The sequence below is a fragment of the Asterias rubens genome, chromosome 16 (assembly GCF_902459465.1).
Source record: "Asterias rubens chromosome 16, eAstRub1.3, whole genome shotgun sequence".
NCBI classification, from domain to species: Eukaryota; Metazoa; Echinodermata; class Asteroidea; order Forcipulatida; family Asteriidae; genus Asterias; species Asterias rubens.
The window spans coordinates 3,732,647-3,990,601 of NC_047077.1; the positions used below are offsets into that span (position 1 = coordinate 3,732,647).

Below are 257,955 nucleotides of genomic sequence, written 5' to 3' on the forward strand. Positions count from 1 at the left end.
ACTGTTTTTATCTTCACGGATTCTGATTAGTGGACCCACAGCAACAAGAGTTGGGATATAACCTAGATTGCATGGCCCGTATGACCCTGAGTATTGCACTGTTCTAAGGTCCTTGTAATATGAGGCAACTCTTACTCGGAGCTACCAACTGCAGTGCATATGCTACAGGACCACTTTGGTGCATGTAGGTACTAGTCCTAACTTAGGACTAGTCCTAAGAGATATCAAAAACGTACAGCTAGGCCTAAGTTACTTGAGATAAGACTAGTCCTAACTTAGGACTAGTCCTAAGAGTAAGAGATATCAAAAACGTACAGCTAGGCCTAAGTTACTTGAGATAAGACTAGTCCTAACTTAGGACTAGTCCTAAGAGATATCAAAAACGTACAGCTAGGCCTAAGTTACTTGAGATAAGACTAGTCCTAACTTAGGACTAGTCCTAAGAGATATCAAAAACGTACAGCTAGGCCTAAGTTACTCGAGATAAGACTAGTCCTAACTCTTTGTGAAATCCACCCCAGGAGATATTTTTTTAAAATGTCTTGCAATCAACAAACAAAATATCAGAACATTGAAATGTGAATGCCTTTTCTTCTTGGAGATTGCCTGGAACTGGTTGCCTGTAAACTGTCTCATGTGACATGGCCCATACACTGTGTATTGCATTAAGTTTGCCGTCAGCCTGGTAGGATATAACTAATAATATGTGTTTACTGTGTAGATGCATTTATAACATGCCATGATATCACAATGCAGGCTTGCAACCACAATACAAGGTTTAGAAGTTATATCTGATAACTTTCTCTAAATGACTTACCGAAAACCTTTCCATATCGTATTTCCACCACACAAAGTTTCAAATTCTAGTTATAATTGAGTTGTTGATCATTCAAAGGGTTTCTGGCTAAGATAGTTGTAATAGTTCAAGGCACACAACTAAAGACTGAATGTCATTGTGTGTTCTCATCAATGTACCAAAACATCCCTTTACTCTGCAGTTCTTAAAGGAACAGGTTGCCGCGGATTGTTCCAGTTGGTCTTCGAAACGCGTTTGTTATGAAATGTATTATGGTTAGATAGATAATTTAAAAGTAGATAGATAATTTAAAAATTTTGACTCCATAAAATGGCCGACCGCATTAGTTCGCAACGAAAAAGGAAAACCGTGCAATTTCGAGTGATACTTATGTAGATCATTATATTCTACTTTTAAAATATCTTTCTAACCATTTGCATTTCATAACAAACGGTTTCAAACGCTTTTCAAAGACCAACTCGACCGATCCAAGGCAACGTGTTCCTTTAACTCTGCTTCCCTCTGCTTCTCTTCTTCACTCAAACAGATTTTCTTAAGATATATATATCAAAAATACTTCAATATAGCTTCAGTACTTAAAAATGTGAAATAATTTTGCTGATTACCAGAATATTAAAATGCCTGATTTTCCTTTCAACTTTTTTTTTGTAATCCCATTTTTATTTAATGCTTTGCAATCAAGAGAATATATGTAAAAAAATATATCAAATTGGTCATCCTTGAAAATGGGAAATGTTATGTAATAGAAATTTTTCACTGGTTAGTTTAATAAAATCTTGACAGTTTGAATAAATACATGCTCTTCCATTACTGCCGCCCCTTTGTTAGACAAATAATAAAGGTGATCAAAAACACCTTCTTTTTTGACAACAAGGGTTTGATTGGGTATGTTTTAGTAATGTCTGAATTCTTATCTCAAATTTTCATATATTATAGGACAAATGAAGGTAAAAAATTTAAATGTCAAAACAAGTTGTTTTTATTGCTTATAGTGTTACTGTTTCCATTGTACTATCATTCAGTAGTACCAAGATGTCCTCAGTTTGCTCGCTCTTTCTTTGGTGTTAAATTATGTTTGATTTATATGCCTGTACGAAATTAACTATGATACAACCTGTACAAAGTTTTATGTAAATAAGAAAATGTATATATCTTCTACCTGTCATACATAATGGTAGCACCCATTTTGTACTGCCATTGAAATTTTATGAAGGAGATTGGTAAACTGGTGCATTGCTTTATTTAGGGAGATGCGAGTATGATGCCATATTTTATATATTTTATATTATATTTCACACACACAGATTCTTGTTATTTTAATAATGGAACAGGCATCACATGTCATCCATTAAATTATCCTTGAATTTGACTGTTGCGATGCTCTAGTTTAGTATAGGAGTCCACTATGGAGAAGTATTTGATGTTTTGACGTCCTGTACCAAAACTAATGATTGCCTACCTGTAATATCCAAACATGGTTATGCCATGGTGGACAAAGCTGATTTCAACACAGGCCCTTTTTGAAACCACGGCCTTGGCTTTGGATTAATAACAATAATATACGGATTTATAATGCCCACTTTTCCCGAAAACCGATCAAGGCGCCTGATTCAGCTTCAGGCTCCGTCCTCTCGCCCTGAGCGCGTACGCAAAGCACGCTCAATATTGGTCAAAACAACTGGGGGGCCAAATCCAAAGTTGAAGCCGTGATTTCGAAAAGGAGTCGTCTACAATGAAAAGGCTTTCTAGAATCTTCATAGGGCGTGATTATTTTCAACGAATTCCAAATAACAAAGATCTATGTGAGAGTTATATAAAACAAATATTGGATGCATTTCCTTTGGAAATGTTACAGAATTGAATCACTTGGTGATATCAAGCTTTTCATTTCACTTGGCTTTGCCTCATGAAATAGGAGAGTGAAAATTCCACCTTGATGGCATTCTGCAACAATGATCTCATATGCATCCAGTATTAGTATATTATTTTGTGCCAATACGTACTTTTATGTTTGACAATAATTTGGTTTAAGGGAGTCTTAAAGTATATTTAATAAAACAATGTAGAAAAACAGCATTAGAAAAGCCTAATAGAAAACACATGAAATTACCATACAACATTAATAATAGGGTCGGAGCAGTACTTAAAAGCAGTACTTCAAAGTATTTGTTTTTTGTTTTACCCAAATTCAATCCTGCTGTCAAAGTTTGTGTGGAAAACACTGGCTATGGCTGTGTATTGAAACACTGGCTACAGCTGTGGATTTTGAAGCCACTACACCTGGATACTGAAGGAGTCTCCATTTGATTAAACCATTCAGTACAATCATTCAGAAATGGCCTTAATCAAGTTGTAGATATTTGTGCAATTCTAAAAGCAACAAAGTGAAATATCCAGGATTGGAGCCCTGTTTACATTCATCAATCCTCTTTTAACACCTTGCTCTCCATGTCACTCTCTTTGTCAGTACATCATATTTTATAGACACGGTGTTTTTGCTTTGGTTTAAAATTAACTTGTTAGTCCAATTAGGAATAATTCTTTAACTGGTATACCCTCGGTCTGTGTTGTTGAAAGGTGGGTCTCGGCAAATTGGCCTGAAATAGCTCAATCAAACTATCCCAATTTTAGCGCTGCTTAACGGTAAGCAAACTTTCATGCTTATTGTGCAGAAAAAAATTGCTAAAGTGCAAGCGTATTTCACAGGTTAGCAGCAAAATTTGGCTGCCATATTGCGCATTTACTATGGATTGCATTGTGACGTCATATATTTTTGTGCAGAAAGCACCTGAAGATTAGCATGCCTTTTCGTGTGCTTACGGTTAGCAGCGCTATGAAATGAAAATTGCACAGTAAGCACAAAAGCGGCCACTCAGCAGCGCTTTGAAATTGAGGCCAGGTCAGCCACGATAATTTTTGTTTAGCGAAATTCGTGGTGATTACTATTAATTTTGCAAAGATTGACTTAACAGCCAGTGTGGATGCTTTGATAGATTTACTGCCGAGTCATTTGGTTGAGGTCAGGATGTCAATGTATACCTGTTCAGCCCACACACACTGAGGAGCACAAAGAAGGAAAGGGTTAGGCCGAATTAAAGTCAGTCACGCAATGGTTGGGCGATCGATATCTTGATGTGCGATCATAAAAAGACACAGTTTTTAGGCATCAGCGATGACTATAAACCGTGTTTTTTAGGATCGCCCGTCAAGATTTCCATCGCTTGACCATCGGGCGACCGACTATAAACCGGCCTTTAGGAAATGAATATACAACAGATATTACTATTGGGCATGACAACAATGTACGACTCTTTCAGGTTCGTCAATCATTTTTATTGTATTACTCCAATCAAAATCCACAGTACTTTATTCGGTTTTAAAACAATAAATTTTAATCTTATCACTGAAATTGTTTTTACAAATTAATTATGAACGGTACTTTGTCTTGGATCTAGAAAATCATAATATTGAAATAAATGCTTATAAAAAGGTTTTATATGATGTCAATAAAGGTTTAATATTATTTATGTTATTATGTTCTTAATTAAGATTTCTGAAAATGGGTTCCAAAGTGTTCCCATAGTTACAGTAATTTGATTGATATCCCATAATTCCATTGGACAGAGATTATTATTATTATTTGTATTATTATTATTATTAGTTGGGCCAACAAAATGAAACAACCATACAGACTTACATAACATTAAGAGTGAACGAAATTCATTGTAGTGTCAATTTGATTGATGTTCCTGGTTTCTATAGGAGAGGGAATAGTTTCAGTATTAACTAACAATTAAGTGGATGTTGCAGAAACCTTGGAGATACTGGGTGGTAGCAGACTAGATTGGTCTCAGCATGTATATACTTCAAAGAATAAACCAAATTGACATCAAGTCTGCTGTCACCCATAGCTACAAGACTATATGCACATGATCTTTACTTTGCAAGGACTCAACAGCATTTTCCCCAAAGAACTGTTACTAAGCATTGTTTAAGTTGTTATGCTCTTCAGATGGATGTAAGTAACCCAACAGCATTGGTTAAATATATTAAACAATCATTTGTGGCATTGTTTAGCTGAGGGAGCAATAAAATTGGTTAGATTTCCTGTGTGGTAATTTCACTTCTGCAAGATAGTTTTGTAAGCACAGTTATTTTTATAAGAAAGGCAAAAATAGATCATTTAAAAATGAATGGCCTTTTTTTTTTAATTTGTTTTACCACTTGCAAGAAACTTGCTGTGAATGTTATGAAATGATCAGCTGCTGGTGTTGAGGTGTTGATGCCATTGATGGAAACAATAACTAGGCTCCTTTTGATCGGATAACATCATATATGTAAGGAGTGTTGTATTAATGTTTCATGTTGAATAAATACATGAACATTAACCCTTTGGTGCACAAGGCGCTTGCTAGCGACCACCAAAAAACACGCCAAATTGGACTTTTATAAATAGTAATAACTTTAAAAACCACAATCCCCATATAAACCACCTTCATTCGGTTGTTAAGAGCAATTGTTGAGCTTCGTTTGGTGTGATGTTCAACAGAGGATGCTATTGAAAAGAATTGAGAAAAACACAGTTGAACATGTTCTTTTTTAGCTTTTTACTTAAAATAATCTGTGCACCAAAGGGTTAATATTGCTTTATTTAAAATTATTTGCTAAGATTCGTGTCAAACATGTGGCCATCTTTGTCAGCATCCTATTCCTTTTTTGTACACAAATTGGGGAATGTTTTTTCTTGTTTAGAGCCAGACCATTATTTTTTGCTTCCACAATCAATGTTGAGTTAATTTCCTCTGAAGACAACTTGACAAAAAAGGTTTTGACAAAAACTAAAAAAAAAATCCCTTAACTTTCATTGTAATTTCCAATCTTCAACTGCATTTGTGACAGATTACAAAGTTAACAACAAATGACAGCGAGAATCGACAAGAAAATAAAATCTAAGCACAATCTAAGCACATTCTCTTACTAGCAAATTCATATTGTCACTATTGTTAAAGGAACAAAACAGTTGCTGGCAGTGTAAGCACTTTATGTTATCCACTGACAAGCCTGTATATGTTCGAGTTAATCGGCCATCTGGGTCACAAGAAAACAGTGAAAAACCAATTCCACATTTTGCATGACATCGATTAAAAAAAATTTAAAAAAATAGTATGTGATAAACTCAAAACAGGAAATTGGTTTTATTTATTTCTCATCAAATATATGACAAATCAGATAGAAATATTTCAAGGGATGTTTTCTACCATCGTCATTTTTATACCATGAAAGTTTACTGAAAATCTGAGATCTTAGACTAGTTTGTTTTCTTCCCAATTCTGTAATGTTCCTTTAAACAATGTTGCAAAAAACATTGTGTAGATCTTTGTTTTTTTAATATATCAGAGTTACCGATTCCTTCATTGGACAAAATAAAGATTAAAACCTGAATCAAGTCTCTGCATATTGTGGTCAATACAATCACAATACTAGAATAGATCACATACAAATTCAAACAGCTTTTTTAACCTGTTTTGGTTCCCCATTGCTTATTGCAAGAATCAAATTTTTGTACTTTTCAACGAGTCCCAAAGTTCAAATAAATGAGTGACTTGCGCAGGTTGTGTACACCTTGCTGACAATCTTGTAGATAGAAACAAAAATTGTTTTAAAGTTTAGAAGTTGGTTGGGTTTTAAAATGTTTAGAGGGTTTAGTGCAGTGCTGCTTTTGATTTTGCCCTGTTAATCTGCTGGGATATAAATTTTAGATGATTGTATAACATTCACAAGATATTTATTAAAAAAACAAATGTTTTAAGTCATTATTTGTGTGAAAGTGTCACCTTTTTCTGTTATTTGAGTTGCAGTTAAAAGTAGGATATTATTTAGGGGAAACCTAAAAGAAATTAATTCCCAAGTAGTGACGTGAAGGGTTTAGATCTGTAGCCATTTTGAAAACAGTGAATACAATTCACAGTCATAAATACCTGGGACAGTTTATCCATTCTGATTGGTCGACAGGGCGTCGCGTGCAGGTGTTTGAACGGATGATATAACACAGTAAAAAGTGTTTAAACATAGGCGTGACGTGGGAGCTTATCGCGTGGCGTCAATTTATGCGTAATGCAATCAATATGCCATTACTCAATGTAAATCTACCGGAAAGTCCAATATCCAATATAAAAAAGCAACATTTGACATTTGCTGTACAGATCTATGTGATATCCAATATTTAGTATCAAACTAACTTGACCACTGATTGTTTTTATGAGGGTGTAAAATGCTGGATCCTGAAACCTTGGTTTCCAATCTTAAATCCAGCCACTTTGCAACCATGTGTGATAGCTTCTAGTAAACTCCTATCCTGAGAAAGGTAATGAATGACTCCAGCGTTGAATGTGTCTCCTGCACCAAGTGTATCTTTAATTATAGATGGAGGGTAGGCAGTTGAGTGAAGAACTTTACCATTTGCTTCATCAATAGCCCAAGCTCCCAACTCGCCCCAAGCGCAGACAACCTGACCTCTGTGTAATAAAGAACCAATACATGCATTAAACACATTAGTTTGCTACTCCTCTACTCCTTCAATAAGGGCACAACATAGAAATATATCTCGGAGAACGCTGAGCTCTGCCGCCCTCTGTGTTGTCTGGGAATGCCACATATTGATACCACGCGATACGGGTGTATGGCAAAATGATCATCGCGTGACATACGTGTATGGCAAAGTGGCAAAATGGCATCGCACACGGACCGTTTTTATTTTCATTGGTCATTGTTCATGACGTCAACTGTATGGCCTCACAACGAAATCACAGCACAATGACGCACTCAGCGGTCTCCGGGTTGTGTTTCTATGGGGCACTTACAGTTGGCATCAATAGTGGTTCAACTAAAACATTGTTATTCAATTAGCAGTGTATACTCGGTATTTACCCGAGCTGTGTGAAAAAATCGCAGGCATATTACTCTGGTGGGATTCGGACCCACGACCTTTGCAGCAGTGTCATACCAACTAGACCAGCGAGATTGCCTGGTGGCTAGAGGCAGTTTGAATACTATGTTTTAGCAGCGGGTACTGCAAATGAGTTATTACATGTTAAATTTGCATCGAGTTAAAGAATATTAATTTTGGTTTTTACCCATATACACTGATGTGTGTTAGCACTGTATACTCGGTACTTACCCGCGCTCAGTGAAACAAATCACAGAACATTGTTCCAATCCAACATTCCACACTGCTCACTGTGATTATTTTATTACAAGAAAGGTTTCCAAAGTCAACTTGACTAACTTGACCCTAACTTGGTGGTCTTTTGTTCTAGCAAATGCTGTGCTCCTTAAAACATTACAACAACTGAACATGATTGTTTATTTTAAGAAATACTACGTACCCTTGTTTTATTTTCTTAGAAAACATCTGAACACAGTCTTCTCCATTTTTGCAGCCGTGGCTCAGTGCAAAATCTTTACTAACAAATACCTGACCAGAAAACACACGTACATTAAAATTAAATCAAGTATTTTTTTGCTATTTTTGTTTGTTATGCAAGTCGCCCCTACCAAGGCTTAAAGCCACTCTTGGTATGGGGTACAAGAAGAACAACTATTTAAAGCCATTGGACACTTTCTGAACAGAACAAACATTAAAAGTTCACAGATTTACAAATAACTTACAGGGTAATGGTGAAAGACTTCTCTTGAAATATTATTCCATGAAATGCTTTACTTTTTGAGAAAACATTAAAACAATTATCATTTCTCGATATCGAGAATAACAGATTTATTTTAAACACATGTCATGACACGGCGAAACGTGCGGAAACAAGGGTGGGTTTTCCCATTATTTTCTCCCGACTCTGATGACCGATTGAGCCTAAATTTTCACACGTTTGTTATTTTTTATACAAGTTGTGATACACGAAGTGTGGGCCTTTGGACAATAATCTATACTGAAAGTGTCCAATGGCTTTAAAGTCAGTCTAGATTGTGGGATGGAGGGAAACATCCACCAGGCAAGGAGTTCTACAGAGATGCAGTAAGCGGAATAAAGCTGTTGGAATGTTTCTTTGTTCTACATCTCAACAGATCAAGAGTGTTTTGGATTAGAAGAAGCAGAAAGTCTGGTTTCACGCTTAAAAACTCTTTTTAGAGCCAACACTCCCTCAAAAGAGGTTTTACGCATGGTTGTACCCGCGAGTTTACTATGTATATTTATAGTTATTCTTATTCCTCACACCATGCAAAGCTTCAAACATCATTCACACTAAATGAATATGAACAACTCACCACATCAATCCTTGCAAGAACTTCTTCAAGACAGATCTCAAGTTTTGGCTTCTCAAGTTCAAGGGAAATCTTAATTCTTTGACTTTCCGACAGTTCCTTGTTGTACATATCCACTCTGTTGATCATTTGAATCACTTCTGTGATGTTTCGACCCTATGAAATCGATAACATAACTTGAGCTTCAGGCAATTTATAAACAAATAAATTGACCAACCTAGCCTTTCAGCAACACTATGTACAGGAGACATTTAAAAGTATTATTCATGCATACAGACTATCCATATTAATAGGACCTTTAATTAGCCATATAAAACTTTAATCCCCTGCGGGTAATGGGAAAAGGACTTATAATCCTGAAGTAAACTGGTTAAAATAATCCCTTATTTACAGAGTTACTTATTCTTGCTATGTGTATGAACACGATTCACTTCAAGTGAGCCCATCATTACATATTGACAAATTTTCAAATACCAATTATGTTTAAATTTTAGTTTAAAGTAACACAACATTAAAAATGCCCAAGAACCTACCTCCAAATGGATCCATGTGTATTTTTTCAGGTCAAGTAATAAGAAGTCTTTATACATTACTTCAGGAAGAGATCTGTTATGAAGACAAAGGTTATATATATTCAAGATTCAAATTTCAAGAACCACCTGCTGCTAATAGCCCATGTTAAGCACGTATCCAAGCTTAGGCTTAGCACGTATCCAAACTTAGACTTAGCACGTATCCAAACTTAGGCTTCATTATGTAACAAACAATAGACCATGCTTAGCACGTATCCAAACTTAGGCTTCATTATGTAACAAACAATAGACCATGCTTAGCACGTATCCAAACTTAGGCTTCATTATGTAATAAGTAATAGACCATGCTTAGCATGTATCCAAACTTAAGCTTCAGAATGTTACAAGTAATAGACCATGCTTAGCACGTAACATTCTTAAAACTGGACGGCCTGTGGACACAGAATTACCCAAAACGCTTTCTGCACTGCATTGGGTTGAAGGAAAGTGAAAGAAATAAAATTGAAATAAATAAAACAAAGTTGTTGTATAAAAACCTGTTGCCGTGTAGTATTGTTCTTGTTCCGGTAGAAGAGTTGTTAATGACGCAGGAAACAGGAGCATCACAGTCGTCATGGTACAAACAGTTGTCCATATTCACTCCATACTTGGTAAGGTCATCAACCATTAACCTGTAAAAAAAACATTCATAAATACCTCAGACAGTTTCGCTATTCCTATTGGTGGAGAGCGCGTCACGTGGGTGTGTTTAAACGGTTGTTAATGACCAGCTGGAGGTGTTTATAACCGATTGTTTTCGGATACGTTTAGATGCATACTTCTACGTGCTTGAATTCGGATTCGAAAAACTGTCTCAGTCATAAAAATGCAACACACGTACAGAGCTCAAGGACGTCGGAAAACAGATAAGTTTTACAGCGTTTCATACTTTATTACGCTGTTATAACCAAAAAGGAATTTATGAATGGGAATAAAAGGGTAGCGACCAGTTCTTAAACTTCGGTTTAAAATCGGCAGGGTCATGGCCTTTATCGAACGGCCACGACCCTGCTGGTTTTAAACCGCAGTATAAGAACTCGTCGCTACCCTTTTATTCCCTTAATTTATATTTAATTGCACCAAGCCAGTTAACAACTATTTGCAATGCCATATCTCATGCATCTCTGCACCATTTAAGTTTGTTTGCCTGATACAGCAGAAGCTTGAATTAATGTACTTGAGTAGTGTTCAACTTAACGTTTTGTCGAACATAAGATGCTACATATGTGGGTCGGAGGTCAAAAAATAAAACTGTGTTGAAATATTCACTTCACAATCCTTCATTTTCCAAAAATTTAGAAAGTTTCAAAGACATACATGTAACATTAGTTCTAGAATTTATTTTAAACACCTAACCCCAGTTACAGTACGATTTCTCTACAATGCCAGCAAAGTACAAAAGTTAAGTCCCATAATTGGGTGTTTGTGCTTTATTCTTTATAATGCTCCTTCTTCTGCAACTATTATTGCTTCTTACTTTGTCAATACACTCTTTGCTAAGGTGCCCATATATTCTGTACATACTCCAAGCTGGGATAACACTACAGATGTATTAGCTGCATTACCTCCACGATTCCATAGCTGATCTTTGACCCTGAAGTAAAAACATAATGAATCAAATCCATAGTCAATACAGTATAGGGTTGATTTAAAGACACTGGACACTATTGGTAATTGTCAAAGACTAGTATAGGGTTGATTTAAAGACACTGGACACTATTGGTAATTGTCAAAGACTAGTATAGGGTTGATTTAAAGACACTGGACTCTATTGGTAATTGTCAAAGACTAGTATAGGGTTGATTTAAAGACACTAGACACTATTGGTAATTGTCAAAGACTAGTATAGGGTTGATTTAAAGACACTGGACTCTATTGGTAATTGTCAAAGACTAGTATAGGGTTGATTTAAAGACACTGGACACTATTGGTAATTGTCAAAGACTAGTATAGGGTTGATTTAAAGACACTAGACACTATTGGTAATTGTCAAAGACTAGTATAGGGTTGATTTAAAGACACTAGACACTATTGGTAATTGTCAAAGACTAGTATAGGGTAGATTTAAAGACACTGGACACTATTGGTAATTGTCAAAGACTAGTATAGGGTTGATTTAAAGACACTGGACACTATTGGTAATTGTCAAAGACTAGTATAGGGTTGATTTAAAGACACTGGACACTATTGGTAATTGTCAAAGACTAGTATAGGGTTGATTTAAAGACACTGGACACTATTGGTAATTGTCAAAGACTAGTATAGGGTTGATTTAAAGACACTGGACACTATTGGTAATTGTCAAAGACTAGTATAGGGTTGATTTAAAGACACTGGACACTATTGGTAATTGTCAAAGACTAGTATAGGGTTGATTTAAAGACACTGGACACTATTGGTAATTGTCAAAGACTAGTATAGGGTTGATTTAAAGACACTGGACACTATTGGTAATTGTCAAAGACTAGTATAGGGTTGATTTAAAGACACTGGACACTATTGGTAATTGTCAAAGACTAGTATAGGGTTGATTTAAAGACACTGGACACTATTGGTAATTGTCAAAGACTAGTATAGGGTTGATTTAAAGACACTGGACACTATTGGTAATTGTCAAAGACTAGTATAGGGTTGATTTAAAGACACTGGACACTATTGGTAATTGTCAAAGACTAGTATAGGGTTGATTTAAAGACACTGGACACTATTGGTAATTGTCAAAGACTAGTATAGGGTTGATTTAAAGACACTGGACACTATTGGTAATTGTCAAAGACTAGTATAGGGTTGATTTAAAGACACTGGACACTATTGGTAATTGTCAAAGACTAGTATAGGGTTGATTTAAAGACACTGGACACTATTGGTAATTGTCAAAGACTAGTATAGGGTTGATTTAAAGACACTGGACACTATTGGTAATTGTCAAAGACTAGTATAGGGTTGATTTAAAGACACTGGACACTATTGGTAATTGTCAAAGACTAGTATAGGGTTGATTTAAAGACACTGGACACTATTGGTAATTGTCAAAGACTAGTATAGGGTTGATTTAAAGACACTGGACACTATTGGTAATTGTCAAAGACTAGTATAGGGTTGATTTAAAGACACTGGACACTATTGGTAATTGTCAAAGACTAGTATAGGGTTGATTTAAAGACACTGGACACTATTGGTAATTGTCAAAGACTAGTATAGGGTTGATTTAAAGACACTGGACACTATTGGTAATTGTCAAAGACTAGTATAGGGTTGATTTAAAGACACTGGACACTATTGGTAATTGTCAAAGACTAGTATAGGGTTGATTTAAAGACACTGGACACTATTGGTAATTGTCAAAGACTAGTATAGGGTTGATTTAAAGACACTGGACACTATTGGTAATTGTCAAAGACTAGTATAGGGTTGATTTAAAGACACTGGACACTATTGGTAATTGTCAAAGACTAGTATAGGGTTGATTTAAAGACACTGGACACTATTGGTAATTGTCAAAGACTAGTATAGGGTTGATTTAAAGACACTGGACACTATTGGTAATTGTCAAAGACTAGTATAGGGTTGATTTAAAGACACTGGACACTATTGGTAATTGTCAAAGACTAGTATAGGGTTGATTTAAAGACACTGGACACTATTGGTAATTGTCAAAGACTAGTATAGGGTTGATTTAAAGACACTGGACACTATTGGTAATTGTCAAAGACTAGTATAGGGTTGATTTAAAGACACTGGACACTATTGGTAATTGTCAAAGACTAGTATAGGGTTGATTTAAAGACACTGGACACTATTGGTAATTGTCAAAGACTAGTATAGGGTTGATTTAAAGACACTGGACACTATTGGTAATTGTCAAAGACTAGTATAGGGTTGATTTAAAGACACTGGACACTATTGGTAATTGTCAAAGACTAGTATAGGGTTGATTTAAAGACACTGGACACTATTGGTAATTGTCAAAGACTAGTATAGGGTTGATTTAAAGACACTGGACACTATTGGTAATTGTCAAAGACTAGTATAGGGTTGATTTAAAGACACTAGGACACTATTGGTAATTGTCAAAGACTAGTATAGGGTTGATTTAAAGACACTAGACACTATTGGTAATTGTCAAAGACTAGTATAGGGTTGATTTAAAGACACTGGACACTATTGGTAATTGTCAAAGACTAGTATAGGGTTGATTTAAAGACACTAGGACACTATTGGTAATTGTCAAAGACTAGTATAGGGTTGATTTAAAGACACTGGACACTATTGGTAATTGTCAAAGACTAGTATAGGGTTGATTTAAAGACACTGGACACTATTGGTAATTGTCAAAGACTAGTATAGGGTTGATTTAAAGACACTGGACACTATTGGTAATTGTCAAAGACTAGTATAGGGTTGATTTAAAGACACTGGACACTATTGGTAATTGTCAAAGACTAGTATAGGGTTGATTTAAAGACACTGGACACTATTGGTAATTGTCAAAGACTAGTATAGGGTTGATTTAAAGACACTGGACACTATTGGTAATTGTCAAAGACTAGTATAGGGTTGATTTAAAGACACTGGACACTATTGGTAATTGTCAAAGACTAGTATAGGGTTGATTTAAAGACACTAGACACTATTGGTAATTGTCAAAGACTAGTATAGGGTTGATTTAAAGACACTGGACACTATTGGTAATTGTCAAAGACTAGTATAGGGTTGATTTAAAGACACTGGACACTATTGGTAATTGTCAAAGACTAGTATAGGGTTGATTTAAAGACACTGGACACTATTGGTAATTGTCAAAGACTAGTATAGGGTTGATTTAAAGACACTAGGACACTATTGGTAATTGTCAAAGACTAGTATAGGGTTGATTTAAAGACACTAGACACTATTGGTAATTGTCAAAGACTAGTATAGGGTTGATTTAAAGACACTGGACACTATTGGTAATTGTCAAAGACTAGTATAGGGTTGATTTAAAGACACTGGACACTATTGGTAATTGTCAAAGACTAGTATAGGGTTGATTTAAAGACACTAGGACACTATTGGTAATTGTCAAAGACTAGTATAGGGTTGATTTAAAGACACTAGACACTATTGGTAATTGTCAAAGACTAGTATAGGGTTGATTTAAAGACACTGGACACTATTGGTAATTGTCAAAGACTAGTATAGGGTTGATTTAAAGACACTGGACACTATTGGTAATTGTCAAAGACTAGTATAGGGTTGATTTAAAGACACTGGACACTATTGGTAATTGTCAAAGACTAGTATAGGGTTGATTTAAAGACACTGGACACTATTGGTAATTGTCAAAGACTAGTATAGGGTTGATTTAAAGACACTAGACACTATTGGTAATTGTCAAAGACTAGTATAGGGTTGATTTAAAGACACTGGACACTATTGGTAATTGTCAAAGACTAGTATAGGGTTGATTTAAAGACACTAGACACTATTGGTAATTGTCAAAGACTAGTATAGGGTTGATTTAAAGACACTAGACACTATTGGTAATTGTCAAAGACTAGTATAGGGTTGATTTAAAGACACTGGACACTATTGGTAATTGTCAAAGACTAGTATAGGGTTGATTTAAAGACACTGGACACTATTGGTAATTGTCAAAGACTAGTATAGGGTTGATTTAAAGACACTGGACACTATTGGTAATTGTCAAAGACTAGTATAGGGTTGATTTAAAGACACTGGACACTATTGGTAATTGTCAAAGACTAGTATAGGGTTGATTTAAAGACACTGGACACTATTGGTAATTGTCAAAGACTAGTATAGGGTGATTTAAAGACACTGGACACTATTGGTAATTGTCAAAGACTAGTATAGGGTTGATTTAAAGACACTGGACACTATTGGTAATTGTCAAAGACTAGTATAGGGTTGATTTAAAGACACTGGACACTATTGGTAATTGTCAAAGACTAGTATAGGGTTGATTTAAAGACACTGGACACTATTGGTAATTGTCAAAGACTAGTATAGGGTTGATTTAAAGACACTGGACACTATTGGTAATTGTCAAAGACTAGTATAGGGTTGATTTAAAGACACTAGACACTATTGGTAATTGTCAAAGACTAGTATAGGGTTGATTTAAAGACACTGGACACTATTGGTAATTGTCAAAGACTAGTATAGGGTTGATTTAAAGACACTGGACACTATTGGTAATTGTCAAAGACTAGTATAGGGTTGATTTAAAGACACTGGACACTATTGGTAATTGTCAAAGACTAGTATAGGGTTGATTTAAAGACACTGGACACTATTGGTAATTGTCAAAGACTAGTATAGGGTAGATTTAAAGACACTGGACACTATTGGTAATTGTCAAAGACTAGTATAGGGTTGATTTAAAGACACTGGACACTATTGGTAATTATCAAAGACTAGTATAGGGTTGATTTAAAGACACTAGACACTATTGGTAATTGTCAAAGACTAGTATAGGGTTGATTTAAAGACACTGGACACTATTGGTAATTGTCAAAGACTAGTATAGGGTAGATTTAAAGACACTGGACACTATTGGTAATTGTCAAAGACTAGTATAGGGTTGATTTAAAGACACTGGACACTATTGGTAATTGTCAAAGACTAGTATAGGGTTGATTTAAAGACACTAGACACTATTGGTAATTGTCAAAGACTAGTATAGGGTTGATTTAAAGACACTGGACACTATTGGTAATTGTCAAAGACTAGTATAGGGTTGATTTAAAGACACTGGACACTATTGGTAATTGTCAAAGACTAGTATAGGGTTGATTTAAAGACACTGGACACTTTTGGTAATTGTTAAAGACTAGTATAGGGTTGATTTAAAGACACTAGACACTATTGGTAATTGTCAAAGACTAGTATAGGGTTGATTTTAAAGACACTGGACACTATTGGTAATTGTCAAAGACTAGTATAGGGTTGATTTAAAAACACTGGACACTATTGGTAATTGTCAAAGACTAGTATAGGGTAGATTTAAAGACACTGGACACTATTGGTAATTGTCAAAGACTAGTCTTCTCACTTGGTTTAGCTCAACATATGCATAAAATAGCAAACCTGTGAAAATCTGAGCTCAATTGGTCGTCGAAGTTGCGAGAAAATAATGAAGAAGAAAAAAACACCCTTGTCGCACAAGTTGTGTACTTTCAAATGCTTGATTTCGAGACTTCAGCGGAGGTCTCGAATTCAATTCAAATAGCTTCTTTCTCAAAATAACTTCTTTCTCAAAAACTATGTTACTTCAGAGGGAGCCGTTTCTCACAATGTTTCATACTATAAACAGCTCTCCATTGCTCGTTACCAAGTAAGGTTTTATGCTAACAATTATTTTGAGTAATTACCAACAGTGTCCAGTGCCTTTAAGATATTAGCCAAGTGTTGTAAAAGGTAAGAAGTGATTACCTTTAATTCACCACACATTGTGGTTCAAACATTGAGGTAACAAAGCAAAGTCCTCAGTTCACCTTTGCAACAAATGTTTGCAGGCCAGCTAGCAACACACCCAACAAACTGCATGCCTAAGGTTGTTTATTTGTGTTGGCTTACTATAGGGTGCACAATGCTAAATATTAAAAAATACAAGAAAAATACTTAGAAGTCTCACATCTTTTTACAGTTGAGGGATCTTGAACTTTAGTCTTCTGCCCAATTTAATATGGGGAGTCCCTGGGCAGTACTGTCCCTGGGCTCGTAGAGTTATTTCCCCTCCAACATGGCCAAGCCAAAACACCCCTACACCTGTGTAATTTTACAAACGTCCGACCATCAATCTTGGAAAAATGTCCCTAGATACAACCCTCAGCAAACAGGACCGTTAATTTTTAGGGTCGAATGTCATCCAAAATACCTCAAGTTGGAAGTCAACAACCCCCAGGTCACAATAGGGCAACATTTTTACACTGTATTCCTTTTTTGGGGTCTCTCAAAACTGTCTATATAGAATATTTTGAGGGCAAATTAAGTAATAATAATATAAAATAGTAAAATCTTGACGGAAATAATAAAGGTTCCAACTACTAGGCTGAAAAGCTAACATTTTCAAAACAGTTTTACTTTGAGGCTAGAACTGCATAATACATGTTTTTGCTTTTTAATCCTATATGACCATACGCCTGTAATCTTTTTGCCAATTGGAATTGAACAAATGAATCAAATACATTTCCAGCACATATTTATTTCAACTACACACTTCAGACAAATTAAACCTACCTGGTGTCCGTGTCTTCTATTGGAAAGTGATCTAAGACACTGACTATATCTAGACATACAAGTCCAATAGCCAAGACTCTCTTCTTAGCTCCATCATCAACCAGCTCCAAGGATCCCTCATTATCCTTGTCTGCCATTTTATCTTCTCCTGTTTCAGGTGAGCCCTTCATTAAGGAGAAAGAATAATATCAATCGAATGTCTGTAAAAATAAGAAAGACCAACTCTGTCAAGGTCACTCAGATCCTCTTCACAGCTTCTCCTTCAAGTTCCCCCATACAGAACAAAAACGTACGGTAAAGAGCCTTTGCTTTCAGCCCACCCACCCTTTGGAACTCTCTTCCTGCTACCTTCCGTTCTCAGATAAACCCGGCATGACTCAGAGCTCTGGCGTACTCAGACCTCCAGATTACCAAATACGATAGTATTACGTCATGCCATGCCTGCGCACACCAAGCAAAAGTAGTGGATTTTAGTGCCGTTCCGAGTCGACCGCGACTGTTTCGCTATCGTACTATAGTACTCATAGCTAGCTGTCATGGCGGCGTTCACAAGTAAATCATGTGGTGAACAAGTGGCGCGTCTACGACAATATTGCGAAAAAAGTAATCACATATAAAAGTATTTGAGGAGTGGGATAACAAAACAGGTCTCAAGATTTATTTGATGTGGTAGGGGAGGTTTTGTGTAGCAGAGCACCGGAGACTCACGCCCCCAACAACAGCATGCTACGTCATCCCGGAGATCTGAGGCCGTGATTTCTGCGTGCCGAAATGCCCGGTGACGTCACCCAGAGCTCTGAGTACGCCAAACGGCTGAGGCCACGACAACGGCCCTCTTCAAATTACATCTCAAGTCCCACCTGTTCACTCAATCTTTTTTGTAATCTTTTATTGTGTAGTTTATTTGTTGCTTTCTCTTGTATAAATTTGTTTATTTGTTTTATAAAGTGCATTGAGAGTACTTCCAGTACTGAATTGCGCTATATAAGTATTTATCATTATTATTATAACTATTATTATTATTATTTTGGGTGTGATCCCTGGCTACACAGAAGTTAACAGTTGTATGGCTTCTGACTGGCACCCCCGAACAAAGATATTGACAAAATAGGGGCTAGATAGCTCAGTTAGTAGAGCGCCGGCACGTTAATACAAAGGTCGTTGGTTCAAATCCCGCTCTAGTCAATGCTTTGTTCAACCCCTCAAAATCATATTATTAATTTGAACGCTAAAAAAAATACCATTAATCAACTTAAAAACTGCAAACAGGCAGATAGGCCTTAAAGTTCACAAGCGTTGCATTGACAAGTTTTATTGTCAATCCTGATCACTTCTGAAACAATTCACCGCTGGGTTTCATTTCATATTGATTATATTATTCTGAATAGTTACAATATGTTACCTTGTCCGAGTACAAGTCTAAAGTACCGTGAACAGACTGTTCAACCTTTATTTCCTCTGGAATTTGCGTGTTACCTAATGAAAAAAAAGTAAAGGTACAACTAAATCCGTTAATTTATACTGCTGAATAAATCATGCAATTTATAAGAACTTTCTCATAAGCTGTTCATCTTTATAGAATTTTACAAGGAATGTCAGACAACTCGTCTGTTCGGACAACTCAACAGTTCAGACAACTCAACGGTTCGGACAAATCAATGGTTCAGACAACTTGACTTTGAGACAACTCGACGGATGGCCAAGACAAGTCGACAGTTGAGCAGCCGACTTCCGTTATTGTCATGTTTACACTAACTGTCCTGTATAATTCCTGCGATTCTATAATTAATCATTATTATTTACCAATTAGTCTTTATCACAAGAAGTGTGGTGTCCCAGTGAAGCCATATGTAACAGGTTTGAGTGCGGCTAGCGCACTCTGTGCTGAAACATACTAAATTTTACAAGGGACACGCTGTTTAAGTGGTGTTGTAAAATACGAAGAAAGTTTTATTCAAATCCCGACTACTATAAAGGGAGAGGCGAATTTAAAACGCTGTATTTATACAGTGCAAATGAGATAATAATAAAATCTCACATACAAAAGAGGAGAAAAGCAAACCCAGCGGGTCTCGACAATTAAAATGCAACGAAAATAACAATGAAACTTTATACAATGGAAATATAAAACAATGATAAACTTTATCACACACCACCAGGCAACCACCCACCCCTAGACTCGCCCTAGTCCGAGCAGGACATAGGTAAACTAGGGGTAACAAAAAAAAGGGGGGCTGCAATTTCATCCCATTACACATACTTGCAGAAAAATCCGTTAGTGACTATCTCAAGACTTTGGGTAAAAAACAGACTATGACTCTAGGTGTAGCCAGCTAGCACCGTAGCAGTTGTTTTTCAATTTATTCAAAATAACAGGTTTAAAAAAACAATTAAAACATTAAATAATTAAAAAATTATACAGCTCTATTATTAGAAGATTTTCTTTTATTTACTTTATTACCAACAAACAACTTGACTTGATACATGATCGAGTTGTATGGTACACAAATGAAAGTGCCAAAAAAACTAAAAAAACATATCAATTATCCGTTTGCCCGGATATTAAACCCACCCCCTATAACATACCCCCACCCTCGGGGAATGCCTATGCATCATTGCAAAGTCACTAGTCACTACATCCCCCCCACCCAAGGCCGCTATTTACCCCTCCCGCCCTGCGCTGAGCCCCCCCCCCCACGGCCATCCGACTTTACTTGACCCCAAGTCAAGTTGTCTGATGGTTGAATAAATCATCCCTCGAGTTGTCCGAACCGTCGAGTTTTCCGAACCGTTGAGTTGTTTGAACCGTCGAGTTGTCTGAACCGTCGAGTTGTCCGAACAGACGAGTTGTCTAGTCTCCTTTACAAGATATTTAAATGTATACTCGTAAAGTGTACTTTGGTACCTGATATATCTGGGGGAACAGCCTCGAGGGAAGGACTAGGGGATGTTGTTGATGATTCTACTTCTGTTGTCGTTTGCACTTCTGGAACTAAACACAAAATATTGTTCAATAATATTAATGTTATTGGGTAGATATATCCAATGTTTTTAAAGGGAAAGTACACGTTTGGTAATTACTCAAAACAAAAATTAACTTAAAACTGACTTGGTAAATAGCATTGGAGAGCTTTTGATAGTATAAAACATTGTGGAAAACGACTCTCTCTGAAGTAACGTAGTTTTTGAAAAAGAGGTAGCTTTCACTAAAATATTAAATGACTTCTAGCTAGAAGTCTTCTATCCCAATCTGAAAGCACACAAATTCGTCCAACAAGGGTTTTTTTTCTTTCACATCCTTTTTTCCCAACTCTGATGACCAATTGAGCTCAAATTTCACAGGTTTGTTATTTTAAATTCATATGTTGAGATACACCAAGCAAGACATTGGTCTTTAACAATTACCAACAGTGTACCTTTCCTTTAAGTCAATTAAACAGAATTAATTTATTACTACTCACCAGCTGGATTATTTTCTTCATCTTCATTCTTTCCTTGCCCCTTCTTGTTCCGACGCTTTGCTGTAAAGTTCCCACCAGTGTAACATGAACTTTGGCACATTGGCTTGTTGACAATCAGGCATGTCATGCACGAAGAACAAAATCCCGACAGTGTTTGCGTGTTTGACAGTGTTTGCGTGTTTGGTTTTAGAATGCGTTTAATCTTGTCTCTGGCTCGTTTGTTTCGTTTTCGTTGTCTGTCTTCTTCTCTTATGCGTCTTAATTTCTCTGGTTGGCTTTGCACTAGTCTTAGTCTTTCAGCTTGTTTCCTCTCGCGCCAATATGCACGCCTGGTTTCCGTGTTTGTTGATGTGGATGTGGCTTTTCTAGAGCATGGCACCTGTAGCCTTTTTTTCCGTTCCATATATGCTTTTTGTCGTAGTCTCCCTTGCTCCCTTTGTTTTTCTTGTTGGGCTGGGCTTTTCTTGACAGGTTTGGTCTTTTGTCTTAGTTTTTGAGCTTGTTTCCTCTCGCGCCAATATGCACGCCTGGTTTCCGGGTTTGTTGATGTGGATGCGCCTTTTCTAGAGCGTGGCGGCTGTGGCAATTCAAACTCTAGCTTAACTTCGGCACAAGGTTGGTTTGCATTTTGAGTTTTTTGGGGTTCCATGTATTCTTTCTGTCGTTGTCTCCCGTGCTCACTTTGTTTTTCTTGCTGGGTAGCTTTGGTCTTTGATCTTAGTCTTTCAGATTGTTTCCTCTTGCACCAATATGCACGCCTGGTTTCCGTGTTTGATGATGTGGATGCGTCTTTTGAAGAGCTCGGTGGCTGTGGCAGTTCAAACTCTTGCTTAACTTTGACACATGGTTGTTTTGCATTTTGAGTTTTTTTCCGTTCCATATATGCTTTCTGTCGCAGTCTCGCTTGCTCCCTTTGTTTTTCTTTTAGGGCGAGGCTTTGCTTGGTAGGTTTCGGTTTTGATAAGGCTTCCCGCAGCTTGACTCGCCTATGTTTGGCAGCAACTGCTTGCTTTTCAAGATACTTGGCATACCCTTGAGGATCTTTCTGTTTGAGTCGTCTTCGATAGTATTCCGATTTGCTCACCATGATATTTAAAACAAGGAATGAAAGATTTATGGGATGTGGTGAGAGGCTTGGTGGTGAGAGAAGGCTTGGTCTTTGGTGGTGAGAGAAGGCTTGGTGGTGAGAGAAGGCTTGGTGGTGAGAGAAGGCTTGGTGGTGAGAGAAGGCTTGGTGGTGAGAGAAGGCTTGGTGGTGAGAGAAGGCTTGGTGGTGAGAGAAGGCTTGGTCTTTGGTGGTGAGAGAAGGCTTGGTGGTGATAATGGCCTTTAAGAGATGATGGGGGCTCAAGATGGATTCATGTAGAGCAAGCTGTGTACAGATGAATCTGGGATTAAGAATGAAGAACAAAGAAATAAACCCGAGAGAAATGTTAAAATAGTTTGTGTTACCGCCATGCTACTAGAACACCTTGACTCGAATGGCCTACTCTAAGGAACGTCGTTACCAAAGCCGCCTTCAAATGATGTACAAAATAAGATTCAACCTGGTCGACATCCCCTGAAGCACCCATCTGACACATTCAACCACAACAACAAGAGGTCATTGCTCCCGATTCAAAATCCCACATACCAGCTCTTCAGTGTACACCAGCTCTTACTTCCCACGCACCATCCGGGACTGGAACAACTTCCCAGTTAACCCTGCTGCATTCTGTCCCTTGACGCCTTCAAACTGGTGTTAAGGGACCCCCCGGTGAAGTAACCTCATCTCCAGCTTTTTACTCGCACCTGTACATAATTCTATCTGCACCTGACACAAATTCTCGTTGCCTAAGCCAACCAATGCGCTTAAACGCAGTGCGTACATTTTTAATCATTTGAAGGCTGCAAATTTCAAGGCAGAAGAAACTATACCTCCGACCTAGCGGGCAGACATGCTTTTGGAGGAAGTATAATCCCCCCATGTAAAATACCCACTACTCGGAAACCCCACTTGGTCATATAACAAACATGGATAACTTTACAATCGTCGAACTAATCTACATGTAAAACTCAGTGCCATTTGAGACATACTTTGAAAGTCTCTGTTCCACAACCACTCCAAAAAAGAACTGAACATATAATTTTTGAGGTGAAAAAAACATACTTTTGACGTCAATCTCTTTTATAAATGTGAAACAGGACCTGCACAGGGTTTAAGCCCCACTTGACTTGTGTGGCCAAGGCTATTAGGTAGGATTCAAGGATTCAGCAAGCCTTGGCCACACAAGTGGGGCAACACAGGGTTAGGGTAAGGGTAAGGGTTAGGGTTAGGGTTAGGGTTAGGGCGTTAGGAATAGGATTACAGGAAATTTGTGTAAATGTCAGTAAAACATGTCGAGTTGTCTGAACCGTCGCATTGTATGAACGGTCGAGCTGTCTCAACCGTTGAGTTATCCGAACCATCGAGTTGTCCGACGGACGAGTTGTCTGATATACAGTCGTTTGACCAGTTCTGGATCACTTTTTGAATTCACATCGTTTTTTGTTGCAATCTCTTTGATATCTTAGACAAAAAAGTATATCAGTTAACCTAAACATGACATAAAACTCACCAAGTATTCACTGACAAAAAAAGATTAGTTCTTTTGAAGAGGCTTTAAGAAAAGTATCGTCACCTGTTTGACCAGTTCAGGATCAGTTGAATCTATTCTGAATCAGTAGAGTGCCCTTTATTGCAAACCCATACTCCCATCCATAAAAATGTCTCTCAAGGACACGAAACTTCAGAGGTGTGTTGGCATGGACTTGGACTTCCTTTCTTTAGTGAATGTCATGCAAGTGTCTTCAATAGCAGCGCAAAAACCCAACGACAAAACCACAAAATAACAGCAAAGGCAAATGAAAAAGTGAAGCGAACCTAAAAAGCATTATTGGCCCCTCCAAGTTTAATTTTCTCACAAAACAAAAAATCTACAAGAATTTGTTGAAGTAATGTTTCTCAAAATCAACTAAATAAACTCTCACTGCAGTGGTATGATTTTAAGTTAGCACGTCACCATTTGACGCAATGAGATGTTGAGTCATCCCGAACTGGTCAAGGGTAAGTTGCCCCCCCCCCCAAGAAGATTTTGGTAACTTCGTCTCCTCAAAACAACAAGATGACTGCACAGTATTTACAGGAATGTTTTTTTACACATTCTTATCATTTTACATAAATATTTTTTGCCCCGGCATTCCAGTTCTAAAGGTAAGAAGTTTTATCAGTGTTTTTCAACCAACATTTTTAAACAAAACTTTTTTCAATTTCGCAGACAACCTTAAGGAAAACGGCCAAAATTTATTTGCTGGTGATGTTTGGCACCTTATTTTGGGTTTGTTGGTTTAATGGGTGTTAATCTTCACATTTATCAACAGAAATTGGTAGTAATGAGAAGTTATATAATTATTTGGTTATTGCAAAGTTGAAGTGATCCCGAACTGGTCAATGATCCCGAACTGGTCAAATGACTGGCTTATGAGTCAACTCGGTCCCTAGTCAACTCGGTCCCAGTCAACTCGGTCCCAAGTCAACTCGGTCCCAAGTCAACTCGGTCCCAAGTCAACTCGGTCCCAAGTCAACTCGGTCCGTATGGTTGACGGGAAGTAATTGTATGTTTTCTTTGAATTGAAAAAAATAACTAATGTCTTTTGACTTTGTACATGAATTGGGATAAGTGTGCACCAATGTTCGGGGTATAATATTCAATGCCTTCAATAGCGACCCGTTTGTTTCTATGTTCAACATTCACTTTTGAAAATAACCGATTGTGTTGGCCACAAAAATGTCTTCAAATGTCTCTTTGCTTTTATATCAACCAGAGTATGGTTTTCTGTAGCATGATGGCTCTCAACAATTAATCAAGCGACAAACATTAATAATTGAATCCTCTTCGATTTCTTTTCAAGTAACTTACATTTAAAATTAATTAATATAAAATCAGTACGAACTACATAATAATGATTACAAACTAAAGAAGGGAAATAATTTTATGTTTGGTTAAATTATGAAGAAAACTTTAAAGTTAACTTATAAGAATAACAAATAATATCCAAAATCTACAAACTAAATAAAAATCATAATAGTTATAATAATAAACTAAGACTAAAGCGCATTTTACAAGATACAAATAAAAATCTTGGGTTAATTGCGGTCCCTCCTCCCCGCCCTCCCCTCCCGCCCGTGCAAGCTGGAAATCAAGGGACCGAGTTGACTTGGGACCGAGTTGACTTGGGACCAAGTTGATTTGGGACCGAGTTGACTGGGACCGAGTTGGCTTGGGACCGAGTTGACCGGTACCCAAATGACTGTACAACCTCCGTTGCATGCATGCAACGCGGCCGCGACACAGGTAGGTACTAAATTGCTAACTAAACAAAGGTCCCATTGCGAACAAATTTACATTTGTTAAAAATATTTTTACCTAACTCAGGAAGTCACTCACATGTTACTTGTAGCCGGAACTGTTGAATTTTCTCCTTTGCTGGTAATATTTTGTGAAAATAAAGCTTTCCACGGGTCACGTCCTACCTGCTGAACGGACTTGCTTGTAAACACTCTCTAGCGCCCTCTAGAGGCGGATAGACTTGATTTCCAGTCTGAGACGACAGCGGTTATTTCTCTGTAACCTGCTTTGCACCAGAGAGCATCTAAGGCCTAACATTGTCCCGGGACCTAAAGCGGGCCCTGACCCACGCCGTAAAGGTTCCTCTCTCGCAATCTCTTTGACAGATTTGCCAACTAAAATGTGTGTCATACATCCGCACCTGAAGATGCTGAACCCAAAAGGTTCTACTGCTGCTCGCATTTTAAAGGCTTTATGTGCTGTTTCATTAGGCCTGTTGTTGGCCTAAGATTTCCCCACAGAGCATCTACAATGCAAAATTTTCTCTGGGCCTTGATCGGGCTCGTACCTCACGCCGCAAAAGACCCCCCTAAAACTTCTTGTGTGTGGATCCATTCACGATGCTGGTGATGATTGGGATGAAACGCCGTCTGAGCATTTTGTAGAAATAATAAGGTTACGAAGCTATACTTTAGTTGTTTTTAAGCAAAAAATGGTGCATCAAAAAGGCCTTAAATTCCAACAACTGAGAGGGGGCACATCACCCCCTTAGACTTGATTTCACCAGAGAGCATCTACGGCATAAAATGTTCCCGGGACCCTAAAGCGGGCCCCATCAGACCCCCGCCGTAAATGTTATGACTTACGATGTCTCCCCTCCTCTTTCAAGACAGATTGACGCCCATGGTATCAATCTTGATTCGAAGATAGAAGCTTTCAGAAAAATCGGCCAGACTTAATTGGGAGACGATGAGTCAAAAACGATTGGTTTAATTGAGTACCGTCACTCATTGAAAGGAAAGATGTACGTGGTGGGAAAAACCACGTCTCTCATCAGCCTCTAATGGTATCCAATAACTTAAAGGAAGATTACAGAATTGGTTTTTGCTAACACAAAAGTTGCTGGCAGTGTAAGCACTTTATGTAATCCACCATATACATAAACTGACAGACCTGAAGAAGTTTGAGATCGATTGGCCATCTGGGTCACGAGAGAAAAACGCTCACTGAGCGATAAATCCGCTCAGCAAAAGAATTGGGTTTCGCCATATTGTCTGGGCTGTGTGACGTCATCTATTCTCGAGTGCAATCCCATTACTGCTCCACACGGGGACTTTTGCCTGCTGCGTCTCCGCCCTGAGCCGGTACGTCCCTCCTCAGTCAACCTGGTCAGCCCAACCTCCGCTGAGCTAACCATGTCGGTGCCGAGCTTAACGTGGACACCCGATCGTCATAGACCAAGGTCACACAGAGCTCCCGAACTCAAGCGATCCAACCAACCCCGGCTTCCAAGGTAACTGGATTACAGGCGCACGCCACAACGCCCAGCCAAGAGTTACTGGACATTTTTAACTCTATCAGCTCTTTAATCTACAGACGCGATGAATAAATAAAAAGACTACCGTCGTGGACAGGATTCGAACCTGCGCGGGAAACCCCATTGGATTTCGAGTCCAACGCCTTAACCTCTCGGCCACCACGACACATGATTACTATTTATTGAATTTTTCGAAGTACTAAAAAGTACACACATTTAGCGAGACGGGTGAAAATAAAAAATAGCATGCAACTCAAATTGAATGTTCTTAAATGTAGAAGCAAAACATGGCAATTTGTATGCATTATTCGTATAAAACGTAGGCCTACAAAATAAGTAACAAATGTTGCTTACTGCTAACATTCGATACAGCAAACTGGTCAAACACAATAACATACAAATCGAAAAAAAAAAAAACTCGTTTGGAAGGAGATTTAGGCCTTCTTTGTGTTTAGCAGCTTTTGTAGTCACGGTCGCCGAATGTTGAAGGTTGGACACAGTTGAAAACATGCCTAAACTGCAAAAAAAAAAAAAAAAAAAACCGGGATTCGAACCTGGTCGGGACCCGTCTGTTTTCGAGTTCCACACACCTTCACTACTCGGCCACCCAAAACAAAACAGTGACTGAGTTCAAAATTTACCCAGACAACACGTGGGGGGGGGGAGGCGGGGTGCCCGCAACATTGCGGAAGTTTGGAACATTTTTCACAGAGCTTGAAAGTGTGGCCATCTTGCATTTTCGGGGGTAAAGATTTAAAGTGCAATTGACGGCGAAGAATGAGCAAAATAAAAAATTGCAGCGGCCAAGAGAAAAGGTTTTTACTATATTAACTTTTTAGGTTCGGGCGGCAAGATAGTACGTTGTGGACGCATGTTAATAAGCGGTGGTCGCTAGAAAAACAGTTTTGACTGCAATTTTCAAAATAGTGGCCACAAGATAATTAGTCGTGGTCAGAAGATAAGTTGGAGCCGTGAGTGGCGGCCGCAAGAAAATAAGTGGTGGCCGCAAGATATAGGTGGTTTGCTGTGAAACATATGATTTTTTTAATTGGCACCAATTGGCCTTTAAGTCATCTGAAAATAGACTGTTTTTTCTTTCAAACATAAGAGTATACGCTTATGAACAATAAAACAATTTTTTTAGTAATGGTGTTTATCACCAGGCGGTCCATCATCGTTAGTGTTCTCGTTAACTGGCTTTTGGTGTTCCGTCTTGATAACTTCAGCTTGTTGATGTCAGTCGTGATGTAAGATGAAGTTGATATAGTAAACAAGAGTAGAACGGGGTGACCGAATTCTCTGTGACAACGGCGGTGTACGTCTAGTCATGATCCACGGAGCCACACTGGTAAAAACTTCGCTCATAATCTTTAGACCTAAGTTAAAAAATAAACCACTTTAGAAGGGACCCAGTCCGGCCCTCTAAGTTTACGCTGCTTATTCGCATTGTTACAACGGCATATCCGCTTATTTAAAGACAATAAAACAATAGATTAAACTGATCAGGCATGCCACATTAATCTCGTATTTGTAATGGATAAAAGCAAGATTTTTGTTTATTTTAAAAATCAGTAAAAGAATTGGGTTTCGCCATATTGTCTGGGCTGTGTGACGTCATTTATTCTCGAGTGCAATCCCATTACTGCTCCACACGGGGACTTTTGCCTGCTGCGTCTCCGCCCTGAGCCGGTACGTCCCTCCTCAGTCAACCTGGTCAGCCCAACCTCCGCTGAGCTAACCATGTCGGTGCCGAGCTTAACGTGGACACCCGATCGTCATAGACCAAGGTCACACAGAGCTCCCGAACTCAAGCGATCCAACCAACCCCGGATTCCAAGGTAACTGGATTACAGGCGCACGCCACAACGCCCAGCCAAGAGTTACTTGACATTTTTAACTCTATCAGCTCTTTAATCTACAGACGCGATGAATAAATAAAAAGACTACCGTCGTGGACAGGATTCGAACCTGCGCGGGAAACCCCATTGGATTTCGAGTCCAACGCCTTAACCTCTCGGCCACCACGACACATGGTTACTATTTATTGAATTTTTCGAAGTACTAAAAAGTACACACATTTAGCGAGACGGGTGAAAATAAAAAATAGCATGCAACTCAAATTGAATGTTCTTAAATGTAGAAGCAAAACATGGCAATTTGTATGCATTATTCGTATAAAACGTAGGCCTACAAAATAAGTAACAAATGTTGCTTACTGCTAACATTCGATACAGCAAACTGGTCGAACACAATAACATACAAATCGAAAAAAAAAAAATCGTTTGGAAGGAGATTTAGGCCTTCTTTGTGTTTAGTAGCTTTTGTAGTCACGGTCGCCGAATGTTGAAGGTTGGACACAGTTGAAAACATGCCTAAACTGCGCAAAAAAAAAAAAAAACCGGGATTCGAACCTGGTCGAGACCCCTCTGTTTTCGAGTTCCACACACCTTCACTACTCGGCCACCCAAAACAAAACAGTGACTGAGTTCAAAATTTACCCAGACAACACGTGGGGGGGGGGGGGGGGGGGGGTGCCCGCAACATTGCGGAAGTTTGGAACATTTTTCACAGAGCTTGAAAGTGTGGCCATCTTGCATTTTCGGGGGTAAAGATTTAAAGTGCAATTGACGGCGAAGAATGAGCAAAATAAAAAATTGCAGCGGCCAAGAGAAAAGGTTTTTACTATATTAACTTTTTAGGTTCGGGCGGCAAGATAGTACGTTGTGGACGCATGTTAATAAGCGGTGGTCGCTAGAAAAACAGTTTTGACTGCAATTTTCAAAATAGTGGCCACAAGATAATTAGTCGTGGTCAGAAGATAAGTTGGAGCCGTGAGTGGCGGCCGCAAGAAAATAAGTGGTGGCCGCAAGATATAGGTGGTTTGCTGTGAAACATATGATTTTTTTAATTGGCACCAATTGGCCTTTAAGTCATCTGAAAATAGACTGTTTTTTCTTTCAAACATAAGAGTATACGCTTATGAACAATAAAACAATTTTTTTAGTAATGGTGTTTATCACCAGGCGGTCCATCATCGTTAGTGTTCTCGTTAACTGGCTTTTGGTGTTCCGTCTTGATAACTTCAGCTTGTTGATGTCAGTCGTGATGTAAGATGAAGTTGATATAGTAAACAAGAGTAGAACGGGGTGACCGAATTCTCTGTGACAACGGCGGTGTACGTCTAGTCATGATCCACGGAGCCACACTGGTAAAAACTTCGCTCATAATCTTTAGACCTAAGTTAAAAAATAAACCACTTTAGAAGGGACCCAGTCCGGCCCTCTAAGTTTACGCTGCTTATTCGCATTGTTACAACGGCATATCCGCTTATTTAAAGACAATAAAACAATAGATTAAACTGATCAGGCATGCCACATTAATCTCGTATTTGTAATGGATAAAAGCAAGATTTTTGTTTATTTTAAAAATCAGTAAAAGAATTGGGTTTCGCCATATTGTCTGGGCTGTGTGACGTCATTTATTCTCGAGTGCAATCCCATTACTGCTCCACACGGGGACTTTTGCCTGCTGCGTCTCCGCCCTGAGCCGGTACGTCCCTCCTCAGTCAACCTGGTCAGCCCAACCTCCGCTGAGCTAACCATGTCGGTGCCGAGCTTAACGTGGACACCCGATCGTCATAGACCAAGGTCACACAGAGCTCCCGAACTCAAGCGATCCAACCAACCCCGGATTCCAAGGTAACTGGATTACAGGCGCACGCCACAACGCCCAGCCAAGAGTTACTTGACATTTTTAACTCTATCAGCTCTTTAATCTACAGACGCGATGAATAAATAAAAAGACTACCGTCGTGGACAGGATTCGAACCTGCGCGGGAAACCCCATTGGATTTCGAGTCCAACGCCTTAACCTCTCGGCCACCACGACACATGGTTACTATTTATTGAATTTTTCGAAGTACTAAAAAGTACACACATTTAGCGAGACGGGTGAAAATAAAAAATAGCATGCAACTCAAATTGAATGTTCTTAAATGTAGAAGCAAAACATGGCAATTTGTATGCATTATTCGTATAAAACGTAGGCCTACAAAATAAGTAACAAATGTTGCTTACTGCTAACATTCGATACAGCAAACTGGTCGAACACAATAACATACAAATCGAAAAAAAAAAAATCGTTTGGAAGGAGATTTAGGCCTTCTTTGTGTTTAGTAGCTTTTGTAGTCACGGTCGCCGAATGTTGAAGGTTGGACACAGTTGAAAACATGCCTAAACTGCGCAAAAAAAAAAAAAACCGGGATTCGAACCTGGTCGAGACCCCTCTGTTTTCGAGTTCCACACACCTTCACTACTCGGCCACCCAAAACAAAACAGTGACTGAGTTCAAAATTTACCCAGACAACACGTGGGGGGGGGGGGGGGCGGGGTGCCCGCAACATTGCGGAAGTTTGGAACATTTTTCACAGAGCTTGAAAGTGTGGCCATCTTGCATTTTCGGGGGTAAAGATTTAAAGTGCAATTGACGGCGAAGAATGAGCAAAATAAAAAATTGCAGCGGCCAAGAGAAAAGGTTTTTACTATATTAACTTTTTAGGTTCGGGCGGCAAGATAGTACGTTGTGGACGCATGTTAGTAAGCGGTGGTCGCTAGAAAAACAGTTTTGACTGCAATTTTCAAAATAGTGGCCACAAGATAATTAGTCGTGGTCAGAAGATAAGTTGGAGCCGTGAGTGGCGGCCGCAAGAAAATAAGTGGTGGCCGCAAGATATAGGTGGTTTGCTGTGAAACATATGATTTTTTTAATTGGCACCAATTGGCCTTTAAGTCATCTGAAAATAGACTGTTTTTTCTTTCAAACATAAGGGACCATGGATAAATTAAGAACGCGGCCGCCCGCGGTCAGACTCGTTCTAGAACGAGTCCGTCCCAAAATTGTCACGCGCCCGTCCCAAGATGGATTAAGCGCTTCACTGATTTTTAAGGATCCTCATTATCGAACTCTATTGTTGGTGCCTTTTGTTGTTCAGATTACGTGGACAGGGCAGCTTGCAAGTAAGCCACGAAGGGGTGAAGGATTAGTGTTTGCGGTCTAGCTCAGGTATACACCAGACAATGGGTTGGAGATGTCCATGTACAGCCAACCCTCAAGTTTGCCAAAGCCAATACAATAATATGCTACTGCCATAACAAGTTGTAGTGGTGACTATGATTCTTAAATTTGAAATCATCGCCAACTTATTTTGTATCTACATCTAATTGTTACATTAGGACCCGTGTTTACAGAGATGATTACACTTACAAGATTCGTTCATAAAGGTACCGCGAAATCATGCTGACCGGCTCGCAATCACACAAAACACAACGCAAAATTACATCGTAGTACACAAACACTCCATCTAGCTACACACTCACACACAGTGTTTTCAATATTCAGGCCTAGTAGTCTTGTTATTTTGCGTGCAACAAACTATAATGCAAGAAACATTGAACGCTAGAGGGCTTTCCTAAACAATGTGATAGCGGGAGAGCCGCCCTCCGTTGAAAAATTGCGCAACAGCTTACGAAATTAGTTTCAACCGCCTTGAGATTAAGACTTTCGGGAGAATCTGGTGTCCGAAAATTGCAATACTAACCAGCGTTGGTGCCCGAGCTAAACTCATACAACATTGGCGCCGTCGCTGGTACCTTGGGCAACGTGGTGAATTTTCAGCAGTTCCTTGGGAAATATTAAGCGTGTTTAAGAAAAACTTCATATCGTGCATGTTGGCTTCATTATTCAAACATGAAACATTTTGGACACCTTGGTACAAAAAAGAGTATAGTTTTACTGTTAAATGTAAGATGTTTTTCTTATTGACTTTGTTTTACTTTGGGGGATTATTTTGCATGGCGGTCGTGCAAAGACGTAGTATTTTTTATTTTTTAATCTGCGGTTGTGTTTTGACTTATTGTGTGAAAAGGGCTACAACTTGGGTTTATCTACCCAGATAAGCCGATTATAACTACACAGTGGTTTTCGGCCTACACCATTGTTCCTTTGTTATACAGTGGGTCTTCCTCGATACCCGGTGGTTGAGGAGAACGCGTTCCACTCCGTAGTTTTTCTTTTGTTCGTTTTGTCACGCGAAGGAACGCGTCGCGACGCGGTCGTTCCCGTGACATAATTTATCCATGGTCCCTAAGAGTATACGCTTATGAACAATAAAACAATTTTTTTAGTAATGGTGTTTATCACCAGGCGGTCCATCATCGTTAGTGTTCTCGTTAACTGGCTTTTGGTGTTCCGTCTTGATAACTTCGGCTTGTTGATGTCAGTCGTGATGTAAGATGAAGTTGGTATAGTAAACAAGAGTAGAACGGGGTGACCGAATTCTCTGTGACAACGGCGGTGTACGTCTAGTCATGATCCACGGAGCCACACTGGTAAAAACTTCGCTCATAATCTTTAGACCTAAGTTAAAAAATAAACCACTTTAGAAGGGACCCAGTCCGGCCCTCTAAGTTTACGCTGCTTGTTCGCATTGTTACAACGGCATATCCGCTTATTTAAAGACAATAAAACAATAGATTAAACTGATCAGGCATGCCACATTAATCTCGTATTTGTAATGGATAAAAGCAAGATTTTTGTTTATTTTAAAAATCAGTAAAAGAATTGGGTTTCGCCATATTGTCTGGGCTGTGTGACGTCATCTATTCTCGAGTGCAATCCCATTACTTCTCCACACGGGGACTTTTGCCTGCTGCGTCTCCGCCCTGAGACGGTACGTCCCTCCTCAGTCAACCTGGTCAGCCCAACCTCCGCTGAGCTAACCATGTCGGTGCCGAGCTTAACGTGGACACCCGATCGTCATAGACCAAGGTCACACAGAGCTCCCGAACTCAAGCGATCCAACCAACCCCGGCTTCCAAGGTGACTGGATTACAGGCGCACGCCACAACGCCCAGCCGAGAGTTACTTGACATTTTTAACTCTATCAGCTCTTTAATCTACAGACGCGATGAATAAATAAAAAGACTACCGTCGTGGACAGGATTCGAACCTGCGCGAGTAACCCCATTGGATTTCGAGTCCAACGCCTTAACCTCTCGGCCACCACGACACATGGTTACTATTTATTGAATTTTTCGAAGTACTAAAAAGTACACACATTTAGCGAGACGGGTGAAAATAAAAAATAGCATGCAACTCAAATTGAATGTTCTTAAATGTAGAAGCAAAACATGGCAATTTGTATACATTATTTGTATAAACCGTAGGCCTACAAAATAAGTAACAAATATGTTGCTTGCTGCTAACATTCGATACAGCAAACTGGTCAAAATAGTAAACACAATAACATATAAATAGAAAAAAAACCCAACTCGTATGAAAGGAGATTTAGGCCTTCTTTGTGTTTAGTAGCTTTTGTAGTCACGGTCGCCGAATGTTGGTGGTTGGACACAGTTGAAAACATGCCTAAACTGCAAAAAAACAACAACACCGGGATTCGAACCTGGTCGGGACCCGTCTGTTTTCGAGTTCCACACACCTTCACTACTCGGCCACCCAAAACAAATCAGTGACTGAGTTCAAATTTTACCCAGACAACACGTGGGGGGGGGGGGCGGGTTGCCCGCAACATTGCGGAAGTTTTGAGCTTTTTTCACGGAGCTTGAAAGTGCGGCCATCTTGCATTTTCGGGGGTGAAGATTTAAAGTGCAATTGACGGCGAAGAATGAACAAAATAAAAAATTGCAGCGGCCATGAGAATTTTTTTTACTATATTAATTTTATAGGTTCGGGCGGCAAGATAGTACGTTGTGGACGCATGTTAATAAGCGGTGGTCGCTAGAAAAACAGTTTTGACTGCAATTTTCAAAATAGTGGCCACAAGATAATTAGTCGTGGTCAGAAGATAAGTTGGAGCCGTGAGTGGCGGCTGCAAAAAAATAAGTGGTGGCCGCAAGATATAGGTGGCTTGCTGTGAAACATTTTTTTTTTTTTAATTGGCACCAATGGGCCTTACAGTCACCTGGAATTAGACTGTTTTTTCTTTCAAACATTAGAGTATATGCTTATGAACAATAAAACAATTTTTTAGTAATGGTGGTTGTCACCAGGCGGTCCATCATCGTTAGTGTTCTCGTTAACTGGCTTTTGGTGTTCCGTCTTGATAACTTCAGCTTGTTGATGTCAGTCGTGATGTAAGATGAAGTTGGTGTAGTACACTAGAGTTGTACGGGGTGACCGACTTCTCTGTGACAACGGCGGTGTACATCTAGTCATGATCCACGGAGCCACACTGGTAAAAAACTTCGCTCATAATCTAATGACACAAGTTACAAAATAAACCGCTTTAGAAGGGACCCAGTCCGGCCCTCTAAGCTTTGACAAGTTTACGCTGCTTGTTCGCGTTGTTATAACGGCATATCCGCTTATTTAAAGACAATAAAACAATAAATTAAACTGATCAGGCATGCCACATTAATCTCGTATTTAAGATTTATAAAAGCAAGATTTTTTTTTAATTTTAAAAATCAGTAAAAGAATTGGGTTTCGCCATATTGTCTTGGCTGTGTGACGTCATCTATTCTCGAGTGCAATCCCATTACTGCTCCACACGGGGACTTTTGCCTGCTGCGTCTCCGCCCTGAGCCGGTACGTCCCTCCTCAGTCAACCTGGTCAGCCCAACCTCCGCTGAGCTAACCATGTCGGTGCCGAGCTTAACGTGGACACCCGATCGTCATAGACCAAGGTCACACAGAGCTCCCGAACTCAAGCGATCCAACCAACCCCGGCTTCCAAGGTAACTGGATTACAGGCGCACGCCACAACGCCCAGCCAAGAGTTACTTGGCATTTTTAACTCTATCAGCTCTTTAATCTACAGACGCGATGAATAAATAAAAAGACTACCGTCGTGGACAGGATTCGAACCTGCGCGGGAAACCCCATTGGATTTCGAGTCCAACGCCTTAACCTCTCGGCCACCACGACACATGGTTATTATTTATTGAATTTTTCGAAGTACTAAAAAGTACACACATTTAGCGAGACGGGTGAAAATAAAAAATAGCATGCAACTCAAATTGAATGTTCTAAAATGTAGAAGCACAACATGGCAATTTGTATGCATTATTCGTATAAAACGTAGGCCTACAAAATAAGTAACAAATGTTGCTTACAGCTAACATTCGATACAGCAAACTGGTCAAACACAATAACATACAAATCGAAAAAAAAAAAAACTCGTTTGGAAGGAGATTTAGGCCTTCTTTGTGTTTAGTAGCTTTTGTAGTCACGGTCGCCGAATGTTGAAGGTTGGACACAGTTGAAAACATGCCAGAACTGCAAAAAAAAAAAAAAAAAAACCGGGATTCGAACCTGGTCGGGACCCCTCTGTTTTCGAGTTCCACACACCTTCACTACTCGGCCACCCAAAACAAAACAGTGACTGAGTTCAAAATTTACCCAGACAACACGTGGGGGGGGGGGGGGCGGGGTGCCCGCAACATTGCGGAAGTTTGGAACATTTTTCACAGAGCTTGAAAGTGTGGCCATCTTGCATTTTCGGGGGTAAAGATTTAAAGTGCAATTGACGGCGAAGAATGAGCAAAATAAAAAATTGCAGCGGCCAAGAGAAAAAGTTTTTACTACATTAACTTTATAGGTTCGGGCGGCAAGATAGTACGTTGTGGACGCATGTTAATAAGCGGTGGTCGCTAGAAAAACAGTTTTGACTGCAATTTGCAAAATAGTGGCCACAAGATAATTAGTCGTGGTCAGAAGATAAGTTGGAGCCGTGAGTGGCGGCCGCAAGAAAATAAGTGGTGGCCGCAAGATATAGGTGGTTTGCTGTGAAACATATGATTTTTTTAATTGGCACCAATTGGCCTTTAAGTCATCTGAAAATAGACTGTTTTTTCTTTCAAACATAAGAGTATACGCTTATGAACAATAAAACAATTTTTTTAGTAATAGTGTTTATCACCAGGCGGTCCATCATCGTTAGTGTTCTCGTTAACTGGCTTTTGGTGTTCCGTCTTGATAACTTCAGCTTGTTGATGTCAGTCGTGATGTAAGATGAAGTTGGTATAGTAAACAAGAGTAGAACGGGGTGACCGAATTCTCTGTGACAACGGCGGTGTACATCTAGTCATGATCCACGGAGCCACACTGGTAAAAACTTCGCTCATAATCTTTAGACCTAAGTTAAAAAATAAACCACTTTAGAAGGGACCCAGTCCGGCCCTCTAAGTTTACGCTGCTTATTCGCATTGTTACAGCGGCATATCCGCTTATTTAAAGACAATAAAACAATAGATTAAACTGATCAGGCATGCCACATTAATCTCGTATTTGTAATGGATAAAAGCAAGATTTTTGTTTATTTTAAAAATCAGTAAAAGAATTGGGTTTCGCCATATTGTCTGGGCTGTGTGACGTCATCTATTCTCGAGTGCAATCCCATTACTGCTCCACACGGGGACTTTTGCCTGCTGCGTCTCCGCCCTGAGCCGGTACGTCCCTCCTCAGTCAACCTGGTCAGCCCAACCTTCGCTGAGCTAACCATGTCGGTGCCGAGCTTAACGTGGACACCCGATCGTCATAGACGAAGGTCACACAGAGCTCCCGAACTCAAGCGATCCAACCAACCCCGGCTTCCAAGGTGACTGGATTACAGGCGCACGCCACAACGCCCAGCCGAGAGTTACTTGACATTTTTAACTCTATCAGCTCTTTAATCTACAGACGCGATGAATAAATAAAAAGACTACCGTCGTGGACAGGATTCGAACCTGCGCGGGTAACCCCATTGGATTTCGAGTCCAACGCCTTAACCTCTCGGCCACCACGACACATGATTACTATTTATTGAATTTTTCGAAGTACTAAAAAGTACACACATTTAGCGAGACGGGTGAAAATAAAAAATAACATGCAACTCAAATTGAATGTTCTTAAATGTAGAAGCAAAACATGGCAATTTGTATACATTATTTGTATAAACCGTAGGCCTACAAAATAAGTAACAAATATGTTGCTTGCTGCTAACATTCGATACAGAAAACTGGTCAAAATAGTAAACACAATAACATATAAATAGAAAAAAAACCCAACTCGTTTGAAAGGAGATTTAGGCCTTCTTTGTGTTTAGTAGCTTTTGTAGTCACGGTCGCCGAATGTTGGTGGTTGGACACAGTTGAAAACATGCCTAAACTGCAAAAAAACAACAACACCGGGATTCGAACCTGGTCGGGACCCGTCTGTTTTCAAGTTCCACACACCTTCACTACTCGGCCACCCAAAACAAATCAGTGACTGAGTTCAAATTTTACCCAGACAACACGTGGGGGGGGGGAGGGCGGGTTGCCCGCAACATTGCGGAAGTTTTGAACTTTTTTCACGGAGCTTGAAAGTGCGGCCTTCTTGCATTTTCGGGGGTGAAGATTTAAAGTGCAATTGACGGCGAAGAATGAGCAAAATAAAAAATTGCAGCGGCCATGAGAATCTTTTTTACTACATTAATTTTATAGGTTCGGGCGGCAAGATAGTACGTTGTGGACGCATGTTAAAAAGCGGTGGTCGCTCGAAAAACAGTTTTGACTGCAATTTTCAAAATAGTGGCCACAAGATAATTAGTCGTGGTCAGAAGATAAGTTGGAGCCGTGAGTGGCGGCTGCAAAAAAATAAGTGGTGGCCGCAAGATATAGGTGGCTTGCTGTGAAACATTTTTTTTTTTTTAATTGGCACCAATGGGCCTTACAGTCACCTGGAATTAGACTGTTTTTTCTTTCAAACATTAGAGTATATGCTTATGAACAATAAAACAATTTTTTAGTAATGGTGGTTGTCACCAGGCGGTCCATCATCGTTAGTGTTCTCGTTAACTGGCTTTTGGTGTTCCGTCTTGATAACTTCAGCTTGTTGATGTCAGTCGTGATGTAAGATGAAGTTGGTGTAGTACACTAGAGTTGTACGGGGTGACCGACTTCTCTGTGACAACGGCGGTGTACATCTAGTCATGATCCACGGAGCCACACTGGTAAAAAACTTCGCTCATAATCTAATGACACAAGTTACAAAATAAACCACTTTAGAAGGGACCCAGTCCGGCCCTCTAAGCTTTGACAAGTTTACGCTGCTTGTTCGCGTTGTTATAACGGCATATCCGCTTATTTAAAGACGATAAAACAACAATTAAACTGATCAGGCATGCCACATTAATCTCGTATTTGTAATGTATAAAAGCAAGATATTTTTGTTAATTTAAAATATTAGTAAAAGAATTGGGTTTCGCCATATTGTCTGGGCTGTGTGACGTCATCTATTCTCGAGTGCAATCCCATTACTGCTCCACACGGGGACTTTTGCCTGCTGCGTCTCCGCCCTGAGCCGGTACGTCCCTCATCAGTCAACCTGGTCAGCCCAACCTCCGTCGAGCTAACCATGTCGGTGCCGAGCTTAACGTGGACACCCGATCGTCATAGACCAAGGTCACACAGAGCTCCCGAACTCAAGCGATCCAACCAACCCCGGCTTCAAAAGTAACTGGATTACAGGCGCACGCCACAACGCCCAGCCGAGAGTTACTGGACATTTTAACTTTATCAGCTCTTTAATCTACAGACGCGATCAATAAAACAAAAAAAGACAACCGTCGTGGACAGGATTCGAACCTGCGCGGGAAACCTCATTGCATTTCGAGTCAAACGCCCTAACCACTCGGCCACCATCACACATGGTTACTATATGTTACAGGGTTTTTCGAAATACTAAAAAGTACACACATTTTAGCACGTGGGGGGAAGTACAAATTAATAGCGTGCAACTCAAATTGAATGTTCTGTAATAATGCACAACATAACAACTTATGTTACTTGCTGCTAATTACACATTCGATACATTCTATCGATAAAAATTAAAAGGAAATTGACTTTGTGATTGGTAGCTTTGATAATCACGGCCGACGAATGCTGAAGGTGATGGACACAATATTGAAATTATGCCCAAACTGCCCAAAATGCTAAAAACCGTTTCCATTTCGGGAGAAAAAAAACCAACCGTGATTAGAACCTGGTCGGGACCCCTTAGTTTTCGAGTGCCACACCTTTACTATTCGGCCAGCCAAAACAAAACAGTGACGGAGTTCAAATTCTATCAAGACCATACCGGGGGAGGGGGGGGGGCTGCCCGCAACAAGTGATTGCGGAAGTTTACGACTAATCTCACACAAACAGAGCTAGAAAATTCAGCCATTTGGCATTTTCGGAGGTGAAGATTTAAAGTGCCAATTGACGGCGACGAATGAGCAAAATTAAAAATTGCAGTAGCGGCAATAGAGAACGTTTTCACTGTAACTTTATAAGTTTGGGCGGCAAGATAGTACGTTGTGGCCGAGTGTTAATTGTTAATTAGTGGTGGTCGCTAGAAAATAAGTTTTGATTGCAATTTTCAACGTTGCGGCCGCAAGATAATTAGTAGTGGCCACAAGATAATAAGTCGTGGCCACAAGATAAAAAGTTGTGTTCAGAAGATAAGTGGCTGCCGCAAAAAGTTGGGGCCGTACGTGATGGCCGCAAGATAGTATAAGTGGCGTGCCGTGAAACCTATGATTTTTCCAATTGGCACCAATGGGACAGTGCAATAATTATAACAATGGTTTCGGGGAAAGAAATAAAATTTCGAGGATTCAAACAATTATTTTTTTAACCCATCCCTTTAGAGGCTCATATTCTACTTGTAATCTGTGATGGACAAATAAAGTTGTTATAAATTGATTGTGACTAGGACCATCTAGGCTTACACTAAATCTGTCTCAAGGAAGCTGTAACCAAAACTTGACAGAATACAAATAGTAACCAAATATTCAAGTGAACGAAACTTCTATGATCACCTTAGTTGCAAGTATCTCTTGGTATTGACAGGAGTGTAGTCGATTCGCATTTCCATCAATGCTACAATGGTAACATAAGTCAACATCACTCTTGCGCCTTTAGTCTGAAGCCAAAAGTAGGGTCGAAAATGGGAACTGAAAATGAAACAGGTCACCTTATATGGAGATGAAATGGAGCAATTATGCACGCTTTCAATAATATATACATTTCCGTCAATAAAATGGGCTTCTTTAAAACAGTTGCTGGCAGTGTAAGCACTTTATGTAATCCACCATATACATAAACTGACAAACCTGTAGTTTGAGATCGATCGGCCATCTGGGTCACGAGAGAACAGTGAAAACCGATTACTTTGCATTGCATCGATGCCAAAATGAAACGCTCACTGAGCGATAAACTCCAAACGCGAAGTTAGATTATTTATTTCTCGTCATTATGACATTTCAGACAGAAATATTTCATTCGATGTTTTCAACTATCATCATCTTTAGACTGTGTAAGTTTTATGGAAATATGTGATCTTCACGATTTTTGTTTCTTACCAATTCTGCAACATTCCTTTAAATCACAGTGAGACTGCATTATGCAGAAAAGTGCCAAAAATCCTTATTTACATAAGGCTGGCGAATGGGACCTTTATGTCTGGCTTCTTGCGTGGGAACAATGCTGCAATTTGCTTGTTTCGCATCAGATGAAAAATACAGTAGAAGTAGCTTTCACCATTTTCACACGTACACTTTTCCGTTGTACCTAGGAAAGAGTTCACAAAAGAGACAGAAGTACGATATACCTGGCCAATATTCAAATTATTGTATTGTGTGCCTCAACATGAACCTGCACAACAATAACCAAATAACCATACTGAAGAGGAAGTAGATCCACAACAGCACACTGGAAGGTTCGCCTTCAAATCGTAAAGGTTTAAGAGCTATGAGTGTGACTTCTGATAATTCACCAAAAACGAACAAGATAAGACATTAACTTTCTCTGTTTTAAAAACCGCTCTTGATGTTGTAATATTTAAGTTCAGTTATTTATATGTTGTTGTCTCTACAGATTTAACTGCTGCCGGTCGAGCACGATGGATAACTTCTACGCTTGTGTGGCACTCCTGATGGCGACCAGTTTTGCCTTTTCACAGTTGAGTATTCCTACGTGAAGTTTTGTATAATATAATTATAGCCTATATCAAATAATAAACCACAAGGGAAACTGACTGGGAACATTTGTTTTAAATGATTTTTGGATTGAACAAAGAAAATTGACTAGAGCGGGATTTGAACCAACGACCTCCGGTTTAACGTGCCGGCGCTCTACCAACTGAGCTATCTAGCCCTATGTTGGTGGTCTCCCAATTTTGTCAATATCTTTGTTCGGGGGTGCCTGTCAGAAGCCATTAAACCGCAAACTGCCGTGTAGCCAGGGATCACACCCGGGTAACGATACAACCTGGGAAGCGGCAGACAGGGGATCACCTTAAGGGGATGCGACTTTTTTATATCAGATATCAAATAATAAACCACAAGGGAAACTGACTGGGAACATTTGTTTTAAATGATTTTTGGATTGAACAAAGAAAATTGACTAGAGCGGGATTTGAACCAACGACCTCCGGTTTAACGTGCCGGCGCTCTACCAACTGAGCTATCTAGCCCTATGTTGGTGGTCTCCCAATTTTGTCAATATCTTTGTTCGGGGGTGCCTGTCAGAAGCCATTAAACCGCAAACTGCCGTGTAGCCAGGGATCACACCCGGGTAACGATACAACCTGGGAAGCGGCAGACAGGGGATCACCTTAAGGGGATGCGACTTTTTTATATCAGATATCAAATAATAAACCACAAGGGAAACTGACTGGGAACATTTGTTTTAAATGATTTTTGGATTGAACAAAGAAAATTGACTAGAGCGGGATTTGAACCAACGACCTCCGGTTTAACGTGCCGGCGCTCTACCAACTGAGCTATCTAGCCCTATGTTGGTGGTCTCCCAATTTTGTCAATATCTTTGTTCGGGGGTGCCTGTCAGAAGCCATTAAACCGCAAACTGCCGTGTAGCCAGGGATCACACCCGGGTAACGATACAACCTGGGAAGCGGCAGACAGGGGATCACCTTAAGGGGATGCGACTTTTTTATATCAGATATCAAATAATAAACCACAAGGGAAACTGACTGGGAACATTTGTTTTAAATGATTTTTGGATTGAACAAAGAAAATTGACTAGAGCGGGATTTGAACCAACGACCTCCGGTTTAACGTGCCGGTGCCTATGTATAAATCTTGAGACCGGACTCCCCCCTCCAGACTGCGTCTCTCTGGGGTTGATTCGATTCGACACGGCAAGCGTGCGATGTTTTTCACCACGTCGTGCACTCTAAAAACTAAAGAGTTGAATTCAACACTTGCATGAGTTCGGTGAGTGACTACACTTTGAAAGTGTTGGATCCAGCATCCAGTTTAACGTTTAAAAAGCTGATCCAACATTTCAAAGGAATTTATTGAGCAATGTTGAAATAACACTTAAACTGTTAAACTAACCCTTTTTGCGTTGGATCAAAATGTTAAAATGCTAGATTTAACAAACAAAATACTGGATCCAACACTTTCAAAGTGTAGTCACTCACCGAACTCATGCAAGTGTTGGATTCAACTCTTTAGTTTTTAGAGTGGTTGGAGCACGGCAGAGCTTGTCGTAAACAGCAGTGTTGAATCTTCTAAACTCAAAATATTGTTCAACAAACCACGCAATATTATGCGATTAAATGCAACTCTTCCCTTACAAAAAAAATAGGCTACACAATTACTGTGTAACTACTAAAAACTGAACAGTGATGTAATAACGACGTCATCAGATGCTCGTGAATATTGTATACTGAAATTAACGCTATGTTGAATTATTGTTCAACCGTTAAAAGGAGTAAGTCAATTTTACCAGTTTAGCATTGACTTGTCAAAATAAGATTATTCAATTTCATAAGGAAGCGGGACTTGATCAATTGTATCAATTAGTGTAATACGCCTCTCTTACTTAGTATACGTCACAATTCTAACCCAAATAAAAAACGAGGCCATAGGCCAGAGGCGTGTGTCCATGGCGGACACACGCCTCATTTTGGGGCAAGAATTATGACGTCATGCAATAACGTTAAGATAGGCGTGGTATAGTGGAAGTTCAATTTAAGAGTTGTCAACTTGATAAAAACAAACCCTAGTTTGATTGATTTAGGGCCAGTAAGCTAATTTGTATGCGTGTTAATGAAATTGAATGTTTCATTAAGTTTGTTGCTGAAAGTGGCCACGAAAACCTATATTTTCCTGATTTAAAACCCATGCATCGTGTACATTGTGATACAACTTTTTACATTTTCTTGCAGAGGTACTACCTGTAGTTACAGTGTAACTGAAACCTATAAGTCTCGATGTGGCCCGTTTGGCTGGTTCCTATGTACTCGTTACAGGTTTGTTTACTTTTAGTCTTTAAAAACGCTAATGCCATATTTGGATTGGTGGCTGCAGCTACGACTAATTAGGGTGTCAAATACTCCTACATTAACGACACGGTAATCCATTCGTAGCACTATAGGCTCCAATTAGGACAATCGTACGGTAGAAACCACACACAAAAACAAAACATGTATGACGTTTTTTAAGTAGAATTAAAACAAGTCAGCAACCTATACACGTTTAGTTGGTATTATTTGTCATTGAAATAATACTTTCCGCATAATTGTTTTTTGTTTGTTTTCTCTCTGATTTAATTCGTTCACAAAGTCTGAAAGTGTGCATGCGCCCGAGGTGATTTTGTGGGTTAACCTCCTATATTATCGTGGTGATCGGAATTGTTTCGTCCAATGTACATTTACAAACAATAAATGTGGTGGATAAGAACCGATCAGAGTAGTGAGGACAAAGGATAGTCAATTGGATGGTCGAAAAGGTGATAACTGTGTTGTATGTACTACAATGCGGAAAGACTTGAAGGATAGTAGGCCAAGTTGCATCAAGATCATGCAACTAACAATAGTGTAACCGCAAACCTTTCTAAGTCTAAAATTGAAAACCGACTCGCAATGTGTACAATTATGTAATGTTTGTTTCCTTTGTACGGCAAAACGGGGGGGGGGGGTATTCACACATCGTTGAACTTGTATTTAAATTTAAAAGTGGCTTTAGTTTTAGATAAATTGAACAGAACTGAAACGTGTTATTTTGCTTAACTTGCAGAGAGGTTACAAAGTATAGGTGTTGCGCTGGATGGCAAGGGTCCGTTGGTTCCGGATGTCCCACACGTAAGTTAAACTAGTGTGTGCTCTTCGTTTAGGTCCATATTTTTAAGCTAATCGTTGCAGAGAGGAAGTTAGACGATTTCTTGATTTTTTTTTATCCGTACAAGTACTCTTGTTTGCCAGTAGACGCGAAACCGATTTTTTTTTTCAATTTAAAGTCACCTGGAAGTGGTATTTTTTCAAAATAAAGCTTTTGTCACTAATATTATATGTGTTTTGATGAGTGGAATGTGAATAAACAGTTAACGAAGGTTTTAAAAAATCAGTTCTTATGTTAGTTACAAATTTAAGAGTAGACCCCGACCCGAGAGGGCGCTGTTCGTGACGTCAATCGAGGCAGACTTTGCCTGTAACGCGTAGAGTAAACACAATTGCAAAATACATGTACGGACCAAGTCGTGAGTTTGTACGTTTTTTTCCGGCAAGGCCGACCAAGTGTATTCTGCTGAATGCAGAAAAACACTTTTTGAAATGTACCAACTCACGACTTGGACGTACATGTACTTTGCACGTGTGTTTACTATACGCATTGCAGGCAAAGTCTGCCTCGATTGACGTCACAAAAGGGGTAGGCGGAGTCAGCCCCCCAAACAACTTTATATATTTTGTAAACATATAAATCGTAACAAACAATTACTAAAAAAATAGTTTTATTGTTCGTAAGCATATACTCTTATGTTTGAAAGAAAAAAATATATTTCCAGGTGACTTTAAATAAGCCATCATTTATTGCAAACTGAAGCTTAGATTTGGAGGGAAAGTCATTGATTAATGCGAGTTCTTTGAGCTGAACCCTACGAACTTTACACGTTGGCCATCAAAACCAAAGTCCTGTTTCTCTTGAATGGCAAACTTAAAGGTTCCTACAAATAATAATTTCTCTAATGCAATCACTTCGTGACATAGACAATGACTGGTTGTGAACGATTGAAGCTCGTTAACAAAGTGAAACAATGTCATTTTAATGAAAACTTACATTGTGTAGGTTTAAATTTAACTTTTAGAGATTAGGCTGCACGTCCGTTTAGACCTATCCGGAATGTGATAATAAGTTTAATTTTGACAGATAACCAGTTGCACTCTCAAAGACGTGGATTTGGAATTCCAGAGGATAACAAATATCACTTCCCGCGAACGAAATTATACCTAGCTCCCTCAAAAATTTGTTTCGTAGGAAATTTCAATGGTCTAAAATGCCCCCCCCCCCCCCAATATTTTCATTTAACTGAAAGAGAGAGACGGCCGGAATGTTATAGATCACACTGTGAAAACATCGTCGAAAATCCAACAGTGGTTAAATCTTGCTTTTTAATACATATACAACGAACTGAGCCGTTTAAACACACGATAATCTAAAAAATAAATAATAAAAACTCAAAGATTTAAAAAATCCAGAATCTTGACATCATCGGACAAGTCGTTGATATTCTCACACACACAGCAATATTTCCATGACTTCCGATTTAAATCTCAAACAGTACTTTTGCGTAGAGATGACAACGTTTTGACCTTGGATTTGTACACTTACGTATTAATAGATTTGTTGTATTTATTTTTTATTTTAAATCTTCGGACATAATTCTTTGTAGGCAGGGGCCGTCCAGGGTAAGGCAAAAGTTTTAAAAACTGTCATCAAAGCGATGCGCCCTCTTATAGATGTTCTCTAAATGCTTTAATATAGTATTTGATAAATGGTTCTATAACGTAGGTCAGAAGCTCAGAGTAATTTAAAAACGACAACATTTCAAATGTAATGGTTATTGTCTTAAAAACAAAGTAATAGCCCTGTTTATTTGTTTCATTTATTTTTAAATGAGCAGCTGTGTGCAACCCTTCATGTCTTAACGGAGGAACATGCACCGCACCTAATACATGCCAGTGCCGGACTGGGTACACAAATACAACATGTACATCACGTAAGAAATAGATGTAGGCCTATAGTATGAGGGAACATACATTGAGATTAATTTAGGCATACCTAAAGTTTCGCAAACCAAAATAGTGTGAAACTTTTCGATTTGCTTTATTTCAACATTAGTATTAGATATAAACTGTACAAGTAGTACATCTTGTCTAACAAGGGTAAACATCAAAGAGTTCTTTCTTTGAACAATCAAGTTAAATTATATTTCTTGAGACAATATTATTCATGACCTCTTACCCCATACTTTTTTGGATGTGCTTGCCTTCGTGAATGAAAAATGCCACTCTGTCCCCCTTCAAATAAGGTAAAATAAGGCATTCTGTTATGAATTCCGCATATCAACTTTGAGTTTAATTAATACTTATTGACACAACCATAGAGTAAGGACAGAGATACAACCAATCAATACCAGAGGCGGGATACGGCGATATATTGTGATAAGTATAATTTTGACAGATAACCAGTTGCACTGGAAGACGTGTATTTGAAATTCCCGGGAATATAAGTTATCACATCCTGCCATAACGAATCGGTACCTCGCTCCCTCGAAAATTTGTTTCGTAGAGAATTTCAAGGGACTAAAATGCCTGCCATGTTTTCTTGATGATTTCCAGCTGTGTGTAATCCATAATGTCTTAATGGAGGGACGTGCATTGCTCCTAACCAATGCAGCTGTCGGACAGGCTACAGTACTCCACGATGTACAGGTAAGAGTGCTTCTTCCTTTCCCTCCGCTGTAAAACGAAACAGAATCGGCTAAAATCGTGTCATACTTCAACCCTAAATTCCCTCCTTTTAACTGAAAGAGAGGGATAGAGACGGCCGAAATCTTGAAGATCACACTGTGAACAGGGTGTCGAAATTCCAGCAGTGGTTAAATGTTGCTTTTAAATGTATTTACAAGTACTGAGCTTTTTCAAATCGTTGATAGTTTTAACAAACAACAAGAACCCGTTTTTAAAATGAATTCCGTTTGAAATCGCAAGTTGAAAATTTCATTAATTCAAATCTCAATAAGCACTTATCATTTATTTTAAGCATAATTTTTGCACCAGGTTGTAGAAACAGTGTGCTAAAAGGTTTGCACAGAGACGACACCATTGATCTTGCATTTTTTTTTTACAATCCACGTCTTAAAGGCAGTGGACATTATTGGTAGGCCATAATTACTCATAATTGTTAGCATAACAATTTACTTGGTAACTAATAAGTTGATAGCTGTTGACAGTATTAAACATTTTTAGAAACGGCTCCCTCTGAAGTAAGGTAGTTTTCGAGAAAGAAGTAATTTTCCACCAATTTTATTTCGAGACCTCAGAATTAGATTTTGTGGCCTCGAAATCAAGCACACAACTTCGTGGGACAAGTGTGTTTTTTCTTTCAAAGTTATCTCGCAACTTCGACATCCAATTGAGCTCAAACTTTCACAGGTTTTTATTTTATTTTATGCATATGTTGAGATACACAAATTGAGAAGTCTGGTCTATGACAATTACCAATAGTGTCCAGTGTCTTTAAGAAAAGTCTTTGAATTGTACACCTACACTACATAAAATGTCACATCCATTGACCTCGATATTACAACAATTCTTAAAATCCTGAAAAACACTTATACATTGGTTTTTCAAAAAGTCAACAAACGCTGCAAAAAAATGAATCTTGTCTTCCGGTTCAAACCGGACGCAATATTGCAAAGTATAGCCTATGCATACTTATGCTCACATGCCGAACTGACAAACTTCGCTGATAAAACCATTACGTGACTATGTAGAAATGTATACCTTTTTGCAAGTATTTTGAAATAAATTATTGTTATACAAGTATGATTGTTGAATAATAGATGTAAACGAATGTACTGATGGCTGGAATGGCTGTCACATGAATGCTGACTGCACCAACACCCTGGCAGGGAAAGCCAATAGCGACAAAAAGTCACTTTCAAAGTGGCTAACCTCTAATCGTTATGACACTTTCTGTCAACAACAAACACTTCTTGAACCTTGTCAACTTCTAATGGTGGTTTGAATTCAAACGTATTTAAGTTGATCTTCGTAGATACCCAAAAGTATTTTGAAATGAATAATTGTAACACAAGTATGATTGTTGATTAATAGATGTAAACGAATGCAGCGACGGCTCGAATGGCTGTCACGTGAATGCTGACTGCACCAACACACAAGGTAGCCATACGTGCACATGTAGAGCTGGCTACACTGGAGATGGAACCTGGTGTACAGGTGCATTAACACATTCTCATTGTTATCAAATGTATTGATTTGGTGTCAAAAAAATTACCCCACCCTTGTCTTGAACCTTTTGTAAACTTTTTTAAAAGGTTATTTTTGTTATGCTGATTATTAGATATACATAAACCATTATCAATCAACTTTGAACCGTTTCTTTAAATTTGTAAAAGTCAGTTTTATTTGACGTTTTATGTCTGGTCTTTGTAGATAACGAGCCTCCACAACTTCAAGCTGGCACCTGTCCGTCAAATATAGATGAAGTTGCAGAAGCTGGGATGTCAGTCAAAATGGTGACTTGGATTAATCCATCAGCTAGTGATACTACTGGTGTTGCTCCAACTATTGTATGTACACCACAGTCTGGCAGTGACTTTATGATTGGTACTCAAGATGTCATATGTTCAGCTATTGATGCAGCTGGAAATTGGGCTACATCTAACTGCACTTTTACAGTCACAGTAACAGGTTACATTTGCTTTGTTTGACTTCATCTCCTTCAACGGTTATCAATATCTTCATTTATTCTGCATAGGCCTATTTTATATCTATAATCAATAGTTATCATCTCTATTATCGTGTCCGAAACATCTCCAACCTAAACTTTAAAACTATCTCCACCATTTACTTCATAATCGACTCTTTCACAACTTTCTTCTTCATTACGTCTTCCTCATTATCTTCATAAACATTTCCATCATCTTCATATTCATTTCCATCGTCATCTGTTTCACTGGATCTCTTTTTTCACCCCACCTTCAGCATTTTGTTGTGGTGTCTTTTCCGAAAGGGTCGTCAAAGTCATTGGTATACCTGACCATTTCTTATTCATGTTTTTAAATGTACGTAATGTTTGCAATGACACCACTGGTAGAAAAAAAACATTCCGTTGAATTATCTTCTTAAGAAGTGCCGTCGTCTATGGTTTCAGATGATCGAACGACTACAAATGCATCCGGTAAATCTCAAACATCCAGCAATGTTCTAATTATAGTAATTAGTGCAAGTGGTTTGACAGTGATTGTCATTGTCATTGCGTTGGTGGGGTCATACTAGTCAGAAGGAGGCATCGTCAGAGAGACAAAGGGGCAAATATTATTGCGAGGAAGCAGAGAAATACGAAGAGGCGAAAAGAAGTTGCTCATGAAATGGTAAAACATCGATAAAACTTGTATTGTATTGTTTGTGGGACTTTTTGAATCAATGTCGAGTAATAATTTACGACACACTTTGCTCCAAGTATCAATCATATCTCCTGATTGCAGTGACCGACCCCTATGGTGGCCTTGAAGGGACACACAAGACGTAAATAATGACGTCATGACTACTTGCCCCTGAGGTCACACATTGACACAAGTGCACACCCCCCCCCAACTTTGATATATATAAAAAGAAAATCATTTTTGTGAGTTAACTCAATGACCAAAAGGGACACCAACGACGTTGATATCGACATCATTATGCATGGAAGGAATTCACGGCTTGTCTTAGACACGAAACTTGTTGGCAAAATATGCCTTGTTGAGGTTGTAGTAGCAGATAAGAAATTTGCAATTATATTTCATTACTCTTGACGAAAGTACGGACCCTGAAATTTGTGATAAACTTTAAAGTCTATTGTGTCCCTCCGTACATGCCACTTGTATTTGAAATGGGGGGGGGGGGGCATATTATACTCAGATTATGCTTTTGAAAAGTTGGCGCAATCGTAATTTTTCTTTTCGCAGTAGAATCCTGGGTATTTGGTAGAATCCTGCTTTTACAATTCTCTGTATGCAAGGAAGTGGCGGTCGGTAGTAACTTTTATTCATTTGAATACTTACAACAAACAGAATGGGTACGAGAACAGCGTCGTTGGGCAGCTGAGTGTATCACTGGATTGCCATGGAAACACTGCACAAGCAAATGAGCACAAGAATACTGAAAACGTAGCAAGTAGTTCGGCAAATATCTACGAGGAAGTTGGTCCAGTACCCTGGGCTAGCAGCTGGATAATTCCATGGAGCAGTTTGGTTTTCAAGAAGGTCTTGGGCAATGGACACTATGGGGAAATACGCAAAGGTGTAGTGAAGCTACAAGATAAGGTCACTAAGTTAGCAGCGATTACTCACCTTGAAGGTATGGTTACTAGACTTATTTGGGTTATGTTGTGCATGGGGTCTGACTATCCATTGACATGATGATTTTGACCAAAGGGATACATATTTGTTTGACAAAGTGAACACGTCATCGCTTCGCTTTTGTTTGCAAGACCTATGAGGGGACACGTGTTTTAGTTGTTGTCTTTCCATGCTTGTATTATTTTACCAGCAAAAGGGGAAAACAGGAGACAAAAAGGACCTGACTTATTTTGTTTTGTTTGTATTGTTTTAACTACAAAATAGATTAGGACTAAATGAATGCATTCGTTTGGGTTGTTTTGATTCTTTTCTAGATATTAATAGACGAAAAATGATAATAACAAGGACTGGAAGTTTAGGGGGATCGAGCGTACCTATGTAGGTGTGTAATTGATGGTGTTATCTTGATGTTAATGAAATGTTTTTCCTTGTGTTTAAATCAAGAAAATGCTTCAGCATTTGACACCGAGAAATTCATGGAAGAGTTTCGAGCAATGTCTACTATTGGTAAACACGCAAATATTGTGAGCATTCTGGGAGCCTGTCTGAAAAAGGGTGAGTTTTTATTGCTGTAAAATTGTTGTCTACATTGGTGTATGTTTAAGTGCACGGGTTGTTTGGGCTGTTCGGGTTGTTTGGCAGTTATTTATCTGGTCGTTTCCCTTTTTTCGTTAACTTGTTTAATAAATTTATCTTTGTACACAAAACAAACAACTTGTTGGCTATATAAAAAAATATATATATTTAAAATGACTAGCCATCGCCTTCCGACAACACACCCAATATTTAATGTGTTCCAACAATAACCATAGGCTATAGTTTGATTAATAAAGTATTAATATTGAATTAAACATTCGAAACGAATTTGACAGCACGTTAATTATCTCTTAGACGTGTGGTATGTTGCCTGGCAATATCTACCAAAAGGTAACATACACTCCTTCTTAAGAAGCAACCAGGACAAAGAAATGACCAAGGTGTCTCCAGCGAATCTGTTCCAGTTTGCTCTGGATGTTGCTAAAGGGATGCAACACATTGCTGAATCCGGGGTATGTATGCCTTACCATCAGGTCATACGTGTTTTATAATTCATGACAGTGTCACATTTGGAGGTACCGTACGTATGTCTCGCTAGTGTTTCAACCTATACAATAAAGCAACCATCTTTTCCAGGATCATAACTTTAAACAAACCGCAGTTGGAAAAGGTCTAATTTAAAGTCACTGCACACTTTTGGTAATTACTCAAAATAATTGTTAGCATAAAAACATAACAACAGCTGTTGATAGTAAAAAAAAAATCGAAGTTAGTGACATACAGTTTAAGGAAGAGGTTTTCTCATCAAATAATAAAAATACTTTGTGCAAGAAGGGTATTTTTTCCTGCAACTTCGATGACCAATATTGAGTGAAAATTTTCACAGGTTTGCTATTTTATGAAAATGTTGGGAGACAGCATGTGAGGATACTGGTCTGTGACATTTACCTGTGGACAAAATACACACTCGTGATTGATTTCTGCTAAAAAATGTATGAATAAAATGAATAAAATAAGTTGGTAAAGTGTATACAATCGTCTACTTGGGAGTCCCGAGGGCTAAATGTATATTATAATGTTCAATATTGTCATAGCAATTAGGCGACCAAATGTTGGTTAACTAAAGTGTGGGACTAACATGACAATTTGCGTTCAGTTTCTTCCATACCAAACATGATGAAGAATGTTTTTATATATTCAGTTTGTTCACAGCGAATTGTCATCGAGGAACATCGTCCTCAATAATGACATGGTTGCCATGGTTACTGGGATTGGACTGTCAAAATCAGCCGATATTTACGTCGAGACTTCTGAGGTAAATCAATCAGGCTGAGGCTGAACATTAAATGTCGACAAATCAATCATTAAGAGCATTCCTTCTTAATCATGATTAAATACATACAATTATGATTTTTGGGGTTGAACAAATAATTGGAATAGAACTAGAGTTGGATTTGAACCAACGACCTCCGGATTAAAGGCAGTGGACACTATTGGTAATTTCTCAAAATAATTATTAGCATAAAACCTTTCTTGGTGACGAGTAATGGGGAGAGGTTGATGGTAACAAACATTGTGAGAAACGGCTCCCTCTGAAGTGCCATAGTTTTTGAGAAAGAAGTGATTTTCCACGAATTTGATTTCGAGACCTCAGATTTAGAACTTGAGGTCTCGAAATCAACCATCTAAACGCACACAACTTCGTGTGACAAGGGTGTTTTTCTTTCTTTCATTAATATCTCGCAACTTACATGACCGATTGAGCTCAAATTTTCACAAGTTTGTTATTTTATGCATATGTTGAGATACAACAACTGTGGAGGCTAGTCTTTGACAATTACCAATAGTGTCCACTGCCTTTAACGTGCCGGCGCTCTACCAACTGAGCTATTTAGCCCTGTGTTGGCGGTGTCCCTATTTTGTCAATATCTTTGTTCGGGGTGCCATGTCAGAAGCCATACAACCGTTAACTGCCGTGTAGCCGGGGAAAATCATTTAAAAATTTACCCAGTCGGTTTCCCTTGTGGTTTATATTGATACATACAAGAATATAAGAATGTTTGACATTTGGATTGATGTTTCAATTTGGATTGATGTTTCATGAACATTAAACGGCGATTGTTGGTTGTTCTCAGGTATGGGATCCTTGTCGCTGTTGGGCCCTGGAGTCACTGACTAACAAGACATTCACTACAATGAGTGATGTGTAAGTAAAAGACTACCTTTTTAAGTCCGTTACTGCCTTGCAAAGTACAGTACATTACTAAAATAGGCCTTGCAATATTTTTGAAAATTTGCTTTCGTATTTTCGAGTTCAAATGTAACAATCTAAGAAAGCAGTTACCATTAGATTGTTCGAACGTTCCCTTAAACCTATTAGCTGACATTGGGCTTTGATATCTACATCGGAAGAATGCAATGCAACGTATACAATATATTGCGTGTAACTTGAAAAGACCAGTTTACTTCGTTTAGCTTCGCAAGCTTGCATTGCCTTAAGAAAGGTCGAAACACAACCACAGGATAATCAGAATATTGTATAAAGCTAAGCCTTATTTATATCAAATGTGATCCAAATCCACCAGTTGTACAAAAGTTTCAATAGTGCACGTCAAAATGTTGAGCAGCCCTTCACACCAATAATTTATTTTGAGCCCACACATAACCACCACAGAATCAGGAAAAGCAGGACTTACTGAAACTTTAATCGAGAATTGAATATTTTATAGGTGAGTCTCTTGTGTAATTTGGTTAAATGAGACATTATCGAGTAAAACTATAATCTGTGACGTCATTCTTTTGATTAACTGTAGATTCGTTGCAAAATAAAGTGCTTTTTCAACTTGAAATGAATGTCTCTCCAAATTGAAAGATAACATGATGTGCAAAAAAAGCTGAAAACATTATTTTAACTTTAAAAGGAAATTTACAGTTTAAACATTACATTTTGCCTTTGAATCCAACGAATCTACACTTTCTTGTCCATTCTCCTTAACTTAATGAACACTTGTTTCTTACAATTAAATCAAACTTCTCAAACCATCTCATCAATTTGACTAGGTTTCATAAAGTTATTTAATCTGATTTTGTTGACCAGGTGGTCGTTTGGAGTTGTCGTCTGGGAAATAAAATCTCTGGGTATGTTTGAAATAAACATAATTCGACTAATAGTCCCTAGTGTTCATAAAGTTGGAGGAATAACGAAACTAAATCTGTCAATACATCGTTTATTTTACAAATTAAAGAGACTAATCGTTATTGATTCGGACGATCAAGCAAATCAATTGTTTTAAAAATACTGACAGGCCTAAACAAGTGTAAATGAACTAACTACGAAGATACAAAAATAGTAAACAAAAAGAAACATTAGTATAAAATAGTTCACTCAAAATGAAAAACAAGTCATGAAGGTTGAAAGATCTCTCAATTTGTTGATTGTTCTTTGCCAGCTGGGATCGAGCAGAGTTCAGAAGATTGTGAAGAGAATGAAAATGCTGTTATAACGTTTAAATATTTGATGAATGTTTTATTAAAACGGTATCAATCCGCCAGCGTTGTCTCAAAACAATGTAAATCTATTGTTTGTTGTGTATTACAAATAAATATTTGGTAAAAACTTCCGGGAAGGGGCTTGATTGAGTTTATTTTAATGTAAAGAAATCAATGTGATGTTTTACTTGACACTACGATGTTATTTCAAAACAGGTCAGACCCCATACGCTAGCACTGAATCACAGGATCTACTATCGATGTTGACGACTGGTTACCGTTTGGCTAAACCAAGGAAGTGTTCTGATGAAATGTAATAATTATGATAAGTCTTATTTACTCGTTTTATTTGATCAAGGTTCATTTGGTGTATGAAAAGTATTACATGGGCAAAGATCTTTGTTGTTTTGTTTTGCAATTCAATATATTGTCACAATGGTCTATTCATTTTTGCGTTTGATCTTAAAAGAAAAAGTACATAATTTTAATTTGTCAACAAAACAGTTGCTGGCAGTGTAAGCACTTTATGTAGTCCACCAGATACATAAACTGACAAACCTGTAGAAGTTTGATCGGCCATCTGAGTTTCAAGAAAATGGCAAAAAACGAACAGAGGACCTACACATTTTGCATGACATCGATTTAAAAACAACAATACATAAATAAAACGCTCACTGTTTATACCTCTCCAGTTTTTCTATTTTGCAATTTAAATGCAAAGTTAGGCTTAGGTAAAGATTCTTTGGAAGGTTAACCCTTTTTGTTTACATTTTTATGAGCGATAAACTCCAAACTAGAAATTGGATATTTATTTCTCTTCAAATAAGACAGTTCAGACAGAAATGTTTTCTACTGTAATCATCATTAGACCTTGTATACAAGCTTTATGTAAATCTGTGTTCTTCACGATTTGTGTTTCTTACCAATTCTGTACTCTTTAAGAAAGAACATTAATGAACTTATGCAAACCAGATTTAAACAGTAAATGTACACTTTGTTTACACCAAACACTGAGTTTTCACAAAACATTTTTAAACAGCCGTGACACTTGTGTCATTAAGCAAGACACTTTACCATTGCTTCGTCCTTCAGACGGGACGTAAAACCGTTGGTCCCATGTGTTGTGTAAAGCATGTAAAAGAACCCAGTGCACTTATCGAAGGGGTTCGCCCTGGTGTTCCTGGCTTAGGCACCTTGTAAACCCATATAAGGTGCTAAATAATTGGGTCTCAAAATTCATCACTGCAATAACCTATCTTTCTGAAAGTTTGTATTTACTCAGCGCATTGAGTACCTTGTTTGGTAGATACGTGCGCTATATAAGACTTCCATATTATTTACGCTATTCGTTTAATACTTTGTATGATGATCGAACGTTATTTTACAGGTATAACCTGATGCTACGATGCTGGCAGAAAGATCCGAACAAACGACCAAACTTTGACCAAATTCTTGTAGGTCTGACAACGATGAGTCGAAAGCACAAGAAATAAATACAATGGAAGCCCCCCCCCCCCCCCAGTGAAGCAGTTAGTTTAAATTCGCCTTTGTAGTTACTGCTCACAAACAAACAAGTGAAGATCCAAGCGCAATGCTAGGCCTACTATTTACGTTTAAAACTAAGAATTATAACAAACTTATCATATTAGACAATAACTCCGGGGTATCGTTATGAATATAAAACTAGAATAATATAGAAGTCCTGGTAGGGGCCATTTGATTTTGTCAACTTAATACTGATCAATAGGCCGAATTATCAATAAAGATGTGCACAACAGATGCACAAACGGCTTCAAAACGCATGGCAGGCCTACAAAGGTGCTTCCTTTTGATTGGTTTAGAGCGCATCATAATTATGATATGTAATATATTGACTGATCGACTGCGTGAATGTGACGCGTTATAAGCAGCAAACAATGTAGTACAAAATAGCAAATAATGTATAACCCAATAGGAACCAACAACCAATTACATACGAGCAACAGTTGCTCCTTTGTGTCTAAAAGCAATACACATCTGTAATGGTAAAAACCAATTTTAACTGTAATTTGACTGTTTTTACTTGAAGGTTCACACTGGCGGTGGTCCCTCCCGGAGAGTAGTGGTTTTAACTATAGCACTTTAAGCTGTCCGTTTGTATAATGGTACCCTGCATGTGTACCAATCAACTTAAAGACAGTGGACACTACTGGTAATTGTCAAAGACCAGTCTTCTCACTTGCTGTATCACAACATATACATAAAATAACAAACCTGTGAAAATTTAAGCGAGATAACTATGAAAGAAAAAACACCCTTGTCACACGAAGTTGTGTGATTTCAGATGCTTGATTTCGAGACCTCAAATTCTAAACTAACTTGAGGTCTCGAAATCAAATTCGTGGAAAAATACTTCTTTCTCGAAAACTACTCCACGTCAGAGGGAGCTGTTTCTCACAATGTTTTATACTACAAATGTCTCATTACCCCATTACCAAGTAAGGTTTTATGCTAATAACTATTTTGACTAATTACCAATAGTGTCCACTGTCTTTAAAGTGATAACGTTACTTTCACCAATATTCCTCTGCTACCATATACATGTATTCACCCATTATCAATAGTGTTTTATCTTTGATCTTTCATCACTGTTCAACAAGGAGAAACCTGAAGTAAGTGTGTACCAATTGTGCTAATTTTTTATTTGACATTTAGCTTTTTTTGTTAGGTGATTAAAAGTTTGATCATCCATATTTAGCCATCAATAACAATAAGGAAATACTCAGTGCTGTACTTAGTCAATTGTTAATTTATAAATATTCAAGTAACATTAAATGGACACGCTGGGATCATGGGTTTTTGGTTGGAAAGATGTTTTGAAAGAAATATTAAATGAACAATTTGCGGACCGTGTGTTGGCTCACAAAGTAAGTAAACTATAGAGTTTTAGGCTATAAGCCAATTATTTTGTGTGGATTATTACATTCTGATTTTAAAACATCTTTTGAACCAAATTAACATTTTACCAAACAGTTTGTATGGCCAAAAGCACCCAATCAGAAGGCAACGTGTCCTTAAGCTAATTGGTGTAATAATATCAAATATAATAGATGTTAAATTTGCATAAAGAATTCGGGATAAAGAATTTAATTTTGGTTGTTATCCATACATCGATGTGTGTTAGCACTGTATACTCAGTACTTCCCCAAGCTCGGGAAAGCACTGAGTATACAGTGCTAACACGTGTATGGGTAAAACAGCAAAATTAATAATATCTAGTTATATAGTTAATTAAAGCAATATAACATTAAGAGAGCCAATTAAGCCTCTTCGGATTACTCATCTTTTCAATGATTTTTAATCTTCTTGTATTCATAGATCCGTTTGCGGCTGTAGTATTAACTGGTATAAGATTTCAACAATTAAAAGGTATTGGTTTATCTTGAGTAATTGTTTGTTTGCTCGCTATGTTATTTAAAGTTTACCTTTGCTTTTGAAACCGTTCGGTTGTTTTATTCCCGATATGCCTAATTGTAGATGTTCAATAGGTGGTCATGCTCAGAGAGAACAATGATGTCCGTGCATGAGGAATAATCCCTGATAGGAACACACAACCTGAGAAGCGTTACTGCAGAAACGCTTCTTTTATTAAAATTTTGAGCATAAAAACGCTTCTTTTATTAAAATTTTGAGCATAAAAACTTATATCTTTTTCGATAACCACATTACTTGAAGTGTTCAAACTCCGGTGTTTCTGATCAGCAGAGTTCGAATCCGCAGCAGGGTCTAACCCCCAGCCGTGACACTTGTGTCATTAAGCAAGACAGTTAAACATTGATTCATCCTTCGGATGTGACGTTAAGCCGTTGGTCCCATGTGTTATGTAACGCATGTATAAAAGAACCCAGTGCACTTATCGAAAAGAGAAGGGGTTCGCCCAGGTGTTCCTGGTCCGATCAGCTGCAAATTGCGCCACAGCACCTTGTGAAACATTACATGGTGCTATCAGAATTAAGTCTCATAATTCAAAACGTATAGTCCCACATCTGGCAGGAAAATATTACAACGCCAGGAGCGTCACTAGGTGACGGACATGTGCGCTTTAAAAAGAAGCCTCAATTATTATTATTATTATTATTATTATTACTTCCAAGTGAAACGTTTTCTCAAAATACTTGTTACCGTTCATAATACTCCTATGTAACATGGTATTTTTTTCTAGTAATAATCAAGTATTCCAGTGTCGATGTTTTCAATTAAGATCTTACATGACTTTAGCCATATGCCTACCTTTAAAATACCAAATAACTATATACAGAATTAAGACCAGTGAGATATAACAGAAATTGCTGGCATGCTGTAATCTATTTGGTCATAGACGCGGCCAAAAAGAAGGGCCGCCTCCTGATTGGTCATCATAGTCGGGGATCTTATGGTATGGAATTAAGTTCCGTGTGTGAATCACATTTACAGTATCATAAATCAAGTATTCTTCTTTTGAGCTCATATGGTGAGTACGTAACTTAGCGACTGTCTCAGCGCGTCCGCGGTGGTCTTTGCACTGTGCACGGCCCTCAAACCAAAGCAAAGTGAGGCTCAAGCTGTGCCTATAGCCAAGGGAGGCTGAAGTTGGCCCACTCTAGCTGATACAGCTACTTCTTCTAATCAAATAATTTTAGGTTCAAAATAAAGGAATTTGCAGCTTATTTAGAACATTTTCATTTGATGTAATAAACAATGCAAAAGTGCATACGTGTACGCGCTATACGCACAGCTCTAAGCCAACGTGCTCATTTCATCAAACGTGCTCATTTCATCAAATATGGCGGTTGATGACTCTTAGTGGAATTCTATCTATATGAATACAGAAAATAGCATCCTTGTTGCATTACTTTGTGTGCTTTCAAATGCATAATAAAATGCTTCAGCTGAAGTATTTTATTATTTGAGTGAGACTTACTTCTTTCTCAGTCGGAAAACTAAATGTTTCTTCAGAGGGAGCCGTTAAAACACAGTGTTTCATACTATCAACTTTCCGCTGCTCGTTACCAAGAAAGTTTTATGCTAACAATTACTTTTGAGTAATTACCAATAGTGTCCACTGCCTTTAATATAATTTGATATATTGATCTATTAATGACTTCTTTTGCTAGGAGTTTAATTACAGCATACGATTAATTAATGTTGGATACCAAAACCAGGGTATGAAAACCAAGACCACGAAAGACACCGGTGTAGATTTCACAAAAATAGTCCTAACTTATTAGGCAAAGTCCTATATGAGTTATTAAAACTTACGGCTTGTAATAAGTTGGGACAAGCAACTCGCCCTAACCCACCATGACTGGCATGGTTTCAACTCTTTGTAACCCATTTTCGACCCTACTTTTGGCTTCAGACCAAAGTCACAAGAGTGATGTTGACTTATGTTACCATTGTAGCATTGATTGAAATGCGAATCGACTATACTCCTGTCAATGCCAAGAGATACTTGCAAGTAAGGTGATCATAGAAGTTACATGTATAGTAACCATGTCATGGTGGCCGAGTGGTTAAGGCGTTGGACTCGAAATCCAATGGGGTTTCCCGCGCAGGTTCGAATCCTGTCCACGACGGTAGTCTTTTTATTTATTCATCGCGTCTGAAGATTAAAGAGCTAATAAAGTTAAAATGTACAGTAACTCACGGCTGGGCGTTGTGGCGTGCGCCTGTAATCCAGTTACCTTGGAAGCCGGGGTTGGTTGGATCGCTTGAGCTCGGGAGCTCTGTGTGACCTTCGTCTATGACGATCGGGTGTCCACGTTAAGCTCGGCACCGATATGGTTAGCTCAGCGGAGGTTGGGCTAAACAGGTTGACTGAGGAGGGACGTACCGGCTCAGGGCGGAGACGCAGCAGGCAAAAGTCCCCGTGTGGAGCAGTAATGGGATTGCACTCGAGAATAGATGACGTCACACAGCCCAGACAATATGGCGAAACCCAATTCTTTTAATGATTCAAAACAAAAGTCAAATCTTGTTTTATACATTACAAATACAAGATAAATGGGGTATGCCTGATCAGTTTCATTTATTGTTTTATCGTCTTTAAATACGCGGATATGCCTAACAATGCAAGCAAGCCGCGTGAACTTGTCAATATATTCTAAAGTGTTTGGACTTGGGTCATAGATTATGAGCGAAGTTTTTACCAGTGTGGCTCCGTGATCATGACTAGATGTACGCCGCCGTTGTCACAGAGTTCGGTCACCCCGTACAACCCTAGTGTACTACACCAAAGGCCAGTTAACGAGAACACTAAACGATGATGGACCGCCTGGCCGAAGATGATTCTGGTGATTTAGAAATCTAACGGAGATACGTCACCAAAGCAAGAAGCACAGTCCGGAAAGATTGAAGAGAAACATTCCGAGCTAGTGGATGCCACTGTTGATCAAGACGACTTTGAGATGGAGGAAGATTGGATGGCAGAGTATGCGCGAAAACGAGTTGTATTGCTACTGTCGCAACCCCCCCCCCCAGGTCAACCAACCGTTTCCCCCTCTCCGGCTACGACTCCCCAATCAAGCCTGACACCCTGACCCGCTGTGAGCACCAGCACACTCGGGTAACGGGTATCCGCAATACGCAATCGCGCTAATTCGGCTTTTCGGGTGGCGCAGAAGTTAAGAATTTATTCCCCGGGCAGAGACAATGGAAAAGCGGCCTTCTTGGATCTTACGTCAACTCTGGAAATCGCATTTTGACGGTGCAAATCGACCAAGTTGAGCATCCTGAACAACTTTCCAGTGTGGAAATGGCAACAATTACAACTATTAGGTCCAAAAGTAACGTCATAATTTGAAAAAAAATAAAGTGACGGAGTTCAAATATGCACCGGCACACTCGGGTGGGGTTCCACAAAAAGTAATTGCGCAAATTCGGGGTGGCTCGAAAATTAAAAGTTTGTTCCCCGGGCAAGGAAAAGCGGCCATCTTGGATGTTATAGTCAACTCTTGAAATCGCGTTTTGACGGTGCAAATCGACCAAGTTGAGTATCTTGAACAAATTTCCTGTGTGGAGACATGCAAAATTCGCAAAAATTTGGGAAGTAGTATTTGAACTTTGGTGGAACATGATAAGGAAAAGTTTTCGGTAAAGTCTTTGTCTCGTCTGGTGTGGTTATTCTTTTTCTTAAAGTCTCTGAAATAACCGATTGATCTTGATGTGCGCCTTTTCTTCTCAGCTGACGTTTATTAAGGGAATAAAAGGGTAGCGACGAGTTCTTAAACGGCGGTTCGGGCCTTTTACCGCACTGCCACGGCACTGCAATGCTTTAAACGGCAGTTTAAGAACAAGTTACTACTCTTTTATTCCCATTCATAAATACCTTTTTGGTTAAAAGGCGTAATAAAGTAAGAAATTCTGTAAAACTTATACGTTTTCCGACGTCCTTGAGCTCTGTACGTGTGTTGCATTTGTGTTATGACTAAAACAGTTTTCAGATTTGCTTCGTTTAAAGAATGGGTAAAACCAAAATAAATATTCTATCCCCATGCAAATTTAACATCTAATATTCGCTGTACTCGCTGCTAAAATATAGGATTCGTACTGCCTCTAGCTACCGGGCAACCTCGGTAGTCTAATTGGTAGGACACTGCGCTCAAATTGCAGAGGTCGTGGTTTCAAATCCCACCCAAGTAGTATGCCGGTGATTTTGTTTACAGAACTCGGAAAAGTACTGAGTATACAGTGCTAACACATCAGTGTATATAGGTAAGACGGTACAAAAAAGGTCACTATTTTGCATGTGGTTTAACGCTGATAGTTTTGTCAAGTAGCAAATTTAATTTAACATAATTAACATTTAAAAATTACCATAATTAACATTTAAAAATTAACATAATCCGGGTGGCATAAAGATGAACAAATGTGTTTAATAAAATATTGTGTCAGTTTATATAATGACAGAAACATAAAAGGGTCACCTAGTTTAACGTTAAATGTTCAAGAGAAACAAATTGTCAAAATGGGCAAATTGCTATTGTCAAATTCATGTGACATTGCCGCACTGTGTTGCAAGTATGCGTGGTGCTCTTGTCAACCATTTTGAGACATGATAATCCAATATACATACAATCCATCCATACAATGTCCCCACAATAACTACTTGGGTAATACATGTTTATTTACGTTAAAGATGACTGAAAGTAGGATAAGTACAGAGTAAGGGATCACTTTCTGAATCAGTCAATTATTGACCACACAGTTTCTTATTTTAGTTGGGTTTAAAGGGAAGGTACACGTTTGGTAATTACTCATAACAAATATTAACTTAAAGACTTACTTGGTAACGAGCATTGGAGAGCTGTTGATAGTATAAAATATTGTGGAAAACGACTCCCTCTGAAGTAACGTATTTTTTGAGAGAGAGAGGTAATTTCTCACTGCTCACTAAAATAATAAAAGACTTCTAGCTAGAAGTGAAGTCTTTTATTATTATCTGAAAGCACACAAATTCGTCCAACAAGGGTGTTTTTTCTTTCATCATTTTCTCGCAACTTCGATGACCAATTGAGCCCAAATTTTCACAGGCTTGTTATTTTATGCTTATGATGGGATACACCAAGTGAGAAGACTGGTCTTTGACAATTACCTTCCCTTTAATGGGAGATCAACACATTATCTCCACAAAAAAAGTTCTGGTGTGCATTTGAAATCAGAGAGTGTTCCGAGTTTCTGGTGGCAATCATCCTTGTTTTTGTTTAAAGCCTCATATGGCATTGTGTTTTATTTGCTAAATCTTAGTGCATGTTTCTCGTACATTACAAATAACAAATGTTTTTGAGTGCAATGGTGTAAATATTTTTAATGAGTTGAAAGATCGAATGTTCTATTCAACGAGGCGAATGGAAATTCCATCTTTGAACGAATGCTAATATTCTTACTGTTGCAGGAATGAAAAACATTCATTATTTGTTTTTTAAAACATCCAAAGTAGATCTTTGTGATTTTGATTGGAGAATACAACTGTAATGTAGTATGTGCCGAGCAAACTGGGCCAATTTCATGGCTCTGCTTACCGTAAGCACTGAATCGACGCTTACCGTAAGCACTGAATCAACGCTTACCGTAAGCACTGAATCGACGCTTACCGTAAGCACTGAATCAACGCTTACCGTAAGCACTGAATCAACGCTTACCGTAAGCACTGAATCGACGCTTACCGTAAGCACTGAATCAACGCTTACGGTAAGCACTGAATCGACGCTTACCGTAAGCACTGAATCAACGTTTACCGTAAGCACTGAATCGACGCTTACCGTAAGCACTGAATCAACGCTTACCGTATGCACTGAATCGACGCTGAATCGACGCTTACCGTAAGCACTGAATCGACGCTTACCGTAAGCACTGAATCAACGCTTACCGTAAGCACTGAATCAACGCTTACCGTAAGCACTGAATCAACGCTTACCGTAAGCACTGAATCAACGCTTACCGTATGCACTGAATCGACGCTTACCGTAAGCACTGAATCAACGCTTACCGTAAGCACTGAATCGATGCTTACAGAAGCAACAAGTTCTGTGGTAAAAAGCAGAGCCATGAAACTGGGCCCTGTAAAGCCTAATGCTGCATGCATTATCAAGCACACGTGCACTTGCAATAGAACAAATCGGATGGAACGAAAAATGCACGGTGTATGACATAGCGTGCAATGGTATTGGTAATATTGGTAAGTTTATTTGCTATCACGTGACCGGACAATCCTCCAATCAAATGGCAAGGATCTGGTTGAGTGTTAAAAAAAGATTCATAATGAATGCAAATGAATAAGAAATCTAAAGAAACTTGGAGAAAAAAACAAAATCTTTTTAGGGAAAAAATAGGCCCACAAATTGTTGACTCATTCATCAAAATCATCATCATCACCATCATCATCATCATCATCATCAGTTGGCTGCACAGCAGTCTGACACAAGTTTTTCCCATTCTCTGTCTCGTTCTATTCTCTGAATCTCAAGCGGGGAGAGCAGAAAATCCGGAGAAACTGATCGTCTGATGTACTCAGGGTACAGCAGGCGCTGTGACCCTATTTGCGCCGGCCATGCGATGGGGAGTACAGATTGAATGGATAAATGGTGGCTAGATAAGTACCTTTTTTAGTCTTATGGATGTCACATTATTGATTGGGACAGAAGTGCGAAAAAGATCACTTTTACAATTCCGTTTTAAAATTGTAAATGAAATAAATCAAAATAAAGGAACGCTTATAATTATTTTTAAATCAAAACTTATAGCATGAAAATGATGGATAGTTTATTAGAAGTTTTAGAAAACTATTGGAATTTACTGCTTCTTGGAAGACTCACAAACTTTAAAATATTTGTTGGTCAAGTTCTGCCTTCTCTGTCACAACCTGAGTTTGGTTTGCCTTGGCTGATGGTGATAGTTAGCTTGGAGAATAACTTGACTTCCCACTATCTCCCCCTCCACTCATACTCAACAAGAAACACCTAAAAGGAAACAAAACCAATCAGAATAAAGTGACAGCGATTTTACATAAGGATTCAAAAAAAGACACGTTGATCTTAATAGACTTTTCTTGTTGAATTTTATATGCAGTATCAATAGATGGTGTTTGGAAAATTATTTCATAAGATTCAGTCAGTATTAGCTGTTTTGCTCTGCAGAAAATCAAAACAGGGATTTCTTAACGTTGAGAGCTGCATTATTTCACGAAAATGACAGATTTGTGAGGGATATATGAAGGCCAAAACCCACCGCAGAAAAATGAATGCTGCCATGGAATGTGAATCTTTTGAAATTAGTGGCTTCTTGCAGGTAAGATTTTAGTTATGAAGCTTTGAAAATTTTCCGCCCCAGAAATGGACCCTGATATCCAGGACGTCACTGTAGTATAATACCAAAGTGTAAGGCCGCCAGGGCTAGTCCTAGTATACAAATATTGACTGCTTCGCGTGCTATGGTTAAAACTACGACTCCTGAGGTGATCCCCGGAGCGTTCTATTTTCCCGAGGCGAATAGCGAGTATAATGTACACAACACTGAACACTTTAATAAGGAAGGTTTCTTGAATTGTCCTCAAGTCTATTTAGGCATCAATACAATCCCAATGGTTTTATATATGACCTACGCTCAATATGTATTACTTTCTTTAAAGCCATTCAATGGCATTGTTTTATGACTTGCTGTTGAGTGAAAATAAATAAACAAAAAACAAACGAACGAACGAACGAACGAACGAACGAACGAACGAACGAACGAACGAACGAACGAACGAACGAACGAACAAACGAACAAACAAACAAACAAACCCTCCCACGAACAAACAATGAACGAACAAAAGACCAACATACGAAAGAAAGAACGAAAGAACGAACGAACGAACAAACAAACAAACAAAGAGAAAGATAATTATTGTATAAATAATTGATACCTTTTGTCAAGTTGTTTCTTCACACAGAAAATATGAATCCATCATGGAACCAGGACTGAAGTTACTTTCTCATATACAACAAACGTGATGCAGCAAGCTGGAACTACTCGCAGTAGATTGGGAACCAAGCCTTTATAAAAACCAAGGAATCTTTCACGCCTTCAGAACAAAACAAATCCAAATCAATTTCATAATACAATATTGGTTTTCAATGGCATTAAGGTAACCTTTGAAGACCGTTTCATATTTTACAATAACTGTCTGAGATAACGTTCAGGACTTACAAACATGTGGTTCACTTTGGTTTATTATAAAAAACAACAATTACAAAGATGTCACAATGATCTCAAACACAGTAAAGACATCATATGTTGTAACATGAATCCATACAGTGCACAAAATATGGACATTTAGAAAAAGTGTTTCAAAGTGTGCCAAATAAACCCTAAAACAATAATTCAAACACATATAAGTTATCACATAAGTGCGAGTAGTAGAATCTGAAAAAATACAGCGCTTCTGTGTCCCATATCCAATGAGTCCGAAGGTCGTCTGCCTAATTGGATATGGGACGCAGACGTGCTTTATTTTTTTCGTATTCCACAAGCACACGTATTATAACAAATTTATCTTTCAGTCTCACGTGCAACGCACAAAGTTTAAAATGTCAGAACGTTATGTCATGACAAATGTAATTTTCGTATACAGAACGTGACACATTGAAACTCGCAATACGCAGTGTGCAATAAAAAAAACTGGAAGTAGGTTATAGGTTTTTATACCACCCTCCAGTTCGAGCATCTGATTGGTGGATTAGCGCGTACTGGAAGATAATGTATGTTGTTTATAATGTAACGGCCATTATAATTTGTAACATTACATAAGGTAAAAAAAAATACTAAAACAAAATTTCTGATAACATTTCTTGAATGAAGTCTTACCTAAATGTCTGTCGGATTGTGTCATTTACTGATTTCTGATAACATTTCTTGAATGAAGTCTTACCTAAATGTCTGTCGGATTGTGTCATATACTGATTTCTGATAACATTTCTTGAATGAAGTCTTACCTAAATGTCTGTCGGATTGTGTCATATACACCATCATAAGATTGATGTTGATCTTGTAATCGGGATCGTACAACTTGATATGGATATGTTGTTATTACAGCAAACATCTTAGATAGAGCAGCACATACAATGTACTCCAAAGAACCCTGTGAATATACAGAAGGTGAAGTATAGATGGATTACAATACGCGTCATCGACCGCCATCTTTGATGTATTAACAAGGGAAAAAAAACACACAAAATGCCCATGTGTCAACGCAATGGACCCTTCCCATGAAATATGCTAATTACATTCACGCATGCGTATAGACCCTGTTGGTTGGCAAACGCCATAGAGTTGTGCACTGAGCAGACGCGCAATCGCGTCTGCATCACGCAGCCATTAGTCGTGTGCAAAACAGCGCGATGTTCCCTCATTTTGCCAACCAAATGGTTAGTGCGCACGCGCTCTGTGCAATTTACATATTTCATGGGAAGGGTCTATTAAGCATGTTTTTGCAACATAATGCAGTAAACCATTTCCATTGATTTCGTTAACCACTTCTTTAGAAGATGTGTAAACAACATAATGTTCCAGTGAAATGAAAACTATGTTACTGAAAGCATGGGCAAACGTGGCACATAGCGAACAATGAGAAAAACCATGGCCCTGGCATAAGGGGCAAGCGTTTGGACAGCAGTCAAGTAAGATGGCGATCCAAGATGGTGCGGACAAAGATTCAAGATGGTGTCGAATCTGGTCCAACCTTGTCCCCAAGCAGGGTTACTAAATCGCAGGCAGATGGGCAGATTGCACAGTGTGAAGGGTAGAGGTTGACCCAAGCTTTAATTACATAGATGACAAGTAAACACTGAAAGACATGTACAACTTCTACGGGCATACAAATGGAAGTCGGATAAACCCGCTTCTGTATACACCTGGAAAGTTATTTTACAAACCTTTCAGGAATATCAAAGCCTTCCTACATTACATGACATAAGTCTATATTAGAGAATTGCTAAATTTTTATTTTCCTTTACATTTTCAGCTCAAACTGATTCAAAAGGTGAACTCAAACAATACTTACAAGTTTTTGGTTGCTCGTAGGATCTGATGAGAATGTACTTCGTATTTTTTTAAGCTCTTCGTAAGCCATAAACTGTAATGCACCATGTGACACACCAAACAGGCCAGGTACTAATCCCTTAAAAAAAAACCCATAATGAATTAATGACCAAAGGAATGTGACTGAAGTATTTCCTACATTAAAGGCACTGGACACGTTTGGTAATTGTCAAAGAACAGTCTTCTCACTTGGTGTATCCCACCATGCATAAAGTATTAAACCTGTGAAAGTTGGTCGGCGAAGTTGCGAGAGAATAATGGAAGAAAAAACACCCTTGTCGCACAAGTTGTGTGCTTTTAGATGCTTGAATTCGAGACCCAGCTGAGGTCTCGAATTCAATTCAAAATTTCAGTAATAAATGGCTTCTTTCTCAAAAAACTATAGTACTTCAGAGGGAGCCATTTCTCACAATGTTTTATACTTTCAACAGCTCTCCATTGCTTGTTACCAAGTAAGTTTTTATGCTAACAATTATTTTGAGTAATACACAAATATTACATGGTTTGAGGGCGACTGGTCGATATTAGCTCCCCATTTACCATACAGTGCGTGATTACTCCTGTGCTATAGAATTAGCAAAAATACCACCTGGCACGTGATGATGAAAGGACCAATGAGAATTTGACTCTCGGTCATGAATATATATGAGGTATAGTAATTACCAACAGTGTCCAGTGCCTTTAAACAACATTTGTAAGAAGTCATAACACACAAATATACATGGTGGCCCTGGCAAACTTTCACTTTCCTATTATACCACAGTGAATACTCCTAGATATGAGGGTCCATCTCTTGGACAAAATAATTTCAAAGCTTCATAAATAAAGTTGTCCTTCAAGAAGCTACTCATTTCACAAGATTCACATCCCATGGCAGCATACACTGGTAGGCAGTGCCAGTTTCTGATCAGCAGAAAGTGGGTTCGAATCCCCAGCCGTGACACTGTGTCCTTAAGCAAGACACTTAACCATTGCTTCGTCCTTCGGATGGGACGTAAAGCCGTTGGTCCCAGTAAAACTGTTGTGTAACGCATGTAAAAGATCCCAGTGCACAAAGAGAAGGCGTTCGCCCCGATGTTCCTGGCTTAGGCTGCTGTATGCGCCGTAGCACCTTGTAAACCCTTATCAGGTGCTAAATAATTGGGTCTCAAAATTCATCACTGCAATTACCTATCTTTCTGAAAGTTTGTATATACTCAGCGCCTTGAGTACCTTGTTTGGTAGATATATGCACTATATAAGACTTCGATATTATTATTATTTTGGACGCCATATAAACTGCCTTGTAAACCATCATTTTCATGAAATAATGCAGTTTTCAACAATAAAAATGTGAGTAGTTTGAGGAGGGGTCAGCTGTCTCACATAGATTTTTGAGATAGGAACAGTGCTGAATATTTATTGCCAAACTATAAACAGATTTTAAGGCTTTTTTTGAAAGCCCACTGTGTATTTCTCGGTTTTGTAGACATTACAATCTCCTTATTCCACTGAATAAAGACAATGGCAACTTACCTTTAAGCTTCTAACTTGGTGTATCTCAACATATGCATAAAATAACAAACCTGTGAAAAGTTGAACTCAATTGGTCATCAAAGTTGCGAGAGAATAATGAACGAAAAAACACCCTTATTTGATTAATCTTGGTTAAAGCTCTGCATCATGATAAGGAATAATTTCATTTGACTAAAAACCTATGAGCCATTTCCTAAGAAGATGATAAAGTTACCTTGTAAAGTCCACGTACACCTTCAAATTTGTATATCTTGGCCAGTGCATCCAACATGCCATTGTATTTACCAGTAGTATTTCTGCCAATTCCTTCATACTGCAAGCATAGACGAGTCTTGGTTACCCATATTGGGTTTGTTATAAGTAACGTCATCACACCTGCATACAAGAATAGTAACAAGAAAGTGTTTAAAGACACCGGACACCTTTGGTAATTGTCAAAGACCAGTCTCTTTACTTGGTGTATCTCAACATTTGCATAAAATAACAAACCTGTGAAAATATGAACTCAAATGGTCATTGAAGCTGCGAGATAATAACGGAAGAAAAAACACCTTTGTCACACAAATTTGTGTGCACTCAGATGCTTGATTTCGAGACCTCAAAATCTAATTCTGAGCTCTCAAAATCAAATTCAAATATTTTAGTGGAAAATGACTTCTTTCTCGAAAACTACGTTACTTCAGAGGGAGCGGTTTGTCACAAAATTTTATACTATCAACAGCTCTCCATTGTTTGTTACCAAGTAACTTTTTGAGTAATTACCAATAGTGTCCAGTGCCTTTAACAAAATAATACAAATGTTTCGTAGACAATCTGTATTTAATAATGGAAGAGCCCTTTTGCCACAGGAATACATTTCTGACCAGAAAATGTATTTACCACGAATGATGTTAAGGGGAGGGCAAATAGTTAGTGTTTGACTAACAAGGGAAAGGATTTGTGTAAATAGGTGGTTCTTGAATCACTGCAATGGAGCGTTAGAAGCCAGAGAAGGAAGGGGGACATTCAATGTTTAAGCCTGATTAATAAAAGCTTTGATTGGAAGTGGGTGCAAAACTCGCCAGACGCTGGGGAACCTACATGTTACCAAAAAGGTAGAGCAGGTCTAGAGTCTTGACCAGGGCTTTTGTGCATAACAGGGAGCGGAATGATTTACAGTCGATTCCCTGAGCAACGAGAGGTTCGGTGCTCTTTCGCCCCGATTACTAGGCCGTGGAACTCTATGGTGGAGGCACCAGTGATGGCTTTCAATTACTCCACACAGCTCCAGTATTTGGAAACACGCTCTGACCTGCCATCTTTGCGTTTTGTGAGCCACAACTCAATCTACGAGCATGTTGCAGATCTTCTTGTGTCTCACAATCTGCGCCATTGCACTTTGGGGCATAGGCCGGATAGGCAGGTCTCCCTCTCAACCTCTTAATATAGGCTTGCGTAGGGGGTAGTTGTTCGTGTGCAACTGTAGGGCCGTACAGTATTGGTGGGCCAGCAATTAACGGGTTACAATCCACTTATTACCATGGGCATCGTCCTTCCATTTGTCGTACACTGAGGGAGCTTCAGCCACTCTTTCACTGCCCCCACAGATTGTACTATCACCCCCGCTGTCTTTGACTCAAACACAGTCAGGATTTTAGTTTGGGAGTAAGACGGATCTCGCCCCTTTCGGGCTCTAGGGGACCTTCTCAAACAGCATCCATGCCAAAAGCATGTTTGACATTGACTCCAAGTTCATAGACCTCAAGTTGTTAACGGTGATACCGTCAGGACCCAGGGTGCTCCATGGATTAGAGACTCTGTTTCTGATTTGGTGAGGTCAGCAACTTGGGAGATCTTAATGCCACTCCAGTCCTCGAGCCCTGCAATCTCAGGAGTTTCCTCCAGTTTCTCTCTGTAGAATGTCTTTGACTTCCTTACGGTCGAGTTTGCATTTCTCGCAGGCCTAGTTATCCAAGAGCTCAGCTACAAGTATCCGCTTTTTGTACGTGTATAGGCTCTGAACGCATTAGTATTCACTTTTCCTTCCTGCAGGTGTTTGGGTTGGATTTGCTGTGTTCGCTCAACTGTACATCAACTGACCGCTTGCCAGGTTTCGCCCGTCCTAGTCACGGTTTCTTGGATACCTCAGAGAGACCTCAACAGGTTGCTCTCTGCCTCCATCTCCTGTCAAGCCGAGGGCTTGCCAGCTCGAGCTGCCTTGGCAATACATTTTCCCATTGAAGTCTCCGGATTTGGACCTACGAACTCAAGGGATGTCGCCCTATCCAGTGCCAATGTCAGTGTCGGCACCAGGGGGCGTGGGCCCTTTCCTTCCAGGCGGCTTTGATACCGGTTCTCCATTTCATTTCAGACAGCGGCCCTTATCGCTGATCTGCTTGCAATGACAATTGCAATGACAATTGAAAGGTATATGTTTAAATAAAGCCACTAGGGGATTGAGGAGATGACTTGATAAAAAGAGTGGTCCACTATACATCTCCCAGATCTTGCTTCACTAGCGATGATCATCAACCATGCCATTGCTGCCAGTCATTGTTGAAAACATCATGCTGTTGATACCAATAGTGCCTTTGCCATTCACTATGATGACTCAAAGATGTTGCTAACCCATGTTTCAACCGTAACCCTGGGTATAGTAGCCTTGTCCAAGGCTCTTTATGCAAGCACCGGCCTGCTGCTCTGAATTCATAAACTGCATAAATAACAGTACATAACAGAACTTGATACCATGGGGTCGAAGCATGGTTTTCAAGGTTGTTGTACCTCGTACAAACAAAGCCACGATTCGGCCTCGTTGTAACCTCGAAAAGCCATGCTTCGACCCCACGATATAAAGTACTGTTATGTATCGTGCGGTATACTATCTATGCAGTTCTTGAATTCAGAGAGGGCTGGTGCTTGCATAAAGAGCCTTGGACAAGGCTATGGGTATAGCGACCTCTATCAGACAAATGGGTTGAGATGGAGTTTCCTCCACAATTTATTACTAGGCATAAAAAAATACACTTTTTATTGCCCTTTTGGCTCAACAATTAAATTCGGAGGATCGGTTGGCCATTTAAAAAAAAATTATTTAACTATTTTTAAAAGATTATGTCAGGCAAGGAAAAAACACAGTATTTACTGCCGTCAGTGGACCCAAGTAAAATATGCATACTAAATGTCCGGTTTGTATGTTAACCAGCCCTGATGTTTTCACTTTCGCAAAAATTCTCTAAACACATACCACATTGTGATCACAATTTACACAACACATGCAGCCAACATCATTTCCAACTACATGCTCTTAGTCTTTGTTAATTGTTACCCGACTCAGCAGCTGCTGTCATGTGATTGACCGGTCCAAGAGTTCCTGTACGCCCATCCTCCATATAGGCCTTTATGGCATTGTAACTGTCAACAAACCATAAGAACATCAAAACCTGTGTATTATCGAACTTTGAAAACCTATGAAAAGCACCTTCTTGTTTAAATAAAAAAAAGGAAGTTAGATTTGATGTCAAATAAAATAAAAACACAAGAAAACAAATAATAAACGAAAAAATTACCCAACAAAAAAACAGAAACCAACAAAAACAAACTTTTTGTTTTTTACAAACCAATAACAAAAGGGTAGCAACGAGTTCTTAAATAAGGGAATAAAAGGGTAGCTAGTTCTTAAACGGCCGTTTAAAACCGGCAGGGTCGATGCTGTGTGATAAAGGCCGTCGCCTTCGGCTCGGTTGCATCGTCATGCCTGAGACAGTTTCAGGATCCATTCGTGCGCGTATAGTCTTGGTGCAAGACGTTCTCATTTTCCTTTCACACACAGTGCGGCCAACTCACCGACAGCACCCGCATCGCCGCTAACAAGAAATGTCTTGCACCAAGACTAGCACATAGTATAAAAAAAAACCGGTTACATGTATAAACAGAGCTCCAGCTGGTCAATATCAACCATTTAAACACCCCCACGTGACGCGCTGTCCACCAATAGGAACAGCGAAACTGTCTGAGGTATTTGTAAATACACTTTACAGAGCCTTTGTGCTTGTGCACAGATACAAAACGTGCTATAAATGATGGCAATATCTGAGAACAATGTGGTCATGAATATACTCTGAGTAACCAAAATAATAAAGGCCCATTTAAAATGTATAAAGTTGACTTACAAGAAGAAGTAGAACCCCCACGACGCTCCAGCTCCCCATATATTAGGTGTGACTCCCTGATACAGTCCTCGCCAGCCATTTTGTCGGATGATACTTTGGAATGCATCATATATGCTTTGATACCTTGGACGCCCTACGTTCCCATCATTTACTTTAAAACAAATTTCAAACAAAAATTTAATCTATTGTCTATTTCAAAAATAAGAAATCAATTAGGAAACATTAATGTGTACACATTAAACAGCTCACAAGATCTTACTCATTCATTGTATGTAATTTCCTGATCACAACTTTAAATTTCTTTTTAAAAACAAACCACAACAATCCCCTTGGTATTTGTCAAAGACTAGCCTTCACAGTTGGTGTATCTCAACATATGCATAAAATAACAAACCTGTGAAAATTTGAGCTCAATCGGTCATCAAAGTTGCGAGATAATAATGAAAGAAGAAAACACCCTTGTCACATGAAGTTGTGTGCGTTTAGATGGTTGATTTCGAGACCTCAAGTTCTAAACTCGAGGTCTCGAAATCAAATTCGTGGAAAATTACTTCTTTCTCCAAAACTATGGCACTTCAGAGGGAGCTGTTTCTCACAATGTTTTATACCACCAACCTCTCCCCATTACTTGTCACCAAGAAAGGTTTTATGCTTATAATTATTTTGAGTAATTACCAAAAGTGTCCACTGCCTTTAAATGGTTACATGTGGTCAAGTATGATATAATCAAAATGCCCAGATACAAAGCCATTTTGTTCTGACTTCAGAGGGCCATTCCATGCAGTTAAGCATTTTATAACTATTTTATCTGTAACACTAGGTTCACCTTCCAAACTATTAGGAACCAATCCATTCAGCCAGTTCCTTTTTGAAATAAAACAACTTGGATAGTTTTTACTGGAAGAGGCTAAGAGGTTGCAGATTTTAATATAATTTCTTGGAAAGGTTTTCAGGGTAAGTAAGTTGTGTATTATTTATGGCAAGTGTAGCTGGCACTTGGACTAGTGTTCTGTGAACCCAAATACTTTTTTGTACACACGGTGCTCCGTAGGTGTTTAGCATTCCAAGGAATGTAATAATAATAATAATAATAATAATAATAATAATAATAGTTTGGGGAGCTAATTATCCTTTCTCACAGCTAAGAGCTGAATTGCAAATGGATTTTGGATAACGATTTCACTAAAACTTTGCGATGAGTATACTCATCGTAAAGATTGAATTAGCGATGACAATCTTGCGATGACTTGTTAGTTGCCACAAAGTAAAAGTTCATTGCAAATTTATGATACATTGCGCCATTTTGTGCTGAGTTATTAGTGGTATATGTCTGGACGTTTAGTTGGTGCGTTACTTAGAGTAATTGGAGCAGACATTTACAGTTGTCAGAAACAAAAACCGTCATTTTCATAATAGATTTTACAAGTTGTAAAATAGTCATCAATCGTCGATGGATTTGAGGTTTGCGATCTCATCACAAGTTTGTTAGCGATGATATGATCGCAAATATGGACATTAGTGAAATCGACCCCTGGATGAAGTAACAACTGTTCAATCAACCTCAGTGACAGGAATAAGTTTTCCCCCATTAAAGAGTAAAGAGGGAAATTATTGTTTTTTTTCTCATGAACGTACAAAGACAAGAGGGATTAGGGAGTGTGTGTTATATGATAAGAAGAGAATGGGTTAAAAAGCTTTGTCATTGTTGGTCTAGCCAGTTCTAGTGTCAGGACCGCCTATGTATTAACACATTCACCAACAATTCTTGAATAATAAGTTTGGATTCACACACAGCTGATAGGCGCAATGACGTCTATTGCACATTTTCTGCTATTTTGTTGGATAGCAGATTTACTCACAAGTCCTTGTCACAAATTTTAGCCAACAAAACGTTTGGTAATTGACTTGAGAGTACTGCTGGTTGTTGCGTGTGTACTTTGGTTCGCTTAGCTTCCCTGGGTCGACCCCGCGGTGCTCACTCGTCTGAGCCCCTGACAAGAGCTACATGTAAACGAACCATCACTCACCCTCTCATATTGACGACACGCACCTTGGGCCAGCCCCAAGTGACCCACTCCACAAGCAGGACACTTGGGGCTGACGCGGGTGAGCCCCTGGAATGACGTCAAAGCTGTTTGAACGTACCAGGGGGAGACCGGGTCGACCAAGGGAAGCTAATCAAACACACCCATTGTTTACCTTGAAATCTGACTTTGATGAGATCCAATGGATGAAGCACAAGTGTTGATAGAATACCCCCACTGATTCCTGCTAGAAGATGCTCATACTTGAGTTGAGTCCACACAGTAAACACACTTTTTCCAACGTCAGCTGCCATACTTTGTTCAGAACTTCATCACTGTATACGTTTTAAAGACAATTTAAGACAAAGTGTTAAATTTCAACCTGAAAGTTCAAACATCTATAAAGTTAAAAAATGTATACCCCCTTCACACATAGACGCCGCTTCTACTACGATGGAAAAGTGGCAGAGAGAGTGGTCAATCGTAGACCAAGCGTGGGCCAAACGTGGGAGGATCTCCATAGGCGTGGTTTGGTCAGGGTAGGATCTCCCAGGTCTGGAAGCTGCATTCTCTCCCCACACTTATTATGAACATGTTCAAAATAAGCGTAGACGGGTTGTAGAAAACAATGAGCTGGAAAAAGTCATGAACGCCATTATCGCACAAGCAGTGTGGTAGCATCTTGGTGAGATCGCAGCACTGTCGGCAACCAGTTCGAAGTAGAAAACTACTAGATCGGCATCAATCTAGGTGTAATCGTATGACAGCGAGTCAGCAACAGTGTTGAGGTAGAAGCAGTACTTTTGTACAAAATAAATATGCATTGAAATGAAATCTCGTGACCCAGAGGGCCGATCGATCTCAAACTTCTACAGGTTTGTCAGTATATGTAATGGTGGATTACATAAAGTGCTTACACTGCCAGCAACTTTTTTGCTAGCAAAACCAATTCTGTAATGTTCCTTTTAAAACAATTTAGCTAAATCTTGCGATCAATCAAGTGACTAAAAATAATTTACAATGCATATACACACAAAGAATGAAGATGGTAGTTCTGTATTATTTGTGGAAATGTGTTTGTCAGTTTGTTTGAGGAAATAATGTGAGTTGAATTGAATTGCTCCATCCATGATTGAATTGAATAAGACTCACCAGTGCTCACTGGGGCACTAAATTCTTTTTTTCAAAATTTTGACATTATCGGTCATCTATCTTACTAGATGGCGAGATGACCGATACTCCTAGAACTATTGCGGTTTCGTCCGCTATCGTTTTCTGGGGGACGATAGCGGACGAAACCGAAAGAGCTCTAGGACTATGAGTAGTAGGAGAAGATGACTGATAATGTCAAACTTTCGAAAAAAGCTAGCGCCCCAGTTACTCAACTGGGTCTAGACTCTAGAAATAGAATTGAATTGAATTTAGTTCAGTATCCAGACTTAGCTTAATTGGTTGAATGAATAGCACTCTAGACTAAAAACTTAATAAAGCTTTAAAAATACCCAAATCTCAGACAAACGTGTCAAATTTCATAATAATGTGTGTGTGTGCGAACATATGTCCGGCATTTACAAAGTTTGTAGGCGTAACCTCCCGCCCCAACATCTATCAAAGTATTGATTGGGTGGGCGTTTACAATCTTATTGTGGAGCCAGATAACACAGGCCAAACAAATACAGCGAATTAAGGACAATGGATTTATTTTTACCACGCACGAATAAAAACTCACACTCTAGTCACGACTTGCAGTCGTACTCCCATCAGCTGATCAGCAACAGTCGCACGCTTGCTGAAATGGGCGCCGCCATGTTTTTGTGAACTTTTGAGGGCGCTGCACAAACTATTTATTTTGTTCGCGCGCGCGCGCTTGTTGGGACAGACCCGGACGTGTGTGCACATACGTATGTCGGTACGCAAATTTCAAACTTGCGCGGGTTTCTACTTTTGCGCCGAGCAGTTTTAGCAATGATAACGACATAACTGCATGCTGAAAACTGACGTTTTATAGCAAGTTCTGTACTTTGTTCCCTGCTTTGACTGATTTACCAATGTTGTGAACTGTGCATGCAGGATCATGGCTGGAAAAGACAAGGTAAAGTTATTACTTGTTTCATTTCCCCGGGCCGCCGCGAAAGGCACTGTGGGTCTGTGGCCGTGGGGGAGTTATTTATGGAGCTAGTAGTAGTACTAGTAGGACCTGGTGGTGGTGGGGTGACTGCTCTATATTCCGACATCCCTATGTTCCGACACCCCTATGTTCCGACACCCCTATGTTCCGACACCCTATGTTCCGACACCCCTATGTTCCGATACCCCTATGTTCCGAAACCCCTATGTTCCGACACCCCTATGTTCCGATAACTCAACCTATAATCCAACACCCCTATGTTCCGACACCCCTATATTCCCACACCCCTATGTTCCGACACCCCTATGTTCCGACACCCATTTATTCTGACAACCAAAACACCCCTATGTTCCGACACCCCTATGTTCCGACAACCTGCACCAACATTTTGTGTTAGCAATTTTTCAAGAAAAACGGTGCGAGTATAATTTATATGAAAAGTGTTATTCTGCAACTTTGGTTTAGTAAGAAGGGCTGAGTAAATGGGGGGGGGGGGGGGGGTAGGACTTGATTATTTGTTATTATTAATCAAATCAGTGAGGTGGTAATTACGATAAACCTTAATAATATTATAATAATGCATTTATAATGCGCCATCTATCTAGTGTACAAGACCCTATTCCGAGGCGCAGAACAAAAAAACAATACATACAACAAAAAAGAAATGTAGAACATAATACAAAATTATACAATGAATAATCTACTGTCAAGACATGTAACGAGCTAAGTGTAAGAGGATTTAAATAAATGAGTTTTAAGCAAGTTTTTAAACAATGGAAGAGAACTACAGCGCCTGATGTTATTAGGTAAAGCGTTCCAAAGTTTAGGAGCACAAGCGGAAAAGGAACGATCGCCATATGATGAGGATGTTCTAGGAATAGTTAAAAGGGACTTAGCAGAAGAACGAAGAGTGCGAGAGGGGGCATAAGGTACAAGGAGATTTGCAATATAAGACGGAGTCAAGCCGAACTGAGATTTAAATGCAATAAGTAGAATTTTGAACTGAATTCGTTGTCGAATGGGTAGCCAGTGAAGTTCCTGCAATATAGGTGTAATATGATCATGTTTTTTAGATTTTGTTAAAACACGAGCGGCAGCATTTTGTAAAAGTTGTAGTTTGTGGAGCTGGTGTTCGGTAACTCCGTATAATAGGGAATAACCATTGTCAAGGCGAGAAGTGACCAAAGAATGAATGATAGTAGCAGCAGTTTTATGTGATAAGGTTTTTCGAATGGTATTAACAGTTCTTAAGTACATGTAATAGTATGTCGATTGACAGATTCTGCTGACATGTTTATCCATGGATAGTGTGGTATCAAAAATAACTCTCAAATTACGCGCACAAGATGAGGCGTGAATAGAGGCACTGTCAACATGGATGTTATGATTAATGATTTTATGGCGTTGATGTTTGGGAGTTATAATGAGAAATTCAGTTTTATCATCATTTAGTTTTAGCTTGTTAATTGTCATCCACGACTTAATCTCAGATATGCAGGCTTCGGCACACTGGCGAGCCGATTCCTCACTATTGGGTTTGTTTAAATCAAATGGTAAATAGAGCTGTGTGTCATCTGCATAGGCATGTACCCGCAAGCCATGTTTACGAGCAATATTGGCAATTGGGCCAGCATAGATTGTAAAAAGCAACGGCCCCAGAACTGATCCTTGGGGCACGCCGTAAGGGAGTGGATCAAAGTCAGACAGGACACCAGCAATGTTCACTGACTGGGTCCTGTTACTGAGATATGATTGTAGCCACTTCAGAGCTGAGCCCTTGACACCAATTGATGCAAGGCGAGAATAAAGTACGTCATGGTCAATGGTGTCAAAAGCTGCAGAAAGATCAAGAAGAATAAGAAATACACCAAATTTATCATCCAGTTCACATAAAATATTATTTTGTACCCTCAATAAAGCTGTTTCTGTACTGTGGTATTTTCTGTAAGCTGATTGAAAGTGTTCATATAGGTTGTTAGAAGATTAAATGATCAATGAGCTGGCAACCTTCATACTGTCATACATATAAGGTTTATCGCAATTGAATTACCGCCTGACTGATTTTGCTTCCTGTTTTCGGGCCAAAAATAGCTTTTTCTTTGAATAGTCAATAGGACAAAATAAATGGATCTGGATGCAATATCAATTGATGCCCTAATTTCCTTCCTTAGAAATTAGATTTAGAAGGGTGCTGTGGAACAGTAGTAGCAAGATTCCATCTGGCCCATTAGCAACAATATAAATCTTATTTTGAACTAGCATCGATAAAAACAAAAAACCTTGTTTTTTGGCCTTATTAAATGATTCTTTGATTTGAATAATAAAAGTAAAAATTGTCTTTAATTTTTTTTTCAGGAAGCGATAGTGATGTTATTAGATGTTGGTCCATCCATGAATCAAGCACCACAAGGCCACACAACATCTTTGGAGACCGCTATTGAAATAATGACATTGATACTACAAAGAAAGGCAAGATATTCCTGAATTGTGATATACTCTCTGTTTATTTTAGGATCATAACAAACCAAGTTAAAACTGTTTTTTTTCATGGGTTATTGAACTCTGAGACAAGTCGTGATAACGCACAAGTACAGAGTCGATTGTCTGCAGGAAAACGCATTGTTGTGAAGCTTGCATTAATAACCAGTAGATGTGGTTACATCATCATCAGGTGTCAAATTACTAGAATTTTAGATCTTTGAAAATCAGTATCAAATCAACGATAAGAGACATTGGGTTGCCTTTTGCAGAATTATACAACAGTAATATAATAACAATAAATAATAAAGAATATTTGTAAGGCGCCAAAATCCACCAAATAAAGGTGCTTAAGGCGCACAAGAGTGAATCCTCGCACACTATTAAAGGAAAATCAGTCAAAGAACAACTACAGAATAGACATTAGGTGTTTGTGAACAAAAGCTGTTCCGTGTCTGTATTATGTATTGTGTGCATAGCCTTGCTTCTAATTTAAACCTTTCATTTGGTGTGATTTTACTCTTTCAGTTATTCGCTGAGTCCAAAGATGAAGTTGGACTTGTTCTGTTTGGTACAGAGGGAACTGCTAACCATTTGTCCGATGATGGATATGAAAAGATCACTGAAGCACGACCTGTAGCCCCTGTGAATTTAGACTTGATTAAACATATCAAGACCGACATCAAACCGGGACCACAGTCTGCTGATTGTATCCTTAATACATCTATAGGCAAATCCATTAAATCATTGACATGGTCTTAAAGGCAGTGGACACTATTGGTAATTACTCAAAATAATTGTCAGCATTAAAACTTACTTGGTAACGAGCAGTGGAGAGCTGTTGATAGTATTAAACATTGTGAGAAACGGCTTCCTCTGAAGTAACATAGTTTTTGAGAAAGAAGTAATTTTCCACGAATTTGATTTCGAGACCTCATAATTAGATTTTGAGGTCCCGAAATCAAGCATCTAAAAGCACACAACTTTTCTCGCAACTTCATTGACCAATTTTGTGCATATGTTGAGATACACCAAGTGAGAAGACTGGTCTTTGACAATTACCAAAGGTGTCCAGTGTCTTTAATAGAAAAGACCTTGACTCATTTCAAACATCATCCTAGGATTTGTTTCCAAATAATGATCTTACTTCTTGTAGCTCTACATACGGCTTCCGTTAGTTTTCGTTGCTATTGTTGTAAATACTGTGTAGAAATCAATGAGTTGACTTGAAGATTAGCTTACATAATGTTTGCAATCATTGTTGGGTTGAGGCAGGCCTCAACTTTTAGCTTCAAAGGGGCAAGCCCACTTGGCCTTAAAAGCTCCAAAAAAGAAAGGGGCACCAAGGCCAACTGAAAGGGCACACAGGCCATTTTCAAACCTTTATTTGTTGATTATTATGTTATACTTTCCACTGATTTCAAGATGGTGGTCAACTTTCCAACCCATATTTATTTCATTGTTGCTGTTTACATGCTCCATTGCCGTGCAATTGAATTGAGGACTCAAGAATGACTTGTATCTCCAAACTTGATTTGGAACTAACTGACGTTTTAGCCATACAACTAGTGATCCTTGCTAATAATTGTTGATATATTCTGTTTGAGAATGCTGTGGCTGTGTGGGCTCAACTCCCATATAAGTAGTTCGGCTGTAGATTGTTTTCTGCAGGAATCTGCTGAATCATAGAGTAAGGACAGAGAGAATGTACTGATTATTGTATTTTGATAGTGCTTGTGACACATAATTGTTGGCAACAATGGTTTGATGACCTGCTGGAGGCCTCAAGTTTTTTTTATTTGTTATTAAAAAATAATAAAAGAATTAATTAATTGGTACAACTTTTTACATAACCTCAATAATTTTTTTAAGCTAAATCCTCTTCTTTTGTTTTTAAAATGAATAACTTAGAGTTATTATAATTGTCTTGGTGAATTCCTTAATAAGTATTTGTAGATGTCGATGCACTTATTGTTGCAATGGATCTTTTGAAGATGTTAACACCTAATAAGAAGTTTACAAGTTTGCGTCTGCTACTTTTCTCTGATCTAGAAGGACAGTTCAGTGATGATAAACTACAAACAGTCATTGCTGGCCTAAAAAACATGAAAGTACAGGTGAATTTCATGTAAGTTACACACTCTCATCTTATAATGACATGTACAGTACATAATGCAGTAATTCCTCACCATACATACCAATTTAAGCCTGGTTCATACTTCCTGTGATTGCTTCGTGCGAAGCGAATTTCTCTGCTTCACAAAGGGAAATGGAGCATGTACCGCTTGTTGTGTCACATTTATTCGCTTTGCATTCGCAGGAAGTATGAACCGGGCTTAACAATGTGTGGGTCAGGTACTGTACCTTTCATTAATTAAATACCCCAGACAGATTTGCTACTACTATTGGTGGAGAGCACGTTCTGTGGATGTGTTTAATTGTGTGATATAAACATGGCTAAACGTGTTTAAACAATATGCGTGGTGTGCAAGCTTTACGCTTGATGCTAATTTACGCATAATGAAATAAATATACCGGTAATCAATGTTCAACTAAGTTCGCCCACACGTACGAGCGTCGCGTGCATTTCGATGCTTCGTGAAACAGAGTAGATCACAAGAACTGCCTGAAAATTTACACACAATTTTTGATAGATTTTCAAACATTTCTTTGCTTTTAAACAAAAAGGGCATTTACATGTTGAATGTGAATAAAAATGTAGTGAACAGTCTTGAACGTTAGTTTAAAACTTTAGAGGGCCATGGCCGTGCGATAATGAACCTTGCCTTTGGCTTGGTCCTTATCACACGGCGACCCTGCCAGTTTTAAACGAATGTTCTAGACCTTTAATAGACCCATTGTATATGGAGTCACTCGCAAAAGGGAGGCAGATCATTGGACAATAGCTGTTCTCTGTACGTAAAAACGTGCGCGTGATCCAGCGTACCTGTACAATTTGCGTTATGCAAGGGGGATCTACTGATCTTTTTACACAATACAGAATGCGCCTCAGAATGCGCGTAATTTGGGGTGTCAACTCTCTTTTGTTCATGTTTGTATACATCCAAAATGACACCCAAGATAGGCACATGTGAGTACGCTGGGCGTATTGCAAGGGGTCTATACCGCTCTTATATTTCCTTAATCTTTACAGTGGACCCAAGTTTGAGGATGAGGATGAGGAAGAGGGAGGAGATGATAATGGACCATCAACAAGTGATGGAAGGAGCACCAGTAGCAACAGGAGGACAGCAGACAAAGCTAAGACACCACAACAAAGAGCGGGAGAAGCTTTAATCAAACACATCTTAGATCAAGTGGATGGAGAACACTACTCATTCAAGTAGGTCAACAACGAACCATTTGATTATACATTATACAATTGTTGCACGCTGTGACGGGGTCCATGGCGTTTTGTACACCCGAGGGGGAAAATAGCACCCGAGGCAAAGCCAAGGGTGCCATTTCCCCCACTTTTTCCAAAAGCAAATATTTGAAATCTGACTGGATGGGGTCATCACAGTTTTGTCAATTGATCCTTCTTATTTTATTTTAAAGAAGTCAATAGTTTCATACAGCTTTATACGGAATACTCGTGGGTATGTTTTATTTATTTTCATTTAAAATTATGCCCGTGTTATACCTGTTTATGAGAGTTGTGTTTTCATTTAATCTTTTAAAAAGACTCTGCTAGGGTTGGGCGTCAGGCCACTTTGGCCCTTTTCACACCACAAAGTCAAACTAGGGTCCTTGGTCATGGGCGCCAGTTGTCTTGACCAAGGAAGGTTGTCAAACTTGAACAGGACCTTTCACACGGCACACAAACCAATGTCCCATGTCTCAAAAATTGTTTATTGTCCGTTTCACTGTTATCCACACAGCTATCATAAAATCGCTAATGTATGTGTTGGTAACCAATAATTTTCTGTGTCGTGAATTGGCCCCTTTAAAAAGATACTGTTTTGGTCATAACTATGATGAAGAATAACGTGTAGGTGTGATCTATGCTCGAGACATTCATTCCGACCACCAAATTCTAAGGACAGAAAAAAGAACAATTGTTAAAAAACTGGGGAGTGCAGATTCTTACCACTCAATGTTGTCATAATTCTGGCACGCATTCCTATTTTTTGGCCTGCTGAAGTTTTCTATAATCCACATTGTTCTTGACCATGAAACTTGCCAATCAAATGCTACTGTATCATCTCCATTATCATCTTGTTGTTCTGAATGGTCGACACAATTGGTTCACCAAGCAGGAAGCTCACAACAATTGTTGTAGTAGTCGTGTTGGCACATTTAACCGAGTTGTCGGTAGTTGAAAAACGATAGTCGTGACTTTGCTTAAAAAATCAAAAGTCACTTATAAAGCTACAAAAAGGAGGGCCAAATGCTTTGCCAAAGATGATATGAGACATGTGTACGTTAAAATTGATTTCTTGTCTTTTTGCAGTGAGACGTTGCCTCTTCTAAGCGTATTTGAAAAACGTGCAGTTAAGCAAACAGCTTGGAAGTGTATGCTTGAGATTGGCACTGATTTCAAAGTACCGGTTTGCGGATATGTGAAGGTACATGCATGATCATATTATTACTGCTTTAATGTTAAGTTATATCAGTGGTTAAATGGAACACATCCTTCTTACTTTTTTGCTCGAGATTTGTCTTCTTCCTCATCTTCTTCTATGCAACTCTGTTCTCCAGAATAAATCAAGATTGAAATTGAATTTGACATTGAAACTCATCAGACAGTTGAACCTCAGTATCAAGGTGGTAACATGATGATGACATGATGAAAAGAAAACCTCCTGAATTACATCTTGGGTTTCTACAGTCTGTGGTCATCGGAATGGTCTTTATTAACCCTTTTCGTGCTACGGGCGTAAACGTTTATTCTGCATATTTGCACCCAAAACAACATGTTATTTGTTTTGTATACAATCAAGCTTTCTTTTGACCTGTGACATCCATCTCGGAAGATTTTCGCAGTTTCTAACGTTGGAGATCAGAGTTTCAGGATGTTTTGGCCAACATAAACCGCATACATTTCAGTCACATACATTTTGTACATTACATTAACGGTACAGTTACTCCGATGAAAGCTCAGGGTAAATGTCACCGAAGACTGTTTTGATGTTTAGGCCATAGGTTAATTCGTCAAGGCAGTCGTCCTAAATGTCAGCACTGTTTTCCGCTAATAAAGACACACTTTTCAAACTCACAAGTGTGTTAACACCTGCTATTGGGAACCTTGCGTTTCTTATTTTGGTAACGGCTCTTATTGGTTTTGTACATAATTTCCAACTTGGGACCTACATGTACACCCAACCGGGGACCCAATTGTCCCCTTGTTATAAGTCCCTGCTTCGAATGTGTATTCCTACTCGCATAGCCCTTGAACTTTTAGCTCTGCAGCAATAATGGCATGGAATTTAGACATAGTTTGATTGAACAAAAAGGAAAAGACATTTTAATCGGGAACTTTTCAAATATCCAGTGTGATATCACCAAATTCGCAGTGACAACTTTGAAATTGTAAATTTTAACATTTTTTAATTACATTTGTTAATCAATTTTTCCGGATAGATAATATTGATAAGCCATACAAATGTGATTTCAATTTGAACTTTTCATTCAGTTCAAAGGGGAAAAGGTAAAATGTCATAAATTGATGCTATCATTGTTCTATGACATGAATCACCTTGTTTTTAGTATTTAAACATCGAATGAATTTCTTGTTTCTATTTTTATTTTTGGAAAGGTTAAAAAGAGTACCCAAAAATCTTGGAAAACCATGTATATGAAAGGAAAAGGAAAGGAATATACCCCGAAGACAATACGCTCCCAACATCTGAACAATGATGAAGAAACGGAGGTAGAGACTCAGGAGATAGTGGAAGGTAAGTAAACAATCATAAAGACATTCAGGTATCATATGAAAATACCCCTAAATGAACTCACAGTACATTTATAGATGTGGATACAGATGAGATACTTTTATCAGTATGAAGTTTATTTGTGTCTACCTATTCATTGTTTATGAAGGCCTACCCTTTGCTTATTTTCTGCATGCATTTCTTCATGTATTTCCACTTCACTGTTTCACTTAGTTACCTGTTCATGTTTGTTGTGTTGTCATTTAGCCTTCGAGAAAGACTCTGCTAGGGTCGAAACGTCAGGCCATTAACTATTTTTTGCATTTAGTCCATTCGGTTGGTAAATTGTAATAACAGCTAATTCTATTTTCTTATCTCTGTACTTTTAAACCATTGACTGATGAGCACTTGTTATGTGTTTGTATGGAATAGATCGATCCAGTAGGCTCCGCCCACGACGCACGTGTGAGCGAGAACAACTGTGGCTCTCCAATGCCTTTCTGCACAACTCTGCCGCGCGCGCCAAGATATGCACACGCATGTCGGACCTTATTTGGCGGACCTTCGTTGCGTTGTGATTGGTCAATATGCAATGGGGCGGAGCTTAGTGGATCGGTCTGTTGAACCCATACTGGTTGTGGCAGTGTGGCTTCTTTATTTGTGTAACTTCCCAATTTGAAGACACTTTTGCTTTTTCTTGTATTGCTTCTGCAGGGCATCGCTATGGTAATGACATTATACCAATTTCTGAAGAAGATAAAGTTAACATGGGGTACAAACCTCCCGGTAAACTGATGCAAGTGCTTGGCTTTACTAAACAAGAAAACGTGAGTATATAACCACGTAATGTAGTGTTGTTTAATTTCGTTTAAAGCCATTGGACACTTTTGTTAAACAGTATTTTCCAAAGGCCCACACTTCGTGTATCACAATTTATAAAATAACAAACCTGTGCAAATTTAGGCTCAATCTGTCATCGGAGTCGGGAGAAAATAACGGGGAAACCCACCCTTGTTTCCGCATGTTACACCGTGTCATGACATGTGTTTACAGTAAATCCGTAATTTCGTTATGGAGAATTGATAATTGTTTTAATGTTTTCTCAAAAAGTAAAGCATTTCATGGAATAATATTTCAAGAGAAGTCTTTCACCATTACCTTCTGTAAACCCTGTAAGTTATTTGTAAATCTGTGAACTTTTTTTTTTTTTGTTCCGAAAGTGTATAATGGCTTTATGGTTGTTAATTTTTCATCCAGTTGTTTGATTGTGGCAAATGCTGTGACAACTCTCATACGAGGTATTATACATTTGACACTATAAGTTATCACATATTTATCTTCAAGCAAACTTGGCGCATGACATAGGGTAGTGATATTAGCCGTGCAATATAGGTTTTTATCACCACTCCATTCTGCGAATCTGATTTAAGGATTAGCACATACTTGAAGATAAAATTTGTTATCGCATCTGCGTCCCATATCCAACTCGGCCTGGATATGAGACGCAGAAGCGCCATATTTTTCTTTATTCCACTTGCGCTTGTGTGATAACTTATAATGATTGATATTAATTTGCTGTACGCAGATCAAGTGGCATCAACAACTTGGTAACAGTGTTTACTGCTTCATAGCTGACCCTGGTGATCAGCATAGTAGTGTAGCAATGTCAGCTATCATTAATGCATTGTATGAGACCAACTCTGTAGCTATCGTCCGCAGAACCTACTCAGTGAGAAGTAACCCTCGTCTTGCCTGCCTCATTCCTCACATTAAGGCTAAATATGAGGTTGGTATTTTATCATAACCCAATTTATTTCCAAACAAATTGAATCTTACATATCTCATTTGTTAAATAAAATTCAGTCAGCTTCAAAAAAGGAGTAAAGCTCAATTTTAGAGTAATTTGACACTAAAATACAGATAGTTTGCATTTTTTTGGGCAGCAGTTATATGGAGATATAAAAACCTGTGTTTTTTCTAGGGTTTTAATTTTGCCATTTTGGCTGCACAGTACATGTAGCTATGTAGAGGAGAAAGACCATGCAGATAACTGGACATTTCTATTGGCTGTTGAATTTCCAGATAGTGTGTAACAATTTTGTTCACTTGCCGATTTTGCCCTATTGCCAGCACTGTGCAAAGTATTGAAAATCACAGAAGAAACTACGTTGGTTGTCAGCGGTGTGCCAATGGGCAGTGAAATGTTTGTTGCTCATTATTTAAGTATCAAGAATACATGTTTGTATCAAGAATAAATGATGCAAACATGTATTGCAAAGTGGATTGCAAATTTGCGATCCACTTTTTTAAAATTGCATAGCAAATCATCAAAATTGCGTCCAAAAAGTTTGATGTAAAAAAGGAGAAATTGTTCACTTATAATGCAACACACATAGATACTTGTCATTTTGTTTGAACATGTTCTGCATGTGCTCCAAAATGTAGTATTGGGTAGGCAGATCCAATATGCATAAATATTGGCTGCTTTGCAGTCTTGTTTAAAAAGAAAATAATTTTTTGTGGAGGCTGTTAAACTTATTGATGAAAACTTAGCTGGGTTAATTTTCATATGGTTACTAAGGGTCCTCGATCCCTTGAACTTAATCATTTGAACTTAAATGCAGGACTTGATTAATTACAGTATAATTTTTTTTTAAAGGAAATTTTAAATTAAGTTGTGATGTTCTTAATTTTATTCAGAAAATGTACTAATCCTATCCCATTTAGAGTTTGCTGTATGTCGAGCTGCCATTTATGGAAGATATTCGACAGTATACATTCTCATCTCTGAATGCAAATAAGAAGACCAAGTTAACCGGTGAGTTTACATTACTATACTGTATTATCTTCAAACGAGAATTGTTTGGGCCATCCGACTCTTTAGATCATGGTCCTTTAATGGCTGTTTGATGTGACACACTAACATGTGTAAAACTCAAGCTACAAAGTGTTTTGTAATCTCTAGCGGTTTTGGGCAGTCCAGTGAGTAAATGGCTGGGCGTTCTCAGGCGGTACAGTGACTATAAAGGGTTCAGGGCAATTTGTTTTGCTAGTTCACACGGCCGTTCCGTATATCCAAAGTTAATACACTCCAATCAGTGTACAGACTCTCTGGACACTGACTGCTTTATTTACTGCTACCTCGTTATTTCATTATTAGATGAGCAAGTTAGTGCTGTTGATGATCTTATTACAAGCATGGATCTGATGAAGGCAGATGTGTAAGTCACTTTTTATTTCATCTCAATCTTATAACAATAACATTTATTTGGGCAAAACATTCACAAGTACATGTACACGGGATACGATCCGTGTCATGTGGACCGACCGTTTCACACTACAACTTTTCAACATGGTGTTGAATCCGGATGAAACAAACAACACCTAATCAAATAAAGTATCATTTATAAATACCTCAAACAGTTTCGCTACTCCTATTGGTGGAGAGCGCGTCATGTGGGGGTGTTTAAACGGTTTATAATGACCAGCTGGAGCTGTTAAGAGCATGTTGTTTTCAGATACGTTTGTGCTGGTTAGCCCACAACCTTGTTCCCAGGAGTAATCAATCTCGCCAAGCCATTTAAGCCCATGAATACGAGGATGCATACACGCACGAATGCATATCCGAAAACTGTCTCAGTCATAAAAATGCAACACATGTGCAGAGCTCAAGGACGTCGGAAAATGGATAAGTTTTACAGCGTTTCATACTTTATCACGCCTTTATCGCACGGCCACGACCCTGCAAGGTTTTAAACGACAGTTTCAGAACTCGTCGCTACCCATTTATTCCCTTATAAAACTGTGACCAAAAACTAAATGTTTTTGAAAGACTTAGAAATAAAGTTTTCTGATATTTATTGAACAGAGACGAAGAAGGAGGCTGCCAAGAAGCTGTCAAACCTAAACTAAACTTCAATCCTTACTATCAGAGGTTATGTCAGGTAAGTAAACTAAAGATTACATTGTTAACGCCAAAAGCCAGTTTAAAAAACCTGTCTTTGCATTTCATCTTGATACAACCCCATTGGTATTAATAAAACATTCATAAATACCTCAGACAGTTTTGCTATTCCTATTGGTGGAGAGCAAGTCACGTGTGGGTGTTTCAACGGTTGATAATGACCAGCTGGAGCTCTGTTTATAACCGTATGTTTTCAGATACTACGTGCTAGTCTTGAAAGGTTGAAATGCAAAGAGTTGTTTTGTTACTCTCTCTCTCTTAATGTTTAAGTTGATGGCATTTAATAAGCATTAAGTTCAGCGGGTCCTGGGTGCGGGTGAGGAACCTTTTCTACCCAGTCCTCAATCCATGTGTAGACCGGAGCCCACGACGAACACAGCGGTGCAAATAATTTACTAACTGAGTCAGTTTTTCAGAGACTATTTATTTGTATTTATCTTTTTTCAAGTTTTGTTATAAAGTTATTATTTTGCATGTGGTAATGCAGCGTGATATTGTTGCTTGTTGACAGTGTTTAATGCATAGAGCTCTGAATCCTGACGACCCGTTGCCTCCTCTACCATCTGATGTTACGGCGTATCTACAACCTCCCACTGCAGTAGCTGCTCAATGCCAGTCAGAGGTCAACAAGATTAACAACTTATTCAAACTGGAACGAATAAAGAAACAGGATACAGCAACTGCAGATAGCATTTGGAAGGACAGGTACAAAACATAGTGTGTTAATACAAAAAGGTTTTTAAACACATCAAGGAATAAATAGAATGTTTGTTATGAATCATCTGAATGTCAACAATAGGAGACTTTTGGACGCTAGGTGGCAGCAGACTTACTAGGTAAATTTCCATTGTTTACATGGTTCTGAGCATGCGCATATAACCCAGAACAATGGATTTACCTGGTAAGTCTGCCGCCACCTAGCATTCCTAAAGTCCCCTTTTAACATTAAAATTACACGGTTTGGAGAAAATGATAACAGAAAGCTTACCTTAAAATATTATTTGCTGAAGTGCTACATTTTTTTAATAGATTATAGTACAACATTGTCACGAAAAAAAAATCAGCTTTAATATTTTAATGTACCATAAATACTCAAACTCGTAAAAACTAGGTGTGCTGAGTAAATCAGTCTGGTATCAATTCAATATTATAGCAATAAGCCATTATTTGCGAGTTCAATGACTTAATGGATAGCAAGATGCTGCTTAAATTTGAATTTCTGAGACTATGAAGATAGTTTCTTTGCCGGATCTGATCCACCATTTGCCTGATTCATCAACTCTTCTCGCAAGGTGGATTGAAATTGCAAGATCTTGAACCGGGTCTGATCCGGCAATTTTATGTTTAAACTAGCCCTTAATCCAAATTGCTGGATCTTGAGCCGGGTCTGATCCAACAATTTTGCGTTTACATTATTTGTAATCAACATTGCCAGATCTTGAACCAGGTCTGATCCACCTCTCTGGATCTAGTGTAAACGGGGTCCAGCTAGGCTAGGAAATCAAAGCTAAAACAAGAGAGATTGAACTGGGGAGTCAATAAGGGCCATATCAACTCTACAAAGAGGTTTCTTTCACTATCTGCATTATAAGCTGTGTATGTGGTTGCGGTGATTTCCATGTTTATTTCCCCATTTTTTATTAAAAGTGGCTTTAATTCCTGCCTAGCCAGGTACAAATTCACATCTCATAATGAATGATAAAAATGAGAATATTAAAAATAATGTTTAAGTGAACACTGCACATGTTCCCGGTTGTCGAGGAGCCTTTTGAAGATTGTCCGACTGCTTTGAGGAACCATGAAATAAATTGTGGATTGATTAGTGAATTAGTGTCTAGATAAACTAACAAGCTTGGTTTTTCTTCCTTCCCATAGTAACATTGATACAGAAGGTCCTTCAAGCAAAAGACCACGTCTTGACGATGGAGGAGACTTCAGTATGGCAGGCATGGCTAAAGGGGCCGTCACTAAGGTACAACAGGGACCACTCCCTTCTTATGGTTATATATTGTAATATTGTCTCCTGACGATGACTAGAGCAAGCTAGTCGAAACGTTGAGACCAATTTCAGAACTGACTCCGCGGCAGTACAGTTAATTACGATCCTATAAGCTAAAGTAGTAGTCCAGTCTAATTTCTATACCATCCGCCCTGGTAATAGTTAAAAGCAGGACAGTTCTTTTCAGAACTGAGAAGTCTCCCGAACCTCCGATTATCTACTCCACGGCAGTAGAATAAAGCAAGACAGTTCCCTAAGAACAACTCTACCTGGCAAGTAGATACACACATGGTGTTACCGCAAACCATATATACATTGATACCTCACCATGCAATGCCTCAAATCCTGATATTGTAATATTGCAACCGATACAATAGTCCCAAAATAACTCAATGAAAAGCAGCACAAGTTACATCGACAACTTAATTATGCATCACTTTGCAGCATCACATTTTCATAAATACCTCAGAAAGTTTTGCTATTCCTATCGGTGGATAGCGCGTCACATGGGTGTGTATAAACCTTTGTTTATTACCTGTAAAGAGTGTTAATTCATGGGCGTGACACGCGACCTTGCACCTGTTTCTATAAAACAGTTTCTTCATTCCTATTGGTCGAGAGCAACAGCTGAAACAGTTGTGCCACATCACGCGATACGTGCGACGCGCACAGCGTTCCTTTATAAGGAGTTGTTTACCCGAGGGTCGCGGAGGGCTTTACCATTTCATAGCTGGAGGGGTGTTGTGTTGAAAGAAATCATTTAACAATTAAAATTTTTGCATTTATTTTACTTTTTGACCAAGAAGTGATGATGTTTTTGCCCGAAAAGGTATTTATGAATGGGAATCAAAGTGTGTTGAATCGATTTTCAACTAGTGGTTCTTTATAATTTACCTCAACTTCGTCTCGGTAAAATTATCAAGAACCAGGCCTTGTCGGGATTAAACCAATATTTAAGTGTTGATGCAACTCAAAAATCTTGCATATTTGTAGGTAGGTATGAAAATCTGCGCCACCAATTATTATAAAAGTAGCTCATGACAACAATACACAATGGAATGTCTAGACATGTTAACACCACCATTTAAAAAAAATAATATTATCAGACTTTGGCGTGCGTCTCAATGAATCTTTCTATACACGCCTTCTGGCATTCACTGGTTAAAATGCTAGCTGGTTCATGAAAGATGTTCAAAGAGTTGTAATTGAACATTCATAAATACTCCAGACAGTTTTGTTTTTTCCTATTGGTGGAGAGCGCGTCACGTGGGGTGTTTAAGCGGCTGATGAAGACACAGCTAGAGCTGTTTAAGACTGACTGGCTTCGTGTTTTTGGCACACAAGCTCATGCCGGTTTTAAACCTACATAATCATTATTACAAAGTCCATGTAAATGTAATGCAGCTAAACATGCAACTTTGTGGGGTGCAGTGTTATAGCTAGCCAGAGATCTCAAGCCAAGTATTGTTTATGTAACAAACTTTATTTGTTGATCCTGTAAAGGTTTGAGCAAACACTGAGAAGTTCCTGTTTCTAAAAAGAGTTAAAATCAAGCATTTAATGCAGCTATATTGAGCTGTATACTCTGTATCCTTTTTGTTTTAGATTGGTACTGTAGATCCTATTGGTGATTTTAAGGCCATGATCAGCCAGAAGGATGAACATCATGTCAAACAAGGTAAGAATGGCTTTTAAGACTCAATGTGACTAGAAAATTCTCCTGAAGTAATTTTTCACGAATTTGGTCTCATAATCAAGCATAAAAGCACACAACTTCTTGTGACAAGAGTTTTTTTCTTTCTTGATATCTCGCAACTCCGACGACCAATTGAGCTCTAGTTTTCAAAAGTTTGTTATTTTATGCATATGTTGAGATGCACCAAGTGACAATTACCATTAGTGTCCAGTGTCTTTAAGGAACCTGGGAATAGGAGTTCTGTAACTAGTTCAATGTGGCTTTTCCCAACGTTTTACAGTACCACCCACCATCCAGTACCACCCAAAATATGTTGATATTTTTAAATACTTTCTGAAACGCAGCATCTTTTGTTAAAATGGCTAATGTTATGTTGTAGCAAATGTTTAAAGGAATGGGTAGTCAATTTTGATTAGGGAGAAATACCTAAAGTTAACAAACACAAATTAATCTGAAACAGTTGCTTGCATGAGATCTTGTAACGTATTGTGTGTTTTTATTGCAGCTTCAGATCAAATGCAGGATGGCATTAGCAAGTTGATTCATGATTCATTTGGTTCCCAATTCTACAGTAAAGCAATGGATTGCCTCAAAGTGTTTAGGCAAGAGTTAATCAAGGTATACAGTTTGATATGCTTCTTCAATTCATAAATACACACAAATCACTGCATCGGGTTAATAGCAATTCAATTCAGACTTTTGTTTGGTTCACTTTAATTCCAACTTGTACCATTGGAAAGCAAACTAAGCTGAAAGAAAGAATGTCAGTTTGGCACTGTACACTTTTACTCACAATAATTTTTAGCATAGAAACTTACTTGGTAACAGTAAATGGAGAGCTGTTGATAGTATAAAACATTGTGAGAAACGGCTCCTTAGTTTTTGAGAAAGAAGTAATTTCTCACTAAAACATTTGATTCAAATTTGAGGCTCAAGCATCTGAAAGCACACAACTTGTGTTTTTTCTTCCATTATTCTCTCGCAACTCTAGACGACCAGTTGAGTTCAAATTTTCACAGGTTTGTTATTTTATGCATACATTGTTGAGATAATCAAGTGAGAAGACCGGTCTTGACAGTTACCAAAGGTGTCCAGTGCCTTTAACTGGATTTTCTAGATTTATTTATTTATTTATTTATTTATTTATTTATTTATTTATTTTATTTTAAATATGTATTATTTCCTTTTTTTCTCTTTTTTTTGGTGGGGGAGATGGGGGCATTGAACAATAATAGATTTTTGTTTATTTTTGAATGAATCCAGATCAGCTCTTACTGAAAGTGGATAAATATTTGTTATCTTTCAGCTCCAAAAACCTTGTGTTTTTAATGATTATATGAGAAGACTCAAAGATGAATTGAAAGAAAACAGCAAAATGGATTTCTTTGAGTTAATTCAGTCAGGTAAGATCTTCAAGAAATTAAGTCTATTGTAATAATGTGTTTATTTCAAATATCTCTGATGGACACAAATTTGGTTCATTAATATTTGTAATGCCTTTTATTGTGATATTTTATTTCTTGAGATAGGTTCATGGTAGATTTGTTTTTTTAACCGATTATCAATGAGACCTTAAACTTTGGATTGTCAATTTAAAGTATTGGACTTAAAACGGTTACCACCACAAATTGTTAACTTACCAATAATAAGTCAAGTTTGAAAAGTCGGTAACTTACCGGGCTGCGGTAACTTAACAGTGTTAACTAATAACAGGGACAAGAAGTCCAATGCGAACGCACCACTCCGGTAACTCAACAATACTGTCACTTGACTTCTATCTTAAAGGTCTGCTGATGTTCAAACCACCAAGTGCAATACGCGCTGCCCCAAATATGCAGGATTAAAGCATAGCTACGTTTCCACTGAGTATGCAGCGTGCGTAGCCTAAGCATGAGTCGGAGCCCATACCGACAAGGAAGGCCCCTGTTAAGTTATCAAACACAAATTAATCCAAGTGCGAACCGCTAATTACTTACCAGGTCAGTAAGTTACCAGACCCAAAAGTCCAATGCAAACGGGGCTTATGTCGGCCCTTTTACTCAAAACAATTTGTCTACTTTTTTCCACGGACCAAATATCATGCCTGATTTATTGACCATAGTAGTCTGTGCAGTTCCTCTTAAGTTCTTATCCTTATTTGTTTTTGTTTCATGTGCAGAAAGGATCAAGTTGATTGATGCTTCAGAGAGCAGTCAGAGTAAAGTGTCTATTGCAGAAGCTGCCAAGGTTAGTATTTGTACTTCATGTGAACTGGGACGGACTTTTTGACTTGTTATTAGAAATGCTGAGGATTATTATGAAAGATGTTCTAAAAGTTGTCAGTAGCTATCTTGAGGTGTCTTCATAATGACATTTGAGTGGATTTACTCATTTCAGTGTCTTTCCCATCAATTCATGACGAATTGTCTGTACTTGATGTTATGTATCAATCTCCTGCAATTTCTTAAAGGCAGTGGACACTATTGGTTAGTACTCAAAATAATTATTAGCATAAAACCTTACTTGGTAACGAGTAATGGGGAGAGGTTGATAGTATAAAACATTGTGAGAAAGGGCTCCCTCTGAAGTAACGTAGTTTTCGAGAAAGAAGTAATTTTCCCCGATTTTGATTTTGAGACCTCAGAATTAGATTTTGAGGTCTAAAAATCAAGCATCTGAAATCACACAACTTTGTGTGACAAGGGTGTTTTTTCTTTCATTATTATCCCGCAACTTCGACGACAATTGAGCTCAAATTGTCACAGGTTTGTTATTTTATGCAAACGTTGAGATACACCAACTGAGAAGACTGGTCTTTGAGAATTACCAATAGTGTCCAGTGTCTTTAAACACTGAGTGTAAGGCAAACAATATTACCTGAATCAATTTTATGGACAAGTTTGCCATACAGAACCTGCATCATTAAGATGAACCCAGGGGTGCATTTTGGTCGTTGTAACCAAAAACTGTTTCGGTTGAGTTGCCTATTGGTTTAAGCACTGGCCAATAACTGAAACAGTTACTGGTTACGACAGCCAAAACGCACCCTTGCTCTCCATAAAAGCTGATTGTTTTGCAGGGTCATATGGTATTTTGTCAGCTTGTGTATACCTGTGTGTCTGTTTTGTCTCTCAAATAGGGAATACTTTGGTACACTACTAGTACACTACTAGTATTCGGCGTCATACTTCACAAAAGCGAGATGTCGTTTGTCTGTCAATAGGTTAGGGCACAAAAGCATTTTGCTTAACCTTACACCTAAATGTTGTCTTTAAATTACTACTTGTTTATTTTTTTGAAGTATTGTGTACCTAATCATACCTCATACTATATTGCTTGTTTTAATTTTGACATAAATGTATGCTATTGTATTATTGTTTTGTATGACAGCATTGAAATAAATGTACTGAATACTGTATTGATCGGCCTGTCCCATTGGCAGTCAAGCTGAGCATTCTCTGGCTTCTATTGCTATGGGTTGTGTATAGAACAAGTAAAGAAAGGTTAATATATAAATTTGTAACACCCCAAAATATGGCTGGAGTAGGTCTTAAACCCACAACCGCTTAAATACCATATGAGTGCTATACCAACAGAGCTAATCAACCCTTAAAGTGGGTGACAGATTCAGTGAATGGTTCAGGAAAAAGAAATTTTAATCAGGAATTACTTGATACAATTGAGTCAGAAATTAGTCAAGAAAGGTCAGGTCAGGTGTTTGTCCAATAGGTCAGATTTAGATAAATTGAAGAAAGGCTAGACGAAGAAAGTCAGTCCAAAAACGCCAGATAGTAAAACATGATTTAGGTCTAGTAACAGCCCCCCAAAAACAGTTCAGAAAGTGACTTGCAGATCAAATAGATCAAATATTGCAAAGGCAAGACTGGGTTCAGGACAAGTCTAGTCAAATATTTTGGTAGCTAGCTTTCATTGATTTGATTTGGTTTGTGACATTTAATGTATGTTTTTCCTTAATTTGTAATAGTACCTTGAAGTTGATTCCAAAGATGAAGTGATTTCTACAGAGGAGCAGGACGAAGATGCAGATGATCTGGTAAGACTAATAAGAACCAATCAATGCTATACATTGATTCATTACTTTTCTTGCATCCCTTTGTACCTGTATGTGACTCTTCAGGTTTGTAGCTACAATCTTGTGAGCATTTGTAACTTCTGGGAGGAAAGTCATAAAAAAAATTAGGTTTTTGTAATAGGGTCAGGTAAAATGGCTTAAAGGATTTGGGTACTTATTCAAAATGTTTGAAGATAATGATAGTAGAAAGCTTCCCTTCAAATATTACATACTGAGGTTCTGTGTTTTTTGAGAAATGAGTAAAAAGGAAACAAAATAATTTTCGTCTCACATGATATCATCAGATGAAAATTATTTTAGTATGTAAAATCCCATTAACCAGTTATGGTATTATACCATTATCATATGTAGCATAACTGGTTAATACGTTTTTTACATGCTAAAACTGAGATGAAAATTATTTGTTTTGCTAATTTCTCAAAAACTACAGCACCTCAGCAAGTAAAATTTCGAGGGAAGCTTTCTACTATCATAATCTTCAAACTGTGTGTTTAATGTTAATCTGTGGGCATTGTGTTTTGTGTCAGAAAAAAAGTACATATTTATACCCTTTAATCTTATACAATGTTAATATCAACAAAATGTCTACTGGTTGCAGCCATTGCTCCAGAATTGGTTTTAAAGCACACTATATTTTGGAATTGTTTCCAAAACTACCAGGAAATGGCTGAGGAGTGACAGTATACACAAAAGATACAAAACATATCATATTTTATCATGCAGTCATTCACTGTTTAGACCTCAGCAGTAGTTGGATGTGTGACATGCTATAACTGGTTGCTGTGATAGGCAGGACACATGTTGGCTCTGGTTCCTCTTAACCCACATCTTTCCTTTTTATAAGTCATTGTAAAGTTTGACTTCTTTAGCTGTGATGTACTAAAGAAAACAGTAGAGCAAGATTATTGTAGTAATGATATTTTGGTTTTTTTACAGTTGGGAATGATGTAGCCAAACAGTCTTGATGATGTCTACTTACATTGTTGGCTGCAAGGGAATAGACTCTGGACAGTAGCAATGTATGACAACACTGCTGCTGCTACGATTGGTCAAGTTAGGTTTCTATTATGTAAGGTTAGCTAGAATATCTGCATTTCACTCTAGACAACTGTAACCAAGATTCAACCAAATTCTTTGACTTGATTTGATTTGATTTGATAGAAAGAAGATTTGAGGCTCTGTAGACAACCATAACAATGACATTACATATTTACAAAAGAGCAAACTAAGCTTAGTATAAGCATGGAGGAAGGAAGAGAAGGAGCTCGAACGAAGGGACTTTAAAAGTCGAACCTGTGGTACCGCAGTCGTTAAACGACACCTCGTAAACACCCACATACCTTATACAGACAATGGGCGACCTGGCGTATGTGAGTTTGCGGAAGAAGTTAATGGAAGAACTTGAAATTTGAACTTGAGTTTTGGTGGCAAATTTCATTTTTATTTGTTATACCTTTTTAGCACACGATGTTACACTGCAAAAATTTATAAATTCCTTTATAAATTAAACAAGCTTTCTTTTCATCCAATGTGGTACATCATGTGTTATGTTTAAAATATGTTGGGTTTAATCCTTTGTCATAATTAAAAAGTGAAATGCGTGTTATTTACTAGGTTGTGAGTGCTAAAGGATTAAAGTCACTGGACACTATTGGTAATTGTCAAAGACCAGTCTTCTCACTTGAAATAGCAAACCAGTGAAATTTGAGCTCAATTGGTCGACGAAGTTGCGAGATAATAATGAATGAAAAAACTTGTCACACGAAGTTGTGTGCTTTCAGATGCTTGATTTAAAAACCTCAAAATCTTATTCTGAGGTCTTGAAATCAAATTCGTGGAAAGTTACTTCTTTCTCAAAAACTATGTTACTTCAGAGAGAGCCGTTTCTTACAATGTGTTTTACTATCAACAGCTCCCCATTACTTGTTACCAAATAAGGTTTTATGCTAATCATTATTTTGAGTAGTTACAAATAGTGTCCACTGCCTATAAATGAAAACAAATCCAAACTTGCAACCAACACTCCTTAAACGCAGCACAAAAAATGACAAGATTTGTTACTGTACGTAGAAATCCTTAGATAAGTTACGTTGTGGTTATTTTGATGCATTACAACTAAGATTTATTTTTGTATAGGATTCAATTACCTTTCAAATGATTTGAACAGTTGCTTTGATTCAACTACCATAATGAAGCTTAGAGGTTGAAAACATGAGACAGATCATCTAAAACGAGGAAACCCCTTTGTATGATGGTAAGGGATTAAAAACATACTATTGAAAATAATAACTAATGCCTCTAAAACATACAGATAACTTCTATACCACAAACTTTTTGAAATATCCTTTCAAATCATGGTAATCTGTGTGTAAAGACACCCACAACTTTGTTGTGAAAGTAAGAACGGTCCGTAGGATTTGAAACTTTGCATGGTGGAAATACAATATAAAAAGGTTTCAGTACCACCATGTAATGACTATCTCTAATGAGTTGTGGTGGTTCTGAAAAGAACCGTTGGTTTCAACTCGACGTTTCGATCAGTATGCTCTCCCGCCTCCACAGTACTTAAGCAGCATGCAGCATCAGAGTCCAGCTTTCTTCAGAAGACGATCAGAGCATACTGATCGAAACGTCGAGTTGAAACCAACGGTTCGTTTCAGAACCACCCCAACTCACTAGAGATAGTCACTACATGGTGTTACCGCAAACCTTTCTGTATATAAGAACGGTCCATTACTGTGTGCATTGTGTGGAAATTAATTTTATAACATATCTGTACACAACCATAACAATTATACTTACTGTGTGTTGTGTTTTTATTGTGTTATTTGGGATGGGACTTCCGACCTTTGAAACTTTGGAGAGGAAAAAACCTTGTATTCTTTTGGGTACTTGGAAATCAAGCTCAACCTGGTGTGTTAAAAGCGCATGTGTAAAACACAAGATGTAAGCTGCCTAACTTCTTGGTTGAGGGCAATTTGAGGACTACAGGGTCAAACTCTGAAATAAATACTTAATATTACATTATGTATGGAGTTATAAACACTATTGCATGGACTTGTGCATAGTTTCTGTTTTGTCTGTAAGCTTTACAATAATTAATCTCACTGTAATCAAAGTATGCTCATGATCGAGGGACGATAGCAACAGTTAGGAGTTTTTACTCAATAGCTGAAACGGTTTTTGTTTTTGTAGATATTATTATTATGTTTTGTATGACTTTGTATGTTTTCATTTTCTTTCTTCCAAATATCATCATTGCAAATCTTAAGTGGATATGCTGTAATTTGAACACAAATTTTAAGCCAAATATTATTGAGCAGTTGATGCAGGAAACTGTTTAAAAATCACATATATTTCATGTTACATTGGCACTGTGCTGTTAAGACTTTCCCCCTGCATTTTCATGCACAAGGTATAGGGCCTACCATGTATTTGAAACTATATGTAAATAAGGAAAGAATAATAAACCATATCAGAACAAAAGGTTAACCAATTCTATGTAACCATGTGGTATGTCTACGGATCTATAATAAAATATTCAATACCCCCTTTGGTGGCTTTGTTCACTCCCTAATTGACGAGCATAACTTGGAGAATGTTTGAAATATTTGTCTGAGGGGAATTTAGTCTTGATCTTGAGCTTGGTACGATGGTTGATCGGCTCCTTACTAGTAACAACACTCAATGAGTCAATTGTTTTGAGTTTATTCCTTGCTGTATTCTGAACTTGTCCATCAAGCTGATCTGACTTGCATAAACGTTTAGCCTGTGTTCCCCTCACAGTAACAATCTCACCACACAGTCTCACTTGCATTGCAGCCTGTGCCCAATTTCATGGCTCTGCTTACTGCCGAATTCTGGGCTTACAATCACAATTCGCCGCTTACCTAGAAGCATCAAATTTGTACGCTGTGTTAGCGTAGAATACATTACCTATATGAATTAGTATGAACGCGTACATGCTGAAATTCCCTGCTAACAAGGGGGGACACCAGCCACAAAAAGATGTGGCGACAGACCTGGGCCAAATTTCATAGAGCTGCTAAGCACAAAACATTGCTTAGCATGAAACCCAAATTCCATTTGCTGCATAATTGCTTGTTAGTGGTATTCAGCTATTGTTTGCTTATCCTGAAAATCAAGTGGAAATTTGGTTTGTAATCCTGTTTTTATTAAGGCAAAAATTTCATGCTAATTTCATGCTAAGCAAATTTTTGTGCTTAACAACTCTATAAAATTGGGCCCTGGTGTTGGGGCACTCGGGGGGGGGGGGGGCGCCCCGCCCCACGTGCCTACATACAACCCAACTCGAGAGGGCGCTGTTTAGCACGTGTACGATGAACTTTGTTAAGCATGTCGTCGTCGCCGCACTCGCTGTGTGTGTGAAAAAAATACAGAAGCCGAAACTACACTCTCTGGACACAGTAAGAGCCATAACACTAACTGGAGATTTTTTCGAAACTTTGTAAGTAGTTTCACTTACTATTCGGTATTTCACAGAATGTAGCTTTTAGTTTTAAAGGTCACTTAATACGTGGTATTACTGCGAATACTTTTCTTCCAGGTTGTGCATGAAAGTGCGAAGATGGCCATTTTTAAAATTCGCGCAAGCTGCTCTTTTTCTTACGACGGATGATTTAAAATTTGCGCATTGGTAGCTCGGGCGCAAACTTTGTACACTTTAAAGAAAATTTACCCGAATAGTTAAAAAAAAAAGGTGTAATTTCACTCATACTATCTGATTTCATACATAGTAACAACTACACATAAACACAGTGGAATCAACACAGTAATTATATAACACATACTACACAGTACTGGGTAGCATAATAAATATCGTACGTAGTCGTAGGACTAGTATTAGGAGTAGGCAGTTCCATCAAGTTGATTTCACGTGTACCAAAACACACACACACACAGCCCCGAAAAAAAAGAACGAAATATATTAAATCATAACTCACATTTTGTACAACTCAAAACTATGAGACTTGACAGCAGGCAGGAGCATTCTCTCCTCGTGCTTACATTTCAAAAATATTTGAAATCAGATGAATAGTTTCGGAGATATTGTAAAAAATAGAGAGCAACGACAAAAAACGGAGGCTTGGCCTCGCATGCAGCGTCCATTCGTTTGTGCAGCGCCCATTTGTTTGTGCATGACGTCACCTATGAACCCTGTGGACTACGGATTTCGGAAATCTTTGGAAAGCGCCGAAGAAGCCCGAAGACAGTTTTTTGCGATGAGGGAGCACATCTTTACACAAAATGAGATAACGATTACATCATCGTGTAGCCGATAAAATTCCGCACATGGTACATTTATTATCTATTTTCAAGGCCTATACTAATTGAAACGAAAGTAGAACAAAAAATTGATTGTATTGTAGCCACTAGTTTTTAGAAATTGTCTTTGTAAATATAACAATTAATCAATGTGTACCAATGCCTTCATCCTCAAGTTTTTTAAAGATTGTTCTAAATATTTACTGTATTAATGCTACAATTTTAAATCAAAGGATCAACTGATCTTAAATTAAAGAAAACATTCCAGTCATAAACTCTTCAATTGCATCCAATCTGGTTAATTTAATAATGCTATTTGTTGACATAATTAATAAAGAATATTTACACAAACACCTGCAAAACTTAACACATATTTAATGTTTATAGTTAACAATTTCCCCCACGATGCCGCTCCTCAGTTTGATTCACAAAGTATCACTTTTTGCCGTTCATAAAAATCATTACTAGCGCCGGGCAGCACAGTTTGTAAACCTCCCCGTTGGTAGAGGGCGCTCGTCTATAGTGCGCCCTCTATTGCCATAGGCCGTGCATTAAACTTGGCCGTAGCCGATATGAAGAAAAACCATAGAGCTATATATATTGACTAGAGCGCTAACTTGCTCTGCGTTTTGAAGCCACCATGGGCGCAGACATGTTTGGTGTGTTGCGTGAATTCGGAATTTTAAGAGAACACACATTGCCCCGATTATTTTTAGATTCGGCGTGTGCATTATACGTACGCAGCTGTCCACTCGCGTACGTCCGCGCTATGAAAACCGCAACTTCGACTTGATTGCCGTACTAAAAAGCAGATTGTGCTTTCACATTTACTGCATTTTTTGCTTCGATGGCACATAAAAAAGAACAGACGCACGATCATGCAAATAGCCGTACAATTGCCGTACAAAATTTCAAGCTTTTGTATTGGTTTGTACATAAACATGGATGCGCCCACATGGCTTCAAAACTTTAGTGCGTGTATAACGGGGTGTTAGCGCTCTTTAGTCAATATATATAGCTCTATGAGAAAAACATAACAATTGAACTTGAACACAAGTACGTTTTTTGCACGATCCACGCTCATTAAAAACGGTATATCTCTGCAACCAAACATCCGATTTTAAAATTTTAAATTGATTTTTTACTCCTTAGAATACACCTTAATAGACCACATCTTGTCAGAGAAAAAATCACATGCATTAAATTTCACTGAAACTGCCTACTAGGAGGTCCTGTTTTCAAGGTGTCCCTAAAAATCGTGGCAAATCTTTTAAATACCTCTCTGTTGTAGTGTTGTGCGCGATGTAATTGTAAACAGTTCCTAGCTAGATACAAAAATTTTGGTTTTATTTCCCAAGCAAAGATTCTCCTCTCTGGTGACCAAAACTTAGAAACACTGGTTATCTGCACTTGTAAATGCAAAAAGTTTTGTATTTTAGGCATTTCTACAACTTTTTTACCGACAAGGTACAAAAATATGTCATAATGTTGAGGCCATATATTCCATATATAAAACGACATGGAGTATTACTTAGCTTTTTTGTTTGTGTTCATTTGAGCCACATCCAATCATTTTGATGAAGTTTCATCAAAATCTGAGAGGGTCACCTGGGAACTTTTTTAAAAACTGGTTGATTTGACACGGAATGACCCAATAATGAAAGAAAAAACACCCTTGTCACACGAAGGTTGTGTGCTTTCAGATGCTTGATTTCGAGACCTCAAATTCTAAACATGAGGTCTCGAAATAAAATTCATGGAAAATTTCTTCTTTCTTGAAAACTACGTCACTTCAGAAGGAGCCAGTTCTAACAATGTTTTATACTATCAACCTCTCCCCATTTAAGGTTTTATGCTAATATTTATTTTGAGTAATTACCAATAGTGTCCACTGCCTTTATAGTTTAATATAAACAAATGAAGATAATTAGGGCATCGGTTGAAATATCGCATCATTATTTTTTTCCCTATTCAAAGAAAAAGGAATAATACCGTGAAAACTGGTAAAACATTACACTAGATTTGGATGCTGTCGTCTCACCCCCTAGTCCTACATAGAATTAGATTATTATAGAATAACCAGCTTGCCCCTAGCCCTGGCGGCCTTACACTTTCGTATTGTACTAAAGTGACGTCCTGGGGCGGAAAATTTTCACAGCTTCATAACTCAAATCTTACCTGCAACAAGCCACTAATCTCACGAGATTCACACTCCATGGCAGCATATATTTTTCTGCGGTGGGTTTTGATCGTCATATATTCTTCACAAATCCGTCATTTTCATGAAATAATCTAGCTCCCAACGTTTGCGGGTTAATGCTGTGCAGACAAGATAATGTTGACCAATAATTCATGCATCTTGCATCATGCGTCTTGCATCAAGCTTCTTACACGCGAATGTGTACGCGTACGCACGGCAACAGACAACACTGAGAAAACGATCAAAACAGGAATTTTTTAACGGGCATTATTTCACGAAAGTGACGGATTTGTGAGGAATATATGAGGACCAAAAACCATCGCATTAAAAAATCACGACAAAAATTCTATGAACACTTGTGAGCTTGATCCTCAGCAGAATCCTTTCATAACAGTAACACTCAAAACACAGCTGAGGAAATAATTTGGAAAATAATAAGAAAAAGGACTACAAGAGCTAAACAAATGGTCAGTCTCAAAACCAGGTCATCAACCACAAAGATCAAGAGTGTTACAAACTGAAACAATGAAGAAAATGCTGGGCTTGTTTGGTAAAGAAAAGTTTGTTTTTTATTATGGATTGGAAACTTGGGGGGAAAAGGCATGGCAATTAGTTTGATGGTTTCCTGTTCATTTTAATTATAATTTAGTTGCATTTTGTGCCCTTTGATACCCTTTGGTACAATGTTTATTTAGGTGGCGGTTGGTAAAAGGTGGTGGGTTACACCCAACTGGCATCAACTGGTTGAAACCCTCCATTCTACTAACTGATGGTCGCACAGACTGGAGGGTTAGCAGACAACTGGGGCAACATATCACCTTATGTCATGTATGTGCAGTTTAGATCAGTTTTGTCAGACTAGTGACCGGATTTAGTTTCCTAAGCTTTCATGCTTTTATGCTCACAGTTGGGATTAAGTTCCAGAATACTTTCGGGAATATCGCCACAATGAAACCATGAGTTTTGAAACCATGAATACTTTTCTCTTTTAAGAAATGTGGCTTTCATTCACTGTGAAATGGCCAATCTGCCATGGCTTGTTGGAATCTGGGGCTTACCTCTCATGCCAAATACAGGGTGCGATCGATTACATGTAGCTTCCCTGTGTTGACCCTGCGGTGCTCATTTGGGTGAGCTCTTGACAAGGGCTAATTGAACGATAACTCGCACTCTTGTTGTGACTTCATGCACCTCGGGCCAGCCCCAAGTGACCCACACCAAAAGCAGGGCACTTGGGGCTGACGCCGGTGAGCCCTTGGAATGACGTTAAAGCTATTCGAACGTACCGGGGGCAGATCAGGGTCGACCCGGGGAAGCTAATTCAACGCACCCACAGTTGATCTCTCACGATGATCTTGATTGATCTACAATTCATGACTGTCTAACAATAGGACAAGGTCTTAAATTGAGGACTAAACAATAAGGAAGAATTCTGAGCAAAAATTCTAGTACCAATCTGTTAATATGGGGCAAATGAGTCATAACACAGATTCAATAGTGTACACCTTGTTTACATGCTATTGTCTGAGCATGTTTACACACTGCCAAAAGCAGCCCCTGGCCATGTTTTAAACCAGGTAAAGTTAATCCAACTCTTTTTTGTGTCCATACACAATATTTTGCTTGTACAATTTATGCGTTTGTAAATTATAAACATTTCCCTGTGTTAAGTAGTTACCTTTTCTTGTATGAATAAAGGTTAAAGGCAGTGGAAACTATAGGTTTTACACAAAATAGTTGTTAGCATAAAACCTTACTTGGTAACGAGTAATGGGAAGAGGTGGATAGTATAAAAAATTGTGAGAAACGGCTCCCTTTGAAGTAATGTAGTTTTCGAGAAAGAAGTAATTTTCCACGAATTTAATTTCGAGACCTCAGAATTAGATTTTGATGTATCGAAATCAAGCATCTGAAAGCACACAACTTCGTGTGCAGGGGTGTTTTTTCTTTCAGTATTATCTCGCAACTTCGATGAACAACTGAGCTCAGATTTTCACAGGTTTGTTATTTTATGCATGTTGAGATACACCAAGTGAGAAGACTCAGGGTATTGGACAATTACCAATAGTGCCCAGTGTCTTTAAGGAGAGTTATAACTTAAAACCTTTGAAAATGAATTTTTTTGAATAACATTGACTTGTCTGCTTTGTCTTTGAAGAAGCTGTGCCCAACCAACTGGACCTTGATAGTATACATGTAATACTCCAAGCAAGATGGCAACAATAGCATCAGAAGCACCACCTTCACAGGTTGATACACCTGCATCAAGCCATGAAAGTCAACTCATTACCGCACCCAAAACCAAGAAGAAAAGTCAGGAAACCCAACCTGGGATAGTTTATCTCAGCAGGATACCAACGTTTATGAAGCCTAGACGTATCCAGCAGATATTTGGTCAACATGGAGAGATAGGAAGAACGTTTATGCAGCCAGAAGGTATACCAATATTCAGATATCAAATAATAAACAATATAAGGGAAACTGACTGGTACTAGGAGACAGCCATCATGGCTAGTAGCTCAGTTTGTAGAGCGCCGGCACATTGATCCGGAGTTCATTGCTTCAATTCCCGCTCCATTAAACTTGTCTTTGTTAATTCCATATTATTTAAAATTTACCCTGTCAGTTTCCCTCGTTGTTTATCATTTGATATTTTAAATAAATGGTTGCATCCCCTTGAAGTGATACAGTATACAATTGTTGCATGCTGTGACTGGGGTCCATGGCGTTTTGTACACCCGAGGGGGAAAATGTCACCTAAGGCGAAGCCGAGCGTGCCATTTGCCATCGAGGGTGTACAAAACCCATGGACCCCATCACAGCGTGCAACAATTGTTTTGTTATACCTTGGTAACATTGTTATTCCTCTTCTCAAAGTTCTGTTGTCATCTTCAAACATTATTAATGCATTATTAATGCGGAGCAATGCATAGTTTAATCATGGTTTAATAAGCAGACGAACAGTTCAAATTAGAAACAATTCTTCACCTGTTCCCTCGAACCCGCGTGTGTTTCGTACAGCGCTGGAAATCGACCAATGGTGGGAACGATCAAGGTGATGTACACCGGTGTACATCACTTTTCGCTGGAAATCGACCGACGGTGGGAACGATCAAGGTGATGTACACCGGTGTACATCACTTTTCGCTGGAAATCGACCGACGGTGGGAACGATCAAGGTGATGTACACCGGTGTACATCACTTTTCATGTTACCCGGCGTGCTGTGCATTACGCGTAGCGTGCATCTTTAGCCATGATACATGCGTTTTTGTTGCACGGCACGTGATTGGTATTTGACCAATCAAACTTCACAATTTGTACAGAGGTATAACAATGGCTGTTGCTTTCCAGACTGCATCATTAATGACATGTACAGGATATTGCTACTGACTGGCACCCCATACAAAAAGGTTGACAAAATAGAGCGCAGAATAAGAAAGTCTGTTTGCACTGATGAAACAATGCACCAGGCATTGGGCATGGTCTTACAGTACCCTTGTTTAGGTTTCAACAAAATGTTATTTTTTATTTTGCTCTCTTTTCAGATAAAAATAGTCGACAAGCTCGTAAGAAGAAAGGTGGAAGCAAGACGGTTTTATTTTGTGAGGGATGGGTGGAGTACAAGGATAAGAAGATTGCAAAGAGAGTTGCATTGACACTCAATAATACTAGAGTCAGTGGAAAGAAGAGAAGTCGCTACTATGATGATCTATGGAGTCTGAAATATTTACATCGATTTCAGTGGGCACATTTAGCTGGACAACTGGAATATGAACGACAGGTCCAGAAACAAAGAGTACGTGCTGAAGTTGTGCAGGTTAAAAAGGAAACAAATTTATACTTGAAAAATGTTGAGAAAAGCACTTGGTTAGACAGAATGGAAAAGAAGAAAAAGAAACAAGGACAAGAATGGACTCATAGATTACATGAGTACAAGCAGCGGACTAGTCGTGATCGTCAATCTACCTTACATGTACAACGATCAGGCAAAGTCTCTTCAAGTCTTCTGGGCAAGATATTCGCCAGCAAAGAATAAGAACATTTCCAAGGTTTTTAGCATTTATGTAATACTCTATCTTAATGTGTGTATGTGTGATGTAACAGGCAACGCTACAAACCACACCTTTGCTAATGCAATCGCGAAGCAAACTTCAAACTATACACAATTCACATTGTGCTGCAGAGTCAAAATTTTTGGAACATGTTGCGTTTTAATTATTACGTAAAAATAGAGAGGATATGTATATGTTTAAATCACTTCAAAAAAAATTCTTGAACAAGAACAAGATTTAAGATGTCACATTCAATCACCATACTTTAAGCTGCACAATGGAATGTCAGATTGTGGTAACAAAAACCTCTCTTGGCAAATCCGCCCATGGCACACAATGGACATTTTTCAATTGTCTTCATTTCTTTGACTTTGAAGTTTTTCTTGTCACTACATGTTTTAACGGCATTGGCAATATTGTTAAGTACTCAACCAAAATTGTTGCCATAAAAACTTACTTGGTAACGAGCAATGGAGAGCTGTTGATACTGAAAACATTGTGAGAAACGGCTCCCTCTGAAGTAACGTAGTTTTTTTAGAAAGAGGTAATTTCTCACCAAAATAATCGAATTAAATTCGAGACCTCAGCTGAGGTCTCGAATTCAAGCAGCTGAAAGCACACAACTTGCGCGACAAGGGCGTTTTTTCTTTCATTATTATCTCGCAACTTTGACGACCAATTGGGTACAAATTTTCAAAGGTTTATTTTGTGTATACATATGTTGAGATACACCAAGTGAGAAGACTGATCTTTAACAATTACCAATAGTGTCCTACACAGACACATTGTCGTCGCTATGACAATGTGTTTGTAGGCCATGTCTGAGTAGCAAGTGATTGTTGGTGGTTTCCAAGCATTCCTAGAATGAAGAGTTTGTTGCAATGTAAACTGCACTGATTGATAACACTTTCTGAATGGGGTTGCAAAATTGTTAGTTTGCCTGAACAGATTTCCCTGTGTGACACAACTGTAAGACATGTATGAGAGTGTTGAAATTCCATCAGGTAGTTTGCCGGGATGCACCTTATCTCATTAAAACCCTAACCCCTTAACCCTAACCCCCTGACTGTTTTTGCTAAAAAAACATACCTAATCCGCCAAAATCAATCAAATGAGAGACAGTAAATATGCAACTGTACTGAATCCGCCATAATCAACCAAGCTGACTCCATCAAGATCAACCAACTGAAAGAATTGTGATTGAATTAGGCTCGTTTTTTTGGTGGCTTAGTCACAATGAATTTATTCTGTTCGCACTACCGTTACAGGAATATCACTGTTGCATCACTGCCTCTTTTTTTTAAATGCTTTTGTTGGGTTTTTCCCGAAATGCACTGCCATTGCAGGAATATCCACTGATATTTTTTGGTTTTGTTTTTTTGACACAAAATGAGAGGAAAAAATTAATTGTGCGGGGAGTCCTAAGATGTCTCGGTCAGTAATCTCGTCTACTCATTGTTGTAGGTGGTGCTGGTGGTGTTCCCTGCGTCTTTGCTGCTTTCAAGAGAGTGGTACTTGATAAAGCACGGTCCAGCACACAGGTAGACCCCACACGCTTGACACCCTCGTCTCGCCGTCTTGGTTCTTCTTGACTTGGTCACTCCGTTGTGCAGTCTGCACCATCGACACCAATGTGCGTAGCGACCTGGCATCCTAGTAGATGTGTGTCCAAGGGCGTTCTTGGCTTTCACCCTCTTGGAACCATATAACTGGACCTTAGCTCTGCCTTGGGCATACCCGTCGATCAGCTCTGTTGCAACATCCAAGATGAACTTGGAGTGGGTGGGGGCACTTTCATCTTCATCGGAGCTTTCCAGACTGTTGCTTGCTGTGGTGTTTGCGGTAGCATATCCACGCGTTCACTCTTGCTATGTCGATAAGGAAGTAGAGGATTTTTGTCCACCACAGCTGGGACTTTCTCGAGCAGGAATAATACGATCGGAGCTGATCCCCACGATCAACCCCTCCCATGTAGCGTGTGTAGTCGATTGCCTGTGGAGGTGCAGAGATGGTCTTCTTCTCGAGGCGTCCAGTGCCATCATCTGCGATCTTTCGCTGCACGGAGTGCTCCTGAGGGTCTCTCCACCCTTGATGTGCTGAAGATAGAAGCAGCATCACTCTGCTGTCCTTCCAAGCAGCAACAGTCAGCTGACCGTTCTGGCGTGTCGAGAAGGAGCCCCGAGGGTTGCTGCTCGTCCTCTTCACCCTCTCACTGTTAAAATCTTTGGGAAGGCCTTTGCTATTGCCTTTGATGGCTCCGGTCAGGTACATCTTTTTGCTGAGAAGATGTCGTGCCAAGGGGATTGAAGTGTATAACTTGTCAGTGTACAAGTGGTGGTATGCGTTTAGATGAAATTGTGCCGTGTCCATTGTGATGTCCAACATCTTCGCAGGCTTTTGACCGTGAGGGTGGACGATGAAGTTTAGAATGAACCCTGTAGCTGATTCGGCGATGGCGTAAACTTTGAAGCCGGCACGAATTGGCTTCAGGGGCATGAAAAACTTGCGGACACTAGCCTTGAATCCCTTGTACCGGATCATTGCCTCGTCTATGGTCAGCTCCCGATCCGGCACGTACTTCCTCAGGCACTGTTTGCGGACCTTGCCTGCATCGGTCGCACTTCTGTGGATGGTCTGCCGTAGATTTCTATGCTCTTCTTCGAGTCTCCTCTTCTTCTGTTGGCTCGCACTTTGCTGTAGAGGACGTTTTTTCCCATGACCCTGTGAGTGTGGATCAACTCCCTTACTCCCTTTCGCACTACTGCTCTTCTTCTTGTCTTTCATCTTCGCTTTTCGGCAGCCTTCTTCTTCCTCTCCTCTCTCCTCTCTCATGATCTCTAGCAGTTCTCTTCCCCATTGCAGCTTCTTGAAACACTAAACTCTTTTCACAAGTCAAACTCTCCTGTAGCATTCTTGTCTCTCTTGAAGTCATGATGACACAAGCAAGCACATTGAAGTGTGGTGGGTTTGCATTTTTACCCTTATTTATAGCTGGGCATGCTCTTGAAACTTCTAAAGAAATATTACCATGACAATTACCTATTGTAAAAAACTACTCATTCATGTTTCTCCAATAAAAAAAGTTATGTAATACCGCATGACATATATGAATATTGAGTTTTTTTACCCCACAAACTGGATAGCCTCTTCTCGTCGTTTTTGGCAGCCCTGACTTGGTGGTGATGTTGTGTTGCCTGCACCATCTGCACCATCTTGCATTCTTGGCAGGCATCGTGGTGGAGTAGTGCCCTCCACTGTTATGGGCTGGTACCGGTTGAGAGCCACTGAACTGTCATGGGGTGGTGCCTTTGGAGTAGCCCTGGATGAGGTTTGTTGCCACTTCCAGGACAAACTTGGCATGGGTCATGTTGGGGGTATGCTCTCGCTCTGGCTCTGAACTGTCACTGTCACTGTCAATGGCTGGGTGGTGATGCTTATAAGCATATAAATATGAAATCTAAGCGTTGACTCTGGCGATGTCGATGTGGAAGTATAAAATGGAGCATCATAGTTTGGACTTCCGAGCACAGGTGTGATATGGCCGCAGCTGATCTCCCCTGTCCATGCCGCCCATTGACTTGGTGTAATCCACAGCAGGCGTAGGCATGGTCATTGGCTTGAGTCGTCCTGTGGCTTCGTCTGCAACCTTCCTCTTTATAGTGTGGGTGGTCGGATATCTCTCCAGCCCTGGTGTCCAGTGGAGAGGAGCATCATCACTCGGCTGTCTTTCCAGACTGTTGCAGTGAGTTAGGCATTCTTGCGGGTGTAGAATGTTCCTCTTGGTGCCTTGGGCCTTGTCATGGATGAGCTCAGGGTCTTTAGAGCTGGGTCGTTACAGGCGATGTGTTGGTTGAGCACATCGATCTGATTCCGTTTCATCGTTGTTGTGATGAGTCTGTTCTGGAACCCCGGATGAGTCGACCAGTAGTTTTGTAGTCGTTTATCTTGACAAGGCCCATCTGTATGTGAATGCCGAAACCACGCTTTCACTTTATGAATTGTGGTCCGGAATTTGTGGTTTGCAGTGAGGTTGACATTTGTGATGCGATCTGGGAAAACCCTTCACATGGTGAAATTAGTCATTTCTGAGTTATATACATAACATTAAAGAGGACACTTTGTTCTTTTCAAAACTGGTTTATTTATGGTTATATGATGTCCACAACTCAAGTTACACTCTGATGAAGTTCGAAAGACCAGCTGACCTCGTTTTGAGAAATCAAGCGTTAAAGTTCCAATTGAATATTGACACAAATTAACAATGTGACTGAAACATTGCAAAAATTGTAATTACATCAAACAAACTTGTTGTGGGTATTTTTGTTATAATTACCTATGCTTGAATGTTAATATTTATCATAATACTCAGATTAATGTCGCCAACCACACCAACTAACCTCCTTTTTAGGGGCGTGGCCTAATTTTATTGTTAGGGGGAAGCTAGGTTCATGCTAATAATTTTAATCTAAAATAATTGTTGAACATTTTATTTGTATATTTGCATGAGCTTTAATGACTTTATGTTTGTTGGCAAATGTTATAATACCCCCTGGTGGAAATCCTACATTCTAAAACCCCTCCTTTTTAGGGGTGTGGCCCTTTTCAACAGAAGAGGGAGGCCGAAATTTGAATAATTTTAATTATTGAAAATTTATATTGAATAAAATTTATACCACACAAGTCTTTGTGTCACATGGTGTACAATGCATGAAAATGTTTACCCAAAGCTATGTTTAGCCTTTGTATTTGATAGATTACTTTGCTACTGGGTGTTGGGGTGGGATGGGGGTGGAGCTATCTTGAAAATGGTTGATGCTATGCTTTCTTGTAGTTTCCTAGATATTGTCTACTGTTTAATGTTTGGGTCCGCGTGGTTTGCGCCCACGCTTTTGAGGCGGTGGTGCTGTCTCCTCATCTGACTCACTATCCCTTGTGCTTGAGTCACTCTCAGAATCTTCAATAACTGGTGGAGGGCACACAAGATCTTGTTTGTCCTCAGCGACAAATTCGCGAATCTCCTTAAACAAGTACAGTTTTCGCTTGGCATCAAGCCCCTTTGGCAGAATCTGCACTGGCATTTCTTCATGCGCTGGCAGCATACCGGGGACTTTAATAAGCTCCTGAACTGAAGTATCCGTGTCACAAAAACGCTTAACAGTTACACTGGTTGATAAGTGGTCAAAGTGAAAATGATGGTTTGCCTTTATTTGCTTAACTTTGTTAAAGTAACGGCTTAGATATGATGACCAATCGTAAACCTTCACAAGAACGGTCCCATCCTCTTGTCCACAGAGATGTGGAACATTGACTCCAGCTGTACTAGAGTTGGACACTGTGTCAGCAATATCATTCAGGCAGTCTACCTTGGTGCGACGGAATGTGCGCTTGAATAAGCCAAAACACCAATCACAACTGAATTTGGTGTGTCCTGCCAGTAGGAAGCTCATTGTTATTGAATTGTGCCTGCCGGTTAAAACTCGCCAAAGCATATACCACATAACGTATGAGTTCTTGTTTTGACCTGAGCAATTGTCTGCGTGTAGATGCATGTCGGTCTCTCCAAGGCCATAGTTGTCAAGATAAAAATGAAATAAGCTGATTACGCAGTTAGCACCTTTACCAGTCTGCACGCTTTCATCCAAAAGAAAAGTTACTTGCTTGGGAAGGGCCTCACACGCAACCCCAAAAACCCCACACTTCCTTGGTGTTTTAAAGAAAACAGGGCCAGGTTGCTGGGGATTTGACGGATAATGCACTTGCTGTGCAAAATCCATACTATAGTGCATTTTTCCATCAAAGCTGCATGGGGGCTGTTGACCACAATCTAATCCAACAGGCAGATTCTCTTTAGTCTCCTTGCAGATTTCATTGTACATCAAGCGTTCTCGGCCTGCTTGTTGCAGATGGTCGGTGGCTATCTTAAGAAGTTCTGCTTTCTCTGCGTCCGTTCTATTTGCTGCATTACTTATTTTCATTTGATGTTTCTGACAGAACCAACACAAATCCGTGGAAGGTTTCATTGTGACAACAAACGGAACAACTTCTCGCCAGATCCTGCGAAATGTAACCAATGATACAGCACGATGCGTTGTCTGTGTGACGGCTGCATAGTAACTATCGTACACTATTCTCTTTGAACAGTTTGTAGGCAATAGTTTTAAGTCGGTACGCCAGTAGCCTGGTACTCTGCCTGGTAAATGCATAGCATGAGTCTCAGCATAGTTTAACACAAAATGTGCCACGTAGATGTTGTCGTCAGCCGTCACTGCATTATATGGTCGACGTTTTTTGTTGCCGTGTGTGCGAGGGATGACTCCATGTTCTTTGTAGTGTTTGATAAGGTTGTTCAATTTGTCTTGTCCAATACCGTGGACATACTTAAACGTATCGCGACAAATTCTCTTGCTGTGGTGGTAGAAGTCTGTTCTCTGTGTTTTCCTTTCACTTTGGGCTCTTCTAGATCTTGAAGTCATATCAGACAAGTGCATACCACATGACAGTTTAGCTAAGATTGCTATATCCAATTCATCACGAGTCATTTCTAGAAAACAGCAACGAATCGCCTCAATTTCTCCATCAGCAAACATCGTGTAACAAGGATTGCCTGCATTGTGCTTACAGCTGCACCTGAACCCACCAGCAGCTTCAACTTGTGGGTCATCATGGTCCTCTAAAGGTGGGAGTGGTGGCAAAATATCATCCACGTCTTCAATAACAGGTCCCCCACCATCTGAAAAAATAAAAGATAATATTAATAATAATAACAAAATTATTAATTTTGTTTTAAATATAGGGCAATGAAGAAACCCCAATTATTATTATTATTATTATTATTAACAAGATTTATTAAGCACATTTTCAAAAAGACAATACGATTAAAAAGGGGTTGTTTGTTTAGTGTTTTGCATTTTTTTCGCCAACAGTGACATGACTACTGGTAACATTCTACGGTTATTTATACCTGAGAAACAGCGAAATTTTGATGAAGTTCTTGAGTATTTTTGATGAAGTTCTTGAGTATTTTTGTAGCGGTAACGATCAAATTGAAGATATAAACAAGAGACGCTGCCATATATCCCATCAGTCTTTGCGATAAACACACGAAACTGATCCGAATAGCGAAACGATGTTTCATTCAAACGATGCTGCACAGTATGATGCGCATAAACGACATTGCGGTACCTACCAATTTGCTAAGATTCTCACCACACCACCAAGTCACAAAAAATTCCCCGAAATTAAAAAAATACCAAAAGAAATAGCTTGAAAACACATAGGCCCCCCACTGGATTTTCAGTTTATATAACTGTAAAAATTATGAAAACTACACTGTATTTTTAAAAACAAATGAAATAGAGGACCCAAAAGTGCAAAACAAACCTTGATCATCATTTTCATCTGGATCAGCCTCACTAAGACTTATCATGTCAATGTCATCATCAATGGCGGCATCCCCGTCCTGGTCATCAAAACTCTCCTCATCATCCGACAAATCTGAATCATCACTAGCATCTCTAGCTGTGAAATAATCAACTATGACCTCTTTCAAAGCTTGATCATCTTCTGAAGTGTACAAATTCAACCCTCTCGCTTCGTCTATGCACGCTGCAACTTGCGTTGCACTTCTAGAATTCGCGTCCATGGAGGCTGCCATCTTGGATTGCAATTAGTCCAACAACATGAACACACAGCTCGCACACCGCCTCAAACTCGCCAAGTTTACAAGCTAATAACACCTCCAAGTAGTCACGAAATCACATTTTTACAAGTCACAAATGTTGCTAAAAGCATCTTATTTATTATTACTCAATGTAAAAGATACGGCAATAAAATTACACTGGAATTGATGCAAAAATAGAGCGGTCAAATAAAGGGTCACGATGTAAACATTGCAAAAAGGCCAAAGGTCACCTAAAAGATCGATGCATGTACAATGGATGTACATACGAGTGCGGATTAATAATGTGCTTGTTCAACAGTGTTTAGGCTTGATTTTGATGTGTTATTTGGCCCTGTACGCTAAAGCAATCTGGAGTTATGATCGGCTGTGCTTGTACATGTACACAGCCGCCGCAGTCCTTTCAAACAATATGGCGGAAACATAAAACAATGGCATTTTGTTGATAACCTGTCACCGTAAAACTACAATTTGACATCTAAATCATGGGAATTTTTATTAGATATTTTACCGAATGTTAAATTAGATATTGATCAACAAAACAGAAGTGAAAACTCAAAATGTAAAAAAAATAGTTGTGGGGACTATTTTTCGATTATCTTCAGTACGCGTTCGGCGACATCCGACGGGTTTTCCCAGATCGCATCACATTTGTCAATGTCGCAACCATCTGGAGGAGGGAGAGAGGAAAAAACTTCAAGAAGTAGTTTATTGGAGCCTTCTTCTTCTTGAAGGTTGGTCCACTAGGTGTTTTCCCCTTGAAGTTTGGGATGGTCATGTCTTCAAGGGTCCTCGTCCAGCCTCCCTCGCTTGGTAGATAGATGGAGGGTCCGTGTCTTCGTCTTAGTCCAGCTCGATGAAGGTCTTCTTTCTCTTCCGCTGTTTTCTTGGCTTTTCTACGGGTCCAGCACACCCTTCATCCCCACTGTCTCCCTCGTCCTCTCCTGTGTCGTCAGGTCTAGCCTCTTCGTCTTCCTCCACGGCCGACTCCTCTTCAGACCATGGAGACTCGTCTCTTGCCTGGGACATGGCCCTGTGTAGGAAGTCTTCCTCCTCAGACTCTGAGGTTTCCACTAAGGCCTGGTACTCTCTGGTCATGCTCACACCAGCCTCTCTAGCGCTATATCTCAGGGCATTTCTCATGCTTTCTTCTTCCTGTCTTAGGAGTTTAGCCTTCAGCGCAGTGTGGCCCAGTTGTTGCTTCACTTTCCCTTCCTTTCTTTTTTCCTTCTGTCACTTTTCCCTGCACCTTCTTCGCTCCTTCGTCGTTTTTCTCTTTCTTTTTCCCATCATGGAACTAAAAAACCCCATGGTATGTTCTACTTGTATTGTGCTGTGTACAATGACAAAGATACCTAAGTACAATAACTGCTTTTATCATTTATTTATTACAACAGCAGGTTGTCCATGTTTAGATAATCATAATTAAGTGTATCTGGAACTAGTCCCTCCCAATAAGAGGTCAAACCTACCCAGTGAACCATGTCAGTTCCATGGCCTACATGTAAACACTATGTCAATTCAATTCAATATTGGTTTATTTTCATATAAAAATACAAGACCAAATAAAAAGTCATAGACTAATGGCATTTGGTTAACAATAAAATTACATCAAAAATATATGTACAAGTTTACATGATAAGACAATAATTATTTTTTTAAAAATATTACTATAGTTAATCAGACAAACATGAATTGGGAAAACAGCTATGGACATGAGGGGGAACTTGTGGACACAAAATAAAAACAAAACAATGGAGTTTAAAACAAAACAGCAACATTCTGTAGGCAAGGGAGGTTTGGACACAACATGAGCACAAAGGAAATGAAACGGAGCGGTTATCATGAACTAATTGAGTTAAGCATCTGGAGCATTGAGGGGACTGGCGAGTTTTTGTGAGTTTTTATCTGAAGGTGTTCTAGTTTCCTTGTGTTTCTTAAAGTATGCTCTGACAAATAATTAGATTTACGTTCTGGGGGAGGAGATGGCGATGATTATCAGAAGTGAGCAGAGACTTGGCAAATTTAAGAACTAGATGTTTACGCCTTTCATTCAATGATTCAAGTCTAAAAAAATTCAAGTGATCAAGATAAGACAAAATATTCGATATGCAATAATACGCAAAGCCCTTTTTTGAACTTTTTCAATATTATAAGCTTGTATTTCAGTGATTCCCGATGACCAAACAGCAACACCAGATTCGAGTAATGGGCGAATGTATAGTTTATAAATAACAATGAGGTCATTGGCTTGAACTTGATTTCTCTTTAACCCTAACCCCCTAAGCATTTGTACCAGAATGCATTCAAAACCCATCAAACTCCAACAGGTTACTTACTACAACAGTACACAACCCATCATATTCCAACAGCTTATGTACTGGAAGAGTACACAACCTATCAACGGTTCAGTGCTGTTGGACTATGATTGTGTGGGTTCTTTCGTAATGTGTTTTGCTTGACTATATTAGCCCTATAGTACCAAACCTATCAAAACCCAACAATTATTATTTGTGAATGTTTTTTTTTTTTTTTTTTTAGGGGGGCTCAGCGCAGTAGCAAATCACTTTTGCTCTACCCTAGAATTGGGGAATTGGTACCACACCTGGTGGTTCACAATATAACTGCCATCATCGCCCTTTTTTTTAATTTTTTTATTTTTTTATTTATTATCTTTTTTGATCTTTTTTTGTGAATGAGTGGAGGGGGAAGTGAGGCTTCGTTTGAAGAAGATCTCGGTGACTACTCGGTCGAGCTTGAAGTGGTGTTTGTTTCTTTGAGGCCTGCCGAGTGGTACTTCAGGACACACTCCCCTGGGCACAGGTTGACCCCACAAACTGGACATCCTCTTCTGGTTGTTTTGGGGAGCCCTGACTTGGTAGTGATGTTCTGTTGTCTACACCATCGGCACCATCTGGCGTTCTTTCCAGGCATCTGCGTGGAGTAGTGACCTCCACTGTTGTGGGCTGGTACCGGTTTTGAGCCGCTGAACTGCCGTGGAGTGGTGCCTTTAGAGTATCCCTCGATGAGGCTGGGCGCCACTTCCATGACAAACTTGGCGTGTGTCATCTTTGGGGTGTTCTCTTGCTCCGGCTCTGAACTGTTGCTGTCGGTTTCACTGTCGATGGCTGGGTGGTGGTGTTTTTAAGACAGCCAAGCATTGACTCTTGTGATGTCGATTAGAAAATACAAAATGGAGCGCCACCATAGTTGAGACTTCCGGCCACAGGTGTGATAGGACCGAAGCTGATCCCCTCGGTCCACGCCGCCCATCGACTTAGTGTAGTCCACAGCTTGAGAAGGAGCAAGGACTGTCCTAGGCTTGAGTCGGCCGGTTGCCTCATCTGTGCACTTTCGCTTGAGAGTGTGGGTGGTGGGATCCCTCCAGCCCTGGTGTCCGGTGGAGAGAAGCATCATAACTCTGCTGTCTTTCCACACGGTTGCGGTGAGTTGGCCATTCTGCCGGGTGTAAAATGTGCCTCTGGGTTCACGGTTCATCCTCTTCACCTTCATGTTCCCGTTCTTCGCAGTGAAGTCTAATGGCAGTCCTTTACTGTTGCTTTTGACGGCTCCAGTGAGGTAGGTGCGCTTGGCATGCAATGACCGTGCAAGACCTACTGAAGTGTATAGTTTATCTGTGAAGATGTGGTGGTACACATTCAGGTGGTGCTCTGCAACGGCCATTGCAATGTCTGTCATCTTTGCTGGTTGGTCGCCATGAGGGTGTGTCATGAAGTTGAGGAAGTAACCGGTTGAAGATTCTGCCAGAGCATAGATTTTAAAGCCAGCGCGAATCGGCTTTAAAACCTCTGTAGCGAATCATTGCCTCATTTATGGCCAGCTCACGGTTAGGTCGGTAGTTCTTGAGACACCGTCGACGAATCTTGTCCCACAAAGGTTGGAGGGGGTACAGTGGGTTTCGCTTCTTCGTTAGATATCGATGGGCCTTGTCACGGATGAGCTAGGGGTCTTTTGCAGGGTCATTACAAGCGATGTGCTGATTGAGGACGTCGAACCGATTTTGCTTCATCGTTGTAGCAATCGGCCTGTTCTGGAGCCCGGGATGAGTTGACCAATAGTTCTTGTCGTCATTGATTTTGACAAGGCCCATCAACATGTGGATGCCGAACCATGCTTTGACCTCATGAATGGTGGTGCGAAACTTGTGGCTTGCAGCGAGGTTTACGTTGGTTCACTTTCCCCTTCCCTTTCTTCTTTCCACCTTTCACTTTTCCCTGCATCTTCTTCTCTCCTTTATCTCTGCTCTCATGGGTCGTTTTTCTCGTTCTCTTCCCCATCACGGAGCGGACAAATGTCTCTGCCTCTCCTGTGCTCAAACTCTGTTGTAAATTTCTCACTTCTCGAGAGGTCATCTTGGTCAGCCAATGTGAGACTGGGGACGATACTCAGAAAACACCCTTATTTATAGCAAATATTGCTACTGTTATTCTAATAATTATGTAACATTACATCATAACGACTTCGTTTTCTATTGATATCAAATATAATACAGTTCTTTTCATATTTTAATTGCTATTTAACAAATACAATAAAGTTCTGCAAAAACTAAAACACCCCATGGCATAAATGGTATGTTCTAGTTGTATTGTGCTATGTGCAATGACAAAGATACCTGAGAACAATAACTGCCTTTATCATTTGTTTATTACAACAGCAGGTTGTCCATGTTTAGATAATGGTAATTAAGTGCACCCAACAAAGCACTTAACCACTGGAACTAGTCCCTCCCAATAGAGGTCAAAGCGTACCCACTGAACCATGTCAATTCCATGGTGTACATGTATTCCCTAATTCTCAGCCAAAGTACAACAGTGTTGCAAACTACACACTACCACCTTCCACACTCATCCAAAGTCCAACACTGTTGCAAACTACACACTACCACCTTCCACACTCAGCCAAAGTCCAACACTGTTGCAAACTACACACTACCACCTTCCACACTCAGCCAAAGTCCAACACTGTTGCAAACTACACACTACCACCTTCAACACTTAGCCAAAGTCCAACACTGTTGCATACTACACACTACCACCTGCCACACTCAGCCAAAGTCCAACACTGTTGCAAACTACACACTACCACCTTCCACACTCGGCCAAAGTCCAACACTGTTGCAAACTACACACTACCACCTTCCACACTTAGCCAAAGTCCAACACTGTTGCAAACTACACACTACCACCTTCCACACTCAGCCAAAGTCCAACACTGTTGCAAACTACACACTACCACCTTCCACACTTAGCCAAAGTCCAACACTGTTGCATACTACACACTACCACCTGCCACACTCAGCCAAAGTCCAACACTGTTGCAAACTACACACTACCACCTTCCACACTCGGCCAAAGTCCAACACTGTTGCAAACTACACACTACCACCTTCCACACTCAGCCAAAGTCCAACACTGTTGCAAACTACACACTACCACCTTCCACACTTAGCCAAAGTCCAACACTGTTGCATACTACACACTACCACCTGCCACACTCGGCCAAAGTCCAACACTGTTGCAAACTACACACTACCACCTTCCACACGCGGCCAAAGTCCAACACATTTTGCAAACTACACACTACCACCTTCCACACTTAGCCAAAGTCCAACACTGTTGCAAACTACACACTACCACCTGCCACACTCAGCCAAAGTCCAACACTGTTACAAACTACACACTACCACCTTCCACACTCGGCCAAAGTACATTTGTACAACACTGTTGCATACTACACACTACCACCTTCCACACTCAGCCAAAGTCCAACACTGTTGCAAACTACACACTACCACCTTCCACACTCGGCCAAAGTCCAACACTGTTGCAAACTACACACTACCACCTTCCACACTCTATATCTTGAAGCCCGCCCAGATTGGTTTCAGAGGCATGAAGAACTTCCGCACACTAGCTTTGAAGCCCTGTACTTGATCATCGCCTCGTCGCAGGTCTGTTGCATTGCCCCATAGTTTACATCTGATGGACAGTGAAGTACGTGGGTCTTTCAGCTGTATTTCTTTACGGGACCAATTGTCTCCTACTTTCACTGGTGAGACCTATCAGTTTATAATGAAATGATTTTATATTTTTGATTGGTATATTGCAACATTTTTGAAACTGTATTTGTGTAAAAATGGTGTACAATTATGTTCATAACATGACATTTTTTAAATCACTACTGCATGTGAGTTGTACGTGTAAAATGGTAGATAATCTTTTTTTGTGAGATTTACTGTTCTGTTGTGGTTGTAGCGTTTGCTATTGTGTATGAGAAAGTAATATCTTAATTGTAATTGCTTTAAATTATTTAACATTTTATTTCATGCATTTTGGCTTTACTACCTGTACTTCAATCTCTATGGCCGATTGCATTCAAAAAAATGGAACAGAGGTCTCCACAACGCTTTTCTTTGTTAAACTGGGTCCCCACGAATTGATTCCTTAGAAAAGGAAATAATTGGACAACAATAGGAAGTCACCACAATGGTGTGTGCAAAAGTATGTGTGTTTGTTTTGTGTTTTTTTTTTTTTTTTTTTTTTTTGGGGGGGGCTGGTATTTGAGAAATATGAAATGAGGTGTCTTGTGAAAGTTCCTTTCTGTGTAACTAGTTCGCACGGTGTTTACAGTAGAGATATTGCATACATCGTGGAATTATTCCCTAACTCCCTAGGTATTTTTACTAGAATCCTTCCTCAACCCAACATACTTCAACACCATGTATTACCCTGCACAGCAAACTGTACTCAATCAAACAAACTAAAACAGTATGCTGATAAGAACAATACACAACCCCACATACTCCCACAGGCCCTTTCCTGTTTGAATTTGATGGAGTGTGTATAGTTGACCTTGTGCAGTAGTTGATCAGTGCTAGTACACAGTGCCCAATCTAACATAATCAAACAAGTGTTTTCCACACAGTTTGTTTAGCTGCATAAGAAGTATCTTTTTCTAGGAAAGGGATTTTTTATGATGGACTCAGTTCAATTGGAGCACAACTTGGGTATTCCCACAACTCGCGTATCATTATGTTGGCTCAATAGATCATCATGGCCCTTTTTATTTTCTTCTTCTTTTGTTCGGTGGTTTTTTTGTTTTTTGTTTTTTGGGGGCTTTTTGTGAGGGTATGGAGAAAATTCCTCCATGATGAGGGGTGGCCACTGGTGAAACTGGTGGTTACTCTGTGGTGCTGGTAGTGGAGTCAGCTTCTGCAGTGTTGACAGATGCGTGGAATTCAAGGAAGCATTTTCCAGGGCACAGGTTGATCCCACACACCTGACAACCTCGCCATGTAGACTTGGGCAGGCCGGACTTTGTTAAAATGTTCTTACTTCTACACCATCTACACCACCGAGCATTTTGCCCTGGCATCTTGACGGAATAGTGCCCTGCACTATTGGTTGCTGGGACTGGGCGAGTGGCAGGTTGTCGAGCAATGTCTCCGCTTGCGAATCCATCGATGAGGTCAGTAGCGATGGAGAGGACAAACTTGGAGTGGGTAAGCTTCTTATGGTCATCTTTCTCCTCTTCATCACTACTGCTGTCACTGCTGCTCTCGTTGGCTGGGGTGTGGTGCTGCTTGTAACACAGCCAAGCATTAACCCTGGCAACATCCACCAGGAAATAGAGCAGGCCGACCCACCAAAATTGAGACTTTCTTGTGCAGGTGTAATAGGCTCTCAACTGGTCTCCTCTGTCAACACCTCCCATGTTCTTGATATAATCGACTGCTTGGGGTGGGGTCGGGATTGTCTTCTTACGCAGTCTCCCCTCTGCATTGGCGACTTTTCGAATCACAGTGCCTGTGGTTGGATCTCTCCATCCTTTGTGGGCGGAGGAGAGCAGGGTCATTACTCGGCTATCTTTCCACAGGCATGACGTGAGTTGGCCGTTTTGTCGGGTGTAGAAGGATCCCCTTGGGCAGGCATTCATCTTCTTCATCTTTCGGCAGTTGTTTATTTTTGACGACGAGAATGCCTTTGGCAGACCCTTGCTGTTCGATTTAACTGCACCGGTTAAATACGTGCGCTTGGCCAGGAGAGTGCGGGCGAGGGCAACTGAAGTATACAGTCTGTCAGTAAATATATGGTGGTACACACCGAGGCTATGTTTGGCTGTCTTCATGGCTATGTCTACCATTTTTGTAGGAGTGGCGCCGTGTGGGTGGATAATAAAGTCGTTGAAGAAACCCGTTGCTGCTTCCGCAATGACGTAGATCTTAAAGCCAGTGCGAATGGGCTTCAATGGCATGAAAAACTTCCTCACACTGGCTTTAAAACCTCAGTACTTCACCATAGCTTCGTCGATAGTCAGCTCTCGACGTGGAAGGTAGCTCTTCAGACACCTGTGTCAAACCTTTCCTTTCCCCTTAGCAGCTAGAATACACAATCAGTCATAATCAAACACCCAATCCAAACTTTAGTGTACTTTACTGTACTTAACCAAACAAAATCACACACATTGCCCTGTTGGAATTTGCATGGATGGGGAAGGTTAGGGATAGCTATAGTAACTTCTCGGCCAGGGTTGTACAGCTTCAGGAAGGCGTGGCGAACCTTATCCCACAGGGACTGTAATGGGTAGAGGGGATGTTTCTTCTTGGTAGAGTACCAAAGGGCCTTGTCACAAATTATGTCGGGGTCCTTGGATGGGTCAGCACAGGCCAAGTGCTCGCTGATTGGGTCGAACCTGTGCCGTTTCAAAGTATTCGCAATCAGGGTGTTTCGAAGGCCGAGATAGTAGTTACTAATTCGGACAAGACCCATCAGCATATGGATCCAAAACCACGCCTTGACCTCTGGTAGGGAAGTAAGAGGCAGTCTTCGGGCTTTTAACTTCGTGTTGGTCCACTTGACGATGGATGTCATGAGGAACAGTGGAAACAGCTTCAGGAAGTGTTTCACCGGTGTTGATTTCTTCTCGAAAGTTGGGCCTCTGGGTTTTTTTCCCTTGAAGTTGTTGACGTGGATGTGTTCCAGATGGCAGGTCCAACCCTGGTTGTCTGGCGCATAGTCCCTCTGATAGGCGGAGGTGGGATCAGGGTCGTCGTCGGAATCAACCGGGGCCGGTGTTTGCTCTCTCTTCTTCTCTTTTTTCTTGGAAGAAGTAGGTGGCTCTTCCATGGAGTTCTCTTCCTCGTCCCCTCCCGTCTGAGAGCTGATCGAATCAACCAGGCCGGTGTTTGCTTCTTTGGCTTCTTCGGCTTCTTCTTCTTCTTCTCCTTCTTCTTGGTAGAAGTAGATGGCTCTTCCACGGAATCCCCTCCCTCATCCCCTCCTGTCTGGACGCTGTCTATTGCCTCAAAGCTGTCTGTTGCTTCCCCACCACATTCGGCAGCCAGGGTGAAGGGTGAAGTGCCTCTTGCCTTGGCAACAGCCTGGTCGAGGAAAGCGACCTACCCATCCTCATGCCATCATCTTGCATGCTCAATCTGATGGCTGCTCTCAAGCGGCTGTGTTCTTCTTGAGGAAGTCCCTCCAACGCAGCTGGGTCTTGGGAGGTGGGAAGGTGGGCCTTGCCTTTCCCCTTTCTTTTCCCCTTTCTTCCTCTGCTCTCCTGACCCCTCTCCTTCATTTTTCTTCTCTCTTCCACTGTCAGACTAAACTAAAGATGTTCTACCTCTCTAGATGTCATGGTGACTAGCTGTCGGTTAGTCACTGTGTGACTGGGGATGAGCCTCACAGCCACTTATATAGCCTATGTCATGGTGACTAGCTGTCGGTTAGTCACTGTGTGACTAGGGATGAGCCTCACAGCCACTTATATAGCCTATGTCATGGTGACTAGCTGTCGGTTAGTCACTGTGTGACTGGGGATGAGCCTCACAGCCACTTATATAGCCTATGTCATGGTGACTAGCAGTCGGTTAGTCACTGTGTGACTGGGGATGAGCCTCACAGCCACTTATATAGCCTAGGTGTCTTAGTTATGGTAACTATTACATAAAATTACATAATACCTACTTTATTCCATTTAAATAGGAAATATTGTTATTATGACAATGCTATTAAAATTGCAATCAATCATGTGATATTCAACTCACAGAAACTAGTCAACCCTCGCTCAAATGGTTGGATCTGCCATTGTAGGAAACAATGGGGTCATCAATACACCACATTACATCACATGCACACCACATGCCTTTATCAGCTGTTTTTACCACCTCCTTGCCCTGAAAACCCCCATCAGCCTAATACAATCAACCACTCCATCAAAGTCCAACAGGTGGCACATCTTAACATTCACCATACCTAACCCATCACAGTCCACCAGGGTAATTGCAAGTCCACAGTACCCATTCCATCACACTCCCTCACACTCCCTCACTTCATTGATAGTACACAACACCTAAACCATCATATCCCAACAGGACCACTGTTGGAATCATCTAAAGTCAGCTTTCACAGCACTAAAACATCCAAGTGCAACAAAACCAATCTGTTTGATTTTAATAATAACAATAATAAAAGGTATTTATAATGCGCTGTTCCAAAACTTGATCAAAGCGCATAACAATGAAAATGAGAAATTAAAACTTGCAGGAAACAAATCAACCCTAACCTCCTAAGTATATTTTATAGTATCAGTCCTCATCCCATCAAATCCCAACACCAAGGAATAACACTGCTAGTACACAGTACACAACCCATCAAATCCCAACAGCACACATTCTGCATTAGTACCCATCCCATCAAATCCCAACAGGCTCATACCTGTTGGGATTTGATGGGTTGTGTACTCTTGGCTTACTACAAAGTATGAAGAGTGTGGGCCTGCAGTGCCTTACCCATCAAATCCCAACACCTGTTTCAGTGCAGATATTTTTATAAATTTCTAAAAATTATTGTTTTTTGTAGGCTCAGACCAATTACTGTGTATGTTTCCTCGCACATGGTTTCAGATTCAGCGACTTTTAACCGACTGGCTGTTCACAGATAACCGTTACATCATTGCCTTTTTTTTATACATTTAGTGTTTTTTTTTTTTGTTTTTTATTTTTGCTTTAGGGTGACTTTGAGGTAGGGTGGGATGGGAGTTGTGGGAGGGGGGTTGTTATGGCACGAAGTAGACTGGGAGTTTGGCTGGCTTGGGACTTCTTTACTCGGTGCTGGTGGCAGTGGAGGAGTCAGCCGGTGGTGCAGTGGCTTGGTGGTACAGCTGGAAGCATTCACCTGGGCAGAGGCTTACTCCACATACTGGGCAGCCTCGTCTCGTTGTCTTTGGTTTGCCACTCTTGGTTGTCACGTTCCTCTTCCTGCACACACGGCAATACCGTGCATACCGCCCAGGCATCTTTGTTGAGAAGTGGCCTGCAGCGTTGTGTGCGGGGACAGGGCAGGATCCTACAACTTGCCTTGGAGTGTCTCCCCTGGCAAATCCATCAATGAGACCATTGGCTAACTGCAACACAAACTGGCTGTGGGTGGTCTTCTTGGTTGTCTGGGGGACATTTTGTTTTTCCTTATCTTCGTCACTGCTACTGCTGCTGTCATTCGTGGTAATTGGGTGGTGATGCTTGAATGCCAACCAAGCATTTACTCTGGCGACATCTATCAGGAAAAACAAAATGCCCCGCCACCAGTATTGCGACTTCCTCGCACAGGTATGATAAGATCGGAGCTGGTCGCCTCGGTCTACTCCTCCCATGCATCTGGTGTAATCTACTGCTTGAGGAGGAGCAGGGATGACCTTGGCCTTCAACCGACCTGTCGCTTCATCAGTACATTTTCTGTTGAGGGTGTGTGTTACCGGGTCTTTCCATCCTTGGTGAGCAGTGGACAGCAACATCATGACCCGGCTATCCTTCCACACAGTTGCAGTAAGTTGGCCGTTCTGGCGGGTGTAAAAGGTGCCCCGAGCTGTTTTGTTCATCCTTTTCAATTTATTTTGCTTTGGTGAAAAGTCGTGGGGCAGTCCCTTACTGTTGCTTTTCACTGCTCCCGTCAAGTATGTTCGCTTTGAATGAAGTAAGCGTGCCAGGCTTACAGAAGTGTACAATTTATCAGTGAAAATGTGATGGTATTTCCCCAAGTGCTGCTTAGCTACATCCATCGCAATATCCACCATCTTTGCTGGCTTTTCTCCATGGGGATGAATCATAAAGTTCAAGAAGAACCCGGTTGCTGACTCAGCTATGGCATATATTTTAAATCCAGCACGAATCAGCTTCAGCGGCATAAAGAACTTCCTCACGCTGGATTTGAAACCACGATACTTAATCATGGCTTCATCGATGGCTAATTCTCGGCCAGGATTGTAATTTTTGAGACAACGTCTCCGAACCTTGTCCCACAACGGCTGTAGGGGATAAAGGGGTTTGGTACGCTTGGATAAATATCGATGGGCCTTGTCTCGGATGAGTTCAGGATCGTCTTCTGGCCTGTTGCATGCTAGATGTTGGCTGAGGATGTCAAATCTGTTTCTCTTCATCGTAGTGGAGATTAGTGTGTTCCTCAGCCCTGGATGCGATGACCAATAATCCTTGCAGTTGTTGATTTTGACAAGGCCCATCAATATGTGTATTCCAAACCATGCCTTCAGCTCCTGGAGACTTGTCAACTGCTGTCGGCTGGCCCTCAGCTTCAGATTTGTCCATTTGACCATGGAGATGAAGAGCACCAGGGGAAAGAACTTGAAAAAGTACTCCAGTGGAGTCTTCTTCCTTTTGAAAGTTGGCCCATGGTTCTTCCCCCTGAATGACCTGAAGCTGAGGTCCTCCAAACACCTACTCCATCCCTCTTCATCAGGGGCATGATCACGTTGGTACGCAGATGGGGGGTCCGGGTCGTCATCAGAATCTGCAGGAAGAACTTTCTTCGTCCTCTTCTTCCTCATGCTTGGTTGTTTAGGTGGTGGTCGGGTTGATGGTCGGGTCGATGGTCGGGTTGATGGTCGGGTTGATGGTCGGGTTGATGGTCAGGTCGATGGTCGGGTTGATGGTCTGGTTGATGGTCGGGTTGATGGTCCAGCAGTTGATGTTTCAGCAACGTCTCCTTCCTCCTCCTGCCCTGTATCCTCCTCCTGCCCTCTCTCCTCCTCCTGCCCTCTCTCCTCCTCCTGCCCTGTATCCCCATCCGTTTCCTCCTCAACACTTTTCTCCTCTTCCCCTTCGTCTTCTGAAGTCTCTCCCTCCGTCTCGACTGCCTGGCACGATGGAGACATTGCTGTAGCCTCCGACACAGCCCTATCCAGAAACTCTTCTTCCTCGCTGTCTGATGTCTCCACAATTGCCCGATAGACCTTGTTGCTCATACTCAATCCAGCATCCTTGATACTGGCACGTATTGCCGCCCTGAGACGCTGCAACTCATCTTGATAGAGCCGTTCCATGCGAGCAGTGTCATCAGAAAGAGGGGCCTTGCCTTTACCCCTGGCTTTCCCGGCTCTTTTCTCCTTTCCTTTACTTTTTCCTGTAGGCTTTACCTTCTCTCCACCACTCCCCTTCTTGATCTTTCCTCCATACTCAGACTCTGGCCGGGTTTTTCTTTTAGATTTCGCCATTCCTGTTAATATTTCTCTTTCTTCAGTTGTTAAGTTTTGTTGCAGATTGCGAACATCTCTGGAACACATGTTGACTCAGTGCAGCCAATGTAAGACTGGGGATGAGTCCCAGAAACACCCTTATTTATAGCAAAACTTGCCATTGTAACTAAATTATTACATAAGGTTACATAATACTTACCTTTTCATCATAATGCTTTCCATTATGATATAGCCTTTGTTATAAATTTTATTGAAAATGCCATATTTAACCCCAAAATTAAATATACACCCCAGCAAATAAATGGTATGGTCTGCCATAATTATGCAAGAAATACATTGTTCACTTTTCAGTGCATAAAAAATGCAGCACACACAACCCCCAGCATCTTACATGCCTTATCAATTGTTTATTTACCCTTATCAATTGTATATTTCCCCTAATCCATTGAAATAACTACCCAAAACTACAACTTCACCTCACCCACTCCATCAAATCCCAACAGGAGTTGATGTTTGATGGGATGGGGGTTGTTAGGGTTTTAATCTACTATTTAGGAAAGAGATACGTTTTAATTTTTTTCTTAAAAGTAACAACACAAGAAGATTTACGGACATTAATTGGGAGATTGTTCCAAAGTTTAACAGCAGAGTGTGAGAAGGCGTGTTTGCCATAAGTTAATCTAGATTCATGAGTTAGGCCTGGGGTGGTTAGAGTTTTAACTTACAGTTGTGTCACACGGGGCAAACTTTCAGGCATGGTCGTTCTTGTAGCGCTTTGAGATTGTAAACTATAACCTTTGATGTCTAGTTGTTATTATTAATTTAATAACAATTTATTGAACTTGTATTGCGCTCTCTCAAGGACCAGCCTGTTCGAGAGCGCATATTTTATTTACAGTATTTCCAGAAAACCAAAAGCCAATAATATTATCTCCACCTGGCTAATGATAAGAGCTTCATCAACAGACTGATCCATTAGGCTTCGCCCACGGCGCGCGCATGTCGGACCTTATTTTGTCGGACTTTTGGAGGTGCAATGGGTTGTGATTGGTCAATACGCAATCGGGCAGAGCTTAATGGATCGGTCTATTGTATTTACCAAAAATTGAACGTAAGTTGACAGCTTTTGTAACAGTCTTAGTGTTATGTACAGGGAATGGCAAATGATCCTACACGTAGTGGAGTTTCATGATATACAGGTTTGTTTCTGATCAAAATTGCTCCGAGTACGAAAAAGCTTCCTGGGTTCTCAAATCAAAAATGTATGTCCATAAAGGCAGTATACAAACATGTACATATTGACCTGTATATGTAATGGCCCAGTATACAGGACAAACATCATACCATGCTTTTTTCTTTTGCGTAATATATTGTTTTGTTCAAGTGAAAAAAAAAAATTGTTTTGGGTTAACAAAAAAAAAGATTTCCAATTAAAAGCGAAGAAATCATCCCTGATTTTGTAACAATTCTAGAAAAGTATTAAATAAAGCCAATAATGAGGTTTGCTAGATCATGCCAGCACTTTGCTTTTTATGGAATCACACAAAACACTCTTGATTGATTGCTTCCAATGGAAATGATTTTATTCTGAGATAATTCAATAATAAAACTTTGGAAAACCAAAGAGTTTATATAAATTGCTTAATGACTTGATTAGATTAATTTGTTGTGATAAACACTAATACTCACAATTCAGTGCCCCCCTCCCCTTGATTTCTGCATCGGGATAAAGAATATTAATAAGGGAATAAAAGGGTAGCGACCAGTTCTTAACCGGACATTTAAAACAGGCACTCTCAAAAAGGAGGCAGATCATTGGACAATAGCTGATCTCGGTGCATAAAAATGTGCGCATGACCTCAGCGTAGCTGTAGCGTTTCACATTATGCAAGGGGAGCTATTGATTTCTTACACAATACAGAACGCGCCTCCGAACAATGCGCATAATTTTTGGGGTCAACTCTCTTTTGTGCATGTTTGTATAAGATTGTGACACCCAAAATTACACCCAGGATAGGCACATGTGAGTAAGCTGCGCGTATTGCAAGGGGTCTGTAAATTTGGTTAAGATCTTGATTCCCCCCCAACTCATTAAATAACCCATGTATTGCAGAACACTTGTTGTAATTTCCTAACACTTCAGTTGTATTAACTTTACATTATACTCATGGTCATTTACACAGTTGCTTGTTACTTGAAGAACACATTACATAGAAACACTTCATGAAAAATTGTTTCAGAGTCATTATTAAAAATATTTAAAATAATATATTATGTAGATATGGTAGGAGTTCATTCATTTCTCACTGACTCAACCTGTTTAATTTGTTGCATGCACATCAAATGAAGTTCCTTGCATTAAAAAAACAGCCAGAAGTATTTTGTGGTGTCCATTTTTCTATACTTCTGTAGCACTCAAACTAATATATCTGAAAGCTTACTTTCTATAAACTTGATACACAATCAGAGGACCATGCAAAATCTTGAAAAATTGACACGGTGGCAGTCAGCGAATTAAAGGAACACGTTGCCTTGGATCGGTCGAGTTGGTCTTGGAAAAGCGTTTTGTGACCGTTTGTTATAAAATGCATATGGTTAGAAAGATGATGTTAAAGTAGAATACAATGATGTACATAAATATGCCTCGAAATTGTGTGGTTTTCTTTTTACCTCGTCCAATAACACGGTCGGCCAAAACCGTGCAATTTTGAGTGATACTTGTGTGGATCATTATATTCTACTTTTAAAACATCTTTCCAACCATATACATTTCATAACAAACGGTTTCAAACGCTTTTTATAGACCAACTCGTCCGATCCAAGGCAACGTGTTCCTTTAAGTTAAAATCTTGGCTATTTGGACCCCACTAGTACGACAACATTTGGTGAAGCAGCTCGAAAACAAATCTCACCATGGCCAAGTACAGGGCATCAACAGTTTTTGGACACATCCCCCCACCACAAAGTTTGTTTTAAACTTGTGTATGTTGTAAGGGCGAGTGCCAGTACCAGACTATTTAGTTTGTGTACTGTATTCCTCCCTGCGCGAGGGTCACTTTGTACTCTTCCGTTCCCAGATGGGTAAAGTATCGTTCCTTTGTAATAGCCATTTTAATTTTGAAGTACCACATTTTTGTAATCAACACTGCATTTCGGAACAGTTCATCTTTGTACCCTAAATATTTATTCCTTCGTGTAGGTAATTTCGCCTCTTTGTCCAACACAAAACAGAAAACAAGAAAAACAGAAAAAATATGTCAATCACTCTCTGCCTGGGTTGTCGTTCATTTGTGTCATTCATGTTGAAATCGACAACAATTTATTTGAACGGTCACTAAGAACTGCGACATGCAGGAAGATCCGAATAAAAGTTCATCACCAACTGTGGTCCAGCTTCTATTATGATTGCTTTCGACACTTAGAGGCGCAACTTTCTCATTTCGCACTTAAAAAGGACAAAAGAAAAACCCTTCCGCCGTGCAGGGATACTTAACTAGTGATACGTAATTAAAATGCCTTTTAAATAAAAAGGAGCGATACTTGCCTTTCTGGGAAGAGTAAAACGGGGCACAAGTCACGTCACCCCATGACTTGGGTGCGAGGTGACCAACATTTGTGCATGGTAACTTTTAACAACTAAACATATGTGGCAGATGGTAGAAGTATAAACAACATCTGTGGTGTGGGTATGTTAATAAAGGTTTTCTCGGTCAATTTCGGCAAATGGGCAGCCAATTTCATTTTCATGCATTTGAATTAAAAGGAAAGGTACACGTTTGGTTATTACTCAAAACAAATATTAACTTTAAAACTGACTTGGTACAAGCATTGGAGAGCTGTTTATAGTTTAAAACATTGTGGGAAATGGCTCCCTCTGAAGTAGCATAGAAAGGGGTATACATTTCTCACTAAAATAATAAAAGGCTTCTCCAAAAATCTTTTATTCCTATGGAAAGCACACAAATTCGTCCAACAAGGGTGTTTTTTTCTCTCATCATTTTCTCGCAACTTCGATGACCAATTTAGCTCAGATTTTCACAGGCTTGTTATTTTATGGCTTGTTATGCTTATGTTGGGATACACCAAGTGAGAAGACTGGTATTTGACAATTACCAAACCTGTACCTTCCCTTTAAAGCTGTTTTGCCTCTCCAGTTGTTACTGCGTTTTAAATTCAGAATTCGGCCATTCTCTTTCGTTTTGCGTCGAGTCAAATTCCTTTAAAACTCTTTTCAATCTGGCGTGTCGTCACTCTTTTTCGTGACACACACGCCTCAAGAAGCGTCTGCGAATTTGAATGCTGCTTTGATGAATTGTTAAATTGAATGATTATTTCGAATGACTCAACATTACATTTGACTAATCATAAAACGAAATTGAATTACCATTTCCAGTAGCATTCGATTTCGCGCGGAATAGAATAGATTGGTGGTTAAATTGGCTGCTCATTGCCAAAATTGACCGAGAAAACCTCTAAACTGCAGTGTTTAAAACAATGTCTTTTGCCCCAAAGTTGGAAATGTTCTCCTATATCATGACTTCTGTAAAATAGTAAAGCTAAAAAACGTGTACATTGCCCTTCCTTTATGTTCAATAACTGGACCACTCATGTGTTCCCTTTTAAATATCAAGTCGGTTTCGTAATTTGCTTCTTTTCTCTGTTTATTTAACCTCCAGTATTTATGTTTCCACACATACTTTCCCTGTAGAAATATAGCATGATAATTGTACTGAATGTTTCCAAAGATCTTTGACAATTTGCCTTCGACATGTGTCTAAGTTTTCATTCATTTCATCAAAAAGAAAAAAGATAAACAAAAACATTATGCAAACATTAAAAAACAAATACAATTACTAAGACAAAGTTTAATTACCATGATTAGTCAGTTTAAAATAAGCAGCAAATTAATTATGGTAAATCACTCTTCATGTTTTAATTGATTGCAAATACTAGTGTGAATTAAGACTTTTAACTAGAAAAATGTTTTTTTTTTAAACAAATTAATCAGTTTACACTCGTTTTTATATTCATAAATTAAAATTAATGAATTGAAATGAATAGAAAAACAAAAAATGTGTATAATCTTTAAATTGAATATAATAATGCTTTGCAAGCAGCTGTGTGACAAATACATTGGAAAACAAAAGTCTGTATCGGAAGTTCCCAGGTTGCACCAGGAGCGATATAACTCCCGATGTCTCCCTACCCAACATTTCAAGACAAATTGACCCCCATGGTTTCATTGTAGGGTAATAAGAGGTTTGTTTCACGTCCAACTAATCGGGAACGCTGTAGAAAACAAGGGAAATGACGACTGTCAAATCATGATAAGTTTGTTCATGTGTTGGATGTCGCTAGAGCGATGTTTGTTGGATGTCGCTAGAGCGATGTTTGTGTGTGTGTAGGCTACAACACCCAGTGAACAGTCACGATCATAAAGCGCATGACAAGTAGACTGCTGCCCGGTCACGCACATGGCCCAGGCGCTATTCTACTTGTTATGTGCATTAATTACCATTTGCGTGAATACATGCGTGCGAGCTTGGTAAATAACCCAAATAGCGCCTGGCACGTGATGATGAATGGACCAGTAAGAACTCGAATCTCGGTCATGAATATGTGTGAGGTATAGTAAAGTGCTCTATACACACAAGGGTAAAAACAAATCTCTCGATTGTATGTTTTGTTCTTTTGAAGAAACCTCTGCAGTATGATGAATGTAAGTGATGACATTACAAGATACGGTTGGGTTGACATATTGTAGAGTCAAGTAACTCATCAATAGTTGATACTGATGCTGGTACTGTCAAATAGGTTTGAGTTGAACATAAAGCTGCCAGTAGACCAGATTTAATACAGTCGTCAGGTGTAGATTGTTGTAGTATTCTAGCAATCATTGCCCCTGCCAAACTGAAAGAACAATAATAAGAATAATAATATAATATCAAAGTCTTATATCAAAGTCTTTTATCTTCAAGTACGCGCTAATCCTCCAATCAGATTCGCAGAATGGAGTGGTGATAAAAACCTATATTGCACGGCTAATATCACTACCATGCGTCTTGTGTGTTCTATGTCACGCGCCAAGTTTGCTTGAAGATAAATACGTTATCACACGCGCGCTCGTGGAAATACCGAAAATATAGCGCGTCTGTGTCCCATATCCAACTCCGCACTCGGCCTCGTTGGATATGGGACACAGAAGCGCTATATTTTTCCGTATTCCACTCGCGCTTGTGTGATAACTTATAATATAGCGCACGTATCTACCAACAGGGTACTCAAGGCGCTTACATTTTTTCCCAGAAACAAAGTTATTGAAGTTATGAATTCTGAGACCTAATTATGTAGCACCTTATAACATTTATAAGGGTTTACAAGGTGCTAAGGACAGCAATAAGGGAATGAAAGAGTAGTCAGCAAGATCTTAAACGGCCATTTAAAACTGGCAGGGTCGTGTTCATGCGATAAAGGATCTGTCGGTCCTTTATCACCCCAACAAGGTGTTAAACGGCTGTTTAAAACAGAGTCACTGCTCTTTTATTCCCATCTATAAATGCCCTTTTGTAAAAAACTGAAAATCTATTAACACAATTCTTAATGTGGTGATTGTGTGAGTGTTGGAAAGTTAGTGGAGCATAAGTCCATTAACTTAGGTTGGTTGTTTCTGATAAGATGTGAAATCAGGGTTTTAGAGCTTAGTACTCAATGTATTCAGTAACAATTAAACACAAACTGAATTGCAAGATCTTGTTTCTCTGACATGTGTGACACCAAGAAAGGAAAGGCAAAGTCAACATGAGAGGTCAGGAACAGTCTAAATTAAACAACACTTCCTTCTTTGGTAGTTCTTCAGCCGTCGATTTCACCAAACTCATCCTAACTTAAAACTAATCTGAGGACTTAGAACGAGTTAAAAACTCTGTATCCAAAGGCGTAGGACGCATTGAACCAATCCTAAGTTAGATGAAGTACTCAAGACATGATTAATCCAGTGTTTTGTGAAATCGGCTGCACGTAAAGTTTCACAGCATTTTCTTCATACACTTGACTTGTACCCAATTTATATACAAAGAAGCAATCATTTGACACAATAAACCATGGATACCTTGTATGATTGGTCAGTCAGATATTGATTAAGAATACAAACATTGATTAAGAATACATGAAGTGTTCAAAAAGACAAAACAATATGAAAAGAACTGATGAGAAACGCACCAATCTCCAGCTCCAGACACACTGGTTATATGATCAGCATTGCATGCTGGGTAATGTACAACGGACATCTTGGATGCAGTTCTTTCCTTTATTAAACAAGGATAAATAAAAGCAGTTGTTAGAGATATTGTTTTTAGAATGTCACTACAAGTAAACAAGAATTGGGACCACGATTACTATAGCATTTGGGATTTGAGGCATTGCACGGTTACATCATGAGTGTAAACTTGCCAGGTAGATTTCTTCTTTAAAGAACTGTCTTGCTTTAAATATATTCTACCACCGAGGAGTTTTTTTTTACTTTTCACTCCTGAAAAGATTTGTCCTGCTTTTTAACTATCTGTATGACCTGGGCAGAAGGTTGACAATCAGCTGAAACTACAACTTCAGAGTAAGAGGATCGTTATTAGTTTCACTACCGCAGAGTGAGTTCTTAGTTGCTCTAGTCAAAAATCCGAAAATCTACTCCGCTATAGTAGAATATAAAGCAACACATTTTTATCTTACTAATGATTAACCAATATTGCATATTTTCAACAGCCAAAATATGAGCTCTGATAAATTGTGCGAATTTTTAAAAAGTCCATCTTCAAAGATTGCCGGCAACATTATCATTCTTATTGTGGGCATCGGCAGTGACTTAGTTCATGGTTCTTCAGTTCTTCAGTCGGTACGCCCGTAAAAGCTTGTTAACCTACACAACATGAATGGTGCAGATTCTATTTGAAGACAAATTATAACAAGTAGAATTACCCTAAATGAAATAAAGGTATTATTTGACAGTATAAGAGTAAGATTTCCTTGTGCTCGTCACAATGAACTCAATTGATATCACATCAGAAGATAGTACACACATATTTTGTTTGGCCTATGACAGGCTGAAAAGGTGCATCTTATCCGCAGGAAATTACAGTTTTAGATATATACTGTGGTTGGTGTTCGACAGCTACATTACAGTTTTAGATATATACTGTGGTTGGTGTTCGACAGCTACATTGCAGTTTTAGATATATACTGTGGTTGGTGTTCGACAGCTACATTACAGTTTTAGATATATACTATGATTGGTGTTCGACAGCTACATTACAGTTTTAGATATATACTGTGGTTGGTGTTCGACAGCTACATTACAGTTTTAGATATATACTGTGGTTGGTGTTCGACAGCTACATTGTATGCTTCTACTATGGTTGGTTTTTATGTATGTACAATCTACCATTAATAGATACATTGGTTGCATGTTCCTAATATGTCTGGTATGCACGTCCACATGGCACCAAAATCTCTTGCCCCCCCCCCCCAAAAAAGAAAAGAAATACTCACAGAGAAAACAGTGGTCATACCACAATATGCTTGTATAGCAGGGGCCATTTTTCTTGCTCAATCACATAGCCAGTTTTGAACACATTAATATACCCCACGTGACCAGTCTTCGATCAATCAGAGAGCATTAATTAATTGATAACCACTGTTATCTTTTGGTTGACATAATAACAATAATATTTATTCGGGCAAACACATTTACAAGCACATGTACAAACATTAAAAATATTTAAGGCAACAAAGTAAAACAACAGTGGGGTGCCGAGAGCATAAAAGTAAAAAAAAAAAACTATCGCCAAAAGGCGTACATGTATGAGTCCTAAAATTGGTTTAGTTTGATAGTAACTAACCTGTGGTGTGGATGAAGCTATGAGGAATGGTTCTTCAGGTTGGGCATTATGTCTCCTTAAATTGGTTTAGTTTGATAGTAACTAACCTGTGGTGTGGATGAAGCTATGAGGAATGGTTCTTCAGGTTGGGCATTATGTCTCTTAAAATTGGTTTAGTTTTGATAGTAACTAACCTGTGGTGTGGATGAAGCTATGAGGAATGGTTCTTCAGGTTGGGCATTATGTCTCCTTAAATTGGTTTAGTTTGATAGTAACTAACCTGTGGTGTGGATGAAGCTATGAGGAATGGTTCTTCAGGTTGGGCATTATGTCTCCTTAAATTGGTGTAGTTTGATAGTAACTAACCTGTGGTGTGGATGAAGCTATGAGGAATGGTTCTTCAGGTTGGGCATTATGTCTCCTAAAATTTGTGTAGTTTTGATAGTAACTAACCTGTGGTGTGGATGAAGCTATGAGGAATGGTTCTTCAGGTTGGGCATTATGTCTCCTTAAATTGGTGTAGTTTGATAGTAACTAACCTGTGGTGTGGATGAAGCTATGAGGAATGGTTCTTCAGGTTGGGCATTTCTGCAAACTAATATTCCATGTTGACCAAGAGTCACAACAACACAGTACATATGCTGCAGTAGTAACTCACAAAGCTCAATACATATCTCCACTTGTGTATGCACAGTCAAGTTATTATGATCTGCAATAATATTCAATGAATGGTAAATGTACATCATTGGTTTACAAATCAAACATTCGCTTTAAAACTTCCAACGCGAAAGAAACAAGTTGACCTGGAAAAACTACACACAGAATTGTTCAATCATGTTCCTTGTCCATTTTGTATTGTTTTGTTAGCATTACAGATATTTTGTATTGAAGTTAAAATTATAGTTATTTATTTTCCTGTGTAAAACATTGTTTAAATAAGGGAATCAATGTGTGGTGAACAGGTTTTCAACTAGTGGTTTAATCCCAACGAGGCCTGGTTCTTGATAATTTTACCGAGACGAAGTCGAGGTAAATTATCAAGAACCAGGCCTCGGCAGGTTTAAACCACTATAAAACTGATTCAACACACTTTGATTCCCATTCATAAATACCTTTTCGGTCAAAAACATCAACCCAAATAAATGCAAAAATTATAATTGTTCAATGATTTCTTTCAACACAACACCCCTCCAGCTATGAAATAGTAAAGCCCTCCGCCACCCTCGGGTAAACAACTACTTATAAGGGAATTCTGTGCGCGTCACGCGTATCCTGTGATGTGGCACAACTGTTTCAGCCGTTGCTCTCGACCAATAGGAATGAAGAAACTGTCTTATAAGAACAGGTGCAAGCTTGCGTGTCACGCCCATGTTTCAACACTTTTTACTGGTCATAAACAAAGGTTTATACACACCCACGTGACGCCCTCTCCACCAATAGGAATAGCGAAACTGTCTGGGGTATTTATGAATAACAGTTTATCTGACAAATAATTTAATTTTGTTTGTACATTTTCACAGAAATCTCCCCAAACCATTTCAAGAACTAAAATGACTGTATCACATGTTTGCATGCAATTGTGTACAGGATATCCTAGATTCAATGCAATTTTCGTTTTAAACGTAGTTAAATAAGATTACTTCAATTTTGTATCCGCTTGAATTAACATTTTGACCAATAGTAACTTGACATTTCAAGCGTGTTAATCTGAATTCAGGCTAATCATTTTAAATTCATTACCAGAATCTGGCCGGACCTCCTAGACAATACACACATGGTTTACAATCAGTTTTGTTCATCTGAAGTCAACTTGGTGCAAATAGTGCATCTTCAGCTGCCTTGTTATAATTCATACAGTACCAAGTCAATATCAGAAAGTGAATGTGGATTCGTAAATCAATATCCATAAATACCTAAGACAGTTTCGCTATTCCTATTGATGGAGAGCGCGTCAAGTGGGGGTGTTTAAACCTTTGATAATGACCAGTAAAAAGTGTTGAAACATGGGCGTGACATGCGAGCTTGCACCTGTGCTTATAAGACAGTTTCTTCATTCCTATTGGTCGAGAGCAACGGTCGGGACAGTTGTGCCACATCACGCGATAGGTGCGATGCGCACAGCAATTAAACAAATGGTGTAGTTGTAGACCAGGGAAAAACTTTGCAACAAAAGTGAATATAGTTAAGAAAAAGGAAGATCAGACAGAGAATGTTTCATACCTTGGTAAGCGTCGTTTTTCTTGTGTAGACAGTTTGATATCATACAGAGTTCCTTGAAGTTGGGTGAGATATAGGAGATTGTCTTCCAACAGTCAGACTGGAATGGTAGAGTTGATTTCACGATACATGTTGGTTCATACCAAACTGTGTATAGAAGGTCAGTAAATAACAAGTATGACAGAATGCTTGCATATTGGGTGTTAATATGTGATCTCATGGTTTTTGTTATCACTGCTTGTATTTCTGAATAATTTAAGGAATAACGTGAGGACCTTGTGATGTCTATGGGATATGGAAAGCATTTTTAAATAACTAATATTCTTATAATGTTAACAATTTAAGTTTAAGTTTAAGTTATACATATAATTAAATTATAAAAATCAATGTTCATACTAGCACAGTCAACACTATAGTCAATGTACAATTCAATGGCACAAACTACCATTCTGGCAGCGTATTTTGTACTTGTTGCAGTTTGGTGATTTCATAGTCTGGTAATCCATACAGAAGACTATTGCAAGAGTCCAGACATGAGCTAACAAAGGCAAGAATAAGCATATCTGCACGTTCTGATGCACACATAGCTACAACCAAGTCGACTTCGGTCTCCAGAAAATTCATCCAAATTAATAATCTGCACCCTTAAATACCCAAGTATAAGTCCACCAGCCTGCAACAAGTCATCCAGGGTTATGGCAGACTCAGTAAAACACCAGATGTCACCAAGAAATCTTAGAAATCGAGGTCCAAAAACAACCGTGACCCAGTCGCCAATAGTAGACGAGAGTCAGCGTGGCCAAGATGGCTGCCACAAATGTAAGGACGACTTGACTCTCATCAACACCAAGCTCGACCGAATACTAAAGTCAGTCGAAGCCCTGGGATCGAAAATGACTGCAGTAGAAGTCAAACTAATGGAAACCACGGAGAAACTTAAACTACAAAATAAAGAAATTGACGACCTAAAGACAGCATTTTCTTACCTGGAACAGAAACAAACAGACTCCTCTGAAAGCTTCAACAAAATCAACAATGGCAATCACCTCCAAAGATGTCACCTTAAAAAGCAGTCTGCAGGATCACAGTCGAAGAAACAATATAATTCTCCACTGCGTCCCAGAGAATTCTGAAGCCGACTATTCCTGCTGTGAGGAATTTGTTTTTGAATTTCTTCAAGACCTACATGAAGCTGGAGGGCGTTGACGACGAAGAGATTGAACGGGCCCACCGAACACCTACACACCGGTCACCAAACCAGGGCAACAACACTCATCCGCGTCCCATCCACTGCAGACTTGTTCACTTCAACAACCGGCGGTTCGTCCTCAAACAAGCCGCTAAGTCCCTCCGGAACAATAGCATACAAAGGTTCAAGAATCTTTATTTCCGATGATGTAACCAATGGCGTCGGGAACATTCTTTCTTGAAAAAATGGATGTGATGTAAAGGATTTTGGTGTAAAATATTATTTCATCTTATTAACCATAATCCAATGCCTGAAGTCTTGAATAAAATGTTTGTGTTGTGCGATGGCAATGACAACTCATCAGTTGACAAGATTCGTTCATAAAGGTACCGCGAAATGCTGGCCGGCTGCATCACATAAAAACAAAATAGAACTGGATGAAGAGTTATCTGGACATGGTTTGGCTGGATCACTCAAAAACAAAATAGAACTGGATGAATAGTTATCTGGACACGGTTTGGTTAGATCACTCAAAAACAAAATAGAACTGGATGAAGAGTTATCTGGACACGGTTTGGCTGGATCACTCAAAAACAAAATAGAACTGGATGAAGAGTTATCTGGACACGGTTTGGCTGGATCACTCAAAAACAAAATAGAACTGGATGAAGGGTTATCTGGACACGATTTGGCTGCATCACATAAAAACAAAATAGAACTGGATGAAGAGTTATCTGGACACGGTTTGGCTGGATCACTCAAAAACAAAATAGAACTGGATGAAGAGTTATCTGGACACGGTTTGGCTGGATCACTCAAAAACAAAATAGAACTGGATGAAGAGTTATCTGGACACGGTTTGGCTGGAACGGGTTCTGCCTCTTTACCTGTGGGAGATAGTCCAATACACTCCAGTCACATGTCCTCCCCATGGGTACATTGGGTGCTGCCCGGGGTAGAAATGCAGATGTAACAGCAGAACATGTTAGTGTTGATATGCCAGAGGCTGACGTATCAACGCGATGATCTCAAGTTAGTTTTTCTCTGCCACGCCAAACCCAAAGTGTGAGTGGGCGTGAACAGATTCCTGTACATAGGCTTACACCAACTTATACTATTATATAAGTGATACTAACTTTGCCGTTTTTAGTCGTGACACAAGTTCACCCAGTTTGGTTGAACAGAAAGTTACAAAACCTGTTGTGCAGCCTGACAATTTTGATGGAAAGTCATATGGAATTGTGTAGTGAGATTAATGGTTGGAGCATTACACAGAAAAATTGATTTCTTGCTGTGAAGTTGAGGGGTCCAGCATGACTGGTTTATACAGATTTACCTGAGGCAAAGAAACACAGTTATCCTGAACTTGTTCGTGCTCTACAAGAACGATTTTGTCCTCAGGGGCAAGTAGGTCTTTTCCGAGCTCAACTAAGAGCTAGGGGTCGAAGGAAAGAGGAGTCCTTACAACAGCTTGCTAGTGGTATTCGAAAATTGGTTTTGAAGGCTTATCTTGATGTCTGCAGTGAATTTTGGGAAGAGACGGCTAGGGATCAGTTCATAGAGGACCTTGACTTACCTGATGTAAGAACACAGGTTGGACGTGCAAAGCCCCATATTGAGGTAAAGCACTGACTTTGGCTCTAGAGGAGTACACATTCCTTCAACTGGAGTGTAATAAAGACCGTCTCCCTAAACAGTTTGTGGCCACTATTAATCCGTACGCATCTAATTCATTAACACAACAGAGTACCCAAGCGACTGCAAAATTAGAGAACAAGCTTAGAGAAATAGAACAGACAATTAAGCAATCTAAAAAGGGCCCTAACACCCAACCCTAACCACAACACTTCACACACTTTTCCATTTCCTCGTTGGGAATGTAAGCAAGTAGGACACAGAAGAGCACAGTATCCCCTACTTGGGCAAGCGATTCAAAACATGCCCAGTATGCCAGTCTCGTTGGATAAGGGAAACGACAGTGGACTGAGCAAGAGGCCACTGCCCAGTCCCCAGTACACTTCAAGGCCCAGTCTCCAGTCTGCTTTGTTCATGGTATTAATGTGAAGTTTTTACTTGATACAGGCTCGTCAGTAACCATTATACACCCACAGACCCGCATGGGAGCAGTTACCGTTAGATGTCTGCCATAGCCTACATGTATGTCCCTGCTCAGAGTTGCAGGTCATCGGTTGTACAGAAATGGTGGTTGGGTTTGGTAAGCCTCACAGACGTCATCTAATACTGGGTTTTCTGGACATTCCAAGACATAAACTTATGTTTGGTTGTCAAGAAATTCCTGTCTTTTCTGAGAGTTCACCGTTCACATGTTGTAGAGTTTCAGTAGCCGAAAGAGTGACACTTCCAGCCTGTCGAAAGACAATTGTACCTGGGGAGTTGCACATGAGAAATGGTTGTATGTCTCGAGAGGTTCGTGAGCCCACTGGTTGCTGTACTTGTAAAGATAATGGTGTACTAGTAGGTCGTACTTTTGTTAGTACTCAGCAGAAGAGAGATTCCCTGAGAGTTTTTAATTTACAACCCGAGGCTTCTGTTTTGTATAAGGGCACACAAGTAGCTGAGGAAGTGGTAGATAAAACGGTAGAAACTGATGATGACACTGGTTTAGGTCCTGCCTTGGACAAGTCGTTTGAACGTAATTCTGAAAATTTGAGTGATGTTCAACCAGCACGGCATTTGCCCCACCATCAATGTCACGGGAGGTGAACTAAGGGAGGTCCAGAGGAGTGACAAGACGTTACTTCCGATCATCAAGTGGAAATAAATGGGGACCAACAAATGTACAGAAATTTTGACATAAATTTTTCTTCAGTTTATCAAGTTGTCGTACTATCGTCATTACAGAGAGATGTTATGATTCAGGCTCAAAATGCCAGAACTGCAGGTCATCTTGGTCAAACAAAAACTTTGAAGAAAATCCAACGATCTTTTCATTGGCTTGGGTATCGCTCTGAGGTTCAACGATGGGTAAGACAGTGTGAAGACTGTGCACGCACAAAGTCTCCTTCAAAGGCACGAGCTGCACTGAAGACCTCGTCTGTTGGTGCTCCCCTTGAGAGAACAGCCATTGATATATTTGGTCCCTTGCCTAGGTCCACGTGAGGAAACCATTATGTTTTGGTTGTCATGGATTATTTCACACGCCCCCTATGATAATATTGACAACGCTGACGAAATGGAGCCAATGGACGAGAGTTTAACAGACAGACAACACGACAACACAGACAGGGATCCGATATCCTTCTGGTCACATGAGGAAGGTGATGTAACTTCGGCCAGGTTACGTCATCAACGCTAGCGCACAAAACCAGCATGGATGCGAACTGACCAATATTTGATGTGAACTATGCCAAAAAGCAACAGCGAGGAAGTGTCCCATCTGGGCTGCTGACCAGACACAGATAGAACTGTTTATGGACATTTTAATTTCTGCTTTTGGCTCAAGTGGAATTAGCATCCGAGTATGTACCGGAAAGATCGTGATGCCAATGGAGGTGGTGTGTTCATTGCAACAAAGGACTCTCTTTTTACATCTGGTGAGCCAGACCTTGATGCAGACGGTGAAATTGTATGGGCTAGTATACAGTTTAGTAACTCTAAACCTTTATTTCTGGCCAGTTTTGACAGACCGCCAGGAAACAAAATACAGTCTGTTGATGCCTTAGACTCTTCACTCTCTAAGATCATTAATAGAAATCCCCGGCAACATCCAAATGTTATATTGATTGGAGACTTCAATCTACCGGATATAAACTGGACCACCTGGCAACCAACCAGCAGCAAATCCAAATCACACTACATGAGAAATTTCTAGATTTCCTTCTGAACAATTCTCTATCACAACTTGTAAACACTATTACAAGACCCATATCCAATAGCATACTGGACTTACTGTCAACTACAAATCCCAACCTTATCCATAACATACAGGTACTTTCAGGTATATCTGACCACTGTCTGGTACTGTTCGATATCAACATGAAGCTCAAAACCCAGAGGAAACCTCAAAGGAAGATCTACAAGTTTGACAAGGCCGATACTGACTTACTAAGATCTAAAGTGCAGGACTTTGCAACTGAGTTTCTCTCAACCGACCCAGTCAACGAGACGGTGGACACCAACTGGGAGTGCATTAAAACGAGACTTTCTGAAATTGTTGAAAGTTGTGTTCCATCTAAACTATCTGAACGTAAACATAATCTGCCATGGATAACAGTAGACGTTAAGCGCAAAATGAGGAAAAGGGATAAGTTATTCACTAAAGCCCACATATCAAACAATCAAACCGACTGGAAATCATTCCGCTCATATCGTAACTATGTCACCAAACTTGTGCGGAGTTCTCGTCGTGACTATGTCAACAATGTCATTGGTAATATTCTAACTGAGAACCCCAAGTCTTTTTGGTCCTATGTTAAACTTATGCGAACTGAAAATTTAGGAATTCCAACATTGGAAATCGGACAACAAAATGTGCAGCTCAGACTTTGACAAGGCTGAGGCATTAAATCTACAATTTAAGAATGTCTTCAATAAACCAACTACTAATGCTTCACAGGTACAGAGCAAGGGGAAGTCACCATATGAATCTATTTCATACCTCCACATCGGTGTAGAAGGCGTGGCCAAACAACTCTCCAAACTCAATCCATCCAAAGCAGCTGGCCCAGATGAAATGTCTCCATGTCTCCTAAAGATAGTTGCTCATGAGTTAGCTCCAGTCCTGAGATCTCTATTCCAACAGTCCTAAGACACCAATACAGTTCCAACCGAGTGGCGACAAGCTATGGTCACAGCAATTTACAAGAGTGGACCAAAAGCTGAAGCATGTAACTATAGACCCATCTCGTTGACATGTATCTGTTGTAAGGTGATGGAGCACATTATCCTAAGCCATGTAGCCAAGCATCTTAATTCAAATAATATTCTGATTGACGAACAGCATGGATTCAGGGAGCGCCTATCAAAGGTTACACAACTGGCAAACTCAACTAATGACTGGTCTGAAACACTCAACCATAAAGGTCAAACTGATGTCATCCTTCTTGATTTTAGTAAGGCTTTCGATAAAGTCTCCCACCAGCTCTTAGCCGAGAAGCTGCAGTACTATGGCATCACACATAACACCCTAGGTTGGATCAATAATTTTCTCTCAAATCGCAAACAAGCCGTCTCTGTCAATGGAACACACTCCTCAACGATCGATGTTACATCTGGCGTCCCCCAAGGATCAGTCTTGGGGCCCGTGCTATTTCTTTTATACGTCAATGACATAAATGAACATATTCAATCTAATATCAAACTATTTGCAGATGACAGTATTGTGTACAGGGAGATAAAGACAGCAGACGACCAGCAGATTCTTCAGAATGACCTAAATACCCTTACAGAGTGGTCAAATAAGTGGCTAATGAGCTTTAACATCAAAAAATGCGCAGTTCTCACCATCACCCGCAAACGTAGCCCGAAGACGCACCAGTACACTCTCTTGGGTGAGCAATTAACCCGTGTACAAAAACATGACTACCTTGGAGTTACGATCTCACACGACTTGAGATGGAAAGACCATTGCTCCAAAGTTGCACAGAAAGCATGTCGTACACTAGGTCTCCTGAGAAGAACTTTATCGCCTTGTTCCCAACAGGTTAAGTCAAGAGCCTACACAGCACTAGTTCCTCCACAAATCGAGTATGCAAGTGAAGTTTGGAATCCCAATACTGTTACCGACATAAACCATCTTGAACAGATTCAAAAGAGAGCAGCCAGATTCGTCTTCTCTGACTATCGTACAACTACTCATGTTACACCGCTTGTAGAACAATTAAATTGGGATCTACTTCACACTCGCCGTCTGATTCAACCATGCACACTGTACTACAAAATTCACTACAACCTAGTCAATATTACATTCCCACAGTGCTTTCAACATGCTACTCATATCTCACAACGAGTCGATCACCCACTCAAATACACCTCCTTAACAATTCCAACCATTAATGTATACAAATATGCCTTCTTTCCAAGGGCTATGTCAGTTTGGAACAGGCTCCCACCATCTGCTGTCCTACACATAGCTCCATCCATACAGGTCTTCCAAACATCATACATCCCTGCCATCACAGCAATGCAGCCTCTGCATGGCAATATTATCCCTGCCATCAGAGCAATGCAGCCTCTGCATGGCAATATTGTCCTTTAAATTCTTTCCTTCTTTTCTTGCACCTGTAAAAAGTGCACCTTTAACCTTTTCTTTTGGCACCTTATCCACCTAGCTTTTTGACGTCACTTTCCCACCATCCCAGTTTAGCCCAAATGGGGCTGTTAAGGGATTTAAGTACCAAGTACCAAGAAATATGCTTGACTTGACAGTCATGTTTTATAGTTGCAGTCAAAGTGACCAAGGTCTTGTCTGAAAATTAAAAACCATATAAAGGTTGTGAAATGAAATGCTCTCCTTATTAGGATATTTGATTGAGACATAAAGTTGTTTAAAGGAGTTACCGTCAGAGACACTGGTTTCTTCCTTACATAACATTAATACTAAAAAATTCTTTTAAGAAACAAAAATTATATGACCCGAAAATTTATCTCTCTTTTTTTCATAAGGAGAAATTACTATGTATTTACTATGTGTAGAGGAACAAGGATGTTTTTGCCTAATTTAAAAAGGGGGGCAGTATAACAAAAATGAGTTTTGGTGATTTTTATAGGGAATGTGTACTTGTGATCAAAGTTGAAAGATTAACTGTGACGGGACATTACTTACCTGGAGTATTATGTTGAGCACAATACTTGCATACATACTCAATGGTATCCACTGGTATATTACCATCAATGCAAACCAATGGAGCTGAACTTAAATACTTCTCATATCCAGATACCTACAGAAGAAAACAAACAGTTCAAATACATTTATTGACTGTTGAATGTTGGAGTTGTCTTAAAGGAAAACGTTGCCTCGGATCGGATGAGTTGGCAGTATAAAAAGCATTTGTAACCGTTTGTTATAAAATGCGAATGGTAGGAAAGATGTTTTAAAAGTAGAATACAATGATCCACACAAATGTGTCAAGAAATAGCGTGGTTTTCCTTTTACCTCGTCGACTAACACGGTCGGCCATTGATAGGAGTCAATTTGATTTGATTTGATTTGATTGTATTACCCCTCCCCCATGATATATGACAATGACAATGTCAACAACGATAGTGAAAAATGGTTAGCATCAGAAGTTGAACATAACTAAGTTATTTATTTCTATCAATATTGTAGCATATAAATGAGCGCATGGTTTTAGCATTGATATATGACTTTAGTATTTGATGTCAAACTAGGTGAACTAGGGCTAGTTTCCTTACATATTCAGGTGTTATTTGGACATGGACATCCATATCACCAACTCCAAGTACCATTGCTCCATCACTGTCAAGTACACATGAGTAGGTTGCTGTGCTATGGTCATCAATGATGGATACAGCTGATGTATTCTATATTCAATTCAAGAATAAAGGGTGTCATTCACTAAGATAAACATTTCAATATGAATAGGTTTGAATCCAATCAATGGCTGCTACCGAGATCTGAAAAGCTAAAATAATCACGAGTTAGAAGCTTGTTTTAATAGATGTTAAATTTGCATCGGAGATAAATAATAATCATTTTTGTTTTTACCCATACACATCGTTGTGTGTTACTCAGTACTTTCCTGAGTTCTGTGAAAAAAACACAGTCATATTACTTGAGTGGGATTCGAACCCACAACCCTTGCAATTCTAGAGCAGTGTCTTACCAACTAGACGGTTGTTATTCATCAAAATCCTGTTTGTTTTTCATGGTACACTGCACTCCTCCCGCCAGTCTAATATGGGGCAAGTCTATGATGGAGTGACTTCATTCTTACCAAAGTAGTGGTACACAATAGATACAAGTTACCCAGTGAGCTTTACATACACAATGTAATTAGTGCTTTCATAATAGAGGTGAGAGTCATTACCAACCAAAAAGTCTGAAACTTGGATACAAATTAAAAGGTATGTTGAAATGATGCCATTTCTACCGTTTGGTAACCCCTGGGTTTATAGATTCCAAGGAGCTTTTGGGAACAGTATCCAAAGCACCAGAGAAGTAGACAAATGAGCAGGATTTCTTTATATATAATGTGGAAAAAATAACACAAAAGGCTGACACAAAAAGTCTGAGTTCAGATAAAGTCTGAAAAATCTCATCCCTGATAACACAATGAGACATCATGTGGTTCCCACCAACAATGTCCATCTTTGTTATCTTTTTCCCCCTTTTTCATAAAAGTAGGCCACAAAAACCAGCAATGATACCTACCATGTGTGAGGATAGACCCAATAATGTATCCCCCTGACTGTCACGTCCTATTGCTGACAGGAACATGGGGGAGGTACCAAGCCGAGATAGGCAATCAGCTATGTTACGTCCTACACCACCCAGTGTTATATGCACACTACCAGGATTGGTTCCATCACCGTACTATAAACACAACAGGACAAAGTACAATTGTAAAAGCTATCAACAGAGGCAGTGGCATGGCAATACACTCAAGGACATTCAGAGGCAGTGGCATGGCATTACACTCAAGGACATTCAGAGGCAGTGGCATGGCAATACACTCAAGGACATTCAGAGGCAGTGGCATGGCAATACACTCAAAGACATTCAGAGGCAGTGGCATGGCAATACACCCAAGGACATTCAGAGGCAGTGGCATGGCAATACACTCAAGGACATTCAGAGGCAGTGGCATGGCAATACACTCAAGGACATTCAGAGGCAGTGGCATGGCAATACACTCAAGGACATTCATTCGTTTAACGTGCCGGCGCTCTACCAACTGAGGGTAGAGCGCCGGCACGTTAATCCGGAGGTCGTTGGTTCGAATCCCACTCTAATAAATTCTTTGTCCAACCCCAAAAATCATTTCAAAATTTACCCAGTCAGTTTCCCTTGTGGTTTATATTGATATCTGAAACAAAAAAGTCACATCTCCTTAAGGTGATCCCCTGGCTGCCACTTCCCAAGTTGTATCGTAATTTGGGTGTGATCCCTGGCTACTACACGGCAGTTAACGGTTGTATGGCTTCTGACCGGCACCCCCGAACAAAGATATTGTCAAAATAGGGACACCGCCAATATAGGGCTAGATAGCTCAGTTGGTAGAGCGCCGGCACGTTAATCAGGAGGTCGTTGGTTCACATCCCACTCTAGTCAATTCTTTGTTCAACCCCCAAAATCAAACATTCAACTTGTAAAACTTGTCCAACACTACATCTATGTCCTCAGAAATGTATTAATACAACTTAAAGCTCGTCTTCTTTTGGATCATTAAACAGACGGAAGTCCAATGTATTGGCAAACAGTCTATGTGAAACACATGTGCAAGATACCAAGTTGAAAAAAGCCATTCCAGGTGGATTTTGCGCCATAACTGTTGCGCAAGTGGACTTGCAAAGAAAGTTTTTGCAAAGAATCAGCGCTGGTGGAAGCAAGGAACTCTGTGCTTCGTCAAGCGTATTTCATGGGTTAGCAGGGTAATATGCCTTAAATACATGCGTGTTCTCCACATTACAGGCACTCTACATGTACACTAACACAGCTAGCGCAGAAATTTGGCCCTTCCATGTACGCAGAGAATGGTGATCGTAAGCACAGAATTGGGCAGTAAACAGAGCCATGAAATTTGGCCCTGTACTATCACCCCACTTGTTTTAAGTGCATAATGTACACCACATAAGAAACTTGGTTAGAGTGTATGACAATGTGTTGTTAATGTTAGTAGTCAGAAAAGGCCAATATGTGTGACGACACAGGGAACATAACTACACAGTACAAAGAAGAACTTGCATTATGTGATCAGTAACTGCTTTGTGCATGTTTGTGTTAGGCTAGAGTCAAATGGATTGCTGATTGTTAACCAACATAACATAAAAATCTATTTGGTTTGCAGTAACACCATGTGTGTATCTATTTGCCAGGTAGAGTTTGTTCTTAGAGAACTGTCTTGCTTTATTCTACTACCGCAGAGTAGATGTTCGGGGGTTCGGGAGACTTCTCAGTTCTGAAAAGAACTGTCCTGTTTATTTACTATTACCCGGGCGGATGGTATAGAAATTAGGCTGGGACTACATGTACTACTTTAGCTTATAGGATCGTGATTAACTGTACTACCGCAGAGTGAGTTCTTAAATTGGTCTCAACGTTTCGACTAGCTTGTTTTAGTCATCATCATAACATAATTATCTTATTGACTTATAACAAAAAAGGCAAGTTATAATTACCTGAATATTCTGACTTCTAATTGAAGAAACCAAGTCAACATTACTTCCACCTATCACAACTGGTTGTCCATATTTGGCAGTAGGTTCCGTTGTTTTTGTTACGTGTCTTCTTTTGGATCCGTCTCTCCTTATATAAGAAAGTTCTTGTGCAATCTTACTCCCCACTCTTGCATTGTTTTGGATGAGAGCAATATCTGATATTCATCCTAAGTTAAGGCTTGACACATACCATTATACACTACAAATGCTACTTTCACTAAATAAACACAAATATGGATTAAATTTAATTTAGATCAATGCAGTGAATAGATTCTCCAAGAAGGGCTTTGCCAACATGGCAACGCGTTCTGATTCTGCAGAAAAGTTACTAAAAATCAACAATTCTTTCAGTGCTCTAATGAAATTTTTTTGAAAATCTCCCTGATTATGGTAACTTTCTCCCAATTATGATGAATGAAAATCTGCCCGATCATACTTATTGGTGTATCAACCCTCCTTGATTGCAAGATCCATGCTGGCAGCCCTGCATTCCTCAAGACATAAATTCATTTATTTTGTCTATTGATATTCTTAACAAGATTATAATTTTATATTCTTTATCAAGTTTATAATTTCAAATAATATGTCCTTTGGCTTTCTAGGTTATGAGATGAGTGAAATGAATTTGAGTTCCTTGCAATACTCATTGCAGTATTCATTGCATTACATGTATCTCAACAAACCATGGCCCTATGTCCTGTACTATCTTTGTTAATGACAGATTGATGTTCATTTCAGGATACTTGCTTTCAATGATTCACCTCCAGTTAGTTCATTGACTCGCTGAAGAATGAAGGGAGTTACGTCTTTACCATGAATGCCTTCAACACTGTAATCAAAGTGGACAGACAATAATGTACATGAACATTAACTCCAATAAAACTACAAGTTTACTAATCATCAGTATTCAAATATTGAGTACAATAAAACAACCACAATCACTCTAGACTCCCATAGGATCTCTATACCGCTTTCTGTTTTTCTGAAGTGAAGAAGAGGCTAAAATGATCTCTGATGGATCACAAGGGAGGCCAGTTTCACTCTTTCACTTGTAGCAGTCAATATCTATTTCATAATGCCCATAAATAGATTCGGCATAATTTAGGGTACGTACGATTAGCTTCGCCAGTGCTTGTAGAGTAGGGTGGCCCCTGGTGCATGACGTCATTACGAGAGGGTGAGTGATCGTTCGTTTAGCTCTTGTCAGGGGCTCACCAGACTGAGCACCGCGGGGTAGACCCAGGGAAGCTAATCTAACGCACCCTTATTATACAACAAAATTTACCCATTAACTAAATGTCTAAACCAGTTGGCGGATATGGTGTCAGGCATGAGAATGGGTGATGATAAAAAAACAGGAAAAATTTCAGTTGATTGGATATGTCAATATTCCATCATTTTTGTGTGCGAAGCACACAATACGAGCGCGCAGCGCGAAGTCCCTTATGGCCGGGGTCCAGGGCCGGCTTCAGGGCCCTGGGAGCTCTTGGTACTTTAGAAGCTCTGTGGTGGTCTCTGATGCATTTCTGACACCTATTTTTCCAGGTAGAAGTGAGCCACTTTTGTGTGATTTTTCCTTCTTTTTTTTTTTATAATAGGTTTAAGGGAAAATAAGGAATGTAAAGCTCAAACAATTTTGGGTTCGCCTGCGATTTTGTTACAATTCCGGAAAAAGAAAGGGGGAAAAAATAATAGTAATAATATTTTTTTTTTTTGACGATCTTATCCCTTATTTCTGCCCTTGAAAATGCTTTTTTTTCTCACCAAAAACCATTTTTATAGGTTCTTGATTTGAAATTCGGTTGTGTAAAAGAAATTCTTTTGCAATTAAATGTTTGTGATTTTAACGATCCGTCGGCGACGCACATTTTAAAATATATATAGGCCTATATATTTGGCGAGAGCGATGTGTTTTTGTGAAAGAGGTTGTTATTCAGCATAGGGTATAACTGGAACGAGGTTGAGATTAGACCCAAACATAGAAATAGAACCAATGAAGAAAGCACGTCGTCCGGACGTACAGTGTGTTCGCTGGTTCCCAATATATCTTTCGCTGGTTGTGAGGCAATAACAGGTACCAGTTTACCATGGCCTGCCGGCGATCTCAGATTCGTGCCGCGCCGCTCATTGGTTCGTGTGCAAACCTGCACGTACACAGTACACAGTACACAGTACACATGGTGCAAACACGTGCATTGTTTTTTCAGTAGACTTTAAAAAGTCTCCACACGTGTTATCTTTGTTGCACCAGCAAGCGCATTACACGCAAACATTATTGAACCGTACCACTATAAACGAAGCAAGGAATGAGGCAAGTTTATACATCTGTCGCTGCTGCTGCATGCATGCGCGATGCCAGGAAGACAACAAGCCGTAAATTGGGCCAGCTGCTGGACGGCAATTTATTGTTTAGGTGCCGGTATTTCATGAACGACGTGTGGGGATCCGCGATAATAACAATTACAAAGGTAAACTTACATTGTCTGACTAGAGAAGAGGGATTAGAGAAATCCAAATGTATACCCCCAAAAACCTACCCCCCGAATTTTATAGCAAATTCACATCGAACTCGGAGACCACAATTTTAAAAGGAAAAAAAACGGAATTCCGGTTTAAACCGGAAGATTCTCATGCCTGTGGTGTCAACCAGTGTTTACAATGTGTCGAGTATGCAGATTGATTTATCTTGCATAGAATATCTCAACAAAATATCAGCAGAGAAACCTTAAATGAAGTTGCAAAGTTGGAAAATCAGGCTAATCAAATTGGTTCATTTTGAGCTTCATACCTAGCTTGTTGAAGTGCAGATTGTATTGCATCTTCAATCTGTTGTCCTTGTGTAGCCACACTAGATGGTATTGGTACACCTATCAATAGTCCACTCCCTAACTCTAAGGATAAGGAGTAATCTGGAGGGGGGGGGGAGAAAAAGTAATTAACATGTTGTTTGTAATCTTCATTTATCGACGTATCCTTTATAATTAACAGTATGTGATTTTTCATTCAGTTATCATTTTTATCTAAACATTATCGATACGCCATTAAAGACAGGGCTAAGAAAACAATGCAGACACAAATACCTGTCTTTCTGAAAGTTTGTATACTCAGCGCCTTGAGTACCTTGTTTGGTAGATACATGCGCTATATAAGACTTTGATATTATTATTATTATTCTTATTATAAATACATGTATTATATTGTTCATGTGCCTTTTTAGCATCTGGCCTTATAAGGCTACCAGATCAGATAGTGTCATTGAACAAACACTCCTTATTTCACAAAAAAGGCAGATTTATGAGTAATATCCGACTAAAAAAATCAACAAAAAAAAATGTATGCAGCCATGGAATGTTAATCCAAAGAGATTATATTCTTACAAAACAAGTAATAAGATTTCAATGACTGATCCATTAAGCTCCGCCCAATTGCGTATTGACTAAAAACAACCCATTGCACAATCAAAAGTTCGACACTATAAAGTTCGACATGCGTGCGTGTATGCTTGGCGCGAGCGGCAGAGTAATGTGCAGAATGGCATTAGAAAGGCTCATGTGTTCTTGCCCTCACGTGCGCCGTGGGCGAAGCCTAATGGACCGGTACATTATGGAGCTGTAAAAAGTCGCGGCCGTCAAAAACTTTGTTGGACAGAAGGACTCAAAGGACTCACAGGCTTATCAATAAACGTTGCATATCGATCTGCACTGGATAGACAGAAGTGGACCTACATCATAAACAGGGTCACAAAGGGTCAGCCATGACTCATAGGACGGCGACGACGAAAAAGTTCCTGCCCGGAAACAGTAGTATTGATATAAAAGTAAATGACCTCCGGGGCTAGGGGTAGTTACCTATTAACTCAGCAGCTTCTCGAGCAGAGGTCACATTACATGACTGTAGTATTGATATGAAAGTGAAAGGCCTACAGGGCTAGGGGTAGTTACCTATTAACTCAGCAGCTTCTCTAGTAGAGGTCACATTACATGACTGTAGTATTGATATGAAAGTAAATGACCTACAGGGCTAGGGGTAGTTACCTATTAACTCAGCAGCTTCTCTAGCAGAGGTCACATTACATGACTGTAGTATTGATATGAAAGTGAATGACCTACAGGGCTAGGGGTAGTTACCTATTAACTCAGCAGCTTCTCGAGCAGAGGTCACATTACATGACTGTAGTATTGATATGAAAGTAAATGACCTCCAGGGCTAGGGGTAGTTACCTATTAACTCAGCAGCTTCTCTAGTAGAGGTCACATTACATGACTGTAGTATTGATATGAAAGTGAAAGGCCTACAGGGCTAGGGGTAGTTACCTATTAACTCAGCAGCTTCTCTAGCAGAGGTCACATTACATGACTGTAGTATTGATATGAAAGTAAATGACCTCCAGGGCTAGGGGTAGTTACCTATTAACTCAGCAGCTTCTCTAGTAGAGGTCACATTACATGACTGTAGTATTGATATGAAAGTGAAAGGCCTACAGGGCTAGGGGTAGTTACCTATTAACTCAGCAGCTTCTCTAGCAGAGGTCACATTACATGACTGTAGTATTGATATGAAAGTAAATGACCTCCAGGGCTAGGGGTAGTTACCTATTAACTCAGCAGCTTCTCTAGCAGAGGTCACATTACATGACTGTAGTATTGATATGAAAGTAAATGACCTACAGGGCTAGGGGTAGTTACCTATTAACTCAGCAGCTTCTCTAGTAGAGGTCACATTACATGACTGTAGTATTGATATGAAAGTGAAAGGCCTACAGGGCTAGGGGTAGTTACCTATTAACTCAGCAGCTTCTCGAGCAGAGGTCACATTTATTGGTGCTTGATAACCACTGCTCGGCAAAAAAAATGCTGGGAAGTCCCGACTAGGACCAAATGTTGCTACGGTAACTCCCTCTGTCTCCTATTAGAAAATAACAACAACTACATGTAATATAACCGTTAATTGGACAAAATACACATCATTGAAGCACCTCACATTGTGCACTTCTGAAACAGCTCTGAAGAATATCTAGAATGTCCCATTCCCAACAACAAAACCAAAAAACTAATGTACTTTTACATAGTAATAGGTTTAGCTTTTAACGATAAGTTTCTATTTCAATTTTGAGTCAAACAGAATCATATAAAGATATAGCAGATACGATCTTTAAAACCAATAAATGGTATTTCTCAAAATTTTACTGTACATGTACAACCCATTGTATTATTTTGGGTTAATTTTTTTTAAATGTTGAAATGAATTTTAATGTTGAAATTGGTGTAATAAGGCAATTTCCAGGATGTCAGCCACTGTTAGAATTGCCCATGGCACACTGGAATGTATAGCACTAACTTTGGTGCCAAGAACATTAAACACATCAAGGCAGTCATTCTATCTAACAAGATCATGGGTTGTCATGCAATGGGACAAGGGTCTATTAGAACAACGGACTAGCTAGAAGGATTGTCTTCCATAGATCATAAATAACTCGTTCATAATGCCCATTGTGAAAAAGATATCAGCATACATTCATATTGTATAAAGAAGCACCATGGACTTGACCCATGAGACCTCACACATAGACTCAACTTCTCCATGTGGCTCTTGATGAAAAAAACACAAAGATTCCTCCCGTAGGTTGTTGTTGATGTAGAATGGGCCCCTATCTTTATCCCGGAGGATAAAGACAGGTCCCTGCTATTCAGATCCAGTGATTCCATTGGATCATTGGATAAACGTGCAGTGACATGAGCTTTCCATATTGCCCAAACAGTACACTCCTGTCATGTCCGCCATAGAATTTGACTGTGTATCTCTATGTGAAATGAATGTAGGTCAAAGGTGCATGTACACGCCGGCTGGAGGCCAGTCTCTGGTGTTATTCACAAGCCTTTAAGTGTGACGTCAGATGTTCAGGCTATTGTTGATGATGATAGTATACATGTACTCTGTATACAAAGGTAATGTTAATGCTAATGCGCGCAAGAAGAAACACATGGAGCCAGAAAATCTAGGTGTTTGACCCCGTTATCAGTAACGTTAAACCTTTGAACCTGCTTATGAGATCCAAGAACGTGTGTGCACGACTCCTTCATGAAAGCAAGTTTATATTAGCATGAGATCCTTGGGAGATGTTTTAAAAAACTCACTCTCAAAAATCATTGGATTTTCCCTAAAACAGTTAGATGTTTTTTAAATCAAATTCCAGCATATAGTTCTAGGAGTATGTAGCATTCGATCGAGCATAGAATGACACGGATTTATAGAAAACTTTAGTGGGCAACAAAATGTGTGCCAGATTTATGACAACATTCATCGGTAAGAATCTGCACTCCCCAGTTTATTAACGATAGTTAATTTTGCTGTCATTGGAATTTGGTAGTCGGAGCATGAGTGAATGTTTCGAGCATCACAACTACATGTTTATTCTTCGTCCAAAACAAGATCTTTTTTAGGGACCGCTGATTCACGACAGCACGGGAAAATGATTGGTAACCAACACATACAATAGCTAGCTGTGGGGATATCAGTGAAATGGGCAATAAATGTTGACCTTTAGCACCACAAAAGATGAAGGTTCTGAGACACGGGACGTTGGTTTCTGCGCCGTGTGAAAGGTCCTGTTTGAGTTTGACCAATGTCCTTGGTCAAGACAACTGGCACCGGAGACCAAGGACCCTAGTTTGACTTTGTCGTATGAAAAGGGCTTTAGAAGCAGATACAAGGTGGGGAGGTCGTCCCATGAAAGAACAGACATGTCTGGCCCTAAATCACTCCCAGTTGGACTTCATGTGACATCTTATGATGTGATTAGGTTTGGACATGTTGGAGCTGTGAGGGAGGAGAGGAAACAAAAAGCACCCTACAGCCTCAAAAGAACTTACCAGATATTCCAAAGTTCTTGGGATGTCTAATATAGATTTAACACCAGCAGAAATCACTGCCACTGGGGTACGTCCTAATTCAGTTAAATCTGCACTCACATCCATACCTGTTGACAGTTCAAATATCAAGTAGCAGTTAGACTCATTGAAAATAAATTGTTACAACTCATTCTTTCTATAGGTTATTGTCAAAGACAGTATGGGATAGCAAGATTCCTAACTAATCATCAACAGTGTGTTCGCAATTAAGGTAGTCTTATCCAACTGGACCCATATGCATGCTGGAGTACCACAAGGTACTCCGCTTGGGCCAGTTGTTTTCTCAGCAGTCATTAATGATGCATGCCAAAATCTCGACAACTCAACTTTCTGCTGGAAGTACAACATATGTAGATGATTTTAACTTAATAGAATGCCGTTCCTCTCAGGACTAATCACAAATGCTACAGTCAATAGATCTCTCCTGCAATGATCAGCCTACAACATGAAGCTCAATCCCCCACAGGGAACTTCATGGAAATTGCTTTTTCTCAAAGTCCCCGACCACCCCAAGCTCTAGAGATCAATATCTACCCCTTGACTTAATCACAAACCAATAAAGTACTTGGGGTGTTCGCATATCCAAAAGGATTTGCCAATGACGGGAGAAAAGACAATGAAATAAGATCAACCAAAATATAACACAAGGAACAAAAATGCACAACTTTATCCCTGGGTCATAACCCCAACAAGCCAATTCTAAGGCCTATTTCCATTGGGGTCCTAACAAACAACGGCAACAACATCACAACTTTATCCCTGGGTCATAACCCCAACAAGCCAATTCTAAGGCCTATTTCCATTGGGGTCCTAACAAACAACGGTAACAACATCACAACTTTATCCCTGGGTTATAACCCCAACAAGCCAATTCTAAGGCCTATTTCCATTGGGGTCCTAACAAACAACGGCAACAACATCACAACTTTATCCCTGGGTCATAACCCCAACAAGCAAATTCTAAGGCCTACTTCCATTGGGGTCCTAACAAACAACGGCAACAACATCACAACTTTATCCCTGGGTCATAACCCCAACAAGCCAATTCTAAGGCCTATTTCCATTGGGGTCCTAACAAACAACGGCAACAACATCACAACTTTATCCCTGGGTCATAACCCCAACAAGCCAATTCTAAGGCCTATTTCCATTGGGGTCCTAACAAACAACGGCAACAACATCACAACTTTATCCCTGGGTCATAACCCCAACAAGCCAATTCTAAGGCCTATTTCCATTGGGGTCCTAACAAACAACGGCAACAACATCACAACTTTATCCCTGGGTTATAACCCCAACAAGCCAATTCTAAGGCCTATTTCCATTGGGGTCCTAACAAACAACGGCAACAACATCACAACTTTATCCCTGGGTCATAACCCCAACAAGCCAATTCTAAGGCCTATTTCCATTGGGGTCCTAACAAACAACGGCAACAACATCACAACTTTATCCCTGGGTCATAACCCCAACAAGCCAATTCTAAGGCCTATTTCCATTGGGGTCCTAACAAACAACGGCAACAACATCACAACTTTATCCCTGGGTCATAACCCCAACAAGCCAATTCTAAGGCCTATTTCCATTGGGGTCCTAACAAACAACGGCAACAACATCACAACTTTATCCCTGGGTCATAACCCCAACAAGCCAATTCTAAGGCCTATTTCCATTGGGGTCCTAACAAACAACGGCAACAACATCACAAACAGACAAACCTAGACAAGAGCAAAAGGAGAAAAACACGGAAAACAAAGCAAGAAAACGCAAAATAACTAAATAAATAAGTAAATAATTAAACTATATTAAATCAAGGAAAACTAAAAAAATAGAATGGAGACCTACACGTAACAGGAACTCAAGCTATGCGTCATTAGACATGGCTTATGTGGCAAGGTGGCATTTGACTACCTTTTAAGTTGTTGCTAGTAGACATTTTAATATTAGCAGGTAAATTATTAACATGAGCAACAATTGGATGCTGAAAGGATGATCACAAATGCTGGATATTTACCAGGGCTCGAATTTGGGGAAAAAATCCACAAGACCGCAGGGCTTGTTGCTCAGAATTTTTACTGGACCGGAAGATTTTTTACAAGACCAAAATTTTATTAGGAAAAAAAAAGTTATCACGATAGAACAGCAGGCCTTTTTCATCCCTTAGGAGGCTTTTTTTTTGCTGTGAAACCCTATCAATAAAGTTCCATATACCTACTTCACGTCATTCTCGCCGCCTCAAAATAAAGAATTCCGATTTGACAGGCAAATCACCAACAAAACACTGCAACGTGCAGCATTCATAAAAAGATCGTCATAAAAAGATGGACCAAAAATTTGACAGCAGTAGTCAGAAGCTCATCACTGTTGGTAGCCATACTTAGCAAGACGTTTGGCAACAAGACCTTACTTTTAATCCATGCAACACAGGGATGTGTGGTATTGCAACCAGACCTTCTTAATGCAAATTCAACACTCTTTTGTAAGGTATCAGACTTTACTCATGGTCAGTGGTAAACAATGCTGTACTAAGGTGTGCCGCTGCGCCGGGTATCAACACATCACTTCCTCGTCCCCGCTCGCTCACTCCCCGGTTGCATAAACATAAATGGTTTGAGACTAGATGTACAAGGTGTGGGCATGAGTAAACTGAATGGAAAACTTGTATGCAGCCTGATGCACGTGAAAAAAGGACGGATTGACGTTCCGCAGGCGTGCTCAGAACACTGATTTGACGACAAGTAAAACAAAACCTTTTATTTTAAATGAGATTGAAATACATTTTTTAATGAAAGATAATATATTTCATATAATTATTTGTAATAGTAACTATATTAGTATGCATAAAAAAAAACACAAGACCGCCGGACTTGTTCGGCATAAAGTTTACTGGACCGAAGCTAAAATCACTGGCCTCGGGCCTGCGGTCCAGCGTGAAATTCGAGCCCTGTTTATGCTGAACTATTGGTGTACATGTACATCAAACTTAAATAGTTTATTTTAAAAGAGTATATTTTTACAAATGACAATAGAATACATTTTGGATGCTAGGTGGCAGCAGACTCACCAGGTAAATCCATTGTTTGTGGAACTGTGTGTGCATGCTCATAATTATGTCAACATTGGAAAGTTACCTGGTATGTGTGCTGACACCAAGTGACTCAAAGTATCCTATTAGATACTAACTTGTTTGTCCTTCTCTATGCACACCACCAATACCACCAGTCACAAAGACATGGATGCCAGCACGATGAGCTCCAATCATGGTACCTGACACAGTAGTACCTCCAGTCAAACCCTGTATGATAAACACACACACAAAATACTCACAGACTCAACTTAATTAGGGAATAACAGTGCGAGGACCCGGTCTTCAGTGCATGGTAATTACTGGGTTGGTAACTGGTGCTGTTAATGGACTGAGCCAGAGAAGAGGTCTGTTAACAGTGCCAGCCATCAACCAATACTTCCAGACATGTTCAGGAACCATATCTTGGTTTTTTAAGTAGGGATTAAAAAGGTTGCGACAAGTTCTTAATCGGCCGTTAAAAACTGGCAGGGTTGTGGCCACGACCCTGCAAGGTTTGGCGGATTAAGAACAAGTCACTACTCATTTATTCCCATTGATAAATGCTATTTCGGTAAAAAGACGTAATAAAGTAGGAAACTCTGTATAACTCTGTATAAACTTATCTGTTGCCCGACGTCTAGCGTGGTGCATTTTTATGAGACAGCTTTCGGATATATCCATTTTGGCGTAAGGCCAAACAAAATAATATATGTGTTTCCTATTACACCGGCCAAAAAATTAGGGTCAGTAGGGTCGAAAAGACATTTTATTTTGTTGAATTATTTTATTGCTTCAAAACTTAGGGTAGGAACCAATGTTAAAAATATTTTTGCCCTTGCATGTAAATTCAACGATGTCCAAGTTCGACTCGAAAATCTCTTAAAATGACACAGAAAATAAGACCCAAAAAGCAACCGTTCCGAGGTCTGTAAATTTCACGTAACACAAAAGCAGATTCTACGCCTGTAGTCGTTGTTACTTTGCGTGCGGCAACAAAATACAAGAAACATTGAACGCTAGAGGTCGTTTTGGAACAATGCAATACAGTGAGATAAAACGCCCTCTATTGGTAAAATCTATGCGAACCGGCAATAAACGCATTGAGACAAGACTCAACGTGTCACGTGGGAATTTTAGCGGGTTTCCAGGCGGCGCAAATGCGAGGGCGTAGCGCAGCTCGTCGGCGTACATCGCTCAATCAACATCTGTTGTGCAATCTCAAGATTGAGCAGCGCAATTAACAGATTGCTAGCATTACGAACTCGCACGTGTACATGTAAATGCATGCTGCGACCACCAAACACACGCTACACACGTCGTCCGTCAGTCGTTGCAATACTAGTACTTGATCAACCATGGATCAACAACGTCTTTTCTCGTAAGAAAATGTGTATTTTCTAATGCTTTATTTTAAATGTGAAAACATTTTAGAAAAAAGGAAACATCAAATATAATAACGTTAAAATCGTGCGGTATTTTGTCAAACGGGGAGTGGGATCGGGGTTGTTTTATTTTATTTTGTCTGTAAATGTATAAAATTCCGTAGGGTCGGCATGTTTTTCTAGGGTCGGTCGGGTAACCGGAAACACACATATTATTTTGTTTGGCCTAATGCATCCTCGTATCCATGGGCTAAAATGGTGCGGCGAGATCGATTACTCCTGCGAACGAGGTTGTGGGCTAACCCGCACAAACGTATCCGAAAACAACCGGTTATAAACAGCTTCAGCTGGTCATTATTTTCTGTCGCTTGAGTTTGAACGCGCAGAATACCCACCATTTTCAATTTTTGAGCAAATTTACATAAGGGGACACATTCGCCTACATTTGGCTATTGCTCACAAGACAACATCAACCTTATTTTAACAACCTTCTCTTTACATATAGTTGATGATATGAGTCAGCTGTGGATCATAGCGGCGCTGATCACACAAGGAATCAATAACTTAGCTTACTTAACTAACCTTGCTCAAAACCCATGCAAGATCTCTTCTAGATGCTTTGACTGGACTGGTAGATTTGGCTAGATATTGTAGATCAGATTGAGTCAGTCCAATGTGTAACTTGCCATTCATCAAGGCAATAGTGGCTGGTGTTGCATCATTTAGCTCTATGATACTCTCTACTTCTTGTGCTGTCCTACAACCATGAACAACAAGTATCTTATTAAAGGCACTGGACACTATTGGTAATTACTCAAAATAATTGTTAGCATACAAACTAACTCGGTAACAAGCAGTGGAGAGCTGTTGATAGTATAAAACATTGAGAAACGGCTCCCTCTTAAGTAACGTAGTGTTCGAGAAAGAAGTAATTTTCTACTAAAATATTTTACTATCGATTTCACAAAACCTCTCTTAATATAAGCAGGCAAGTCTCAAGTAATAGGCCTATTAAACCGCAAACAAATTCTTGGACGTGTTTGGATGTTGAGTAAAAGGAGGGGAAACCCAAAATTGAGTGGAAAACCTAGTAATAATAATAATAAAAATGTGTGGAGAAAAGGTTCTGGTTAAGTGTCACTGCCAGGATTCTATTGCTTTATTAATGAAACAGTTGTATGATTTGCCTTTGGGGGTCAAAGGATTAGGAATGACCGGGATTGTGTAAAGTACCGAGCCAATTCACACCCATGAAATGTCCCATGCATCTCAAACAGCCTGTCCTAGTCAAACTCCTACTACCTGGCTTAACGTGCTGATCCCTGTTGCAAACTTAGGCAGAGGTGTGCGGCAGGTTTCTTGTGCCTTAAAACCACATTGCTCCGGGCAGATGGGGCTCATAAGCCTTGAAAGGCAGCCCATCTAGGAGAAGGAAAACTCTGATTTCAAACCTCCTTTCAATATCAAGCTGGAATGTTAGAACCATGTGCACGGGTCTCAGACAGCCTTGACCACATCGAAGACTCTCGCAGGACCGCCATCATCAACCATGAGCTTGACCGACTCAATGATGACATTACTGCTCTCTAAGAGACACGGCTTGCTGACAGTGGTTCCATATAGGGGAAAACTACATTTTCTTCTAACATGGCAAGAGCATGGAAGACACTCAAGAACACGGCGCTAGCTTCACAGTGAAAAACAGGCTAATTACCAGAACTGTACCCCTGACAGGAGGCTCCGAACACATCCTTGCCATTCGTTTATCCACCAGCAGCGGACCATCCAATCTGCTGAGCGTTAACGCCCCAACACTCTGTTCTTCCCCTGTGTCCAAAGACAAGTTCTATGAGAAGCTTGACATGGCCATCAGCACAATCCCAAAGAACGAGCACTTGTTCCTCCTGGGTGACTTCAATGCTAGGGTTGGCGTCGACCACAAATCCTGGCCAGATTGCCTTGGACACTTGTGAGTGGGGAGCATGAACAAGAATGGGCAGAGACTGCTAGAGTTGTGCTGCTATCATCAGCTCTGCATTAGCAACACCTATTTCCAGACCAAGCTACTGCACAGGGTCTCCTGGAGACATCCAAGATCTAAGCGCTGGCACCAGCATGACTTCTTCATTACAAGACGAGAGGCACTCGACTCCGCCCACTTCTTCAGCACCTTTCATAATGCAGATTGCGACACACACCACTCCCTCGTCCTCGGTAAGGTCAATCTACAGCCTATAGGTAGATGCCAAGCAGAAGGAACGGCCCCGCATCAACGTCACTTCCTCGTTAAATCCAGCTCTTCCTCACATCACTTGATCAAGCACTCTCCTCCTTCAATCAGCAAAGTGCTGCAGACAAGTGGAACTGCCTGCGTGACACTATTTACAACCAAACAGCAAGTGAGGAAAAATGCAGACTGGTTTGAGGCAAATGCAGCCATCGTATTATACTGCAACAAAGTGAGGAAATCACGCCGTCCTCAAGCGCAAAGAGAATCCATCAACGAGGAAGCTTGAGGATCTTAGAAAAGCCAGGGGCAAGGCCCAGCAAACAGCACGACACTATGTAAACAACTATTGGCTCTGGTCTAGCATACAAGCTGCCTCCAACAAAGGTGACAACAGGGGCACGTACGAGGGAATCAAACAAGCCACAAGTCCCTCCATAAAAAAACAGCACCTCTCAAATCCAAGTCTGGAGAAGTCATCACCGACAGCAGTAAACAGGTGGAAAGATGGGCTGACAAGGACACTCCGCAAGAGGAGCTCGACAAAGCCATTGACACCCTCAATTGCGGCAAGGCCCTTTGGAAACCCTCCCTCTTACCATATCTTCAAGCCATTGACACCCTCAATTGGGGCAAGGCCCTTTGGAAACCCTCCCTCTTACCATATCTTTCTGACCTCCTGTGCCTTTGCTGGAATGAAAGAGCCGTCACCCAGGACATGCGTTCCAACAGCGACATATTCATATTTGATATTCTGAGCTGTCTCTGCTAGATGATGTTTCCGACCATTGCCAACTAAGACTTGAGACAATGGGCTCCATGGAAAGTATTAGATTACTCAACTTTAAAATGACTAAAAAGTGTTTATTGAAGGTTTGTTTACCTGAGGTTGTCTGGGTATGGCATTCCATGTGTGATGATAGTGCTCTCTAATGCCACCACAGGGCCACCTTGACGTAATACTGAAGCTACATTTGCCTGAACCTGGATCAAATCTGACAAAAAACAATCACACAAAATGATATGTGAAACAACTACATGTGTTCATTACAAATCTCCCGCAGTGCTCATTCGGGCGAGCCCCCACCAAAAGCTAATCGAACGATCACTCACCCTCTCGTGGTATAGACGTCATGCACCTTGGGCCAGCCCCAAGTGACGCGTTCTTCCACAAGCAGGGCACCAAGGGCTGACTCGGGTGATCCCCTGGAATGACGTCAAAGCTATTTCGTTCTTACCGGGAGCGGACCGGGGGCAGACCGAGGTCAACCCGTGGAAGCTTGCACCCGAATGCAACCAAAATATGTAATCATGTCTTAATAGATAACAAATTTGCATTGTGGATAAAGAATATATATTCATTTTGGTTTTAACCCATACATTGTACACCGATGTGTGTTAGCACTGTATACTCAGTACTTACCCGAGTTCTGTGAAAAAAATCACAGGCATATTACTCAGGTGGGATTCGAACCCACGACTTTGCAATTCTAGAGCTGAGTCATACCAACTAGACCACCAAGATTGCCCGATGGCTAGAGGCATGTCTTGTTCTGAAGAGGTTGACCTCAAAGGGCAAATTCTGTCTGCTCTAAAGTAGCGGTAGGTTTTATCAAGAGAGCAACACTCTTAGGAGTCTTGTTAGCTTTGTTTGTCACTCTGTATTTAAGCAATTCTTCAGTAGTTACCATTTGGTATGCTGCTTGTAGAATGCTTTTGTCTAGCATACATGTACATGTGTTTAAGCAGTGTTGTCAGGGGTCGATTCACTGTGAGGTGCATCATTACTTTCCAATAACCTGCAATAACAAGAGAAAAAACATTTTTGATTGAACATCATACGGTGTACAAGTATTCTACAGTACATTATTTTTTAACTCAATACAATTACATAATATAAGATACATGTAGTACATGTACACACCACCCAGCAAGATCATTTTGAAGATTATATTTTTATGGTTGGCAAGGGTCTGGTTTTACACATCTTTTGATGACAGTTTTTATACTTTTGTTTTAACCTTGACACCCCCTGTGCAACTTGTAACTAATGTTAACAGCCAATACTAACCCTCAGTGAAGCCTTGGCTCAGAAAGCAAGACTGTCAAACAACAGTGTATGTAAATTGTAAGGGACAATTCTGACACACAAATTGAGGACCTAAAAATGGTCCTAGTATAACCCATGACAAATAACATCACATTTTGAACTCACAACTGTCTGTGAAAAACTCACAAAAACAACTGTAAACCCTAAAATCTGGTCACAGCAGAAACCAGGCTCCAGGTCTAGAGTAAGTGTCCGAAGGTGCAAGGACTTTCAGTATTGGCATTTGTGATGACCCTCCTTCAATTGCCAGTTTTTTTTTAAAACTCTTATAAATAACTGATGGCCATGGAAACCCAAACTCCTATGGCAAACCTATTAAGCCGTTTAGGTAATGGTTTTTAATTGGCCAGACCCAGAATAATCCATTTAAAGCCAGCGCTGTCCATGAAAACGGGGGAGGCTATTTCTAGTTTTGAACTTCTCAATAAAAAAAAAAGATTAAGAAATAACGATGGTAATAATCATGATAAGATGATTTTTTGTTTTAATTGTCTGTTACTTTTTGCAAACACAAATGTCTATTAAGTATTTAAACAAGTATGCTAACGACATTTGTTAAATATTAAAGTCACCTGGAAGTGGTATTTTGTCAAAATAAAGTTTTTGTCACATAACTATGTGTTATGATGAGTAGAATATGAATAACAGTTAACTACGGTTCTGACAATTTAGTTTCCATTTTATTAAAAATTTTTTAAAGTAGGCCCGACCCGATAGGGCGCTGTTCGTGACACCAATCGAGGCGCAATATTTGAAGCAAGACGGCTCGAAGTGTTTGCTGCACAGTGCTGGAAAAGACGTCGGACCAGACCACTTTGCAAAATGACCCCATTTTTAGTTGTTTTGCTGGCATCCAGCATAAATACACCAGCAGCAATACACCTAGTCGACATTGCCGGAAAAATGCAAGAAATAAACCTTTTTTCGAAATGTACACACTCGCGACTAGGACTTGCATGTACTTGCACGTACGAGTGTTCGATGTTCGATCGAGGCAAAGTCTGCCTCGATTGACGTCACAAAAGGAGTAGGCGGAGTCACCCCCAAACAACTTTATCTATTTTTTAAACATATAAATCGTTACAAACAATTACTCAAAAAATAAACATATACTCTAATGTTTGAAGAAAAAAGGTGACTTTAATATTTAATTCAGTAATTGCTACATGTAGGTTTTATTATAACAAAAGAAATGCTATAATGCTTATTTGTTGGGTGTATAATTTACGATAAATTGAGCAACATTAATAAAATCATTGACAATAATCAATATTTAAATTGGGGCATGGGGCTTAAGCCTACTATTTTGATGAAGTTTTTTACCCCAGCACAAATTTTTAACGTACCAGTTGGCTATTAAAGCAGGCTTCACTCAATATCCCTTTCAATCGATAATTAAGCCACTATGTTACCCTTTCATAAGAAGCCAAACTAAATAGCATCTTGGGCGACTGTGCTAGCAGGGGGGCGACTTTGCTAGGGGGCGACATTGTGCGACATTGTCAAGGGCAACTTTGTTTTTGTTACAACCCGGGGCGACTTTGCAGCCATGGGCGACTTGTTGGGGGGCGAGCTGGCTAGGGGGCGAGATAACCAGCCCCTTAGTTTTGTTCTATTTTTTGGCAAGTGCCAAGTTGTATTTGTAAGTGCAAGTGTAACAAGTTTGTGACGAGTTTTGCTAGGTGCCCAGTTTTGCTAGGTGCCGAGTTTGCAAGGTGCCGAGTTTGTGGGTGCCAAGTTTGCAATGTGCCAAAGGAATGTGTCAGTAGGAACCATAAGAACGGAGGTTAAGCTGAGGTACCCCTCTTTTGGTATCATAACCCTCCTCCTGACGGCAGACCTCTCCTCCTCGGGTCGGGAGGAGGGGTTACGCGACTAACCCACCTTGTTGGGCTGTTGGCTCTCTTTTTATCAGGCTTGATATCGAGCACAGTCGCCATTCACGATTGATGTTAAGAGAGAGCCAACAGCCCACAAGGTGGGCTAGAATACATTTAGGTTATGACTAGACTCGACGGCCGTAACGTAACCCTCCTCCCGACGGCCGCCAGGATAACGTAACCCTCCTCCCGACGGCCGCCAGAGGAGGGTTACGTTATCGCAACTATCAATGTCTATGTTATATAGAATACCAGTCATCTCGCCCCCCAGCAAAGTCGCCCACAACAAAGTCACCCCCCAGCAAAGTCGCCCACTACAAAGTCGCCCCCCAGCAAAGTCGCCCACCACAAAGTCGCCCCCTCACTTACAAAGTCGCCCCCTGTCAAAGTCGCCCCTCACAAAGTCGCCCCCTGACATAGTCGCCCCCCAACAAAGTCGCCCCCCGACACAGTCGCCCCCTAACAAAGTCGCCCAAGAAGATTTCACTAAGTGAGGGCGCCCTTTGTAAACGGTTTAGATTCAACCATTGGAGATTCCAGGCTTGGCGAATGCTCTGTCTTTTCGCTAGATAACTAATTAGCTATTTTCTTTTTTTTTATACTTTGAATTGGCCTTCTAATATTATGTAAATCTGTATCGAACATGAGACAGTTTTCTGAATTAAATTAAGCATGCCAACCATTTAAGATTGTATACATAATTATTGCTGTGCATAATTTTTAATCCATACCGGAAACAAATTTTTATACCCAATATTTTTAGTTAATATTTTTAATCAATTTGTTTTAACAATAAACAATTGTTATGACTAAAATGTGATTTTGTCTGTAGGCCTAGTGATCGACTTAGGGTTTTAATTAAAGTAGGCAACCTGTCAACTTATCACAACAATAAAACTTAAAGAACTTCAAATAATGTATCAAAACACATCAGTTTTAGAGTTAACATAATTTTATTCAATTAAACAACATATAGACTATAAAAAAAGGTTTTATATATAATAAAAAAAACAATTAGAACTTTATTTAAAAGCAAATATGTAACTACCATAACTTTTAATAAATTCGCGAATAATTACCATTGCACAAACATTTGCTTCAACATGGAGGGGAAAAAAATTAAACAAATTGAGTTTGAAGTTTACATCAACAAAAAACAAATAAATAAATGCAAATAAAAACAACCCATCAGTTACACGGAAATTACAAATATTTTAAAAAGTTTGAAGTTGGAAAAAGTAGTACATGTATTTAAAAAAAAAAAAAAAAGTTTTGGAGTAGAACAAAAAATTAGAACTATAATCAAAAACAAATAAATAACCACAATAACTTTTAATAAATCCGCGAACAAAAAATTCGAACTTTATTTAAAAACAAATAAATAACCACAATAACTTTAAATCAATCCGCGAATCCGCGAACTTTTAATAAATCCGCGAACAAAAAATTAGAACTGTATTTAAAAAAAAAAAACATAACCACAATTACTTTTAATAAATCCGCGAATGCTTTGTCTTTTCGATAACCAATTAGCTAGTTTTCTGAATTTAATTATGGTGCATTGCCAAAAAGGACGGCACAGCCACGTAACAGTTTCTTGGCACCGATTTCGCCGTTGGTGTAACCATACTGTCCCAGTGTCTAGTGGGGGTGACGCGCGGCATCCCGATAGTGAATATTCCCCGCTAGTATAACTAGAAGATCACCAGAGGCTCGTAGTGCTGTGGTGATGACCAAGCATAGATGAATCAAACTGGATTCACCAACTTAAGACAGTCCAAACTTCTCAAAATAAACACTTGTGAAATAATTTTCCATCACCCTCAGGTTCACTTCTGCTTGATAATTTATTTGATGCACCATGCACTGGCGACTTTGTTAGGGGGCGACAGTGTCGGGGGGGCGACTTTGTTGGGGGGCGACTCTGTCAGGGGGCGACTTTGTGAGGGGCGACTTTGACAGGGGGCGACTTTGTAAATGAGGGGGCGACTTTGCTGGGGGGCGACTTTGTAGTGGGCGACTTTGCTGGGGGGCGACTTTGTTGTGGGCGACTTTGCTGGGGGGCGAGATGACTGGTTTCCGTTATATATATAGCCCCATCAATCATCACACATCACTGCTTCAAATAAGAAAATAGTCATTTTATATAGTGCCAATACGCTGGACCCCTCACAAGTCATGGGTATTGGCACTATTGATAGGCATAGGGCTACCTCTTTCAATTAATTCTGCAAATACGCTGGACTCCAAGCCAGAACCTCTACTGCAAATGTAATCTGCATGGCTCTACAGAGCCAACCCAGATGAGATATGAACAGGATGGCGGCACTAGAACCATGCTAGAATTTTAGAACTTATAAATAAGCAAAAGTAGAACGTAATTTTAATTTAAGAACTATATTTTAAACAGGACTAAGGCGTTGGTAAAAACTATTGTTTGATTGTATTCCATGAAAAGACAATTTAAAGAGTAAGACCTCCCCTACCTGTATATGTCACGGGAGCAATGCAGTAATCGTTAAACAAATATGAGAACAAGTTTCCGAAGTTCCCCTTCTCTCTCTCGCGCCGGTGCATGTCAACAATCAGGATAGTAGACTTGATTCAAGTCCCGTTCTCGTGTGAGAGGTCCCTAAGCTTATCGCGCTCGCCGTTAAAATGAACCTGTACGTCGTATGTCCCTTAGGCGATGGCACGGGATTGGGACTTGAGTCAAGTCTAGGATCCACGCGCCGCTTAAAAGTTTAGGGAGATATGGCACGCCAAAGTTGAAATTTTTAATAAAAACTGTGCGCCATGCAAACAGTGAAAAAGTAAACAATGCAAGTAAAACCGAGTCAAGATATAATTCTCGTGACCTAGGCCAAACAAAATCAAAGTTCTGTTTCCGATTACATGCCATCTCAAAATAGGGTAGGTAAGTATAGGGATTTTGTTTTCTTAAGTTTTGGTTTGTGTTGGAAACACTCACCCGTATTTGACCCTTGGAGATCAACAAATGACACAAACAGAGTCGACTCATTGCAAGTGACTATGCCTATGTTTTACGGAATGATGCACATGACTACCCCTCAATCAATGAACAGGCATTAAAACGTCAATGGATTAAAGTAAGTGAAGTAAGTCAAGAATAATATGAAAAGCTTAATTGCATACATTCAAAGCACACTAACATCACCATCAGCACAGTCACAGAACATTAGCATGCGATGCAGACGAGTGGAGACCATAGAGCTGGTTGAGACAAATTTCAGAAACACGGGTCATTCAATAATAAATTCTTGTCATTTCATTTGTAGGTTTTATTTTATTTTACAAAGTATTAAAACAAATAGAAATTTAACTGAAGGGAAAAAATCATCCAACCCTCACCCACCCCTTTAAAACAATTCATTTTTCAAATCCTTCAATGGGGAAACTTTGTTTTCTAAATCAATTCAAAAAGGGAATCCATCAGGAAGTGATTTCATTTTGGGGGGATGGCTATTTTGATGTGCAGAAATTGCTGCCCGTCCGTTCGTCCGTCCTATCGTGAAGAAAGCTCTTTTTTACATTTCGTTTTTGAATAGGTCACAAAAGATTTCTTTGCTACTCCTTCTACCTCCATGTTGCTCCGTCCCAAAATCTTATTTCTACTTCGTATTTGTTTAAGGAATCCGTCTGTTCAATAAGACCGTTTTTGCCCCATATTTATGAACATTAAAGGAACACGTTGCCTTGGATCGGACGAGTTGGTCTATAAAAAAGCGTTTGTAACCGTTTGTTATAAAATGCATATGGTTGGAAAGATAATTTAAAAGTAGAATACAATGATCCACACAAGTTTGCCTTGAAATTGCGTGGTTTTCCTTTTACTGTGCGAACGAACACGGTCGGCCATTTATGGGAGTCAAAAATTTTACTCCCATAAATGGCCGACCGTGTTAGCCGACGAGGTAAAAGGAAAACCGTGCAATTTCGAGGCATGTTTGTGTGGATCATTGTATTCCACTTTTACAGCATCTTTCTACCCATATGCATATTATAACAAACGCTTTTCAATGACCAACTCGACCGATCCAAGACAACGTGTTCCTTTAACACCCGGGTCAAAGTTGATGTACCGGTATAGAGGTCCATCGCGGCTTTGATATTAACTGCAAATGCATATTTCTTATACATATTTCATTTTTGTATTTTGTGCACTCCATAAACACGTTTTTTAGTTTTGGTGCGCATGCGTGCACCTACCCTCAAAGCGCCATGTTGCTGCCTAGCTGCATGGCAGCATGCCTGCTCTCTATATATCCCTCCATCCATACGTCCGTACCCGCATTGCATACGGCCATTCGGTCTTTCGTCAATTGATTTCAACACAGGTAAGAGGTGTTTTGGGAAGTCCAAAAGAACATGCCACATTTTGTTTATTTTACGCGTAAATAATCATCTTTTTCTTACCTTTTACAATTCATTTGTTATTGACACCATTTGTTACTCAATTTTGTTCTCAAATGTGCCACATTTAATGACTTAATTAATAAATGAAATATAAACGCAATTTGGAAATGCATGCCGTTTGACGATTCACATTTGTAGCGGTGGTGCGCGGCGGGTCACTATCCTAATACGTGGCCTTTGAACTGGTACTACTGCCGCTGGTGTGTGTGGTGGTTACCGCTCGAGGTTATAAATGCATGAATTTCGATAAAATAGTGGCAATCACATAGAAAATACTTGCTTGAAAAAGTAAATAATTATTTGTAAGGTGATTTTCTTTAGTTCTGCCTATATAATTCACTTTTAATTGTTTTACTTTAATTTGTGGGCACGTTTTTTTAAACCTTATTTAATATTTTTAGTTATTTCATTCACCGATTCAGACAGAAAAAAAGCACTACGATCATGACGATCTTTCTGAACCTCTCTCTGTCAATATATGGCGGTATTTTTTCAAATTGAAGTCAAGAGAGGGTGATATTAATAAGCCACTTTGGAATGTCAGCGGTGCATGTCTGTTACTGTTGACAACGAACTTTGTCTATCTCCCATAAATTGTCAAAAAAAGGTTTACGGGAGATGGACAAAATCCATTGTCAGCAGTAACAGACATGCGCAGCTGACATTCCGAAGTGGCTTATTGAAAACCCTGACCCGATTTATTTGTCTTAAAGTTCAAAAATGGCTGCGGAGTCGGGTCGGTGACCATGCTCTGAATCTTTTTGATGTGTGAAAAATTAGGTAAACTTTTGCCCTTTTTCGGTATGTAAAATCGAAGCAACATCAATTTGAAAAACCTCTTTTTTTTGTGCGGCCAGAATAGGAAATATCAATATCGCGCTACCTCTAACAATGCTATAAAAATATTCCTTCTGAAATAAAACAGAAGCTAAAATGATAATTTTAGTAAAGTAGTTACAAAATTGTTACAATGTAGTAGCCATTATTATGCTCTGGCGAGGGTTGTAGACCAAAGCATTTCATAGAATCCAATACAAATATTTAGCCTATATTTAAATGGGCGGGGGGTGGGGGTTGATTTCGAAGGGAAGTCAGGGGTTTCCCTTAACATTTTTTTTCAATCGCCCGCCGGGCGAGTCAACGCCCTCTGTTGGCAAAAGTTGTCCATGTTATTGGAACTCTTCCAAGGCTGTACAGTGTGCACAGTCTGCAGGCATTATGCACAACGTGCGGCAATTCTTTACTCTGTACATGTACATGAACGTGTACTGCATTGAAGTCTAGTCAAGAAAATCATGAATATGGAACTATCAACAGCCACCAACGGCCAATCACAGCGTGCAGAGTGTTGGTCAGAATGGACTTTGGACGACCGTGTGTGTTGTGTATGTGCTGTGCATACCGCATGGTCCATGGACCAGTGGGCGACCGTATACTGTGGGGATACTCGGCACCATGTGTTTGTGCATCGTGTTTTCAATTGACTGTACGTGTTTTCTGAAACCAACGACGGCAATTCCGGTCCCGATCAAGGCAAAATTTAATCTAGCAAGTATCTAGAATTTTAAAACTTACTAGTTTAAAAGATTTAGTAAAAGTTTTCTGTGTGATTTTGCCACTGAACCCTCATTTATATGTGAAAAGGAATAATTATTTGACTCGCCCAGCGGGCTAGTGAGAAAGGGTTTTCACTCGCCCGCCGCTATTTTCACTCGCATTTGGCGACCGGGCGACCGCTAATTTCGATCCCTGGAAGTGTGCACCATTTCGCCAAAATTTGAATACTTTTTTTAGCAATCAAAACCCACAAAAAGGGTACCCGAATGATCACCAAGCGATTTTCCCCGAATGAGAGAGTTGATTTTCCGCAACGTCGGCTGTGTTGTTGCACATAATGCTGTGGACTGTACCATTATGGAAAAGGGTTGCTATTGCTAACAGGAGCTTGCAAAATTAGGACAACAGAGGGCGTTGTGCAACTGTTTGTTGTTTGATTATTATCATGGTTTTTTTTATAAAAATAGTTGTAAAAAAATTAATATGTTCTTTATTTATGTTTTGTATCAGTACAAAAGTTTCTATATTGCTTTCTAATGAATTTTAGCGCAAACTTTTATGAACGAATTTATTGGGGATGGGGTTGGACAAAATGAAACAACCCATGTCAGAAACGGCTTTGGAAACATGCAATTGTTTGTTTTATTAATTCATTGAAGAAGAAAAAAGGCGTTGACGGTGGAAGCCTGAAATTTAAATGCTTGTCAGAAGAGGGCGCTTCTCATACACTATTAAATAATTTGTACAGGTTAAGGAAATGTTACGTAATAAAATAAATGCTATAAAAATAGGGGGTACCATTTCTATGACCGTCACATTATTTTCAACACCTTTATAATTGTTCTTAACAATTAGAATTACTCATGAAAGTTATGTTGTACTGTTTTCACTGCTGATAGAAAGATCATATTAACAGCTAAATTGGGTTTCATTCTTTTTTAACAACAATTTATCACCTCTTTTTAAAATGGAGTGTCCCAAAACAATATTGCAAAAAAAAAAATGCCTTTTTGGTTAAAAGGCGTAATAAAGTAAGAAATTCTGTACAACTTATCCGGGCGCTGATCGGTGCGCCCTCCCAAAACAATAGTCTGTGGAGAACACTGACAAGTCTATCCGCTCTAGATAAGATTGTTCGTGGTTTTATATGAAGCATTTCTAGATGTAAAAATGATGTTATTTTATTTTTCAATAAAGGTCTGTCTTTAAACCAAGAGGCAATCCCTGAGACACATCAAGATGCCCAGGGAAGACAGATCAACATGGAAGGCAAACTACTTCCTCAAACTTGTGGTAAGTTAGTTTATGTGTTTGCATGTGGGTATGTATCATTCAAACTGGGGACCCGTAACGGAAGAGGACAATAGAGTCCACACTTCAGGAAAGGACCACAGTTGGAAAACATGTACAAAACTACTGGGAGCTGTTGCAAAAAGTTAATTAACAAAAGAGGAAAAATATGAGGTCCACCGTTGCAGGCGTAAACAAGCTTGTGTGTGTTGGTGTGGTTATATACACATTCAAATCGGGGACCTTAGAACAACAGCAATCAATTAGTCTCCAGGTGTGTAAAGGTCCCAAGTTAAAAAGTGTGTACAAAACCAAGGAGAGTACCAACTGAGAGGGACATACAGGGTCCCAGATTAATACTGTTTACAAATATGTCAACAAGCGGGGGTGTTTGTGCCTCTTTTTAGTGCATTCAAATGCGGACAACGAACTTATGCTGTGAAGTCATATTTTACAATTTCCCTGCTAAATTTGGAGGCCTTAAATTAATAATTTAAAAAAAAAGGAAAAAAAAAGATCAACAGAAACGTTTAAGAAATTGAATGTCATGACTTTTACAATATGAAACTGTTTGTTTTCAGCAACTATTTGATGAATATCCAAAGTGTTTCATTGTTGGAGTAGACAATGTGGGTTCCAAGCAGATGCAGCAGATCCGCGGGTCACTGCGAGGCACTGGAGGTAATCACACAGTATTATTGTATATCCTATATTAAAAAATTGATTTGTTAAAAGTTAACGGCATAGCTCTTGAAGTTTTTACCAAACAAATGAAGTTGGTAATCTTGGAATGGCATGACTTACCAGGGCTCGAATTTGGGGAAAAATCCACAAGACCGCAGGGCTTGTTGCTCAGAATTTTTACTGGACCGGAAGATTTTTTACAAGACCAAAATTTTATTAGGAAAAAAAAAAGTTAACACGATAGAACAGCAGGCCTTTTTCATCCCTTAGGAGGCTTTTTTTTTGCTGTGAAACCCAATCAATAAAGTTCCATATACCTACTTCACGTCATTCTCGCCGCCTCAAAAAAAAAAATTTTGATTTGATGGTCAAATCACCAACAAAACACTGCAACGTGCAGCATTCATAAAAAGATCGTCATAAAAAAAGATTGACTAAAAGTTTGACAGCAGTAGTCAGAAGCTCATCACTGTTGGTAGCCATACTAAGCAAGACGTTTGGCAACAAGACCTTACTTGTAATCCATGCAACACAGGGATGTGTGGTATTGCAACCAGACCTTCTTAATGCAAATTCAACACTCCTTTGTAAGGTAACAGACTTTACACATGGTCAGTGGTAAACAAACATCGCTGTACTAAGGTGTGCCGCCGCGCCGGGTACCAACACATCCCTCCCTCGTCCCCTCTCGCTCACTCCCCGGGTGCATAAACATAAATGGTTTGAGACTAGATGCACAAGGTGTGGGCATGAGTAAACTGAATGGAAAACTTGTATGCAGCCTGATGCACGTGAAAAAGGACGGATTGACGTTCCGCAAGCGTGCTCAGAACACTGATTTGACGACAAGTAAAACAAAAACTTTTATTCTAAATGAGATTGAAATACATTTTTTAATGAAAGATAATATATTTCATATAATTATTTGTAATAGTAACTATATTAGTATGCATAAAAAAAACCACAAGACCGCCGGACTTGTTCGGCATAAAGTTTACTGGACCGAAGCTAAAATCACTGGCCTCGGGCCTGCGGTCCAGCGTGAAATTCAAGCCCTGCTAACTTGATTTGACCTTTTTCTTGTTTCCAGTGGTACTGATGGGTAAGAATACCATGATGCGTAAAGCTATTCGTGGACATCTAGAGGCCAACCCAGACCTGGAAAGGTAAGCTCTACCTCATCTCCATTGTCTTTTCTTTTTCTAGTAGGATGCCAGTTTCTAGTGATTGACAGAATTTACACTTTTCATATTCTCAAAGAAACCCTCATTCCTTGAGCCCCCCAAAACACCTTGCCGGGTGTCTTTATTAAAACCTAGTCATGTTTTAATTAGACATTCATATACTGTTTTAATGCAATCGCGTAATGTGCTTATCACTGACAGATGGTGTATGCTCTTGTTTACTAACTGACAAAATTACTTTTGAATTCTATGTGTTCATTTTATCTGTGCATTTCAGAACCATGGATAAACAACCGTGAAATTTTTATTATTTATAGCCAGTCAAGGTTTGTTATCTTGTCAACAATCGTTCTAAAATATAGAAAGTAACAAGTTCAGACAAAATTAATCTCTGTTTGGGTAAATAATCAACTTCTAAGTAATTAGTTTTTTGTTACATTGTCATGCTACATTACCAATTTGTCATATGACACTATTCATTTTTAGATTGCTGCCCCATATCAAAGGGAATGTTGGCTTCGTGTTCACCAAGGCCGACTTGACTGAGGTCCGCCAGATTATCATAGACAACAAGGTAAAGATTGAAAAGGGTTTTGTTTTGTTAATATGTACAAGTGATGATTAATGTAAAGCTTGAGTGTACCAAAACCCCAAAAGAGTTGAGCTATATAGTTTGTTTGTTAATTGAACAGGTTGCTGCACCTGCCAAGGCTGGCGCTCTTGCTCCTGTTGATGTGTTCATTGATGCACACAACACAGGCCTTGGTCCAGAGAAAACATCTTTCTTCCAGGCTTTGTCCATCCAGACCAAGATCTCCAGAGGAACCATTGAAATCTTGGTAAGAGCAGTTAATCTCCCAATGTGTCTTAAACATTGTGTGTGCCTGCAATACATTGTCAAGCTCTTCTTCACATGTCTTTGTTGTGGGTCATGTACATCTTGGGAATTAGCGGGCTACATGCCTGTGTCACAGACACAATTCACGGTTGTCACTTTTTATGAATGAAAAAAAAAACATTTGACTGACTTATTTTTGTAGGTAAGAAGTTGACACACAGACCATCATTGCTGATACAGCACAAATAACAGGATTATTGATAGCTATAGTGTATGTGTAACAAGTCATTGACCATTGGAAACTCTTGATGTAAACCTGTGACATCTAGCACTTCAAAATAAAAGAGAGACTGTCATGGGTAATCAATGAAATATAAGTATAACCGTCTACATTATTCTATTAATTTATTCAGGTAAGTGCTGCAAATATCTTACTGTAAATAATCAAGAGTAACTTTTCCTAGGAGCTATGTGTGCCTACCATGCTGTTCATGGCTGGTTTAGCATAGGCACCAGCATGGACCATGGTGTCTATTGATGGCTTTTTACCAAACACCATGTACCACAACAATTCTAGCAAAGCGACACACGTGACTTGACAAGAGACTTAAACCAATGCCTGCTGATTTGATAAGTGTAACTGACTTAATGTCTGTAGGTCATCCCTCAAAAGAGTATCCAGTTAGATTGAAATTAGTTAATTCTTTCTCTTAAATGATTGTTTAGTATTATTACACAAATGATAAACAAACTTAAGTTGTCTGTAGTGATTTGATGCTTGATTTGAATACCTGTATAGTGTTAGTTCAGTTTGTGTATGAACATGTGTTTTTGTTGTTGTTCATTAATTCAGTCCAAGGTTCACTTGATCAAGAAGGATGAGAAAGTTGGAGCCTCTGAAGCAACTCTACTCAACATGTTGAAGGTGTCTCCATTCTCCTATGGGCTGAAGATCTTACAAGGTAAGACTACCAAACCAGATGTATTATTCAGCACTTGGTAGACAATTTCTCAACAAGTAAACAAAGGTTGGCTATTCATCAGATAATGCATTATTAGCTTTTATTTGATATTACAAACTTGTGTTTTGACCATGATAACTTGTCAGCTTCAAACGTGGCTGCTGCTGCAATGCGTGAGAGTCAATGTGTGAATGCTGTGTCAGCTAGTATTAACACCCAGTGACATTGACTCACAAAATGGCACAACCAACATTAGAGTGATAATGTTGTCAAGTGAACTGGGATTAGGAGAAAATCCAACATCAACAACTTGTGGTTTTGGATTTTTGAGACATTGTTCACAACATTTTTAACAGAACATGATATTATTTCACTTTGAGCAAGATTTACTTCTCTTTTGGCTGTCTGAAGAAATGATTCTGATTCCAATTTAAAGTCACTAATATTGTTTTTGGGGTGTTTTTTTTTTGCCTTCTATTTTGGAAATTACTTCTTTGCTTTTAGTTTAATTATTGTATATTGTTAGTGTTTACACCATGCTTTTATCAACAACAAAATTGATATGAGGTATGCAAGTTTGACTCAAAATGTTAAGGTTACAATGAGCTCATACGACTAATTGAATACAAGTCAACTCTCAATAACATGACTCTAGCGGCTGTTTGTTAAAGGAACACGTTGCCAACGAGTTGGTCTTTGAAAAGCGTTTGTAATCGTTTTTTTATAAAATGCATATGGGTAGAAAGATGCTGTAAAAGTAGAATACAATGATCCACACAAACATGCCTCGAATTTGCGTGGTTTTCCTTTTACCTCGTCGACTAACACGGTTGGCCATTTATGGGAGTCAGATTTTTTACTCCCATAAATGGCCGACCGTGTTAGTTCTCACAGTAAAAGGAAAACCAAGCAATTTCGAGGCAAACCTGTGTGGATCATTGTATTCTACTTTCAAAACGTCTTTCCAACCATATGCATTTTATAAAAAAAACGGTTACAAACGCTTTTTATAGACCAACTCGTCCGATCCCAGGTAACGTGTTCCTTTAAACAAAACGTTCATTAACTTCAAACATCCTTTCATTAGTTTAATATTTCATTAGTATAAAAAGTTTCAATTTTGCTGTACTAAAAATGCAGTCTGGTCCCACTTGTGGTTTGTTGGAATTGGTGACGGCCAATTATTGAATGTTTGTTTTGTGTGTTTCTTATTATTTTAAACTTGAATGTTTTATTGGCAGTGTGCGAGGGTGGCACCGTGTTCCATCCTAGTATCTTGGATATTACTGATGAAGACATGCTCAATAAGTTTGCTGAGGTAGGTGTCAAGTGTCATGCACACAACTTTTCATTATTTAGTCAGCTATGATTTCCTTGGACCATATTTGTCTTAAATTGGTTTTCATGTTTGTGTTGAGAGTTAATGTCTTGTATGGGAGCTTGTACACAATCCACTTCATTGTTATTTGATCCAGTTGGTAACTGTTCCCTTTTTTTAAACTTAAGAAAAGGGAGAAATGTAATCTTCCAAAAACCAATTCTTTAAATGGACCGAGTACCACGGTTCTTCTTGCCATGGTATTCTGGGATTGTGCTGACGATACTGGTCTGAAAAGCTCCTTTAAATCTCTAACTCTAGCAATAAAGGTAGATAAAGTTGCTGATGTTATTGTGTTTTGATATATGTAGGGTGTACGTCGAGTAGCCAGTGTGTGTCTACAGATTGGATATCCAACCCAAGCTAGTGTACCACACTCTCTCATCAATGGCTTTAAGAGACTACTTGCTATTGCTTGTGCAACTGACATTGAGTTCAAGGAAGCTGAGCAGGTTTGTGCTTTAGTCTTGTATCCCCCCCCCCCAATACTCCAGTGCAGTGTAATGTTTTAATGAAGCATGTTTACTTCACTCGAACTTCACACCTTTGGTTATCAATGCAGAAGGGATTGCAATGTTCTTGCTGTCCAAGATTAGTTAACTATTGGCCTATAATAATTATAATGTAGTCTTATTATAGCACATGTGTCCCCAATTAAAGAAACCAAACGTGGTATTCCAAGTTGATGAATTACAGCAGTGCAATGAAAGAGATGGCCCAGACCATGGCTTTGTTATTGGTATTGCAACTGGACATGAGTTGAGTGGATGCATCTGATGATGATGACAAACATTGAGTTGAGTCTGTTACTAGATGGTATTAGTGCCAGCAATGGCAGAACCCACTAATATCGGTAACAGATCAAGAGTAATATCTGCAATTATTTGCTGTCTGAATCGGTCCACCACTAGCTTTGCCCATTTTATTCAAATATGCTGCAACTTTAGCAATTTTTTGTTTGTTTTGCTTGCAACGAGCTCCAACGTGCTTTAAAGCTGCTTATACATACAGCAATATATTAAGTCAGCATCAGTCATTTTGACTACAACATCAAATCAAATCCGCAAAAAAAGTGGGGGGCAAAAGAAAAAAAATGACATATTTTATTTCAACTGTTGACACTTCTATTGCTAGGACAGGAGTGTCGGTGTGATTTAATGCCCAACTTGGTGTCTTGCCCATACTCATTTGACCAGAGCTTGTGGGTTTTACATAACAAGCACCGCACGGTGAATCATTAGTTGAGTCTGGCCAGCAAAGTTGGCTGTGTACATCACACAGAATACAATGCAGTCTCCCTTGTATTAATGACAGGCATGATAGTCTTTCTACTTTACTCCACAAATTCAGGTATAAGGTTCTGATTAAATTGTAAATATTGTGGTGGTTAATATGTCATATTGTTTGTTGTAGATCAAGGCGTTTTTGGCGGATCCATCTGCATTTGCATCTTTAGCACCAGCTGCATCTGCTACAGAGGCAACGGAGGAAAAGAAAGAGAAGGAAGCTGAACCTGAAGAGGAGGAATCTGATGATGATATGGGATTTGGGCTCTTTGATTAGTCACTTACTCCATTCATTGTTACATCAAGCATTGGTATCAATAGGATCATCATCAACTATCCAAACAACAATAATCTACGAGCAGAGTCTACTTTAACATAAAACCCCAAACCCATTTGTATGTGTCGTACTGTCGTGCTTTGGTGTGACATCTTGCTTTTAGAAGGATACTTGGCTGAAGAACAACGTGAAAAGGATACAGCCAAGTTTGCTAATTCAGATTTTAAAGAAATAGTGCATACAATTTTTGTTGATGTATCACACGCATGACATATGAAAATGGGATCATAATATTGAATGTATGTTTTTGCTAACATACTGAGTACACATTTTGGGCTGAACTATTGAACCATGTCTCTCTGATTGTAACCCATCCACTGTGTAATAAAACATGCCTGAATGAAAGACAGCAACCAAAAGTTTCATACTTTGTTTCATTTCAAATGTTATTTGTTGACAGAATTTTTTTAATTTCACCTGACAGAATGAAGGATAATTATGTTCAGTAAAAATGATCTATATTTGTTCATGAAAACAAACTCATGAGGTATGAGTGGTGCATTCTATGGCTGCACCTCCTTTAGCATTCCATATCTTTTCAAAATCTGAGGTAAAGCAATCCAAACTCTCTCGGCCAATGATAGGTCTATATTGACCTCATTCAAAGGTTCTATTGGAAACCTGATCCCGAGGGAATGTGAAAAAACACTTGAGTTTCTTGTATCTTGGATGCAAGAACTGTCCTTGTATATAGTGAATGCTATTATGGGTTGTGAAGCGTTATTACTGAAAGGGATTCTTAAAGGAACACAGTGCCTTGGATCGGTCGAGTTGGTCTTTGAAAAGCGTTCTGTAACCGTTTGTTATAAGATCGGTATGGTTAGAAAGATGTAAAAGTAGAATACAATGATCTACACAAATATGCCTCGACATTGCGTGAATTTCGTGTTGCCTCTCGTCGACAAACACGGTGGTCATTTATGGGAGTCAAATCTCATAAATGGCCGACCGTGTTAGTTCGCGACGTAAAATGAAAACCGTGCAATTTTGAGTGATACATGTACTTGTGTGGATCATTATATTCTACTTTTAAATCATCTTTCTAACCATATGCATTTCATAACAAACGGTTTCAAACGCTGTTCATAGACCAACTGACCGATCCAAGGCAACGTGTTCCTTTAAAGGAACATTACAGAATTGGTGGTTGCTAACAAAACAGTTGCTGGCAGTGTAAGCGCTTTATGTTATCCAAACCTGTAGAAGTTCAAGATCGATCAACCATCTGGGTCACAAGAGAATAATGAAAAAACAATTACAAATTTTGCATTGTATAGATGCCAAAATAAAAATGTAGCTGTCTCGGTGTCCAGTGCCTCTAAAGTTGCACAGCTATTAAATTATTTGGTTAAAGCTAAAACTAAAACAAAACTCCAATCAATTATCAAACAAGGGGATTAAGGTAATGATACATGTATGTGTACCTTCAAACATAAGAAGGAGCCCAGCACAGGTTTGGAAAGAGCCTCAAGACTCATTTGAAAACAGTTATTCAAAACAATCAAGAGTGCTTTGAAACTTCCATAGAAATCCCCAATTCTACTGCACCGTTAATACTTCCAGTTGGAATCGCAAGAGAGTGCATTCCAATGACCAAATCTCTGGATTTAGTCTGGTTGAACACAGATTGGTACAATTCTCGAGTTTCCGGTAGTCTCTCGTCCAGATTTGTGGGCTGAATTTGCCTCAAGCGAGAGCATTAATGGTTTTGGCCAATTGGTCGTTTGGTGAAGAGCTTTGGTTTTCGCCGCCCTCAATTTTAGCCACCATGTCGATCATCAAGGTATCGGTTGCCAATCAAGATCAAACAGGAGAAAGACGGGGGACATACCCCCCCCCCCGAACTTTTGAAGGATGGGGGACACAATATCAAATGTCCCCCCCCCCCCCGATGTTTTTGACCACCTTATATCATTGAAGCTCGAGTATTGCACTAAGACCAAACCCTGTGTCCCACCATCGGCATCAATCCTGGGGGCCAACGGGTGACGCCAGTTTTTGAAGGGTGGGGACACTATCAAATGTCCCCCTCATCAAAATTGGATTAAGTTGTCACCACAGAGCATCTTGAGTGCAAACTTTTCCAGGGCCTTTAAGCGGGATGGACCCCACACCGTAAAGGCTTCTCTTTCGAATGTTCCATTGACAGATTTGCACCTATCCCCTTAAAAGAGTGGGAGGAACGTGTCCCCCCATCCCCCCTTTTTTGAAAGGTGGGGGACACAATATCAAATGTCCCCCATGTCTTTGACCACCTTTATCATGAAACTCAAGTATTACTGTGTACTGCTACTGGTGTAAGACAAAAGCCTGCGTCCCGTAATCAGCATCAATCTCAAATGTCCCCCATAGTTAGGGGGCGGGGGACACAATATCAAATGTCCCTACATGTTTTACCACCTTTTTTTATGAGGCTCAAGGTGTGCACTGTGAAGACCTATCACTGTTTCCCATCATAGGCATCAACCAGGTATTGTTGTTAACTTATATACGGGAACGTGCGTGTCATCTCCATACAATTTAGTTCTCTTGTAGGTTTACTCACTGTATGTAGAGGCGCTTATCTCCGTCTTCCATTGCCACGCTACGTCCTCTATGGCTAGGTCAAGCAATATTGATCATGTTTTACCCAGGTATACTCCGCACCCAAGGCTGTTGTTAACTCTGTGACCTTTGACACCATACTCAATGAGACGTTTCTGAGATTATTTTCTTTTTCCGTAAATCTTGCGTACATACATTGCAAGCAATCAACTACACATTCCGTTTCATATGAAAATTTCAAGTATTTCCAAAATCCAAAAGTGCCCAAATTCTAGTGCTCAAATTTTGAAGGCTTATTGTTCTGTTTCGTTAGCAGTTAGGCCTAGGCCTCTAAAACAGCCTAAGATTGCACCACAGACTGAGCATCTATAGAAAGCAACTGAGCACCACAGACTGATCATCTATAGAAAGCAACTGAGCACCACAGACTGAGCATCTATAGAAAGCAACTGAGCACCACAGACTGAGCATCTATAGAAAGCAACTGAGCACCACAGACTGAGCATCTATAGAAAGCAACTGGACCCACGTCGCAAAGGCTTTACACTCGCATGCCGACTCTTTGACAGATGTGCCCCCTAAAACTTGTGTCATAGATCCGCAACTGAAGATGCTGTTATCTCAAAAGGTTCTACTGCTGCTCACATTTTAAAGGCTTTGGTCTGTTCCATTATTCATGCCTCTTATATTGGCCTAAGGTTGCACCACAAACATGACAGAGCATCTGAAGTACAACATTTTTACGGGCCCTTCAGCGGGCCACACAGTAAAAGGCCTTTTCAATGTTTTGTGCATTTTGTAGCACGAAAAGTAACAAAGTATACATAGTAATCGCAATGTGGTCAGCTTTTTATAGCACCTTCGAGTGGAATAACACTGAGGTCATGGCGTATGCTGCCCTGGTCTTGGCCGAGGTGCCCCTTCGAAAGTTCCCCCAAAAGTTTCTAATGGAAGTGCCCTTTGCAAAATGAAAATGGTGTTGCCCCTACAACGCTGAAATTCCAGGCCTGTATAGACGATGTGACCTATGTTTACACTCAAAACGCCCTCTGTTGACAAAACACTGTACACGTCATGTTTCGCCAGGCAAAAAGACGCGTAGTCATGGTAAGATTGCATACACTTTCTAACTGGCTGCCAAAACACAAAGGTTTTGCCTGGCGGTATGCGCACGAATCATGTTATGGTTTACGAGTGACGTCAGAGGTCACATCGTCTATAATTCCCGACTGCAGTATTGTGATACCAAGAATTTGAATGACTCTGCCTTTATTTACTAAGCAATAAAACAGAGGTTAGAAATCAAGGTTCATAATGAAGTCTGTTCTGTAGCTCATTCACAACAAAACCATTGATGTCAAGTATATCACGGAATCCATAGTTTGCAGGACTCAAATAAAGCCAAAATGGTTAACATTATTCCCCATTGATAAAGGGTTTGTATTTTATTTTTCTTAATGCCATTTTATTGATCTTAGAGAGAACACACAGAGTATTTGTGACTTCCAGTTCTGAAAATGAAATACAAACCGGTGGGAGCATCCTTCCAGAGATTATGTTCAAGATATAGTCTGACTGGAAAAACACATGCAAAATTGATTGCACCAACTTTATAGAAAAAGAAAAGATAATTAATTAGTGCTGAGCTAATTTGAAGTCTTTTATGAGATGACATTTTTTGGTTTATTGAACCAAATTAGCTTGGCTAAAACCATTACTGCTTAAAAAATCCTCAAACATTAACTGCAACAACACATTATGTTGTTTTTACATAAACAGATCCAACATTTTTCATCAGTAAGTTCCTTGCTCAAAATTGTCGTTAAGTTTATAATTTCACATCAAACCAATAAATAAAATTTGATATGTGGCAAACTCAAAAGCCAAACTTAGCCAGTAAGATCATTCTGTTACATGTACATAAACTCACTGGAAATACTTGCTGCTGCAAACTGCCAACATGTCAACAAATATACATTGACAAAATCATTGTCTAAAAAATGATTCCACCATTTTATAGTGCTTGAAAAAACGAATGGAGTAAAATAAAAGGGGATGAATAGTTCATGTATGAGAAATAGAACTACAGTAATTACAAAAGTTACTTCAACTATTTAGAATAAACACTGTTATTAGAGATTGATGGCTACTTTTCATTCCATCATTTAGCTGAGCTTCATAAGAATAACAACATGTTCCTTTAGGTACTCTACACTATCTATAATGACAATGTTATATGACTTCTTGTGTAATGTTTTGAAGCTTTACAATAGTGAGTGACTTGTGATCCAGCCTAGTAGTATACCTTCACATTGTGCAATGATACAGTCATATTGCCTTCTCCAAATTAAATAACTACTGGTTTATAAGGAGCTCTGTTTTATTATGGACAACTCTAAGCACTTTATATACTCAGTCTGCTTCCTGGACTTACACATGGCATTAACAACATAATCTCAGGTCTCACATAACAATTCAGTAATAATTCAAAACTGTTAACTGCATGAAACTCTTTTTTTTTTTTTGCAAATTGAATTAACCCATCTATGTGCATTATTTCTGGTGAACTTTACCAGATAGATAATGGAGATTTTTTAACAAATTAAAATGATTCAAAATCAACTAAGCTTGTCTTGAAAGCCAATAATGTCAATTCCAATTTAAACAACACACATATAGATCCTGTCATTTGGTTATACATGTCATATCTTTATTTTGCAATACTGCTGCAATATGTGTGACACTGAACAATTTCACACTGTAGTCCTATAATTACATGTCTATAGGATGCTTGGTGATACTGAACAATTTCACACTGTAGTCCTATAATTACATGTCTATAGGATGCTTGGTGATACTGAACAATTTCACACTGTAGTCCTATAATTACATGTCTATAGGATGCTTGGTGATACTGAACAATTTCACACTGTAGTCCTATAATTACATGTCTATAGGATGCTTGGTGATACTGAACAATTTCACACTGTAGTCCTATAATTACATGTCTATAGGATGCTTGGTGATACTGAACAATTTCACACTGTAGTCCTATAATTACATGTCTATAGGATGCTTGGTGATACTGAACAATTTCACACTGTAGTCCTATAATTACATGTCTATAGGATGCTTGGTGATACTGAACAATTTCACACTGTAGTCCTATAATTACATGTCTATAGGATGCTTGGTGATACTGAACAATTTCACACTGTAGTCCTATAATTACATGTCTATAGGATGCTTGGTGATACTGAACAATTTCACACTGTAGTCCTATAATTACATGTCTATAGGATGCTTGGTGATACTGAACAATTTCACACTGTAGTCCTATAATTACATGTCTATAGGATGCTTGGTGATACTGAACAATTTCACACTGTAGTCCTATAATTACATGTCTATAGGATGCTTGGTGATACTGAACAATTTCACACTGTAGTCCTATAATTACATGTCTATAGGATGCTTGGTGATACTTCTAGTTTCCACAACAATCACTCCGCACCTCCTCATCCAAACAAAGCGAGGTTGTCTCACAGGGTGCCAGACAAGGTTAGTGCTGGAGTGCTCCACATCATTTACTTAGTAAAGAGGTTTTTTTCAAAATTATCAGAGTGTGTCGTGGACGACTTTCTGTCTCTAATTTGTGTTTATTGTGGAAAAAAATTCAAATGACAATGATCTACATATGTGTGGGATATATGAAGCAAATATTGAATGCATTTTGTCCATGCATTTTCACAGAATATAATGAAATCTGGCTTTTCCGTTCCAAATGGCTTCACCACGAGGAAAGGAATAGTCAGGTTTCACAATGTGATTGCATTTTGATTTAATGCAACCCACATTTGGTTAACAAGTGACATGTTTTATGTAAAGTGTCCATGGGACACAAAAACACGATGCATGGCTATAGTGTAACTGTTACAATTGATGTTGAATTCTTAGGATCTTTTGCAAAAAGTAAATGACATTATTTGAAGCCCTGGGTGTCCATTTAAAGTTAATGTTAATAGTGGTGTTAGTTTAAGTAGTGTCCATCAAGGAATCACTGCTACTCATTGTTGTGTCTTTCTGAATGCTGTCAAACATTGTACACATCTCAGGATTACAGCGGATCTGGGATATGAACTCATTCAACAAAGGATTCTTATCTGTAGATGAGATAAACAGAAAAACATTGCAGCAATTAAAATCAAACCATTCAACAAAAAGACAATTTCAATAAGTTTGTTTTGTTGAGAATACATCTAGGTATTTTTGGAAATGACACTATGATTGTAATTATTCACAAAGTTATAAAAGACTAGTAAACTCACCACTATCCGGGATATTAAGGAGCGATGCTACAGCCCTCATAGCCGAGCGTTTCAACTCATCTTGCTTTTCAAACTCCTGCTTGACTGAGTTAGCCTTTACTTTGGTTGTACATGTGTTCCTCAAAGGTTCAATGAGTCTGTCAAGTCCTATATATCATCAAGAATGAAGATCAGTCAGAGGATGAATAATAACATTAGTGGCTTCTTATACATGTATAGTGCGCATATCCGTTACTCAGTGACGCTCAAGGCGCTTCAACATTGAGTATTTTCCTGCAAGGTATGTGGGACTACCTTGGAATTATGAGACCTACTCCTTTGACATAGCAACATCTAATGGTTTACAAGGTGCTGTGGTGCAATCATACCGCCAATCAAACCAGGAACACTGGGTTCTTTTACAAGCGTTACACAACACACGGGAGCAACCGCTTAACGTCCCATCCGAATGTCCCATGGTTATTGAGTGTCTTGCTCAAGGACACAGGTTTCACATCTGGGATTGGAACCCACACTCTGCTGATGAGAAACACAAGAGTTTGAATCCGGTGCTCTTAACCACTCAGTAAAGACACGCCATGACACACACATCATCAAGAATATCACTGTCATTTGATTAGAGGATTGTATGCCCAGGACATTAATTAGTCAAATAACCCTAAACCCTGCATTTTTATTCCGTTATCTATTGCATGCTCTAGCATTTCATGCATTACAACAAAGCAGTACAAAGTGCCTTCTTTATTCTCTTGGTTTTGTTCAGTCATGGTTCCTTTGTACCAGCAGTACTCTCACGGAAAAACAATGACGAACATTCACAGAAAATAATACAGTTAGGGTGGAGGCGAGAAAATGGTAGATCCCTCGATCCCTGGTGTTTAACTGTTTTAAAATGAGTTGGCAATCTTTCCATTACTAACTTTTAAAACAAAATACACAGGCCAAATAAAAATTGATATATCTTCTTGTTTTTTGTCCCTTCTATTTCGGAAGCAATTTATCAAGAAGATTATGAATGACAGAAAGAGTGCATTGGTTTTTTGTGTGAAACTGTTTCTAACCCTCCATATTGTAGTGCATTACTTTGATATTGAAAGTTTGTCCTTTTATCTGATGAAAATGCCCATACAACGGTCTCAAAATGGCCATACAACGGTCTGAAAATGCCCATATAACGGTCTCAAAATGCCCATACAACGGTCTCAAAATGGCCATACAACGGTCTCAAAATGCCCATATAACGGTCTCAAAATGCCCATATTGTACAACGGTCTCAAAATGCCCATACAACGGTCTCAAAATGCCCATACAACGGTCTGAAAATTGCATGAAATGTGTATTGTTTAATGATGTGACATGGATTAATGACCATCAATAAGGTGATCCTATCCTTTGTTTGCATCCCATCTAACAACCCAAAGCCCGGTTCCTGCGAATGACGTCGCAACTTTGCAACAAATAATTTGCAACAGTTGAACTGTTTTCAACTCCTGTGAAACATTTGTGACCCTCAAAATTTGCTTTGCAGTTGGCAGGAAGTATGACCTGGGCTTTACCCTGCTATGGTCTAACACCATAAGATAACCAAGCACTCACTGACTCAGTGATTGGTATCACCCCCCCCCCCCACCCCCCACCCCCAATTGATTGTCTACTAAACCATACAAGATTCTCCAGCTGCTCTCAGGCCCTCATGTAAGCAACCTCTCGCTGATTATGGGACTACAAAATATATGTTGAATAATCTGTGATTGTGAATTGTTAAGAATGGTTGACTGTGCCTCAGTGTTAACTTACGTTGTAGTACTGCCGGTGGGCATAATGTAGCTAGTCTGACTAGCATCAAGTAGGTCAGCATCTGAAAGTCAACATCAGTTGAGATTGATTAACAATTTATTAAGCACAACAAAAACAAACTATCTGACATCCCTTTTGTTTTTACTCTAAGCCCCTGAAACAGCTGCCCTTACCAGAATGTAATTGATGTTATTATTTATAGTTCCCTCTAAACACAGCCTCCTTCTGACCTTAACCCTGTTAACCCAATTATCCTAAATGGTCAAGCTTCTGCCCCACATCCTTGTCCATGATACCAGGTCCTCCTGTGGTCTGCACACCCAATACCCCAATGGACCATGCACTTGACCATCACCATGACCTGTTCATTAATTAAGCTTTTGGGATCCCCTCACCCCCTATATAATGTCCTTAGTTTCGTGATCAGAGTATCCTATCCTCTCTGGTTAGCCAAGTCTCTCTACTCCTGCATCTCTTAACTGCTCTTGTACTCTTTGTTAAGCCTATACATGTTTCAAATCACCCATACTGTATACTACAGCCTTAAGAATAGAGTCTTGATTCATCAGCTAGCCCCTGTAACAGGGCAATTCCATGGTCAGTCGCATTACACTTTTCTGTGTCATTTCTTGATCTTGGTGCTTGTAGTTCTATGTGAGATATTATTTCCACTAAGTTTATAGACTATTTTGTACTTGACACCCAAGGCTTTGAAGTGATGATATTAGAAATGTTGTGGGCTTTGTACTCTGGATGTTATAGCTTTGTAAAAAGCAGTCAGTCACATTACACAAAAAAGACATATTAAAAATACACTTATCACAATTCAAAAGTTTCCTCAAACTAAAAAACTTGCGAAAGTTTTACTACATGCAACTCTTATACATGAGTCTTCAACAGGATACTAACAATAATGGTCAGCAGCTTAAACTTTTGGTATACATGGCAAAACCATGGCCAGTCGCATTACAGTCAGTCGCATTACAGTTTTTCCAGTCAGATTAGCCAAGCCTACATAGAGCCCAAGCTGAGATTTATATGTATTTGGAAAAATTTGGTTCATTCTTTGTCAACAACTTATATAAGTTGATTTTATATGTTAAACTTCCAAGTAGAAAGAAAGTTGTGACACAAATAAGATTTGTTGGTGTCATGTCCATGTTTGCTTGGAATTGCCCAAGACCATAATAACATGTTACATTACTAATGTAGTCTTATGAGCCTCCAGTGGCTTCATGTGGATTTGTTAACTCACCTTGACATCATAATGATCCTTTAATCCATCTTCTAGATGATTGAGAAACTCAAAGATGTCTAATCTATCCAAGCAAGAGTCTAGTAACGTGTACATGCACTCAAAGGCAGCCTGTAATAAGACAACAGTTTCAACTACATCAAAATCATTCAATAACATTGCTTTACTAAGAATGGCCAAAAATGTCATTGGCAGAGTGGTCATTGGAGGACACGTTTTGTTATAGATTTTTCTTCATATTTACATGAGTATACATTGTATTTTTTAGTTGTCTTGCTTGCTTTCTTGTCTTTGTCTATTGCAGACAGGAATTGCAGACATGCAGTTGGTGTGAAGGACTGCTAGTAAATATAAACCATGTCCTTTAAGAGCTTTCAGCTTGTTCTGATCCACATCTACCAATCATGAACATAGAACCTACTTGTTCTGATCCACATCTACCAATCATGAACATAGAACCTACTTGTTCTGATCCACATCTACCAATCATGAACATAGAACCTACTTGTTCTGATCCACATCTACCAATCATGAACATAGAACCTACTTCTTCTGATCCACATCTACCAATCATGAACATAGAACCTACTTGTTCTGATCCACATCTACCAATCATGAACATAGAACCTACTTGTTCTGATCCACATCTACCAATCATGAACATAGAACCTACTTGTTCTGATCCACATCTACCAATCATGAACATAGAACCTACTTGTTCTGATCCACATCTACCAATCATGAACATAGAACCTACTTGTTCTGATCCACATCTACCAATCATGAACATAGAACCTACTTCTTCTGATCCACATCTACCAATCATGAACATAGAACCTACTTGTTCTGATCCACATCACCAATCATGAACATAGAACCTACTTGTTCTGATCCACATCTACCAATCATGAACATAGAACCTATTTGTTCTGATCCACATCACCAATCATGAACATAGAACCTACTTGTTCTGATCCACATCTACCAATCATGAACATAGAACCTACTTGTTCTGATCCACATCTACCAATCATGAACATAGAACCTACTCGTTCTGATCCACATCTACCAATCATGAACATAGAACCTACTTCTTCTGATCCACATCTACCAATCATGAACATAGAACCTACTTGTTCTGATCCACATCTACCAATCATGAACATAGAACCTACATGTTCTGATCCACATCTACCAATCATGAACATAGAACCTACTTGTTCTGATCCACATCTACCAATCATGAACATAGAACCTACTTGTTCTGATCCACATCTACCAATCATGAACATAGAACCTACTTGTTCTGATCCACATCTACCAATCATGAACATAGAACCTACTTGTTCTGATCCACATCTACCAATCATGAACATAGAACCTACTTCTTCTGATCCACATCTACCAATCATGAACATAGAACCTACTTGTTCTGATCCACATCTACCAATCATGAACATAGAACCTACTTGTTCTGATCCACATCTACCAATCATGAACATAGAACCTATTTGTTCTGATCCACATCACCAATCATGAACATAGAACCTACTTGTTCTGATCCACATCTACCAATCATGAACATAGAACCTACTTGTTCTGATCCACATCTACCAATCATGAACATAGAACCTACTCGTTCTGATCCACATCTACCAATCATGAACATAGAACCTACTTCTTCTGATCCACATCTACCAATCATGAACATAGAACCTACTTGTTCTGATCCACATCTACCAATCATGAACATAGAACCTAAACAATTGTACAACTGTGTTGACACCAGACAACAAAAGAGTAACCGTTGTTATAAGTAGGTGAAGGATATCAGCATCTGCAAACATACATTCTTTCAGGATTTCTCACTTGGTGTATACCAATATATGCATTAAATAACAAACCTGTGAAAATTTGAACACAACTGGTTGTCAAAGTTGCAAGAGAACAATGGAAGAAAAAAAACCACCATCATTGCACAAATTTGTGCGCTTTCAGATGCAAAAAGGCTTTTATTACTTGAGTGAGAAATTACGTCTTTCAGAGGGAGCTGTTACTCGCAATGTTTATACTATCATCAGCTCTCCATTGCTTGTTACCAAGTAAGTTTTCATTCTAACAATTGTCTTGAGCAATTACCAATAGTGTACAGTGCCTTCAACCCTTTGCCTACACTATTTTCCCCCCCGCTGCATAATCAATCAAATAACACACAGTTGTACTAGTAAAAGCCTTGTTAAATATTCTGCAAAATAAGACAAATGTAAAGTAAAATACTGGCAACTAGGTAGTTTAAACAGAACGCAGAATTTATAAAATACACACTTCCATGGCAGGCCAAAAAGCATCCCCAACACCCTGGACTGATCTACCCTGTTCCCTTCCTTGCATAGGAACGACGTCATCTTCCCCATTGTCAATAGATATGTGTCTGTTATCTGGCCGAATGACACTAAACACAACACAACTAAAGTATTATCATCACTATCATCTCCCAAAACATCCTTAGACTCTTTATTTTCCAGTTAGAATCTGCAAAAATCTTCAGGAATGCTGCTACGATGTCAATTGTTACTGCCTTTTGTTTTAAAGTGATAAAAGTCACGGAAAATTCAGAAACGACGGTTTTTTTTCATGAGAAATTGTTGCATTTTCGTTTGTACCATGGTATCTATGTATTGAAGTGTACAAAAGTACCCCAATGGATGTCAGGGGTGAAAAGAAAGCTGTATGCAAAATAAATAGCACACTGTGTTGGGCACAAATGCAGCCACAGCAGTGAGGGAATAAACAGCACACTGTGTTGTGCGCAAATGCAGCCACAGCAGTGAGGGAATAAACAGCACACTGTGTTGGGCACAAATGCAGCCACAGCAGTGAGGGAATAAACAGCACACTGTGTTGGGCACAAATGCAGCCACAGCAGTGAGGGAATAAACAGCACACTGTGTTGGGCACAAATGCAGCCACAGCAGTGAGGGAATAAACAGCACACTGTGTTGGGCACAAATGCAGCCACAGCAGTGAGGGAATAAACAGCACACTGTGTTGGGCACAAATGCAGCCACAGCAGTGAGGGAATAAACAGTGACTATTGTTACCTTTCTGATGTCCAATCCATCATCAACTGTGTGTTTAAATGGACCCATCTCAACCTCCCGAATCAACTCTTTCTGCAAAAAATAAAAAATACTTACATGTACTGGGGTCATGCTGTGCCAAATCAAAACATACATTCAATTGTCCAGCTCACAGATTTCCATTAAATAAGTTTAAGTTGTTTCAACAAGTTGATTGAGCAAACTCCAATACCCAAATTTGATTGTTTTAGTAAGTGCTTTGGTCTTTTTGAGTTTTTTGGGCATTTATTTTTTGAGATTACAAGCTTTTAATATAACAAATAATGTTGTTATTATTTTCAATAATACAGTATGCTAAATATACAGCATGATGATTACCAAATCTGAAGTTGTTTTCATAAGTTTCAAATTTTACTTTAAAAAGCACCCAAACTGTTCTGTTTCTACATTTTCTTGAAATGAAAGCAAATATGTGAGTAAGTCAATGATCAGACCAACAAAGCTTACGTCATTGATTGATTCCACTAAACCCAAACTAGCCAACACTTGACACACAGACTTACCCTGACTTTAGTCTCAGTATATAGATTGGGCAATATTTGATCCAACAAATCCCTGATGAGAGAGGGTTTATTGTGAGCAGCAGAGTTGAATGTAACTAGAGACACACGACGAACATTCAAATCTGGATCCTCCATTGTTTTCAAGAAATCTTGGATGCAACTCTTGAGGAGAGGATCAATGGGCTGACACTAGAAGACAAATGCACAAGATCAGTTAATCAAGATTTCAAGATCAGTTAATCAAGATTTCAAGATCAGTTAATCAAGATTTCAAGATCAGTTAATCTAGATTTCATATCAGTTAATCAAGATTTCAAGATCAGTTAATCTAGATTTCAAGATCAGTTAATCTAGATTTCATATCAGTTAATCAAGATTTCAAGATCAGTTAATCTAGATTTCAAGATCAGTTAATCTAGATTTCAAGATCAGCTAATCTAGATTTCAAGATCAGTTAATCCATATTTTATCTATTATGCAAAGCACAAGGGTGTCATGGCCGAGTGGTTAAGAGCATCAAATTCAAGTTTTGGTGGTAAGTCACTGGGGTGTACGGGTTCAAATCCCGGTCATGGCACTTGTGTCCTTGAGCAAGATGTTTTACTGTAATTGCTTCTCTTCACCCAGGGGTAAATCGGTACCTGCGAAGTTAGAGGTTGATATTGTGTTAGAAAAAGCCTTCTGAGCACACGGCATCTCGGGTTGTATACTCGCCAGGGAGAAAGATTACAGGGATGTTATTGTCCCAATGACCAAGGCACTAGTGTAAAGCACATTAAAGGCACTGAACATGTTTGGTAATTGTCAAAGACTAGTCTTCTGATGTGTGTATCCCAACTTCTTGGTGTATCCCAACATAAGCATAAAATAACAAACCTGTGAAAATTGGAGCTCAATTGGTCATCGAGGTTGCAAGAAAATGATGAAAGAAAAAACACCCTTGTTGGACGAATTTATGTGCTTTCAGATAGGAATAAAAGACTTCTGGCTAGAAGTCTTTTATTATTTTAGTGAGAAATTACCTCTTTCTCAAAATCTATGCTACTTCAGAAGGAGCCGTTTCTCACAATGTTTTATACTATCAGCAGCTCTCCAATGCTCATTACCAAGTCAGTTTTTAAGTTAATATTTGTTTTGAGTAATTAGCAAACGTTATAATGAAATGCGCTTAAGAACTAGTTATTATTTAACTGTCAGAGATGCATTTAATACTGTACAAGTTGTTTGCAACATGACTTACCTGGTCTGATATGGTAAACTTCACAGCAGTGACTACTGTACTTCTTGTATATGCTGAATCAGATGATAGGCACTCCTGCATTTAAAACAAATTGATAACATTTTATTCTATAAAGCTTCTTTTTTAGATATTTCTCAGCGCCTTCATTCATACCATTATAACAAGCCTTTTTTACCACTTTTACCACATCCCACAACCAGTTCACTTCGGGATTCAAAATGTTTTTCCTATAAGGGATTTTTAGAAGTCAAAAAGCTCTGTCAATGAAAGTCAGTTTGGACAACCATAAGACGTTTTCTTGTAGATGCTTCCAGATTTATATGGCTTGTATTTTTGTTACAGTCTCCTTTCCGAAGTACAATTACAACATTACCTGTGTACAGCAATCTACTGTATTGTCCAAATCCACATGGTGTGTTGACACGACCATCGCCAATATGCATAGAAACTTAAGTCCCTTAAGTCCCTTAATGAGTTGCAAGTTACCTAAGTCTCTTAAGCTCCTTAGGTAACTTGTGACTAAGCAACTCAATATACCAACTATTATTCAAATGTAACTGGCAAATAGCTTATAGTGCATTGTAAAGTATCTTGACTTACCTTGAGTTTAGGGAGTAATGTTTGTGGATCAATCAGTGTAAGTTTACCAAGGCACTCAGCAACTACATTCCTAGTTCCTTCTTCAGAGCATTCACAATGATTAAACAACATGGTCCTAAATAATAAACACAACAATCAATTAGTCATGGTGTTAGTACCAAATAATTGGGCCAAAGACAACTGCATTCAAGCAATTGTTTATTTCCAGGTTTTGTGGTTTTGTAAACGTAGACTTGGCGTGTGTGTATCATCCTATGGACTACATTACAGACTCTATGCGCGTACATCAAGCAAAGGGATGAAAGAATCTATTCAAGTAAATGAGCAATTTCTAGTAAAAGCAAATTACAAACTTGTTTCAGGTTTATTCTAGTGAAGTTTGGTATTTTAATCTGAAATAATAATGATAAACATTTAACTGGAAAAATCTGAACATGGAAAGTTTCTGAAGTTACTGAAGTGGTGTCCAACTTACCAAATACTTGCAACAAATGGCTTAAGATGATCAACAGCTGAAGGGCTGCTGCTCTGACATGCAATGATCTAGGATAGTACAGAGTAAGATACATTTAATATATACAGTAGTGATTTCCAATTTCTCATGTCATATTCACCACTTATCTGGCCTAAACTGTGCCTTAAACTCATCAAATTGTACAGAAGGTGCTTTAGATTATTGTTGTACTTGTTTACAATATGTGCTAAACATAAGTAGTAATGACATTCTGTTGTTGTTATTGGTCAATATACCATAAATGTATACACAGTAGACAACACACATGGTCACAACATTAGTGGGCCAAGTAGTGCTTTGGATTGAATGCGTAGTCACTGGTCCTGTGTGTTGTACGTGTGAGGCTTGTAAACAACCAAGTACACTTGTATGTTTAAAATAAAGGGAGTCATCTCTGCCTCTATGGATTGCTCTTTCAATAAGGGAATAAAAGAGAAGTGACTCTTTCTTAAAAAGCCGTTCAAACCGACAGGATCGTGGCCTTTACGCCACAGCCACGACCCTGCAAGGTTTTAAATGGTCGTTTAAGAACAAGTCACTACTCTTTTATTTCCATTCATAAATGCCGTTTTGGGTAAAAGACGTAATAAAGTAGGAAACTCTGCATAAACTTACCTGTTTCCCAACGACTAGCTCTGTATGTGTGGTGCATTTTTATGAGACAGTTTTTGGATATATAGTTGTGTACGTAATGCATCCTCCTATCTATGGGCTATAAAATTAATCATCCCTGAGAATGAGGTTGTGGGCGAGCCCGCACAGACGTATCCAGAAACAACCGGTTATTAACAGCTCCAGCTGGTCATTATCAACCATTTAAACACCCCCCAAATCCGGAAAGAGCTCTGATACTACATAAAATAGAATACTGCATGAGAAAGATTGTTACCTCTTTGAGTGAATGAAGAAGGAGATATTGTCTCTTGGGTTGATTCACGATCTCTTCCAACACAAATGGCAAATACTGAGGTAAATTACCAACACTCACATTGCCTATGGTGAAAACAAGCAAATCAGTCACAGTTAACAATCAGTGTGGTTAAAAAGTATTGTCATGGTCAGTTTAGCTCACCCAGTTAGAAGCCTAGGGGACTAGTGCGACTTGTGTCCAAGTTGCCACTATTGATTGCTTAGTCCAGTCGCGACTACCGTTTTTTCAACAACTCAGTAAATTGTGCCACCACGACTACTACAAAAATAGTCACAACTACCTGTCCTACCTAATTTACTTAGAAAACACATTCAGACATCAGTGACACAATACTTCAATCTTTTCAGCATGAATTTTAGTATACTGCGGCTGCAGCAATGTTCCCCAATGCATTTTGGAATTAAAAAAATAGTCACGACTAGTGTCAATGTCGCAACTTTTGGTACGTGACTAGTTGAGTAGTAAATTTCACAAGTCGTCCAGGCTTACCCAATACCGTTCTGACTAAGCTTGCGAGGGTTCCTTCAGTTACAGAGAGGCGATATCAAACATCACATATGCTAAGGATGTGCCTTTAAGGATGTAGACATTTTACAAAAAGCCCCTTTAGATCGAGTTACATAAACCATATATTGGAGAACATGATGTGGCATCTGAATGAAGTATGGAGTGTTAGTGAATCTTACCCAGAGCAAATGAAGCTGCAGTTTTGACCTCTTCACTTGATGCAGAGAAAGAATCCACAATGACTTTCTGTAGTTCAGGATGTCCACTAAGATCACTGCGTAATCACAATATAATACAAAGACACTGTCAGAATACACATCCAAGCAAAAGTAGGAGAAAACAACTCTAACTTTAATCTAATTCAGCAGTGAAAAAACACTCATTATTTCCCATTAATAATGACTCTGTGTTAAACAAAAACAGAATTTATTATTTCTGTAACGTAACTGGATGCAAAAGAACAAAACTGTAACTGTCAAAAATGAGATTGGCAATAGCATGCGCCCTCAATAAACCGCATTCCCGGTTTGAAAACGCACATACGCCATGTTGTAGGGAAGATATTTAAATGGTGACGTCATATTCAATACGGTCTATAGGGGAGACTTCTACATTTGATCAACAAATACATAATGTCTAGTAGGATATGTAGTACACAGAATGATGTCTATTTTAGTGGCATTATTTAAAGGTACTGGAAATGTTTGGCAAGTTTCAAAGACTAGTATTGTCACTTGATGTATCTCAACATATGCATAAAAACAAGCCTGTGGAAATTTGGACTTGATTGGTCATCGAAGTTGCAAGAGAATAATGAAAGGAAAAACACCCTTATTACACAAATTGTTGTGCTTTCTTCCAGATGCCTAATAAAAGGCTTCAGACCTTAAGTCTTATTATTTGAGGAGGGAAATTACCTCTTTCTCAAAAACTATGTTACTTCAGAGGGAGCCCTTTCTCACAATGTTTTATAATATCAACAGCTCTCCATTGCTCCATTACTAAGTAAGTTGTTATGCTAACAATTGTTTGAGTAATTACCAACAGTGTCCAGTGCCTTATCATGTTTACTTCAAACCCTTTATGAGGGAAACAGTAAGCAAAAACAACACCCTATAACAAACTTACACATGTCTGCCAATTTCACCCAATGACAAGAGAGCAAAGAGCTGCACAGAGTCTGACGACTTGGTATTCTACACACACAAAACAAATAATAAAATAATACATAGAGACCATCGTAATCATTCTCATTAGGTCCGGTTCATCTGAATGCGATTAGAATGTTGACGTCACAAATTAGCAATGAATAATTCGCTTGAGTGGAAATGTGCTCAACGTCTGTGAAACATTCGCAGTGAATATAATACTGTGACGTCAAATTAGTATGAATCGGGCTTAAGTCTTATTAATTGTACATTCAAAGTTCTTCTTCTTGTGTACAAAGCTCTCCATAAACAGTCATCATCATATATATCTGACTCACTACAGCTGCAACCACAACGCAGACAGCTTAGATCATCCGGTCTTCCCATCAGTTTATTGTGCCCAGAACCCATGCTGTATCAATTGCAGATCACTCACTCTTCTGGTTTGGACCAAAGGAATGGAACACTCTCCCTAACCACATCAAGGATGCTAACACTATTCACATTTTCAAGAAACTCCTCAAATGTTTTCTATTCCAACAAGTATATCGTAATTATTTTCATCCAACTGTCTTGAGCGCCTTTGAACAACTATGGTTGCTATATAAATTCCCTCTGATTGATACATGCAATAGGTGCTTTAAATCTAATTCTGCATAGCTCAATGCAAACACCATTACCAATACTAGTTTTTCTTATGAAGGCAAATTCCAAAGCATGTAAAATACAGTCATTGTTGAGAACATAGTATTTAAGAAGACCCTCCAAGTCACTGTTAAAATAAGCCAGCGTATGATTGTGCACAAGATTCCTGACAAAACATAAACTGGGACATTAAAAATCGATAACATTGTCAATTGGTCGGATGTGGTTAATGTGTCCTAAATCTGTCACACAAGAATTAAAACTGAATGGTACAAGCCCACAGGGTACAAGATTTCATTATAACAATAAGTTTACATTCCAAGGCATAATAAAATGAACCATACTCAAGTCTTAGATGAGATTTGAGGCATGTCTTACCTTTACATCATTAACAAACTGATTCACAACAACAGATCCTTCTGCTGCACATGAGATAGTCAATGCTGCTACACACTTTGCTATAGAGTGAAAAGCCTGAAACAAAGAACAATAATAAATCAAATGTTGGTTTTCAATTGATACATTTAAGCCAAGCTACCAGTATTAGACGTATGAGAAGGACTTACAAGGCCTACTTGTTAATCATTCATTTCTGCCAGTTTTATCTACTCAACAATTATACACTAGTGTAATGTGAGACATGGTATTTATTTCATATGCAATTCATATCAAAAATAGAATTTTGCTGGTCATATTTTGAACAACAAAAGCAAAACATCAACTTAGAGAACTTTTCTGAGCACACAATTTTTGTCATTTTATATTTGCTTGCACTAAGTTTACACGGTGGAGCTGTTCCCATTGGACATTTTTAGCGGTCCTGATGCATTACCGTGGCTGTGTGGAAGTCTTCCGCGACCTCTTTCGACCTGTAAGTTTTACATCACGATCGCGGTTAGTTGACAGGGAGGTCAGTTTACCATGTGTACCCATTGGTTTTACAGAAAAGATCTACAGAAAAGTTGCGGTACTTTAACACCAACAAAAGTCCATTAGAACATGGCTAAAGATGTACACATAATAGTGCTCAATCTCTGCATCGTGCAATTTCTTAGATCTTTCATTCTTGAGTTGACAATCTTGGAAGCCATTACTGAAGGCTACAGTCATGTAAGACACAGCAGGCTGAAAAGACACGCCTGACAAAACAACTTCATAGCTTTTGATATCTGTTAAACTCATGCTACCTACATCATACATTAGGCAATTGCACTTGTTATAATCATGCTACAACTTAAAGAATAATGTGGGCTGTAACTATTGGTTATTTTGTACTCAGTAATCAAAGGACCTACCTGTTTGTGCACTGCATAAGTGGAGGTCTGGGATTCTTTGGGGCTGTATATGGGCAGAGACAACATCTGAAGCAGATCTTGAAATCCCAACCTGGGTGTCTTAGTTGCTACAAGAGCCTGGAAGAACTCTAACATAGCATACAGTGCACCACCTACATATTCAAAACAATAATACTCACATTAAAGGCACTGGACAATATTGATTAACTGATCTTGAAAATAGGCCTGGGTGAATAATTTGAATATCCTGTTAATGGCAAATAGCTTTTCCTGACTGTAACCGCAAATACAGTTTTTGACTTACCAGACTTTTGACTTACCAGACTTTTGACTTAACATTTCAGTTGTGAAAACAAAAAGTACAACCCTTCTTTTTATTTTTATAATGCTGATATTTGTTCATGCTTATGACGTTCATGGCTTTATGACCAAGTCAGAGGGTCTTCATTCCTTAAACCCATCTCAGCTCCCTGGGGAGTATAGATAATGTGCTGTTTTGTATGTCAAATATCTAGCAAACTCAATCACACCAACCATCTCTGCCCTTATTTTTTAGTTCTGGGTGAAGAGAAGTACATTTTAAATTGTAATGAACAAAGCATCAGTTGCTTAAAGACCAAGTGTCTTTAAAACCCACACTCAGCCAACATGAGTTGGGTGCACTACTAGGCCACAAAATGTTTATTTATTCGAGAAAAGCCTACTGTTCAGTCACCAATGGTCATGGGTTTGAGTCAGTGCTTATTAGCTCTCTTAGGAGAGCACCTGAAGTAGCAGTATGTTAGGCTAAGGGTTAAGCCCGGATCATACTTCCTGCGAATACCTATAATTCGCAACAATTGAACTGTGTACAACTCCTGCAAAACATTTGCTGCGAAAACGGCCATGTGACGTAAGTATGAACCGAGCTTTAGTACGTGTAATAGCTAATTTCTGACCTTACCTTGCAACAAAGGAGATTTGATCAAAGTTAGAATAGCATTGAGAATAGGTTCTCTGCTCTTATTGAAGCTTGTAGGATGAACATGACACATAGATGTCAAGAGATGAAGAGTGAGCTGTGAAATGTGTAGATCACTGTCACTGATTAATGGAGGTAGTTCAGCCATCACTCCATCAATCATTGGCATAGTCAAGGACACTCCTATAAATCAACGCAAACAAAGACTTAGATAGAAGCTCTATCTCAATACAAAATCAATCACAATCACACATCAATAAAAACATACTTATCAGTACGAGTTTGGGTCTATGATTGAAAGAACTTTAAAAAGGTCATCTTCACATCTAACTTTACAGCTATCTTTGCTGCTAAATAGTTACAGCAGGGGTTGGCTTGACAGACCTAGCTCAAATTCAACTTGTGTTCACATGGGGTCACGATCGCTGATAGCATGGTTAGCCAGCACAGAGTATTGTGGCTGTTGGTAGTTTTCTTCGCCACTGTTTGTAGTTTTGTTGAAGAAATTTACATGTTGGCTGGAAGAATAGCTCAAAGATGCTATGTCAGATTTTTGGCCCCAAACATTAAAAAACAGATTTTTATGAGTGAATGGTATTTCAAAGAGTATCACCCCCTCAACTGGAAACAAGTTTAACTTTTACTTTTAATGGTCAGGAACCATGAACAAAATTTAAAACGTTTCTATTAAAACACATAAGAATTGGTCACGTGATATATTGTCGGGATCCCGACAAAAACTAATTTTGAGCACTTTATTTCACTGCTACTAATAATTGGCGGACTTTTTCGAGCAATGGCTCAAATGAAAGCTTGTAACTTTCTCGACCCCCATCAAAATACCTATTGAATTTTAAATCAAAATTTTGGGGTCAAATCGGCCAAACAATAGACATAGCATCTTTAATATAACACACATGTGCAGTTTCATAGTGTTGTTTTTGGCAGTGATTGGATTACATAAGTTGATGACTATTTGTTCAATTCAAGATGAGACAGTGTTCAGTAATCATTACTTACCATAATTTTTGAGTAGGATATCTAAAGCTGTGAGTGTCGACAGCTTCAGTGCCCTGTGGTTCTTGCGTAGGAAAGACGCTAAAATTGGCACTCCTTTCAACTAAAAAAAATGTAATTGAATAATTCAATAAAACTTGGTGAAATGAAGTCCAATATCTCTTTAGCCTTTTTCAAACCATGTTGTAAACATCCCTAATGTCAGAAAAGACAAAAACTGATAAAACCTTTTGCCGAATGCTCGATGTTAGAAACAAAAATGTCTCAATATTCAGAGTAGCCAACTGTGACGTTTAAACAAACGTCTATAGAGCCTGTACCGTGGGTACACCAACAGCGCATTCTTGGTGTCCTGCACATGCAAACCAAATTGCTTCTTAAAAGAAGAATTTTAAAACTGAGCAAAAGGCCATTGTGCCAATACAGTCGCAAAGTGCCAATACAGTCAACACGCAGACAAATTAATATTGATGAGTTTTGGACATGGGAGGATACACAACATTTCTGATCTTGTTGATCACAATGTAAAGAAATAAAAGAGATTCAATAGAGAATCTGATTAGCCATTATGTTCCCTGGTATATTTATTCAATCTAATCTAATATTTAGACTAATTCCAAAGTGCCTCATCATGGACCACATGTACACAGACAGGCAAGAATCAATGCATGATGTACATGTGTAACTACAATCCTGGTCATACTGTAACTCATTTGACCAGTTAAAAAATCAATTCAAAACTTGGAGCACTAACCAGTCCCAATACTAAGCTCAGTCATTTTCTACACATGCAACCTGACGTTATGTATCTTTGTATTAAGTCAACTCATCGTTGACATACATACCAGGATTGGTGTAATGTCAATCTTCAATGGAGATCCAGCAATCATGGTCAATGCTTTGACTGTCGTCAGACGAGTTATTTCATTCTTAAGACGCTCCAAGAAGATAGGTAGACAAGTACTCAGCTCAGACTGAAGATGGTCCCCAAGATTACACAGAACCTGTCCCCTAAATCATTACATAGTAATAATATGAATCATTAGTGAAACATAAATTGAGCTAGGAATCAAACTACTTTTTGGTCTCACACTTCATAGTCTTTGTGCTAACCACATGTAGAAGGTTTAACTAGACCTTATTAAAGTGTTGTTTTTGGAAACCTAGTTTAAACTATCTGTGGATCAGGTCCAATCAATGCTGTACTTACATGCATGAGATAGCACGTTCCTTGACTTCCTGATCAATGTCTGCAGCCTTCAGTCTCATTAAAGTACAGGTATATAGATCCAATACATAGGGACTGTAGTCAAAACCAGTGTCAGTATCTACCATACAAACAGCAATTCATTCAGTTATCACATCTACAATTGACAATTACAACTTATATAAACCATGTAAGGCCAAACAAAAATAAAATCATGTAAAGCATCCCCGCCTGCTTCCTTTTGAAAGGTCGCACCTTTTTTTTCTTTTTCTTTTAACAGAAAAAAAGGATAAGTTTTAACAATCTCAGACAAAAACAATAAAATTGGAAAAATAGCCCAGCCAGTTGTCTTTAAAAAATATGCTGGGCGGCCATTTTGAAGAGAAAAAAATGTGAAATCACATTTCTAAAACAGCGTCAGAGCTTGAACTTCCTGCAAGCATGATCTGTTCACAGCCAAATGGAAGAAAATATAACATCTTACATTTCATGGAGATTGTACTATAAGATATTTATCAACTTTTGGTGTGAAGAAAAGGGCACATTTTGAAACTTGTTGAGGTGTTATTCTTACAACTCTTGAATTTGAGTGAAAACTATGAACAGTGAACATAATGGTGAACTATCTTGCCCTTAAAGGTCCTGGAATGAACATGGTCACTCTAATTGTAAACAACACAATCCCTACAAAGGTGCACAGCTTCCTGTATAATGGTGAACTATCTTGCCCTTAAAGGCCCTGGAATGAACATGGTCACTCTAATTGTAAACAACACAATCCCTACAAAGGTGCACAGCTTCCTGTATAATGGTGAACTATCTTGCCCTTAAAGGTCCTGGAATGAACATGGTCACTCTAATTGTAAACAACACAATCCCTACAAAGGTGCACAGCTTCCTGTATAATGGTGAACTATCTTGCCCTTAAAGGCCCTGGAATGAACATGGTCACTCTAATTGTAAACAACACAATCCCTACAAAGGTGCACAGCTTCCTGTATAATGGTGAACTATCTTGCCCTTAAAGGCCCTGGAATGAACATGGTCACTCTAATTGTAAACAACACAATCCCTACAAAGGTGCACAGCTTCCTGTATAATGGTGAACTATCTTGCCCTTAAAGGCCCTGGAATGAACATGGTCACTCTAATTGTAAACAACACAATCCCTACAAAGGTGCAAAGCTTCCTGTATAATGGTGAACTATCTTGCCCTTAAAGGCCCTGGAATGAACATGGTCACTCTAATTGTAAACAACACAATCCCTACAAAGGTGCACAGCTTCCTGTATAATGGTGAACTATCTTGCCCTTAAAGGCCCTGGAATGAACATGGTCACTCTAATTGTAAACAACACAATCCCTACAAAGGTGCAAAGCTTCCTGTATAATGGTGAACTATCTTGCCCTTAAAGGCCCTGGAATGAACATGGTCACTCTAATTGTAAACAACACAATCCCTACAAAGGTGCACAGCTTCCTGTATAATGGTGAACTATCTTGCCCTTAAAGGTCCTGGAATGAACATGGTCACTCTAATTGTAAACAACACAATCCCTACAAAGGTGCACAGCTTCCTGTATAATGGTGAACTATCTTGCCCTTAAAGGCCCTGGAATGAACATGGTCACTCTAATTGTAAACAACACAATCCCTACAAAGGTGCACAGCTTCCTGTATAATGGTGAACTATCTTGCCCTTAAAGGCCCTGGAATGAACATGGTCACTCTAATTGTAAACAACACAATCCCTACAAAGGTGCACAGCTTCCTGTATAATGGTGAACTATCTTGCCCTTAAAGGTCCTGGAATGAACATGGTCACTCTAATTGTAAACAACACAATCCCTGCAAAGGTGCACAGCTTCCTGTATAATGGTGAACTATCTTGCCCTTAAAGGTCCTGGAATGAACATGGTCACTCTAATTGTAAACAACACAATCCCTACAAAGGTGCCCAGCTTCCTGTATATTATATTCACTGGCCATGTTCAAAACATTTATTCTGTATTGAATGTTATAGTAACTAAATTTGAGGATAGAAAATGAAACTTACCCAGTGGTTTGATGACTTTGACAATGGTTTGTGTGACTAACAGGGCTTCAGATGTGATTTTATAGAAAGTATCCCCTACTGCTGTTACAACTGGCTGTAGATTAACAATAAAGTGTCACATGATTTTTAATTAAGACTCCATACTTATAGTAAAGCATAACTACAACCTACAATGTACTTACAGCATCAATAGATTCCATTTGCTGAGTGTTCACCACAGCTCACCCACAATCCTTCTTCCTGCATGTCCTGTGCCTAAATCTACACAGCTGTGTTGTTTGCATTACCAAAGTTAAGCTTTGATACGGATCAAACAAAATTAGAAAACATTGTTTGTGTTTGAAGTAAATGTTTGGTACATTGTATTTAGTATTTTTTCCAAAAACCAAAGTCAAGAGATCTGAAAAAAGTCTCAAGACTAACTAACATGCCTGGTACAAGTACTACAGCTCTTCCAATAACTTCAAGTTCCATGGATCCAATAATGTCTGGTACAATGACTTGCTTAGTCACAATGTACTGCTTACATTTGAATTCCTCAGACTATAGAGACAGTTGCTATGTGAAATGATTTGGGCAAACCTTTGCAAAGCATCTCCAGATGAGCAAACCCTGGTACCATTCATTCAAAGCTATGAAATGAGCCATTTGAAAGTTAGATTTGAATAATGTCTGGTACAATGACTTGCTTAGTCACAATGTACTGCTTACATTTGAATTCCTCAGACTATAGAGACAGTTGCTATGTCAAATGGTTCGGGGCAAGCTTTTGCATAGCAACCTCCAGATGAGCAAACCCATGTACTAATGTGACATACACATCCATTCATTCAGAGTTGTGTATGGGTCTTCACCATACATGTCTTACGTAATACGCAAAAGCTTGACCAGAATTATTTTTTTATTATTATTATTATTTTATTCGCCATAACAGTACAAAACAAAATACATTGACAACATTATACCCCAAGATGGGCAAGGGACAACAAAAGCAAATACATACTATGATCCGTAGATCTGTTGCCCCACATCTGGGGTACACAATAAAATTAATATAGATTTAACATAATATAGTACACAAAGCAATAATAAAAGCAGAAAATTAAAAATCAATAGAAAATGCTAAATATATATTAAGAATAAAAAATCAATTAAATTAAAATCATGTGACATAGCAACTGTCTCTATATTTGGAGGATTTCAAATTTGTGTGGTACTTAAGATCAAGCACGTCATTGTACCACACAATATTTAAATATAACTCACAAATGGCTTATTGATGGCTCTTTATCAAAACACAGAGCCAATGAAGGAAAGCAAATAATCTAACCAGGCAAGAAGAGACAGGAGAGGGATATACTTACAGGCACAATCACACCTATGTGAGGATGGAAGGCTTGTGGACTATGGTTTACCATCAAACAATTCAGGAAAGACAAGGTGTCAATCTTCATATTGGAACTGCTATTCTTGTCTCTATAGGAACAAACAATTCAAGAAAGACAAGGTGTCAATCTTCATATTGGAACTGCTATTCTTGTCTCTATAGGAACAAACAATTCAAGAAAGACAAGGTGTCAATCTTCATATTGGAACTGCTATTCTTGTCTCTATAGGAACAAACAATTTAAGAAAGACAAGGTGTCAATCTTCATATTGGAACTGCTATTCTTGTCTCTATATGAACAAACAATTCAAGAAAGACAAGGTGTCAATCTTCATATTGGAACTGCTATTCTTGTCTCTATAGGAACAAACAATTCAAGAAAGACAAGGTGTCAATCTTCATATTGGAACTGCTATTCTTGTCTCTATAGGAACAAACAATTCAAGAAAGACAAGGTGTCAATCTTCATATTGGAACTGGAACTGCTATTCTTGTCTCTATAGGAACAAACAATTCAAGAAAGATAATAAGATGGAATTGGTTTCTTCCATCATGCATTGTGACAGAAGGAACATCTCATTGACTTTCCACTCTTAAAAAAGAAACGTTAATCTTTATATCTCTCTCTAAAACAAGGATTGTTAATGAGCACAAAACAAACTTCAGTAAATTAAATATTTCATGAAAGATTTGTTCATGTGGCACAGCAAGAATGACTACCAACAATGGTCCTGTGCGTAGTTACAACATGTCTGATTGATTCTCCATTTTCAAAGGCTAGAAAACTAGAGTACACTTATAATGTGCCATGTATGTCATAAATGACACTCCTAATGCCCAATTATCAAATTGGGTGGAACTTGTTATGATATTGTTAAAATTATAGGCCAATGCATCAAATGTACAAACAGTGATATAGCTGTACGTTAAGCTGCATGTATGGTATATGGCATGGCCGGGCACTATACTCACTTTTAGCAGTACCGTAAGAACAGTGCCTAGCTGTATAGGTAGTTCATGGGGGTCCAAGTTAAAGAAACACATTGCCTTGGATCGGTCGGGTTGGTCTTTGCAAAACGTTTGTAACAGTTTGTTATAAAATGCATGGGTAGAAAGGTGAATTAAAAGTAGAATACAATGATCCACACAAATTTGCCTCGAAATTGTGTGTTTTTACTTTTACTTTGCGAACTAACACGGTCGGCCATTTATGGGAGTCATGGGAGTCAAAAATTTGACTCCCATAAATGGCCGACCGTGTTAGTCGACGAGGTCAAAGAAAAACTTCGCAATTTCGAGTGATACTTGTGTGGATCATTATATTCTACTTTAAAAATATCTTTCTAATCATATGCATTTTATGACAAACGGTTACAAACGCTTTTCAAAGACCAACTCGACCGATCCAAGGCAATGTGTTCCTTTAAATGTGCCATGATGGTCTGTTAGTGACTGCAACACAGTACTTCCTTGAGAAATAGTCTCCTCTTGTGTCACTCACACACCTCTTTAAGGAACAAAGCTCTGCACTAGTGCCAAGCTTTCCAGTCAATATTTGTCTAATAGTGGGTTCAAATGGTTATATCATGGAGTTTTTTTGTAGTTCCATGGTCATGACATTGTGCAAACCAACGCCCAAAAACACAATGAACAGCAGTAATTTTAACTAGTAATGTTTACTAGCACCAATTTCATACAGCTGCTAAGCACAAAAATTTGCTTAGCATGAAACTTTTGCCTAGATAAAAACAGGATTTCCCAACCAAACTTCCACATGATTTTCAGGATAATCCAAAAACAGCTGAATACAAGTATCAAGCAATATGCAACAAATGGAAATTTTGTTGGTAATCCTGTTTTTATCAAGGAAGAAATTTCATGCTAAGCAAACTTTGGTGCTTAGCAGCTCTATGAAATTGAACCCTGGTTAGAGACTAAAGAAAGTTTACCCAAGAGAGAACTGAATGCCAGGTATAACCGCTGGGATATGTTCTGCTAATGCTCCTGGTGATACACTAATCAGCTCAGTGAGTAGAGTAAAGCAGCCTTGACGTGTCTTAATGCTCTTCTCTCTCATCTGCTTGTGTAAAGCACGTACTATGTCTGGTACCTGAAGCCTCAGCATTGATATGGGGCTGCTTGGGAGACAACAACATACACAACATCAACTTTCAAGATACTCCTTACTGCTACCAGGGTTCAAACTTGACACCTACACTGGATTGAGGCTTGAAGCCAGTAGCTTTAATGTCGGGCCTTTAAACTCATTACTGGACATGTCTAGCAGTCTTGTGTGTTTTCAATTGAACGACATGACCTCACTGTGTCAAACACTCACTGTCTTAAACAAAAACAAGTGTTAATATGTTGACTTTGAGTCTGCCAAACACGTCTTGTCAATTCTATTGAATAATGAAGTATGTATACTCATGGAGACAAACAAGATCACTTCTCTCTTACACCGTATGTCTTAAGTCGGCCTCAGGTCCACCTACCAACCATCGGCAACGCACATACAAAGTATGCTCAGGTCACAACAGCTGAGAAATCTCAGCTGTAGCAGGACCACACGGACTGGTTACTCAATGCACATCAATAAGGAAAAGAACTGAAAACTGAGCCAAATAGAGTCAAACTACTGTGGATTCAAGGTGCGTTATAAGTAGGGAGTATAGGCCCATTGGATAGAGTGGTTAGATACACACATATTGAATGATTCATGTTGAAACACTGGTATGTATGGCACTTGCTTTTCTCTTATTATCATTATGTTTTTGTTAATTTGACTGTATTTGGAAGATCATAACATTAAAAATTTTACATTGCTACAATGATGCTAAGGCCTTGTGCAAAACACAAATCGGCTACAACTACGGCTAGATCAGCGCGTCTGTCAGTATTGGAGAATAGGCAGATGCATGTGATCTAGCCCTAGCTGTAGCCGAAGACGCCGTTTGGGACACGACCTAAGACTGCCATGACGATGTTACTGATGTTGATAAGACTCACCCATCTTCATGCTCCATAGAGTCAGGATCATAACAGCCAGTTACAATAGGCTTAGTCTGTTTCAGCAGTGTAATGAAGGCATGAAAGATATCAGACTTTACATTCTCTTCACGCTCTGTAATCAAATCATAGTGGGTACCAACTTAGGAACTCCGGACTTCTGGGTCAGTTTAAATGCCGAACAGAGCGCTACAGAAAGAGCCCTCTCCCTCACCTCACACGCCTTTTTAACAACTGAATTGCAATAGAATGCAGCTTTTTATGCGCCCTTTGACTGTGCCAGCAATATTTTTTTATCCAGGTTTTTTTTTTTCCCCGCAACTTTCAGAACAATTTATTTTATACATTGTAAATATTTGTCTCTCCTTAATCAATTATTTCTTAAATAATGTGAAATAGTGTGTTTTTTCTTATTTTTTAATCTCTGTATATTTTCCTGTAATTCGACCTCCGGTCGCCATGGGAATTTGTTTTTAAAATAATAAACCAATTATGAATGAATGAATGAATGAATGAATATCCAAATCAGATTTTCCTATCTCAACAAAAATGGCTGTAAAGAAGCATTTGAACCTTTGCAATGATTCATGATAATGTGTTAACACAATGCACCAAATTCCACTGTAATGAGTTGTGGTTTTGAGAGCAACCACAGTACATTCTGACGATCAGATGGAGAAAGCTGTACTCAGATGCCCCTTCAATACTGTCAATAATGCACTCCATACATTACTCTAACACTCTGACTCAGATGCCCCTTCAATACTGTCAATAATGCACTCCATACATTACTCTAACACTCTGACTCAGATGCCCCTTCAATACTGTCAATAATGCACTCCATACATTACTCTAACACTCTGACTCAGATGCCCCTTGAGAAACCAGAAGTTGAGAAACCAGCCAAAACAGGCCGAGGGGTGAAATTAAAAAAAATGCTTTTGTTTTGTAAATTTAAATGCCAAATTTTATCTTAGTTTGTATTGCCAACTTCCTTCCAGATAAAAAGCAACAACAAGGGGTTAAAATTAGCATTGAAAGAAAATGTGACTTTGTTTGTTCTATCAATAACTATACTTTAATCTCCTTTCTATCAATGTTTCTATTCAACACAACTTTTGAAGCAAAGGTGGTAACAACATGGGTTTTAACAGTATTGAAGGGTCTCCATGGTGATGCCAAAGACTCTTTTCTTGATTGCAACATATAAGTTTGGGTTTCCATCCATTTGAAATGCATGAAATTGTGATTACTCCTTTGATGTACATGTACATGTACATGTGCTGTATGGGACTGAATGACTCTATGATTTACCTTTAAATCTTGCAATAAGAGCCGGTGATACGGAGCGATAGAACTCATTCAACATCTCATGTCTAGAACCTACAATGGCTTCCAGACATTTGGCTGCAGCACGTCGTACCTTCCAGCTCATATCATCATCATCGCTATACTCATCATCAGATTCACTGCAATGGAATTACATCATCATTATTAAAATCAAGAATAAGAGTCACTTCTTATCTATCGCCCATATCTGGGACTCAGTGACGCTCTAGGCGCTTCAACAATTAGTATTTCTTGCAAGGTATGTGAGAAATTTGTTTGAATTATGAGACCTACTTCTTTTTACACTGCCTATCAAACTAGGAACACTAAGGCGAACCCCTTCTCTTTCTCTGCACTGGGTTCTTTTACGCGAGCCGATCATCGTTGATTTCCAGTGCTTCCCTTCCAGGGGTAAGCCAAAACGACTAGAGGTATTTATCCAGAGCACATGGTAGTAAGGCTGAAAATATTCCTATGTAGGTGTTGCTCTGGAGCATCGTATGTGGATGAACTTGGATCAATAGTATACAAATATAACATGGTTTGAGGGTCTACAATTGACATTAGCTCCCTAAGGTATTGGAAGTTGACAAACTAGTTCCTGAGGCTTGAATGGAGTCTGTAGCACGTTAGGCCAAACAAAAATAAAAAATTGTTGGATCGCCCATTCACCCGATTCTGGGGTTTCCGCTTCAGGAACTTCCGTCACTTGTTGGTCTCTTGTGTCTTCACTGCTCGGTGATGACACCTCGGGGGCTCGGTTTCATCCAGTTGTGATTCATCCATCGGGTTTTGGGAGCGCCATCGACCACCGGGCATCGGGTGAAGAACTCATCCTACACTGGGGGCCTATCTGTTACCAAAGAGGTAGAGCAGGTGTAGAGTTTTGACCATAGCTTTCGTGCATAAACAGGAGCGGAAAGATTTACAGTAAATTCCAAGTGCTGCAAGAGGGTTTGCGTTCTTCGAGCACCCACTCCTCTCGCCCCCATTACTAGACCATGGAACTCTATGGTGTTGGCACCGGTGATGGCTTTCAACGATTCGGCACAGGTCTGGTATTTAGAGACTTTTTTGTCGCATGCATTTTCGAGGCGTCGGCCGCTCTCGAATCGGACAGTGATATCTACGACTATCGAATGTCAATTGTCTGTGAATACCAGATCTGGTTGCTTTGTTCCTACCGACTCGACTTTGCATGTAACCTCGCGTCTCACTTGCCATTTTTTGCAATTTGTGAGCCACAACTCTATCTACGAGCATGTCACAGATCTTATTGTGTCTCACAATTCGCACCCCTTGCACCATTGGCCGGATAGTTGGGAAAGCGATTCTGTTGGTGCATCGCACCCCCTCTCGACCTTCAGTATAGGCTCGCATACTGGGTAAGTGTTCATGCACATCTGTAGGGCTGCACAGTATTGGTGTCCCCTCAGTAGCGGGGTTGTTATCCACTTGTTAACGTGAGCATCGTTCCTCCGGGCATCTGTGCCTATTCCGTGGCACAGTTTGGCAGCCCAGTCGGCGTCTTCTTTGATCCTCCAACACTCCTTTGGTCTAGCCATCCCACGCAGGTCATCTCGTTTTGCGTTTTTGAGTAGATCATGCCATTTGTTGTACACTGAGGGAGCTTCAGCTACTCTTTCACTGCCAGGCAGATTGTACTGTCTAGAGCCCCCAAGTTGTTATTGCTCACTTTTGTCATCGACAGTTTTAACTGCAATCTCGGGTTGACATGGTTACGGACCAAGTCAACTTTCTGGACTGGTTTGAGGAGCTTTCCTGATCTGTTCAATCCAAACATTTAACCGCTCCCCAAGATCTTCCGTTTTGACGCCTCGCCATGGTCCTACGCGTAATCCCAGGTATTTGGTCGTCTCATCGGGTATGATCCAGGGGATTGGCAGGCTGACATGCACCAAGGAGACCCTCCATTAACCATGAACGATTTCCCCCAGGGCTGGATGTGGAGCGCCGTTCTCTGGCAGAACTCGTCGGCAATATCGAGTCATCATTGTAGGTCCAGACTTGACTTTCCAACTATTGCAATGTCATCTGCAAAAGCCAGGGCCGAGATAGAACTTCTCCCCATCGATCTCAAAGGAAAACCCTTCTTCTTCTTCTAGGCGTCTCAATAGTGGGTCAATTGCTATGTTGAATAGCAATGGGGAGAGCGGATCTCCCTGTTTGACTCTCTTCTTGAAGTATAGGGGATCGCTCTGTTTGTCTCCTACCTTGAACTCAGTAAAACTGCCATCATACAGTAACTTTATAAGGCCGATGACATGCGAGTCTGTAGGCGAGCGGCGCTCCTTAGCAGTCTTTACCAGGGTATCGATCAGAAACAAGATCTGGGCGCACCCCGGAGCTGCCACGAACCCCCGCTGCCTTGGACTTAATCGAACTACCTTGGTGAGTCTAGCAGTCAAGATTTTAGTAAACAGTCTTATGATGACCGAGCTGATAGTGATTGGTCTCCAGTTTCCAATTTGGTCTAAACCCTCTGAACATTTTGGGAGCAGGACGGATCTTGCGCCTTTTATACCCTCAGGGACTTTCCCACAAAGCATCCATGCTGAAAGCATGTTTGATAGTGTCTCCATGTTCATCGACTGTAGGTCCTTGACGGTGATCCCGTCAGGGCCTGGGGCGCTTGATGAATCCATGGATTTTTCTCTATTTCGAGAACTGTTACTGGTTTGGTGAGCACGGATGGTTTTTTAATGCCTTGGGTAATCTTAACAAGAGGTTACATGCAAAGACAAATCTGGCTTTCGCAGATGACATCCCAATTGTCGGAAAGTCAAGTCTGGACCTACAACGATTACTCGATATTGCCGACGAATTCTGCCAGCGAACAGGACTACGCATGAATGTGGGGGAGTACGACCACGGTCTCTAGCTCACTCTCGTCCTGAGTTTCATCTATTGTCTCTTCCTCCCTTTGTGGTGTTCCTGTCGATATTAGCTCCCCGAGGTATTGGCAGTTGACCTCGGGAACTAGTTTGTCGACTTACAATACCATGGGGAACTCATATTGACTAGTCACCCAAAATAAACCATGCTATATTTGTTTTACTATACATGTACTTCATACACAATTCAGTTGTCTGGAGCAAGGGAAAATTGAACCAAGGATGAATGTGGCTAGAGCGATGTTCATGCGTGTGTACAACAGTACCACAATAGTAAAGCGCATGACAAGTATAATAGCGCCCGGGGATGGCGTCGCACAACAATAATGCGCATGACAAGTAGAATAGCTCCCGGGAGCTGTTCTACTTGTCATGCGCATTTATCACTTGCGTGAATACTCACGTGCACGCTTGGTAGAATTAACACCTGGCACGTGATGATGAATGGACTAATGAGAACTCAACTCTCAGTCATGAATATTTATGAGGTAAACTTACCCTTCTTCTTCATCGTCAGCATCAGCATCCATAGCATCATCTTCCTCATCACTCTCATAGTTATAGTTAGGATCATAGCAGATGTATTGCAGACATAGCTCAATAATCTGATACATAATAGATCATATAGTATACAAATAATCAACGTTTGTCAGTGCATTGGTGCAAATATTTCCATGAGTTGAAAGATGGAATGTTCTTTTCAACGAGGCGGAACCGAGTTGAATGGAACATTCCATCTTTCAACGTATGAAAATATTCACACTATTGCACGAGTGAAAAACATCCAAGTAGATCTTTGTCATTAGTATTAGAGGATACAGATTTTAAAACAAAACAAGCAATTTCTAACTGTAGATGCTGAATGTAGTTATGTGCCTTGCAGTAACACTGCTTCATTACCGCAGCACAATAAATGGCAAAATAAAGGATGACTTGTGCTGCATGTTCCGCCAGTGAAATGACAATATCACCAACTCAAAGTGTTGGTGTTTTGGTTTTTAATAAAAACTAAAGCCTGGTTCATACTTTGGAATTTTGAAAGCAACACATCCACATGAAACATTATTTCTTTGATATGGATTGGTTGATAACATTGTAGTACACATCATGTGAGTTACAGAGACCCCCCCCCACACACACCAACCTTTATTAATATTTAATGTTCACCTGGATCATGTAAATGTGCAAACATCATTGCTTCAATAACTGCAAAAAATGCTGCATGTTTTCCTCTTTACTGTAAAATTTGAGATATCTGGAACCTTGTTGTTTGGCAATCCCATAAAGGTAACACTTAAAGCTTAACTTACTGTTGAAACATGTGGAGAAACTTCCTTTGGACACCGTCTAACAAATGATTCAAAAGCCTGAAAATAATAAACATCATTCTTGATATCAATATCATATACATGACAAAACAAACATCCTGATCATAATACATACATACACTGAGTTTTCATATAGCCCCATTTCATTAAGACCACAGCACTTTAACAAACAGACTATAGCAAAATCCATTAGTTTGGACATAACACCAAGATGATTTATTGGTGCTAAATCAAAAGAAATACAAGTGCTTCAATTCAAACTTTAGCTGGAACGAAAACCCCAAGGTATATTGAGCTGCAGTATCAATGAGTGCATATAACGGTAGTATTTATACTGCAATGTAGTTTGCTTACCTGAATGCAGTATTCTCTTAACTCATCATCTTCATCAATTCTACAGAACTTGACTATTAATGGCATGATCTTCTCCAAATGTTCTCCAACGCGATGACCTGCATGTCGACTGGTTCAAAGTTTGTACAGTTAATCAACTTGATGTACCATGTATACTTTAATTGATCAGTTAAATTTTAGGGTGCATACATTGTACCCGAGTCATGGTGACCTAATTATTAAGTTTACATCTACATAATAATAAGAATAAGAATAATAGACCGTTTTTATATAGCGCTTGCCACGCACGAGGGGTGTCTCAAAGCGCTTCCGACATTATTACCCCTGGTCACTGGGCCTTAAATCAATCCTTAAACCATCAACTCCCTGGAGAGTATACAGCCTGTACGCAATGTATGCGTTACTCGGCTAAACCAATCACAAGAACCATCTCTGCCCTCACAGGTACCCACTTTACCCCTGGGTGGAGAGAAGCAATTATAGTTAATCGTCTTGCTCAGGGACATCAATGTCAAGACCGGGATTCGAACCCACACTCTGCTGAACAGAAGCATCAGAGCTTGAGTTCGGTGCTCTTATCCACTCGGCCACGACACCCCATATGCATTATAGAAAAATTGCAATTGAGTAGGTGGTCCTTTATGCTAGAACTCTGACTGTAACCTGGGACAATGCATGGAACCACAATTTATAACCAAAGAAACATGTATATTTAAACATTTCAATCTATACCTGACGAACTTTCCGATACACTGTGGGTAGACACGGTACATGTAGATCCCTTGAATGCATTGCAACTAACCTGATAGCACAAATACACTGTATATGGTATGCAACTAACCTGATAGCACCAATGCACTATATGGTATGCAACTAACTTGATAGCACCAATGCACTATATATGGTATGCAACTAACCTGATAGCACCAATGCACTATATATGTGACCCGCTCTAACGAAATGAGGATTGTCTAGTGAATTTCACATTTGCATATTTCATAATATTCCAAACAAGCAAATCTTAATATTTTAAATGAAATAAAAATCAAGATCATACGACCTTCCTGTCTGAAACAATGTGGAATTTTCGACGCCCTTGACGCTTAATTTTACGACCCGTTTTGGAAAACACAAACTCCATAAAAATTAATTTGAAAAAACGCGACGTCTCACACACTCATTAAAATAATATTAATATTTTTGTTTACGATAATGAAAACATCAATTTTTAACCCCCCGTAGTCAGGCAAACAAAATTACCAAAATGAACAAACAACTCAACGAGAAGTTAGATTAAAATGTGTAGACAATTTCACCAATAAGTTTGACAATGTTTACCTGAATTTTTGGAGCAATTTGCGTTGATATTTCCAACTTGAAATGCGAGTTTTGTTCCGTCAAGTCAAAACATAGTAAAGACAGCTGTCACTCAGCGCATAGCATCAACCCCCACGGGTATACTCGACTTGAAGACCAGGGAACATTCGCAATTTCCCCGTGCATGTTTCTCATGATTTTAGCGAAATTTCTTACCCAGCATGAAGTTTAACTGAAAGATTATTCCTTTAACATTCAGAATTATTTTGGTTTGGAACAATTCAACCTTGAAAAACCACAAAACAATGATGGAAATTAGACACTGTTTTCCCAACGTTCGATAAACATTCCACTGTTCCATACGTCGTACGTGTAGCAAAGTTTGTGCATGGTACCCGCGCAGTGTTCGTGTGTACATTGTCGTATTACCAGCGCTGCAACTAGCTATGGCAACAAGACCGGGTCGGGTGATCAGACTCTCACGCTGCATGGATAAACAACGCCTCGGTCTGTGAGCCATACTAAATCTCGCGACGCGGATTTATGAATGGGAGATGTCATCGCTGATAAAACAGGGTTTGCCTTTGGTGACCTTTGAACCCCTTTCAGTGTTGACACATGTTTTTGGTGGCTATATTTAGACACCTCTAATCTTTGGCTTTCCAATGGTACTCTTGGTGGCGCTATGCAAGTTGTGTGAAAAGTTTTGCGACGCTCGCCAAATTTGGTGTTTTCAATGAATGTTCGCTGTCTGTCCCGTGGGATTTGGAACATTTTTGGATAATTACGTCAAGAACATGGCTCAGAAATCGTCTGTTTTTACATCTTTAGTATTCTTTTGACGAAAAGGTAAGACCATAGTAAGTTTAATCAAGATTTAGGCAACCTAAAAGTGTAGTAATAAAAAAATTAAAAAATTCAATAATTTTCATTAATTGTTTGTTATGATTATGTTCGGTGTCAAATTACACGAAATGAAACATTACTAGACATTCCTCATTCCGTCAGAGCGGGTCACATATGGTATGCAACTAACTTGATAGCACCAATGCACTATATATGGTATGCAACTAACTTGATAGCACCAATGCACTATATATGGTATGCAACTAACTTGATAGCACCAATGCACTATATATGGTATGCAACTAACTTGATAGCACCAGTGCACTATATATGGTATGCAACTAACTTGATAGCACCAATGCACTATATATATGGTATGCAACTAACTTGATAGCACCAGTGCACTATATATGGTATGCAACTAACCTGATAGCACCAATGCACTGTATATATGGTATGCAACTAACCTGATAGCACCAATGCACTATAAATGGTATGCAACTAACCTGATAGCACCAATGCACTGTATATATGGTATGCAACTAACTTGATAGCACCAATGCACTATAAATGGTATGCAACTAACTTGATAGCACCAGTGCACTATATATATGGTATGCAACTAACTTGATAGCACCAATGCACTATAAATGGTATGCAACTAACCTGATAGCACCAATGCACTGTATATATGGTATGCAACTAACCTGATAGCACCAAAACACTATATATGGTATGCAACTAACCTGATAGCACCAATGCACTATATATGGTATGCAACTAACCTGATAGCACCAATGCACTATATATGGTATGCAACTAACTTGATAGCACCAATGCACTATATATATGGTATGCAACTAACTTGATAGTACCAATGCACTATATATGGTATGCAACTAACCTGATAGCACCAATGCACTGTATATGGTATGCAACTAACCTGATAGCACCAATGCACTGTATATGGTATGCAACTAACCCGATAGCACCAATGCACTGTATATGGTATGCAACTAACCTGATAGCACCAATGCACTGTATATGGTATGCAACTAACCTGATAGCACCAATGCACTGTATATGGTATGCAACTAACCTGATAGCACCAATGCACTATATATGGTATGCAACTAACCTGATAGCACCAATGCACTATATATATGGTATGCAACTAACTTGATAGCACCAATGCACTATATATGGTATGCAACTAACCTGATAGCACCAATGCACTATATATATGGTATGCAACTAACCTGATAGCACCAATGCACTATATATATGGTATGCAACTAACCTGGTAGCACCAAAGCACTATATATGGTATGCAACTAACCTGATAGCACCAATGCACTATATATGGTATGCAACTAACTTGATAGCACCAATGCACTATATATATGGTATGCAACTAACTTGATAGTACCAATGCACTATATATGGTATGCAACTAACCTGATAGCACCAATGCACTGTATATGGTATGCAACTAACCTGATAGCACCAATGCACTGTATATGGTATGCAACTAACCCGATAGCACCAATGCACTGTATATGGTATGCAACTAACCTGATAGCACCAATGCACTGTATATGGTATGCAACTAACCTGATAGCACCAATGCACTGTATATGGTATGCAACTAACCTGATAGCACCAATGCACTATATATGGTATGCAACTAACCTGATAGCACCAATGCACTATATATATGGTATGCAACTAACTTGATAGCACCAATGCACTATATATGGTATGCAACTAACCTGATAGCACCAATGCACTATATATATGGTATGCAACTAACCTGATAGCACCAATGCACTATATATGGTATGCAACTAACCTGATAGCACCAATGCACTATATATATGGTATGCAACTAACCTGATAGCACCAATGCACTATATATATGGTATGCAACTAACCTGGTAGCACCAAAGCACTATATATGGTATGCAACTAACCTGATAGCACCAATGCACTATATATATGGTATGCAACTAACCTGATAGCACCAATGCACTGTATATGGTATGCAACTAACCTGATAGCACCAATGCACTGTATATGGTATGCAACTAACCTGATAGCACCAATGCACTATATATGGTATGCAACTAACCTGATAGCACCAATGCACTATATATATGGTATGCAACTAACCTGATAGCACCAATGCACTGTATATGGTGTGCAACTAACCTGATAGCACCAACGCACTATATGGTATGCAACTAACCTGATAGCACCAATGCACTATATATGGTATGCAACTAACCTGATAGCACCAATGCACTATATATATGGTATGCAACTAACTTGACAGCACCAATGCACTGTATATGGTATGCAACTAACCTGATAGCACAAATGCACTATATATATGGTATGCAAATAACCTGATAGCACCAATGCACTGTATATGGTATGCAACTAACCTGATAGCACCAATGCACTGTATATGGCATGCAACTAACCGATAGCACCAATGCACTGTATATGGTATGCAACTAACCTGATAGCACCAATGCACTATATATATGGTATGCAACTAACCTGATAGCACCAATGCACTATATATATGGTATGCAACTAACTTGATAGCACCAATGCACTGTATATGGTATGCAACTAACTTGATAGCACCAATGCACTATATATATGGTATGCAACTAACCTGATAGCACCAATGCACTGTATATATGTCCTTGTTGTAGATGGGTTGCTGTTTTCCCTCAGCTCTGTCATCAGGAACTCCATAAGATCACCAAATAGTTTGTTACTACTGCTCATAACCAGATGCCCTGAGGTTAACAAGCAATGTACAAAATAGTGATAGTATAAACCTGAGTTACTTTTTTGTATGACACAAAACACAAATGTCTACAGATTTGCATCAAACTTACAAGTTAAAGATAATTATTCAGAATTCTCCAAAGGGTTAAATTTTTTCTGGGCAGTAAACTATCCTGCACTATGTCAAATTGCACAAACCATTCCTGCTTGATCGGCAACTGCACAAACTGTTCTAGCAAGATCGACTGATTGTGGGAATATTTTTGTTCAAATCTTTTCAGCACAAACAAAACCCCTGATCCTGAACTAAAAATTCTCTTTGTGTGCAATCACCTGATATTGGAATGCGAGTTTTTATATTTTTGCCCGGTCACTGCACACTAGATAAAAAAAGCTGCACACTAGATATCAAAAGATCGATCAACTATAGCACGTTGAAATGGTGGTTTGTGTTCATAGTGAAGTTATTTGGGGGTTTTGACCGGGCACTCAACAATTTTGTCCGGGCGCTACATTTTTTGTGTGGGAGCACTTGGTATTTTGAGAATTTTGGACGGGTGCAGCACACAGACATAACCGCATGTGGAGAACCCATATACAACATATATTCTCTTGAAAACATTGCTCTGTGACTTTCACTTTTTTTTCTTCTTTAAAACTTGACAACTTTTGAGCTGAAACTTCTACAGGTAAACTATATAATGTACATATTTCTTCACAATAAGTAGAGATTCAGATCATGCCCCAAAACATCCACACAAGGTATCAAAACCCTTTTAACCATTAACCTCTTTCATTTATGATTACCTTCATTCAAACATCCAACAATAGTCAGAAATAATTGAACGTACCAAGTGCCAAGATTGCTCTCTTGCGTACTGCCATCCTAGCACTGTTGAGCTGTGGTAGCAATGCACTTTGTATTGCAGAATGGAAACTCATAAGTAGACCTCCAAACCTGCTGAGAAGATCACCAAGAATATCCAATGCTTCCAACTTAACCGAAACATCCTCTTGCTGTAAATAAAAATATCAAGTGATTACCTTAGCTGTTGCATTGGTCAGTTTATTGACCTATATGGGATTACCTTGGCTATTGCATTGGTCAGTCTATGGACCCACATGGGATTACCTTGGCTATTGCATTGGTCAGTCTATGGACCCACATGGGATTACCTTGGCTACTGCATTGGTCAGTCTATGGACCCACATGGAATTACCTTGGCTATTGCATTGGTCAGTCTATTGACCTGTATGGGATTACCTTGGCTATTGCATTGGTCAGTCTATGGACCCACATGGGATTACCTTGGCTATTGCATTGGTCAGTCTATGGACCTATATGGGATTACCTTGGCTATTGCATTGGTCAGTCTATGGACTCACATGGGATTACCTTGGCTATTGCATTGGTCAGTCTATGGACTCACATGGGATTACCTTGGCTATTGCATTGGCCAGTCTATGAACCTATATGGGATTACCTTGGCTTTTGCATCGGTCAGTCTATGGACCTAATGTGATTACCTTGGCTTTGCAGTGGTCAGTCCATAGACCTGTTATAAGTTATCACACATGCGCAAGTGGAATACAGAAAAATATAGCGCGTCTGCGTCCAATATCCAACGAGGCCTAAGGCTGAGTTGGACGTGGAACGCAGACGCGCTATATTTTTTACGTATTTTTCTTCCAGCCTAAGTTATGAGGTGAGGTTGTGTTTTTTGCTTTTAGTTTTGCACGTGTTAAGTTCAAAATGTTATTTTTTTGCACTGGCCGTATGCGGAGCGTGACGCATTGACCCTCACGATACGCAATGTGCAATACAAAAACTGGGAGTAGGTTATAATACATTATGTTCATTTTATCACAGCATGCAAAAGAAAGATCACATTTTCCTTTGTGCCGGTAACTCCTCGAGTCGGGCTACGTCCCGTAGCCTTAGATCTCAAGAGTCTTTCTCAGGATCCTCGTCGTTCCAAAAGCGCTGCCTTCTGTAACAGATCTACCCTCACATTTGTCCCTATTTCATCTAGGTGTTTCCCCAGTGCTTTGGGAATGGTGCCAAGTGCTCCAACCACCACGGAGACTACTTTTACCTTTACCTGCCAAATCTTTCGAAGTTCCCTGGCCAGGTCCTGGTACTTCTCGATCTATTCCATCTCGTTCGAAGCTACCCTTATATCACCTGGCACAGCTATGTCAATGAGATGACACATCTTCTTCGTCTTATCTAATAGTACAACATCCGTTGCATTGGTGCTATGTTGTATAACATGATCAGTCTGAATGTTAAAGTCCCATAGGATCTTGACCTGGCCTGTCTCTACAACTTTCTCTGGGACATGGTCGTACCATTTCGCAAGCACTTTGACACCATACTTCTTACCATACTTCTTCTCCTTATTATTATTATTATTATTATTATTATTATTATTATTATTATTATTATTATTATTATTATTATTATTATTATTATTATTATTATTATTATTATTATTACCCGTTGATACCAACAAAAACAAGCACGGCGCCGAAAACAACAAGCATAGCATACGATGATACTACGACGTATACTGTGTTGAGCTAGTTAATAAAGTTTGCGGTATAGTTTCGGCAGCAGAACATCGTGAAGATTTTAAGAGTGACAATTCAAAAGACAAGAAAGAACAACGATGACTGATAACAAATGTTGAAATCAACAAATAAGTAGGCCTTGCATGCTGACAGAGCCAGAACAAGCCACCCGAAGGAACTTGACACTTTTTTGTTGATTCGCATAAAGCTGCCAAGTTGAAGAAACCCTCAACACTGGAATATCATGAGATCATGTAACTAAGCTTAAAGAGTTGTTTGAAGGTTTCACTTTTGATCATAATGAATATCATGAGACACTTATTGATGAAGATGATTTAGAGGAAAGTGATACTTATTTCTACGATAAACAACTTGAGTATATATCAGTACTAAACATGGCTAAAGAATTCGGTAAACAGAAAGTTGTCAAGACTGAAAGCCCCTCAGAATCTAACACAGATAAGGCAGATGATTTGTCACGTGATGAGTTTTTGAGATTGCTTAACCTCCCAAAGGTAGAGTTAGAAGTATACCGTGGTAACCCATTGCATTTTCACCAATTTATGAGAGCTTTTGAGGTTAATGTAGATAAGGTTTGTAAGGATCCAGATCTTAAGTTATCACGATTAATGCAGTACACAGCAGGTCCTCCTAAAGAGGCAATTAGGGGATGTCAACTTATCGGAGGTGAGACTGGGTATACCCGGGCGTGTTTAATTTTGAATGAACGCTTTGGTAATGCTCACCTGGTAACCGAACGCCTTATGCGAGAACTAAAGTTAGGTAAATCAGTCAGGTCCCCTACGGACATACGCCAGTTAGCTGATGATATGCAAAATGCCTTCCTTGTCCTTAACCAATTGGAGATGCTGCAAGAAGTCAATTCTCAGGCTGTTATTCTTGAAATTGTTGGCCGATTCCCAAATTACGTTCAGATGAGATGGAGAAAACTTGTGTTTAAGACAAAAAGTTCAACGATGACTGATAACAAATGTTGAAATCAACAAATAAGTAGGCCTTGCATGCTGACAGAGCCAGAACAAGCCACCCGAAGGAACTTGACACTTTTTTGTTGATTCGCATAAAGCTGCCAAGTTGAAGAAACCCTCAACACTGGAATATCGGCTGAGATGGGAAAAACTAAACAATCAAAGACATCCATCACCCCTCCAGCAGAGACCGATCAATCTACTTTGAAGAAACATGGAAAGTCAACAACCAAATCACTTAAAGCTGCCACTTTGAAGACACCTCACTCACTTCAGCCGGTAAAAACTACTGAGTCATTGATGTCAAACGGCCAAGAGAAATCTGCAAAAAAATGTACGCGTATCACTTTCAAGTTTAAGAAACAAGACGGGTTGTTAGCAACTGTTAACCGAAAGGGATCAACCAAGAAGTCTGTTACACATGATGAGTTAAAGAGAGTAACCAAGTTCAAGAAATCCACTAATTTAAAGAAGCTAGCAAATGTCGCAAAGTGTCAGAGTCAGATGAAGCCTCTACTCATCCCCTCTGGTGATTGATGTGTCACTATTCATCCTGGTACAGCATGAAAAGGGGCTTAGCATGGTTGATTCGATTCGGAAAATTTGTTCGTGGCCAAGGGCATAAGGGAAGACTCTCCGTAGAAGAAGTTCGTCATGCCACTGCAGTCTTAATCAGAAAAAGCCAATCCATGAGCTTCGCTCCCGAGATAGAGAGACTACAGCAGGGAAAGCCTGTAAAGTTGTCTAGTTCCCTCAGTACACTTAACCCTTTTTTGGATGACGAAGGTTTAGTTAGAGTTGGTGGTAGGCTTAAGGAAAGTAACATGAAAGAAAAACACCCGCACATCATCTCAGGTAGTCATGTTGTTGCCACGGCTGTCGTCAGGGATGTACACAATTTAGCTCATGTTGGTGTTGAGTGGGTCTTAGGCCTCGTCAGAAGAAGTTTCTGGTTGATTGGTGCGAGACGTCTAGTCAAGAGGGTTGGTAAAGCTTGTGTCACTTGTAAACGGTTATATGCCAAACCATGCGTACAGATCATGGCAGATTTACCTAGGGAACGTTTGGAGGATAATAAACCCCCCTTCACTTACGTAGGCGTAGACGTTTTTGGACCTTTTCATGTTAAATATGGACGATCCGAAATTAAACGTTATGGTTGTTTGTTCACTTGCTTGAGTATTAGGGCTGTGCATGTAGAAAAGTTAGATTCGTTAGACACTGACTCATTTTTGAATGGTTTCAGACGTTTTGCCTCGCGCAGAGGCCACCCTGAAGTCGTGTTTTCTGACCAAGGTACCAATTTTGTGGGAGGTGAGACAGAACTAAGAAACAGTATCAAAAAGCTCCCCCGTAAATTCATAGATGCGTATGCCGTGAAAGAAAGCATAATTTGGCATTTTAATCCCCCCACTGCGTCCCACATGGGGGGAGTGTGGGAACGCATGATAGGCGTCATAAAAAGAGTAATGATGGCTATTCTCCCTAGGTCTGTCAAGCTTACCGATGAAATTCTAGAAACTGTGTTTTGCGAAGCAGAATCTATCGTCAATGGGCGGCCGCTCAGCAAAATCAGCGACAACCTTGATGATTTTTCTCCTTTAACTCCCAGTTGTTTGTTACTCCTGAGAAATGGGTCCAGGTTACCGCCGGGTAAATTTGATCACCTTGATCGTTATGGCAGGCGCTGGAAACATGTCCAACACCTCGCCAACCAATTTTGGCGTAAGTGGCTGAGATTGTACTTGCCAGAGTTGCAGAAAAGGTCAAAATGGTTCAAAGTAACAAACTGTTTGGCGGTTGGTGACTTAGTACTTATAACTGATGAAATGACTCCTAGGAACCTCTGGCCTTTGGCGAGAGTGATTGCTGTAACCACTGGTAGAGATGGCCTAGTCAGATCAGTTAAGGTTAAGACAAGAACCACTGAGCTTGTCTGCCCAATAACTAAGATAGTTTTGTTGGAGTCGGCTAGTTCAGTTGATACTGAAATCAATGTGTAATTACTCCTGATAGGGCGTAATTGAATTCACTCGAGGCCCCCATGTTATTGAAGGCGTTAGTCTATGAATTAGAAGTAATGGATGTAATTCTTGATTATGATTATTTTTCTATTTGATAATGTTGTATATTATGGTAAGGGAATTTGCTTACCATAATGGGGCATATTTATGCTCCGTTTATTTTGCGTAAATTTGTTGTGTTTTCAGTATTGCGGCTCTCTCTTGTAAGATTTAAGGGTAATATTATATATGTTATGTATAAATTAGGGGGGAGTGTCATCTCCCACCGGTCATGTATTTATATTATTGTTTATAATTTATACGTTTCTCTTACGTTTACTAGCTTATCCTTATTTGTTTAAAGTCAAAGGTCAGTGCGCGCAGCCAATCGCCTGCGGGCATTTTAGGAATTTGGTTTAAGGTGTGGCAAGCCCTATTTACCATACGCAGGTACCTGGGTGCCGGTATTTCTAGGTTCATTTCTTTTCCTGGTTTCGTTTGGTTAACTTCGCCGTATTTTTCTTAGTCAACCCCAGCTAGCTTTCATCGCCGTTTTCGTAAGTAGTATTTTCTTCGTTGTATAATATTTAATGTCACTTATTCCGATTGTATTAAAGTATTGAATGCTGTAAAATTGCTTCCTTTCCATTTCAATGATCTAGGCTTTTTGCAGTTATTTTTGGTTCCCCTTGATGCTGTTTAAGTGGGGTACAAAATAGAGCCGTCGCTAGATTTTGATATAAGATTTATGGTGCCACTAGGCAAAGCTAGTTTATTCTTCTAAATCCTATTTTGTGTACCCAACGTACTTGTCTCTAGTAATTGCTTTTATTGTGTGTGTATTAGTAGGATTTGTAACGTTGCATGGTGGTAATACGATTTAAAAAGGTTTGCGGTAACGCCTCTTAATTACTATCTCTAAAACGAGTTTATATGTGTGTATTTCCCAACAGTTTTGTTATATATCAGTATGCCGCCGAAAACTCCCGTAAATCCCGTACATCGCCGTTAAGTTTCCCACAGTGTTGATGTGAATTTCCCGGTAACAATTTGTAAGTGTTAATTTAGTAAAGTCCATAATTGTACTGTTCATCTTTTGATATAGAATTGCAGAAGCAGATTTGTTCAAGCTTTAATAATGCATTCTTTAAATCCCTGTGATGAATCCGATTGCTTAGTTTCTTTAATCTTCTTTTAGAAACAATTGTCTGCTCATTTTCGTATAATCTTTCCGGAAGCCATCGATTGCGTTTTATTCAATCTTTCCGGAAACTCTGATTGCGTGTTTTATTTAAACACCCTGCTTATATCTTTGATTTTATTATTGAGTAATCTAATTTATGTATTTATATATTAATTATCTATTTCATTATTTGTTGTTCCATAGTTCACCTGCTCCTCGCTGAGTGCGAATAAAACTACCGGGTCGAACAAACACAATTTTGTCCACGTCTTTCATTGTTTCATCAACACCGTGACAATTATTATTATTATTATTATTATAATTATTATATGTGATTACCTTTGCTATTGCATTGGTCAGTCTTCCAGTGATGCTCTTACAGATGTTTGCAGCAAGAGGACTTGATGCTGGTGGCAGTTCATTAATCACTGTTTTAAGACCTGACAAAAAAATGTACAAATTACTAGGAAATAGCTGATGGATGAACAAAACTGTTTAAAGGATGTCAATTTGTTGTTTTGGAAAATTTTAAGGTGACTTTTGTAAGTAAACCAAGATAACATTATGCAATATACCTCAATCTTAAAATGTTGTAAATATCTTCAATATCCATGTAAATATATCTCTCAGACCTCACACTCGTTAAAATAACTTAATCCTTACTGAACCTGAATTGTTGCTCCATTGCCAGAAACTGTGCAAAGCAAACATCTGTTTGTCATCTTTCTAAACTGGAACGACTTTGTTGGTTCAGAGATAACAAGGGACTTGATATCTGGTATCACAACATGATGTGCTATTGGTTCAGTGTTAACAAGGGACTTGATATCTGGTACCACAACATGATGTGCTATTGGTTCAGTGTTAACAAGGGACTTGATATCTGGTATCACAACATGATGTGCTAATGGTTCAGTGTTAACAAGGGACTTGATATCTGATATCACAACATGATGTGCTATTGATTCAGTGTTAACAAGGGACTTGATATCTGATATCACAACATGATGTGCTATTGGTTCAGTGTTAACAAGGGACTTGATATCTGGTATCACAACATGATGTGCTATTGATTCAGTGTTAACAAGGGACTTGATATCTGATATCACAACATGATGTGCTATTGGTTCAGTGTTAACAAGGGACTTGATATCTGGTATCACAACATGATGTGCTATTGGTTCAGTGTTAACAAGGGACTTGATATCTGGTATCACAACATGATGTGCTATTGGTTCAGTGTTAACAAGGGACTTGATATCTGGTATCACAACATGATGTGCTATTGGTTCAGTGTTAACAAGGGACTTGATATCTGGTATCACAACATAATGTGCTATTGGTTCAGTGTTAACAAGGGACTTGATATCTGGTATCACAACATGATGTGCTATTGGTTCAGTGTTAACAAGGGACTTGATATCTGATATCACAACATCTTGTGCTATTGATTCAGTGTTAACAAGGGACTTGATATCTGATATCACAACATGATGTGCTATTGGTTCAGTGTTAACAAGGGACTTGATATCTGGTATCACAACATGATGTGCTATTGGTTCAGTGTTAACAAGGGACTTGATATTTGGTTTTACAACATGATGTGCTATTGGTTCAGTGTTAACAAGGGACTTAATATCTGGTATCACAACATGATGTGCTATTGGTTCAGTGTTAACAAGGGACTTGATATCTGATATCACAACATGATGTGCTATTGGTTCAGTGTTAACAAGGGACTTGATATCTGGTATCACAACATGATGTGCTATTGGTTCAGTGTTAACAAGGGACTTGATATCTGATATCACAACATGATGTGCTATTGGTTCAGTGTTAACAAGGGACTTGATATCTGGTATCACAACATGATGTGCTACTCGCAGTTTCCATAAGGATGATAATAAAGAGCTTTGGCAGTCTTGGGTTACACCGAAAAAAATATAATGTTTTCAAACTTGATTTGAAGCAAGTAATACTTTGATATAGTACTTACCAATACTTGAGATATCTCGCAACTGTTCCTTTTCTGACAGCATGTTGTTACACAAATTGTCAACAATCGTTTCAACTTGATACTCTTTCACTTTTGAAACAAGTGGACCAAGGCTGTAATAAAGAAAAGCCAGGGGTTCAAAGTAAGTTTGTTTTTATTAAAGGCACTGGGTCAATACTCATAATAATTATTAGTATGAAAACTTACTTAGTAATAGTATAAAACATTGTGAGAAACGGCTTCCTTTGAGATAGAAGTAATTTGTTACTCAAATATATAAATGCTTCAGGCATGAAGTCTTTTAACATTTTTTTAGGCATCTGAAAGCACACAAATTTGTGCAACAAGGGCAACTTCAATTATTACTTGAGTCAACATTTTCACAGATTTGTTGTTTTATGCATGTTTGGATACACCAAGTGAGAATACTAGTCTTATGACGATTACCATAGGTTTCCAAATTCCACTGTCTTTAAGGCAAGCAGAAATAGTAACACAGATTTTTTAGTTAACCTTAAGATTTCAGTGCCCCAAGAAAGTAATAACACTTTAACACACGGCAACGACCCTACCGGTTTTAAATGGCCGTTGACAAACTCGTCACTACCCTTTTATTCCCTTATTATAAGGATTGTGTTAAAAGAGCACTAGGCTGCTACAATTTTGAATCTGCATTGTCCTTACCGTATAAACGATGTGAAATTTGCGTTGGGGATAAAGAATATTATTTATTAAACTTGGTTTTTACCAATACACCGATGTGTGTTAGCACTGTATACCCAGTACTCCCCCCACCCCCCCCCCCCCCCCCCCCCCGAGTCCTGTGAAAAAAATATAACAGGCATATTACTCGGGTGGGATTCAAACCCACGACCCTTGCAATTCTAGAGCAGTGTCTTACCAACTAGACTACTGAGGTTGCTCGATAGCTAAAGGCAGTTTGAATCCTATGTTTTGGCAGCGGGTACCGCAAAATATAAAAGATGTTAAAGAATATTGATAAATATAATATGGATAAAGAATATTGGTTTTTACCCATACACCGATGTGTGTTAGCACTGTATACTCAGTACTTTCCCAAGTCCTGTGAAAAGTATCACAGGCATATTACTTATAAAGCGCCTTACATCCATGACTGGACACCAAGGCGACTACTGAGATTGCCCGGTAGCTAGATGCAGATTGAATCATGTTTTGGCAGCATAATACCGTGTTTATGTTGCCTGTTTAACCATGGCCGTAAGAGTTTCCCTTGAGCAATCAGAATGGATGAACTGTCTGAAGTAATTATGAATCTTAACATCCCCTTCTTAACGACTACGGCTACGGCTAGATTTCCACATCACCATGCCTTGAGGTATAGGACATTCTTAGCAATACCGTTAGCAAGAGCCAGAGCCATACCCGCCAATTCAGATTTGACCTTATACTAAGCAAGTTCATTTATACTGTAAAATGCTAATATTGTATCAAGATGATTGCACATGGAATCAGACAAGTTTAATACAAATTCCCAAACTTGCTTAATAACAGCATCACATGCTTACCATTTGACTGCTAGGTTCTGAACCTCACCATTTTTATCCTCCAATAATTTCAGCAACATTCTGACTACCTGTCAATGGCAGATTGTGGAAATAAAAGGTATTTGACAACAGAATGGATAACACAAAGTAATACAATATTACTTAAAATCAGCATGATAATGAGATTCTGGAACCCTCAACCACAGCTAACTCATGTGACATTTTATTATTAAAATGTTTCCATTTAAAATAAGTAGAATTTAAATTGACAGTGTTAGGCCTATAGCTTAGGACCATTAACTGTACAGAATCTAGTTGCGCCAGTTTTAAACATCATATTAAGTCTTTATGATGGATTTGATACTGAACCTTTACCACCCACTCAAGCCAAAGCGTATTACATTCAAACAAGGTTAGAACACAGTCCAAACGTTGGGCGTTGAATGCTTGCCAATGATATGACACATCTGAATGTATTTTTTGACACTCTACTGTCACTTAAATCTTTCATTTTCCTGTTGCAAGTCAGAGATTAAAGACACCCTACTTGTGTACTTGAATTATATTTTGGGGGTCAACTTGGGCCAGCTTCTAATCAAGTCAGGGGACAAAGCATTATTTAGCAAAACATTTACTGTATAATTATTGTTGAGTTTGTTTTTTTACCACAAACATCTGAAAGTGTGATGCAATTTTGACCTGTATCTGAAACATTTGCCTGTACTCGACTAGTCTCGCCTCAAATAGTTGCCACTTCGAAACAAGTTAAGACTAATTTTTAATTCCCAAGATGTATTGCAGCATATTGTTTGCGCAGGCGCGATATAGTTAAATTTGTGCTGAAAGGATTAAAGGATTGTGTCACTGATGTCTGATTGTGTTTCGTTTGTTATGAAAAGTCATGAGTGCCACAATTGGTTCACCAAGCAGGAAGTCCCGAGTGTTTTTGTAGTAGTCACAGCGGCAAGACTAACCGAGTAGTTGAACATAATAACAGTAATCGTGACATTGACACTAGTCGCACTATAGTCGCACAGGCTTAAATAGCACACACTGACAACAGATTACAAGATGCAGACCAACCTTCCTCTCACTGTCATCATCCAACTTAATGGAATCTTTCTGTAGCTCAGACATCAGGTCGTTAGTAGCCATGAAACGGAAATCTTTATCACTTGATGTCATCTGTCAAATTATAAAGGAGGAAAACACATTAACATCATAGTGAATGACGCTCCATTTTGTTACACTAGTATCAGATAAATTGACTTTTTCCCCCCCACCAGGGTTGAGTTATTGCTGACAATTCTGAAACTAGGAGCCACATTTAGGTTGAAATGATTGCATAGAGCTTTAGAAAACAGTATCTTCAGCAGTGTTCTAGCAACAGGCAATAATGGCCCAACTATTTAAACATGACTACATTTTTGGAACTTAATCTACAGCTCAATATTTGAAGTTTTCTTCTTCCCCATATTTGTGAAGGGAGTCAGCTTGCATCCCTGCTGCTATTATTTTAGCCCTGCAAAGCACACTGATAAATTGTTATGCTAGAAATCATTCATTTATTCCTTTCTTTCTTTTGTGGTCAAACAGTCACATGATCAAAATGAAAAAGACCTATAGACCATTAAGTCCTAAACTATTCGGCCGTTTTTAACCAATTTTGGTCAGATTATTAACCCTGGACATCTCTGCCCTATTCTAGAGATGTTCATAAATTTGGGCAAAAGGTCATCTACATTGTAGATAGTGGTCTCGTAGACCAGCGGGAAGCTCATTCTATAGGCGAGGGGCAGCCATGGGGAACGAGCTATCCCCAGCTTTCCGTCTAGTTCTAGGAACAGAAAGCCGGGTCTGATCAGCTGATGAGCAGAGTCGTTGCCTGTGCATCAGCAGTGTTAGAGTTGTGGAAATGTAAAAGTTCAACCAGATATGATGGAGATTGGGTGTGAAGGATTTTGTAGACATGAGTGACAATTTTGAAGGTTATATGTTCTTTAACTTGGAGCCAATACAGCGATGCAAGCATGCGGGCAGAAGGCTGGTCACGGCCACAACGGCCACTCGCAAATACTAGCCGAGCAGCCTTATTGTGCAGACGCTGTAGTCGAGAGTTGGCATAGTCGAGACGGGACAAGACCAGACTTCCGACGGCATAATGGCAAGCGTTTTGTGTAATAAACCGCCGAATACGCTATATAGATTTACGTATGTGGAAATTAAAGTCACCTGGACGTTGTATTTTGTCCAAATAAAGCTTTTGTCACTAATAATATGTGTTTTAAAGAGTGGAATGTGAATAAAAAGTTAACTAAGGTTCCAAAAAATTAGTTCTTATCTTATTTCCAAATTTAAGAGTAGGCCCCAACCCAAGAGGGCGCTGATTGTGACGTCAATCGAGTCGTGATATTTGAAGAGAAAATGCTACACAGCGGTGAAAAAGACATTGGACCTGACCACTACGCACTATTGCTCTTGTGAGTCTGACTAGCCATGCAGACTGACCCCATCTTTAGTTCTTTTGCTGCATCCAGCAGCATTACACTTGGTCGGCATTGCCAGAAAAATGCAAGAAAAAAAACTCTTTTCGAAACCTACAAACTAACGACTTGCAATGTACATTGTACTTTATACGTTGTACTTTATACGTGTTTACTCTACGCATCAAGGCAAAGTCTGCCTTGTTTGACCTCACAAAAGGGGTAGGCGGAGTCAACCCCCCAAACAACTTTATCTATTTTTTACAAACAATTACTAGAAAAATTGTTTTATTGTTTCTAAAGGTGACTTCAACAGTTTTACATATATAGAGCTAATATGTTGAGACAAATTCCAAGAACAACCAAGCAAGACTCCTAGGTTCTTAACAAATGTGGAAGCTGGAGTTGTAAAGTCGGCCAATATTAATTCAAGATTGGGGAGAGTGGATTAAACTAGACTGTTGGCAAAAACAATAAATTCTATCTTTCCCTGGTTCAGCTGAGGCATGATTTGAGCTAGACCCAGTAACTGGGGCGCTGTATTCCTTTTTCGATTTGCTGATTGTCCCCGAACTCTGCCAAACACATCGCGAAGTCACGACACGTGACGAGCGTGCGCATATTATTTTTTTCCCAGGACAAATGTGGAGAATTATCGCACACGTTCGTCCGTCCTAGAATAAAAAAATCACTTGATCCATGCTTTGTGTACAAAATATATGGACACGCGTCTAGGAATCAGACGTCTGGTTCTCAGACACGTGTCCATATGTTTTTGTACGCTCGTCACGTGTCGTGACTTCGCGATGCGTTCGGCAGAGTTCGGGGACAATCAGCATTTATAGTGTAGTGGTAAAACGGAGTAGTTGGGGACTAAATTACGGTAAGAATTTATTACTTTTAACATTTTTTGAGATTTCGGAGTGGGTTCTATGGTCGCCCCCTCGGACATTGAGATATCAAAGGACACATAGAGCCTAATTTTGGCGAGATTAAAATTAAAATAACGAGAGATTTCTGATTCCAAAATTCATTGAACAATGATTGAACCATGATCGTTTAAACGTGAGAGATATAAACCTATGAGGTTACGGGAGACGATAGCCGGACGAAACCGAAATAGTTCTAGGAGTAGGAAAAGGTATGACGTCTTGAGAAATGCAATGCATGTGGGACTGCACTTCAATAGCCACATCTGAGGCGATTTGTGCAGTAAAAATAACAAGATTAAGATCAATTTTGTGACAGTTGATGGGGTGATTCTAAAATCTAAGACATGAAAAAAATTGAAAGAGTAAAGTAACTTACTCAGTTGGAATGGATTTGTGAAACAGTTTTCACTCCACTACACACTACGTTGGCCTACTAGCCCACCTTGTTGAGCTGTTAATGGCTCCGCTTTTAACATCGGTCTCATCACTGTCGCCATTACAGCCCACCTTCGATACATGTCTTAAACGCTAAGTTTGAAATTGTTGGCGAACGTGCGCAACTGTTGGCAACGTTTGTGCGAGTGGAACGCACCACCTTACAAAGGAGTGTTGAATTTGCATTAAGAAGGTCTGGTTGCATTACCACACATCCCTGTGTTGCATGGATTAAAAGTAAGGTCTTGTTGCCAAACGTCTTGCTAAGTATGGCTACCAAAAGTGATGTGGAACGAGTTGTTCGCCGCCACCGTTGGCGAACGTTGGCAACTTTAGGCGAACATACTTCTGAGGTGTTGGCGAGTGGTTTTTAAAATGGCGGACAAGCATACGGTATTATTTCTTTGTCACAAACATAATTACATTGTATTTTCGGTGGATGATAATGCAGATTTGGAATAACAAAATTTTGTCCCCAAATTCGAGCCCTGATGTGTCATAGTAATTCCACAAATGTAAGGAATAAATCGAGGAATGTTGGAGTAGTTACTGGTAATACTAATAGTATAGGACTTTTTTAAATGGGAGAAATTTGCAATCAAACTACCACGCATTTTGCGACCTTTGAAAACTTAGTGTTTAAGAAATGTATCAAAGGTGGGCTGTAATGGCGACAGTGATGAGACCGATGTTAAAAGCGGAGCCATTTACAGCTCAACAAGGTGGGCTAGTGACAGTACTAGTTTGTAGGCCTACCTACTACAGTCGTTTGACCAGTTCTGGATCACTTTTTGAATTCACATTGTTTTTTGTTGCAATCTCTTTGATATCTTAAACAAAAAAGTTTATCAGTTTACCTAAACATGACATAAAACTCACCCAGTATTTACTGACAAAAAAAAAAAAGTTCTTTTGAAGAGGCATTAAGAAAAGTATCGTCACCTGTTTGACCAGTTCAGGATCAGTTGAATCTATTCTGAATCAGTAGAGTGGCATTTATTGCAAACCCATACGCCCATTCATAAAACTGTCTCTCAAGGACACGAAACTTCAGAGGTGTGTTGGCATGGACTTGGACTTCCTTTCTTTAGTGAATGTCATGCAAGTGTCTTCAATAGCAGCGCAAAAACCCAACGGCAAAACTACAAAACAGCAAAGGCAAATGAAAAAGTGAAGCGAACCTAAAAAGCATTATTGACCCCTCCCAAGTTTAATTTTCTCACAAAAAAATAAATTCTACAAGAATTTGTTAAAGTAATGTTTCTCAAAATCAACTAAATAAACTTTCTACTGCAGTAGTATGATTTTACCTTACTTAATAAGTTAGTGCGTCACCATTTGACGCAATGAGATGTTGAGTGATCCCTCCGAACTAGTCAAGGGTAAGTTGCCCCCCCCAAAGAAGATTTTGGTAACTTCGTCTCCTCAAAAAAAACAAGATGACTGCACAGTATTTACAGGAATTTTTTTTTACACATTCTTATCATTTTACATAAATATTTTTTGCCCCGGCACTCCAATTCTAAAGGTAAGAAGTTTTAACAGTATTTTTCAACCAACATTTTTAAACAAAAAAATTATCATGTTCGCAGACATTTCGGAAAACGGCCATAATTTATTTGCTGATGATGTTTGGCACCTTATTTTGGGTTTGTTGGTTTAATGTGTTAATCTTCACATTTATCAACAGAAATTGGAAATAATGAGAAGTTATATTTAATTATTTGGTTATTGCAAAGTTGAAGTGATCCCGAACCGGTCAATGATCCCGTACTACCCTAGCACCACTAATTTTATGCCCGAAGTTGTCACTTTAAAAACTAACAATTAGGCGTAGTAGTATTACAACACAAGTACCAGTTACATTGATTTACACTAAAGTCAAAGGTCAACCGATTTGGTTCCTTGCTTTACAACTTACAAGAGTATTGTTATCAATCTTAGCAATGCGCGCAAAATTGGGCCATGGGAAATGGGATGGCGGCCCATGGCATGGCATGGGACCATGACAAAACGCAAAGCTCAGATGAGCCCTTATTCGAGACATACCTTCTCCAAGAGATTGGAGATATGATAAGAAACGCTCGCCATTATTGTAGAGCTTTCCTTCCTCCCCAGCCCGATTTAGTCTTCAGTGATAACTGAAGATCAAGATTGTTGCACAAAGTTCCGATGTCCGGTTGTCGCTTTCTCTCTGCTGCTGCTACTGAGCTGTGTGTACGTCCGTTTGTATTGCTTGTACGAACGTACTTTTATACTTGGATTTAATGTGTACGTTATATGCACAGAGCACGCGCATGTACAAAAATATCGCTAGCCTTCCTTCCGTGCAGACGGTGCGCATGCGTTCAAAAACTTAACGGTATTCGACAAAAGAGGGCGTTAACTAGGATGCGGATTAAGCAAACTAGGGCCCTTTTCGAAACCACACTTCGACTTTCGATTCGGCTCAGGCCCCGCAGTTGTTTTGACAACTACGCGTATATTTGCCTAAGAGCTCGGGGCTTCAGACGAGAAGACGGAGCCTGAAACCGAATCCGATGCCGTGGTTTCGAAAAGGGCCCATCACTGGGGCCAATTTCATAGAGCTGCTTAAGCAAAAAATTCTCTTAAGCACGAAAATAGCTTGCTTGTTTTACAGATGTTTTTACTGGCAAAAATGTCATGCCACATACATTGCTTGTGACTGGTATTTAGCTGTTGTTTACTTAGCATAACAATTGAGTGGAGTCTTAGCTTGTAATCTGATTTTACTAAGCAAAGATTTTTTTGCTTAAACAAGGTTGTGGGTTCGAATTCCACCAAGCCGATCGCTGATTTCACAATGACTAGAATAAGTAGTGTTGTCTAGTTACTGAACCACAATTTATTATGTGCAATTTATAAAAAATAGACAGTAAACCATTGTTTGTATGAGAGAAATTGGTGGTTGCCAGATTGGTGTTTCCCCGGGTGTGTGAGTTTTCCGAGTTCCCTAACCCTTGGACGGGAAGATCATCTTAACAATTAAACCTGAAAAAAATAAGTTCGAGTTCAACAACTCCGGGTCACAATATTGATAGGTAACTTTTTAAAACTGTATCCCTTTTCTTGTGCTCTCAATCTGAAAAATAAAATTATTATGTTGAGGCCCAAAATCAAGGAGGCCGACCTCTGCTGTTGCCATTATTTCCAAGATAATGCCCGAGGTGCACGACATTCACTTCGATTGGTCGAGAACCAATCACGTGCCGTGCAACAAATACGTTTGTTTTCGTCACAGAAGCTTCATGCTGTGTATTCATCAGCAAACTAAATTTCCAGTAGTTTTTATAAGTTTGTTTACACCACCGGTGATGCGTGAACATGGTACATGGACGAAGACCAACATTTATTTAAGGAAATACGCTCGTTCCTTCGATAGTGGTGGGTTGCAGCAACAAAATGATTTTTCCTGCTCATAGTAAATGAAGTCAAGTGATAGAAAAAGACTGTGACACGTTGTAGCCGACTTGCTCAGTCTACAAATAATTAAAAAAAGGTGAAGATAAAAGAAGTGACCTACCGTACAAGCCTGTAGTTTAAAGGAACACGTTGTCTTGGATGGGTCGAGTTGTACCAAATAATGTTTGTGTATGATAAATTAAGCATTTTGAATAATTTTAAAACGTATGGTTAAAATGAAATTGATTTAATTTACTTTAAGACATGCCTAAATGACTGTTGTCGTTAACTAACACTTTTTAAAGATGCTATGTCAGATTTTAGGCCCAAACATTAAAAGATAGATATTTTTGAGTGAATGGTAATTCAAAGAGTATCACCCGCTCTAACGCAAAAACTTTTAATGATCAGGAACCATGACAAAAAATTAAAACGTTTCTTATAAAACACATAAGAATTGGTCACGTGATATATTGTCAGGATCCCGACAAAAAATTTGAGCACTTTATTTCACTGCTACTAATAATTGGCAGACTTTTTCGAGCAATGGCTCAAACGAAAGTCTTTCTCGACCCCCATCAAATACCTATTGAATTTTAAATCAAAATGTTTGGGTAAAATCGGCAAAAAATCGGACATAGCATCTATAATTAACAAAAGTAGGATTTGAAACTTTGCATGGTTGAAAAACGATATGGAAAGGTTTGCGGTAAGACGTAATGACCATCTCTAATGAGTTGGGGTGGTTCTGAAAAGAACCATTGATTTCAACTCGACGTTTCGATCAGTATGCTCTGATCGTCTTCTGGAGCAAGCTGGACTCTGATGCTGCATGCTGCTTAAGTTCAGTGGAGGCGGATTAGCTTGGTGATGCACGAAGGCGGGACCCATGCCGTGAAGGCGCACTCGTATGCTCACTCCTAAACAGATTTGCCCCCTAAAACGTTTTTGTGCACACCACATAATATAGGATTTGAGGCATTGCTTGGTGAGGTATCAATGTATATTTGGCTTGCGGTAACACCATGTGTGTATCTACTTGCCAGGTAGACTTGTTCTTAGGGAACTGTCTTGCTTTATTCTACTGCCGAGGAGTAGATAATCGGAGGTTCGGGAGACTTCTCAGTTCTGAAAAGAACTGTCCTGCTTTTTAACTATTACCAGGGCGGATGGTATAGAAATTAGACTGGACTACTACTTTAGCTTATAGGATCGTAATTAACTGTACTGCTGCGGAGTCAGTTCTGAAATTGGTCTCAACGTTTCGACTAGCTTGCTCTAGTCATCGTCAGAAATTGGTCTCAACGTTTCGACTAGCTTGCTCTAGTCATCGTCAGGAGACTCGACTAGCTTGCTCTAGTCATCGTCAGGAGACTGACGATGAATAGAGCAAGCTAGTCGAAACGTTGAGACCAATTTCAGAACTGACTCCGCGGCAGTACAGTTAATTACGATCCTATAAGCTAAAGTAGTAGTCCAGTCTAATGTCTATACCATCCGCCCTGGTAATAGTTAAAAAGCAGGACAGTTCTTTTTAGAACTGAGAAGTCTCCCGAACACACCACATAATTGCATTTTTCTCGTTCAGATTCGCTTCAGTCATTCTGTTTCATTTATAGGTATTCGATACTACACTTTGACCATTCTTAAGTTGAATTTCTACTATCTATTTACAATTGATGCATTCAAATTAAGACTCACCGAAGCTAACATGATTTTGCTGGTAGTTTGAGTTTCATTTTCATTTATGTGCAACGAATTTCAACTTCTTTGCATTCAAATTAAAGATGAGTTAGACCCCCTTTGGCTTTATGAGTTAACTGGGGATTATAGCTCCTTTGCACATACATGTACTTGTCATTGGTATAAGAGGTGTTTCCATGTACTTTACATTATATTTACATCCTTTATTCTTAAATGCATTTTGCTGTGTTACCCTTAAAGTTAAAGCCTGTATCCGAAAACTTCGAAATGAAAATTAAATCTTTCGCTTTAGCCTTGAGATTTTGTTGCAATGTTGCTGTCTTTGTTTCTGCTAATGTCCGGTATCATGTCAAATTATAAGTTAACATTTTTTTTAAGGAACAAAAGGCTTAAAATTATAAGGGGTCGCTATAAAATTTAAAAACAAATTGGTCTCAATGTTATCTTGCTCTGTGCCGACCACGGGCATCCATTGTTCGTTCAAAACCGTTGGGCTTAAACGTCAAACCGGTGTAGAAACGAGTTTTCCCTGAAAGTATCTGCCTTTATAAAGGCAGTAACGAAGGAGAATAAGCACATAACATAGAATTTGAATTTGAATGCAAACATTTGGAAAATGTTCTCCCATAAATGAAATTGAATGGTTGACCAGCTCTTGCTGCTGGCTTTAACGAAATTGAATGATTCTTGCGGCCTGATGAAATTGAATGATTTGATTTGGCCAGTGAATGCTTAACTGTTGAAATTGAATAACTCTTTGTGACTCTTGAATGCTGATTCAAAGTGCATTCATTTTCAAAACGAAAATGAATGAGCAAGGAGTTAAACATTATTGGATTTTTGTTGAATTTGACTGGGAAACCTACAGTATAAATGTATTTGCTAATTTAGAAACGTCACAGGATTGGATACTTTGTCCTACATAGTGCATCGTGAACGAGTTGTCAAAATCATTTTGAATTCCTCTCCACTGAAATGAGATTAACACTTTATTTTGATATAATATACAATCTGTTTGCTTAAACACAAACATTTCACAATGAAATAAATAATTGTTCTATTGCTGTATATTATGTCATTGCAATATGCTACACCACCTGTTGCCTGGCTGGATAAGATGTGTTCATTGCAGTGGACAATACATACTTTGCATAATAGTGTTATGACACTGAGTTTAGTTTGTACATTGCAGCAATCATGAATGCGTGGAACTGTAACAGCTGCACCCGAGTTACGAGATACCAGATCTTCACACTGATGAGCGCATGCCCGCATTGTATTAAGTATTAATTATAAATTCTGGAATAAAGTTGAGGATTATGCTGGTCCCAGTGGTATTATCATCAACGGCTGTTTAGTGTGCTCTCACGGTGTATATATTATAAACAAAATTGCTTCTCCAATCTCATTTAACCTTCATTGAAACAAAAATAACCAGATGAGATAAATTTAAAGAACAGACTCCAAAAACTCAATTATTACGAAATTCAACCGTTTTAATCATTTCATTTTGAGACATTAATGAATAATTTATTAAAATTAAATTGTAAATACCGTAGAAAAAACAGCCGTTTGATAAAACAACTGTTTAGAGAGGACGCGTGTCAGGTGGTCTAGTACGAATTGTCTATATATATTGATTGTTTTACGTAGGGAGAGACAATTGAATGTTATAGTGTGTGCTGAAATATCGTCATCATAGCAGTGGAGTTCACTTTACAAAACCAATTCATTAAACTGCGATTTAGGGTTTCCTGTTTTTCACAATGAGTTCCTTCAATGTATTTTGTAGATGGATTATATTTCTTTCTGCAATTTGGCTGCCATCAATGGGTAAGTTTGATCCATATTTGGTCATTTATAAACGAATCAGAAGGCCTATTGTAGGCTAAGGGTAATACTAACAAGTGCAAGATTGCTGAACCATATTATCGTTGAACTTCTAGTAATTTCCGTTTATATTTCGTGTTAACACCAACGTCTAAAATAAAATATCATTGTGTATGGTTTGTTCTTCTTTCATATTCATTGAATATTTCCCGGTGAATGAAACATATTTTGATATCTTCCAAACATCTGGACATTTTAAAATTATAAACAAATTGTGTACGTTAAAGGCAGCGACAGTTGGTATAATCTAAATGCTAGCATGAAACTTACTTGAAAACGTGCAATGGGGAGCTGTTGATATATAAAACATTGTGAGAACCAGCTCCCTCTGAAGAATCGTAGTTTTGGAGAAAGAGATAGTTTCTCACTCAAATATTAAAAGACTTCGGGCCTAAATCATTTTTAGGCATCTGAAAGCACACAATGTGTGCAACAATTGTGTTCTTTCTTTCTCTATTCTCTTGCAACTTCGATGACTAATTGAGTCAACCAGTTATAATAGGTTATAGGTTACTCTCTATTTGATCAATATTGCTCAGTGTACATGATGATGATGTGCCCCCTTTTTGTGGCCAACTTTCGGAATCCTTTGGTTCAGAATTTTGGCCACAAAAGTGAGGCTAGACATGTTGTAGACTAATATGTTATAAAGTAAAGGCCTATGCAATGACTGAGTATATGAATATGACAACATTTTAATAATTATTACAATTAACATGATGATAAACCCACTTTCTGTAGTTGTGTGTATCCTACTCTGACTTTAATAACACCTTTTTTCTTAACCAAACCATCACTGGTGGTCACAAGCATGTTTATTTTATGGATTTCAGTTCCGCCAATCCACCATTCGTGTCCACGATAAAGTCAAGTAACTAACAATCACTTACCACCAGACACTCAATCTCAATACAATTTAAATATGATCATTTAAATAATTAAAATGCGACAAATCTCTGATTTTGAATACTTCATCTGACAATTGATGTAATTATTACATCCACCAACCATCATGACAACAGTTTTTCATTCATTGATTTCCTGATTGCAACATATAATTAAAAGACACTGGACTCTATTGGTAATTGCCAAAGACCAGTCTTCTCACTTTGTGTATCTCAACATATGCATAAAATAACAAACCTGTGAAGATTTGAGCTCAATTGGTCGAGCTCAAGTTGCGAGATAAGGGTCCACCTCTATGATATGCCGCAAGAGCATGTAATATAGTAAGATTAAAGCTGAAGGGATGAAAGGATTGTATCAATGATGTCTGATCGTGTTTTGTATTAGTATTTTGTGAATAGTCGTGAGCATCCCCTCGGAATGAGTGGGGCAACAAACTTACTTCGCCTTTTCAAGCGCTTTAAAGCTTGTAACCAGTCAATAATTAAAAGACTATGTGCCCACTCGGGCACTAGTTCCCGCAAAACACGGGCGCACGATCACTAGACTATTATAACACCCTTTATAAAAAGTCTGCCTTTCCGTTGGTTTAGAGCGCATGACATGATACGTCTATAAGTTTATAGTGCTATAATGACTATGGTTTTACTAGAAACCCGGCGACTTCGGCTACAGCCACAAGCCACGTCTAGATCGCGCGCGGCGGCCTATAAAGCGCTATATAAAAAGAATCCTTAAAACTATAACATTTTTATTAAAATATTCTTCAACACTGGCTAATACCTAGATCAGGGTAATTAGCGCGGTTAAGCATACATGTTACGCGAGCAAAAACGCAAACGACAAAAAATGGTGTTGTTTCTGGGTGACGTGACCACTTTGGGCTAATTGCATGCTCACGTATGACGTCTGTGCGCATATACGCACCTGACGTGAAAAATGGTAACTTCATAAGGGAATAAAAGGGTAGCGACGAGTTCTTCAACGTACGTTTAAAGCCGGCAGGGTCGGCGGCCGTGTGATAAAGGCCCGAGCAGAAGGCGAGGGCCTTTATCACACGGCAACGACCCTGCACAAAATCAAGAAAATGTGATTCAGTAACTGTTGCGCAACAACCCAAATGGCAAATGCCTTTAAATAAAAGTCACATCTGCTGGTATAAGGGGATAGCGTCATTCGCCAAGATTCTTAAAGGGACATGTTACCTTCGGATTAGGTGTACTCTGGGCAATTAAAGGCGTTTGTTATGAAAATTGATGAACCCTTCGCATTGACAACAATGCATCCGAAAGCACACACATTGTGCAACGTGACTGTTTTTCTTTAATTATTGTTCTGAAAATATATAGGGCCTATATTACCCCCAAAAAATTCTGAAATAGACAATAACACAAACGATTATTCTAACCCGAGTAATATGCCTGTGATTTTTTTGCACAGAACTCGGGTAAGTAATGAGTATACATTGTTAACACACATCGGTGTATGGGTAAACAAATTAATTTTCTCTATCCACGATGCAAATTTAACACCTTTACCAAATTTACCAGTTCTGCCCCAAACCGAAATTTCACTTAAACGATATATACGTAAATACTCACGACTTCTGCCGTGTCGCGAACGCATCCGTGTTTCAGTAGGGCTATCTTACCTGTCCCCCTCGCTCTCTGATTTGGGGAATTTCTGATTGGTTATTAGGTCTGGGCTACACTTCTCTATTTGTATCGTGTGTAGTTACTGTAAAGTTAGATTTAGCGTATACCTGGAGGTTTCGTCATGGCCATTTCTCCCTCGTTTTCTAACTTGTGGAAAAGAATTTAGGGGTAGGACTTTTTAAATACTTGGGCAAGGTGCGTAACATTGTTTGAACTTTATTGGGTCATTTGACCCTAACAGTGTTCATGGGTGATACACATGTGGGTGGTTGTCCGCGGTGTTTATGTTGGTAGGACGTGGTTCCCCCTTGGCCTGGCCACTTTGGTAAAAGGGCGTGATTGTCATTGGTGTGGCCACTTTGGTAAAAGGGCGTGGTAGTCCTTGGCGTGGCCACTTTGGTAAAAGGGCGTGATTGTCCTTGGTGTGGCCACTTTGGTAAAAGGGCGTGGTAGTCCTTGGTGTGGCCACTTTGCTAAAAGGGCGTGGTAGTCCTTGGTGTGGCCACTTTGTTAAAAGGGCGTGGTAGTCCTTGGTGTGGCCACTTTGCAAGGGGGAACCACGTCCTACCAACATAAACACCGCGGACAACCACCCACATGTGTATCACCCATGTGTATCACCCGTGTGGCCACTTTGCTAAAAGGGATTAGCGAAACTGTTTGAGCTATTTATGAATAACACTTAGATAAATTGCAGTGTCAAGCTGTGGCGGAAATCACATCATTATCTGGCTAAGTGTTATTGTTGTTGTCTGAAGTTACTTACTTCATTGCAACACGGCCGAAATCTGAGTAATTTGCGATTTGGGGCAAAATCACGTGAATAGTTCACGACACGGACCACTCTCTTGAATATTTACATATTTGATTTTTCGATTTGGGCGTTTTCGGCCAGAAATTAGAGTAAATTCAACAAGGTTATATAAAACACTGTTCTTTATAAGTGTTTGTCTGACTTTCTATATATACAACGCACGTCTGGCCTGTTGTTTTCATTACATTGCAGAAGATTATTTTGGTTGTTATTTTCCCCGGATGACCAACCCTACTTCAAAGAGTGCTGACTGAGGGTCAAAATTGTTTTCAATAATAACTATTACTTCATTTTTTCAGCTTTCAAATATGCAAACTGTCCGGGACCAATGACAGTAAACACAACATCAGAGAGCGACACTGCTAAGGTGTCATGGAGCCACCCATACTTACTGGAAGTAGGACAAGATGGCTCAGTATCACAAACCGTTAGCCATAATCCTGGTGAAGCATTTCCAATCGGTTTAACTCGAGTTAACTATCTAGCGATTAACACAACGGATTACAGAGATCTCAAAGTGTGTTCATTTGTTATTACTGTTAAGGGTAAGAATACTCTCTTGTTGTCCTACTGACTTTTGCCCGCACTACCCAGATACAAAAACAAGAGGTGAAGATAGACTAATAACGGAGATCGAACCAGCCCTGGCGGCCTTACACTTTCGTATTATACTGTGTACAGAGGAAGAGTCCTATATAGGGCTAGAGTACGAAGCAGCTTTGGTAGGCCCGGTCTTTGTGAATCAGAACCCTAGTTAAAATAATCATGCAGGAACTGATGGGATGGGACTTTGAGAATCCAAGGGGAAATTACCTTTTATAGATATCAGTATTTTGGGAACATACTGCCATTGAAAACCTTATCCGTTATTATTTACTTGAATTAAGGCAAGTGCATTAAAGTTCGTATAACTTTTTACCCAACTTTGGCATCGAAATAAGGTATATAACAAAATGGTAAGCCCTGTTTGCAAAGAATGAAAGGTCTTTTGCAAGATATTTTCGCTGTGCTAACGGAGTCATGAAGTTAAATGTGAGGTATTTCACGTCTAGCAACGGATAGGCCATTTTACCAGATGAGTTTTTAAATCCATTAAATTATAGTTGAGATGTATCTTTTTTCCGCAGATCCTTTTCCTCCGACCTTCCAATCATGTCCGACTAACGTCACATCTCAGTTAGAGAGCAATCAAACTCACATGGAAGTCACGTGGGAAGCTCCTCTTGCTACTGACAACTCCAAATATGTTCAAATCTTAGCCACTCACAAACCAGGAGATGATTACATAGCGGGTTCAGTCACTGTCACCTACACTGCTAGGGACATGACAGGAAACGTAGCGCATTGTACATTCCCTGTCATCGTCATTCCGGCGACTACGACCGCTGCACCAACGACAGCGACAACGACTGAGGAAGTTACGACAGGAAAATCAAGTAAATATACCGATGCCTTTATGAAAATCATTTTTAATATTGCTCTACCAACTGGTTTCATTCAACTCGCAAAAAGTTGAAAAAGTCGGATATTGTCATAGAGCTCTATGGATATTGTTCAAATAAGGAAACTGGATACTTCCACTGCTCGAATGTGAAATTCTTGGTGTAATCAGTTGAATATGTTCAATTTGATTAAATTGGTTGCGTAGTTCACTCACCCTGCCCCCTGTTATTTAGATTGGTTCCAGTTTTGCAGAACCAACCAAACCACCACGCAACAAATTAATAATAATAATAATAATAATAACTTTTTTAGACTAATCTGAAGAGATGGGGTTTGAGAGAATGTTGGAATCGTGAGATGCCATGTGTGTCCTTAAGATGTTGAGGCAGAGAGTTACAGAGGCGGGGTGAAATGCTACTGAATGCCCTATACTATCCCCATAACTGTGAATGGTTTGTTTGTATTGCAGGCACATCGACGTCCCATGGAGCTCCGACTCTGTTTCCAATGTCTCATGTAGACTGGAAGGTCTGGACTACACGAGGACTCATTTGGGTGTCTGTACTGTGCGCCATGACTTTACTCATTATTGCAGTATTTGTCTGTCGTAAGTATTACGTCATACGACGCCTCAAAAAGAACCGTAGCAAGGAAGATGACTCTGCCGGGATATATCCATCCTCAGCCGGGGAGGAGTATGATATGTGGGAGGATCCGCCCGACAGCCCGGCGTTCCAAGTCGGGCCAAGAGGGGACGGGAGGAAACCCAACAAAGCTGAGGTTTTGCCTCTGCTGTTTGCTGCTAGTGATGCCTCGATTCGTGATCAAAACATGTAAAATAAAACACAAGTAATAATCTAAGGAACGTAGCCTTGGATTGAGCGTTTGTTGTGTAACAAATATTGTTCGAAAGATTTTTCAAATTAAAAAATAATGATTAAGCCCTCGAAATTGTGTGGTTTTTCGTGAACTTTGTGGCGTGTGGTGGCCGAACGGTTCCTAGGTCACGGGACCAAGCTCTGGTGTTATCAGCAGCAGCAGAGTGTGGGTTTGAATTCCTATCATGACACATGTACCTGAGCAAGACACTTGACCGTAAACAAGCCTACATACTCTACCAGCCGCAGGCTCCTAGTGGTGATACCCATGCCTAAATCCTAATACACTGACTATTAAACCACAGTGGCCGTCCGGCCTTGTGATAGGCGATATCTCATTACAAAAAAAGATATTTATATAAAAACCGGTCCCCCATTTTGTGGCGTCAAACCTGGTTCTACAAAATGGAGGACGGCATTTTAGTTCACGAAGTAAAAGGTGTACTAAACAATTTGTAGGGATGAATCTTTTCAACCACATTCATTTCATAGCATGCAACGCCACTTATAGATCTTCTTGACTCCTGGTAACCTTACCCGGCTCATTGTCTTCCAGTCTTTTATTCTGATTAGTTTGATACTTTCTGTATATAGTCGCCATGGCCTTTATGTGCTCGCGGTGCGGGCTTTTTTTAAACATTCATAAATACCTTTCGCTATTCCTATTGGTGGAGAGCGTGTCACGTGGGTGTGTATAAACCTTTGTTTATGACACATTTTACTTTTTGACCAAAAAATGATGATGTTTTTGACCAAAAAGGTATTTATGAACGGGAATCAAAGTGTGTTGAATCGGTTTTCAACTCGTGGTTTAAACCCGCCAAGGCCTGGTTCTTGATAATTTACCTCGACTTCGTCTCGGTAAAATTATCAAGAACCAGGCCTCGTTGGGATTAAACCACTAGTTGAAAACCTCTTCACCACACATCGATTCCCTTAGTACGATAGAATGACAAAACCAACAACACTTTATACAAATCATTTTCTAACGAATGTAAAATTGTACTACTCATTCATGTTGGCAACCTTCTTCAATTTTGTTTGTCAACCATGTTTTTTCCCGGTGTTTGTAGCTTTGGCATCCTGAAGTGCCTTCCATTTCCTTGCTACTCAGTATGTTAAGATGTGTCTAATATAGTTACAACAGGATGTTTTTGGATGATTTTGACCAAAACTCAGGGCCCAATTTCATGACTCTGTTTACCGCCGAATTCTTCGCTTACGATCACGATTCCACGCTTACGTGCAAGCGCCGAATTTCTGCGCTAGTTGTAATCGTAGAATGCCTAGTGACGTGGAGTACGCACGCGCAGAAGTCAAAAATCGCTGCTATGACTTGCCGTAAGCACATAATTCCCTGCTTCCGTAAGCGCCGATTCTCTGCTTACGGTTGCTTCCGTACGGTAAGCAGAGCCATGAAATTGGGCTCAGCATTTACTTGTTGATCACATTGACAACAGTTTGATCACCACTCTGTACAGCCATTTTTGAAATCGTGTGGGAAAAGCAAAGCTCCACTTTTACCAGGCTTCATTGCACATGAATAGCGCTTTATTAAAAACCTACAAGCAATTTCTGGGCTAGCTTGAGAAAAAGCAATCAGTCAAAAGCAAAAAGTTATTTATTCATTTTTAAGCAATTGCTTTTGCTTCAACTTCTGCTTGATGAACTTTTGCTTTTGCTCGGTGCCTGCGCTTATAAGCATTTGCTAGTTTCGTTTAGGAATTCGGCCCATTGTGACAAACAACTCCCTGAAAAGTAGGCCTATTATAGTTTTTGAGAAATAATAAATGCAGGTTGTTAATAAAAACTACGTATGGGCGCATTCAATTGGTGTTAATTGATTTACGGTAATTTATTTAAAAAAAACATTTATTATAATAATAATCATTATGTAAAAGACGATTTTTAGAATGCGTTGTTTCTTTTTATCATTAATTGGTAATTATTACGTCACTTCTTATTTAATGTAAAAAAAAATGACTACTTTAAAAGTAAGTAAGTATTGTAAACCTCTTTATTGGAGTAATGGGTTCAATAATATTGATTGCAAAAAGATGTGTTGCTATCGTGACATTGTGACATTGTCATTCAACACATACCTGGACGGAAATTAACCAATAGGGGCATGGACATTGTTTCGCACATTAGGGAAAATTAGCGACAATACAATGTTTAATACTTAAGGGGGAAAAGTGGCAATAACAACATTGTTAATATCTTGATATGAGTGTTAATTGATAAACTTTCAAATGTGTGATGGGAGAAAACAATTGTTCCTGTGTGATTGCTTTATTCTTTATAACTAATGTTGGATCAGACTCCCTAACTAGATCTCACAAAATAATATATTTGACGCCGTTTTGTGGTAAAGTATGACATCAATTCATTGCGTAATAAAGCTATACGGTTATTTTTCAATTTTAAGTTATAACATTAAGTATTTGTTTCAAATTTACAGCCCAAAGTTATCATAATTATCCTGAAAATTGCCATCGAAACATATCCCTATCAGTGGCCAACCATGGTTCAACGGATGGAACGTGATCTTATTATTGACTTTAAAGGCAGTGGACACTATTGGTAATTATTCAAAATAGTTATCAGCATAAAAGCTCACTTGGTAACGAGTAATGGGAAGAGGTTAATAGTATAAAACATTGTGAGAAACGGTTCCCTCTGAAGTGACGTAGTTTTCGAAGAAAGAAGTAATTTTCCACGAATTTGATTTCGATACCTCAAGTTTAGAATTTGAGGTATCAGCATCTGAAAACACACAACTTCGTGTGACAAGGGTGTTTTTTATTTCATTCATATCTCGCAACTTCGACGACCAATTGAGCTAAATTTCACAGGTTTGTTATTTTCTGCATATGTTGAGATAGGCCTACACCGAGTGAGAAGACTGAGGTTTGCCAATTACCAATAGTGTCCACTGCCTTTAACACCCTCCTAAACGTCCTCTCGAGCAAACTCTGTTACGTCATGATGTGTCACTGTTTAGGTCATCTACATCCATGTTAGAAGACCGGGACAAACTGTCGCATAATAAACCTACTCATTTTCATCATTTTTTATTAAACAGATTTATATAGCCCATTTATAAAAAGAAGAAGAAAAAAGCGCTTTATTACAAATTAAAGTCGAATACGATAAAGAGCAAAAAGCACACACTTTAAAAACAGCACAGAAGCAGCATTCGATATTACACTGGTGAACAGTAAACCAAAATGCATCGTGGACTCAGTGGCGCATCCGAAGGAAATAGAGCACGAGTCAATGTTGAATAGAGGTCTTATAATTATACTGAAGCTTTATATAACAAAAAGATATAATAAAGCATATATTTTTCCCCTCAGAAGTGTATGCCTCGATCAGTCGATCATAAAGTTCGAGGAAGTATTTTTTGAAACAAGTAAATTCATTTCAACAGAATGTTGTGCATATTATTATTACAACTTTTAAGTTAATTAAAAGTAAATAGCTATGTTCGTATTCAGCTCCCATCTTCTCTATATCCACTCTCCTGCTCCACTTGAACTTGTGGTGATTGTTGTGCTTTGGTCACTAGGACGTTTCAGAAGCGTAACAAAAATGTCTTTCTTTGATTCTGGGGATCCAGATGAGTCGCCCACCGAAAAAGTTTCATCAAACACTATTTCAATTCACAATTCATGATGATCAAATCATGTGACTGAATATTTTGCTGAGCATTCTGAAAAAAAAAAAGCTTAAAGAAGCCATGTGCCTTATATCATTTTATAATATTTTTGGAGGTTTTTTATTTTATTAACCCTCATATCAATATTATTATTAAAGGCAGTGGACACTATTGGTAATTACTCAAAATAATTATTAGCACAAAACCTTACTTGATTACGAGTAATGGGGAGAGGTTGATAGTATAAAACATTGTGAGAAACAGCTCCCTCTACAGTGACGTAGTTTTCGAGAAAGAAGTAATTTTCCACGAATTTGATTTCGAGACCTCAGATTTAGAATTTGAGGCCTCGAAATCAAGCATCTGAAAGCGCACAACTCCGT

General features: G+C 39.2%; 13 protein-coding genes, 1 long non-coding RNA gene and 8 other non-coding genes across 27 annotated transcripts; 7 read left to right on the forward strand and 15 right to left on the reverse strand.

Annotated features, from left to right (window-relative positions):
* Positions 1-6,001: 6,001 nt before the first annotated feature.
* On the reverse strand, positions 6,002-22,565 carry LOC117300699. Its single transcript, XM_033784440.1, has 10 exons — positions 21,372-22,565; positions 20,816-20,902; positions 19,313-19,386; positions 17,911-18,074; positions 11,144-11,260; positions 10,164-10,298; positions 9,628-9,700; positions 9,098-9,250; positions 8,203-8,291; positions 6,002-7,332 (listed from the first exon to the last, which is right to left on the reverse strand). Exons 1-10 carry the CDS (start codon positions 22,456-22,458, stop codon positions 7,074-7,076), a joined length of 2,238 nt encoding a protein of 745 aa, XP_033640331.1. The 5' UTR covers positions 22,459-22,565; the 3' UTR covers positions 6,002-7,073.
* Positions 22,566-27,360: 4,795 nt separating this feature from the next.
* On the reverse strand, positions 27,361-27,441 carry Trnas-cga. The gene has a single exon. It is a non-coding gene; the product is annotated as a tRNA-Ser (tRNA).
* A 1,781-nt stretch (positions 27,442-29,222) lies between these two features.
* On the reverse strand, positions 29,223-29,303 carry Trnas-cga. The gene has a single exon. It is a non-coding gene; the product is annotated as a tRNA-Ser (tRNA).
* Positions 29,304-31,082: 1,779 nt separating this feature from the next.
* Trnas-cga lies at positions 31,083-31,163 on the reverse strand. The gene has a single exon. It is a non-coding gene; the product is annotated as a tRNA-Ser (tRNA).
* Positions 31,164-34,260: 3,097 nt separating this feature from the next.
* Positions 34,261-34,341, reverse strand: Trnas-cga. The gene has a single exon. It is a non-coding gene; the product is annotated as a tRNA-Ser (tRNA).
* Positions 34,342-36,137: 1,796 nt separating this feature from the next.
* Positions 36,138-36,218, reverse strand: Trnas-cga. Its single transcript has one exon. It is a non-coding gene; the product is annotated as a tRNA-Ser (tRNA).
* A 1,781-nt stretch (positions 36,219-37,999) lies between these two features.
* Positions 38,000-38,080, reverse strand: Trnas-cga. Its single transcript has one exon. It is a non-coding gene; the product is annotated as a tRNA-Ser (tRNA).
* A 1,800-nt stretch (positions 38,081-39,880) lies between these two features.
* Positions 39,881-39,961, reverse strand: Trnas-cga. Its single transcript has one exon. It is a non-coding gene; the product is annotated as a tRNA-Ser (tRNA).
* A 7,273-nt stretch (positions 39,962-47,234) lies between these two features.
* LOC117300960 lies at positions 47,235-49,231 on the forward strand. The gene is made up of 3 exons (XR_004520249.1): positions 47,235-47,323; positions 47,946-48,038; positions 49,172-49,231. It is a non-coding gene; the product is annotated as an uncharacterized LOC117300960 (long non-coding RNA).
* A 26-nt stretch (positions 49,232-49,257) lies between these two features.
* On the forward strand, positions 49,258-57,961 carry LOC117300962 (angiopoietin-1 receptor-like). The gene is made up of 11 exons (XM_033784830.1): positions 49,258-49,568; positions 49,785-50,042; positions 50,506-50,725; positions 51,407-51,692; positions 52,139-52,249; positions 52,586-52,743; positions 53,433-53,546; positions 54,367-54,437; positions 55,329-55,369; positions 55,937-56,033; positions 57,108-57,961. The coding sequence occupies exons 3-11, from the start codon at positions 50,723-50,725 to the stop codon at positions 57,211-57,213; spliced, it is 987 nt and encodes a 328-aa protein (XP_033640721.1). The 5' UTR covers positions 49,258-49,568; positions 49,785-50,042; positions 50,506-50,722; the 3' UTR covers positions 57,214-57,961.
* A 3,272-nt stretch (positions 57,962-61,233) lies between these two features.
* Trnas-cga lies at positions 61,234-61,314 on the forward strand. The gene has a single exon. It is a non-coding gene; the product is annotated as a tRNA-Ser (tRNA).
* A 3,781-nt stretch (positions 61,315-65,095) lies between these two features.
* Positions 65,096-78,824, reverse strand: LOC117300772 (mitochondrial folate transporter/carrier-like). Of its 2 annotated transcripts, none has more exons than XM_033784561.1 (9): positions 78,733-78,824; positions 77,179-77,338; positions 74,980-75,130; positions 74,136-74,221; positions 71,043-71,203; positions 69,276-69,392; positions 68,209-68,354; positions 67,140-67,298; positions 65,096-66,195 (listed from the first exon to the last, which is right to left on the reverse strand). In XM_033784561.1, the coding sequence occupies exons 2-8, from the start codon at positions 77,315-77,317 to the stop codon at positions 67,181-67,183; spliced, it is 918 nt and encodes a 305-aa protein (XP_033640452.1). In that variant the 5' UTR covers positions 77,318-77,338; positions 78,733-78,824; the 3' UTR covers positions 65,096-66,195; positions 67,140-67,180. The 2 variants fall into 2 exon arrangements, with proteins under 2 accessions (XP_033640452.1, XP_033640453.1); XM_033784562.1 differs by lacking the exon at positions 78,733-78,824 and adding an exon at positions 78,506-78,547.
* Positions 78,825-78,883: 59 nt separating this feature from the next.
* Positions 78,884-100,917, forward strand: LOC117300771 (X-ray repair cross-complementing protein 5-like). Its single transcript, XM_033784559.1, has 20 exons — positions 78,884-79,095; positions 81,487-81,600; positions 82,138-82,318; positions 83,566-83,737; positions 84,764-84,952; positions 86,063-86,177; positions 87,368-87,506; positions 88,197-88,309; positions 89,068-89,268; positions 90,210-90,300; positions 90,643-90,703; positions 91,351-91,426; positions 91,958-92,151; positions 93,322-93,418; positions 95,051-95,123; positions 95,647-95,759; positions 96,448-96,544; positions 97,300-97,367; positions 99,106-99,174; positions 100,150-100,917. The coding sequence occupies exons 1-20, from the start codon at positions 79,078-79,080 to the stop codon at positions 100,162-100,164; spliced, it is 2,196 nt and encodes a 731-aa protein (XP_033640450.1). The 5' UTR covers positions 78,884-79,077; the 3' UTR covers positions 100,165-100,917.
* Positions 100,918-103,586: 2,669 nt separating this feature from the next.
* LOC117300917 (activator of basal transcription 1-like) lies at positions 103,587-111,226 on the forward strand. Its single transcript, XM_033784785.1, has 3 exons — positions 103,587-103,681; positions 108,858-109,135; positions 110,247-111,226. Exons 2-3 carry the CDS (start codon positions 108,913-108,915, stop codon positions 110,735-110,737), a joined length of 714 nt encoding a protein of 237 aa, XP_033640676.1. The 5' UTR covers positions 103,587-103,681; positions 108,858-108,912; the 3' UTR covers positions 110,738-111,226.
* Positions 111,227-112,201: 975 nt separating this feature from the next.
* LOC117301036 lies at positions 112,202-113,585 on the reverse strand. Its single transcript, XM_033784920.1, has 2 exons — positions 112,709-113,585; positions 112,202-112,581 (listed from the first exon to the last, which is right to left on the reverse strand). Exons 1-2 carry the CDS (start codon positions 113,583-113,585, stop codon positions 112,202-112,204), a joined length of 1,257 nt encoding a protein of 418 aa, XP_033640811.1.
* Positions 113,586-125,631: 12,046 nt separating this feature from the next.
* On the reverse strand, positions 125,632-126,705 carry LOC117301037. Its single transcript, XM_033784921.1, has one exon. It carries the CDS (start codon positions 126,703-126,705, stop codon positions 125,632-125,634), a length of 1,074 nt encoding a protein of 357 aa, XP_033640812.1.
* Positions 126,706-129,552: 2,847 nt separating this feature from the next.
* Positions 129,553-131,289, reverse strand: LOC117301038 (piggyBac transposable element-derived protein 4-like). Its single transcript, XM_033784922.1, has one exon. It carries the CDS (start codon positions 131,287-131,289, stop codon positions 129,553-129,555), a length of 1,737 nt encoding a protein of 578 aa, XP_033640813.1.
* A 66-nt stretch (positions 131,290-131,355) lies between these two features.
* LOC117300629 (neurofilament medium polypeptide-like) lies at positions 131,356-134,483 on the reverse strand. The gene has a single exon (XM_033784309.1). It carries the CDS (start codon positions 132,022-132,024, stop codon positions 131,371-131,373), a length of 654 nt encoding a protein of 217 aa, XP_033640200.1. The 5' UTR covers positions 132,025-134,483; the 3' UTR covers positions 131,356-131,370.
* Positions 134,484-136,585: 2,102 nt separating this feature from the next.
* LOC117300630 (pseudouridine-metabolizing bifunctional protein C1861.05-like) lies at positions 136,586-174,722 on the reverse strand. Of its 3 annotated transcripts, XR_004520193.1 has the most exons (18): positions 174,633-174,722; positions 169,845-169,955; positions 169,040-169,151; positions 166,512-166,686; positions 164,664-164,775; positions 161,442-161,548; positions 159,351-159,477; positions 157,361-157,481; positions 155,316-155,401; positions 154,534-154,727; positions 152,567-152,728; positions 151,588-151,716; positions 150,998-151,112; positions 143,028-143,171; positions 141,347-141,516; positions 139,156-139,241; positions 137,601-137,847; positions 136,586-137,491 (listed from the first exon to the last, which is right to left on the reverse strand). XR_004520193.1 is itself a non-coding variant. In XM_033784310.1 (17 exons), exons 2-17 carry the CDS (start codon positions 169,939-169,941, stop codon positions 137,670-137,672), a joined length of 2,115 nt encoding a protein of 704 aa, XP_033640201.1. In that variant the 5' UTR covers positions 169,942-169,955; positions 174,633-174,722; the 3' UTR covers positions 136,586-137,669. The 3 variants fall into 3 exon arrangements, 2 of the variants coding, with proteins under 2 accessions (XP_033640201.1, XP_033640202.1); XM_033784310.1 differs by having other exon boundaries at positions 136,586-137,847; XM_033784311.1 differs by lacking the exon at positions 174,633-174,722 and adding an exon at positions 174,360-174,444 and having other exon boundaries at positions 136,586-137,847.
* Positions 174,723-176,413: 1,691 nt separating this feature from the next.
* Positions 176,414-186,452, forward strand: LOC117300981 (60S acidic ribosomal protein P0-like). The gene is made up of 10 exons (XM_033784854.1): positions 176,414-176,504; positions 179,338-179,433; positions 180,012-180,111; positions 181,205-181,280; positions 181,785-181,872; positions 181,991-182,137; positions 182,990-183,098; positions 184,340-184,416; positions 184,788-184,928; positions 185,890-186,452. The coding sequence occupies exons 2-10, from the start codon at positions 179,380-179,382 to the stop codon at positions 186,037-186,039; spliced, it is 942 nt and encodes a 313-aa protein (XP_033640745.1). The 5' UTR covers positions 176,414-176,504; positions 179,338-179,379; the 3' UTR covers positions 186,040-186,452.
* Positions 186,453-190,053: 3,601 nt separating this feature from the next.
* LOC117300685 (cullin-associated NEDD8-dissociated protein 1-like) lies at positions 190,054-243,469 on the reverse strand. Of its 3 annotated transcripts, none has more exons than XM_033784411.1 (33): positions 243,248-243,469; positions 238,432-238,533; positions 237,370-237,437; positions 235,823-235,935; positions 234,166-234,266; positions 227,929-228,094; positions 226,959-227,085; positions 222,110-222,218; positions 221,738-221,794; positions 220,926-221,032; positions 217,498-217,652; positions 216,184-216,298; positions 215,124-215,309; positions 213,152-213,263; positions 211,788-211,881; positions 209,735-209,852; positions 209,370-209,535; positions 208,528-208,627; positions 207,490-207,690; positions 206,547-206,698; positions 205,630-205,725; positions 204,587-204,654; positions 203,638-203,732; positions 202,910-203,013; positions 201,982-202,049; positions 201,507-201,621; positions 200,907-200,981; positions 199,667-199,855; positions 199,125-199,196; positions 196,024-196,134; positions 194,769-194,829; positions 192,972-193,118; positions 190,054-192,806 (listed from the first exon to the last, which is right to left on the reverse strand). In XM_033784411.1, exons 1-33 carry the CDS (start codon positions 243,287-243,289, stop codon positions 192,679-192,681), a joined length of 3,720 nt encoding a protein of 1,239 aa, XP_033640302.1. In that variant the 5' UTR covers positions 243,290-243,469; the 3' UTR covers positions 190,054-192,678. The 3 variants fall into 3 exon arrangements, with proteins under 3 accessions (XP_033640302.1, XP_033640301.1, XP_033640304.1); XM_033784410.1 differs by having other exon boundaries at positions 215,124-215,312; XM_033784413.1 differs by lacking the exons at positions 226,959-227,085; positions 227,929-228,094; positions 234,166-234,266; ... (2 more) ...; positions 238,432-238,533; positions 243,248-243,469 and adding an exon at positions 226,445-226,461 and having other exon boundaries at positions 215,124-215,312.
* A 4,541-nt stretch (positions 243,470-248,010) lies between these two features.
* Positions 248,011-254,608, forward strand: LOC117300615 (hyalin-like). The gene is made up of 4 exons (XM_033784285.1): positions 248,011-248,158; positions 251,890-252,135; positions 252,718-253,026; positions 253,503-254,608. The coding sequence occupies exons 1-4, from the start codon at positions 248,092-248,094 to the stop codon at positions 253,868-253,870; spliced, it is 990 nt and encodes a 329-aa protein (XP_033640176.1). The 5' UTR covers positions 248,011-248,091; the 3' UTR covers positions 253,871-254,608.
* The last annotated feature ends 3,347 nt before the right edge of the window (positions 254,609-257,955 follow it).

Bases quoted from the DNA above. Each gene is read 5' to 3' on its own strand.
- LOC117300772 (XM_033784561.1), bottom strand. From the start codon at position 77,317: ATGGCAGCTGACGTTGGAAAAAGTGTGTTTACTGTGTGGACTCAACTC. The intron at 69,393-71,042 runs GTAACTTTATCA...TTTTTTTTTAAG, and splicing joins GTGTACGTGGACTTTACAAG to GGATTAGTACCTGGCCTGTT. The intron at 68,355-69,275 runs GTAAGTATTGTT...GTATATTCACAG, and splicing joins CTACGAGCAACCAAAAACTT to GGTTCTTTGGAGTACATTGT.
- LOC117300917 (XM_033784785.1), top strand. From the start codon at position 108,913: ATGGCAACAATAGCATCAGAAGCACCACCTTCACAGGTTGATACACCT. The intron at 109,136-110,246 runs GTATACCAATAT...CTCTCTTTTCAG, and splicing joins AACGTTTATGCAGCCAGAAG to ATAAAAATAGTCGACAAGCT.
- LOC117300699 (XM_033784440.1), bottom strand. From the start codon at position 22,458: ATGGTGAGCAAATCGGAATACTATCGAAGACGACTCAAACAGAAAGAT. The intron at 19,387-20,815 runs GTACCAAAGTAC...TTTTTTCATTAG, and splicing joins TGTTCCCCCAGATATATCAG to GTAACACGCAAATTCCAGAG. The intron at 18,075-19,312 runs GTAACATATTGT...TCCTTAATGAAG, and splicing joins TAGACTTGTACTCGGACAAG to GGCTCACCTGAAACAGGAGA.
- LOC117300630 (XM_033784310.1), bottom strand. From the start codon at position 169,941: ATGATGCACCTCACAGTGAATCGACCCCTGACAACACTGCTTAAACAC. The intron at 154,728-155,315 runs GTATCCTGAAAT...GATGAATATCAG, and splicing joins AGGTGAATCATTGAAAGCAA to ATATTGCTCTCATCCAAAAC. The intron at 139,242-141,346 runs GTTAGTTACTAT...TGTTTAATAAAG, and splicing joins TAGCTTCATCCACACCACAG to GAAAGAACTGCATCCAAGAT.
- LOC117300685 (XM_033784410.1), bottom strand. From the start codon at position 243,289: ATGGCGAGCGTTTCTTATCATATCTCCAATCTCTTGGAGAAG. The intron at 221,795-222,109 runs GTAAGCAAACTA...TATTATTTTCAG, and splicing joins TAAGAGAATACTGCATTCAG to GCTTTTGAATCATTTGTTAG. The intron at 216,299-217,497 runs GTAAATCATAGA...ATTTGATTACAG, and splicing joins TCTTATTGCAAGATTTAAAG to AGCGTGAAGAGAATGTAAAG.
- LOC117301036 (XM_033784920.1), bottom strand. From the start codon at position 113,585: ATGAGAGAGGAGAGAGGAGAGGAAGAAGAAGGCTGCCGAAAAGCGAAG. The intron at 112,582-112,708 runs GTGGGGATCAGC...CAAACACCACAG, and splicing joins CTACATGGGAGGGGTTGATC to CAAGCAACAGTCTGGAAAGC.
- LOC117300981 (XM_033784854.1), top strand. From the start codon at position 179,380: ATGCCCAGGGAAGACAGATCAACATGGAAGGCAAACTACTTCCTCAAA. The intron at 180,112-181,204 runs GTAATCACACAG...TCTTGTTTCCAG, and splicing joins GTCACTGCGAGGCACTGGAG to TGGTACTGATGGGTAAGAAT. The intron at 181,281-181,784 runs GTAAGCTCTACC...ATTCATTTTTAG, and splicing joins GCCAACCCAGACCTGGAAAG to ATTGCTGCCCCATATCAAAG.
- LOC117300629 (XM_033784309.1), bottom strand. From the start codon at position 132,024: ATGTGTTCCAGAGATGTTCGCAATCTGCAACAAAACTTAACAACTGAA.
- LOC117300771 (XM_033784559.1), top strand. The intron at 82,319-83,565 runs GTATCCTTAATA...AAGTATTTGTAG, and splicing joins GGGACCACAGTCTGCTGATT to ATGTCGATGCACTTATTGTT. The intron at 96,545-97,299 runs GTAAGATCTTCA...TTTCATGTGCAG, and splicing joins CTTTGAGTTAATTCAGTCAG to AAAGGATCAAGTTGATTGAT.
- LOC117301038 (XM_033784922.1), bottom strand. From the start codon at position 131,289: ATGAGGAAGAAGAGGACGAAGAAAGTTCTTCCTGCAGATTCTGATGAC.
- LOC117300615 (XM_033784285.1), top strand. From the start codon at position 248,092: ATGAGTTCCTTCAATGTATTTTGTAGATGGATTATATTTCTTTCTGCA. The intron at 248,159-251,889 runs GTAAGTTTGATC...TCATTTTTTCAG, and splicing joins AATTTGGCTGCCATCAATGG to CTTTCAAATATGCAAACTGT. The intron at 253,027-253,502 runs GTAAATATACCG...TTTGTATTGCAG, and splicing joins AGTTACGACAGGAAAATCAA to GCACATCGACGTCCCATGGA.
- LOC117300962 (XM_033784830.1), top strand. The intron at 51,693-52,138 runs GTATGGTTACTA...GTTTAAATCAAG, and splicing joins AGCGATTACTCACCTTGAAG to AAAATGCTTCAGCATTTGAC. The intron at 55,370-55,936 runs GTATGTTTGAAA...ATTTCAAAACAG, and splicing joins CTGGGAAATAAAATCTCTGG to GTCAGACCCCATACGCTAGC.
- LOC117301037 (XM_033784921.1), bottom strand. From the start codon at position 126,705: ATGCCATTGAAGCCCATTCGCACTGGCTTTAAGATCTACGTCATTGCG.